The sequence below is a fragment of the Emys orbicularis genome, chromosome 2 (genome assembly GCF_028017835.1).
Source record: "Emys orbicularis isolate rEmyOrb1 chromosome 2, rEmyOrb1.hap1, whole genome shotgun sequence".
Taxonomy (NCBI): Eukaryota; Metazoa; Chordata; order Testudines; family Emydidae; genus Emys; species Emys orbicularis.
Window position 1 is genome coordinate 62,273,259 of NC_088684.1, and position 288,358 is coordinate 62,561,616.

A 288,358-nucleotide genomic window follows, 5' to 3' on the forward strand; every position below is an offset into this window, starting at 1 on the left:
TGCCTCAACCTCCCACCCCGCCATAAAGGTCTCCCCCTTGCTCTCACACAGATTGTGGAGCACACAGCAAGCTGCAATAACAATGGGGATATTGGTTTCGCTGAGATCAGAGCGAGTCAGTAAACTTCTCCATCTCCCCTTGAGACGTCCAAAAGCACACTCCACCACCATTCTGTACTTGCTCAGTTGAGGTAGTTGAAGAGTTCTTTTTCAGTGTCCAGGGTGCCTGTATAGGGCTTCATGAGCCAGGGCATTAGCGGGTAGGCTGGGTCCCCGAGGATGACTATAGGCATCTCCACATCCCCAAGAGTTATTTTGTGGTCCGGGAAGTAAATACCTTCCTGCAGCCGTCTAAACAGACCAGAGTTCCTGAAAACACGAGCGTCATGAACCTTGCCCGGCCATCCGACGTTGATGTTGGTAAAACGTCCCCTATGGTCCACCAGTGCTTGCAGCACCATTGAAAAGTAGCCCTTTCGGTTAATGTACTGGCTGGCCTGGTGGTCCGGTCCCAGGATAGGGATGTGAATTCCATCTATAGCCCCACCGCAGTTTGGGAATCCCATCGCAGCGAAGCCATCTATGATGACCTCCATGTTTCCCAGGGTCACTACCTTTGAGAGCAGTAGCTCAACGATTGCGTTGGCTACTTGCATCACAACAACCCCCACGGTAGATTTGCCCACGCCAAAGTGGTTCGCGACTGACCGGTAGCTGTCCGGCGTTGCAAGCTTCCAGAGGGCTATGGCCACTCGCTTCTGGACACTCAGGGCTGCTCGCATCCGGGTGTCCTTGTGCTTCAGGGCAGGGGACAGCAACTCACAAAGTTCCAGGAAAGTCCCCTTCCGCATGCGAAAGTTTCGCAGCCACTGTGATTCATCCCAGACCTGCAGCACTATGCGGTCCCACCAGTCCGTGCTTGTTTCCCGGACCCAGAATCGCCGTTCCACAACATCAACATGACCCATTGCCACCATGATGTCCTCGGTGCAGGGTCTCGTGCTTTGTGACAGGTCTGTGCCACTCTCAGACTTCAGGTCCTCACCGCGCTGCCGTAGCCTCCTCGCCCGATTTCTCAGGATCTGCCTCTGGGAAAGGTGGATGATAAGGTGCGAGGTGTTGACAACGGCCATAACTGCAGCGATGGTCGCAGCGGGCTCCATGCTCGCAGTGCTGTGGCGTCCGCGCTGTCACTGACCAGAAAAGTGCGCGAACTGATTTCCCGCCGGCGCTTTCAGGGAGGGAGGGTGGGAGTGACGGTTTGATGACAACAGTTACCCAAAACCACCCTCGACACATTTTTTCCCCCAGAAGGCATTGGGGGCTCGACCCAGAATTCCAATGGGCAGCGGGGACTGCGGGAACTGTGGGATAGCTGCCCACAGTGCACCGCTTCCAATGTCGACGCTTGCCCCGTTAGTGTGGACTCACAAAGTCGAATTACTGTCCTTAGTGTGGACACACATGTTCGACTTTGTAATATCGATTCCACATATTCGATTTAAGTAAAATCGAACTACTCTCGTAGTGTAGACATACCCTTACTCTCACATTTATGTTCTCCTCCACGTTTAGGTTTCTTTTAAAATCAGTTTGGAATGGGGTTCCCTCATGTGTGTTGCACAGAGAGCACCCCGCGCATGGCTGGTGTGTAAGTGGCTTAGCTTGCACCCTGGCATGGTAGGGTCTCTGTGACTATTGGTCAAGAGCAGCTTGCTGAGGGGGCCTCTCAGTGCTTTTGAAAACACTAGTCCCACCATCTTGGAGTGATCAGCACCCAGAAACGCACATGGGGACTTGAGCAGCACTAAATGTCTGTTCTGAAAACTTCCTGAATGCCCAAGCATGCTGATCCCCTGCGGGAACATGCAACAGGCCACATGCACTAGAAAGCAGAGGCTTTGGAACTCTTGGCTTTGATGTTTTAGGAACTCTTAAGATGAGTGGAGATTTTTAATAGTCAAGGCATTCACAGGAATGTGGTTAATGTTAGTGTATGTTTAAGCAGCTAACTGTTATACTGTGGATGGAGGATTCTTTGAGCGTTACATTCTGAAAAATGCATCTGAATTCTCTCTGTTAAAATAATATCTCATTGATGTGAAATAAAGATTAAAGGTCAGCTGTCAAATGTAACTGTTAGAAAAAAAATCTCCCATGGGTTCGTGAAACCTTTTAAACACATGACACTTTTGATGAATAGAGAAAATTTGATCAATGAATCATTAGGAGCATTATGCCTGATAACGGAAGCCAGGCATGTCACTGGGAGCCTTTTGAGTTCTTTTTGCTCATGTGTTTCACACACTTTTGTTAACCTGTAGCATCATTATTGATAGCATGCTAATGTGATGATACTCTACCCCACACTCAGATTTTAAAATATTTAACATCCTTTATGGGAAATGCTTACTTAATAAGTTAGTTTATGCACTATTGAGACTCAAGATAGTTCTTTAATACAGTTGGAAAGCCTGCTCTTGTTCTATACAATGATCACTATGATAAGTATAATTAATAGAAAAATATCCTGCTATGCATGAATGAGGAACTATCTGGGCTTGATTCTCTTGTCACACCAGTTTTACCTCAGTGTAATTCTACTGATTTCAGTGGCGTTATTTCTGATTTACACTGGTGTGAGAAGAGAATCAAATCAATCTTTATTCAGGTCCTGAGGATGAAAACACATTTCACTGTTAATTCTCATTTACACAACGGCATTTACACCTCTCTGGCAGTTATAAATTACATTCATGCTCACTTAAAGGTCCTTTTTACATAGTCATAGAGATGTAAAGTGGCCTTTTTTAAAATGAGAATCAGGGTCCTTTAGCTTTGAACTTTCTCTGCTTTTTCCCCCCAACTGGTGTTTAGGGCATGATTCTAATCTCATTTAGACTAATATAAATAAGGAGTAAATCCACTGAACTCACAATAAAATCATGTGAGTTGGAAATACAGACAATTGCCACCAGCCCACTACCCTTCCTTTATAATTTTTTAAACTTAAATTAGTTTCTTTTTCAGAAGCATGATGGGATAGTCACTGTCTGGGAATCAAAGTTCGAAGAGCGCAGTAGTTCAGATTTTTTGAAGAACAGGATGTGATATACTTAGTAAAACAGCTGTCAATGTGTGAAAACTGAGCAACTCCTTCTCCTCCGCTTTGTTAGTTTAACAGTTGTCCCATACTTTCGTGCAGACAGATAGCAGAATTATAGAATCACAGAAATGTAGGGCTATAAGTAACCTTGAGAAATCATCAAGTCCAACCCCCTACACTGAGGCAGGATCATATAACCTAGACCATCTCTGACAGGTGTTTGTCCAACCTGTTCTTAAAAATCTTGAATGATGGAGATTCCACAATCTCCCTTGGAAACCTATTCCAGAGTATACTACCCTTATAGTTAGAAAGTTTTTCCTAATAGCTAACCTAAATCTCCCTTGTTTCGTATTAAGCCCATTACTTCTTGTCCTATCTTCAGTGGACAGTTGTTCACAGTCCTCTTTATAACAGCCCTTTACATATTTGAAGACTTATCAGGTCCCCCCTCAGTCTTCTTTTCTCAAGACTAAACATACTCAGTTTTTTAAAACCTTTTCTTATATGTCAGGTTTTCTAAATCTTTTATCATTTTTGTTGCTCTCCTTTGGACTCTCTCCAGTTTGTCCACCGCTTTCCTAAAGTGCGGTGTCCAGAGTTGGACACAATACTCTGGCGGAGTCCTCACCAATGCTGAGTAGATCAGGATAATTACCTCCTGTGTCTTACATACAACACTCCTGTTAATACACCCCTGAATGATATTAGTCATTTTTGCAACTGCATCACATTGTTGACTTCTATTCAATTTGTGATCCACTATAACCCCCAGGTCCTTTTCCGCAGTACTACTGCTTAGCCAGTTATTCCCCATTTTGTAGTTGTTCGTTTGATTGTTCCTTTCTAAGTGAAGTAATTTGCATGTATGTTTACTGAATTTCATCTTGTTGAATTCAGACCGATTCATGAAGATCGTTTTGAACTCTAATCCCATCCTACAAAGTGCTTGCAAGCCCTCCCAGCTTGATGTCATCTGCAAATTTTATAAGCATACTCCATTCCATTATCCAAGTCATTAATGAAAATATTGACTAGTACTGGACCCAGGACTGATTCACTAGATACACCCTCCCAGTTTGACAGCGAACCATGGATGACTATTCTTTAAGTAAGATCTTTCAACCAACCTCATTTTCTAGTGCGGACCAGGCCTAATTGTCTGCACTAGTTCCAAGATTTTTCCCACCTCATGTTTTTTTCTAACAGGGTATCCCAATTGCACTTTTTCATCAAGAACCCAAAAGAATAAATAAAATAAAGCTATTCTTTTGGAGATTCTGACATTAAGGATAAAGGGTCTGATGCCACAAAACCTTACTCAGGTAATTAATGCCATTGTGCACAAATGTAGGGTCAGAGCCTCAGTAAGTGAAAACTGGTGTAGTACCATTGGTGCTACACCAATTTACATCTGCTGAGGATCTAGGCCATAGACCTCGTTGTATGAATGGGACTGCTCATGTGAGTAAAGGTTTATAAGGATCAGGCCCTCTGTAGCCACCCTGGTGCATTCAAATAACTTTTCTTAGACCCTGCAAAAAGTAGTTCATACTGTGCTGAAAAAGGTCACAACAACACTTACTTTTCAACAAGTGTTAATTAGCATATTATTTGGTTCTTCATGTGTCACGTCTCATTAAATAATCTATGCTGCTAGCAGTTATACAAGTACTGGGCTGTGCTAATGCTATCAGAGTAAAATTATGTTAAGAAACCCTAAGAGCTACATAGTGTAGTTAGTAAGTAATATATAAGTGATTTGTGAATTTCTGATTTTCTTCCTTAAGGCTTACTCGCAGGGTGGAATAAATTTTTTTAGTACCAAAAAAAAAAAAAAAAAAATCCTTATGGGCAGTTAATGGGAAGTATCTCTATAAAAGCAGACAATGTCCCGAAAGCCCTAGTATTCCATTGATATATATTCTTTTTAATTATTTTAACTGTCTTATGTCTAGATTTCAAATCACACAATAGCTGAAATTGAGTAACACTGTCTTTTATTCCAGACTTTTTTCTGAAAAATGTAATTGCTCCAAAAACAAGTTTATTATTTTCATTTTATACTTTACTTTTATTTTTTCTGTTCATGTTACAGCAGAACTCAAATTAGAAGAACTTTGCCCACAAGTTTGTTAAAAGATAGCGCAAATAATTGGTAAAAAATAATTTATGTAACAAATTTGAAAAGGTAGAAAGAATGGCAACAAAAAATGATTAGAGGTATGGAATAGCTTCCATATGAAGAGAGATAAAAAGACTGGGAATGTTCAGTTTAGAAAAGAGACAACTAAGTGGGATACGATAGAGGTCTACAAAATCACAGTGCGGAGAAAGTGAATAAGGAAGTGTTCTTTACCCCTTTACATAAACACAAGAACCAGCAGACACCCAATGAAATTAATAGGCAGCAGGTTTAAAATAAATATAAGGAAGTACTTCTTCACACAACATACAGTCAACCTGTGGCATTCATTGCCAGGGGATGTTGTGAAGGCCTAAAGTATAACTGGGTTTAAAAAAAAGAAAGAGATAAGTTCATGAAGGGTAAGTCAATTGCTGGCTACTAGCCAAGTTGGTCAGGGATACAACCCCATGCTCTGGGTGTCCTTAAACCTCTGCCTGCTAGCAGCTGGGAGCAGATACCAGGGGATGGATCACTCAATAATTGCCCTGGTCTGTTCATTCCCTCTAAAGCATGTGGTACTGGCCACTGTCGGAAGACAGGATACTGGGCTCGATGGACCATTGGTCTGACCCAGTATGGCCATTCTTATCTTCTTTAGTTTCAATTCATGGGCAGAAAAGGAAGTGGCTGTTGTTTGGAATGATTTTTTGAATAATTCTTGCTCTGAAGCTTGTTTGTGAAAAATTGATTTAATCGGGTCTGATTGGGTCACATGATAGCTTTGTTTCATGACTGGAGAAATATGAATAGCCTATGTCTATATAACCCATGTCTGCTGAGTGTGGCACTCTGTCCCCTCTAGTGGTGGCTAGACCAGCTAAAGACTGATGAGCCTGCTACAGCCTTAGCTAAGAGACACGTGTCTTTTAGCTCACGCAGTAGAGGCTCTTGCATTAAGCTGCAAAAGGTCCCAGATTTGATATTGGCTGCTGCAGACTCGGGTCTGTCAGTGTTAAAGCTACCCTGCAGTAAAACACCCTCAGCTGGCCCAGGTCACGTGACTTGGGCTTGCAGGGCTTGGGCCGCAGGGCTATAAAATTGCAGTGTAGATGTTCTGGCTCAAGCTGGAGCCTGGGCTCTAAAACTCCATGTGGGGGGAAGGTCCCAGAGCCCAAGCTCCAGCCTGAGTCCAAACATCTACACTGCAATTTTATAGCTCCGTGAGCCCGAGTCAGCTGACCTGGGCCAACTGCTGGTGTTTTATTGCAATGGAGACATGCTCTTAGAATCAAATTTCTGGTGCAAATACTCAATTTCAAATTTGAAATTCACCTTTGTGAATATCCTACAATTGTTTAAATTCACTGATTCCATGAACATTCCTTCCAAGTCAACTCATTCACTAGACTATCTATGGGAAGTGATCCCAGAAGGAGAATTAACATGGTCAAATTTGTTTAAAAATTCAAATGGATATTCACAGAATTTTTTGTAATATGTGTTAAAGTCTATTTGTTAGCATTGAGCTATAAACAACAACAAATTAAGGCACAAATGAAGCCACATAAAATCATAAATATGCCATCAGAGATGTTTTAATGTGCACTCACCGCTTGTGAAAGGATAGGAAAGGATGAGAAAAAGACAGTGATCCAACACGTTGGGTTATAAAGTCCATTCTTCTTTTTAGTTACAGCCCTTTTCACTACTCTGAGTATTATTAGTCCTACAAGTAAATTGCATAGCTTATAAAGAGTTGCAAACAATACGGTGTCATTCATTCCAGTGAACTATGGAATCTATCCTATTGTTGGAACAGAAAACACCATGGATTTCAATCTTACTTCTATGGAAAGCAAAGGGACTTTTCCCATTGCTTTCAATGAAAACACTGGATTGGGCTACAAGAGGTAAACTTTCAAGAATAGTGGATGAGGGCCGAATGCCAAAAATGTATGTAGAGGCACCTGCAACTGTTTGCCCCAACTGGTTCATTGCATATACAGATATCTATTCGTGTATACAGTTAACCCACTTGCATTTGCAAATAAATGTACAGCCCACATTCACTATGCACTCTCTTCCAGGGAAAAAACTCTCTCCCCATTTGAGTGGCTGGCTGACAGCCTGAGTTCCATATTCCCTAGAATAGACCACATTCTTTTAGTCTGTCATGTCACTCATTACACGTAGGTCAGGACCACTAGTCCAGCAGCCATAGCTAGAGCTGGTAGGAAAAATTCTGATGAAACACCATTCTGTTGGACTTTGCCAATTAGCGGAAATTGAAATGTTTGACAGAGATGGTTTGATTTCACTAAAGTTCTGATAGAACCTCTTTGCCAGGAAGGTTTTAACCCGCCATCTGGCTCCTTGCTAGCCTAACCTGTGCATTGCTGGGGACCCCAGGGCTGTCAGGGGTCTGCAGCGCAAGAGCAGCCTGTCCCAAGGCTTCCAGGATTCAGAGCCCTGGAGGAGCTGCCATACAGACTGCCCCAGAGCTGGGGCTCCCTTCAATTTTATGCAGAATTTTGAGGGTTTATTCCCAATAGGATTGAAACTAAATTTCAGAATTTTGATCCTCTGCTAAAGAATTACCTTTCTCCACCCAGTTCTGGCCATGACACTTTGTTTTCAGATGAGCCATAACACTCTGGTCCTGATGACTATAATACTTAAAGCTCCAGGCTCACTTTGTGAGAGTTGGGGTGTTAACCCTAGTGTCTTGACTAAATGCCATTTTAGGTAATTACATTCTGCATATATATGTGCCCCTGCAGTTTCATTTGGAAAGGTATTTTCTTCAGTTCTGTGACATTCCCCAGGGTACAATCTGGACTGTTGAAGAGCTGTGTCCCCTCACTTCTCCAGTGTGGGGTGCCTTTTACACTGCTTTGCTGTGAGAGCAACCACTCCTGGTCAGCTCCCACACAGCCTCCAGCATGCAAAATCACTTCCAGCTGAATTACATGAATGCTCTGGCCCTCCATTCATGAATTACATACAGGGTGACACCAGCAAACTCCCAGTACCAGACCTTCCCCCAGAAATGTGTCTTGTACTGCCCAGCTCTCTATTGGACAATGCAAACTCATATAAAGTGCATCGTTTCATCAATGGAAACATGATGTGCACAAACCTTGTTATCTCACATGGAGGTTCCCAAACACTTCAATCCCAACACACTGGTTTAGATGAAACAATAAAACAAGTTTATTAACTACAGAAAGATAGATGTGAAGTTATTACAAGTAATGAGGCATAAAAGTTAGATTTCATTACAAAGAAAATAAAAGATAAAATACACTGATATCTAACTTAGCAAGCTAAACAGATTCAAACAAAGGTTTTTCTCACCATATGTTCTTTACAGTCTTTACTGGCTGGAACCTCCAGACCAGGACCCCTCCCCCCGTTCAATGTTTCTTCAGGTGCTGTTGCTGCCATGAGCAGAGAGAAGTAGAGCAGAGAGGTAATTTGTGTTGTGCTTGTTCTTAATCCTCAAGGAGGGGAGAGTGGTATGAGAATAATCTCCAGCTGGGATTCAGATGACAGCCAGTCTGTTTACACAGGAACCCCCAATTGTTCTATTGTCAATATGTAGAGTTCTGGCTTAAACCTTTCTTCCAGCTGAAGAATAGCAAGGTGATGGTGATGGTCCACTTGACTTTGTTGACACCTGGCTGAGGAACTGGTTTGTGCCTGCTTTTCTAAACTTGGAGCATTTAACAGAAATGTTATACAGTAGAATCTTATAATTTTACATACAATATTGATACACATTTTATCCGGACAATGGTGCTTAGTAAATTATGAGTGTTCAAATGATACCTCACAAGGCATACTTTGTACAACATGGTCTTTTAAAAAGGATGAATATAAGGGTGCAGACTGTCACAAGTTCCTCTACCAAAACTGTTGTGTAGTGATGCTATGTACTGGTAAATAACTGCTTTGTTTCACCCCAAAGGAGGCTGCATTTCAGAGGTGTTTGAAACAGGCCAAATAGCTCAGTTCACATTTAGAAACAGCTATAGGTACAGATTTAGGTGAAGAACTTGCCTTTGCTGCACATGTGCTCATGAAGAGCCAATCCAAGCCCACTGAAGTCCATGGAAAGTGCCCTAAAAACTTCAATGTGCTTGAAACCAGGCTCTCAAGTAGGTGCAGTCTTGAAAGGGACACTCAGGGTATGTCAACTGTGCGAACAGACACATGCCGCTGGCTCCTGCCAGCTGACTTGGGCTCGTGGGGCTCAGACTGAGCTGTGGGACCCTTTCATCTCGTAGGGTCCTAGAAGCCAGGTTCCAGCCGAAGCCAGAACATCTACACTACAATTACATAGCTCCTTAGCCTGAGTCCTGTGAGCATGAATCAGCTGGCACAGGCCAGCCACAGGTGTCTAACTGCAGTGTAGACATACCCACAGTGCTTTGCTGTGGTTGGCAGGCAGGTCAATGAAGTCTTGCGACTGCAGCTTGGGAAACACTTACTACAATGTGAATGGTACAGCCTGGACCAATGGAGTAATGGTGGAGCTAGTCTGTTAAATTAAAAGAACTATTCTGTTAAATTTGCAGCTGTCACTGGCAGAGAGAAAAGGGATGAGGTAAAGGAGTTTTACTCTAATTTTATTCCCTCGTTCTTCTGAGCAGGTCATTGCCCCAGGTGTCCCAATGTTAGACCCACTACAGGCTGTAATGCGCTTTAACATGAAAGGAGATAACTTATATTTATGTATCACTGTTGTTATTCAATAGCATATAACATCATATATTTTATATGTATATTTACATTGTTTAAAAGAAAACTTGTACAACTTTTTTTGTTTTTCAAACAAACCAGAGTAAAAACATCTTGGGATCTAGTTTTAGGCCAAAAAAAAAAGTCAATTTGACAAGAAGTTTGATGCTGTTGGACTGTGACTTACAGGAAGAGAGAAGAAGTGACAACAGGAGCAGAATCTCATATATAGGCACAGTATTAAAAAAAAAAACCCACACGGTAGCAAGTTAATTACCAGATGCATCTGAAGTCTGCCTTGGTGATCATGTCCATGGTATGGCCTAGATCAGAAAAATCTGCTTGTCCTGCTACACTTGTTTCTGAAATGTATTAGCACTGTCACATCCCTGGTTGTGTTGTTTTCATTATTCCTGACAGAAAGTTTGGGGAGAGCGGCAGAAGAGAGAGGGGACAGTATAGTAATTTGACAGTCCTAATTATGAATGTTTAAGAGCCATTTAAATGTGCTCTCTTTTATCACCTAATTTCCTATCAATGACAGCACTTGTCTCATTTTTCAAATCAAAGCTTCCTCAAGCAAAATGCTTAGAGATTAAATAGCTTGTGCGTCCTATTAATCACAGAGGGTGGGAAAAGATCCATCAAACTATCTGAAATACTTGAAAGTGCTCAGTTCTTGTGGTGTCTACTCCTCCCATGTCTCACCAAGGCTATTTTCCTCCTATGAATGATCTTTGCAATTCTTATCCAGAGATGGTTTCAGACTTATCTTTCTTCAACAATGTGCCAATGACGTCTGAATATTTCCACAAAAGACTAGTCTGATGGGGGTTATAAATATTAAAAAAAGCAGTTGTGCTTCATTCGGTAAGAATTATTTTGCTTAACAATTGGTCAAGATGCAGCAAAGCAGCATTGCAGTTCAGCCAAAAATGGGTAGGGACTCCGACTGTGACACTGGCAGGCCAGATGCCAGCTCTTGCCCAGGCTGCAGGCATTAGCTAAGAACTGATGAACTCATAGCTGGAGACCAGACCAGGTCACCTGTTAGGGTAGTTTTGCTCAAAAAATAGGTATTAGTCTTATAAGAATGTATTTAGTCTTTAGACTATGAAATGCTTATAAGTTGCTGCATGCATTAGTCTCACTTCCAATGTCTGTATTCCATGCTATAAGAAAATATGTAAGTTTTGCTTTATAACTTTGAAAAAGTTTGCTTTGAACGTGTGAGCCCAGACACGGGAATCATCCATCGCCACCCAACCAGAAGAGCTATCAAAATCACAAGGGCCATCAAGGAACATCACAACACAATAGATTAGTCAATGGCCCTATTGCACCTTGGAAATGCTATGTGGAAGGAAGCTTGTTTTGTGGACTTGGAAGCTGAAGGAAGGAAATAAAACAAAGTCATAGGAAATTTTTCCATCTCTCTTTGTAGTTTGAACTTTGACAGGGCCAGAGACTCTGAACCGAGGCAGAGATCCCTAGGGGCTACCCCTAGATCTACCCTGAAGGAAACTTTGAATTGACAGATCATTACAACTCTGTCACTTAGGATTTAGATAATTTATTGTGTGTATAAGTTTGCTTGCTTTAACTTGTAAATAACTTATTTCTTCTTCCTAGTTAATAAACCTTTAGATAGTTTATTACAGGATTGGCTACAGGCATTGTCTTTGGCATAAGATTTAGGGTACCAATTGATCTGGGGTAAGTGACTGGTCTCTAGGGACTGGAAGTAACCTGAATATTGTGTGATTTTTGGTGTAAGTGACCATTTATCACCAAGTGATTTGTCTGTGTGGTAAGATAGACTGGAGAGTCTAAGGGGACTGTCTGTGACTCCATGGTAAGACTGTTATAGGGATCCAGGAGTTTATATTTGTTACTGGTTTGGTGAAATCTAATTATAGAACACATGCCACCAGTTTCAGGTGTCTGCCCTGTTTTTGACAGTCTGCCCTGAGGTAGGCACGCAATTGTGAGATACACAAGACAGCATGACACCAATATTCACATCCAGTGCATTGCAGAAAAATGGCTTACAGCAGGCATATTGTACTAAATTCATCCTTAGTCTAACTCTAATGAAGATACCACAGATGAATTTGGCCCATTATCACAAACAAGCTGTTCATTCTCATTGGTAATTAAATGTTTAATGGATTTGTTTTAAAAAGGTTGCTTGATTTGGAACATAAATATTAATGCCAAGTGTTTATAATATGTACATTGCTGCTGCATTCTATGCTTAGGGACAGTTCGGGCCTATATTACGCATGGCCCTAAAATGGGTTTAAATTAACTCTACCAAACCAGTGGTATAGTGCTCCCATGTTTTGAATAGCAGTGCCCTCTCTGACAGAGAGCCCTCTATTGACTCTCCAATAGTAACATTAACAATAGGCAGTAAGACAGGAGTGCTGGAACAATTTGTATAGTGGGGGCGTTGAGAGCCATTGAACTAAACTGTAAACCCTGTATATAATGGAAACCACTTCAAGCCAGGGGGTGCAGCAGCACCCCTAGTTCCAGCACCGATGGACAGAGTGCTGGAGAAGAGGTGATGTGCCTAAATATGCATATCATGTCCATTGATTGCCAACCCCTCTCTAGCAATGGCTCTCCAGGGGGCCTGTCATGGAAGGCTGCAGATGCATATGGCTAAAAACATTGGGTAAAGTGTTCAAATGGAAGTTCCTAAAGTTAAACACCTATATCCACGTTTAGGCAGCTAGATCAATGTGGCCTAATGTTCAGCAGTGCTGAGTACCCACAACTCCCAGTGAAGTTCCTGGGAACTGTAAGCACTCACCACCTCTGGAAATCAGGCTGCCTGTATTTAAGCACCTAACTATGGAGTTAATTATTTAACTTTGAAAATGTGGGCCTTTATTTTAATTAAAAATATTAGCCTATGTCCGATATTTAGACTTCAGCTTCATGGATCTAAAGTTGGAAGAATTATAATCCAGCCACTCATTGGCTAGACAGATTCAAGAAAAGGTGAGACTGCAAAAATTCTAAATGGAGTGACTTTTAACTGCTTCTAAGGGTATGTCTACACTACGGGATTAATCCGAATTTATATAATTCGAATTTGGGAAACAGATTGTATAAATTCGATTGTATGCGGCCACACTAAGCACATTAATTCGGTGGTGTGCGTCCATGTACTGGGGCTAGCGTCGATTTCTGGAGCGTTGCAATGTGGGTAGCTATCCCATAGCTATCCCATAGTTCCCGCAGTCTCCCCTGCCCATTGGAATTCTGGGTTGAGATCCCAGTGCCTGATGGGACAAAAAACATTGTCACAGGTGGTTCTGGGTACAGCCTCACCCCTCCCTCCCTCCCTGCATGAAAGCAACGGACGGCAGACAACCATTTCGCGCCTTTTTTCCTGGGTGAACACTGCAGACTCCATACCACGGCAAGCATGGAGCCCGCTCAGCTCCAGACAGCAGTCATGAACATTGTAAACACCTCGCGCGTTCTCGTGGAGTTTATGCTGAGCCGGGACCAGAAAAATGAGGGGAGGAGGCGGCGGCGGCGCGAGCACAGCGACAAGCGTGATGAGGACATGGACATGGACATGGACACGGACACAGAATTCTCTCAAACTGCGGGCCCCGGTGCTTTGGAGATCATGTTGTTAATGGGGCAGGTTCTATCCATGGAACGCCAATTCTGGGCAAGGGAAACAAGCACAGACTGGTGGGACCGCATAGTGTTGCAGGTGTGGGATGATTCCCAGTGGCTGCAGAACTTTCGCATGCGTAAGGGCACTTTCATGGAACTTTGTGACTTGCTGTCCCCTGCCCTGAAACGCCAGAATACCAAGATGAGAGCAGCCCTCACAGTTGAGAAGCGAGTGGCGATAGCCCTGTGGAAGCTTGCAACGCCAGACAGCTACCGGTCAGTCGGGAATCAATTTGGAGTGGGCAAATCTACTGTGGGGGCTGCTGTGATGCAAGTAGCCAAAGCAATCATTGAGGTGCTGCTACGAAAGATAGTGACTCTGGGAAATGTGCAGGTCATAATGGATGGCTTTGCTGCAATGGGATTCCCTAACTGTGGTGGGGCGATAGATGGAACCCATATCCCTATCTTGGCACCGGAGCACCAGGGTAGCCAGTACATAAACTGCAAGAGGTACTTTTCAATGGTGCTGCAAGCACTTGTGGATCACAAGGGACGTTTCACCAACATCAACGCGGGCTGGTCGGGAAGGGTTCATGATGCTCACGTCTTCAGGAACACTATTCTGTTTAAAGGGCTGCAGCAAGGGACTTACTTCCCGGACCAGAAAATAACCGTTGGGGATGTTGAAATGCCAATAGTTATTCTTGGGGACCCAGCCTACCCCTTAATGCCATGGCTCATGAAGCCATACACAGGCAGCCTGGACAGGAGTCAGGAGCTGTTTAACTACAGGCTGAGCAAGTGCAGAATGGTGGTAGAATGTGCATTTGGCCGTTTAAAAGGTCGCTGGCGATCGCTACTGACTCGCTCTGACCTCAGCCAAAGAAATCTCCCCATTGTTATTTCTGCTTGCTGTGTGCTCCACAATCTCTGTGAAAGTAAGGGGGAGACCTTTATGGCAGGGTGGGAGGCTGAGGCAAATCGCCTGGCTGCTGATTACGCGCAGCCAGACACCAGGGTGATTAGAAGAGCACACCAGGAAGCAGTGTGCATCAGAGAAGCTTTGAAAACCAGTTTCATGACTGGCCAAGCTACAGTGTGAAATTTCTGTTTGTTTCTCCTTCATGAAAACCCGCCCCCTTTATTGACTCATTCTCTGTAAGGAACCCACCCTCCCCCTTCCCCCAGCTTGCTTTCAAACCAAATAAAGTCACTATCGTTTAAAAATCATTTATTCTTTATTCATAGATTATAAAAAGAGGGAGGGAACCCGGGTGGGGTTTGGGAGGAGGGAAGGAAAAGGCCATTAAAAATGGTTAAAAAAATGACAGCCTTTTGCTTGGGCTGTCCACTGGGGTGGAATGGGAAGGTGTACAGAGCCTCCCCCCCCCGCGTTCTTACACGTCTGGGTGAGGAGGCTATGGAACATGGTGAGGGGGGAGGGGGGTTATACAGGGGCTGTAGCGGCACTCTGTTATCCTGCTGCTGTTCCTGAAGCTCCACCAGACGCCAGAGCATGTCTGTTTGCTCACGCAGCAGCCCCAGCGTTGCATCCTGCCTCCTCTGATCTTCCTGCCGCCACCTCTCATCTCGAGCGTCTCTCCTCTCCTCACGTTGGTCCCTCCTGTCCTCACGTTGGTCCCTCATGTCCTCACGTTGGTCCCTCCTGTCCTCACGTTCACTGGCTTCTTTCCTATACTTTGAAACTGTGTCCTTCCACTCATTCAGATGAGCTCTGTCACTGCGGGTGGATTCCATGATTTCTGCGAACATGTCGTCTCGCGTCTTCTTCTTCCGACGCCTTATCTGTGATAGCCTTCGGGATGGAGGAGGGAGGCTTGAAGAATTTGCAGCTGCTGGAGGGAGGGAAAAAAGGAGAGAATTTTTTAAAAAGATACATTTTGCAGAACAATGCTTATACTCTTTCACGGTGACCAACACTATTCACATTACATAGCACATGTGATTTCTGTGCAAGGTCGCATTTTGCCTCTTAATATTGAGTGCCTGTAGCTTTGCTGCTAGAGATCACAGACGCAGGTCCGGGCAACAGAATTCGGCTTGCATGCAGCCATGGTAAGCCATTGTCTTTCGGCTTCTGCGCCCTCCTTTCCCACATACCAAGCAAAGCCCGTTGAGTGCTGCGGTTTTCCTGTTAACCTTCAGCAGCAGAAAACAAACTAACCCCCCCCCCATCCAATTCTCTGGATGATCGCTTTATCCCTCCCCCCTCCGCGTGGCTGGTATCAGGGAAGATCCCTGCAGGAACCAAACTAACACCCCCCACCCCGCCATGAATTCTCTGGGATGATCGCTTTACCCCTCCCCCCACCGCGTGGCTGGTATCAGGGAAGATCCCTGCTAGCCAAACACGAAAAGCTCTGGGCCAATCACACCCCCCCCCCCCCCCGCGCTCGCCTAACTGCAGGGAAGGATTTCTTTTCAGCCACAGGCAAACAGCCCAGTAGGAACAGCCACCTCTGTCCCCTTTATTAAATTCCCGTATTTCAACCAGGTTACCATGAGCGATATCACTCTCCTGAGGATTACACAGCAAGATAAAGAACGGATGTTGCTTGAATGCCAGCAAACACCGGGACCATACGCTGCCAGGCTTTGTCATGCAATGATACCAGATTACCTGCTGCAAGCATGGCGCGGTCAAGTGTCCTACCATGGAGGACGGAATAAGGCTGCACTGCCCAGAAACCTTGTGGCAAGGCTTTTGGAGTACCTCCAGGAGAGCTGCATGGAGATGTCCCTGGAGGATTTCCGCTCCATCCCCAGACACGTTAACAGACTTTTCCAGTAGCTGTACTGGCTGCGAATGCATCCCAAGTCCTCAGGGCAAAGTAATCATTAAAAAACCTTGCTTTTAAAACAAGTTTTATATTTTAAAAGGTAAACTCACCTGAGGTCCCTTCCATGGGGTCGTGGTCTTGGATACTGGCTTGGGAGGGTTGGGAGGGTACTTCAGTCAGGCTGAGAAAAAGATCCTGGCTGTTGGGGAGAACGGAGTGCTGGGTGCTCTCCGCAAGCTCGTCCTCCTCCTCCTCTTCCCCCTCCGCAGAATCCTCAGGTGTAGCTGATGAGATTATCCCCGCCTCGGAATCCACGGTCAGAGGAGGGGTAGTGGTGGCGGCCCCCCCTAGAATTGCATGCAGCTTGGCGTAGAAGCGGCATGTCCGCGGCTCTGACCCGGAGCGACCGTTTGCCTCCTTTGTTTTTTGATAGGCTTGTCTGAGCTCCTTGACTTTCACGCGGCACTGATCTGAGTCCCTATTGTGGCCTCTCTCCATCATGCCCTTGGAGATTTTTTCAAAAGTTTTGGCATTTCGTCTCTTTGAACGAAGTTCTGCTAGCACTGAATCCTCTCCCCATATAGCAATCAGATCCAGTACCTCCCGTACGGTCCATGCTGGTGCTCTTTTTCGATTATCGGCCTGCATGGTTACCTGTGCTGATGAGCTATCTGTGGTCACCTGTGCTCTCCACGCTGGGCAAACAGGAAATGAAATTCAAATGTTCGCGGGGCTTTTCCTGTCTACCTGGCCAGTGCATCCGAGGTCAGATTGCTGTCCAGAGCGGTCACAATGGTGCACTGTGGGATAGCTCCCGGAGGCCAATACCATCGAATTGCGGCCACACTACCCCTAATTCGAACTGACAAAATCGATTTTGGCGCTACTCCGCTCGTCGGGGTGGAGTACAGAAATTGATTTTAAGCGCCCTTTATTTCGAACTAAATGGCTCCGTTGTGTGGACGGGTGCAGGGTTAATTCGAATTAACGCTGCTAAATCCGAATTAAAGTCGTAGTGTAGACCAGGCCTAAGTCTTAAATCACTGAATGAATTTTCAGGGAAGTTAGAGGTAAGTTCACTCTTTACCCTATGAATACCTGTGATGAGTTTGGTGTAATACGCTGAAAAGTAAATCACTGTATGAAAAATGAAAATGTAAGTGAAAAATTTCAGCACAACCTTAGCTATTAAAATTATAACTGACAGTTCTATAATTATATGCCATAGCAGGCGTGGCCAAACTGTGGCTCATGAGCTACATGCGTCTCTTTTACAGTTAAAGTGTGGCTTGGAGCCCCCCGCATTCTCCACCTACCAGAGTGCGCTGGAGGAGCCTGGGGCTTCTGCAGCAGGGTCGTAGGACTAGGGGCTTTAGCCCTGCAGGGAGGTGTCGGGGCAGAAGCCCCATGCCCCAGCAGACACCACCCCGTGGGGCAGCTTGTGCATGTCTTGCAGCTCTCGAACCCCTAAAGATTATTGTGTGAGGCTCAGAGGGTCAGTAAATTTGGCCACTCCTATTCTATAGGATTGTCCATGACCCCCCCCCCCAAAAAAAAAACAAAAAACAAAAAAAACCTTAAAGCAAAGCTATAGTTTTCAATTCCATAGGAATTTTCCATAAGGAAAGAGACTAGCTGACTAAGAAAGGCAAGATGGAAGAACCACCTGCCTGCTGAAACAACGCTCAGTTCTGAATGTTGTTTGGGGAGAGACGGGTCTTTGTAGGAGACACACAGGTCAAGCCCAACACTAAGGAAAGGCATCAACACTAACTTTACTCAATTAATTTTACTTTGAAATAGAGACCCAGCACATTTGACTATTAAGGAGACAACTACGAGTCTGATTAAATTTTTCAATCAAAATTGTTACCTTTTGTTAATTGAAATGATTATCACCCCAAGCACATTAACTGTGCTGTTCAGTCCAGTGTACATGAGCTCACCAAATCATGTCCTTTATACAAAAGGTTAAAGTGGGTCAAAAATAAATTGAGTCAGTGACCTTTTCCAGTATTTTCCCCCTAGGCATATCATAATGTGATGTGCTCCTAAGTAATGTATTTTCTCTTTACAATGGTTCTATGTACTGTCATGATTTTCAGCTTTTTCAGAACACTAATTAATTCAACTGAGCACTGCTGATCACTATCATGAGAGCCTTGAAGCACTTAAGGTGCATTGGTGAAAGATAACCATATTTCAAGTGTCAAAAAGCAGCTACCGTTTCACCACACCAATTGAATGAAATCATGTCATGCCAAGAGCTTGTATAACATTAATCACCTTTACAGACTCCTGAGCCTGAAGCCTGGCTGTGTATGGATAAGGAGGTAGGGAGAAACATTTCATTAGCCTTTTTTATAAAGTGACATATAAAAAGGCAATGAGTTATATGGTTATTACTTTTTATTAACTGGAGTTCAGTTCTCTTTGGCTATAAGAACAGGGACTGCTTGCACCTGTAACTATGGCTTGAATTCATTTACACTTAGAGTCTTTTGTACTGGTCTATCAAACTTTACATGAGTGCCCCTTTATTCTGCTCTGGTAATGTAAATGAGAACCAGGTCCTATGTTGGGTGTACATTTAAGATTAAATCTTCTCTAGACAGCTCTTCCATAGTCTTAGCTGTAAAGACAAAAGGCCCTGATTCTCTGCTGCTTTACACCTTGCGTGGATATTTATCTCTGTGCAAAGTGCATGTAAAAAAAATTCCCCAAATCAGAATGGTAGTATTTCCCACCCACTTCTTGCACAGGTGTAAATGACTACACAAGGTCAAGGCAGTAGAGAATTAGGATCAAAGGGCTGGAGTCTATTCTGACTTAAAATAGTGTAAATCAGGAATAGCATCATTGACAATGTCCGCCTACTGGAGTGAGATCAAAATCAAGCCCTTTGTTTTCTATGATCCTTTTAAATTCTGATAGTGCCATGTGACCTTCAAGAGATGAGAAGAAATTAGCACAATCTGAAAATAGTATTTCATTGTATGGCATAGATGAAGCCAATATGTGTCAGATATTCCGAATGCCATCCTGCATTCTATGCCTACCCAGAATGGGATTTTTGAGTGGAAACCAATACAGAACCTGGCCCTCTGCCTAGCAATGATAGCTGCCTTTCTTTGCCCATTGTAATATTATGAAAATCTGGGCCACATTTAAAAATTAGGGTATCTAACATACATTGTGAGCCATCATTTATATTTCCTTTTACGTCTGCAACTCCAGTCCATGCCCAAACATCACGATCCCTCCGCATTTAATGGTGCCTCAAAACCCTTTCTTGGGCCAAATGTCACCCTCCAAAATGCACCCTCAGCAACCTTTGAATTCAGTAAATGTTGAGATGGTTTTTTCAATTGGCAGCACTTGGCCCTGGGAGTGGAAAATTATTTTAGAGCGGTCTTATTTTTACTGACGGAAGCCTCTATGAATACAGTACAATAGGTATGTAAAATGTATGGAATCTGAATTCTGTTTTATGGAGATTTGCTATTGGTTTAGGGTGCAAAAAACACTGTCAGAACTCAGTCTAGTTTAAAATCACATCCAGACCATTCAGTTTGTATATGGTGCATTGCTACATCATTGGTGAATTTTTCCAGCAATTACTTGTCTGAAGATGCTCTTAAAATAACTGAATGGGATATTGTATCTTATCCATGAGAACGAAACAGCTGTATCAGGAGATGTGTAGGAGGGGTCAACAAAGCTGATGGATGAATTTTAATATACAACTTTTTAATACTTTGTAAGACTATTACAATGTCTCCGAAAAGATCATCTCCAAGTTTAATTTTTGTAATGGACTTACATTATGGCCAGGAGAACAAAACTAGAGTGAGAAGTTTACCTAGAGTCATCCATCAAAAGCTATTTGTGTGAATCTTCATACAATTCCTTCCTCTTTATATATGGAACAGCACCTTCTCTGCACAAAATACAGTTTCTACAAGTCACACAGGAGTGAGAAGTGAGAGGAAAACAATGGGGATCTTGGGTTTAAACCATTAAATAAGAATATTCATTGAAATATCTAGGGCATGTGAAAATAGTTTAAATGGTACACAGACCTTTAAAATATAAAATTTCAAATTTTATGTTTTAAACCAGCAGTTCTCAAACTGGGGTCCACAAGTCATGTCCGGCTCTAGGGGGTCTGAGAGTCACATCTGGGGCCCCCAGCTCTGCTGATCAACTCCTCCCCCTCCCTCCCAGTGCCTCCTGCATGCCGTGGAACAGCTGTTCATCAGTGGCGTGCAGGAGGCGCTGGGAGGGAGGGGGAGAAGTGGGGACAGGGTGTGCTCGGGGGAGGGAGCAGAAAGAGGTGGGGAAGAGGAGGGGCAGGGCTGGAGTGGAGGCAGGAAGAGATGGGACGGGGGTGAGTCCTTGGTGGAAGGGGTGGAGTGGGGACAGGGCCTGGGCCTGAATGGGGGTTAAGCACACCCAGGGAAAATTAGAAGCTGGTTTGGGGGTCTGTGAAAATTTTAAAATCAAAATGCGGGTCGTCAGGTTGCTAAAGTTTGAGAGCTGCTGTTTTAAACAGTTTCCATCTTGATGAGCTTTAAGGTAAAAAAAATTTCTGTCAAGGTGTAGATTGCAGAAGATAAGTTGTCTGACCTATAACCTTCCAAAATAGGAAGGTTACTCTAATTGCCTGTTTATAAGAAGAACATTTGTCTGTTTTTACATTAGCAGAGGAGGAAGTGGAGACGAAATGTATCATGTCTGAAATTTTTACTTTGCTGACGAGTGAATGTTTGAGTGACTGGCTTTGTTAGGCTGGGATTTTTCCCATTAGTTATTTTATTGCGGTTTTACACTGAATTTTCTATAAACTGTTAACATAGGGCCAGATTTTTAAAAGTATTTAGGCACCTAAATATGTGCCTAGGGGGATTTTCAAAAATGTCTAGGTGCCTTTGAAAATCCCTCTAGGTATCTAAATATTTAGGCTCCTAAATACCTTTAAAATCTGGCCCATAATGTCTTAAAGACATTTGAGCAGATAAGACTATGCCAACTTCCTCAAAACTGGTACTGAGTCTGGGTTTTTTATATTTTTTGGCAGGGGGAAGATGTGGTGTCAAAGACCAAATCTTTGTGATATAGAAAACACTTTAAATTGCTGGTTTGAGTAGGACTTTTCCAAGCTGGTGCTCATTAATAATGACCTAGTCCAAATGTGACTGGACTGAAGTTGCCTGGCCCCAAGATAGGTCTTGCACCTTATTTGTCCGAAGACCTTGGAAGGGGCTGCTGCATGGCAGAGCTAGAGAAAGTATCCAGGGGAAGGCTGAGAAACCTCAGCTCTTGGGTCAAACAAGCCTTCTGAGGGAAGACGGGGAGAGAAGGAACATCAACAACAAACAGGCCACTTCAGCCTGTCTGGTCTCTCTCTCTGTACCTGAAAGTCTGCTAGCAAGAAGCGCTTACTGAGCCAGCAGAAAATCCCCACCTAGGTCCTTGTTTGTAGTTCTAGCACCTACTCTCTGAGGCCTTGGCTACACTTGCGAGTTACAGCGCTGTAAAGCCTCCCCCAGTGCTGTAACTCACTCCCCGTCCACACTGGCAGGGCACTTGCAGCGCTGTATCTCCCTGGGTACCCCGAGAAGCATAAGAGATACAGCAGAGTGGCTACGACTCTCCCCTGTGAGTGTGTACCAGGAATCAACCTGCAGCGCTGTACTGATCACCTTGTCAAGTGGCCAATCCTCTCCATTGTTGTGACCGGCTGCAGGAATGCGGAAGTGCCGGTTTCAAAGCTCGTACCACAGAGAAAAAGCAAACAGTTTGCTGTTTGCTTTGAGTGAGTGAATGAATGAATGAATGAATGAGCAGGGGGCTGGGAGTTCGGAACTTGCAAAATAGAGTACTGACACGCTCCAAAAAGCACTCTCTCTCCCCCCCCCCCCGGTTTTGAAAAGCACGTTGCAGCCACATGAATGCTGGGATAGCTGCCCATAATGCACCGCTCCCGACACAGCTGCAAATGTTGCAAGTGTGGCCACGCCACTGCGCTGGCAGCTGGCAGTGTGGACAGACTGCAGTGCTTTCCCTACTCAGCTGTACGAAGACAGGTTTACCTCACACCGCTGTACAGCTGCAAGTGTAGCGAAGGCCTGAGAGTCCAGAAGACAGAGAGCTGAAATTTTTGCAACCCCCATCCAATCATTTTAGGTATCTTATTTTTCCTTATTCTGTTTTTTCATCTTTTGTCTGTATTAGCTCAGAGCCCTGGAGATATCCCAGCCTTTTCATTTTAGGGTGCGAAAGTGAAAGCGTATTTGTATGCATGTGAGAGCACTTTTAAAACTGACAGAGAAAAAAGAGCTCCCCAGGTTTAAACCGTTCTAAACATTGTCTCCTGAAAAATTTATTTGAAGTGTGTTCTGTCTAACCGAGAGATTTGAGATTGTCACCTGTAATTTCTGGGTAAATAAAATGTGTCAAACTTTTATTAAGACTTTTGATAAAGTCTGTACTATAAGATCTCTGCTGGGAGGAGAGGAAAAGGTTAGCCATCACATAAGAACTGAAATCTTAGAAGGAAGCCTTATAATTGGCCCTGAGGTTGTGGTTAGACACTAGATAATAATGTGGTTTCAGTATTACACTGCTTAACCAGATTAGAGATATGATTGACTTTGCTAAAATAAAGATAGTTGGTTATAAATCCCAACTGAAGTGATGCCTTAGAATTTATATAAGGATTGATTTTTTGGTATTAATTTGATGATTTAACTCCAATCCAGTATTGAGATTAACTTGTTTTATTTGTTAAATAAAACTCAAAGAAAGATCAAATTGGTAAAGTGCTTTATTCTTAGTTTATTAAGAATAGATTAGTTTTGGTGATAAACTAAAATAAAATCAAGAAAATGTAAGAGTTTAATTTATAAAATAAAAACCTGAAAGTGACTCATTTTGTCCATTAAGAAAATTTGGTCCAGAATCTTTGAGGACCTGTGATGAATACCAGCTGGTCTAGAAGCCTCACCAGCTACCCCTAATAAGTCTATGGCTCTAACAGAGATTTTGAAGGCAAGAGTAGATAGATTATTGCAACCATAGGTCAGCTTCATCTTTCATACTAGCACAGAACACAGCCTTACGTACCAGCTTACTCTGATATTGAATTAACCAGGGGCGGCTCCAGGCACCAGCGCACAGTCGCTGTGAGGGCAGCAGTCAGGCTGCCTTCGGCGGCATGCCTGCGGGAGGTCCGCCGGTCCCGCAGTTTCAGCGGCAATTCGGCGGCGGGCATGTGTTATCAGTGGACCTCCCGCAAGCATGCCGCCAAAGGCTGCCTGACTGCCGTGCTTGGGGCGGCAAAATACATAGAGCCACCCCTGGAATTAACAGATTAAGGGCAAAATAGGAGCAACGTGGTATCAACATATGGATGAATTTTAGTGAGTTTGATATTTTGTATTCCTGTGGGGTGAAAGAGAAAAGACAACCTTGTGGTTCTATTTATTGGGCCATATTCTCCTTCATGTTTATGGCTTCTGCACAAGTCCACCAGCACAGGAAGCCAGCTTCAGAAGTGTAATGACGTTCTTATTTCAAGGTTCACAGCAGACACTCTGAGAAATTAGATAAAGAACAATCTTGCTGGAAGGTTGAATCATAACATATTTCTTTAGAGTTCAGGATGAACACACACACAAGAACCAGAAAGAGAAAGAAAGCAGGCTGCTCCCTAAAAGCCACCTTGCTTTTAGCTGACTGATTGCAGAGCCGCCTGGCCTGCAAGCAGGACCAGGAATCCATCCCCCCATTCCTAAAGAGACAGCTTGCAATTCCAACACATTCCTCAATATACCACACTTACCTATCATAGAGCTGGTGTAGCTACCTCCTCTGCCTCCCTCCCCCAAGGTTTGAAAAGTGCTTTGAGATCTCCAAAGGAAAGGCAGAATTAAAGTATTAGTATCCATCTCAGCCCAGCTCAAGGTGTTGGTAAATATTAAAGGCTCTGGTGACTTTGCCACAGTTTGATTCTGTTCATTACTTCCTTTTTATAGTTGCTATTTCCTATTTGGTAGTTTAGATTTAAAAGAATTTCAACACTTATACCAGTGTGCAGAAGACATTGTTAATCACTGCTGAGTTCTCTGTAACTAGTTTGTTATACAGTGTTATACTTGTTTGCTGTTCTTGTTATCTCTTTTAAAATCAATAGTTCCCACATATATAAAGCAAAAGGACCAGATCTATCTCACATTCACTCAGTAATCAGAGATCTACCTCCAATACACTTCAAATTTAAATTACTTTGTCTAGAGTGGGTGGATGCAGAGGTATAACATTACTAATGGGTCAGAGCTCCAACCTAAACTTTCTCAGTCTTTCTTTTAGCATCTCTACTTTCAGCTATATTTGTGCACTTAATGCAGGAATTTTCTAGCTGTGTCACAATCTCAGGGTGAACTGACAATTGGGACAATGCATTGTCCCACTCCTCTTTTCGATTCCTTCTCAACTCTGCCACTCCCTAACACCTGAAGCAACCTGCCTATTCCACAAAACTCATTCTTTTCTGTTGGATTTCTACTGAATCTCCACAACAATTCTGTGTATTTGCACTCTGGGGTTTAACCATTAAAACTGAACATAACAAATAATATCTATGTATGTTTGCATACGTCTCTTAATGTTTAGGGACAAGTTACACAATCAGTGAAATTGTGTAGACTTTGCTACAGTATAAGGCACAGGGTTACTGCTCTCTTTAAGAGGTAATGGGGTCTAGCCCCACTAGTGACTCATTCAGCTCTCCTCCCAGTTGGAGAAATGAGTATAGCTACATGACAGGAAGGTCATGTGGCTAAATCAGTCCAAGGTTGAAGATAAAAGAAGCCTCCTGAAAAGAAGGGGAGAGGGCAGATAGCTTGTAGAAGAGACTGCCAACAGCACATCGCCAGGAGGGCTGTTGGACTCCTGAACCAAGGAGAAGGGGGACAGGAAGGGCCAAAGAATTTGTATTCTGAAAAGAATTACTACGAGCTCACAACAGAGGATCTTACTTTAAGTATAATGTCCTATGAGCAACTTAATGCTAGAATCAAGAGGGAGCTGAAGGTGGGGTAAATGTAGGGCCACGCTCTGCCACGGGAGGGCTTGCTCAGGGATGTCACCCTGCTACCCTGTATATGCAGATATACTCAAGGAGCTGGCTACTAGTGTGCACAGGCTTCAAACATTAACCCCTTACTTGCAGTATCGTCACAATTTCTCAAATTAGACACAAAATGAGCCTTATTCTGATATCACCCCAGTGTAAAGGAGGAGCAACTCCTAAAGTCAGTGAGCCAGATTCTTGGCTGGTGTGAATCAGGCTAACTCCATTGACTTCAGTTGAGTGAAATAGATTTACACCAGCTGAGAATCTGTTTGCAATGGAGATAGATCTCACACCAGTTTAGAGTGAGCTGAGATCATGTCCACTGACATGAACATAGTTAGAGATCTATATTGAACTCCGTGCTTGGAGAGAGCACCATAGGTGTGGATAGCTTTTACAATTGTAAAATAAGACAATCTCTCTAACCCAAGGATCTTACCATCTAATATATATGATTAACACAGTGAATAAAGACAGCATTCATGTGGTGATGGGAGGGGATTAATGGGATGGCAAAATAAAGGGATAAGAAGAAAATATATGTATTTATGATGTTTCATATGCTGGAGCTTTGGTATAATTTGAGTTGCCATCTAACACTAGCTTCTCGGAGTTTTTCACTTTAATTGTACAGCTTGACCATAGGTTGGAGTGGAAATGGTAAGCGCCTGAGTGGAAGTTAGTAGCAGAGTGGTAGCCACAATAGGTTAGTTTTGAGCAGGGATATGTAGGAGGAGAGTGAGGTCACAAGGCACACTGGGAGTGAGGCAATTCTATAATTATTTGTCTTATTATTGCACCTATAAGCCCCACTCTTGGACCAGGTCTCCACTGCGCTAGGTGCTGTACAAACACTGAACCAAGAGACAGTCCCAGCCCGAGCAAGCTTACACTCTAAGGGTCTGTGTACACTGGAGCTGGAAGGTGTAATTTCCAGCTTGGATAGACATAAGCACCGCTAGCTCTGATTGAGATAGTGCGCTAAAAATAAAAGTGTAGCCATGGCAGCACAAGCAGTGGGAGGGGTTAGCCACCAAAAAACTATGTTTTTGAGGGGATGTACTGGTGGCAGCTGGCCTATTCCACATCTCATGCTGCTGTTCTCATGGCTACAGTTCTATTTTTAGCATGCCAGCATGGGTATGTCTACTCAAGCTGGAATTGATACCTCCAGCTTCAGTGTAGACATCCTGATAATAGGCAGACGCATAGTGTGAAAGAGGGATCCTAGAGTGGAAGGAGGAGACCAAGGTAAGATGACGATGAGTGGTGATAGCAAAATGAAAACAACGAGGAGTCCGGTGGCAACTAAAAGACTAACAGATTTATTTCGTGGGTAAAAAACCCACTTCTTCAGATGCATGGAGTGAAAATTACAGATGCAGGCATTATTATATTGACACAAGAAGAGAAGGGAGTTACCTTACCAGTGTTGACAGGGCCAATTCAATCAGGGTGAATGTAGTCCATTCCCAATAATTGATGAGATGTCAATGCCAGGAGAGGGAAAGTTGCTTTTGTAGTTAGCCAGCCACTCCCAGTCCCTATTCAAGCCCAAATTAATGGTGTTAAACTTGCAAATGAATTTTAGTTCTGCAGTTTCTCTTTGAAGTCTGTTTTTGAAGTTTTTTGTTCAAGTATGGCTACTTTTAAATCTGTTATAGAATGTCCAGGAAGATTCCTGATGTCCAATTTGTGTCCATTTATTCTTTTACGTAGAGACTGTCTGGTTTGGCCAATGTACATGGCAGAGGAGCATTGCTGGTACATGATGGCATATATCACATTAGTAGATGTGCAGGTGAATGAGTCCCTGATGGTGTGGCTGATGTGGTTGGGTCCTCTGATGGTGTTGCTAGAGCAGATATGGGAACAGAGTAGTCAACAAGGATTGTTACAGGGATTGGTTCCTGGGTTAGTGTTTCTGTGGTGTGGTGTGTAGTGTGGTGTAGTTGCTGGTGAGTATCTGCTTCAGGTTGGGGGGCTGTCTGTAAGCAAGGACTGGCCTGCCTCCCAAGGTCTGTGAGAGTGAGGGATCATTTTCCAGGATAGGTTGTAGATCGTTGTTGATGTGCTGGAGAGGTTTTAGCTGGGGGCTGTATGTGATGGCCAGTGATGTACTGTGATTTTGCTTGTTGGGCCTGTTCTGTAGTAGGTGACTTCTGGGTACCCGTCTCACTCTGTCAATCTGTTTCCTCACTTCCCCAGGTGGGTATTGTAGTTTTAAGAATGCTTGATAAAGATCTTGTAGGTGTTTGTTTCTGTCTGAGGGATTGGTTGTATCTTAGGGCTCCCTAATTATTATTACTCCCAATTATTGGGAGTGGACTACATCCACCCTGATTGAATTGGCCCTGTCAACACTGGTAAGGTAACGCCCTTCTCTTCATTTGTCAGTATAATAATGCCTGCATCTGTAACTTTCACTCCATGCATCTGAAGAAGTGGGTTTTTTACCCACGAAAGCTTATGTACAAATAAATCTGTTAGTCTTTAAGGTGCCACTGACTCCTCGTTGTTTTTGTGGATACAGACTAACATGGCTACCCCCGATACTTAGCAAAATGAAAGGTGTTCTGCGTGTGCATGGCTGGGAGTGGGGGTGTAGTATGGGAGGGGAAGAGCATAGAGATGAAGGTAGGAGCAGGCTTGGAATAGTTTTAAACATGGAATTTGATTGGGTAGTATAATACACGTTATAGTATATATAATATACAGTTAAAGTAAATGCTGGCATGGTGGGTGCATGTCTGCCTATACACAAACACCTACCTAGCTTCAACAATGTGCCATGTTTCAAACATTTTAGTGGCATGTAACTCCAGGTCAGATGGTGAATCTCTCGTGGCCTGCCCTCTCTAGTTGCAGTGAGCAAACATGAGAATTAGAGAGCAGAGGGAGCATGCAGAGAAATACTGAATTAGCCTTCACATGGAGAGGAAATAATATGGAATCAATGAGGCCACTTTTGATATTTGTCCCCCTGCTCATGTTGAGTCTTGATCTAAAAATAGAAATTCCATTAATTTGATAAATATGCAGCATATGTTTAATACAATCAAATTAAATGTATAAGTCTTGAACATGGACTATTGAAACAATGTGAATTCATAAAACTCCAGGTAGTCTCCCTCTGGGGGTATAATGTCATACTGTCACTCATTAGTAATTTTTTCCTGTCACTTCTGACTTGACTAATTTAAAGAAGCTTGCAGCCATTGCTTTTCCTCTACTCGTTAACAAACTTATTATACATCAATGCATAAGGCAAGACTGGATATTCTCAAGCTTGAAGCCAGAAAAGTGATTTCTGATTCACCTAGATTGAATCCTGCCCTCGTTTTTCACATGGTATTTTGAGGAGTCTTGCTAGGTCCATGGGTGCAGGCAGGCACACACCAGGCAGTAGATTTTAAAATGCATGTTTAGATTTAAGATACAAATGCATTTACAATTTAAAACAAAATATTTAAAACAGTTCCTTCATGTGGCTGCCAAATTCCAAGTGCAGAATTTCAGGCCACATTTTTAGCAGGTGTCATCTGATGTAGGTCTATTAAAGTCAAGAGTAATTACAGTTTTACACCTGTTGAGGATGTGGCTGTCCCTGTTTCATGTGCAACTACTTATATCACAAGCACCCAAAACAGTGCAAGTGATGTTCTACTGGGTCCTGAGGTCATCACTGGTTTTAAAGTGCAAACATATTTGTAAGTTAAGTGCACAGATGCATTCTGCTACTGATTTGGGATCTCAGGCAGTATGTTTAAAACTTTGGGATGAAATTCTGGCTCCAGTCAAGTGAATGGCAAAACTCTCGTTAGTTTGATCCCTATTTGCAGTTGTCTTCCCTCCACACCCTGGTTACGTGCTATAGTCCCAGTCTCCACCCTGTCCTGTGCGCCTCATCCCAGTTCCAGTCTCCTTGACCAGTCTGTCTCAGAATCTCCCTCTCTAGCTCTCAGTCCCACTCCCCCTCCCTCCCTACCACCTTATCTCAGTCTACTCCCTCTGATCCCATTTCCCCTTGATCTAGAGCTTGTCCTCTCTGCATTTTTTTCAGTCAGGCTAATTCCTTCTCCTCCTCTGCCTACGCACCAGCAGGCACAACACTGAGAATACAGGAGAGAATCTCATAGCTCTCAGTTCCTGTGTCTGGTGCCCCAGTAGCTTCTGGCAGCTGAAAGCAGCAATTGCAAGGAGAGTCCTGCTCAACCCCTGCTGCCTGGGCTGGGGCATGCTCAGTGCAGACAATCTTCAGAGAATTTAGCTGCCAAATGCTAACAAATATCTGAGCATGTGCAAAGAGAAGACTGATCTTTGGCCAACTCTGGGTATCTTTTTCAGGGGAACAGCAAAAAGACATCCCTGATACCAGCCTGCCCCCAACCCCCGCCACCAAATTTCAAGAACCTGCTCCAGATCTTAGGGACTCAATGAAAGCTGCAAGTTTTTTTTTAAAAAAAACATGGGAAAAAACTGTTATTCTTCCTTAATCTCATTCTCGGAAACAATCAAACCATTCTAGCTGAAACATTTCAAAAATTTCAGCCTAAGGCAGATAGCCAGCATCGAAAAATCCAGCCCCAATGGTTAAAGTTTGGCAAAGTTATATTCAAGCAAAAACAGAGTCTTAAGTGGGAAATGCTGGGCAACCTTAACTATAGTTGTGCCTATAATACTGGGGAATTGTGGAATAGGTCTGAAATCCATGGCTAGGGCCAAACTAAAATAAACACATTGCCGCATTGTAGCAAGACAAAGAAAAATTACCAGATAGGCACCCTAGACCATATTTTAAAAGGAATTTCAATCCCGCCTCTAAATCTGTGGGTGCAATTTTACTTTAACAAATTTCAACTTACAGAATTTCTTACCCACATTTGAGGATATAATTTTTCCCATTCAAATGCCACATGTGAAAATTGTACATAAAAATAGTGCATGCAATTTTTGGAGTCAATTTGAAAGTTTGTCCTCCCTGAGGAACAAAAAAAAAAAAAGCCAAATCAAAATACTCCTCTGCTCACAAGGTCCTTCTTCCACTCAGTAGTTAGAGGAAAGGCCAAGCAGGGCTCATTTCAATTATTTTTGTATGTTTCTCCTGCATTCTGACTGAACCGTCTCAATGAAATAATTAAATACCAAAAATAATGAAAAACGATGATGCTGGTAGAAACGATTGAAATAATCTACGTTAATACATTTCAGTTAGGACTAGAGAAGTCCCCAAGGTTACTTGAAGCTGTAGGCTGCTTGTATGAATTACAAAGATATGCATGAGTGGTGGACCATCTGCACATATGTCACTGTGGTTATGGGGCCCACTTGCTTTATCAGTAGGTAACTGAGTAAATGCCACCACCTAGCAACAGACAGCCCTCTTCTCTGAAACCATTTCCTCCCCCTCACCCCCCAGCAGTGGAATTAGCATGGCACAAAGTGAGAGAAGCTCCCACATTGAAACTCACGAGCTCACACATGAACAAAATGAGATGCTGAAAGATTGTCTGTCACCTGTGTATCCATAGGGACGACACATTTGAGGAAACTGCTACCTTTTAAAACAAGGTATCACAAAAGCCATGAATTATTTATCAGTTCAATTAATCAGCATGGACCAAGGATGGTGAGGCTGTACAATAATTACTTATTGATTTGCCTTTTCTCCTTCAAACAGCTTCACAATTTTGGTACAAGATAGCAAAAATGGAATGGGGTCCTGTTTGCTTTCAGTTTTGGTTACAGCAGAGCTGGCGTTACTGATAATGAGGCTTCAGCTTTGGACATGTGCAAATATTGGTGCTGGCACTACAGATGGAAAGACTATTTGCTATAGCACAGAGACTGTAACCCCCTGTTATTTTCAACAGGCATGTTAGGCAACAATCAATAGCTCCTCCTTTGCTTATGCAATTTGAAAGTCTCTGGGGCCTACTTATGACGTTCACTTGTTTTTTGCACTTGCTATTAAGTCATATTCAAAATGCCCCCGAACTTTCAAATGATGGCTGCATAATTGTCCTGCATATTAACAATAAAAAACCCACCCAGCTGCAGTAAGTGACAACCTGTCTTGCCTCTTGCAAGGAAGAGGACACAGCTAACGGCTGATTTATAGATTGTTAAAAAGCTACGATTGCTGCAAATTTCCAGTCATAATAATTGTCAATTAATTTGAAAGTAAATATCAGGTGTTTATTATGATTTGTACCAACGGCTGTGTCATGATGAGTTTCCTGGAAGTAAAGAGGAGGCAGCTTAAGAGGGATTTACACTACAGGTTTGTGATTTAGATGTTCTGTTACCAAATTGTCATTTCAAACTACTGATCTTTGCAGTGCTTAAAAATACAGCCACAGTGCTTCTTGCATTAACATCCTAATTTTAAGATTTAAAGTGAATTTCAGATTTGATCACACACCAAATGATTAACTATTTCAAAACAGATAAGAAACTTTAATACCATTAGTAGAAAAAATCCTCAAACTGCTGGAGATGCTTTAAAAAATTGTACTGCTCTTCAGAGCCTCACAGGGTCGAATGTGACTATTACTGTCAAACAGCAAGTTAGAATACAACGTATATACTGTCTTTAGTCATTACAGGCTCTGGTCAGGAAAATGTCAGGCCAACACAAGCTGACAGATTTCCATGCACATAAGGATATGTACACACTTCTATCATAAGAATAGCTTGAGGCAGACAAAAGCCAATATGACAAGCACTGACATTTAAACTTTGAATAGACATTACAGATTTTTAAACAGAGGAGCAAAGATTTTCTCTAGCTGGTGACTACCATACACTCTACTGTGTATCCTCAGGTTACTAAAACTCCTAGCTTCACTGTAACAGGGAGCGATGGATCATTTGCTTCCTTGTGTCCTTCAGACAAGTGATCTGATCAGATTCAGCACCAAGCCATTTGTTTTACACTGGTACAGCTCCAGTGGTTTAAAATGTGTTATTCCTCTTATTTATTCTGGTGTAATTAGAAATCACTCTGTGGAAGGCAATGGAGTTGTACAGGTATAAAACCACTAAGTGATAGGAGAATCAGGGCCATGGATTACACACACAGGTTGCTTGTGAAGAAACCTGGAGCCCATGTTAATGTCGCTCCCACGACCCTACCTCCCTTGAAGGCTCTGGGCACTAGGGTGAGTCACAACTTTGCCAGGGGAAGGGGTCACACTGGTCCAGGAGAGTGCAATGATATCTTGAAACCTCCTTTGTATCCTGTCAGCTGGGATGAGTGGAGATCTGGCATAGCCAAGGATTTGGCCGATGGATTTAGCCAGACATTGGGTTGGAATATTCAGCTAGTCATTACTGGAAAATTCATATGCATAAATTCAGGCAGCTTCATAGTTGTATAGGCAGAGCTGGTCATGCTGCCTGTGATTAAGGTTGCATAACACTTCTCATTATAAGACTGTTTTCAGTTGCTTATAACTTTGCTAGACTTTTACCATTCGGGCTGAAATTTGCCATGCTGGGAGAAGACAGACTGGATAAGAAATCAGGGAGGATGGTGTCTCGTGGGGCAAGGAACCTGGGGAAAGGAACCTTTGGAGGAGATAGGACTAGGAGTGGCAGGGGAAAGACAGAATTAATGAGAAGGATGAGGGTGGGGAAAAGAGACTAGGTAGCAAGGAAACTGGGATTGGGTCAAGGAGCCAGCAAGGAAGGAAGGGTAGGGGAAACTGGGATGAGAAGCCAAAAGAAGGAAGATACAGGACTGGCTCAGGGACAGGCTGGTAGGGACAGAGCAGAAGGAGTCAAACTTGGGGGAAGCAGGGGCATAAGGGCCTTTGACCGTTAGTACTTACTCCCCTCCAAAATCTGTAATAGAACCCAAGATTCCTGAGTCTCACCATTCCTCTGCTGACAACAAATCTCTGTGCTCTGGCAGAGTGTCTCATATCCCTCTACACCTAGTACACATAGAGGCTGACAACCTACTACAATCTGCTACACCATTAGATCAAGTGGTAGCGTCCTGTTCTGCATGGATCTATAGGCTGCAACCCTGCTGACACCCCATGTGGATGTCAATATGACAACAGGACAGAATTTTCAGGTTGCTTTTTTTAAAAAGCTAGGAAATTACACAAAAATATTAAAAGAACATTATGAAGGTTACAAATGCATTCAAGTTAGGAAATGCCAGAACTAAGTTTGCCTTAATTCTGTTCCCCGCCCCACTCCTGTGCATATGCATTTATGATACAATCTTTAATTACAAGATAACATACTATTTTCCCCCAAAGGCAACCTTAATTCCAGCACTTCCTAATTTGAGTGCTTGACTTTGCAAGCATAATGGTCTTTTAACATAGTTTGTGTGATTAATATATATATTCTTGCTCTCTCTCCTTCTCAAATAAAAACAGGAATCAGAATTGAGGAACACTGTGCCACAGAGGGTCAGAATTAGACACATCAAGGGCTTATTAAAAGCCAGTTATGTGATGATCATTTGGTTCAGTCAGTGAGTCTCAAATATTTTCCAGCACTCCATTTGGGATGCATCTTCAGGAAGCAATTATCAGCAGTGAATTAGGGAAAGTTTGACAGTTAAGGGTACTTACGTTTAAGTGTTATTTTGAAAATATTTTTGGTTAAGTGCTAACACTCATTTTAAAGTGTCATTTAACAGCTCCGATGGCATTTCATGCAGGAGGTGAGCATACAGCAACAAAGGTGCTACTCCTTCTGCATGACACATTCTTTTTATACAGTGGAATGGGGATTGTGATAAGGGTTCTTTGTCAGTACCCTGGGTGGCATGAGTCATAAAATAATGTGTTATCCCCTGGGTGGTATTCCCAGCTGGATTGTACGTTTAATTATTGCCAGTGTACTCACAGGTATTTGTCTACCTCATATCAAAATAATTACATTTTTCTCTTTTCTATAAAGAAAGACACTGTTTAGCAGCACTAACTTTGACTGGTGTTAGATTCCTGTAAACTAGCCTGGGCCCTGTCTACCTACCTAGGTGCTTCTATGGCCCTCACCACCAGAGTGGCTGAGTGCTTTGCAGACAATTCATTAGGAGCATAGCTACAGAAGCAGCCATAGAATACAGACAGGAAAAGTATGTTCCTCTCATAAGTTAGGGCTTGATCCTGATCCAGTGAAGTTAGTAATTTCAGCGTGGGCAGGATTGGGTCTTCAGAGAACTTAGCAATTGTATATTGCTCCCCAGGAAGGCCAGATTTTGCCTGCTGTATAGCAGGGGATACAAGTGTGTAATGGAGTACTCTACTCACCACTAGGATGGCACCTCCTCCTCACCATTCTGGGGATTAGCTTCACAAGGTCAAAACCCCTTCTCACAGTTGCACATAGGGTTGCCAACAGTCTAATCACACAAACCCAAACACCCTTGCCCTGCCCCTTCCCTGAGGCCCCACCCCTTCCCTGCGGCCCTGCCCCACTCACTCCATCCCCCCTCCCTCTGTCACTCGCTCTCCCCCAACCACTTTCACCGGGCTGGGGCAGGGGGTTGGGGTGTGGGCTCTGGGCTGAACCTGGGGCTTGGGGTGAGAAAGGGTGTGTGGGGTACAAGCTCTGGGAGGGAGTTTAGGTGCTGGAGGGGGCTCAGAGTTGGGGCAGGTGATTGGGGTACGGGAGGGGGTGAGGGCTCTGGGAGGGAGTTTGGGTGCAGAAGGGGGCTCAGAGCTGGGGTAGGGGTGCACGAGGGGGTGATGGATGCAGGCTACGGCCAGGAGGCACTTACCTCAGGCAGCTCCTGGTCAGCGGCACAGCAGGGATAAGGCAGACTCCCTGCCTGCCCTGGCCCTACGCTGCTCCCAGAAGCAGCTGGTACATCCGTGGCTCCATGGGGCTTTGTGCACTGCTCATGCATGCAAGCACTGGCCCTGCAGCTCCCATTGGCCACAGTTCCCAGGGAGCTGTGGAGTCAGTGCTCGGGGCAGTGTGCAGAGCCTCCCTGCCTTCCCAGGCCGCAGGGGGGTACCAGCCAGGGCCGGTGCAACCCATTAGGCGACCTAGGCGGTCGCCTAGGGCGCTAGCATTTGGGGGGCGGCATTTTGGGTCCTTCAGCAGTGGCCGGATCATCGTTGGCATTTAGGCGGAGGGAGCTGGGGTAGGGAGGCGCGGGGAGGGCCGCCTGCAGCAAGTAAGGGGAGTGGGGCGGCACGCAGGGGAACCGCTCCCTGCCCCAGCTCACCTCTGCTTCGCCTCTTCCTCTGAGCACGCCACCCCGCTCTGCTTCTCTCCCTCCCAGGCTTGCGGTGCCAAACAGCTGATTGGTGCCGCAAGCCTGGGAGGCGGGAGAAGTGGAGTAGCGACGCTGTGCTCGGAGAGGAGGCGGAGCAGAGGTGAGCTGGGGTGGGGAGCTGCCACACGGCTCCCCAGGCCGGGGGGAGCTGCCGTGGGCCTCAGGGCGGAGAGCTGCCACAGGGCTCGGGGAGGGAAGGGGAGGGGCGCAAGGTGGAAGTTTTGCCTAGGGCGCGAAACATCCTTGCACCCTCCCTGGTACCAGCCACTTCCGGGAGCTGCAGGGAGCCTGCCTTAGCCCTGCCAGATTTTCAGCACTTAAAATCTCCCAGTTTGGCTTCAGTAGCCTCCAGGAGATAGGGCCTGATTCCAGGAGACTCCTGGCAAAACCAGGAGAGTTGGCAACCCTAATTGCATACCCTCTCCATTCCCCACACTTTCCAGGAGCTGCTGCTGCAACTTTGTGACTCAGTCCTCCAGGCAGGTCACTAGCCATACTTTCCCCTTCCAGGGTATCAGTCCTCTTCAGCAGTCCGAGGTAGTCTTCCCATTCACTGCCTCAGTACCACTTCTGCAGTGGCTGGCAGGGAAACCCAGGCCCACCCTCTACTCTGGGTTCCAGCTTAGGGACCATCTAGTCAGCAGCAAAGGTCTGTTCCCTTCCAGACCTTACCCTGAGCTCTTTCCTTACCCCCCACCAGCATATTTTTCTCTCTTTCTCTCTCTCCCCCCATCTCTCTAGGGTTGCCAACCTCTCAACTCCCTCCTACACAAGAGGAACTGTAGGCTACCCCTCTCTGCAGCCTCTCCGTGCCTTCATACTCCCAGAGAGTGACTACAGCCTTTCCCAGCAGAACCCTCTGATGCCAATTTCCTGTCTTTATAGTCATTCCCCAGCTCATTCCTCCTCAGCTGGGCTCCCTCATTCAGTCAGCCACAGGATTCCCCTCAGCTGTGGCCTGTGAGGTTAATTCGCACCCTTCTCTGTCCACATTAACCCTTTCTGGGCAAGTGTGGGGTAAATGCCCCATCACAAGGTGGGAAGGGGCAAAGAGCCTTTCTTCCCTCCCACTTCTATCCCTTGCACCTCACTCAAGGGCTGGGACCAATTACAATGCTTGTGTTGGCACAATGCCTTCCTTGGCTCCGCACCATCCCATATGCTGGGGCAATATGACTAGTTTAATATTTGCACATTCTCCCCACAGTTAAGCTGAACGTTTACTTCTCGTAATAACCATGTAATTACACACATCAGTGACAATTCCACTTTGCTTTTTCCTGCACGTATGAACAGCTATTAAAGCTAGTTACTGTTTGTGATTAGTGCTAGTTAATGTTCGTAGAGCACTTTGATCATGTAAAGCTCTGTAAGTGTTTAAAATGGTTAGTGCAGCCCCAGAGTTCAGAAGTTCATCTGCAGAGTTCACCTCCCAGCCTGGGTGGAAGGGGGGGAGGTATGGAGGCACCTTACACGCTCTGCTGCTCGGGCCCTCGACGACCGATTGCCACACCTCTCTGTGGGGTTCTGCTCCGATCTTTACCACCAGCTGAGCCAGCTGGCCACACCTCTCTACCAGCCATTCACCAATAGGTCTTCAGGCCCCCCTACTTAACACAGCTCTGAGTGATTTCAGCTGTTAGTAGGGGAGCCTCACTGCTGGTGCACCTAGATAGTCTTCTTGCATCAGAACCACTATCCCAAAGTAGGTCTAACACTTAGACCTAGGTATCAGTGATTTCAGCTTTGTAGCACATAATAAGACTCTTACTTGAGTCTAAATTAGCTCTGTTATTACACAGCAGAAAGAGAAAGGGTCAAGATGGTGTTTACTGCCCTCAGACAGGGGCCTACTCTACTAGATACAAATTCCTATCACCCAGCCTCTCTCAATTCACTAGGCTTTGGAACCCATGTCTCTTGCCTAGCGAGTGCTGCTTAGTTGAGGGTGAGTCCCTCAGTCATAAAATATCAAGTACAGTTCTACTGTCCTTGATTCACATAACCAGGATAACAACCTTTTATTACTCCTGCCCCAATAACAAAGAGACTGGGGATCCCACAGCAGCCAAAGTGACCATTTGAGCAACAGTCCCATCATGCTATGTAGGGTGGGTGTGCCCATGCAAACGAGATTAGCCCCTGAAGTCCTTTTCCACAGCTCACCACCAGATGTCAGTGGAGAGCTCATTCTGACTCTGCTTACATCATGAAACAATGACAGTAGCTCCATAGTTAAGATTGCAGCTGAGTTTTATTATAAGCCTTACCACCTTCCACAAAATCCACCAAAAAGTTATCTCAGGGCTTATCTACACTAAACAGTTAGGTTGACATAAGTCAGTGCCTACACTACAGCCTTCCTCCCACCGATGTAAGTGCCTTCTACAGAGACATAACTCCATGAGTGGCATAAGGCTTATGTCAGTGTAGTTATGGTGACGCAGTGTCTGTAAAGACACGGAGTCCCTTACATGGGCTGTGGGCTTCATCTATCAATGAAAACAGCTTTCTTAGTGAGCATCACTTTTGCCCAGAGGGTTGGAAAACTGGGGCCTTTATTGGCAGACACCCCTCCCCTCACTCATTTACAATATTCTTCAAAGAAAAGGTCTCATTGTGACCACATCAAAAATTTTACCCAAAGTGTCTTCTGAATTTCATATTAACCAGACAGTTCATCTCCCAACTTTTTTCCTGAAACCACATCACACTAGGCAGGAAGTTGCCTTCCATTCCCTGGATGTTGGAAGGGCATTAGTCTTGTATTTGACCAGAACCAAACCATTCAGAAAGTCTCCTAGACTGTTTGTTTCAATTGCAGACAGATTCAAAGGATCCACAATCTCCACCCAGAGGTTTTCACAATGGATCTCTGGGTGTAGCATTTCATGTTATGACTCTGCCAACATTCAACCTCCTTCTGGAGTATTAACCCATTCTACAATGGTATGGGTAACAAGCAGGAAGAACAGGAAGTGCTAATAAATAAATACAACTATGACATTGTTGGCGTCACTGAAACTTGGTGGGATAATACACATGATTGGAATGTTGGTGTGGATGGGTACAGCTTGCTCAGGAAGGATAGACAGGGGAAAAAGGGAGGAGATGTTGCCTTATATATTAAAAATGTACACACTTGGACTGAGGTGGAGATGGACATAGGAGACGGAAGTGTTGAGAGTCTCTGGGTTAGGCTAAAAGGGGTAAAAAACAAGGGTGATGTCATGCTAGGAGTCTACTACAGGCCACCTAACCAGGTGGAAGAGGTGGATGAGGCTTTTTTTAAACAACTAACAAAATCATCCAAAGCCCAAGATTTGGTGGTGATGGGGGACTTCAACTATCCAAATATATGTTGGGAAAATAACACAGCGGGGCACAGACTATCCAACAAATTCTTAGATTGCATTGCAGACAACTTTTTATTTCAGAAGGTTGAAAAAGCTACTAGGGGGGAAGCTGTTCTAGACTTGATTTTAACAAATAGGGAGGAACTCATTGAGAATTTGAAAGTAGAAGGCAGCTTGGGTGAAAGTGATCACGAAATCATAGAGTTTGCAATTCTAAGGAAGGGTAGAAGGGAGTATAGCAAAATAGAGACAATGGATTTCAGGAAGGCGGATTTTGGTAAGCTCAGAGAGCTGACAGGTAAGGTCCCATGGAAATCAAGACTGAGGGGAAAAACAACTGAGGAGAGTTGGCAGTTTTTCAAAGGGACACTATTAAGGGCCCAAAAGCAAGCTATTCCGCTGGTTAGGAAAGATAGAAAATGTGGCAAAAGACCACCTTGGCTTAACCACGAGATCTTGCATGATCTAAAAAATAAAAAGGAGTCATATAAAAAATGGAAACTAGGACAGATTACAAAGGATGAATATAGGCAAACAACACAGGAATGCAGGGGCAAGATTAGAAAGTCAAAGACACAAAATGAGCTCAAACTAGCTACAGGAATAAAGGGAAACAAGAAGATTTTTTATCAATACATTAGAAGCAAGAGGAAGACCAAAGACAGGGTAGGCCCATTGCTCAGTGAAGAGGGAGAAACAGTAGCAGGAAACTTGGAAATGGCAGAGATGCTTAATGACTTCTTTGTTTCGGTCTTCACCGAGAAGTCTGAAGGAATGCCTAACATAGTGAATGCTAATGGGAAGGGGGTAGGTTTAGCAGATAAAATAAAAAAAAGAACAAGTTAAAAATCACTTAGAAAAGTTAGATGCCTGCAAGTCACCAGGGCCTGATGAAATGCATCCTAGAATACTCAAGGAGCTAATAGAGGAGGTATCTGAGCCTCTAGCTATTATCTTTGGAAAATCATGGGAGACGGGAGAGATTCCAGAAGACTGGAAAAAGGCAAATATAGTGCCCATCTATAAAAAGGGAAATAAAAACAACCCAGGAAACTACAGACCAGTTAGTTTAACTTCTGTGCCAGGGAAGATAATGGAGCAAGTAATTAAGGAAATCATCTGCAAACACTTGGAAGGTGGTAAGGTGATAGGGAATAGCCAGCATGGATTTGTAAAGAACAAATCGTGTCAAACCAATCTGATAGCTTTCTTTGATAGGATAACGAGTCTTGTGGATAAGGGAGAAGCTGTGGATGTGGTATACCTAGACTTTAGTAAGGTATTTGATATGGTCTCGAATGATATTCTTATTGATAAACTAGGCAAATACAATTTAGATGGGGCTACTATAAGGTGGGTGCATAACTGGCTGGATAACCATACTCAGAGAGTTGTTATTAATGGTTCCCAATCCTGCTGGAAAGGCATAACAAGTGGGGTTCCGCAGGGGTCTGTTTTGGGACCGGCACTGTTCAATATCTACATTAACGACTTAGATATTGGCATAGAAAGTACGCTTATTAAGTTTGCAGATGATACCAAACTGGGAGGGATTGCAACTGCTTTGGAAGACAGGGTCATAATTCAAAATGATCTGGACAAATTGGAGAAATGGTCTGAAGTAAACAGGATGAAGTTTAACAAAGACAAATGCAAAGTGCTCCACTTAGGAAGGAAAAATCAGTTTCACACATACAGAATTGGAAGAGACTGTCTAGGAAGGAGTACGGCAGAAAGGGATCTAGGGGTTATAGTGGACCACAAGCTAAATATGAGTCAACAGTGTGATGCTATTGCAAAAAAAGCAAACATGATTCTGGGATGTATTAACAGGTGTGTTGTGAGCAAGACACTAGAAGTCATTCTTCCGCTCTACTCTGCGCTGGTTAGGCCTCAACTGGAGTATTGTGTCCAGTTCTGGGCACCGCATTTCAAGAAAGATGTGGAGAAATTGGAGAGGGTCCAGAGAAGAGCAACAAGAATGATTAAAGGTCTTGAGAACATGACCTGTGAAGGAAGGCTGAAAGAATTGGGTTTGTTTAGTTTGGAAAAGAGAAGACTGAGAGGGGACATGATAGCAGTTTTCAGGTATCTAAAAGGATGTCATAAGGAGGAGGGAGAAAACTTGTTCACCTTAGCCTCTAAGGATAGAACAAGAAGCAATGGGCTTAAACTGCAGCAAGGGAGGTTTAGGTTGGACATTAGGAAAAAGTTCCTAACTGTCAGGGTGGTTAAACACTGGAATAAATTGCCTAGGGAGGTTGTGGAATCTCCATCTCTGGAGATATTTAAGAGTAGGTTAGTTAAATGTCTATCAGGGCTGGTCTAGACAATATTTGGTCCTGCCATGAGGGCAGGGGACTGGACTCGATGACCTCTCGAGGTCCCTTCCAGTCCTAGAATCTATGAATCTATACAAGGTCTCAATCTACCTCCATGGCATTATTCAACAGTGTTCCAGTTGTTAACTTCTAGAGCTGCAACCTGGACTTCAGTACACACTTTCTCCAACTGCTATGCTGTGGTTCTTGCCTCTAGATCAGATGCTGCAGCTGGCTATGCAATTCTGTCTTCAGTATTAGACTTTGTTTTGAAGCTTCCTTCTCCCTGTGGGGATACTGCTCAGGAACCACCTGAAATGGAGCATCCATAGAGACACTACTTGAAGAAGGAGTTACTCACCTTGTGCAGTAACTGGATTTCTTTGAGATTTGTCCCCCTACAGATACTATACTGTCCGCCCTTCTTCCCCTCTGCTTTTGGAGTTTTCTCAGTGGGACTTTGCGGTAGGGAAGGAACTGAGGGTGGTTCACTTGTGCTGCCCTATATATCCTTAGTACAGGGCACAAGGATTTGAAGAGCACATGCGTGGGCTGAACGGTCACTGCTACCAAAAATCTCCAATCAAAAGCACTTGGGCACATGCACACCTGAAGTGGAACGCTGATAGGGACACACATCTCAAAGAACTCCAGTTACTGCACAAGGTGAGTAACCTCTTATTATGGAGAATTTTTCTGTAAAATTTCAGGCAGATGGAAAAAGGGGTTCTTGAATGAGGATGCTCTAAAAATAGAAGTGTTTGCCAGTGTTCAAAATGTCTTCTAACTTCTTGGCATTTTTTGTAGTAAACAATGGAAAGCAGGAGAGAAATTAAACTCAGTGTACTGGACTACCTTAACTGAGATCTAGTGCACATAACCAATGTCTAGGGTTGGGATTTGCAAAGGGGCCATTGAAACTCAATTAGAGGCATGTGCTTAGCTCTGTTAGGCCCCATTAGAGACCCTGGTCTAGTTGATTAAAGTCTAATTTCAAAAGTTATTAAGGATTTTAATTGGTAACATTGCTGGGGAACAGTGGCTCTGATAATCTTAACATCAAATGACTTCTGGAAACCTAAACTTTCAATAAAAATAATAAATGAAAGTCTAGTCCTTATCCTTGCAGAGACTGAGCTGTAGGTGTAACCTAATCTCTGGAGAGGCTTGTCAATGGAAAAGAAAGAATGATAAAAATGATCATGTGAGGTCCACCAAACACGGTGTGTGGGCTTGTCTACACTACCGCATGGGGTCGATATAAGATACGCAACTTCAGCTACGTGAATAGCATAGTTGAAGTTGACGTACTTAGATCTACTTACCGTGGTGTCTTCACTGCGGTAAGTCGACAGCTGACGCTCTCCTGTTGACTCTGCTTGCGCTCCTTGTTCTGGTGGAGTACCGGAGTTGACAGGAGAGTGCTCAGCAGTCGATTTATCGCGTCTATATGCGATAAATCGACCCCCGCTGGATCGATTGCTGCCCGCTGATCCAGCGGGTAGTGTAGACAAGCTCTGTGTGTGTGTGTGTGTGTGTGTGTGTGTGTGTGTGTGAGAGAGAGAGAGAGAGAGAGAGAGACCCACTGAACCTTCAAAGGCTCATAGAGCCTGACCCAAAGCCCACTAAAGTCAATGGGAATCTTTCCATTGATTTCAATGGGCTTCAGATCAGGCCCATTGATGAGGTCTAACGTTCACTGGAGTCTCTTCACTTGCTTTAGTACCTAGAAATATTGTGGGCAATATTTTCAGGCTTTGTATGCTATGGACCTGATAGAGTACATCAGAGTAAATCCGGAGTAAGCTTATTGAAGCCAGTGGCCTGATTCTCCCATCTGTTACACCAGTTTCCCACTGGTATATCTCGAAGGAAATCAGTGGTGTTACCCAGGTATAAAATTGGTGTAACAAAATTAAGAATCAGGCCCACTGACTGATTAATGCTGGTTTAGCTGAGAGCAAACTGTGGCCTGCTCTCTACTGACACACAGAAGTTCCTCTGTCTTTAGTTAATAATTCACTTTGCATTCATTCATCAGCATAATCTCAGAGAACAATTTTGCATGAATCCCTGATCGTTTTTACGCCTTAAATGCATAAACATGTCATGATACAAGTTTACACAGGAACTAGCTTTAAAAACATTGACACTAGTATAATCTTTGATAACAACAAAAATATTCTTATATTTTAAGGACCCAAAACCAAAATCCTTTGCTAACCTTTCACATCATTGTCCAATATTTTTGTTACCTCTCTTCAGAGTTATCTACACAATTCTTACCATAAATCAACTTAATTCATTTACTTACAACTACAAAATTATGAATATTTATCATTTCTATTGCAGTAACATCCAATATGTGCTTGATTCTTTCCAAACACAGGGAGATGCACTCTGTACCCTGGAAAGCATACAGTCTACAAAAACCAAAGGGTGGGGGAAAGTGATATACAATATATTAGCAAAGTGATCAAGGTGATGATTGGCACATATCTTAGTTTAACATTGTGTTGTTGTTGTTTTTAAGCTAAATTCATCAAATTCCCCTCTCTCTGTCCTCTCTCTACCATTCAACTCCTTGTCTTTTCCTCACAGTGATCCCCAACTTCAGTGTCCTAGTGTCTCTCCTTCCCAACATTCACTCCCTTCCCTCCATATATATATTAGCAGCTTGCTCACAAGATACGAAGATGAGATAGGTTGATTCTTGTAGGTGTCACTGAACTAGTAACTTTTCAGGAACATTCTATAGAACATGTTGAGACGGTTGTGGAAGAAGAGGCAAACTGGATGTTGAGACTGCTATCATTGATGGGGTGGCGAGATCAGGGACGTGATAAGAGACAAGGGCATCTAAGTAGGTGAAAGTAGAGTTACATAGGGACTTTAATATAAACCCAAGAAGCTTGAACTTGATGTGATGGAGAAGAGTCAGTAGAGAGAGTGGGACATGGTAAGAATAGCGAGCAAGAAATGTGCAGTGCTGTTGCCGCTGTCTCGGTCCCAGGATATGAGAGACACAAGGTGGATGAGGTAATATCTTTTACAGGTGAGAGAGACAAGCTTTTGAGCTACACAGACCTTCCTGACTGCATTTTGTCTTATAATTTTCAAATAGGCTTATAACATTACAATCCCAATGCTGGCTTTCCTTTGCAGAACCCTACTTGCTTTTGTAAGCTTTGAAAAAAATTAGTTTGGGTAGTTTAAACCCAAAATTCTGATATCCTTTTTTAAGTGAGCAAATGCTATTCATCATGAGTAAAGAATACAGGATCAGCCTCTCAATGAGGCAAAGACCTCTTCAGAGTCCTGCCTCCTTCCAGACATACTTGGAAAGAGTGTATGGAGTCCTCTCTTATTGATTGCAAACTTGCACATTGAATGCAGCAGGCAGGGCCAGCTCTGACTTTTTTGCCGCCCCATGCAAATATAAATAAATAAATAAATAAAAACAGGGTGCAGGGCAGCCGGAGGCAAAGCCAAAAACACCCCAAAACCCTGGGTGCAGGGCGGCTGGACCCAGAGGCAAAGCAAACAAAACAAAACAAAACAAAAAATCAGGGCACAGGGCGGCCGGACCTGGAGGCAAAGCAAAAAAAATCCGAAAACCCTGGGTGCAGGGCGACTGGACCCAGAGGCAAAGCAAAAAAAATAAAATAAACCCCAGGGCGCAGGGCGGCTGGACCCGGAGGCAAAGCAAAAAAAAAAAAAAAAATTGGGCAGCCGTGACGCCCTAAGATTGGACGGAATGCCGCCCCTTAGAATCTGCCACCCCAAGCACGAGCTTGCTTGGCTGGTGCCTGGAGCCGGCCCTGGCAGCAGGGTACAAATGACTTGTACCAAAATTATTTATGCAAACTGCAGTCTTCTTTCCATCAGAATGTTGGGAGATGATTATTAAAATACTGCTACTGAGTAGTTAGTGTGCATGCATGAAGTTTGACCATTAGTTTAAATAGATCCATAAAATCTCCACGTGACATAAGGATTGTGGAACTGGGCACTAAATAAGACACATACTCAGGAGGGCGGATTTCTGCAGGGGTTGTTGGCTTGAGTAAGGGAACACTCACTCAGTGGAGTTATTCTAAATTTCTGCTGCTGAAATGAAAGCAGAATCTGGTCTTTGAAGCCAGGCTAATATTGGATTGTGACAATGGACTCAGGGCATTGCCAGTTTGGAATAGGTGAAAACTATTAGGTCCTTGCACAAAACAAAAATATTTAGAAAGGTTGATATCAAAAGTCTTCACACCTGCTATATCAGATATAGACAAGATACAACCATCAGGTCATTGGAAGATGTTATGGATCCATTTAAACTAAAGGTCACTGATTTGATTTTTGTTTAGTAACAAATGCTTTTTCATCCAGAAACACCTATTACAAAAGTCAACCTGTGCCTTTCAGGGATAGATACAGTGTATCATCCTGAGAAAGGTCAGAACATACAGCACTTCCCTTTCTTAGAATAAACCTAGAGAAGCAATGAAGGTTTTGTTGTGGCTGTTGTTGTTGTTAAGACTTGTTACACAAAGTTATCCCTAGGCTTTGTGAAGAGCTATTTTATAATGACAAATGCATCTTTATTTCTTCCAGTTAAACCATATTTCTCTCAAGTGCAGCTAGATCTTTGAATCTATTTTGTTAGACAAGGGCAAAATGTTGATAAACCATATATATCAATTTTAAATAGAGAAATAGGTGGATAAGAGTTACATTATTTGTCCCCAATATATTGACTGTGAAGCCAATTGGATATTTGATTCAGATGGAACCATAAAAACTGAAAGGTAAAATTGTAGGATACTGTTACATTGATTTATTTATAAGGGATTTTTTGCGATCTGTTTCTGAACCTGTAAGTATTTATTGCAATTCATGAACTATTTAATACTTGATGGCTTTAATGTTTTTATTCAGATTTTTTAATTAATATATCCAGCACTGTCTTTTTATAGCATTAAAATTAGGGGGGAAATCAAAGGGGTCTTGAAATGGCTAACAGGAAAAGCTGTCCATGGTTTGTCCTGTATATGAAAATAGTACCCACAGATTTTGTTTTAAAAATCTATTATATAGAAGCCTATTTGGTATTCCATAAAGAGTGTTTCTCATGAATAGATTAGATAATTTGATATGTGGCAAGTGAGAATGACTGATATACTTTGTGACAGACTGACAATGCCCTGTAATATCCTGCACAAACCTCATGAAATTAAGATAAACTTTATTGAGAAATTAAACCTTATTGAATTAGGATTAATACAATGGACCTTTGAGAGTCCATTGTATTAAAAATGCATCGTGTGTGTGTGTTGCAGTGGTATTGTATGCAATTTCTCTAGTACAGAGGTGGGGTGCTGATATACTTCCTGTGTTATCAGCCCTCTGAAGTTACTGCCCTGGGGAAATATGCATAAACTGGTTCAAACTGGATTCTCCAGAGACAACAGACAATGAAAAGACTTTGGGATAAAAGCCTGGGGGTTTAACCTGCCTCTCAGTGCTTTCTTCCTGATCCAGCAAACAGAGAGGAACCCTGGTCCATGGAGGGCCGGGCCCTCATCCTTTGTGGTGGGGGGTGTGTGTGTGTGTACGGACGTGGCCTACTGAGGCCTCATAAGACTGTGTGTTTGTTCTGAGTTGAAGCACTGATGGACTTGCAACCAGAAGGATGCCCCTAGGGTGGGCTATTAAAAGACTGCACTTGCCAGAGCCCATTGGCGGTGCATGAACTAGCATGAGGCTAGCACCCAGCCCTGTCCCTTCTGCCTGAGACCCCGCCAGAGCCACTGGCCCAGTCCTGCGCCTAGCCCCCCAACCCGGTAGCGCGGGCGGCACAGGGCCCCAGTCTTGGAGAGCGGGCGACATGCGGCCCAGCCTTCCCAGCCCCAGAGCACCGGGAAGGTGAGTGGCACATGGCCCAGCCTCTCCAGCTCTGGAGCATGGGAAGGCAGGTGGCCCCAGCCCGAGACCATTGGGGGGCTGGACTTGGAGCCGGGAGGGCTGGAGCCACAAGCAGGGAGTGTCATTGCAGGGGGTGGGGTCACACCTGATTGTTTGGGGAGGCAATGCCTCCCCCTGCCTATGAGACCCGCCACCCATGCCAGAGCCCATGTGAGAGTTGGGCTGATCTCTCGTGAGCTTATTAGCATGTGTGTAGGTTCTTTTATTGTTTTTTAATATGTTCTCTCTGAATGCTTTTTACCTTAAGAACACAGTAGTTTGTCTTAGAAAGAGCTATGTGGTAAATTATATCTGTAATAATTACACTGTTATTTGTCTCTGAAGAGAAAGAAAGCAGGTGTTCTGGGCAACCTGTCTGTGCTGGGAATGACACAGTGAAGGCAGGGAACTATGCAGCCTGGAAATACCCTAGTTGGAAGGGAGCAAGACACCTGTCAATTCACCACCCAAGAGAGGCAACAGCTGTGGAGCTGGAAGCCTGAGAGTGGGTGCCCTTCCTGGACCATTGAGAGGAAATACAGGTGCACTTGCCCTGAACTGTGACATACACTTTGCAGTGTTAAACAGCCCAGCTACGTGTGTTGAATACATGATACCTGGATCCAGATTTTTTTTAAAAACCCAGAAGTATGGGAATTAAATTCACCCCCTTTGAATTATACAGTAGCCATGCCACAGCAGGCAGTAACCTCCTCAGATCTCACGAGGTGAGTAACTCAAAGCTGTTTCAAAACTAAGGCTAATTCTGAGGAAGATACTGGGGACCCAATTCAGCACTACCCTGCACCTTGGGTAGTCATTCACACTAACACAAAGTAGATGTAAAATACTGCCACATCAGAATGCTAGGGCAAGAGTCTCAGCTGGTGTAATTCAGCACAGCTCCATTGAACTTGGGTCTCTGCACAGGTACAGCAGTCTGCCCACACAGTACAAGAAGCAGAATCAGGGATGAAGATGGTGAACTGTTCCACTTTGTGAGTTTGCTTAGAGAATCCAGTTTGATTGTACAGCCACCTTGCTTCAGCCAACATACAACATTTCTGGCAAAGCACATGGGGATAGAAAATCCACACCCAAAGCATTGTAGCTAAGCTGACCTAGCCCCTGGGTAGACAGCACTAGGTTCATGGAAGAATTCTTGACCTAGTTACCGTCTCCCAGGGAGGTGGATTGACTACAGCAACGGGAGAAACCCTCCCGTTGCTGTAGTGAGTGGCAACACTGAAGCACCACAGCAGCGCAGCTATTGCATTTTAAGTGTAGACATACCTTAAGTAGTTCTTAACTTGTTCTTTCCCTATTTCAGCCTCAGATCTTACCACATTTACACTGATGTTCACAATGTTAGCTATCTGCTCACAACTGAAACAAAAAAGGCATTTAACACTTTGGCCATTGCTGCGTTTTCTGCTATTATCATTCCCTCATTGAGTAATGGGCCTACTCTATCCTTTCTCTTCCTCTTGCTTCTAATGTATTTGTAAAATGATTTCTTGTTACGCTTTATGTCCCTAGCTAGCTTAATCTTGTTCTGCACCTTAGTCTTTCTAATTTTGTCCCTACATGTTTGTGTTGTTTATTTATATGCATCCTTCATTATTTGACAATGTTGCTCAGGTGCATGTGTATTTTTTTCCAGCAATATAAGTTTTAAGTGTGAACCAAACTTTATTTTGTTCACTTAGTTAGAGCCAGCAGTGGCTCGCTTCCTCTTGGTTACTTCATTCTTTACTTTTCTGACTAATTCACATGCTCGGAATAAAAAGAAAAACCCAAAGGTGTTATCAAAGCTCTTTCTAAAGCAGTTATTCTGGGGCCAAGATGAACTTTGATATGGGTTCATCTGCATTAGAAAGTTTTTCTGCTTTAACTACACCAGTATAATTAAAGAAGAAAAAAACAAAACAAACAGAAAATCCCAATGCCACCCCTCCCCTCCCCACACACAAATGAACCAAACTAAAAAAACCAAACTGTAGTGTGGAGGAAGTTATACTTGGCTAGCTTATTCTTCTTTGAGAACCAAATAATCTATAGTAGGACAAGGCACCTTTATTCTGCTATAACTGTGTCTGCACTAGGGGAGTTTGCCAGTGTATCTATGTTGGTAAACCCATTCACTCACTCACCCTAACCAACATAGTTGGGGATGAAGATAGTGTAGTTCTATTGCAATCAACAGAGCTACGCTGATTTACACTAGCTGAGGATCTGTCTCACAGTTTACGTCAAGGTTCTTTTGTCTGCCACACGCACAGATATTATTACAACTGAACGCTGTGGGTCCCACTCTCCACTGCCATGCATCTCATGCAGGCATTTACACCTGTGCAGCAGAGACGATCTGTACCTGCTGAGAATAGGGGGAGGGGCACAAGTAAGGGCAGAATGATGGCAATGGCTTCAGCAGATGGTACTGAGTATGCTCAGTCCATATAAGCATGCTCAGTACAAGTCATGAAGTTAAATCTGGGGGGGGCATGTTACTCCGCGTGCCCCCCCCATGCATCGTCATTGCTGTGCAAAGTGGGTGTAGAATGCTACAGCATCTTACATCTACTTTGCAATCAAATTGTACAAATGCTCACTGGGGTTTTCATAATAATCGACAGGAGTTAGGCTCCTCAGTCCCACTCAACTTCAGTGAAAGTTGGACACCTAACTCCCTTAGGACCCTTTGACAATCTCAGCCATAAGCGCTACACAAGGTGCAAGGGCGTATAGAATCAGGCCCCTAATTGGCTAATAGCTGCAGTAGCTGCTTAAGTTACTTCAAGTGAATAAGTACTTAAATATATTTTCATTTTGACACAGAATTGAGTGCCAGCTAGACATCCATCATCCTCATGAGCCAGCTCCGTGAACTGAGATCCTTTCATCATGGATGACTGTAATCACTCAATGGAGTGATGTGAATGTCTGTCACATTTATAGTTAGAAACAGTGGAGGCTGGTGACATCTGAAAATGATGAGGCAAACCTGACATGCACCCCCACTTAAGGCTGCATTTCCTCTCCCCAGTGGCTGGTACAACAGCCCATCGAAACTGTGCTGGTTTTGCCTACAATAGCTAGGTGAAGTCTTAGGCTAGTTTCTGTCTTGAGGACAGCTGCGTGCATGACATTTGTAATAAGTACATACCAGAAAGATTAGAAAGTGATGGCTATACAAATCTGTTTCATGATAGGCACATGTAGCTGCTACCTCTTTATGCTCTGGCACTTCTAAATCAGTTATTAAAAAAAAAATCAGTCACTGATGAAACTTCCATGACTGTGGCTGGTCATTTGCCTTCGGTTTGATTATTAATGGTATTTATTAAGCATCTAAAATGTGCTTAGTGCATTAGAGACAAAGATACACCCAAGATCCCTGCCCTGAGGAGATTACAATCTAACAGTTGGACTGGCACCATGGAACCCAGCCTGTAGAAGATCTGCCAACTCACTGGCACGGCACCTCCTGCTGGTCAGTCTGGGAATTAGCTTATCCACTTCAGGAGCACCCTCCTCAGGCCAATTTCTCCCTGCCCTTACCTACCCCTCTGCAGTCCTTTTATCTCCACCACGTACAGGCCCCACATCCCTCACGGACCACGGTGCCCCTTACCTTGGGGTGCTGCCCCTCACCCAGGGAACCCCACTCCCCTGAGCCCTCCTCACCTCAGTGACCCACTGCCAGTCCTCATCTAGCCCCTTTACTCAGGGGCAAACTGCAGTCTGCAATGGCCACTCATCATTGGCTAGGGGGTTGGACCTGCTGCCTTTCCCTGCAGCCCCAGTAACTCTTTAGGCCTTCCTGTCAGGCCTCAATCTGGGAGGTCGTCAGGCCTGAGCTCCCCAGCTCAGCCTACCCCTTCCCCAGCACTGCTTTGTTGAAGGTACCCTGTGCTCCCAGGCAGCCCAGTCCTTCCCACCCCAAGGCTGGCATGGGACTACCTGCCTCCTAGCTCATAGCCCTTTTTATACCAGCCCTCCTGGGCCCGGATTGGCTGCTACCTGCCCTCCCCTGATTGGCTCCTTGGGGCAGCCCTTTCCCAGAGCTGGTTTTAACCCCTTTCTGATTGGAGTGGGGTGACCGCCCTGCTACACAGCCCAAAAAAGGGGCAGTGCACAGCTGTGCTGCTGTAGGAACCGAATTGCAAGAACCAAACTATGGCCTGGTCTACACTGAAAAGTTATATCAGCCTAGCTACATCAGCCAGAAATGTGAAAAAAAACACATCCTAGACTGACGTAGCTATGCCAGCCTACCCTCCAGTATAGATGCAGCTGTGTCAATGGAAGTGGGCTTTCATCAACATCGCTAACATTGTTCAGAGAGGTGCTTCTACACAGACAGAAAAAACGTTTCTGTCAGTATAGGTTACATCTACACTTTGGGGCTATGCTGGCCTAGTCTCCATACTGTAGACATACCCAGTTACCTCCTCCATGCTGGTTGAGCTCTGCTGGCCAGCACATTGGGAGAGGTAGGGTGGAGACAAGGTCTTGACATGACGGGGTACTCTGGTGGTGAGTGCACAAGATAACACCAGAGTTATGATCTGGCCCCAAAGAGGAAACAAATAAAGGAGGAAGGACGTTGAAATTCAACAGCAGCCCTGTGATGGATGCTGGAGTTAGCATCTGATTAATTCCAGGATATTCATTTAGAGTTTTTTAAACCCACTCTTACTTGTCTGCTTTGTTAAAACTTTTGAGGAGGGGACTAGGAATTTAAAAAAGATATTGTTTTCAGTGTACAAACTGATGCTGTACAAGATACAGACTTGTTGACGTGATCTGGCTTTGCTCTTTGGGCCTGTAAGGTCTCATCTCTCATGGCATGCATCCATCCCATTTATCCCTCTTGGTTCTTACGCGCTGCCCATGAAGCCTTTACTTCAATCTTTTCACAACTAAAGCACATAGGGACAGATTTTTCACTCATTTACATTGGTGTAAATCCAGCGTAACTCCACTAGACTGTGTTGTAAATGAAAAGAATCTGACCCATCCATTTTTGGAAGTGTTTTTAAAACTTACCTATGGACTGAAAATGAGCAGATTGTTTCCGACCTAATAGAGGAGTTTTCTCTATCAGAATGCTGCTTTAGTCTACCTTGAGTTGATTGATGGTAGCTTAATAATACTGATCGATTAACTCATCAGTGTCATCCTTTGAGAGAATGTGCTTTAGTTAATGACATATGTTGACTAATAGATTCTTGTTTAAATGTCATGGGGCCAGAATAGGATGCTCCAATAAGTATTTACATTTATACCTTTGGGAAGATCACATCTAGAGCTGCTTCATAAATAAAGGATTTTTATAACAGTTACAGCTCCTCTACCTGCCATAGTGAGCCAAATTCTGCTCAGTTACACTGGTGTAAATCTGGGAGTTACTCCATTTGTCTCCAGAATTTGGCTCAGTATCTCCAGTAATAATCAGATATAATCACTGAACTTCTACATTAATTTTCATTTCCTACTTATAATTATGGAGGCTATGCATATGCTCTGCAGCCCCGTAGCCAGGAACACAGAAAGCAGGTTCTCCTTAGTAGTGATCCCTTTTTAGCTGGACCAGAGAAAGAGCTTTTGATTGAATTTTCTCTTTTCCAATGTCATTTATTTCTGAACAAACCAAACTCACCTCCCTTAATTAGATTACATGCCACTTATTGGACATCTTGATAGCATCCCTATACCTTTGTTGCTGGATAGAAGCTATAATTCTGTTAATTTTTCCTCCAAGCATAAAAATCTGAATGAAATTCTAAAATGTTATTATATTCAATAATTATCTTAACTATATTCAACAATTATATTAATAATCCCAGTGGGCCATATCATACTATCAAATTTCCAAACATAGCTTCCACTTTATTTTTAAATTGCCCTTCAAAGAAATGCTTGGGTGATAATGGCAAACTACTGTTCTTAGAGGCCATCTGACATACAGTAGGTAAATCTACAGAGAATCAATAGAAATATCTTTCTACTAGTGCTCTCTCTTAGGCTTGGTCTACGCTTACCCCCCAATTCGAACTAAGGTACGCAACTTCAGCTACGTGAATAACGTAGCTGAAGTTCGAAGTACCTTAGTTCGAACTTACCTGGGTCCACACGCGGCAGGCAGGCTCCCCCGTCGACGCCACGGTTCCCCCGTCGACGCCGCGGTACTCCTCTCGTCTAGCTGGAGTACCGCAGTCGACGGCGATCACTTCCTGGTTCGACTTATCGCGTCCAGACAAGACGCGATAAGTCGAACCCAGAACTTCGATTCCCAGCCGCCGAACTAGCGGCTGGGTGTAGACATACCCTTATAGAGTGGTGCATTTTTATGACGAGGTTTGACTTACATTAAAATGAATATTGTAAGTAGGTGGTTGAATGGGGTCATATTTTGGTATCTGCAGGTGTATAATTAGACAGTAGAAGTTAATTTTGTATACTGTATTGGACTTAAATCAAAATGTTCAGGATTCCCACGGTGTGGTATGCTAAGTTTTTATAGCATATGTAAAAATTGACTTCCTTTGAAGTATAACTGTTGGACAGATTTATTGCACTCTTTTGCAGAGAACTATTTGTGGTGTGTGTCTGCTGCTATCCATTTTGCAGAGCTGACACGCTCAGCATTGCAGACTGACATTGAGGTGCTCATGTTCAAATGGATGTGTGTATTAAAAAGCAGCAACGCATCTGCAGGCTGAATCTGTGACATTTTCATAGTGGGTTGATTAGGTGTGCCTAAGTAAATGAGCTTTTGTTTATGCCTCAGCATGGGTGCTCTGGAGTGCGGTTAAGTAGATAAAGCCTGCCTTACTTTCAGAGCAGCCTGTCTGTAGGCAGTAACTGAGCTAGGCAAACACTCATAGTGCATTCGCCCATGGAGCGCTGCCATTTGTTGGGTGCGAAGGCATATTTATATCTGACAGAGGCCTGCTGTGGATTTTAAGAGTTTGTTCTGATAACGTTTAACAGCGTAAGCAAAGTAGAACTGCGTATGTGTAAGAAATTGCAGAGTAATCGTGTTTGGGAGAACAAGAAAAATTAAAGTAACTAGAAGCAAGGAAAGACTGGTTTGAACTTGACCTGTACTGACAGCAGGAGAGTTAACATGGAAATGACAGACTAATACGTACGTATTAGGAAAAATAACAAAAAGTTATAAATAAGTGTGTGTAACAAATGGAGGTTGGAGCTGTATTGTCCGGTGCTGGAGGTGACTGTGAGGAAATCATCCTGCTGAGCTTCCCACTTGTGATTAACAGATGACTACTTGCTGAGTGTTTTGCCTTAATAAAGATGTATTAGACCCATCTGCTGAGTAAGTGAATCTCAGTCCAACACCACTGGTGCGCAGTTCATTCTCAAATGGCTGTTGGGAGCTGCCTAGGGCACAGGCTGCCCTGAGACAGGACTTTCACATGCAGCAGTTAGGAAAGAGGGGTCTAGTATGCTGATTCACAGGGCTAACAATTTATCATGGCTGTACAGAGATAAATGAGAGAGAGAGAGAGACAGACAGATGAGGTCTCTGTAACTGCAGTGCATGCTTTATAGGTTACAGAGCTAGCAGGGAAGGGGTGTGGTCATCAGCTTTGGTCATCCCTGACAGAGAGCTTTCTCTGATTTATCACAGTCTACACCTGGCCGAGGAGCAAGTGTTCTAGAGAGATTGGTTTGCAAGACAAATGTTCCACTCTTCCTGAAAGGACTTAAAATGGGAGCCTGGAGAATCAGATACTGAGTGTCAGACTATACTAGTAGAGCCTTAGAATTTTTCAGCAGAATTAATCCTGCTGAGGTAGAGTAAGGATATTTTCTATTGATGTGTGTGAAGTTTTTTCCCCCAGTAGGTCATGCTTCTTTTGCACTCACCCAGCCACTTTCCAGGCACATAGATCTCATCTGTTCTCCCCCCTCATTTATCTCTGTACAGCCATGATAAGCCATTTTCTTATCCCATGTCAGGCACACATCTGAGTTGTGCACCCTGCAAGTGAGTACCTAGAAGGAGGGCAAAACATACAAGTACTATGCAAGACCAAATGCTGAATTCAGTACCTATGTTCCACAGTACCTAGTTTCCTGTATAAACATCCTATGGGAGTGCAAATCCTCTACACCTCTTTGAGGTCATGTCTACACTGAAAAGTTTTGCTGCTTTAACTATCCTGGCTAATATGGGTATAGATTATTCTGGTTCAGCAAAGCAAAATAAGCTATAACTGTATCTACATTAGGGCTTTTACCAGCATAACTATGTCAATTAAAAAAACCATCTTCCTGACTGATAGAGTTATGCCAGGAAAACTTTAGGTGTAGTTCAGTCTTGAGTAACTCATACATAGACCTTTATTGGACTGGCTTCTCTGGAGCAACAGGTTGAATTTATTAGATCCTTCCCCTTTTAGTGGGTTTGGCCTCCACTCCTGCCTTGCCCCTCTGTGAGCACCAAGGGCCCAGAAGCAGTTACTCTTTTCTGTGCAGGGTAGATGATAGACATCCCATCTCGGGAGATTTGCAAGCTGTGTGCACCACGGAACTGTGCAACATCTGTGCTAGGGCAAAAAGGATTTTAGGAGAGTTTGAGAAGACAGAAGCATGAACACAGCTGTATCCTCAGCCATTTGGCTCCGTTGGCCAAACCATACTCCATCCCACACTGCAGGCCCTCAGTGAGTGCAAAGGGACTGTGGGAGCAGCTACTTACCACGGTACAAGGAAGGATTCTGTCTCTCTCTCCTTCACAAAGAACCCCTGCACAAAGCCTGTTCCCTTGGATTTTGCCCAAAGAGGGAAGATTTGGCTTTTACTATCTGATTAATTGTTAACTCAGTGGTGTTACTTTCTTCCTTGCAGTTACAATGTTAAAATCATAGTAGGAATATTGATACTCACACTCTGCCCAGCATTCTATACTAATGTATTCCTAATGTAATCCACTAACAGTAGTTTATGATCAGGTAGAAGAGGTGGAGGATCTTACCTCTAAGAACTTGAGATGCCCATTGATATAGGTTGCACACACATGCTGCCCTGAGAAATAATCCAAAAGAGCATTGATTTACTTGTTATGTTTCCCAAACATCATTATGAGCAACCAGAGATTTCTAGTCAGAAGGACTTATTTTAGGTTAAGATAAATAGAAAGAGTAAAAAGTCTCCATGAGAAAGAGCACAGTGTGTTTTTACCCTGTAAGTGCCTCATCCAGAGCCCACTGAAGTGAATAGAATGACCCCCATTGACTTCAATGGACATTCGCCTGGGCTCAGTAATGGCAGCTGTCTCTGTAGATAGCAGCTCCTAGAAATGGAAAGGTGCACTGTACAGGACACGGAATGATGAATTACACGGCTCTGTATGCCGCAATTTTCTGACTCAATGATCTCAAAACTATTCCTGGGACATAAAGTTCAGACACAGAAATCAAAATCCTGGTATGGGTGGTCGTGGGGGAGAAGCCTGCTAATTGATATGATTTTGAAATTTTACTAGGTGTTTTCAGGAAGGAGAAAAAAAATAGAGCATGTTAGAATCAGCACAAAACTATTTCCCTTATAATTTCAAGTCATACCTTGGCTGTAGAGACAGACATGCATTCATCATCTCAATTTGTTTTATATATAGTTTGCTTATTTTACCTTCACTCTTACCAAGAGGACAAAAACATATTGAAAATGAGGTCTCCTAGCAAGAACAAAATCAACTTGGAAAGGTACATTCTGCCAACACACATCCATTCATTTAAGTCCAGAAGGGACTGCATTATATTATTACAAATATGCAGGAACACAGAATGAAAAGAAAAAAAATAGGAAGAGTAGTTGGCCTTTTGGAGAAGTAATTTTTTCACATTCCGAGACTGAAAACCACATTTCTTTAATCATAAGTTTTGTAAAATGTCTTCTTAAATTTCCTGCCCAATACATCAGAGTGTGACTCATGGAACTAAGTTGCATAGGTCACATCAGGCTGTTTTGTATAAGACAACATGACGTCATTAATACAGCCCAATGTGATGTGCCACAGAATGTAGGATGTTGCCCATGAGATGTGACAGAATGATTCTCAGATTGTTGTATCTTACATTTTAAACCAAAGTGCTAGATAACTATCTCATGGTGTTACTGCTACATATACCACAATAACTATTTTTCATTTATATGGTTTTTCATCTTGGAGGATCTCATCAAAGTGCTCTACATATAAATACTCACTATCCGCTGAAATACAACCACCCTTGGTACAGTGGAACACAGAAACCATTCTGTGTCCGTAATATTGCGCAACAGGGTGTGTATTTTTCTTTCTATTTTAAAAGGAAAGTTAATGAAAAAAATAATTACTCTAACTGAAACTGCAGGAGGTTGTCTAGGTTTTGATTACCTAAAGCAGAATTTGACCAGGACCAAAAGTCTTCTCAGAAGTCCTTTGAGATACTGTAATTATTATGAGTGCTCAAGGTCTTGGTTTCATGGCATGTGTCACCAAAGGAGCTCCAGTAGAACAGTGCCACTTACAGCACTTGGCTCATTGGTTCAGTACTGACTCAAAGGGAGAAGCATCACCTACCAGATCACCAACGATGCACAGAAACACAGACCTTAAATGTGTGATAAGAGTGGAACTGAAAATCAGAGTGGATCCTCTGCAGTGGTTCTTGTAGTGCTATGGCAGGTCCAATTGCTCAGGCTTCCCTGGTGCTTCCACTGGCAAGCTTGCCTTCTTTCAGAGCCTCTCTGATTTTTCCTTATCTAAAGATTACAACCACTAATTAACCACTCACATGTTATGGCATGTCAGCAAGAGCCAGTGCTTGATCCTAAATCTAAACAGGGCATCATCAACAGTAGTACTTTAAAGCAGTAGCTTCTGTAGTGTATTACAACATACTAACACTTCAGCTAATCTTCTTTAATTCCCAGTGTGACCCTGTCTCACTCCAAGCACCCCTGGCAACACTGGAGTTCCCTAATCATGCAGGACTCTCTCGGGTACCTTGTTGCTTAGATTCTGCAACTTTATTTTAAATCATCCCTGGGAAAATGGGCAATTTAGTACTGCCTCCTATTGTCAGCTCACGTGTCAATTTGGTATATCTCTTCTAATGGAGGGATAGAAGATGTTCTCATCTGGCAATATCAGTTGGACAAACATTTCCACTGCATAGGAAGAAAAATATTGGCTTGCACATTTTTCCATCTCTGCTAGGCAAATCTGGGCTATAAAATTGAGCCAGACTGCTTGGGTAGACACTCTATGGGTCTCATCCAAATGCACCCAACATAGTCACACCCACTTCCCCTACTGTGTCCTGCAGTGTGACATCACTAAGGAAATATATACATCTGTTATAGAACAAATAGTCCTGCGTGAAGGTTTAAAATCTGCTTTCTGTGTAATCTCAAGCACGGAGGCTTAAAATTCTTTTTTCACAATGTGTGCAGAAAGTAAACACAAAAAGGGCATGAGTGCATCCAGTGTGAATTCAGGTTCAAGTTCAGGTACGTTTTTTTCCAGCATTTACTGAGCTCTTCCTACAGACTCAAAAGAAAAAAAAAATGTTAAAATGCGTTCATGCCTGGCAATTACAGGCCAGTAAACCTAACTTCAGTACCAGGCAAATTGGTTGAAACTATAGTAAAGAACAGACTTAACAGACATAGATGAACACAATATGTTGAGGACAAGCCAACTCACCTTTTGTAAAGGATAATCATGCCTCACCACTCTATTAGAATTCTTATCTGTCAACAAGCATGTGGACAAGGGGGATCCAGTGGATATTGTGTACTTAGATTTTCAGAAAGCCTTTGACAAGGTCTCTCACCAAAGGCTCTTAAGCAAAGTAAGCTGTCCTGGGATAAGAGGGAAGGTCTTCTTCTGCATCAGTAACTGGTTGAAAGATAGGAAACAAAGGGTAGGAATAAACAGTCAGTTTTCACAATGGAAAGAGGTAAAAAGCGGGGTTGCCTAAGGATCTGTACTGGGCCCTATGCTGTTCCACATCTCCATAAATGATCTGGAAAAGGGGGTGAAAAGTGAGGTAGCAAAGTTTGCAGACAATACAAAATTACTCAAAATCATTAAATCCAAAGCTGACAGAGAGTTACAAAGGCATCTCACTAAACTGTGTGACTGAACAACAAAATCAGGGCTGGCCTTAGGGAAAATGGCACCCTGGGCAAGCTTGTATTTTGGTGCCCCTGCCCCCCCCCCATGAGCATGGCAACCCCATTGCCCCTGTCCTCCCTGGGAGGCTCCCATTTCTCCAGGTCCCTGCGAGCTCCCCTCCCCCACATGACTCCTGGCCCCCACAGGCTCCCTGGGCTCCCCCCGGACCTTGCTGCCTCCCCACAGTGCTTAATTTGTATTGAAAAAGGTGCCAGGGCTCAGCCCCAGCAAGCCCAGGCACAAATTAAGCACTAGCTGGGCGGCTGGAGAGCAACAGCTGCTGGCTGGGTGCCCAGCTCTGAAAGCAGTGCTGGCACCAGCAGCAACAAAGTAATAAGGGTGGCATGGTATCTAGTGTATTGCCACCCTTACTCTAGAATAAAGTAAGGGATGGAGAGAACCCAGACAAACAGAGGGGAGATAGACCCATCTTGTGCTAGTGCAGAGAAGCTGAGAGATGGTGTCACTGATAAAACTGAGTGCGAGTTCAGGCATCTAATCTGAGATGTATGTCTGAAATTATGGTAAAATACACAATAACAATAATAATGAATAACCCATTCTCCCCAACCCCTCCTGAGTCCCCTTTTCCCCAATCCGTCTTGAGCCCCCTTCTTCCCTAACCCTTACCCAACCCCCTTCTGTGCCCCCTTCTCCCATAACCAGTGCACAGCCCTCCTGTTCTCCTAACCCCTGTACTGTGCCCCCTGCACCGCTAACCCCTGCCCCCATCCTGTGCCCTTCACCCCTGCTCCCCCATCCTGTTCCCCTAACCCCTGCATTCCCCTCCTGCGCCCATGTGGGGAAACTGACCTGGATGCATGGGGCAGCTGGCATTGGTGGTTGCTGCTCTCCTCAAATGCTGCTCCTCCATACCCGGCTAGGGGCCTGTGAGGGTGTGGAAGGGAGGAGCAACATCAGGGCTCCCTGCATCCAGGTCACTTTCCCCAACTGGGCTGCTTAAGGGGAGGGCAGGAGAGCAGCAGCTCCTAATGTTCGCCTCACAGCACAGCTGGGAAAGTGACCTGGATGCAGGGAGTCCTGGTATTGCTCTTTGCTCCCTCCTCACAGCCCCCTGGGGGGGGGGAACATTGTGGGGGGCAAGCAGTATCTGTGCGTCACCGCTTGCTCCTCCCCCCATGTTCCTCCACTGGGAGGAAGCAGGGAGAAATCTGAGTGTCCTCCCACCCCCCAACATCACTTCTGTGAGTTTGCAGTGCTCTCCGGCCGGCCAACAGCATGCACCTCTGCACTGCCACATGGTGCCCCACTGATCATGGCACCTGGGTGGTCTCCCAGGTGTCCCACCCTTAAGGCCATCCCTGAACAAAATAGCAGAGAAAATCAATGTTGATAGGTGCAAAGTAATGCACATTGGAAAACATAAATCCCAACTATATAGACAAAATGATGGGGTCTAAATTAGCTGTTACCACTCAAGAAAGATCTTGGAGTCATCGTGGATAATTCTCTGAAAATATCTGCTCAGTGTACAGCAGCAGTCAAAAAAACTAACAGAATGTTAGGAACCATTAAGAAAAGGATAGATAAGACAGAAAATATCATAATGCCACTATATCAAGCCCTGGTTTGCCTACACCTTGAATATTGCATGCAGTTCTGGTTGCCCCATCTCAAAAGAAAAAGGGGAAGAGAAGGGCAGTTTCCATACGAAGAGAGATTAAAAAGACTGGGACTGTTCATCTTAGAAAAGAGACAACTAAGGGGGGATATGATAGATGTTTATAAAATCATGAATGGCATGGAGAAAGTGAATAGGAAAGTGTTATTTACCCCTTAACATAACACAGGAACTAGGGTTCACCTAATGAAATTAATAAGCAGCAGGTTTAAAAACAAACATAGGGAAATACTTCTTCACACAATGTACAGGCAACCTGTGGAACTTGTTCCCATGGGATGTTATGGGGGTTCAAAGAATGTACAAGGGGGTTCAAAGAACAATTAGATAAGTTCATGGAGGATAGGTCCATCAATGGCTAGTAGCCAAGATGGTCAGGGATGCAACCCCATGCTCTGGGTGTCCCTATACCTCCTACTGCCAGAAGCTGGGCTTGGACAACAGAGATGGATCACTCAAAATTGCCCTGTTCTGTTCATGCCCTTGGAAGCACCTGGTATTGGCTACTGTCAGAGACAGGGTACTGGGCTAGTGGGATCATTGGACTGTCTCAGAATGGCCATTCTTTATGTTCTTATGGCTCATTGTTTTTCATAACACTTTGATTTTTCATTTTCCCAATTTTATGTGGGATTTTTTTAACGGAATATTTCCTATCCATTTTCAAAATGGATAATTTTAAAAAATGAAGTCTTTCTGTTTAAAAAAAACAACAAAAACGAAACCAACCATGAGACTGAGTTTACTAATCAAAACAGGAAATCCAAGAAGCAGAGACAAAAGTCACTGCTCAGAGAAACCAACAAGCAAAATATATTTATAAAAAATGTTAATGTTTTCATCAAAAATTTTCAAAAAGCAGAACATTTAAAAAAAAAAACAAAAAACGTTGGATTTTTTCTAAAAAGGTTTTAAAGTTTTTTTTTCTTCCCCAAAAGGCCATTTTTCAACAACAAGAAGTTTCAGTTGACCAATGTCGACCAGCTCCATTCAGAAGTGACAAGAAATGTTGCCTTTTAGTTGACCCCAGGCCTACGTAGCCAGGGTCACTGCACTATAAGGACTACGGCTTAGTTGGTGTAGGATAATTAACATTTGCCACTCAGTCTCCACTCACTTACACCCATGTTACATTGGTGTAACTCTGGTGACTTTAAATGCAGTTACTTCTTAAACTACAGTAAAGTGAAAGGCGAATCATGTTCCTTGTCCAAAGCACCGTACTTGAACAGATTCATTTACATTTAAAACTTCACTCAGGATTTCCAAATATTCATTAACATAAAACTATTTAGAGGTAGTAGATGTCAAGTGAAGTGGTTAATAATCTTGTTTACACTGTACATAAAAGGGTTGAGAAAGATCAAAGAGATTGTCTCAAAATTCAATGCAAAAATTATTAGCACCTAGAAACCTCTTTTGGGCAAATTAATAGTCCTTTGATGTTGAAAGTCTTCATTGTTCTGCAGAATGCCAGGTTTTTAGAGTGTCAAAGCCAGACCAAAATTCCTTTGATTTCTTTGTGTGAATAAAATCTTTAATTTCATGACTCTTCTGTGAGAACAAGTGTAGTTAAATAGGACTGATTGCTCCTCTAGTGCAGTCATTGGACTTTGTTCCAAGGAATCCTGAAGACATTGTTTCTTCTCTCCCTGAACTGACATCAAACATCACTCTGGGTGTCAACATCTGTAAATATAGAAGCTGCAGCATTTAGAAGAATTAGTTTTTCAAAGTGCCATTTTGCTCCCCATCCTCAGTAGGGTTGGCTTTTTGGTTAGCTATAGTTGTTCTGCAAGTACATTCTAAGGGCTGGCTATGCACAAAAGTACTGCTTTAACTATACTGGCTATATACAAGGTAGCTAAAGTGTTATAACGCCCCATAGTGTGCATGCAGCTATCGCAGTATACAATGAGCACCTTTATACTGGTATGACTGCGCCCACACTAAGGGGTTATACTGGTATAACTCTTTCGGTTAAAAAAAAAATTACACCCCTAACCAAAATAGTTATACTAGTACAAAGTCTGTGTATAGACAGACGGAAGGGGCAAATCCTGATCCTTCTTCAGCAGCCAAGGAGTGCCCTGCCTGCAGTGGAACTGGGGAAGTTTCAATGAATGGGGAGGGCAGAGGAAGCAGGTCTAGGGCTCTCTGTATAACCTTGTGCAGTGGAGTTTGGGACACACAGGGCAGAGGTAGGCCAGGGGAGGAGCAGGTGTGGGCCTGATGTAGAGCCACTGGCCATTGTCACCTGTGAAGTAGAGGCACAGCAGAAGCCCTGATGGGAGAGGACTCCTTCCCCTTCAACCCTGTAGAACCCCTGTCTCATTGGCAAGTTCAGCCAATTGGGTTTGGTGGGAGGAGGTGGCTCCCAATGAACACTGGAAGACTTGCTGAGTTCTTACCAATGGCAAAAATATTTATTGTAGAACTTCAGTTGGGAAGGAGGACACCTTAAATACAGTTTCACTGAAGGGAGTCTGCTTACTCAAACCATAATACAAAGGCATTTTATTCTTTGTTTCCCCAATGGAAAACGTTTATTGAGTTTTCCATACGTGCTGCAGGAAGAGAACAAAAGTCCTTTGCTGAATAGAGTTCTTCATGAATATCCTGTAGCAAATCCAAAATATTTCACAAGTGCAGGGAACAGAGCAACAATATGAAAAGTGTTATATTCACACACACAACCCTCCCCCCCACCCAGCATCACTCCACAGTATCAGTAACAGGGAGCAAGCTTAGGTTCATATAATGTGCCACAGATTGTCATCTTTAGGTTTCAAAGTTAACACCCTGTAATGGTGCGGGACTCACCCCTGCAGCGCCTCCTGCTGGTCGTCTCAGGAATTAGCTCTTTCAGCCTCTGGAGCGCCCTCTGCAGGCCAGTGCCTCGCTGCCGCTGGCCCCCATGTCCCTACCAGACCCCAGTGCCCCTTTACCTGGGGGCTGCCCCCTGGCAACACCCCCACCAGTCTCTATGGGTCTCCCCTCTCTGGGAAACTTCCAACCCTCTAATCCACACCTTGCCTCAGTCTGGGCTACTGCCAGTCATCACCAAGCCCCTGCTCCCTGGGGCGACTGCAGTGTAAAAGCCACTCATCATAGGCAAGGGGGTTCGGACCTGCTGCCTTCCTCTGCCTCCCAGTACCTCTATGGGCTTGGACCAGGCCCTGCAGCCTGGGGAGTTGCCAGCCTGGAGCTCCCCTGGCTCTCCCCAGCCCTGCTTCACTCCCAGTACCCTTACTGCAGGCAGCCAGGCCCTGCTCGCTCCCAGCCTGGAGAGAGACTCCTCCTGGGCCTCTGGCTCACAGCCTTTTTATACAGGCCAGCTGTGGCCTGATTGGGGCATGGCCCAGCTGTGGCTGCTCTGCCAATCAGCCCAGCTTTTCCCCTGCCCCATCCCTCTGCCAGGGCTGTTTTAAGCCCTTCCGGGCAGGAGCGCGGGACCACCCTGCTACACACCCCATTAGTTGAATGGGGCAGTTTACACCTCTGAGTTATTGTTTCAGATCCTCTGCAAACTCAGGAAAATGTCACTGCATCAGATACATTCAGTTCATATTTTTTTGAGGTTGCCTTCATCATCATGAGGGTGAGAAACATAGGGCCGTATTCTTAGCTGATGTAAATTGGTGCAGCGCTATTGGAAAATTTATGTCAAAAATGAAATCTTAGACTCTGGAGCACAATTTTATGGCAAAATTCTGTGACTATCAGATAGCTGAATACAGAGTCCCTCCCTATACATGAAGGCAAAACCGAATTTCATTAGACTAATAATACCGATGTTCAAATGCCAGAGCTGTGACATTGACCAATATCAGGAATTAAATCAGGGACCTCCAGAGCTGAGTACATGAGGATCTACAACTTGAATTAAAGAAATAAGCACTCTAGCTGAGAGCTGTAACTAGGGTGACCAGAGAGCAAATGTGAAAAATCGGGACAGGAGTTGGGGGTAATAGGAGCTTATATAAGAAAAAGACCCAAAAATCAGGACTGTCCCTATAAAATCGGGACATCTGGTCACCCTAGCTGTAACAGACCAATATGCTCTGTGGATCAGACACTGAAGCGTATATGTAACATACACTGACTAGTAGGCTACACTGGAAAACAGAAAGGAGTTTGAGGAAAATAGAAAGGCGCATAAACTCTGGCAAGTGAAGTATAAAAATATAATTAGGAAAGCCAGAAAAGAATCTGAAGAACAGCTAGCCAAAGACTCAAAAAGTAACAGCAATTTTTTTTTAATTACATCAGATGCAGGAAGCCTGCTAAACAACCAGGAGGCCATATGGGATGATTGAGATGCTCAAGGAGCACTCAAGGGAGATAAGGTCATTGCGGAGAAACTAAGTGAATTCTTTGTATCGGTCTTCATGGCTGAGGATGTGAGGGAGATTCCTCAACCTGAGCCATTCTTTTTAGGTGACAAATCTGAGGAACTGTCCCAGATTGAGGTGTCATTAGAGGAGGTTTTGGAATAAATTGGTAAATTAAACAGTAATAAGTCACCAGGACCAGATGGTATTCATCCAAGGAACTCAGATGTGAAATTGCAGAACTACTAACTGTGGTATGAAACCTATCATTTAAATCAGCTTCTGTACCAGATGACTGGAGGATAGGTAATGTGATGCCAATTTTAAAAAAAGGCTCCAGAGAGACGATCCCGATAATTACAGGCTGGTAAGCCTGACTTCAGTACCAGGCAAATTGGTTGAAATTATAGGAAAGAACAGACCTAACAGACACGTAGATGAACACAATATGTTGATGACGAGTCAACTTGGCTTTTGTAAAGAGAAATCATGCCTCACCCATATATTAGAATTCTTAGAGGGTGTCAACAAGCATGTGGACAAGGGTGATTCGGTCAATATAGTGTACTTGGACTTCCAGAAAGGTTTTGACAAGGTCCCTCACCATAGGCTCTTAAGCAAAGTAAGCTGTCCTGGGATAAGAGAGAAGATATTCTCATGGATCAGTAACTGGTTAAAAGATAGGAAGGGGGGGAATGGTGGCATGTGAGGGTGGTGCAGGGGCGGGAAGAGAAAAAAAATAGTGGGTGCTCAGCACCCACCAACAGCCCCACTGATCAGCTCCTCCCCCCGCTGCAATCAGCTGTTCAGGGGCGTGCAGGAGGTGCTGAGGGGGAGGAGTGGGGGCAGGAAGAGGCCAGGGGAGGGGCGGAGCAGGGGTGGGAAGAGATGGGTGGGGGGGGTTGGGGAAGGGGTGGAGTGGGGGTGGGGCCTACGGCAGAGCAGAGGGTCGAGCACCACTCGGGAACTCGGTGCCTCTGTTATATTTTATAATCTTTTACCAGTTTTGTGGCCAAATCCTGCTCTAGTACAAATCTCGAGAAATAACTTTGAAGTCAATAGAGTTTCTTCAGATTTACGTGGGTCTGATAGAGAGCAGAATTTGGCCTGAACATTAAAGGGCTGATTCACCACTGCATTTTTTCAGTTTTACATCCGTGTATCGCCATTAAAGTCAGTGGAGTTAAAACTGGAGTAATGGCTCTAAATTTCTCATAACTCTCTTGTATCATGGTAAGTGGCAATGGGCCGTCTTTTCCTAAAGTGCAGTTATTTAAGTGCAAAATTTAAAAAAAAATCATTTTTCGTATTTATGGCAGGTCATAACTTACAGGGATGGCTCGGACATAATGGTCAAAGGTAGGACAGCCCCTTAGGAATTAGGGCCAAATTCTGTCCAGCAATACAGTCTTTTCTCTATGCGCTGGCTGGACAAAGGGATTGTATAGCTGCATTAATGGAATAGCTGAGGAATCTCACATAGTAATGGCTGACATAGTAATCATTTAGTTAGTAAATCAAGCGGCTATGGCTGAATAAACAGAGGATACCTGATCCTCTCATCTGTTGGGCTCTTCAGTGTAGTGGAGAAAGGCATAACAAAACCAAAACCTTTGTGCCTTATTTCTTAGCAGTGAGAGTGATTAACCATTAGAACAAACTACCAAGGGAAGTAGTGGATTTTCCATCTCTTGAAATCTTTGAATCAAGACTGGAAGATATGCTTTAACCAAACACAAGTTATTGGGCTCAATACAGAGGTAAATGGGTAAAACTGAATGGCCTGTGATATACAGGAGTTTAGACTAAATGATCTAATGGTCCCTTCCTGCCCTTAAACTCTATGAAAGTTACATCATTTTATGTGAGTGACCTGAACAGCAGTGAGGAAGTAGGTCCAATGGGTAAGGTGATACCATTTTTAAAGTCTCTTTTCTGATAACCATACATGAAGCTATATGTTTTCATTAAACTAGTTTGTTGGCCTTCAGTTCCCCCCTCCTAATTCATGTTTTGTAACAGAGGGATAAAAGAAATCATATGCTCATTCATAACTTTTCAAGACTCAAATGCAGTAGTTAATTCAGATTTTGTTTGTGTTTAAAAATAATGTATTGAAGTACTGAATTTTTGGGTGACTCATCTAATTCTTTGAGTAGGTGTATTGTATGCCTTCAAGATATCATGTAGTATAAATATACTTTTATCTCAGCCATCTAATTCTTTTAATCTTCAAAGATATAACAACTCAAACAATCAGTGCAGCTGACTGCTGATGTAAGCTCACTGGTCCTGGACCTGCTTAAGAAAGATACTCATATGCACCAGACTCTCTGTTCCATGTGGCTTAACACCACTTCTGCTCTCCCGTAGCTGCTGGGAGCCAATGTGGCCTGTGGCATAACTTAGAGCAGTCTCAGTGCTGCTCTAAGTTCTTCTAGATTCTAGTTGCCCACTAAGGGCTGTTATCCCAGCAGAGATCATTAGAGAGAGCACACTCCATCCATGCTCTCTTCTATGCCTGGCACATCTCCTATGCTTCCCTGCACCAACTTGGCGTGACTCTAGCCCTGTATTTTTAATTATATCAACTCATTATCTTATAAGAAGGCCCTGGGTGCAGGCACACATCCCAGTGCACCTGTTGCAGCCTTTGGGCCCATTCAAGCTGGGAGCTGAAGTCACAGGGAAAATGACTAAGGGCAACCATATGACCTACAGGAAGCAAAATGTATGGCTACCTGACTTTTAGGGAGGAGCAGCAGACAGGAGAGACCCAAGGACTTGGGAAGGGTTGTTCATGGTAGCTAGGAAGGACTAATTGTGGGGAATGAGGATGGATATGTCCTCCCAACTTTCAGCTTGTGGACAGTGGGAAAGTCTCTGTTGCTAAGCATTTGTATTACTTTGAGCCTAGTGTACCGTCTGCTTCTTAATAAAACCCGCCCTGAGGAAAGGGGTGTGGAACTTGACTCAAGCGTTTGGGCTTTACTTGAGCTGCCCTGGCGAGTGAATCTGTCTTCTGGCATACCCGCCCATATACCTGTTTGGTAAAGAGAACATACTGTTTAAATTCCCAGAACAGGCTCTGTAGAAGGAACAGCTTCCCCCTTCCAGTTTGGGTATCATTAACATAACTTCTGAGTACCTTCTTCTGGTTTGTAGTGTGCAAAATCCTGCTAGGCATAACTCTCACTGAGAGTCAATGGAGGTTTTGCCCACATCAGATTTGCAGGATGGGGCCCTTCATAACCACATGGGATAGATTTGATATAAACATCAACTATCCCAGTTTCAGAAAATAAATTGAGGTGAGTGCATGATAGAGCTAAATCATTTGTGCACAGATAAATGTATCAAGTCCAATGTGTAGTGGTTAGCCCATTTACACTTGCTTAATTCATGAAATTTAAAAAAAATTAACTGTTTGATTGGCCTTGTAATCTAGGGACCACAGACTGCCCTTGTTAATAGGACACCTGCTGGTTGGATAATAGAGTGAATTGCTAATTTACTTGTAATTCACTATGCATTAATTTTTCATCTGAACTCTAACAATAATTTATTTTCCTTCCCAAAAGTGGGAAACAAAAGAAAGTATGTCTAATAAGAATGTTTTGTGACTTTGGGTGGAAAGGGGCAAGCTAAGTTTAGAATTTTATACTATTGAACAAGATGCATTAGGAATAGTTTAAGAAGATTGCTTCTATTTTCTTCTGTATATAAATAGGTTCAGGGAAAGAACTCAACCAGAGTTTTAGTTTTTTATGAAAATAGATTGATGCACACATTGACTGAGCGAGGAGTTTCTATTTGTTAGTTTCTTTCCTTGATTCTGAGTTTGGCTACAATATGTATTTTAAAAAGCACAAACAGTGGTGGCTGGATTGGTTGCACAGGGAGCAGTTCTCAGTTTGAAGCCTGTAGAATAGATGGAGAACTCACTGCTTCATGCACAGATGTGCCTGCCCCTCCACTCCCCAATTTACATATTGGGGCGACTTATCCCCCACCCTCCAGTGCTGGTTTCTGGCATAGGGATGGGGTCTTCTCCCTGAAGATGAGGCTGGGTGGGCAGTGCTGCCTTTGCTGCATTTTCTGAACTCTGGGGGTGCCCAGCTGTCTTAGTGCTGAGCCTACTGTATAAGCTCCCTGCCTGCTCTCTGTATTCCTCCGAAGTTTTAATTTAGCACGCTGTGCATGATCTGAGCTGTTGCTTAGTGCATAATGAAGTGCAGTCAGGTCAAACAGCAGAAAGGGCAGGAGACCAATCCTCACTCTCAGCTTTCTTCAGGGATTGGGAACTGGCAGATCCAAGCACTGTAGGGTCCCTTGGCCCTCTACCAGCCCTGGTAGTGGATCAGTTCTATGACTAATCTCTCATTAAAGACATACACCTCTCAGACATCAGCTCTGATATCTTTAACTTTCATATAATAATACTAGTAGCTGAAAGCCCGTGCTATGGTATGGGTGTGGCAAATTGGTCCATGTAATCCACCATCTGTGCAGTCTCCCTCATACAACCAATGAAATTGTTGCACACAAATTAGCTGTAGAGTAAGGCTGGTGGTTGGTTGATTTACTTGGGATATCACAGTGGTCTAGGACTCTTGACATGGCATAGACACGTGCCTTGCTGTTGCATGGGTGTAATTCATAAAGTCAAGATGGCGGAGAACTTAAAAAATAGATTATAACGGTGGTGATTGAACCTGGTGATTATTCTAACCAAAAAGAGCTCTCAACCATGCTTGTAGCTGTTTCCATCACTTCACGCTGATTAAATTCATATTCTAAGCATCAGAATTTCACAGAGTGACAATCCTGGAATCGTATGATATTAGATGGATGGAATCTTGGCTATGTTCCCTGGGAATCAGGTAAACTAGTGGCATCCTTGGAGGTGTACCCCTCGCAGGGGTGAGATTATCTCCCAAATGGAGTTAATATCAATTAGAGGAATAGTCTTGTGTCTCAAAACTGCTCTGGTTGGGATTGGGGGAATATATCCTAACTTCTTTCAGATTAGACATCAGCCCACCATTTTGTGCTGACCAGCATTAGCCCTTTGTGAGATGCGTGGATTTCCTTGCTCAGTAGTTTACATGTGGCCTGTTTAAATCTGAAGTTAAATGAATCCACTTAGGCCTGCATAAAGTGTAAATCTGTAGGTGTTTGTGTATATAAGAACAGCTACACTGGATCAGACTAAAGGTCCATCTAGCCCAGTATCCTGTCTTCCAACAGTGGCCAATGCCAGGTGCTCCAGAGGGAATGAACAGAACAGGTAATCATCAAGTGATCCATCCATAGGCGCCGACTTCCCCTCTGCCCGGTGGGTGCTCGACCCTCCCCCACCTCCTGACCCTGCCTCTTCCCATCCTGGAGCACCCACGGAGTCAGTGAAATATAACTATATCTGACCGCTAGAGTCAAAGATCCCAATTCTCATTTGCACTAAGTCCCATTTGTGCTGCTCTAACAGTGTAAAGGAACCTTAAAGTGAGAGTCATTTACATTATATTAAATTACTTTTGAACCCACTTAAAGGCACCTTTACACTGCCAGAGTAGCATGAAGAGACTCTAGGATAAATGAGAACTAGGTCCAAAGTGTCCAAGTGCCCTCAACCCAGTGTCTAAAACAGTATGTCAAAAATCTTTATGTCCACGCTTTGGGGCATGGAATTTTGAGTACCCCATATTTTCTGTGCTGAAAACTTGGGGACACAAATTTGAAGGGCTTTAATCACCTAGTTCACTTTGGAACACTTTGGACTATAACTAAATCATAAACATTACTATTGAAAATGTACCTGTCTGGGCCTGATCTAGAAAAGAAACCCCCCTCCCCCCCCCAAAACAACAAATCCAGCTCTGGGAGTACACTGCAAGGTAAAGACACAAATGAGCTCATGTTCTGTAATGGTCCAACAGATTATCCCCTTGGGGCGGTAAACATCAATAACTGGCATAGTGTGTTCTTCCAGACTGGGCTCAGGAAGAAACTTGTCAGCCACAGAACTCAGCACCTCAAGGCCACAACTCAATTACATTTCTTCCACCCGCTGATTTACATTTAGTCAGCTAGGAAAGAATAAAATTGGTTAAGATGCCAGGAAATTTTCTGATCCCAAGGGTCAAAGCAAGAGAGAAATGAGGAAAGTCTAATTAGACATTCCATATCTTTGGGAAGGGAACAATTTTCCATGATCAAAGGTAGCGTCTGTGGCTGCAGTCTTCCTTGAGCCAAAAGCCATAGGGCCTTACATTCCCCATTCATGAAAGGGCTAGAAATGTGTGCAAAGGTCTGTGAAACAGAGGTATAGTAAATTGCTGCATAGCATATTATGCCATCTATGGGCAGACCACAGTATTCTGTGCCTGCAACTAAGGGGGTTGGGAAATTGTAATACTTGTGTATAGAAATCACAGGGATTTATTGAGACACTGCAAGTAACAACTCCAGCACCATAGGCAGGACTTAGCCCCCCTCCCCTTCCCCTCGCCGCCCCCATTAGATACAACAACTTAATAACCTACTGGATAACAATGTTACTCTAAGATACAGCACCATCTGTTGTTGGAGGTGATGTCTGTGACAGACTGACAATATCCTGTAATATCCTGAATGAACTTTATTGAATTAAGTTACACCTTATTGAATTAGGGCTAATACCTTTGGGATATATTGTATTAGAAATGCAAATATTTACTTACTATTGTGAGATTGTATGTAACTTCTTTAGCAAGAAGACAAAATTAATGAAATCTCTAGAAGGAATGGGGACATTCAAAGGTCTTTTTGGAACAATATATGGGAAGTGGATTTTCTAGGAAGGAGAGGGGAAATGTAAATTCCCTCCTCCAAAGCCAAGATACATCATGGGGAGAGAGTCCCATTGTATACTAATTACTTGCTTCTGGAAACTCCAGATCAAAGATGCCTGATCTGTATAAAAGGGTGGACTAAACTTGTCATGAGTGTGACTGTTCTGAGCTGAAACTGTGATGAACTTGTAACCCAAATAAACCTTAGGGTGGGGTGTTGAAAGAAACCTAGCAAAGAAACCTCTGCTCTTTGCCAGAACTTCTATTACAGTTGGGATGTCTGGTGAGCTTATTAACATGTGTGAAGGTTCTTTTATTGTTTTTAATAGTCCATTAATATATTTTCTCTGTAATGCTTTTACCTTAAGAATACAGTAGGTTGGCTTGGAAAGAACTGCCTGGTAACTTATCTCTGTAGCAATTACACTGTTATCCGAAGAGAAAGCAAGCAGGTCTGTTTAAGCAGAATTGCTGGAAATAACACAATGAAGGCAGGGAACTTTCCAGCGTGGACATACCCTGGTCAGAAGGGAGTGAGACACAGGTCTCCATACAACAGAGGCTGGAGAGCTGGAAGCCTGAAAGTGGGTGTCCTCGCTGAACCACTGAGGGGAAATAATACAGGGGCAGTTGCCCTGAACTATGATACCATCTACACTGATCATTACAGTATGCTGAAAACTTTCTTGAGGCCCTGAGTGTCTGCAATAAAGATTATACATATACAGATTTGGATAGCCACTGACATATTTATATTGGTACCACTGATCTAGGTCAACAATAACTTGTAATGTATTTTCTGTATGTATTTTACCATTGTAGCTTGGTTTGTGTTTCTAGTGCATCATACTAATTCTTTGGCTTTTCCCTGACCCATCTAACATTTCCATGGACTATACCTCACTTGTTCAGCTGATTGTCAGCATGGTAACATTTTCCTGTTCTGATTCATTATGGCATCGTACCAGAGTAGGGGGTTTTAATGAATGCTTAGGCTTTTGAGAATGGATTGGATTAGCATCACACCACTAAACTATACTTCACTCCACTGCTCATAAGCCACAGAAGCATAGGGCCCACGTAGCCTAATTTCTGACAGAACAGTTTCCTACTATTGTAAGAACTATCAAAATATATGGTTGACCATGGGTAGTAAGACATGTAGGATTTCTGATTAGCCAGGGAACTATTATGGGTAGAGATTATACTAATCAGAATGTTATCCCAAGACCCTGGGCCTGGTTCTCCTGTTCCCCCGCCACTAATGTCAATTAAGAGTAATCCCCTGAAGAAGTCAGTGAAGTCACCTTGGTGTAAAACAAGTGTGGGTGAAAGGAGAATGAGGCCTAAAGAAGTCACACTTGTGTAAAATTGGTACGAGATCAGATTCAGGCCCAATGAACCTAATTCTCCTCTCACTTTGGCCTGGTCTACACAGAAAAATTAAAGCGACCTGGCTATGTTGCTCAGGGGTGTGAAAAATGTACAATCCTAAGGGATATAGTTAGGTCAACCCAACCCCCAGAATCGATGGAAGATGCTAGCATCGACCTAGATATCACGTCTTGGAGAGGGGGATTAACTACAAAGCAATGGAAAAAACAGTTATGTCACTGGAGGAAGTGTCTACACTATGGTGCTATAGCAGCACAGCTATTGAGCCATAGCTGTGCCCCTGTAGCATCTGTAATGTAGACAAGCTCTTACACTAGCTTTGACTACAGTCCTGTCACTTATGCTTATTATTGATTTCTACTGAGTTACTCCTGATTTACACCAATGTAAAGAAGAGCAGAGTCTGGCCCTATGAGTTTAGAAGGTCTATGCCTCCTTCAGAAAAGATATATATGTACACAGTACTCTGCCCTTCCAGCACTGATTATTATTACAATACATGCATGAACAGGAAAGCATTATGCATGTGCATTTCCCAGTGGCTAGTTTAAGGACTAAAGGGAGAATTAACATTAGCATTCCTTAAAGAACTGATTGAGATTCTAAAAACAGATTGGAAACTTAATAGTAAGAAATGCACAGCTTGAAAGTCTTTACTTTTTGGCATGAAAGCGTGGACCAGATTGACACAATCTGTGACGTAGTTTTTAATGAAGTATTTGTAATGAGACATTTAAAGCAGCTCAAGAGGCCTTTCTATCCCTTTGGGAAAAGAACCCAGGGAGCACATTTTTGAAATTCATTCAACAGTGAATACATAAACTGATCTTGACATGAATTTAGAGTAGGATTCAATTGTAAGTAGGTGCTTTGGGAAGAAGATGCTTTTAACAAAAAATAAATGAACTAAAATAGTCGTAAGAAACTCTTGGGGAAATTAACAAGAAGAGCGAGGGGTTGTTTGCTTATTGAACAGCACGTTAACCCTTTTTGACTGGAAAACTTGATACCGAAAACTTGCACTGAAAGAAGTTAGTGTTCTGAATCTGGGATTGGGAGCCAGGAACTCCTGAGTTCTGACACTGATTCAAGGCTTTGTCTAGCTCAGGTAAAGAGGTGTATTTGTAAAATGTGTTAGCTAACACATTTGAATTAACTTATTTTAAATCCCTACTCTAGACAGGACACATTGTAGTTAACCATGTTTGTTGCATCTAAACACATATTAGCTGGTCATGGACAATATTAGGCTCCCCACTAGGGTTCACCTTGAAGAGTTAACATGTTTTAAAACTACAATTTACCTTGGCCACACTAGGATTTTCACACATGTTAAATATACACCTTTCTCCCTCATGGCGACAAGGCCTATAAATGGACTTGGGTGAAGGGCACAGATCAGCATTCACGTTGCGCTCCCCGTCAGTATCTGGTCCAGGCCGGGGAAGCTAATGATCTAACCAGTGGACCAAATTCAGTGATGAATTCTGGTCACGTGCCACCTGAGTCACGTTGTGCATATGCTAAGAAGAAAAAGTGGACTTGGGCAAGTCACTTCACTTCTAGAGCTCCATTTTCCAATCTATAAAATAAACTTGCTTGTTTACCTCACAGGGGTTTTATGAATGAATCAGCTAGCTAATCAGTTTGTGTAGTACTTTGAAAATGTTCTAAGTAGTACCTCTCGATTATAACATAAGGTAATAAAGTTAAAATTTGGATGTAATGAGAATTATTTCTCTTAAGTAAATACTGAGGACCTGTTTCTGATCTGATTTACACTGAAGGTATGTCTACACTACAGTGGCACAGCTGTGCTGCTGTCATGCCAGGACCAGCTCTAGGCATCAGCAACACAAATACGTGCTTGGGGCGGCACATTTCCAGGGGTGGCATTCCGGCCATCCTCTTCCCAGGAATTGAGGCTTTCGGGTGTTGCAAGGAAAAGAGCACCGGCCCATGTGCTTACTCGAGATTCATGGGGTTTACTGTACAATTGCCCGCTAGAAAAGAGAAGCTGGGCATATGGAAAGCTAGAAGGAGCTCAGGTGCTGGGAACAGAGCCCGGGGCTGGCCCAGACAAACTTCTGCAGGGTCTAGTTCTCTTTAAGATCTTGCCATCCTTACTAATGGGACTGACCCCACTGGCTCCGGTGGAACAATTTGTGGGGTAAGGATTACTCAGGCTAGGAAGGGTTTGCAGGGCCACTCTCAAAATCCCAATGGAGCTGAAATCAAGAACCTCTCAGAGCGCAGACCTCACAGTTTCCAATCAGGTTTGCCTCTCTGGGCTCGAATCCATGTAGGGTTTAAACGGAAATCGGTACCGTTTCTAAACTAACCAGCTTGCATCAAACTCAGAAGCCCTCAATCCTGAATTTCGGGGGTGTGCAAGGGGCCAGCACATCTGGAAAGAGGAGAGCACATAGGGGCTAGCACAGATGTGTCAGCCAATGCAGGGTCCCTTCACTGGGATACCTTGTGACTGCAATGGTTTTAATGTAAGAACGCAATAAGGCATCTGAGGGGAGAGATCAAATAGCTGGTTTATGGATCTCCAGAGTGAAGTTCAGCGTGACAGTTAGCAGGACCGGCTCTAGGCACCAGCAAACCAAGCAGGTGTTTGTTTTGTTTTATTTTTTGTTTTTTTGCTTGGGGCGGCAAAAAAACCTAGAGCCGGCCCTTCTGTAATGCTGTAGTGTAGTCACCTCTTACATCAACAGAAGGGGTTTTTCCGTCCATGTAGAATGTACTGGTAGTTAATCCATCTCTCCAAGAAACAGTAGTTAAATCAATGGAAGAATTCTCCTAGCAACCTAGCCATGTCTACACTGGGGGTTAAGTCGATCTAACTATGGCACTCAGGGTGCACAGTTTTTCACAGCCCTGAGCAATGTGGCTAGGTCCATCTAATTTTTAAGTGTCGACGAGGCTTCAATAACTAAAGAGTAACTCCACTGACATCAGTAGAGTTACACTGGTGTAAACGAAGGCAGAATAAGGCCTGAAAAGACCTAGTAAGTCTTTAAAGTGCATGAATGGTCTGAGAAGTGACTGGTATAAAAGGTACCATCTTGCTCAACACACAAATACACAAGGGAAATCCTTGTCCTTGGGTCAAATTTTTCCTTGACTTCATTGAGGTTGTATGGGTATCAATCAGGAAAGAATCTGTACCTCTGCCTCTAAGATTAGAATGGGGATCTCTGAGCCAAATTGTCAAGCAGTGTACATTGCATAGGGCAGTTCCATTGAATCCGATGGAGCTATGCTGCTTTACATCAGCTGAGGAACTGGCCTCATGTTTTCAAGTGTAATAAAGCCAAGTGTTTGCATGAATTTGCTAACAAATCAAGGTAATTGGGTTCTTTAGTCGGGAAGGAGATGACAGCTTTTACTGTACTTCAAATCAGTCCCAATTACTGTAAATACAATCATGCTGAAAACATTAATTAGAAGAATCTGAACCATTAGAGATGTAGAGTCCCCTGCGAATGATTAAATACATGCCAAAAAAAAAAAAAAAAGATGTCTGATTAGAAGCACTCTCTGGTGATATCCATCTGTGAGCTCCAAGAGACACCAAACAAACATGGTACAAAGAAAGCAGAGATCATAATGCAGGAAGACTTATATGGGGCCACGTTTACATCCTCCCTATATACTGGCCAGTGGGTTACATTGGGGTGGAGAATAAACTGCATCCCACAGAAGGATTTAGGAGTGGGCATACCACCTCTGCAATCCCAGGAACTAAAGGATCACTCCTGGCTGCCCCCTCAGGTGGCTTTGGGCTATAATAGACTAGATTGTATGGTCCTGTTTTAACTCAGGTTAATTGATTGTAAGTGTTAGTCCAAAACACTCCACAGATATTTCATCCACGATGCAAACTTTTGTAGTTTGCCCTCGCCCGAGCCTTGGACAAACCCTAAATGGCTGCAGGTGAAGGATTGTCTAACTGAACACTGGCATGGCAGTAAATCTACCCCGCACTAGTGTGCCGGGCACTAAGTATCCTTGTGGCTGCTGCCTCCATGCACTAAAAGTTCCCTAGTGCACTTTAATCTAGTACAAATTATTGAAGCACACTAGGGGGCTTTTAATGTGTGGCAGGAGGGTCCACCCAGACACTTACTGCACAGCAGGCCAGTGTGGGGTAGATTTACAAGCCAAACTTGCGTGAATTAAGTGTTCATTTAGACAAGCCCCAGCTTTTTACAAAGGCAAAGCTCCACTGAAGCCAATGAGATTTCACCTGAGTAAGCTAAAAATTGGGCAAGGCTCTCACAATCTGGTCCAGTACCAGAGCAGATTTAGAAATTAGGCCTCAGGCCACTGAAATACATGGTTTTAAGAAAAAGATTCCTTATAAGTGCGTGATTTGATTTTCCTTGTATGTTTTGTGGCAGAGGGATGGGCCCTAAGTGATCAAAAGACTCTGCTGCAAGATGGCTGTTCAGTGCTGATATGAAAGGTGTTGTGGCTTTATTTCAGTCTTTACTGGACATGACGAACTGTGCTAAAGAATCTTACCATTATAAAAAGCAACAGAGGGTCCTGTGGCACCTTTAGGACTAACAGAAGTATTGGAGCATAAGCTTTCGTGGGTGAATACCCACTTCGTCAGACGCAAGTAATGGAAATTTCCAGAGGCAGGTATAAATCAGTATGGAGATAACGAGGTTAGTTCAATCAGGGAGGGTGAGGTGCTCTGCTTACCATTATAAGACTCCCATGTATGTTGCTAGATGAATGATTGCAAGTGAAATGTTTTACTACTGTGGCAAGGCACCTCCTCTCTCTCCCCGCACTTTGCACTTTCCCCTCTGGCAGTGGCGGGGTAAATCAGCCCCACGCTGGAGAGCATTTGTCTTCCCCCCCCCCCCCCATATTCTCTGATCAGTATTTTCAAGGTAGGCCTCTGGGCAGGCCCAAGGAGTGCTCCTCCAGCCAACAAAAAGAAACCAATTTACAAACACAAGAAAAGGGGGATACCTTTCCCTGCCCCCTTGCAGGAGTGGTGTTGTCCTGCTGTTGGCCTCACGGTGTCAGTCCTACCCCAAAGCGGGCACTCAGTTTTGGTTGCTTCCCCCTGTAGGGAGAAGAGCTGCCTCTGACCCTAGAGAAACCTGTCTCCCTGCTGCTACTAGCCCTGCAGCAGCTTGTATCTCTTCTCCCTCTCTCACCACAGGATGGGCTTTTAAAGGTCTCAGGCAGCCCTTAATGGGATTCAGGTGTCCCTAATTGACCTGAGGTAACCCCTCAGCTTATAGGAGAAAGGGCCGTTATCATTCTAGAGTTAATGCGCCCATCCAGTTTCCAGAACCCAATGGGACCACTCTCTTGCAGCCGTGCAGCCTGACTATGTCACACTATAGATAAAAATGTGACACAATACAGCATATTTCTTAGTTTAAACTCAGTAATACCCTAGCATTTTGTCTGCTTACTACAATAAAACCTGCTATTGTATGTGGGAAAGTAAAAATAGGCTCATTCATCAGCCACTTATGAACATTTCATTTGGAGTGCATTATTACCTGATTGTTCAAGAGTTCTTCCGACAATTCCCTGACCAGTAATCATGATGTTATGCCCTATTAGCTTGCTCTCAGTTCTTGAGTAAAAGTCTTTAGAGGGCTGTTTTTGTAGAATAAACGAAGCTGGTGATGGAGACTTCACACACAAAGGCGATCTTTCCTTCCAGGTTCTTCTTTAAAACCATCAGCAGATAGCTGGTACAGGTAACTAGTAACCTAAAGTTCTCAGCTGATGGTTGTTCATCTTCCCCTGTAAACAGAGGGTGTGGTCTCTGCCCAGTTTGCTTTCAATAAATCCATGTCACAAGGCCACTCCCAATGCTCGCCTTGTTTGCTCTCTCAGCAGAGAAATAGCTTCCCTGCTCATGGTTGCTAGAGTTCCCTTACACTTCCATTGGAAGTGGAGCCATCTTCTGGGTGGCAGCTACAGGACTGGAAGCAGCTCTAAGTAGCTAGATTGCCCATTTCCAATGGACTCCACAGGAGCAGGGCTAAGGCAGATTCAGGGTATTATATCAGTTTCCTCTGACAATAACCCTACTATTGTTTACCTTGTAGTGCTATCTCCACCTTCTTCCCAAAGACTCTAGCCAATCAGAAACAAGGAGTAAGCAAAGCAATTCCTTTACTTCCATTCTGGCCTACAGTTAACTGGTATTCAGCATCTAGTACATTTAGAAATGTAGCTGGCACAGCAGCTAATAAAAATAGCCTCATAGCCAAAAGTCTGGTAGTGATGGAGGTCTGGTTCTAAGCATGATATGATTCAGGCATTTTTTGGAGTGTGTTGCTCTAGTGTTCAATTTAGGAACAATGCAGCAAGATTAACTCATGAATATTTGTGTATTATGTAGCTGTTTTGATTATATAGTTAGGAGAGGCAAGTAGTTCTGCCTGCAGCTGAGTAAAGTGTTTCAAAAATGTTGGAAGGTGTGCTCTAGCAAGAAAAAACAGTTACCTACCTTTGGTAACTGTTGTTCTTCGAGATGTGTTGTTCACGTCCATTACACATTAGGTTTGCGCGCGTCGCGTGCACGGACGTCGGAAACTTTTTCCCTCAGCGGCTCCCGTCGGGCCTGCAGGGGTTCCCCCCCCCCTGCCAGAGCGGCGCCCCACTCTAGCGTATATATATACCTGCGGGCCTGACCCTCCCTCGGTTCCTTCTTGCCGGTGACTCCGACAGAGGGGAAGGAGGGTGGGAAGTGTAATGGACGTGAACAACACATCTCGAAGAACAACAGTTACCAAAGGTAGGTAACCGTTTTTTCTTCTTCAAGTGATTGTTCACGTCCATTACACATTAGGTGACTCACAAGCTTACCATTGGAGGAGGGTAGGAGTCAAGTAACAATTGATTGAAGCACAGCCCTGCTGACCACCGCGTCCTCTCTGGTCTGATGATGGATCGCGTAATGGGCTGTGAATGTATGTACCGACGACCAGGTGGCCGCTTTACAGATTTTCTGGAGTGGAACCTGTGCCAAGAAAGCCGCCGAGGACGCTTGGGCCCTAGTCGAGTGAGCCCTGATCGCCGGGGCTGGCACTTTGGCGAGCTCATAGCATGTGCGGATGCAAAGCACAATCCATGATGATAATCGTTGTGCCGAGATAGGCCGGCCTTTCATTCTCTCCGCAATGGCAATGAACAGTTGTGTCGACTTGCGAAATGGCCTGGTCCGTTCCAGATAGAATGCCAAGGCTCTACGGACATCGAGGGTATGCAGGCTGCGGTGGCTTGGGTCCGTATGGGGTTTGGGGAAGAACACCGGTAAACAAACGTCCTGCCCCATATGAAATTGTGAGACCACTTTAGGGAGGAATTTGGGGTGCGGTCTCAGCTGTACCTTGTCCTTATAAAAAACTGTATAAGGGGGTTCTGAAGTGAGGGCTCCCAACTCCGATACCCTCCTAGCCGATGTAATGGCCACTAGAAATGCTACCTTCCATGAGAGGTGCATGAGAGAGCAAGAGGCTAGGGGTTCAAAGGGTGGTCCCATGAGTTTAGTTAGGACCAGGTTAAGGTTCCATGTAGGGACCGGCGGGCATGAGTAGGGAAACACCCTTTCCAGCCCCTTGAGGAGTCGGACTACTGTGGGGTTGGAAAATACCGAAAAACCCAACTCTCCCGGGTGGAACGCCCATATGGCGGCCAGATGCACTTTAATTGAGGAGGGGGCGAGCCCTTGATGCTTGAGGTGCAGCAAGTAATCCAATATCGATGGGATGGAGGCCTGCAGAGGCTGTATGTGATTAGGCTCGCACCAGTGGGAGAACTTCTTCCATTTGGCAAGGTAGGTCGCTCTTGTGGAGGGCTTCCTACTACCAAGGAGAATTTGTTGGACCTGGTGGGAGCACCTATTCTCCGTAGCGTTTAGCCAGAGAGATTCCACGCCGTGAGATGTAGCGATGGTAGGTTTGGGTGGAGTAGGCAACCCCGGTCCTGCGTGATGAGGTCTTGGTGCAGGGGTAGGGCAATCGGGGTGGTCGATGACAGTTCCAGCAGGGTCGTAAACCAATGCTGGCGCGGCCACACCGGTGCGATGAGAATAATTGTCGCTTTGTCCCTGCGGGTCTTGAGCAGGACCCTGTGGATGAGCGGGAATGGTGGGAAGGCGTACCTCAGGCTCCCGCCCCACTGAATCGCGAAGGCATCTGCCAATGAGCCTGGGTTGAGGTTCTGGAATGAACAAAACCGAGGGCATTGGCTGTTGTCCTTGGTGGCGAAGAGATCCACCTGGGGAAAACTCCACCTCTGGAAAATTGAATGCAGAACGTCCTTTCTCAGCGTCCATTCGTGCATGTGGTACGACCTGCTGAGGCGGTCTGCTAACCCGTTTTGGACCCTTGGAAGATATGCTGCCACCAATTGGACTGAGTGGGCTATACAGAAGTCCCATAGGAGGAGCGCCTCGTGACAGAGGGGAGAGGATCGGGACCCGCCCTGCTTGTTTATGTAGAACATGGCGGTAGTGTTGTCCGTCAGAACTGACACGCTGTGGCCTTCTATGGTAGCGTGAAAGGTCTGGCAGGTGAGGCGAACTGCCCTTAACTCCTTCACATTGATGTGGAGCAACTTTTCCTCCCTGGACCATAAGCCCTGGGTCCGTAGGTCCCCTAAGTGTGCCCCCCAGCCCAGGTCTGACGCATCTGTTACTAGCATCAGGGTGGGCTGCGGTGCAGTGAAAGGGACCCCTTCGCAAACTTGCTGTCGATCGAGCCACCAGCGGAGGGAGTTCGACACCTGAGCTGGGATTGTCACTACCAGGTCCAAGGGGTCTCTGCTGGGGCGATACGTTTGGGCTAGCCACAGCTGTAACGGTCTGAGTCTCAGGCGGGCATGTCTGACTACGTGTGTGCAAGCCGCCATGTGTCCCAGGAGTTGCATACAGCATCTGGCTGTGGTCGTGGGAAACTGTTGAATGGAGGTTACGGCACTTTGAATGGCCAGGAACCTGGGAACTGGAAGACTTGCTCGTGCCTCCACCGAGTCCAGGACTGCCCCTATGAAGTCCAGTCTCTGTGTGGGGATCAGTGAGGACTTGGGCACATTGACCAGTAGACCGAGCTTGTGGAACACCTGTAACGCCAGTGCCACGTGGGAGCGGACCTCGTCCTCTGACCTGCCCGCGAGGAGCCAGTCGTCCAAGTACGGGTATACCCGCATCTTTCTTTTTCGAAGAAAGGCTGCCACCACGGACATGCATTTCATGAACACTCGAGGGGCCGTTGCTAGGCCGAAGGGCAAGACCGTAAATTGGAAGTGGTGTTGGTTGATGATGAAACGCAGGAACCGCCGGTGAGCAGGGCGGATGGCGATGTGAAAGTACGCACCTTTCATATCGAGGGCAGCGTACCAATCCCCCGGATCCAGGGATGGGATAATAGCGCCAAGGGAGACCATGCAAAAGCGGGCCTTCACTAAGAATTTGTTTGTCCTGGCAGCTGCGTCCTCGGAGTCAAGGGAGGCCTGCAGAGAGGTTTTGGCTACTGCCTTCCCTTCGTCCACTATGGCTGCGAACTCGGGTTGTGAACCCTGGGGCAGGGAGTCCTTAAACTTGGAGACTGATGCCCAAGAATTGAAATTGTGCCTGTTCAGAATCGCTTGCTGATCAGCGATCCTTAACTGGAGGCCCCCGGACGAGTAGACCTTTCTACCAAACAAGTCCAAGCGCTTTGCCTCCTTGGCCTTGGGGGCCGGGGCTTGCTGGCCATGTCGCTCTCGTTCGTTGACCGCAGATACGACCAGCGAACAGGGTGTCGGGTGACAAAAGAGGAAGTCGAACCCTTTGGAGGGGGCGAAGTACTTCCTCTCTACGCCCTTCGTAGTTGGTGCACTGGAGGCCGGTGTTTGCCATACTGTCTTATAATTAGACTGTACCGTTTTTATGAGCGGAAGCGCGATTTTGGAGGGGCCTTCAGGGCTTAGGATGTCCACCATGGGATCCTCCTGCTCTACCGTCTCTTCCGCCTGTAACCCCAAATTGAGGGCTACTCGGCGGAGTAGTTCCTGGTGCGCCCGATGGTCAATCGGGGGAGGGCCTGATACTGTCGTGCCCGCCACGGCTTCATCTGGCGAGGAGGAAGAAGTTAAGGCCTTCTGTGCTTCCTCCTCTAACCCTTCCTGCAACTCCTCACTGGCTGGGAGCTCCTCTGGAGTCTGTCCAATTGAGCGGGCTTGAGACGGTACCGGGCTCGGTGCCGTGTCGGCTCTCTCTTGCTCCCGTGGTCTGGAGACCGTGGCCTCCTTGTGAGAGGCGGGGCGCCCCTGCGGGGAGCAGGACCGGTGTCCTGAGGGGCTGGATCTCGAGGCCCTGGACGGGGGGCCTTGGTGCTGGTGGTAGGCCCACAGAGTCCAGAATGGCCACTGTCCTGGCGGGCCCCACTGTGGGTGCCAAGCGGCTTGGTGTTCCCTGCTGGCTGGTGCCCTGTGGGTATATCTGCTGGAATGGCCCGAGTCTGCCTCAGAAACCACGGACGGTGACCTTGAGGGCCACGGTGGTGCCGTGGAACGGTGCCGGTCCGGGGTCGGAGAGTGGTGCTTCCGTGACCAGGACCGGGATCGGGAGTGGTGCCTTGTCGACCGGGACCGGTACTGGTGCCCTCGGGACCGGGAACGACTGCTAGTGATCGGTCTCAGGGATCGCGTGACTGACACGTCCCGGTGCCTGTTCGAATAAGGAGCCGGGGAACGCTGGACCGGTGCCGGGCACTTGCTAGGGCCAGACGCCTGTGAGGCTCTCTGCGCCGAGGGTAGCCGGGAGTCCACCGAGGCGGAGCTCGACCAGGATCGGCGCCGTGAATGGTGCCGAGATGGTGACTCTGATGGGCGCACCATTGCCGGCTTGCCTCTGGATGGCAGTCTCGGTGTCGGCTCCAGATGCTTGTCTTTGGCCTGGAGGGGGCTCTCCGCGGACAATTCGATGAGGTCCCTTGCTGCCTCAAACATGTCCGGCGTGGAGGGCTGTTCCAAAAGCTCCTCCAGCCCTTCCTCCTCACTCGATGTGCTTATCCCGGGGCTCGACGGGCCTTTCGGCGCCGGAGCCACTGGCACCGGGATCTGTCCTGGAGCAGCAATGCCCTTGGGCGCACTCGAGGTCTTCACAGGCGCTACCTTTTTATGTGGGGAGTGTCCTCGGGCCTTGGGTTGGCCCTTCGATTTTGTTGGCGAAGACGACCGGTGCCGGGGGCGGTCCTGTTGTTTCGGTGCCGTAGGCTTAGGGTGCCCCACCAGTGCAGGATCACGAACCGATGCTGGGGCACTCCACACCGAGGCTGACGGTGCCGCGGCTGAATGAGTCGAAGTGGAGGGCTGCAATGCAGCCTCCATGAGTAGCTGCTTAAGCCGAAAGTCTCTCTCTTTCTTAGTCCTGGGCTTGAAGGTCTTACAGATCTTGCAGCGCTCTTTCTGGTGCAATTCCCCCAGGCAATGGAGACACGAGTCGTGGGGGTCGCTAAGCGGCATAGGCTTACGGCACGTGGCACAAGCCTTGAAGCCTTGGGCATGCGGCATGCCCCGCCGCCCAGGGCCGGTGTCGGGATTTGACCAAACACCTAAAACAAAGGAGCTTAACTATCTACTAAAGAACTGATAACTGCTAACATTAACACTGATACTATTAACGCGAAGGGACACTCTCAGGCGAGAGATAAGAGTTGTTCCAACACCGTCACAGACGGTAAGAAGGAACTGAGGGAGGGTCGGGCCCACAGGTATATATATACGCTAGAGCGGGGTGCCGCTCTGGCGGGGGGGGGGAACCCCTGCAGGGAAAAAGTTTCCGACGTCCGTGCACGCAACGCGCGCACACCTAATGTGTAATGGACGTGAACAATCACTCGAAGAAGAAGAATATGTTCCTGCTGCAATAAAACATTTGATTGGCTACTTTTCAGAACACAATACAGATTACACTCTTCCTTACAACATGGGGTTTAGGTAAAATAGCCACACTACTTTGTTTAAAGATAGAAAGAAGCGTCCCAACCTATAATAATTAAAAACCAGTCCTTGTATAATTAGCATAGTCCTGTTTTGCATCATTTCCCCCCAGCTGAAAACAAATGGAGAAAATATGGTCAAGATACAGAACCTCAGAATTCTAGCACTAGCGCTGCACTCCCTCGCCCCATTTGTAGATTTAGGATGAGTCAAGCTAAACAAATCATGCACAGCCGGCCCCTGTTCATGAAGAGGTAAGGGTTTCCTCAGCAAGAGTTATGAAGGGTTTTTTTAAACACTCTCACACTTAAAACTGGCTCTGCAAGTATTTGAACTTGAAGTCTGAGCTTGATGGGTAGCTTTGACTAGTCTTATGCCTCTGTTGCGATTAGCTAAGCAAGGGGTCACTGTCTACAAGCGCTGAGAGAATTAAGTCTTCCCAAAAAAGCCAACAGCCACAAAGACATTTTCCTAGAAGAACCAGGTTCCTGATAAATTCTACAACTTGCCCTTCAATCTAAGTCCAATTTTCTCATCATCTCACACAGCACAGGTCAGAGTGTTTATTGGAAAGGGCATGCGCAGGCAGAGCCCAGCTGCCTTGTTTTAACTTTTGGTGTGGCATGGCTCCAGAGAGTTTTGGGAGAAGTGGCCTTCTGGTGTATCTCTTATTGCTCCGTCTCATGAAAGATAACGCAATGCAGTGGGTTTAAGTGGATTGGAATCTTCAAGTAGTCAATCATGCAAGCTTAAGATTTATGTTCCATGAAAGCATGTCCAATTAGAGCCTCTTGCTCAGGTGTTAGCATATTAAATATGAATCTGAGCACAGCTGAACCAAATGAGTGAATACTCACTGACAGTTGTGGTTTTTGCACAGTAGTGTTAGTTCATTTGCTAACAGTTTTTAGATCCTTGACTGGAAGGTACCGTTGAAGCAGCAGCTACTCTTACAGGTAGTAAGTGAAGCATTTAGTCAGCAAAGAAGCCACAACAAAGAAAATCAATGTAGGTGTAGTTCAAAGGACTCAGAGAAAGAGCCCAGTATTTTAGACCAGTTTGTGCTCTGAGAACTTGAGAGGCATCATATCTTTTAGGGTGTATAAAATCTATACAGTTGTCTTACTAAATTCCTGCTGAGCGACAGCTTCTAGACACTTTCTACCAAAATGGCATTAGTGGTACCTCACCATATTGTGAATACAGAAGATCTCAATTCAGACTCCTCAAGGGCACTGGAGGAGCATTAGAGATTTCTTTGGCAAAACCCAGGAAGGTTCATTTGCATGTGCACATGTGCACGGGGGGAAGGAGAAAGATCTGATCCAATGTAACCACACCAGCTATATTCCATAGGTGGAAGAGTTTAATGACCACAATCACATTACACTACTTGGAAAGATGACTCCATGTATTTTAGCCAATCAACAGCCTAGAGGCTCTGGACCTCTGGGCAGGGCCAAGCAATGCATAGTCCAAGCCTCTTGGCAGGGGCAGACAGCAATTCACAGTCTATAGCTCTGGCCCTCTGGGCAGGGAAGAACCGGGAGCAGTCTTTAGCTTCAGGCTGAAGCAGACAGCAAACATATTCTAGGGGCCCACAGCCTCCTGGCTAGGGTAGGCCACAAGCTGGGCACCGGCCTTCTGGCTTAGGGTGAGTAGGCCACCACCCCAGGGCTGGGGTTGATGGCAGGTGATTGAGGGATCTGAGCCTATCCTACTCTACCGGGTCCCATCCCAGGGCCCTAACAGTGACAGGTGGTTCCACCACTCGATCAGTGGGGAAGTCACCAAAACCTGCTGACTTGCTTTCTGGCATCATAACTGGACTAATGTCTGGTTCCCCAGGGCTACTTTCTACCACAGTCCATTGGCACAGCTCCATTGGGCACATGTCATCAGTGGCTGCTGGGTAGACAGCCAATGGTAGTCCTACTAACTTCTCTCTGGCCTGGGTCCCTTCCAGTGGTGGGGCCTGGTTCAGAGTCCTGCAGAGGGCTTGAGATGTCTACCTTCTTCCTTGACTCATTCCCAACTGAGTTGTGGGGCCCTCTCTTTATACTTCTTGTCCCACCCTGCACTTCTGGCAGGGGTGGGGCTGGTTTGGCTCCACCCACCAGAGGGAGTGTAGTGCTCCCTCACTGTCAGGCTCAGAAGGAGGCCACTCTGCCTCACTACGAGGCCCAATCCTGCAAATGTCTATGCACGAGTAGCCTTACCATGTACAAAAGTCGCCAAGTTCAGTGTAACTAGCTATATATATCCAAGTGTCTTAAGTGTCAGCAGATATCTGTTTCCAGGTTAAATCCATATGGCACATGTTTGTAGACCTATGACATGGAAGGGGGTGGTGGATGAAGTAGGAAAAGAACTTCCCCAATCCCCCATGTTAGTAGACTGGCTCTGCAGGAAAGCATTAGGCCTCACTTCAGTTTTCTTGTCCTCTGCTAAGCGCCTCACCAAGTTTAAATGATATTTTGGTACTTTTGAAGCTGCTCTCTGTTTTCATAGTTATTACAGCCTCGTAAGTGCTGATGATCAGGCTGGGTTTGATTAGGTCACGAAGGGGATGTCTACGCTGCAATTAAAAATCCGTGGCTGGCCTTGCCAGCTGACTTGGACTCATGGGACTCAGGCTTCGGGGTTGTTTAATTGCAGACTTCCCCACCTCGCAGGGTCTTAGAGCCTGTACTCCAGCCCGAGCCAGGAAGGCTACACTGCATTTAAACAGCCCCACAGCCCCAGCCCGAGTCAGCTGACATGGGCCAGCCGTTGGCGTCTAACTGCAGTGTACACATACCATAGTGACTAAATCCCCTCCTGCAAATCAAAGACAAGGCACTCAAATTTTATGTTTGCTGGCAGAAACCAGAGGCCTGATGCTCTGCACTGTATACACTGAGCGAATTGCTGGGCTGAGTACAGAATGGGCTGAATGCCATCTTGGCAAGTTCCATGCCACGCTAAAGAAGAAATCTTCTAAGACTTGTAGCTAGAAGTCTGAATACAGGCAGGTTGTCCTGCTTGGTTACAAATAGCACCTTTGGCTTTCAGGACCTGGGGTCACAGCTTCTGAGAGGAAGTGAAGGCCTGCCCCACAGCTGCATCTCACAGCTCCTTGGCTGCTTTTCCACACTTATACACCAGACGAAGCCAATAAGCATTACAGATGTTGGTTTGCCCGCTGGTATCAACTTCTTGGCCTGGTACTTTACAAGTGATAGACTTTAGCTTTCACTAGAGCTACAAGCTAGGAAACCCCTGCTGGGCAGCAGCTGGTCCCATAGTGTAACAGTCAATCCTGTGATCCAACTTCAACGCTTGCAGCGGGTTAGCATAGATGACCCTTTCAGTCCCTTCTGACTCTATTATTCTCTTCTCAATTCAGCCAGATTCCTCCTCCTTGATAATCAGAATGGTGTTTATCAAGCCCTTTGCACCTTTGAAGGCACTAGTTTAATGGAACACGTGCCCCCAGTCAGACAATTTGGATGTCAGACACCCCCTAAATGTTGGGATGTTCAAAGCTTGCTTTTTAGATTATGTCCAGGCCAAGTTTAGTTAGCAGAGTTAAGTATTTGGGCTCAGATGCTAGGACAAGCATTCCCACTCCATTTAAAAATAGAATAAAATTTCACCTCTTCCTTCCCAAGGAGCATTGCTACAGAGAAGAATGGCTAGGGAGCAGGATGTGCTCACTGAATAAACCCCAGGAACAGAAGACCAAACTCATCTTCTCTCTAAAGAGGGAGAGACCTTTCCAGTTGCAAACTCAAGAGCTTTCATGTAGTCAGCTAGGTTTTCACTGAAGACAAGTTTCCAGGTTCCTATAAACAATTCACACATTGTGCAGGACTTGCTAAGCAGATGTCCTGAAGACAGCAACTGGTGGAAGGATAGCATGAGCTATCTAGCTGAGCTAATAGCTCTTTACATTTGCCCTGATCACATGACACTTTGTGAGAACCAATAAGAAGGGACAACCTCAGGGAGTCTAATTGCTAGCATTTCACTTTGGTTTTTTATTGCAAAACCCAAGGATTATTGCTGCTTGCAGTAAATACTTTAAATCTGGCAGCTTTAAAATCTAACCATTCCCTATAATGTTTTTTTTCCACACAGGAATATGTTGAAAAAAAATCATCCTTAGCTAACAAGAGCTTCAAAAGTCTTAAATGGACACTGCCAACTTTTGTCAGCCCAGAAATGCACCCGCCTAAAGAGACACTATCATCTCAAGTAGGAATCCAAATTAGTCTCTTTTAAAAGATGGGAAATCAATGATGCTTTCAATGTACTTTTTTAAAGGAAAAAACCTTGGCCACTTTCTCAGCTTCCAAACCCTCCTGTCTAGGGACAAAGGCCTGATTCTGGGAGGTGCTGAGCGCAGCCAATCCGTGATGGGAGCTGAAGGTGCTTGGCACTTTCTGAGATGTACCCATCACCTCACAAGCTCAGTCCAAAGCTCCACCCTATCTCAGCAAAACCCTCATCCAGAGGAGGCAGGCTGATTCAGATACCTCAGCGTATGGGACACCTCTGTGCTCTTGACATTAACCCTGGGGTTCTGGCCAAATTCTAGCTCATTTGTCATCTCAATCCCCCAGCATTTTCAATTGGATACAGTATTCATCTTCATTTCCCCATCTAGACTTTTATCCATTGTACAGGGCTTGATGCTGGGGGATGCAGGACATGCTGACTCTCTTTGACCTCTGTGGAAATTGAGGGTAGTCAGCAGCACCTTTCCAGGGATTGTCAGCACCTTTCTGGGGATGCTCAGCACTTTGCAGGATTGGGCCCTTCAGCATCTGCTGTGGGTACATTTCATGGGTGGGTAAAATTATCCTTCTATCAGAGGTGAAAGTAAGCCGGTACAGCCCGGTACGACGTACCGGCAAGAGCCAGTACGCCATGCTGGACCAGACTGGCTGGTGATTTAAAGGGCCTGGGGCTCCCCGCAGCGGCCGGAGAAAGGCACAGCAGAAATGTTAAATGTGTATGTGTGTGCGTGGGGGGAGGAGGATTGGAACAGGAAGAAAGTTTGTAAAGATACTAGATCTGCTGAAAATAGCAGAGGAGAAGCCAGAAGGGCCCGAACTGTCATCACTGATGCAAGAGATAGGATATGCCAGGGAGGAGAAATGTCATGTAGAACCGTGTAACATCTGAGCAGAATCACTATAGCTGGTGAATACACTTAGTCACTTTCTGTTTGATATTAGGGTAATGAATGGCAAAAATACTGTTTTCTGCTATGTTGCTTAGTGCAGCACTTCACATACCCTGGAGTTTTGCCATTGACTTCAGGATTGGGCCCACAAATTATTTGTTATTGAGTTTTAAATGCTTTGATAGCAGCACCATATTGATGGTTACATAAAATAGCTTAGGCACACAGTAAAGCCCCACAATAAGCTCAGTGAAAATGGAAATACTTTGAGATGTTTGGGGGGATTAAGTAATGGATATTGATCGTTTCTTTCCGTTTATCTGTTGTTCTTTTGTTTTTCTATATTGTACTATGTCTCTGGTATCCTTTCATTTATTTTCTTCATATTATAACCTACACCAATACTTCAGATGTCAAAGGTTCTCATTACAAAAAATCCTGCAGAGGGGATCTTCAAGTTGTGCTAGCTTTGTTTTCTTTACATAAAAATTCGGTGTTTCAAAAATTATTGACTTTTACATAGGCAACTGGCTTAAATAGATGTCTGATGATCCTCTACATCAGAGACCATAAGGTAAAGCAGCCGCCAGTTACCTTCTTGCTACTCAGTTTATGTATTTATTATTAATTATTATTTATTTGTACTGTAGTAGCACCTAGTAGCTCCAGTCATGAACTGGGACTCCATTGTACAAACACGGAACAAAAAGCCAGCCTGTCTCCTAAAGAGGTTACAATCTGTGGCATGAGTGGGAGCATCATGAAGACAACAATCTTTTTCCAGAAATGCCTTGTTCATGGTCCTTTGCAATTAGTCTCCTGAGACTCCACTTTCAGCAACATGCACCTGTTGCTGAGTGCACGCTAGTCTGAGCACAGAGAGACTTTGATCCTTCTATTTTTTAATAAACAACAAATAGTGCATGAGAGAGGTTTGCTCCTTTCAATATGCAGGCATCTGAATTTCTAATTGTTTAGCATTAGTCATAAGTTAAGTAGGACAGAGGCGATGCTATATATAGTTCACTGCCTAGCCATTCAAAAAAGATAGTGTGTTTATATTTCCTCCTCTATTTGCTCATTTAAAAGAAGGGAGATGACAGTTGTAATACTGCCAACCCCAAGTGTTCAAAAATCATGATGCAGCCTCTCCCTGCCCCAATCATGAGATTGGCTTAAAAATCACAAGGTTTTAAAAAGATAATAAATTTAGGGGTTTTTTTTATTTGCCTTTTGAGCCTTGAGGGTGCACTCTGGTCATGTATTCAAGCTTTTCTCTACAATCACAAGGGCTAGAAAGTTATCAGTTTTTGTAGATGAAAGCTGAGATTCTCACATAATCACAAGATTCCAGGGGCTGGGGCTTTAAGGAAAACACCACATTTCCCAAGGTTCACAATAAAAATCACAAGAATTACCAGTGCTGTGTGTGTTTACCTATATTCACTTCTTTACTTCCCAGCCTCTCTCCCTCTTTCTGTGTGCACTATATTATATATATCACGGGGTGAAATCTTGGCCCCACCAAAATCGATGTGAGTTTTTCAGTACAGCCAGTACTATCTTTATTTGCACGTCTCTCTCTCTCTCTCTCTCTCATTCTGTGTGTGTGTGTGTAAATGTCACATTTATTTCACGTTGTTTCCAGAATCTTTTTCGGTCTTTCACTCCTCTGGGGCAATGTCACAGTTTGGAACTCTTCAAATTCTCATCCAAAATTTCCTTACAAGCCAATCTGATCTGCTATAATTTTTCTTTCATGATATCTGCAATGTTTGGTAAGCACTCTAAGGAGGTATGTTGGTAGGTGAGAAAACACAGCTCAAGTAGCCAGCTCAGAATGAGTCTGCTCAGCTTCTGGAAAATGTGAGGTCACCACGCTCAGAAGTTTATCGTGAGTATTAGCAAAGTTACTCCCATACAGGCATGATATCATCTCAATAGCGTAGTCATTCCCACATTTGTAATATGACAACCTGTCTTACAGATAAATACAATAAATGCCACTGTTATTACCAACTAGCAGAGCACTACTAGCATGCTTGGTCCTGAACACATATGTAAAAAGATATGGTCCCTGCCCCAGACCAGAAAAGGACCCAATAGGGAGATAGCAAATTATTTCTGGAAATTGGGTGTGCAAGGAGGCATAAGTTATGGATCTCCAAATCTAATTTAGGTAGATCTGTGTATCAGTTTGACCAAGGCACAGATGTTTTCTTATTGAACAGTTTCTCATTACCTATTTGGGGGTTGGTGGGAGATTGTCCAAGCTAATCACAGTTGTCTCTAGTGGCAGAAGTCCAGTGTGATGCATTAGCAAGGGTCTTTAATTTATCCCAGTGCTGAGAACAGGGCTTTGAGTGTGGCAGCAAGGGCTGGAATGGGGGCATTGGTTCTTAAAGACATACATTTTAAAAATATATTTGGGGATCAGATGGGAAGCTCCATTTACAGACATGGATGTGAGCACCCAAGCAGGCACCCACACTCTGTAAAATCTGGGAGCCAGAGTGTGTAACTGTCCAAACTCCCAGATTTAAGAGCTCTGTTAAGTTACCCAGCTTTGAAAATTGGACCAATTACTTAACTCGTTGCCAAAAGATAATGGGCCGAATTCTGCCCCATTTGAAATCATTGGAAGTCACAGAAGTAACTGGTGGCACAAACCGGCCAATGACCCTTAAGTGATGACTATTTTTCATCCAGATGTTTTAACGGGATAGAAAATGTATAATTTCTCTATGGTTTTATGATGTTCAGTCATTTATCTTGCTCGCCCAGGAACAATCATGCTGATTTGTTTTTGCAATGTGGGAACTCTATGAGCTAAGTGTAGGCTCCTCTCTTACTCAGCCCTGCCCCCCCCCCCAGCCACAGTAGTGTGTGTGTGTGTGGTGGGGAGGGAGACTATTAAGGGATCCTTACCTCCCTGTGGCAGAAATTTAAGATTGTGATAGGCCTGGGAGGAGACAATTTCAGATTTTCATCTAGCTCGTCATTTCCGGCCCAGAGTTCCCCATATTATTCCACCTTTCCTCCCCCTTAATTTGCTGCACATGCTCAGAAAAAAATGCTGCTTCCACTTGTTGCACCTGATGCCTTTTAATGTTAAAACATTGACCCAAAATCAATGTCTAGCATCTGCTCAAAGTATTGTAAAGTGCACCTCCCTTCTTACCTTCAGATTGAGAACATCATAGCTGATGCTCAGGCCTTGCTAGGTAAAAAAGTGAGCATGCTTTGGTCACTTCTACAGCTGACATTTCTTCTTCAGCAGCTCCCTTTGTTAGATACATCAGCCCACACCCTGCAGTTGTTACAATGGGTCAGATTATGAACTCAGTTACATCGGTGTAAACTGGAGTAATGCCATGGATTTCAGTGGTGTTGTTCAGATTTACATCAGTGTAACTGACATTAGTATTCAGCACTTATGCCTTACGCTGGCATCTATGGGAGTGTGGCCCAACAAAAGTCTGATGGTTTGGGCCCTGAGTTTGCAAACATGAAGCGAGATTTGCCTTATTGTAAAATATCTGCAGACACAAAAGCAAGCCCTGAATACAAATGGCGTTCATGCTTTCACAGGACACTTACTTGATGGATCCTTTTGCTATTATCAATAACCGTAAAATGATTAGTTCCTGCAGAATTATCAGTAATGGCTGTGAAAGCTCACAAATGTACCCTCAACACCTTCCCTATCCATTATCTGAGTGCAAGAATAGCAAATTAAATTCCTTGTGAGGTAAATATAAAGGTCAGCTGCTGCCTCTCTAGATACGGGCTGTCAAGAGGGTAAAGACATATCCCTTTCCAATGCTCAGAGGCTGAGTCTTTTTCCCGCCTAATTTTACAGCCTCCTTTTGCCAGTCAGAATTAGGTGGGTACTGTGAGGCCCTTGTATTCTTATCATGGTGCAAGGGAACTAAGCACATGACTCCCATGAACACTAAAGGGAATTGCACAAAGACATGGTAAGCCTTCTGCTCCGGTGGCTCTGTGCACGGGGCATGCTAGAGCCCAAATAGACATTATGGGCTTGATTCAGAAATTCCTGGGTGAGGTTCTCTGGCCAGACTAGATGATCATCATGGTCCTTTCTGGCTTTCAAATCTATGAACTGCAGCAAGGGTTTATCCCACCCAACAATTACTCCAGCTGTCATGGATCAAGGACATTTTGAGTCTGATTTTCAGTGGGGCCTCCACCAGACCTGCCCTTCCGTGGGCACATTACAAAACCATCAAAACAAACATCAGCCTGTGAGGGAGGACAATCTTTTGGTCGAGACACTGGACATAAGCTCAGGAAATCTGAGTGCTGCCACAGACCACCTGTGTGATCTTGGATAAATCACTTAATCTTCCTATGCCTCAGTTCTCCATTGGAAAAATGGGAATCAGACTTCTCTACCTGGCGGGGATGTTGTGAGGATATGTTATTTAAAACACAGGTGGAGCTCTGATACTGGGGGGAGGTGCACCATAGAGAATCCTAGGAAACGCCCAAAATAAAGACTTTCCAAAATGAAATTATTTTAAATTGGCTTTAAAATGGTTTAAAACTGGACAAGAGGGGGAGCATTCCCAAGCCCCATTGCTCTCAGGCGAAAAGACAAGGGGCCAAATCCTGAGGTCCTGACTCAGATTTTACTCAGTCTTTACCTTGACAATGTCTCTTTAATCAAATTGCTCTAAGAGTAGCTTGGAAAGCTCCTCCCCATAAGCTAAAATCTGAAGAATGGGCAGATGCCGTCCCTTTAAAATGACTTATCACCCTCACTGCATAATAAAATATTTTGTATCTTAGTCTTTTTTTCCCTAGTCTACCTGGAAATCCACTACATTTTAGATTTGTGAGCACTAATATCAATAGTGAATTTAAAAAAAACAACATACGAAAACTTAGCTTACTCATACATCATTGTATATCAATTAATGCAGACACAACAAAACCATGAAGAGATATACGGCACTCACCTGAAAGTAATATGTCTTATTGGATATAATGCTTTAGAATTGCCTTCTTGTCACTCAGCTGTGTTGTATTGCGTGTTAGAGATTTGACTGTATGGACTTAGCACAACTATGGAATGTAAAATCCATGCTCATGGGCCATAGTAATATGAGATGACGAAAATGTTTGCTATGAATAACAGCTAAATTCTGCCCCTAGCTTGGTAATGATAAGGAAAATATTCCTTTTTTGTAGTAAACTAAACAATTGAAAGGCAAATCAACCTTCTAGCATGTTGTGATAGACTTAAATTCTACCATCTCCCAAAATATATGGGGTCAGACCCTATTAACTTCAGTAGTTACACCAGGTTTAAATTTGGTCCATATATTTTCAGATCCATGTTTTTTTAAGACCATTTACTGTTTCTGTGCTTATTGAAGCTAGCCAAAAGATGGACTTGATAACTTATTACGTCTTTTCCATTTGTAGATATTATTATTCTTTTATGATTCAGAACTTTGAAAATGGCATGTCTGACCCCATAATGGGCAGAATTAGTATAATATTAAAGCTTTTCATATAGTAGCCATAGGGGAAAAAAGGAAACTCATGAATATGATATAACTGATATTTGCCTTGTTCCTATATTTGAACATTCCAAATAGTATCCAGGGTGTCTCATGGACTAATCTTTTTAAGGATTAACTGTGGAGACCCATGTGTTTCACCCAGGAACTAATTAATCTCTGGATAATGCTATTTGCACTTAGGAAGCCAATTCTGTATTTGAAAGATTGAAGGAGGTGGTTTGTCATTTATCTGGATATCAGAGGTACTTTTTGGTCTCCATCATGGTATAATTGTCACAATCTTTCATGTATTTAAACATTTGTAAGACCTACAACACATAATTAAAGACCCATCTCAGGGGAAAATATGGGTTAAATATGATCATATTTGCTCGGTAGCAAGTATGTGTGAAAATACAAACCCTACTCAAAGGGAAGGATCATCTAAAGCAGTGGCTCTCAATCTTTCCAGACTACTGTACCCCTTTCAGGAGTTGGATTTTCTTTTGTACCCCCAAGTTTCACCTCACTTAAAAGGTACTTGCTTACAAAATCAGACACAAAAATACAAAAGTTCTACAGCACTGTATTACTGTAAAATTACTTACGCTCTCATTTTTAACAATATAATTATAAAATAAATCATTTGGAATATAAAAATCATACATACATCTCAGTGTACAGTATATAGAGCAGGATGAACAAGTCATTGTATGAAATTTTAGTTTGTACTGACCTCACTAGTGCTTTTTATGTAGCCTGTTGTAAAACTAGGCAAATATCTAGATTAGTTGATGTACCCATTAGAAGACCTCTGCGTACCCCCAGCGGTATATGTACCCCTAGTTGAGAATCGCTGATCTAAAGAGCATGCCAAGGTGCAGTACTCTTGCAAGGTGCAGGCTTATGCCAAAATTGAGCAACCTTTCCCAATCTACCTGCTATTTTCACTGTCACTAGCATTCTTATGAGGGGCAGGGGGATAACATTGGCTGCAATATCTAACTTAAAAGATATCAAATATAAAATCTATTGGGTCAGATCTTGAGCTGGTTTCAATTTGCTTAATTCCATTGGAGCTCATCCATTGTACTTGGAACCTCATTCATATCAGCACTTCATCTCCTTTAGCTCTGTGATCACACTATAATAGGCTTCATGTCCTTTTCAAATATATCACAGACTGAAAATGGTGATGTTATGACAACAAACACCCCAGCTTGCATCTAGAGTCCCATTTTAAAGACTGCGTCTTACATCCGCTATCATTTGATCAAACTTAGCTCCTGTTTCTGTGAACCACTTGTAAACATCAGTGTAAGTTGTGCTAGCATACTATAAAAACATCCAAATAGCTTCTCTTCTATTTACAAGATGTGTGCCTTTCTGTTTTTGTCATAATATATGTTTCAGTTCATGACTGCCTGAGTTAACACACATTAATGGGCATGCAAAACTGCCTGTGTTATGTTGTTATTTCTGTTTTTCCAGTTGTTTATTATATACGTTTTGAAAAATAGCTTAGTGGATAGACACAATGGGAGCTAAGGATGTGTAGTGCCTCTCAGAAGATGTTCCGCTTCTTGCTGGATCTGACCTCATATAATAATTCTGTGCATTGCTTATTATTTTACAAACTTACTTTTGGGGCAAGATATTCCTATTGTTATGAAACTCTCATAAATGTTTATATGAGTTATTAATAGTAATATCTAGGGGGGCAACTAAGATTGGGGGCAAGACTGTGCTAGATGCCAGCCAAACATACAGGAAGAGACAGGCCTTGCCTCAAAGAGCTTACAATCTAGACAAGATAAACAAAGACAGAGGGCTGGCAAGTTGCAATACCTAAGGTCAAGTTGCAATTCTGAACTATAATTATGGAAGGGCCCAAGATCTGATTAGCAGTTTGAACCAACAAAAATGTCTTGGATGTGGGGTGGGGTTTTGGTTCTACCCTTTATAAAGGTAAGGTCCACTTGTGGAATTTGAATTCAGGTCTGAGTTTGGATTTCAAACACCTGCAAAGTTCAGGCATGTTCCTCTAGAGGGTAATGGGTTTGAAGATGCAGTCAGTGGAATTCTAAACTCAGAAGGCCAGATCATCAGCTGGTGGAAATCAGCATAGTGCAATTGACGTTAATGGAGCTGTGCCAACTTACACCATCCAAACTTGCCTTCTTTTGGTATGTTTATGCCTCAGAGCTAGGCTTTTTCATACATCCAACTGGAAACTTAAATCCATTTACCATTCAGATGTTTTTCATGATGTTCCTACCTCCATTGCTAATTACGACCCTGATTCAGAAAAGCATCTGCTTAAGGGCTTTCCTGCACTAAAGCCCAATAAAGCTACAGTATTTGGGGCAAGTTTTGCCCTAAAATATGCACTGATATCAGTGGGGTTCTCCACACAGTTTAGAGGGCAGCATTTGGTCCCTTGTATTTAAGTCTCTTGCAGCCCTACTGCACCTCCAATGGGATCCTGATAGGGCCAAAGTGTGTTGTCAGTGGGGACTGAATTCATGTAAATGAGATCAGAATTTGACCCAAGATGATATCACAAATGAATTGCACACATTTCCATAAGAGCAAGTTTTGTTGCTGCAGGATCATGCAAAAAGAGAATTCCATCTGTGAGGCAGTAGGTGAACCAACACCAGGAACTCAGAAAAATATTTGCCAGTATCTTTTTGAGTCAGTGATCTATTTTCCCAAAATTGCTGCAATATGAAAGTTCTCCTTTAATATAATCTTAATATAGTGATATGCACTTTAATATTAGTTGTAATTTCACCAGCATAAGACGTATTCAGATTAGACTTTTGGCTCTTAGAGAATCCAGTCTTCCTTTTCTACAGTCTTTGTACAGCGCCTAGCACAATGAGGTTCATGACTAGGGCTCCTAAGTGCTACAGTAATACAAACACAATCAAATAAAATAATACACCGGGGGATTGAAAGAACTCACTGACTCGGGACTGAAATCCCTTTCCCCCAGGGGGATGGTATCTGACACTACCCAGTATTGACGTGCTACAATAATAACATTAAATTGACTTCTAGAAGGAGCGTGTGTGGTTACCGTTTCCATTGTTACTGCAGTTTTACAATGATGCCTAGAGCACGTTACCCCCCCTTTTTTGTTATACATCTAAATAATTTTATTGTTTAATCCATTAAAACGACGTTATTTGTCATGAACTAAGGGTGAAAAACCTCCACATACCAAGCCGTTTCTGTCTAAGCAACAGTTAATCAACTGCATCATTTAAGCCCGAGTTGATCGAGGCTTCTTCTTTTTCTTACCATAAATTCATGGGTCTCTAGTTTTTGTTTGAGGCACTACAGCAGCATCCCGCTCGCGGCAGTGCCTGCGATGAAACGTACACTACACCCCTTCACAGCCCTTCCTCAGAGCCCGCCTGAGTTCTGATCAACTGCATAAAGGCTTGAAGAGCTCTTTTGATTACCGCGCAGCAAAGAAACAAGTGTATCATCAAACACAATAGCATCATTTTCATCCAGACAACTGCCCTCAAATGCCATTGAATGCGTTTTAACAGCCATTCACTCGTGTGCTTTTAATTTCTAGACGGCAAAACCAAGGGTCTCGTGAAACTGCCAACATTTTTTCAATAGGAAAATAATGTCAGCGTGGTATACACAGGAGGAGACTCTGCAGATAGATTGCAAGGCGTCTTACAGCTCACCGATGAAGCAGAAAACAAGGGATGAGAAAAGGGGAAGTTTCCAATAAATCCCGATCGTTATATGTAGGTTGATTGACTCACTGTTAATACAGAAATTCGGATCACACGGTTAATGTACAACCTAATGGCAACTGTCGCGTTTGCAGGGGGTTTTTGAATGAGACACTTCAACAGACTTAGTTATAACACTTCCTACCTGCCGCCGATCTGATCGTCTCAAGTTAATTTCAAATGCACGCGTTGATTTCTCTAACAGTAAGCGTCCTGAAGCGGTAACGTTAGCCCTACGACTTGCAAACACAGACACCAGCAAACCTGACACCCCCGACAACAGATCTTGTGTATCACAGTTTGATGTCGCTTATGTGTTTTCAAACAGTAGGTTTCCCATAAAAACACATTAGTACGTGAGTCTCATTGGCTGGATTTTACCTCCCGCTTTACTGGAAATTTAACTTGACTGTATGTTACCAATTATTAAATGTTCAGAACAGCTAAGTGTGTTAAGATATTCAACTGGAGATTAGCACCTCTCATCAAGATAGTGATGGGAAATCTTCTTGGTAAAATATCGTGTCAGGGTCCTTTATCGGGACTTTTCTATGGGGGTGTTTTACTTTTTGTTCTTGTGTGTTTTTACATATACATTCACCCACGAAAGCTTATGCTCCAATACATCTGTTAGTCTTTAAGGTGCCACAGGACGCTCTGTTGCTTTTTACATATAACTTGGTAATGGAGATGAAATGTGTTGGCATTAGAACAAACTCTGTCTCTAGTTCATCATTCTGACTATAAGCTCGCTCGGGAAGGGCTCGGGAGGTTGACAAAGCCAAGTTGCAAGCTCTGAATCTGATTAGCAGCCTTGCCCGGCTCTGGATCCGGGTTGACGGCAGGTACCTCTCATGCGGGACTAGAGTGGAAAGTTTTCTACCCGCTTGGCCTTTCATAGTAAGAAGTCGGTCGCTGTTGCTTTCCGCTCCCGTCGGGAAATCTCATTCAAGGATTTTTGTCAATGGGAGAGCGCCCTGCTCAGCTCCCCCGACCCAGCTCCGGCTGACGTCACTAACGAGGCGATAAATATCTGTTGATATAATTGGATGTGAGATTCTGTGTTGTGATAGCAAAACTCTGCCCATTGCTGCTCCGAAAGGGCCCCCATGATTTATTCAGCAGTGGATCGGGGCACGCAATCGAGCTGTCAAGAAAGCGTCAGCTTATTAGGCAAGTGCTGCGTGATTCCAGAAGAGGGTCCACGCTATAAAAATCACGCACCCGGGCTCTGATTAGGAGAAAATCTGATCACAAGTTGGGGAAGAGACGGCGCGGACAGAGTGACAGCGGGACCTCGGCAAGCCCCCAGTCCGGACAGACTCCACCTGCCCTACGAACCGGCAGCGGCATCGCTAAGGTAGGCAGCGATCACCGGCGTGAGCCGCAACCGAGCAAACTTCTGCCTGCCCGGGTGCAGCTGTGCGGCTCGGACTGACGAACGCGTGGCTGGGGGGCGAATGGCTTCAGATACTTCCAATGAGCCTGGCTAACCAGCTCCGAGGGGGTCCCGCGGGAGGGAGCAATGACCTCGGGGCCGCGGGGCCGGGTGTAATATTGCCTGGGAAGCAGCCAAGCCGCTGTACGTCTTTAAACGGGACACTTGCTCCCTGCCCAGCACCAGCTGGCTGTCGTCCCTCGGTTGCCGGCCGTGGTACAGCGCCGGGGCTTTCTCCTCTGTAGCCAGAACCTGGGCCCGTCGGGGGCTTGCTCCTTTCAGCGCCTCTGAGACGCCGGGGCAGCGCTGTAAACCAGCCGGAGAAGGAAACATCTCCCGCCGGGGCAGGGCCAGAGACTGGGGGGCGCCGGGGGCGGCTGATCCGTTCAGCACCTCGGACAGCGGCTCGAGCAGCTCCCTCCCTGGGGTCGGCCGGCAGCCAGCCGCACCGCCCGGGCTGTGAGCGCCCCTGTCCCGACTGTCTAACTCCAACGCGGCAGGTTTTCTCTCCCCGCCCCGCGCCTTCCCCTCCCTCCCCCCCCCGCTTCTGTCCCCAGTTGCAGATCCGGGCGTTGATCATGAAGCTCCAGCTGTTGGTCTCCACAGGGATCCTGCTGGTTGCTCTCCTGCCCTACCATGAATGCAGAGCCCTCGGCAAGAGCCCCCCCGCCGCCGCCGGCGCTCCCCTGCCGCCCGATTTCCTCCAGCCGCCGCCGAGCCTGCCCGTGCTGCTCCGCATGGGAGAAGAGTATTTCCTGCGGCTGGGCAACCTCAACAAGAGCCCCGCCGCCTCCTTCTTCGCCTCCAGCAGCAGCAGCCGCCTACCGCCCGGCGCCCCCGCCACCAACTTTTTCCGAGCAGCGGTGCAACAGCTGCAGCAGCTCCCCGAGCGCTCGCTAGAGAGTGCGGCGGGCCCCGGGGAGGGGGAAGCCGAGAGCCTGCCCCGGGAGGCGATGGAGAGGGAGAAGCGATCCGAGGAGCCCCCGATCTCCCTGGATCTGACTTTCCACCTCCTCCGAGAAGTCTTGGAAATGGCCAGAGCCGAACAGTTAGCGCAGCAGGCTCACAGCAACAGGAAACTGATGGAGATCATCGGGAAATGAAGCGGCCTCGCCTTGCCAAAGAGATTCTGCAGTTAGCACAAAATGATACAGTATTATATACCATAGTGCTGCTCTGATGTCATCTCTTTATTTTTCTATAGCTTTAAACATAGAGGGTGTACGCTGAACAGAGCCCATGTCCCTTGGTTAGCATGCACAGCAGTGTATTCCCGTGCAGTGACGAGAAAAGTGTCATTTGTAACTTTCCCACCTTTATTTTTCCATTTCAAAGTTGTTCTAGTGACATCGCTACTTAGGAGGGGGACAGCGGAAGAAAGGTTTCAAAGAAGCCGTTGGACAAGAGAGATACTTTTCTTGTGGGAAAAGGTGTGTGTTTGTGTGTGTGGCGGGGGGATCTCTGTAAGCTACTGCGACTCAACTTTTTCCTGTACCATTTCCGTAATAAAACATCTTTTCAGCGCTCGGTCAATTTTGTTGTGTAAGAGAATGTTTAATATTTATATTTTTAATAAAAGCTGCAAAGTAACTGTGGTTTATAGACTTTTTTGCCTTATGGTCTTCTAGATTCAGCAGGGGTTTCCTTTCTGTATATATAAAAAAGCTTTTCCTGAGCTATTTGTTTGGGGTTTTTTTACAGACAGCCACCCGTAACAGCGCTGAAATGAAAGGGAGGATTGGTCAATAACTGCACGCGGATAGCTCAAGAAGAGAGAGGTGTAAGATGAGTGTATGTAAATTATAGGACACAGCTAAGGGTATGTCCTGAGGATACAGCTAAGGGTATGGGTCTGTACAAGGACTTTAGTGCAGTTCAAGGGTCTCTGGGATATTTATGCTTTTTCCCGGTTATATTCTTTAACACCTCATGCACTACATGTACAGAAAATGCATCCTTCATGGTACTTAGCAGCATTTTCACTCTCCACTCCCAAATTCAATTGTTTAACTTAGCTCTGTTAAAAGAAAATGACTCCAATCTAAAACCTGTCGTTCAAACAGCCAGTCTATCCCCCTCCCCATTTTTCTTGTCTCCCATTTAAACAAAATGAGGGCGGCTGTGCTGGGTTTACAGGAATGCAATTTAAAACAAACCAAGGAGCTGGAAGATTTTTGCACCTGACAATTATTTTACATGAAGTTTTGCGGGGATTAAGCCACACGCTTGGCAATGCCATTGGTGATTGCTTTGAAAAGTTGAATGCTTAATGTTGAAAAAACAATTCTGTTCACGAGAAGAAACGTTTCTACAAAACGCTTTAAACAGACATAAATGTACTCGCCTCCTTCACGCTAACCTCACCATATAGTCTATCGAGAGGCCAGATTTGAGCGAGCTGCTGTGTGTCCAGCAACTCAACCATCCCCTGCATGAGTAAACACTTCTGACGCAGGGTATAATGCCACAACAGCCACTAGGGAAGACTGGACGCCTTTTTGAACTGTCTAAACACACACAACGCCCAATCCTGCACTAACACACTAACTCACTCACACCAGTGGGAGTTTGGGGGCGTGGGGAACGGAGAACTGGGCTCCCAATATTAGCACAATAGGTCCTGTGTTAACTTCAAAGCAGATGTTCCAATCTCTTGGGTGGAGCACTCACTTTTATGAAAGTCTCTAATTAGGGATTACACCTCACACTCTGTAACATGCCCTGAAGGGTCTATAGTGTGACTGGCCGAATGGGAATTTAACCCCAAAGAATTAAATTGCTCTAAAAGGAGGGTTCAGTCTCTGGAGTATATTCTCCTCCTTGGACCCTACACTGCCATCCTTGTAGGTAAGAACTTCCCATTGAATACAGCTGGAGTTTTGTGAATGGAGAGACGGCAGGATCTGGTGGGCCTGTAATTAACATTAATTAAGTGAGCGTTGAGTTCGGGGATGCATCTGTGTGCAGGCTGCGCTCTAGCAGAGAAATGCACTTTATGGTGTCATGAAACTGATTTTTAAAATGTTTGGTTTAAGGCAATCACTCAAGTGCTATTGATTTTGTTAAACACTTTAAATTCTCATATTCGCATGAGTACGTGAAACGGACAGTTCCTTACTGAATTCATACAGCTGCCATATTGATGAAATCAGCTTTCTCCTATTATCATCTTATGAATCATCAGAAAAAAAGAGTTCAAAGAAGGATTTTGTGAAACCAATGAAGACAAGTCTGAGTCCTGGTTGCAAATATTTATTAGGAATTTCTTGTCAAAAAACAAGAACAAAATCTTGTGGAAAAAACACAACTGGATGTGGTGATGAATTTTACTGCTGTTCAGTGAAGATATAACTCTTAACATATGCTTTGTTATTTCAAAGCTCTTTACAAACATTAACTAATTGATCCTCAAATCCATCCTTCATAGTCCCACTTTACAGGAAGAAAAACAGAAACAACATAGATAGTAAGTGGCTTTCCAAAGGCTACATTGCAAACTGTTGTCAGAATTGGGCTTTTGTATTCAAGAATTACTTGGCTCCCACATTAGACTATATTGCCTTCTAGCAAGTATTAATCAACCATTTCATGCTATTGACTATGGTACCATGAAAAAAAAAAAAAAAAAGCATGTCTTCATGGTCAGTCATGGTACTATAAGAAGAGCTATGTATTCAGGACCTGATCCAAAGCCCATTGAAGTCAGTGGAAAGATTCCCCTTGACTTCAATGGGCTTTGGATCCCTCTCTTAGACCCTAACCCTGTAAGATATTGATCACTTTCAAAGACTATTGAACTCTTTCAGAGATGATGACAGTCAGCACCCATTAGGAAATACAGTATTCAATTCTGTAATCATTTTTCCTTAGAGTGTTAGGGTGAAATCCTGACCCCATGGAAGTCAGTGGGAAAACTCCCAGGATTTCACCTTCAGAATCAAATGCAATGTCAATCTGCTCACCATTTTAAAAGGCATGTCAGTTTATGTAATCAGTTTCATTAGTTAAATATCTGTAGTACACTTCTCTCTGCACTGTGGTAGCCTTTTCCATGGGTTTATAATCTTTTAAATGCAATCTTTAACAGATACTTGCAATAAACTCATCACAGTTCAGCTCAGAATGGTCTTTTGTGGTTTCAAAGGTCTTGCCCTTTTACTATCAAATTGCTCAATATGATAAAAGTGAGTGCTGATTTCATGTATTAAAGGAAGTTGAGAAGCTATAGGTATAACAGATATGGATATAGACAGGCACAAGCTGACATACTCATCCAGAACCCTCTCCTTGCCTTTTGAGGAAGTACAGATAATAAACCACATACCAATCCATATCCCACATAATTTGGGAAGGGTTCCAATCCAGTGCTTCCTATAGCTATATCTTTAATGTCTACAGCTATATAAAATGTAACACCAAATAACATTTCTGAATGGTTCAAGTGTTATTCATTGTGACCTATGAACCTCAGCTGGAAAATACAAATCTAAGGGTGAAATGCTCCTCTTGCCATCCCCATTTATGCTCAGTTATTACACATCAGCATGCAGTAGCACCACTTGTGCTGGAGTAATGCAGCACAGTGGTTGTGTTGAGTGGAGTTTTAGACTTACTTTTGAATTCTGTAGTTTTCGTCAAGGATTTGCCACAAGCGTTATCAATAAGTTGAAAAGATGGAGTTACTCCAACTCGAGTAATTAAGAGTAGTGAGGGGGTCATATTTTCATTGACAAATGATGCCATTAGTCATATTTCAACTAACAGTGTTGGGTAAGCACTTACAAAAATACAACAGGACACCCAGGCTGGCTACAAACAATCATAGTGCTCACTAATTTTGCAACTGTAATTATAGCATGAAGCTTCTGTTCAACATTCTCCTTTCTGAAACAGGTTTTACTTGAACACACAGTCAAACTTAATATAGTATTTCATCAAGACATCTATTAGTCCAGTTTTCCCACTCCCTTTATTCAGCTATTTCCAAACATCACTCTAATCTAAAAGTATCAGATACAGTATCATGGAATCCAAATAAGGCCCTTGGAATTAAACCTGATCAAGATGTCTCTTATATGGACTATTTCTTGTTGGTTCCAGCCAGGTCACTTGCTGCCTCATAGCTCCTCTCAGGTAAGCACATCCAAAGCCAGCCGGAATGATAGTCATCATTCATTCAATGAGTTTAACCAGGAGAAAGAGAAGACATGACGAGCCGGCTCATCAGCTCTTTCACTGCTCACTGGAACGTCTTCCACTTGTCCTTGAGGGGATGGTTCAGACCCAGTCTGTATGAGAAGGAAATGTTTACAAGGGGAAGAAGAAAAGCTCATCTTTTAAAGCTGGGATTATGTTTTCAATACGATTCTATAATACTGGCTTCTTTCTATCAATAAAGTTTGACAGGAAGTAGAAAGAAGGAAAGATAATGAACATGAAAAGCCTTTGGGGGGCAGGGGCCATGAATGAAATCCTGGCCTACTGAAGCCAATGGGAGTTTTGCCATTGACTTCAATAGGGCCAGGATTTCACCCCATGTGTTTGCATAGCTCAAAAGGCCTCCAATTCTTACATGAAATCAAGTATATTTCCCACAGTAGGATACTACACAATGTGAGTAAGGATATCCTACTGTGGGAAATATATGTACTTGATTTCATTGGGACTGTTTGCAAGTAAGGTATTATTTAAAATGAGTAAGGATGGTAGAATCGTGTCCTTTAACACTAAATATGTCTCAACCATTTATAACAGTTGCATAATGTAAAGTTATCAAAATCATGGTGCAAACATATGTACAGGTATTGACAACATATCACAGATACTCATGAGGAACTACAGCATAGGATGGATGATTATTTGGCATTTTCCAAGCAATTTTTGTAAGTATGTAATGTTAAAATCCATACTGGAATTAGTGAGAAATGATGGTCTGTTATGTGTAAGTTGGCTAATGGGCTTCATTCCAGTTACTGTCTAGTTGGACAATGTCATACCACTATAGAACAAGTCCTAAAGTCTCCTGAACATGAACACAAGTAGTTTCCTGTTTCTTTTCCTATATCTAATTGAAGTTTTCAGTTTATTTTTAAGGGCCAGATCCTTAATTAGTATTCATTGACATAGCCCCAGTGGTTTCAATAGGGGTAATTTACACCAGCTAAGAATCTGTCCCTAAAACTTGAAAGACAGATTAATCTAGCCTCTTAATTTGGACAAGATTATCAAAATGATGCATCTCTGTTGCAGGTTCAAAATGTGGTGTGCAAATCTGGTCATGTTATTTACATTTAAATTTTCAATGGCTAACGCTTTCCAGTGAGTAAACCTATTGTGCACTTGAATGAGAGTGCAAAAATTAGTGGAAGACCTGGAGGAATAATTACCTATTTAAGCACCAGAGTTCCTTTTCAGCAAGGTTGTAGAGAAAATTTGTCTCCTAAACTTAGTAAACAGGTTTGTCTGCCGCGTTGTTGTGGCCATGTTGATCCCAGGATATGAGACAGACCACGTAGATGAGGTAATATCTTTTATTGGATCAACTTCTAGAAACTTCACAATATGAAGGAGAAGGAAGCCAGACTAAACATTACTTCCTGAGCAAATGCAAGAACCCAATTTATATTTAGCTCAGACACTCTGGTTACTTCCCCAGACTTGAAGAGCTCTGTGAAGCTTGAAAGATTGTACCTTCTACCAACAGAAGTTGGTCCAATAAAATATATTACCTCACCCTCCTAGTCTCTCTCAAATTTGCACATTTTAAAGAATTAGACACACAACAGCCAGATCCTCAGCTGAAGTTCTGGCCCACAGGCCTGAAGAATAATGTGTGTAAAAGCTTTTGGCCAAAACTTCTAATGTGGGTTCCTAAAGTTAGATGACAACAGTAAATAAGTGGCCTGATTTTTATAAGTGTTGAGCACCCAGCACTTCCCTTTGCTTGACTTCAATTGGTGTGGTAAGTGCTCAGCACTTCTGAAAATAAAGACATTTGTTTGGGTTTGTTATGTAGATTGAGATGCCTAAATTTAGGGAATCCACGTTTGAAAGTTTGCCTTTTACTTTCAAATGTGCAACTGAAATGCCTAGAACAGCTAAAAATAATTATCATTATGCATGCATGTTTTTGTGCACCCAAGTCCCCAGTAGGGCACTTAATATACAGCCTTAGTGCACATAGTCTTAAATGTCTGGCAAATGATTAATAAAAACACCCACCTCACCTCTGATTTCTTCTCTAAAGCTGCCTTATTATTCTATCATTTATCTTACTGTACAGAATCAGCCCGATGGATCACTTCCACTTGATGTTCCAACAGCTATTTCATTTTGGTTTTCAGACTATGGGCTTGATCCAGCAAAGCACTTAGGCCCAGATCCACAAAGGTACGTAGGCTCCTAACTTTCACTGACACAATGAAGGTTAGGATCCTAACTAACTTTGTGGATCAGGGCCTTAAGCACATACTTAACTTTAAATCAACAGGACACCTCACAAGCTTAAATTTAAGCATATGCATAAGTGCTTTGGTGGATTGGGTCCTAAAAGAATTGGGAAGAATAAAAGAATAATTACTCGGTCTTCTCTACATTAGGAGATACACATTAATTAACACATGGTAGACCTTGCCTGCTGACACAAGTTTAAACCCAATAATCTTTTGTCTATATGTCACAGGGTGGCTGGCCCCAGTAAATGAAGTAGGTCCAGCTCCCCTGTGCCAGAGCTGGTGCTCCCATTTAGCCAATTATGAGAGTGAGGCAGCACCTGGGGGCTATAAAAGGTCAGGGAGAGACCTACCGAGGGAGAGTCCTGGTGAGAGTTGGTCAGGAGACTAGAGGAGTCTTGGGGAAAGTTGCAGAAAGATCTTTGCAGGCCCTTTCTGGGAAGAGGAAGGAATGAACTAGGAGACTGTATGTCTGGGACCAGGGAAAAGGCTGAAGGCAGAAGAGCAGTGAGAGTGGTTTGCTGGCTGTTATCCCCAAGCCAGAGAACCAGGGATGGAGACAGCTGAAGGCAGGGGAGCAGCAGAGGAATTTACCAACTGACATCTCAGGGCCAGAGAGCTTAGCCCAGAGTGAAAGGGCCAGGGAGAATGAAGGAAGGTGCACTGGCAAGGATGTTCCCAGCAGAGAGGCTGTGTGTGGGGGGGGTTCCCATTGGGAAAAGCCTGGTTACATTCCAGTTGGAAGGGCTGTCCTGGTACAAGGACAGGACTGGGCTATACTGGATAGCTAGGGCATGGTGAGACTCCAGGGCTGCGCTGAAGAGCCGGGCCATGGTGAGGGACACCAGAGCTGTGCTGGAGAGCCAGGCAGTGGTGTAGTCCTAAACTGCAGCATCTCCGTCCCCAGGCTGCAGGGAATGGGGCACAGTGGTGTAGTGGAGCTGGAACGCTGTTCCAGTGTCTTTTAGCTCCATCACACTACTGGAGCCAGGGCTTGGAGAGGGACGCTGGGGCTGGATGTTACCTGTAGTGTTTGGATTATGCTAGGGGCAGTCTGGACTATTCTTGTGGGACTTTTGTTCTGATTTATGTGCATGGGATTCTGTAATAAATGAGCCCCGCAAGGGCTATATTTATACTTGGGAACACTCTGTGGACTATTTCTGGGGACTCTGAAGGAGGGGAATTGAGGCAGGCCTGCTTGTTATACTGCAGTCTGCCACAAGAGAGCACTCCAGGCGGGGGGCAGCCCTATGACACTACATCAAGTACTAAATCAGATCTAACATTGTGCAGGCTAATACATGTTATAACATGATGGTATTTCCCAGTTTAGGCACAAACTTCAAGACTCCTACAACCCCTCTTTGGTTTCGGATGTATTAAGTGTTTACTCCATGCATTTCGCCATGCTCAACAGAACTCCAGTCTACTAGCTCTCTGCTTGGTGAAAACCTCGGAGAGTACGTCTACACTGCGATAAAAGACCCACAGCACAGCTGCAGCTGCCCTGGGTCAACTGACTCAGGTTCGTGGGGCTGATGCTGTGGGGCTTTACAAGTGCAGTGTAAACATTTGGGCTTGGGCTGGAGCCCTGGCTCTAGCACCCTCCCCCTTCATGAACATCTGCACTGCAATTTTGTAGCCCTGCAGCCTGAGTCCTCTGAGCCCGAGTCAGCTGATCTGGACCAGCCATGGGTCTTTTCAAGAGTCATTAATAGACACCACAATTAGCTGTGGGTGGAGTAGAGACAATACTGAGAATGCAGCTCTGCACAGACTTGTAAACTTGCATTTTCGGACCTGGAATGTTTTAAGATCTGACACTCACTGAGTCATACAATCATTTAGACCTATTATCATCAGATTGGTAAAAAGGGAAATTCTTAAATTCTACTTCAACTCCCAGAGAAAGTTGTTGCTTGTATAACTCAACTCACTTCCCTTTGTAACAGCAGCCTGACTGTGCACTGCAAAACTATACTGTATCATTAGGATATTTCAGGACAAACTTTTCAGCTCCAGTATTCATTGAAAAAGAGCTTTTAAAAATAGAGTGGTAAGGAGAGACTTTCAAAGGCAGAAAGGGGAGTCTGGCACACAACTGAAAGTCAATGGAAGTTGGGCAACTAACTTCCTCTTGTGCCTTTGAAACACTCCCCCGTAATGGAGTGTACTGCTACTCAGAAAAAGGGCAGCTTTCTCCAGGTTGTAGCAGTCTATACCATATGCCTTTCAAATGGTGTCTAAAGTCAATTCAACACTTTATAATGTCTTCCTGTTGATATTAAGTAATGAACCTTTATCTGAAATTTATCTCCTAGACTAGGGCTCTTTCTGGGGGCAGGGATTGTGTATTTATACAGTACAAAGCATAATGGGGTCCCATGCCTTGATTGGGGCCTCTACTAAAAATAATAATGAATAACTAAAACATTCACTTAAGATCATATTAATCACATTAAAGCAATTTTGGAGACGCGGTGCTAAACACTTAGGGTATGATTCAGACTTTCCTCACTGACTTCAGGAGGCACTGGATCGTGCCCTCTGTAAACACCAGGAATTCCTATTGGGTCAAGTCATGATCAGAGCTGAGCACCTGGTCTTAATTCAGGTTTTACTCAAGCAAAATTATAGCGGAAGTCAACGGGCCATATCCTGAGAAGTGCTGACCAGCTGCAACTCCTACTGAATTCAGCAGCTGCTCAGTGCCGCTCCAGCTCTGGTGCACACAGTTTGCCTGAGTAAGGATTGAGTAAAATTAAGACCCTCAGGGTTTATTTAATCTGATGAGTTGCAGGTACTCAGCACCTCTCAGGATTCGGTTAATTGAGCACTAGACACAAGCACCAGTTAAATCTTTACAAGGTTCACATTAATACAGGAAAATTGACTTTGCTAGTCCTGTCTTTGTCCTGCAGTTGTTTGATTTATATTGGGGGGAGGGGAGTGGAAAGTGGATAGACTGCTAGTGCATATTAGTTACCTGGAATATTTCAAAGTTTTACATTCCGCTTTCTGCTTACAGCCACCAACCAGTCTCCATAACGTCCACACACAAAAACTTCAGTATATCATAAACAAGCTCTACTGGAATTAAGAACTTTGTCTTACTTACCATTTTTTACAAAGTCAGTAAATAACTATCTTTTTTGGTAGCTGTGCATATTTTTGATGTTATCTAATTGTGTAAAATCCTACTTTCTTCTACAGATCTTTGCTGTACTATTACATGGGTACTGGATTGTGTAAGGTTACATCAGGCTATTTGCAGAATGATGTAACATAATGCAAAGTGAGGGGTGAAATAGCTTCATCTCCCTAAGGCTATAGAAACACATCAGATACAGAGTAGAATTTGTTATTGTGCATTTCCTATAGGGTGACCAGATAGCAAGTGTGAAAAATCGGGATGGGGTGGGGGGTAATAGGCGCCTATATAAGACAAAGCCCCAAATATCAGGACTGCCCCTATAAAATCAGGACATCTGGTCACCCTAATTTCCTACCTCTACATCTCTGCTCTTTTATATAATACCTAACACTCAGTAAAAAGCTTTCCTTAGAATGCTACCTATGACATCAGGGCTTCTGTGTGACAGCCAGTTTAGTAATCTGCGGTCTCCCTGCTGCTTTATGCAGGCTGCTACTCGACAATTTCATGTCCCTCCAAAGACTATATTCATGGCCCAAGAGCAAAAAAACCCCCAAAGGCCTATACATGAATAAAGCAGAAATCAGTACGTTTTCTTTACACTGAGTGAAACTCTTCCTGTGCAGAAGGCAGCTCAAGGTCTCTGTGCCTCTTACATTCATTTAAGACCTCAAAATAGTCCCAGCTATGCCCTGTTTTGAGGGATTTAAGTGGTGCATAGGCCTGGAGCTAGACCTCTGCATAAGAGTGACGTTCATCCATATTGGTTATGTGGCTACATAAGAAAATACAGTTCACTGACATTTTAGAACAGGGGTCGGCAACGTTTGGCACGCCGTCCCGGGCCAATGGGGGCGGCGGGAAGCCGCGGCCAGCACATCGCTCGCCCGCGCCGCTTCTCGCCGCCCCCATTGGCCCGGGACGGCGAACCGCGGCCAGCGGGGGCCGCGATCGGCCGAACCTGCCGCGTCAGCAGGTAAATAAAACTGGCCCGGCCCGCCAGGGTGCTTACCCTGGCGAGCCGCGTGCCAAACGTTGCCGACCCGTTTTAGAATATGACTGAAATCATGACATGTTTTTTTCAGTTTTTAATCACATTAGCCCTTACTCAGACAATCAGAGGGAGTTTGCTTGAGTAAGGATCAAGTAAAAAATCTCAGTATTTGACCTTTTTTTTTTTATTGCTGCTGCTAGTAAGGCAAAATCTCCGAAATAACCCATTTCCCACAGTAACTCCATTAACTGAGGGGTATGTCTGCAAAGAAAAACTGAATCTCAGAGCCCAGATCTATTGACTCAGGCTCACAGGGCTTGGGGTTCAGGGCTAAAAATAGCAGTGTAGACATTCCTGCTCAGGCAGGGGCCCGGGCTATGAAACCTGGCAAGGGTGGAGAGTCTCGGAGCATCTGCTCTTGCCCAAGCGGGAATGTCTACACTGCTATTTTTAGCCTTGCAGCCTGAGTCCAGTGTGGCTGAGTCAATTGACCCAGGTTCTGAGACACAGTGCTGTTGGTTTTCTTTGCAGTGTGGATACAGCCTATGGCTCTTAAAGTGATCTTGGGCCAAATTCCTCTCTCAGTTTCATTGACTCAATGGAGGTTGCTCTTGATTTACACTGATACAGCAGAAAAAAATTTGGGCCAAAAGTTCTAAATCTGACCTTAGAAAACTGTTTATTTCTTAAGTCAGTGTGCCACTTTCTGCTCTGAGTTACACTTGAGCAACTCCACTGACTGCAGGGTGTCTTCTGCTGGCTTCTTTTGATTGGGGGGTGGGGGGCGGATTGCAAGGATGTATGTTTGGGGAAAAAGTGGAAAATGAGCAGTAACAATGCATGCATCCTGCCTCTAAGGGCTTGTCTAGACTAGAAAATTGAGTGGTGTGTTAATTAACTAGTTTTAACTAACATTTTTAAACACCACTAGCACCCAGTGTTGACAAAAATGGTCATGCTTAAAAACATGTTAATTGGTCACATACCTATCCCATAATCTGTAGGCTCTGGTTGGTGCCTCAACTGTCAGGTTCTATACCCCTGACACTAACCATATTCAGGTAGTGAAAATAAAGGGAATGCAAGAGGTTATTTTTAAATAGTTTAAACTTTAGTTAAAGAATGTCTGTTTATGCAACATAGCTGCTTCAGCAGAATACCTGGCAGCTGTCAGCCTTATCACCATACTGCTTCAAGATGAGAGATTGCTTTTATTAAATGTTTCCTTTAAAAAAAAAAAAATCAGGGTGAACCAACAGAATATTATCTGAAAAAAACTGTTCAGCTATATACGTAGCAGACAGCATATGCATAGGCAGACTCCATCAATTATAATACTAGCTGTGTCATTCTTTGAATGGTGGCCAGTAGTGTACTTTAAAAGTCCATTGGGACTAAATGTTTTATTTGAATGGATTTTCATTACTTACAATTAGTGCTGTGTGGCAAACGGATAATGCAATGTCACTTACTCAGGACCTTAACAATACCAAATTTAGTTCTGAGCAAAAACAGTTCAGATTTGCTTATTTTTGCGTAGGCTGCATACATTCCCTGCAGAATATTAAGTAAACCACAGGTCTGGGAGTCTGAACAAATGTTGAAGCCAGTTCTGGGGAAGAGTATCTTAAATAAAAGCTTCCTTGTGTTGGTATTGTCTGAAAGGTCTTTTGGGACAAACAAAACCCTTCATTTCACTTCATTCCTAATCGATCTCAATGCCTCGGCCAAAATCTAACAAAAGCACACCCTTTTAACTTTCCATCCAGCTTCTTTATGTATACCAAAGACGTTTACTCTCTCTACTGAGAGCAATTAGCTTTCAGTCTGGATCAAAGCCTAGTCTTGCTGTCAGAGAAAACAGAAAGGAAAAAATTACAAGGAAAAGTGGGTCACAACTCCAACTTATAAGTTACAGGGCCCTACTCAGTGGGAGAAAGTGAAGGAAGCAGTTTTACAAAATGCAGGTGTTCAAGCTGACGGGTCTTTTCTAGACTTACCCATCCATCATTCTTTGATACTCCCATAGTAAATCTCTGGAGGCTTTTCTAGTTAATCAACTATCCCTGATCATTTCTGGTCCTGCTCCTTTTCCAGTTGCACCAGAGACTAGTCCAATAATAAAAAAAAATCCTCTAACCCCCCCGCCAGCAATGAATGAGTACTGATTGCCAATGTGAGAAATCTAGTACTCACACTACTGCCTGCCCCAAAGGTTCTCTCTTCCTCCACTTTTCTCTCCCAGCAGATAAGCAGGGAGAAACAACCAAGAACTAAATTAAAATATACAAAACTTCCAAGTGTTACCTTACAGGACATGGCCCATCTAATTCCAGCCAAAAGAAACTTTCCTACCTTGCTCCAGGGATAGATAGAAAATCTAATAGTGGATCAGTCAAGTTTGGCTATGCTGCCTAGCTGTTCCACTGGGAAATACATAGTGCTGTAAATTAAAGATTTTTTTAAAATGGATGCTGTGGTAAACCTGATGAATGAGACACCCCACCAATTCAGATTGTGACTCACCCAAGAATTTGATTCATTGTATCAGATAACAGAGCCAGCATAATTTATGGGGTTTATAGACACAGCATGCTTTGAAGGTTTGAATGCTACTTTAACTTAGTCATGAATGAATGCCTTAGCTGTGTTATTGTAAATATGTTGGGGGTGGCACGTAAGAGCTGTGGACATGTTGCACATTCTGTGAAGGCCAGAAAAATACCGAGAGCGCTCGAGGAAGAAAACAACTTGCTGAAATGTCAGCTGAAGCAGCAAGTTCTAATTTCTTGGAGCTACCATGCAATGGAAAGAGAAAGTCCATGGCACAGTTAAACATTTTTCTTTGCCCTGATCTCATGTTTCTACATCTTCTCAGCTATGTGTTTGTTGGTCTGGATCTGTGAGTGTAGGTGTTTTCTCCTTGCTAGGACAGTGATACTGAGCGCTGATAGCCAAAAGGTGTTCACACCCTAAGAACAATAATATAACTCAACTGATAACACTATCACTTCTTAGACAGATAGATGATTGTGGAATTAAGTCCCACTCTCTGCTCTGCACTCTGGTGTGGGCAATGGTGGCATTAGAGTGCAGTACTCTGCTGAACTGAGAGAAGTGCCACCCTTTAGATAAGATGAGAAACCAAGGCCCCTTCTGCCCATCTCAGGTGGCTTTCCAGGGGAAGGTTAAAGATTCTGATAATCCTCCTTTTGGCGAAACAGGTGCAACTCCCATTGACTAGCAATTATTAAAAAAGAGTAGATGATTGTAACAGGGTGGGGCTCACCTCATGTGAGTGGACCCCGGCGAGTGTGTGCACGCCTGCAATTTTTGTCAACTTCTCCACTCATGGTGCCCCTGGTCGGCCACTGCACTCATCAGGAGGGTCTTTGGTGACTCAGCCTTCCGTCCATGTCACATTCAGTCCATGTGCACAGCAAAACAAACCCCTTCTGGGGTATACCATCCAACTGGGCCTATTTCAGGGCCCTTGGTAATGTCATGCAGCCCTCCCTCAGCTCAGTCTTTAACAGTCCAACGGGGCCTAACATAGTACCCCTCAGTTGGGTGTGTCCTTTCTCTGTAGCCCTCCCCGGGCTCAGTCCTTCAACAGTACAACAAGACCCATCACGGTACCCCTCCATTGGCAATGTCTGTGTAGCCCTCCTCAGACTCTGGTCCTCAGTCTGACCAACAGGTCCTATCTCAGTACCCTAGTTCAGTGGCTCTCTACCTTTCCAGATTGCTGTACCCCTTTCAGGAGTCTGATTTGTCTTGCATAACCCCAAGTTTCAGCTCACTTAAAAACTACTTGCTTACAAAAATCAGACATAAAAATACAAAAGTGTCACAGCACACTGTTACTGAAAAATTGCTTCTTTTCTCATTTTTACTATATAATTATAAAAAATCAATTGGAATATAAATATAATACTTACATTTCAGTGTATAGTATATAGAGCACTATAAACAAGTCACTGTATGAAATTTTAGCTTGTATTGACTGAACTAGTGCTTTTTATGTAGCATGTTGTAAAACTAGGCAAATATCTAGATGAGTTGATGTACCCCTTGGAAGATCTCTGCAGACCCCCTGGGGTACATGTACCCCTGGTTGAGAACCACTGCCCTAGTTGGCCAGCTTACGTGTGAAGGTTCCTGCTCTGGGATGGAGCAGCGCCCCAGGCATAGGCGCCAGCTTCCTCATTTCCCTGGGGGTGCTCAACCCTCACTTCACCCCAGGCCCTGCCCCCACTCCATCACTTCCCCCAACACCCCACCCCGGCCTCTTCCTGCCCCCACTCTACCCCATCTCTTCCCGCCCCCATTCTGCTCCCTCCCCCGAGTGCACCTCGCCCTCGCTCCACCTCCTCCTCCCCAGCACGCTGCTGAACAGCTGATCATAGTGTGCAGGAGGTGTTGGGAGGAAGGGGGAGGAGCTGATTGGTGGGCCGCTGGGAGGCGCTGGGGGGAAGAGGGGGGAGCTGATAGGCAGGGCTGCTGGTAGGTGCTAAGCACCCACTATTTTTTTCCATGAGTGCTCCAACCCCAGAGCACCCATGGAGTTGGTGCCTATGGCCACAGGGCTTCCTCCCTGGAGACTCTTTGCATGCCCTTTAGTCCTGTGACCCCAGCTCTCTAGCTGGATCAGTCTCAGTTCAGCCCCCTTCTCGGGGGTAACAGTTCCACGTACAGTCCGTTCCCTAGGCCTGTCTAAACTTCCTTCTCTCAGGGTGCAGCCACTTCTCCACTGGCTTTTGGGGGAGACCCAAGCCCACCCAATACTCTAGGCCCCAACCCAGGGACCTTCTAAGTAGCAGCCACATGCCATGTCCCTCTAACTGTGTTTCCTTGAGCCACTTCCCCATGGCCTGTATCTTCCTTGAGTCCCATCAGCCAGCCAGGAACACCTTCTTTGCTCCCCCAATCCCTGCCAGAAGACTGAATTCACACTGTTCCTGCAGCTCCTTTTATATGAGCATGCTGGACCCTGATTGGCTGCTTCCCTGCAGCCTCTTTCTGATTAGCTGCATCCCAAGCAGCTGCTCTAAGCTTCTCCTCTATTGCTCTTTTGGGGACAGGGTGTGGCAGGACTGACAGCCTTCCAGCAGGGGGTCTCTGGGTCTAATATACCCCATCAGAATGATAAACAGCAACATCCATCAATAAACCATTTTGTAATATGTACAGTTAGGTGTGAACTATTGAATAGTGAACAATAGCTGCTCCCTTTGTGTACACAGTTACTGCACCATTAGTATTTTAATGGACACTCTGTGTTTAAAAATCAGCCCTAAATTTGTGTTGGTTTGTGAAATTGCATGTGCACATCCACCCTATGCCTCCATTCTAATGCCTTGGGCTATTCTTGTGAGTAGGCAGGCACTGAAATATCCAGTATGCTGTTAATTCTTTCACATTTCAATACCTGCTTGTTCATAACCTAGGGAGGTTGAGCAGCAGGATGAAGCAGTGTGTAAACACAAGCTCACAGTCATAATTATCCTACTGTCAAAGGGAATTTCAGTGGTACACATTTGCAGCCAGGTAGGCTAATATTTCAATGCTTACCCACCTGTAATGGGTACACATCACCAAGTACTACTTAGCATGGACTCATTTACTGTTGAACAGAAAAGCTGATGTATTTCACAGGATTAGGATGAGATCTACACAATAATTTTTCAAACAGGTGGGTTGTGCCGTTGTGAAGCGAATCTGCTGTGATATGATATAAAACAGCAGCAATTCAGCTGTGACACAGAAGAAAATAATACTTTTTTTGAAGGTGATAATTTTCCTTTCAGAATTTTTTTTATTAAACAACCAAATGAGAAATGCCCTGAAAAGGCAGTTTAATGGAGATCAGAATTCAAGTCTGTTCAGCTTTTAAATTAGGTAATTACAACAATCTGAATAGAAGAAATCATTTTGTCCACTCTGTGATTCTTATGATCTATTATTACTTGAAATGGAACAAAATTGAAATACCCACAAACAAGAAGATACTCATGACTAATCAGACAATTCACAGAACCGACTATTAAAATGCAAAACTTCAGGTTTGTTATTTGCCACTCAAATTAATAACAAGAACACAGTTGTCTGAGAGCTGCTCTCAATGTATTGTCACCACGACTCGTCACCAGCACTACTGAATCACACAACTGTCAGGAGCAAGGGGAAACAGAGATGCTAAGAGAAGATCAGTCAGGATTTCCCTGCATTATTTGAATGTGTTTGTTAAACAAAATCTAGCAGTAAGCATAAAAGCAAAGTGCAAAACGGAAATCTAGAAGAAACCATCCTAAACTAAATCTCAAAACCAAATGGCCACTGACCTGAACTTTAAAACTAAGACCCAGCTCTGTAATAAAGTTAGAGAGAAACAGAATCATACATTTTTGGAGTGTTTTTCGCCTATGAGTCTTCCGCACCTGATATTTCCTCTGTTTTTGCTGCACTACTGAAATTCAGCCCTGTAGAGAGGAGCCTCAAAACAGGGTTTAATTGTCACTTAAGCAGCGCACAGGTCTACTGCATAGGGGGGAATATCACTTACAGTGAACTGATCCCTCTGGTCATTCAGCTCAGTCATTTGACATATATTATATATCTATCCATCCATCTATCAGTCTTATTATAGAACTATATACAAGGATATTCAGATCCACAGGGCAGAGCTCAAGTCTGATATTTTGTTCTCCCTTTATGCATATCTCATGCTGATGCTATGTGCATGTATTCATATAGGGAGAGCAGACTAATGGAGCTGAGAGCTGCCTTGAGGATCTGACAGGATTTTTTTTGCCTGTATTAGGGTTGCTGTTGGGGTCCATTAAAGTTCATTCTGGTGAAGAGAGCATGTTGGAATCAAGATATTATGTGGCACTGAGAGGAAGACTTTGCCTCTAGATGTTTTTTACATAAGATCCAGTCCTCCAAAGCTAAACTCTCATGAGTAAGTCTTACTGACAATAGTAGTCCCATTGACTTCAAAAGAACTATTGAGGTGAGCAAGGCTTGCAGGGCTGAGTCTTGATATTATGGCGGAGGGTGGGAGGAGAAAATTATTTATGTCTTTAACAAAGGGGTAAAATAATTCTAAAGGATCATTACACTGAAATTTAGAAATGCCCCTTCACAGAGTACATAAATACAACTGAAAACCAAATGTATAGGAGCAGTAAGTCAGTGTGTGATCTCACATTTCTTTTAATAATCTGTTTTGTCCATGCTCTGTCTACATTGCATACTTAAAATACTTTTACATGACTAGCAATTAGCTAAAACGTAACCAATTACAGACCTCTCTGACATTTGATTTAATACTATGTCATGGGCAAATATATTGAGAATCCACAGCTGAAAGAAATAAAAGTATTCAGCAACGGGGGCAGATATAACTACAAGTATGTGAATACAGAGAGAAATGTCCCTATGGTAATTCTAGTAGATAGCATAAGGTTACAGCCAAGTAATGGAAAATTTTAAAACCCATGAAACAAGAATAACATAGGTCATTCAATTAGCATTTCTCTCCCCAAACAGCTCAATCTTTATTATAGGTTATATCCTCACAGAATTACAGCACTGTAGATACTGACTGCAAAGGGAAATGAAATCGAGTACGGTTTGTGGATGATTTAACTTGAATTTCCTTTTCAGCTAGACACATGTGGCTTAGTCCCTTTGAACTATGGTATTTCTTTAGACTCTTGGCTCTATGACATGTTGCTAGTAAGTAACTCATTTGGACTACAAAATATTTTACTCTCTACCTCATCTTAGACAAAATAACTAGAGCAACCAGAGACCCAGACAGACACTGATCCTAAAGTGCATGGATTGGACCAGCTATCAGATATCAGCATGAGTAAATCAAAGGAGAGAATTTAGACCCCAAAAGTCAAGCTTCTTTGCCTAAAGTTAGGTAGCTAGATCCATATTTAGTAACATAAATAAGTAGCTTGATGTTTAGAAGTACTTAGCACTTACTTCAGTGGAAGCAGCAGCTATACAGCACCTCTGAAAATAAGTAGCACTTATATAGGTGCTTAAACGGCGATTTAGATGTCTAACTTTAGACACCCACCTTTAAAAATGTTTGGCCTTAGGCTTTACTAATAATGACGGTAAGCCTGTTCCCCTGGTATTTGGATCAAGTTTTTGGTTTGGCAAATGAGATATATAGGGCGCGGTCACAAAATTTGGATCCGAGTGCAGACTTTTGAATACAGTACTCCAATGTCAGAGGTGTTTGTTTTTTTTTCTTTCTGCCCATCACCAGGGCCAAATCCTGGGGATCTTAATTAGGGCCTCATCCAGCAAAGCATTTAATTAAGTACTTTGGGCTTATGCTTAACTTTGAGCACATGAGTATTCCCACTGAAGGCACCGTAGTTAATGGAACTGTTTAAGTGTTTCACTGGACCAGGGACTAAGAGCTTGTCCATACAAGGAAATTGATTGGAATAGTTATTGTGGAAAAACTGTGTGTGTGGACTCTTCCAGTATAAGTGTCTATATAGGCAGTTATTCCAGAAAAGCTATAGCACTTTAAATGTATACCTTATCTTACTTCAGAATTGCTTCCCTATATAGACAAGCCCTCAGTTTTTATTCAAACTCAAGAATGGGACGGCTAAAGTATGGAGACCTGCATTTTATGATCTGACTAGTAAACCTTATTTATTAAGGACCCAAGACCATAAACACAACACAGCAATACCCATCTTTGCCTGTATGATATACTGACAAAACAGAAAAATCTACTTTGGTGTATCATTTAAAAATACAAAGATGCCAGCTTTTTAACTGTTTAAAGAACACATGATCTTTACTGCATTAATAAGCACTGTAAAATGTTTTATTGTGCATGTATGACAAACATGAGCAATGGTGAATTATCACTTGGTTTTTGCATACTGAGGGCTGGTCCACACTGGGGCGGGGGATCGATCTAGGAAACGCAACTTCAGCTACGAGAATAGCGTAGCTGAAGTCGACGTTTCCTAGATCGAACTAAGTTTACTTACTGCGGGTCCACGTGGCGCAGGCAAGCTCCCCCGTCGACAGCGTTTCCTCCTCTCCGCGAGCAGGAGTTCCGCAGTCGACGGGGGAGCGCTTCTGGGATCGATTTATCGCGTCCAGATGAGACGCGATAAATTGATCCCAGAAGATCAATCTCTACCCGCCGAATCGGGCGGGTAGTGTGGACCTAGCCTGAAATTCCAGCACTGTGAGAGAAGTGCAAATATTGATACACAAAACAGGCTGTTATTTGTACTTTATCTGTATAATTTATGCTAAAAGATGCACTGGTGTGGTAGTAATTTGAATAGAATCTGACACTATGAGTCTCTCAATTAAATGTACAGAACACAGTTTAATTTTCATTTATTTCTGTTTGTTTTTGAAATTTAAATATACTATTACAATAATACATAAAGCGTATTTGTGCTCATGGGAAATTAAGCATGAGAATAACATTATGCTCTTTTTCTTATGGTTTATTTTCTTCAAAATACCTTTTGAAATTAAAAATAATTAAATGCAGAAAGCTATCAGCATTTCCAGCATTTGGGGTCTCAGGGCACATGGTCTCTCGTGGCTCCTTGACTATTTATTTAATCATGCCGTAAGAAGTGGGTAAAGGATAGGGACATGTTGGTCTCTAAGGTCATTTGCATAAAAACTATTTTATCATCCATATGTAATTACTTGGTTATTTATGTATCAGAGGGGTAGCCGTATTAGTCTGGATCTGTAAAAGCAGCAAAGAGTACTGTGGCACCTTATAGACTAACAGTCGTATTGGAGCATGAGCTTTCGTGGATGAATACCCACTTCGTCGAATGCATCCGACAAAGTGGGTATTCACCCACGAAAGCTCATGCTCATGCTCTGTTAGTCTATAAGGTGCCAGAGGACTCTTTGCTGCTTTTGGTTATTTATGCATCTATTCTTTATTTTTCATATGGGAGATCGGATTGCTGCTCTTTGGACCACACTATGTTGGTGACCATTGCAACTGAAATATAGAAATTATTCTAAACGAATTATAATACAAATAAATCAATCCAGATATCATTTGTGGCCTACAGGAAGTTGTGTAATTTACCACTTTCAGTCTATGTTAATAGGGTATGTCTATTCAAAGATGCATGTCTCTTTCTCAGGTGCAGTAGTCCAGATTTTGGCAAACTGTCCTTAGGAATTAGTAAAAAATGTTACTGGTCTTGGAGGCGATCCCTTTCTTCCAGCAGATACATAGGAGGATGGCCATTACTTACGCATCAAGAAAATCCTTCCAGATGCCGGAAGGGTTGTGGTAAGTAGCAATGAGAGTTAGGGAGGGCTGTAGGAGATTCAGTTATTAGAAATAAAGGTAGCTGGGCTTGAGAAGAGACATTGTGAAATGATTAAATATCAATGGAATATGGCAAAAACCCGATGGATAGAAACCAGAAAGGATAGATTAAGTTGATGAGAGTCTGGACAAAGTCAATGAGTTACATTAACTCCATTGGAATTATACAATATATTTATCAATAATTTGAGGAGGACATAGTGGCAGGGATGAGATAGACCCTTTCAGTACTCTGTATAAAAGGGCATGTGGAGTAGAAGAAAAAACTACCCAACATCACCCACTGTAATCATTTATTCACGAAGGAGTAAAGGATTAGCAACTCAAGGGCTAATCCATTCATTCCAGTCTGATGTAGAAGTTGTATCAACAATACCTTATGGCTAAATGGTATCAAAGGTGGCGGCTAGATTTAATATCACCTGGGCCACGTGGCTTATTCAGCTCTAGGAGGAGATCATCAACAGTGCTACTAAATCTGTTCGTTTTCCATATCCAGGTCTGAAATTAAGCTAACCAGAGTCAAGGATATTATCTAGATATTATCAGAGTTGCTTTGTTGTAATCTTCTCAGTAATCACTCCTAAATATGGGAGATTAAATCTTTGTCAATAGCTCGCAAGATTATCAGTGTTGAATGACAGTTTATTGAACAGGATTTAATCAGTGCCCTGTTGAGCACACCTGGCAATTTACTCTCACAGAGGGCCCAATGTTTCCTTGCTGGTCTGAACCAGACAAAACAGACATGAACCAGATATGTGATGTGGCCCAACACAATTCAGCACTGCATCAAGATATACTGGCTGAAACTGAAACCTAGAAGATGCTGCAGTTGACCCCTGAGTGTATTGCTCTGAAATCTCAATAGCTGATTGCTCAGCCCAGATTGCTGGACGGAGGCAAGCCACAAAAGGTCTGCTGTTCAAGTTTCACAGAGCCTGTGATGGAGGCATAGAACACTTTCTGTACCTTTAACAGCAGATAAGAGGATAAGGCTTCAAAAATTTCAGTTGCTCAAGCTCTGCCAAGACTTCCACCACCAATGTTCTAGTCACCTTCTATTTTGCTTTATTTGTTGCAAATCATATGTAAGCCATGGTGCCCCCAGAGTGAAGGCCAGGCAAGAAGGCATTTGGGGTTACTGCAATAGTGGTTGCAAACAGCATGTATTGCAAAATTCCACCTGGCGTTTGATACTGTGGTCTGTCAGCAAACTAGTATATCCAGTAGTTCACTAGAGCTCTCTGGAAATTTTCAGGTTCTATTAAAATCCCATCAAAAGAAGGCCCTCAGCCAAACAGGATAGAAATATTTCAGCCTCAGGTAGGAATGATTTTGCTCCGTGTTATTTTCAGAACCAGATTAATTCCCAGGTCTACCCCAGCTTCTCCTGGCATAAACTCAGGCACAGAACAACAGAAGCAAAATGTTGACTGGGAGGGAGGCAACAAAGGAGAAAAGTAGCTGCAACCTTCCGTCTGCTGAAGATCTAAGTGGACCTGCAGGCAGGCAGGCAGAATACCCCAGAAACAGACAGTGTTGGCAGGGGAAGGGGACATAGCCCCCATAGCAAGGGAATGAGCAGTTTCAATGAATTCCTGTTGCCCTCCCACACTGAAAACCCAGAGAGATGTTGGGGTGGAATCCCCCAGGGGAATAATGGCCCAGTCCACTGCAGAGGGTACACATTACACTTACTGTGTTGGCAGGGCTGAATCTGGCTCATATGTTATTCTAAAGGAAGATCATTTTTCTTCCTGTGAGAAATGACACTAGTCAAAAAACTATTCAGTCCAAAGACTTAGTACCTTTTCCAGAACAGGCCAGTGCACAGTGCTGTAAAATGTATGACTTGATATTTTATTATGAATCTGTTCTCACCAATAGTGTTCTTATCATTGGTGACAACAGGAGTTACACGCATGCACAGAGGGGGGAAACTGACCCAAAAGTATTCAGCCTCAGGGACCTCAAAAACTAAACCAAAACCAAAATAACCCCCCAAACTCTTGGACAAAGTGAGAAAGATCTATGACAAAATGGTCTATGACCTTACGAATGACAATTGTTTCTTTCACATAATAAATAGTTTGCTGTCATGAGAGGTAAGGAGCAGAATTTTAAATCTATATGTAGAGTCTTTCATCTGCATTGTAGCTCCTAAAGAAACCCCTTTCTCGTACAAAGTGATAACTTTAAGACTGTAACAAAGCTCACTACTCATTGGGTAAGTTTGCATGACTATGTTATATAAAGATCACAAAAATAGTGGTAGTTTGTTGTTATTATTGATTTATAGTTTCAAATAGCTACTGAAATGCCTAACAACAACTGAAATATGAGCCCATGAATTTGATGCGGGGTTTCCCTCATTTTTTAATCAGGGATATTTAATTTTTAACCATGCGGGATTAAACTCTAGGATGGCATTTTGGGAGTGTGAGGAGAAAAAGCTTTAGGCAGCAGGTATTATAAGCTAGCATGGTTCTTTTTAGATGGCAGAAAGAGAAAAAATCCTTTATAAACCACCTAGAAACATTACCAGAGAAACTACTTGTGCTGTTAGTTAATGGTAAAACAAAACATTTCCTACCCATTAAAGTAAAAATCATGTATTGAAACTGACTCCAGAGATGATGCAGTATGATAAGAAAAGCCAAAACTGATATGCAGAATGCTAACTCCTGTGAGGAAATAAGAAGAATGCTTCACTAATGTTGTCATAGTAAACTGGGCTGGTCAACACCGGGTTTGGTGAAGAGATTCAGTTTTCAGAACACTTTTTTCAGTTATTCTTTTACATGTCATTATTTAACTTAAGAGATTGGTGAAAACAGGGACATGATGAATATACCCAGTCTCTATTTGGTTTATCAGTGACTCTAGAAACTATGCCAGATTGGTCTTTGTTAAAATCATAGGCAGGAAACAAACTAAAGTTTGCCTACTTAACATGATCACTGCCACATGGCAGAGGCCATTTTACATATGACCTTGCCATTTCTCCTTGTCCAAGCACTGCTTCACCACTCTTCCACTAAAAACACATTCCCACCAACCCTTCTGACCTACAAAACCATGACTACCCACCTTCCTTTGTGAATCTCACCCATAATTCCTCCCGGCCCCAGAACCACACCCCCATTATTTGCTCACCTGCTATCCCTCCAGCAGTGTACATACACATCATACTTATTTCCAACAAATATTGAAGCATGGTAACCAGTGCACAATGATTCACAACCATCAGGAATTGTCCCAACTCTAAAAAAATATTCTTTCCCCCTTGTTTACTCTTGTATTTCTACTTTCCCTAATTGCTTCAGTTTGCTTCCTTGGTTTGCTTGAAAGCCACTGCAGTAGGGTTTCCAAAAAGTAAAAGTCACATCAAACATTTATTTCTGCTATTTTACTGCTCCTGATAATAAGGGCCGGAAACTACAGTCCTTACACAGGCAAATCTCCCACTAAGATAAGTAAATGGGCATTTTACCTGAGTGTGGCGTGCAGGATGCGGCCCTAATTCTTTGTAACAGTTCTGTTGAAACAACAGCAACAAGAAGTTTCATTTTGAATAGTACCTGCTTTTGACATCTTGTCTAGAACACACTTAAGACGACATTGTCATGGTAGGTTTTATAATTTAAAAAAATATTTTTACTCTACTCTTGTTCATAAATAAAGTCCCGGCCTGGAAGGATTAACACTGAAAACTGTAGGCCAATTTTAGCCTTCATTATGACTGACATCAATGAAAATCTTTCCACTGAATTCAGTGGTTATTGGAGAGGGCCCTCAGTCATTAGAGCTTTGTCCTCATATGCCATATCTGAATTTACTCTTGTTTCTTTATCTTTCCCCCCCGCCACACACTGGTTTATTGTTGTAGGGTTGCTCATGAGTGCCAAACTGCTGACACTGATTTTTATATTTTATTTTTTATTTTAAGAAAAAACATAGCATTGAAGTATTTGCTACATACATGCTCAGGCACACACGTACACAGCACACACAAGCATGCACACAAGTAATTTTCAAAAACAGGAGGTCTACATCTTCAAAAAAAGACGGTTACTCACCTTTGTAACTGTTGTTCTTCGAGATGTGTTGCTCATATCCATTCCAATTAGGTGTGCGCGCGCCGCGTGCACGATCGTCGGAGAATTTTCTACCCTAGCAACACCCGGTGGGTCGGCTGTGGAGCCCCCTGGAGTGGCGCCTTCATGGCGCTGGATATATACACCAGCCGACCCAGCGCCCCCTCAGTTCCTTCTTGCCGGCTACTCCGACAGTGGGGAAGGGGGGCGGGTTTGGAATGGATATGAGCAACACATCTCGAAGAACAACAGTTACAAAGGTGAGTAACCGTCTTTTCTTCTTCGAGTGCTTGCTCATATCGATTCCAATTAGGTGACTCCCAAGCCTTACCTAGGTGGTGGGGTCAGAGTGAGACATTGCTGTGTGCAAAATTGCTGATCCGAATGCAGCATCGTCTCTGGATTGCTGTACCAGCGCATAGTGAGCGGCGAATGTGTGGACCGATGACCAAACCGCCGCTTTACAGATGTCCTGGATAGGGACCTGAGCCAGGAAGGCGGTCGAGGAGGCTTGGGCCCTCGTGGAGTGGGCGGTGAGGCGCGGCGTCGGGACACCGGCCAGGTTGTAGCAAGCACGAATGCAGGACGTGATCCAAGAGGACAGGCACTGTGAGGAGACCGGTGAGCCTTTCATCCGGTCGGCCACTGCAACGAAGAGTTGTGTCGTCTTCCTAAACGGCTTTGTACGGTCAATATAGAAAGCCAGGGCCCTGCGTACGTCCAAGGAATGCATACGCTGGTCTTGACGGGTAGCATGTGGCTTAGGATGGAAGACCGGGAGAAATATATCCTGGTTCACATGAAAAGGTAAAACTACCTTGGGAAGAAAGGCAGGGTGGGGGCGAAGCTGCACCTTGTCCTTATGGAAAACAGTGTATGGAGGCTCAGACGTAAGCGCCCTGAGTTCAGAAACGCGCCTTGCTGAAGTGATGGCTACAAGGAAGGCTGTCTTCCAAGATAAGTACAGGAGTGAACAGGTAGCCAGTGGCTCGAACGGGGGCCCTGTGAGCTTTGAGAGAACCAGGTTGAGATCCCACGTCGGAATGGGCTGGCGTTGCTGTGGGTACAGTCGGTCTAAGCCCTTGAGGAATCTAACGACCATCGAGTTAGAGAAGACCGAGGAAGCGAGTTCTCCTGGGTGGAACGCCGAAATAGCGGCCAGGTGAACCCTGACCGAAGATATCGCCAAGCCCTGCTGTTTTAGGGATAGGAGATATTCAAGTATAAGAGGAATAGACGCCTGCAAGGGGGGCGTGGCTCGCTGCTCACACCAACAGGAGAACCGTTTCCACTTGGCTAAGTAAGTGGTCCGTGTAGAGGGCTTTCTACTTCCCAGCAGAATCTGTTGGACGGAATGCGAGCATTGCCGCTCTGTCCGATTCAGCCATGGAGCATCCACGCTGTGAGGTGGAGCGATAGCAGGTCGGGGTGACATAGTCGGCCGTGGTCCTGAGAGATTAGATCTGGGCACAAGGGAAGCGTGATCGGCGTTTGAACCGATAGCTCCAAAAGCGTGGTGTACCAGTGCTGCCTTGGCCAAGCTGGAGCGACTAGAATCACCCGTGCCTGGTCTCTGCATAGCTTGAGCAGTACCCTGTGGACCAGTGGAAATGGAGGGAAAGCGTAGAACAGGTGGTCCTTCCAGGTTAGAAGGAACGCGTCCGACAGGGAGCCCAGAGATCGCCCTTGTAGGGAGCAGAAAGCGTGGCACTTCCTGTTGGCTCGAGATGCGAACAGGTCAACCTGGGGAAATCCCCACCTCTGGAAGACGGAATAGATGATGTCTGGGTGAATCGACCATTCGTGCGTTTGGAAGGACCTGCTGAGACGGTCCGCTAGCGTGTTCTGGACTCCAGGAAGGAACGATGCCGTGAGATGTATCGAGTGGGCAATGCAGAATTCCCACAGGCGAATGGCCTCTTGGCATAGAAGCGACGACCGGGCTCCTCCTTGCTTGTTGATGTAAAACATGGCCGTGGTGTTGTCGGTGAGGACTAACACGCAACGGCCCTGTAGGAGACTGAGAAATGCCTGACAGGCCAGGCGCACCACCATCAGCTCTCGAACATTGATGTGCAGGGCTAGTTGGGGTGCGGTCCACATTCCCTGGGTATGGTGCTCCCCAAGGTGAGCGCCCCAACCTAGAGATGAGGCGTCCGTGACCAGGTGCAGGGAGGGTTGAGGGGCGTGGAACGGCACTCCTGCGCAAACCGCCTTGCGGTCCAGCCACCAGGTGAGAGAGGCCAGGACCGAGGTCGGGATTGTGACCACCATGTTTAGGCTGTGTTGATGAGGGCGGTACACTGACGATACCCAGGCCTGCAGTGGGCGAAGTCGAAGTCTGGCGTGCCTGGTTACATAAGTGCAAGAGGCCATGTGACCCAATAGGGCAAGGCACGTCCTTATTGTGGTAATCGGAAAGGCCCTGAGCCCTCGAATGATGCTTGTGACGGTATGAAAACGATTGTCTGGTAGAATAGCTCGGGCAAGTCTGGAGTCTAGGACTGCCCCAATAAATTCTATCCTCTGGGTTGGCTCTAGAGTGGACTTCTCTTTGTTGAGCAGAATGCCCAACTCGTGGAATGTTTGTACTATTATGTGGACGTGAGCTTGAACTTGCTCTCTGGTGCGGCCGCGCACCAGCCAGTCGTCTAAATACGGGAACACCTGTATCCCTTGTCAACGAAGGTATGCTGCCACGACAGTCATACATTTTGTGAACACTCTTGGAGCCGCGGACAAGCCGAAGGGAAGGACTGCAAATTGGTAATGCACCTCGTTTACCACAAATCGAAGGAAGCGCCTGTGAGGGGGGTAGATCGCTATATGAAAATATGCGTCCTTCATGTCGAGGGCGGCAAACCAGTCTCCAGGATCCAGGGAAGGGATAATGGTCCCCAAGGAGACCATGCGGAACTTCAACTTTACTATGAATTTGTTGAGTCCGCGTAAGTCTAAAATGGGTCGCAGACCCCCTTTTGACTTGGGGATCAGGAAGTAGCGGGAATAAAACCCCCTGCCCCTTAACTCTGGTGGCACCTCCTCTATGGCTCCCGTAGATAGGAGGCCAAAAACCTCCTGTATAAGGAGATGCTCGTGAGAAGGGTCCCTGAAGAGGGACGGGGAGGGGGGGTGGGAGGGGGGGAATGAAGAAAATTGGATAGCGTAACCCCTCTCCACCGTGCGAAGGACCCAACAGTCTGATGTTATGAGGGACCAAGCACGGTGGAAACGGGGGAGGCGATCCCGAAAGGAGGGAGATGGATCCTGGGTAGTGGCTGGGGCGCCGTCCTCGACCGCACCTTCAAAAGTTTTGCCTAGGACCTGAAGGTGGTCTAGGCGGGCCCTGGTTCTGACCAGGTTGAGGGCCGGTCGACCTTCGCCTACCACCTCGTCCCCTCCTTCTGACGAAGTCCTGTCTCGGACGAGGCGGGGGAGGGTAGAACCTTTGAGGCTGGGGCCTAAAGGGTCTGCGCTGGGGCCCTGGGACATGCATCCCCAGGGAGCGCATGATAGTTCTCGAGTCCTTGAGGCTCTGCAGCCGAGAGTCCGTCTTCTCCGAGAACAACCCCTGGCCCTCGAAAGGTAAATCCTGCAGGGTCTGCTGCAGTTCCGGCGGCAAGCCTGAGACCTGGAGCCAGGAGACTCGCCGCATGGCGATACCTGACGCCAGCGTCCTGGCGGCCGAGTCCGCTATGTCCAATGAGGCTTGTAAGGAGGTCCTCGCCACCTTCTTACCCCCCTCCACTAAGGCCCCGAACTCTTCCCTTGAGTCCTGGGGAACCAACTCTTTGAATTTCCCCATGGAGTTCCAAGAGTTGAAGTTGTAGCAGCTCAAGAGCGCCTGTTGGTTTGCTGCTCTGAGCTGCAGCCCTCCCGCCGAGTACACCTTACGCCCGAACAAATCGAAGCGCTTAGCATCCTTCGATTTGGGCGCTGCAGCCTGCTGGCCGTGACGCTCTCTTGCGTTTACCGATGACACCACTAGTGAACACGGTGGGGGATGAGTATATAAGTACTCATAGTCCTTGGAAGGGACGAAGTACTTCCTTTCTACCCCTCTGGCTGTGGGTGGAATAGAGGCAGGAGTTTGCCATATGGTAGTGGCATTAGCCTGAATCGTCCGAATTAGTGGCAATGCTACCCGGGATGGGGCATCAGCCGAGAGGATGCTCACCACCGGGTCCTGCACCTCTACTATCTCCTCCGCCTGGAGGTCCATATTACACGCCACCCTACGTAATAGGTCCTGGTGGGCACGAAGATCTATCGGGGGCGGGCCCGAGGCTGTTGTACCCGCCACCGCCTCATCCGGGGAAGATGAGGAGGATGCCTCAGGGGGCAAGGGGTCTAACGGAGGGTCCTGTTCTAAGGGTCCCTGGAGCGGAGCATCACTTGCCCCTGGAACCAGGGCCTGAGGTGGTGTAGGCACGGGAGCCTCCATGCCCCCTGGGGGAGGACGGGAGATGGTGGCCTCCGGGACTCTGGGCTCAGAGCGTGCCGAGCGAGAGGCTGATGGTGGAGCCCCTTGCGCCTGGTGATACGCCCACGGGGTCCAGAAAGACCAATGCGTAGGGTCCTGCGCAGGGTCCTCTGCCGCCTCCTGCCAGTGGCCCAAGTCAGCCGCAGCAGCCTGACCCTGAGGAGGGTATGCTGATCTCGAAGCCCCGTCGGAGGAGCGAGACGCTGATCTCGAGGGCCAAGGCGGTGCCGAACGCGCCAGAATCGGCTCGGTGCGATACGGTGCCGATCGGTGCCGGTCCATAGGTGATCGGTCCCTACGCGGTGCCGGTGAGCGGTACCGGGATCGGGATCGGTGCCGCTGGCCATGTCGGTGCCGAGATCCGGATCTGGACCTAGAAGACGACGACCGTGAGTAGACGAGGTACCGGGGGCGGCCCCTCGAACTGGAGCAGCGCTCGTACCGGTGCCGAGAACTACGTCTTGAGTCCGATCGGTACCGATGATCCTGACGGTGCCGAGACGTAGACCGGTGCCGTGAAGAGGATCTAGGCCGCGAGTACGACCGGTGCCGAGGTGATAGTCGGCGCCGGGACTGCGAGCGGCGTCGGGACCTGCTCTGAGACCTGGAGCGGTGCCGTGAGTCCACGTCCGGAGACGGCGGGCGTACCAGGGCAGGCTTGCCCCTGGATTGCACTGTGCGAGGAGCCGACGGTGCCGGTGGTTGAGATGGCGCCGGCTCCGTGAGAGCGATAAGGTCTCTCACCGTCGCGAAGGTCTCTGGAGTGGACGGGAGACAAGGCTCCACCACCGTCCGGGGTGGTGAGCCAGTCCGCACCGGACTCAATGGCCGCGGCGCCGGAGTCGACGGCGTAGCAGGTACTTGCTGCTTCTGGCGCTCTAAAGGCGGACGCGGCTCTACCCTCGGCACCGGGGGAGCCGGCGTCTGCAGGACAGCAGTCTCCTGTGCCTTGAGGGATTTCTTGTGTCCCGGAGACAGGGAACGGCGCCGAGGCCCTTGTGGCGGTCGCGGTGCCGAAGGAGGCCGGTGCCGTGAGGCCTTATCCGATTCTACCCGCGGTGCAGTACCGGTCGGTGCCGCAGGGGCGCTGCGCACCGAGGCGCTCGGTGCCGGGGCTTGGCGCGCCGAGGGAGGATCCGGGCTAAGTGCCGCCTCCATGAGGAGCTGCCTAAGCCTAAAGTCCCGCTCCTTTTTGGTTCTCGGTCTGAAGACCTTACAGATCTTGCACTTATCTGTCTGATGGGACTCTCCTAGACACTTCAGACACGAGTCGTGCGGATCACCCGTAGGCATAGGCTTAGCACAGGACGCGCACGGCTTAAAGCCAGGAGCCTTGGGCATGAGCCCGGCTATGCGCCTGGGGGAAAAGGGGGGAGAACAACCCCCTTAACCCCCGCTAACTATTTACAACTAATTAACAACGAAGATGAATAACTAACTAACACTATACAACAACTATAACTACAACTATCTACAGAATTAACAGGATAAGCTAGGGAGAGTGGAGAACAGCTATGCCGCGCTCCACAGTTCCAACGACAGTCAGGGGCAGTAAGAAGGAACTGAGGGGGCGCTGGGTCGGCTGGGGTATATATCCAGCGCCATGAAGGCGCCACTCCAGGGGGCTCCACAGCCGACCCATCGGGTGTTGCTAGGGTAGAAAATTCTCCGACGATCATGCACGCGGCGCGCGCACACCTAATTGGAATCGATATGAGCAAGCACTCGAAGAAGAACCTACATCTCTTGAGTTTGGCACCCAGAAATGGAGCCATTCCAAATTAGTGGATACTTTTTAAATTTAGGCCTTAACCAATTTACACACACAAATGCAGGCGCATGTGTGTTGTGCACATTTTTCACATGTTCCTCAGCTCCACTCCATGAATCTTTGGCCCATTAAGAATTACATGGACTTTTCAAACAAACAGAGAGGAAAAAGTCAAATTTGGGGTCTGCCAAACTCTGACAGTGTCCTTTTAAGAAGAAAAATAAAAAACACATGACATCCCATTATTCCATCAATACCGATGTCATAATAGTGATAGTCTAATACAGGGCTAGCATTTCTGATGCTCATACTGATCTTTGATCATATTGAAAACACTCTTGAAAGAAAACTTTTGGAACAGTTATTTACAATGCAAAATTAACTTAAATCACACCATGCTTTTAGAATTGCCGTCAGACAAACAAAAGAACCCTGACGCTTGCATAGCCCAGTGTGCATAGAGAAAAGGCTAACCAAGAGCAACCGTACATTCCAGATGTGTGACAGATACGGCAGTAAAACTACAGTAGGTAAGTCTCAAGCAACAGCTGCCTATGCAATGGTTGTAAATTGCATATGACATATAGATTCAGATTTTCAACGTTGCATAAAGGTAACTGTGTGGATTTGTTTGCCACTAATGTGTGAATACCTGATGTGTGCAGATATGGCCAATTAGACATGTGTCTGACATCTAACTGACCACATGCATGAGCGCCTCAGGTATTTGCTTCCACATATTGGGTGCACTGGCACATAAGTTAGGCACAAGCAAATATATGCACACCCCTGTGGATTCCTAAGTTTGACAGTCTGGCCCACAATACATTTTTAATCAAATGTATTAATTCATGGACTTTATTGAAATCACACTGAGTTGTGTTTCCATATTTCTGAGATAATGGTTTGCCTCTGCATTTTTTTTAAAACAAAATTTCCTTCAATATTATATCCCATTTGGACCCCGGCTGCATGCAAATACACTTTGAGATATCATTAACACTAACCTGGGAAGTAGCTGCAGTTGTGCTAGTTTCCTTACCACTCCCAGGTGCACACTCATTGCTTGTTGCTGCTTCTGTAGTTTCTGCCTTCTTTACATTCATTTCCAGAGAAATGGACGGCCCTACTTGGCCCAACCCATCACTCAGTTGGGTCAAACTTGGGCTGCTTGCTTGCCGTGATTTGGCCTTATACCAACTAGGGTAAAACAAGGGATCGATGGTTTCTGCTGTTGATGGCATTTGTGTTTCAGACTCCGCAGTCTGTCGAGCACCACTTGGCACAACCTCACCCTTCATCAGGATAGATAAAGTAAAAACAAAAAAACACACAAGCAGAGTGCACTATGTTACCTTCCTGTGTTCAGCCCGTATTTCTCTGCATGCCATGTTTGTTTTTATCTCACTGCAAAGAATTTATTGTTTGAGGTCCAAAAGAATTATAACTGAAATACAGAGCAAAAGTGTCTAGCATTTGGATAATATATGTATGGAAAATACAAACACTGGGTCAAATCCTGCAGCCCCACTCAGCAAAACTTCCCATTAGCTTCAAAGGGAACCTTGGTTGAGAAAAGACTGAAGGAGATGTTCCTTTCATTAATTTCATTACACACTTTGGGCCTGATTCTCTTCTCAAGTATAAATTAGGAATAACTCCAACGAAGTCAGTGAAGTCACATGATAGTAAAAAATGGTCTGAGAGGAGAATGAGGTCCTTTATTTTAGAGATATTGCCTAAAAACTACCCAGTGTACAGAAATGTCTAAGTGCCAATCTGGAGGTTCTTACTCAGAGTTACCTGAGTTCATACTCAAGTGAACACCCATCTCCGTGTAATCACTGAGCTAAACTATACTACACAACGCGTAAGAACTTCCAGTACTGGCCTCACACCTTGAAGATGACATATGTGGGGTCTTACCCACTGCCTACTGGAGTCAATTGGAGTCTTTTAAATCACTTCCTTGGGTTTGGGATTGGGACAATAATTTATTTTTAAAAATAAATATACAGAATTGTATCACTCAACATTGATTCTGTTGACATGAGCAGGTAGAATAAACAGACTATAATGACAGAGATAAATGCTTGCCCACCACACAACTGTTTATATATAATAGTTGACTGTAATTATACCTTATCAATGACTGGAGCAGCTGACAGAACTGCACCTTCTCTATCAATGTCAAGTCTTTCCAGACTAGCCAACTGCAGGTTTTGACCACATGGTACCATTAGTACAGATGACTAGATATTACAACATTTTTACTTTGCTTTCCCTAGGCCAACAGGAAAAAGCTAAACTGCAAGCATCCTGCACACTGCATCCCCCACATACCAGTCTGACCAACTCATAATGGCTTTTTAAAATTACTAATGGGCTAGACCAGCATGTCTCTATATTCTTTTTCACTCAGGAGGTGTCGGACTTCACAAAATTATGAGGCAGTTCAGTTTCTAATTAGGCCTGATCTACATATGAAGTTAAATTAGTGCAACTCTGCATGTGAACACTCTTAAATCAGTTTAAATTTGCTTATTTAGATTTAGATTAAGTTGGTAAAGAATCAAGTTAAATAGATATATGCCATTTCTAAACTGATTTAAGAATATCCACAGAGAACAGGCACAAACCTGTGTAAGCCCTCAAATAGATCAAAGAAGGCATACATCTAGATAATTTATTCCCCCCTCCCACCCTGGTTCTGTTAAATCAGAACTTTGCCATAAACACGGACTCTTTATTTGCTTCCTTGTTTGTGCAAAACTGTCAATGACCTCAGCATGGTGCTGGAGTCAGGACTTAACTGCAGTTGCAGAAGAGATTAATTTGTCCTGCTTGGTAAGTTAATTGCCGATATTGATAGCTGAAGGATATTAGCAGGTATTGTTTTGGTGTAGATCTTACAAAGTATCAGTCATTGGTGTTTTATTTTAATTGTATTCCAGGAGAGAAAGTACAAAGATATCAAACATATCCTAAATACATGGCTTCAAATATAAAGATATTTCAAATCCAGAACGTGTTTGGGCTGCCATTTCATAACAAGCAGCCTTACTTCTCTGCATCTAACACTATGAGACATGAACTTCTAAATGATATCCCCAGTGACAAGACCACCAAAGGAAGGTAAATGTCATTCATAGGAAAAGACGGTTACTCACCGTTGTAACTGTTGTTCTTCGAGATGTGTTGCTCATATCCATTCCAGTCAGGTGTGCGCGCGCCGCGTGCACGATCGTCGGAAAACTTTTACCCTAGCAACACCCGGTGGGTCGGCTGTGGAGCCCCCTGGAGTGGCGCCCTCATGGCGCTGGATATATACCCCAGCCGACCCAGCGCCCCCTCAGTTCCTTCTTGCCGGCTACTCCGACAGTGGGGAAGGGGGCGGGTTTGGAATGGATATGAGCAACACATCTTGAAGAACAACAGTTACAACAGTGAGTAACCGTCTTTTCTTCTTCGAGTGCTTGCTCATATCCATTCCAGTCAGGTGACTCCCAAGCCCCGCCTAGGTGGCGGGGTCGGAGTGAGACATCGCTGTGTGCAGAACCGCTGACCCGAAAGCAGCATCGTCTCTGGATTGTTGCACCAGCGCATAGTGAGCAGCGAATGTGTGTACCGAAGACCACACTGCAGCTCTACAAATGTCCTGGATCGGGACTTGAGCCAGGAAGGCAGTCGAGGAGGCCTGGGCCCTCGTGGAGTGAGCGGTGAGGCGTGGCGTCGGGACACCGGCCAGGTCGTAGCAAGCACGAATGCAGGACGTGATCCAAGAGGACAGGCACTGTGAAGAGACCGGTGAGCCTTTCATCCGGTCGGCCACTGCAACGAAGAGTTGCGTCGTCTTCCTAAATGGCTTTGTATGGTCGATGTAGAAAGCCAGGGCCCTGCGAACGTCCAAAGAATGCAAACGCTGGTCTTGACGAGTAGCGTGTGGCTTTGGATGGAAGACCGGGAGAAAGATATCCTGGTTTACGTGGAAGGGTGAAACCACCTTCGGAAGAAAGGCAGGGTGGGGGCGAAGCTGCACCTTGTCCTTGTGGAACACCGTGTAAGGGGGTTCGGACGTGAGCGCTCTGAGTTCAGAAACACGCCGTGCTGAGGTGATGGCTACGAGGAAGGCCGTCTTCCAGGATAAGTACAGGAGCGAACAGGTCGCCAATGGTTCAAACGGAGGTCCTGTGAGCCTGGAGAGAACGAGGTTGAGGTCCCACGTCGGAACCGGCTGGCGTATTTGTGGGTACAGCCGGTCTAAGCCCTTGAGGAATCTAACGACCATCGGGTTAGAGAAGACCGAGGATGGGAGTTCTCCTGGGTGGAATGCCGAAATAGCGGCGAGGTGAACCCTGATTGAAGATATCGCCAAGCCCTGCTGTCTTAGGGACAGGAGATATTCCAGTATGAGAGGGATAGGTGCCTGCAAGGGGGACGTAGCTCGTTGCTCACACCAACAGGAGAACCGCTTCCACTTGGCTAAGTAAGTGGACCGTGTAGAGGGCTTTCTACTTCCCAGCAGGATCTGCTGGACGGACTGCGAGCATTGCCGCTCTGTCTGATTCAGCCATGGAGCATCCACGCTGTGAGGTGGAGTGATTGCAGGTCGGGGTGACACAGTCGGCCGTGGTCCTGAGAGATGAGATCCGGACTCAAGGGGAGCGTGATCGGCGCTTGAACCGACAGCTCCAACAGTGTGGTGTACCAGTGCTGCCTCGGCCAAGTGGGAGCGACTAGAATTACTCGTGCATGGTCGGTGCGGAGCTTGAGCAGTACCCTGTGGACCAGCGGAAATGGAGGAAAGGCGTAGAACAGGTGGCCTTCCACATTAAAAGGAAGGCGTCCGACAGAGAGCCTGGAGCTCGCCCGTAGAGGGAGCAGAATGCCTGGCACTTCCTGTTGGCCTGAGATGCGAACAGGTCGACCTGGGGAAATCCCCACCTCTGGAAGACGGAATAGATGATGTCCGGGCGAATTGACCACTCGTGCGTCTGGAAGGACCTGCTGAGACGGTCCGCCAGCGTATTCTGGACTCCAGGAAGGAATGATGCCGTGAGATGGATCGAGTGGGCGATGCAGAAGTCCCACAGGCGAATGGCTTCTTGGCATAGGAGCGATGAATGGGCTCCGCCTTGCTTGTTGATGTAAAACATCGCCGTCGTGTTGTCGGTGAGGACCAACACGCAACGGCCTTGTAGGAAATTGAGGAATGCCTGGCAGGCTAGGCGCACCGCCAACAGTTTGCGGACATTGATGTGTAGGGCTAGTTCGGACGCGGACCACAGGCCCTGGGTATGATGCTCCCCGAGGTGAGCGCCCCATCCTAGAGATGAAGCGTCCGTGACTAGGTGGAGGGAGGGTTGTGGGGCGTGAAAAGGCACTCCTGCACAGACCGCCGCGCGATCCAACCACCAGGTGAGGGAGGCCAAGACCGAGGACGGAACCGTGACCAGCATGTTCAGGTCGTCCCGGTGAGGACGGTACACCGATGACACCCAAGCCTGTAGTGGGCGAAGCCGTAGTCTGGCATGCCTGGTTACGTAGGTGCACGAGGCCATGTGACCCAACAGGGCAAGGCATGTCCTTATGATGGTAAACGGAGATGCCCGCAGTCCGTGAATGACGCGTGCGATGGTCTGAAATCGGCCTTCTGGCAGAATGGCTCGTGCACTTCTGGAGTCCAGGATTGCTCCAATGAACTCTATTCTCTGGGTTGGCACTAGAGTTGACTTCTCTCTGTTGAGTAGAATGCCCAGCTCGCGGAAAGTGTGTGTCACTATGTGGACGTGAGCCTGAACTTGGTCCCTGGTGCGGCCGCGCACCAGCCAGTCGTCCAAATACGGGAACAGCTTGTCGACGAAGGTATGCCGCGACGACTGCCAGACACTTTGTGAACACTCTGGGAGCCGAGGACAAGCCGAAGGGAAGGACTGCGAATTGGTAGTGCACCTTGTGTACTACAAACCGCAGGAAGCGCCTGTGAGGCGGATAAATTGCTATATGGAAATAAGCGTCCTTCATGTCGAGGGTGGCGAACCAGTCTCCAGGATCCAGCGAAGGAATAATGGTCCCCAATGACACCATGCGGAACTTCAACCTTACTATGAATTTGTTGAGTCCGTGCAAGTCTAAGATGGGCCGTAGACCCCCTTTCGACTTGGGGATCAGGAAGTAGCGGGAATAAAACCCCCTGCCCCTTAACTCCGGCGGAACCTCCTCTATGGCCCCCATAGCCAGGAGCCCAAAAACCTCCTGTGTAAGGAGTTGCTCGTGAGAAGGGTCCCTGAAGAGGGACGGTGAGGGGGAGTGGGGGGGGGCGAGGAAAACTGGAGGGCGTATCCCCTCTCCACCGTGCGAAGGACCCAACGGTCCGAGGTTATAAGGGACCAAGCACGGTGGAAACGGGAGAGGCGGTCCCGGAAGGGGGGAGTTGAATCCTGGGTGCTGGTTATGGTGCCGTCCTCGACCGCACCTTCAAAAGGTTTGCCTAGGCCCTGAAGATGGCCTAGGCTGGCTCTGGTTCTGACCGGGTTGAGGGCCGGTCGACCTTCGCCTACCGCCTCGACCCCGCCTCCTGGCAAAGTCCTGTCTCGGGCGAGGCGGGGGAGGGTAGAACCTCTGAGGCTGGGGCCGGAAGAGTCTGCGCTGTGGCCCTGGGACATGCATCCCCAGGGAGCGCATCATTGTCCGAGAGTCTTTGAGGTTTTGGAGCCTAGAGTCCGTCTTTTCAGAAAACAGGCCCTGGCCCTCAAAGGGTAAGTCCTGGAGGGTCTGCTGCAGTTCAGGCGGCAAGCCTGACACCTGGAGCCAGGAGGTTCGCCTCATGGCTATACCCGAAGCCAGGGTTCTAGCGGCCGAGTCAGCGATATCCAGGGAGGCCTGTAGGGAGGTGCGTGCCACCCGCTTACCCTCCTCTACCAAAGTCCCGAACTCTTCCCTAGATTCCTGGGGAACCAGTTCTTTAAACTTCCCCATTGAGGACCAGGTGTTAAAGCTGTACCGGCTTAAGAGCGCCTGTTGGTTGGCCGCTCTAAGTTGAAGCCCCCCCCGCCGAATAGACCTTGCGCCCGAACAAATCGAAGCGCTTGGCGTCCTTCGATTTTGGCGCTGCCGCCTGCTGGCCATGGCGCTCCCGTGCATTCACTGATGACACCACCAGTGAGCACGGTTGGGGATGGGTATACAAATACTCGTGGTCCTTGGAGGGAACAAAGTACTTCCTCTCCACGCCTCTGGCCGTGGGTGGAATAGAGGCCGGGGTTTGCCAGATCGAGGTGGCATTAGCCTGTATGGAGCGAATAAGCGGTAACGCCACTCTGGATGGGGCGTCCGCTGAGAGGATGTTCACTATTGGGTCGTGAACCTCCACGATCTCCTCCATCTGGAGGTCCATATTGCGCGCCACCCGGCGCAACAGGTCCTGATGGGCCCGAAGGTCTATAGGGGGCGGGCCCATGGCGGATGTCCCCGCTACCGCCTCATCGGGGGAGGAGGAGGAGGACGCCCCCGGTGGCAAGGGGTCCAATGGCAGATCCTGCTCTAGGTGCTCCTGGAGCTGGGCCTCACTCGCCCCCGGGTCCAGGGCCTCCGCAGGCATGGGCACTGGAGCCTCCATGCCCCCTGGGGGAGGGCGGGAGATGGTGGCCTCCGGGGCTCTGGGCTCGGAACGTGCCGAGCGGGAGGCAGACGGCGGAGCCCCTTGGGCTTGGTGGTAGGCCCATGGGGTCCAAAAGGACCAGTGCGCAGGTCCCTGCGTAGGGTCCTCTGCTGTGGCCTGCGAATGGCCGAAGTCTGCCGAAGCCGCCTGCCCCTGGGGAGGGTAGGCCGATCTAGAGGCCCCCTCAGAGGAGTGGGATGCAGATCTCGACGGCCACGGTGGTGCTGAGCGCGATGCATCCGGCCCCGGCTGGTGCGGTGCCGGTCGGTGCCGGTCGTAGGGCGATCTGTCCCAGCGCGGTGCCGGAGAGTGGTGCCGGGATCGGGATCGGTGCTGGTAGCCCTGCCGGTGCCGCGATCCGGATCTGGAGCGGGACGACGATCGCGACGATACCTGGTACCGGGAGTGGTCCCTCGAGCGGCGCTCATACCGGTACCGGGAGGTGCGCCTCGAGTCCGATCGGTGCCGGCGGTCGCGACGGTGCCGAGATGTAGAGCGGCGTCGCGAAGAGGATCTCGACCGCGAGTACGACCGGTGCCGAGGTGATAGTCGGCGCCGGGACTCCGAGCGGCGTAGGGACCTGCTCCGAGACCTGGAGCGGTGCCGAGAGTCTATGGCTGGAGACGGTGGGCGCACCAGTGCAGGCTTGCCTCTGGACTGCACTATGCGTGGAGCCACCGGTGCCGGAAGTTGCGACGGTGCCGGCTCCGTGAGGGCAATCAGGTCCCTCGCGGTCGTAAATGTCTCCGGAGTTGAAGGGAGACACGGTTCTACCACCAGCCTAGGTGGTGAAACAGTCCGCACCGGACTCAACGGTCTCGGTGCCGGAGTCGACGGTGTGGCCGCCTGCTTCTGGCGGTCCAAAGGCGGACGCGGCTCTACCCCCGGCACCGGGGGAGCCGGCGTCTTCAGGGCAGCAATGTCCTGCGTCTTGCGGGCCTTCTTATGGCCCGGAGATAGGGATCGGCGCCGAGTCCCCTGAGGCGGGCGCGGTGCCGAAGTCTGCCGGTGCCGAGAGGACTTGTCCGCGGCGCCGGTCGGAGCCGCTGGGGCGCTGCGCACCGAGGCGCTCGGTGCCGGGGCTGGGCGCGCCGAGGGAGGATCCGGGCTGAGTGCCGCCTCCATTAGGAGCTGCCGAAGCCGAAAGTCCCGCTCCTTCCTTGTTCGAGGCTTGAAGGCCTTGCAGATCGGGCACTTATCTGCTTGATGGGATTCCCCGAGGCACTTCAAGCAGGAGGTGTGCGGGTCGCTCGTTGGCATCGGCTTCGCGCAGGACGCGCACGGCTTAAAGCCAGGAGCCTTGGGCATGAGCCCGGAATGCTCCGGGGGGAAAAGGGGGGAGAACAACCCCCTTAACCCCCGCTAACAATTTACAACAACTACAAAACTAAATAAACAACTATCTAAAGAACTTTAACTACTATACACAACTATCTACAGAAATGAGAGCTATAAGCTAGGGAGTGTGGAGACCAGCTATGCTGTGCTCCACAGTTCCAACGACCGTCAGGGGCGGTAAGAAGGAACTGAGGGGGCGCTGGGTCGGCTGGGGTATATATCCAGCGCCATGAGGGCGCCACTCCAGGGGGCTCCACAGCCGACCCACCGGGTGTTGCTAGGGTAAAAGTTTTCCGACGATCGTGCACGCGGCGCGCGCACACCTGACTGGAATGGATATGAGCAAGCACTCGAAGAAGAACAAAAGTTTAGAGAGGTCAGGTAATATGGCTTATGAATTCTTCAGAAGGCATGCTAAATGTGAAGTTCTCTTGGTATACATGTTTTTACTTCTCATCTCAGTTATAACTGTTAGTTTCTACTAAGCAAAAGAACAAACAACAAAACTGAGCGCCGAGTTGTCAGTTCTTAAGGGTTTTGCTCCAAAATTAAATCTTAGTAACCAAATGTTCCTTGATTTACATAAGAGAACACTGTTGTTGTTTTTTTAAACCAATGAACTCACATACATACACAGCTTGAATATAAGCAATGGCAGTAAAATCTTTGCTTTCTTCCTTGAATGGGCTATATTTTTGACATGTTTCTGACATATGTTTCAGCATCTATCGGGTCAGATTAGATAATTCATAGTGCTCTAGAATGGAGGAAACATTCAGCATAGCTGATAGGACGGAGAATAGTTGGATGCAATTACCTGACTAACTGAGGCAGCTGGTGGTAATGATGGGGCTGATTCAGTCTGAGGGCCTCCTGTTGTGCTCTTGGGTTCTGAGTCCAGCTGAGATACTTTCTCAGCTACCTCTTCCTCCTCACCAGATGATTCTGTGCGGACTTCATCAAACTCTTCACCTTCCATCACCTCATCTTCCTCATCACCCTCCTCCTCTAATAAACATTCATGTAAGCACAGCACTAGGTTAACACAACAATACATGGAGTACGCTCTTTATACAACACAGAGATTTAGAAATATGAAGTTACTATGGTAACTATACAGTAGGTCTATTGATAGCGAAAGGGACCCACAGTGACGGTTTTCTCAAGGGACAGTACAGCTTTAATTCCAGCGGACGCTCATAGGGCCAAGACTGGAATCTGCCCTGGATGCATGCAAAAGGAAGGAAGATGATGCAAGAGAGAGACAGAGACCAAGGAGGAGCCGTCTCCCCACATGTTGCATCTCTGTGCATAGGCCTTGAGCGCAAGGACTGGGCAAGCCGGCCAGTGCCACCAACAGTGTAGGCTCCCCACAGGTGCTGGAGACAGGAACACACACTGTATTCTGCCACAGGGTGTTGTAGCAGTTGCATTCCCCCTGCCTGAGGTAAAAAAGTAGTGCTGGCAATTAATCGCAGTTAACTCACGCAATTAACTCAAAACAATTAATCATGATTAAAAAAATTAATTGTGATTAATCACATTTTTAATCACATTGTTAAACAGCAGAATACCAATTGAAATTTATTAAATATTTTGGGATGTTTTTCTACATTTTCAAATATATTGATTTCAATTACAACACAGAATACAAAGTGTACAGTGCTCACTTTATATTATTAATTACAAATATTTGCACTGTAAAATGATAAACAAAAGAAACAGTATTTTTCAGTTCACCTCATACAAGTACTGTAGTGCAATCTGTTTATCGTAAAAGTGCAACTTACAAATGTAGATTTTTTTTTGTTCCATAACTGCACTCAAAAACAAAACAATGTAAAACTTCAGAGCCTACAAGTCCACTCAGTCCTACTTCTCATTCAGCCAATTGCTAAGACAAACAAGTTTGTTTACATTTACGGGAGATAATGCTGCCCACTTCTTATTTACAATGTCAGCAGAAAGTGAGAACAGGCGTTTGCATGGGACCTTTGTAGCCGGCATTTCAAGGTATTTACGTGCCAGATATGCTAAACATTCGTATGTCCCTTCATGCTTCGGCCATCATTCCAGAGGACATGCTTTCATGCATATGACGCTCGTTAAAAAATAATGCATTAATTACATTTGTGACTGAACTCCTTGGGGGAGAAATGTATGTGTCCTGCTCTGTTTTACCTGCATTTTGCCATATATTTCATGTTATAGCAGTCTCGGATGATGACCCAGCACATGTTCATTTTAAGAATACTTTCACTGCAGATCTGACAAAACACAAAGAAGATTGTGGGATTGTGAGATTTCTAAAGATAGCTACAGCACTCAACCCAAAGTTTAAGAATCTGAAGTGCATTCCAAAATCTGAGGGATGAGTTATGGAGCATGCTTTCAGAAGTCTTAAAAGAGCAACTGTCCTCTGGAATAGTGGTTGAAGCATGAAGGGACATATGAATCTTTATCGCATCTCGCACATAAATATCTTGCAATGCTGGCTACAACAATGCCATGAGAATACCTGTTCATACTTTCAGGTGACATTGTGAACAAGAAGTGGGCAGCATTATCTCCTGCAAATGTAAACAAACTTGTTTGAGCGATTTAGCTGAAGAAGAAAGAGGACTGAGTGGACTTGTAGGCTCTAAAGTTTTACACTGTTTTATTTTTGAATGCAGTTATTTTTTGTACATAATTCTACATTTGTAAGCTCAACTTTCATAATAAAGAGATTGCACTACAGTACTTGCATTAGGTGAATTGAAAAATGCTATTTCTTTTGTTTTTTACAGTGCAAATATTTGTAATAAAAAATAAATATAAAGTGAACACTGTATACTTTGTATTCTGTGTTATAATTGAAATCAATATATTTGAAAATGTAGAAAACATCCAAAAATATTTAAATAAATGGCATTCTATTATTGTTTAACTGCGTAATTAATCGCAATTAATTTTTTTAATCGCTTGACAGCCCTAGTAAATAGCCTCCAGAAGCTCCCCTAGGGCATAGGGTTGCCAACTTTCTATTTGCAGAAAATCAAACACCCTTGCCCCGCCCCCTTCCCTATTCCTTCCCCAAGGCCATGCCCCTGCCCCGTCCCTTCTCCGAGGCCCCACCCCTGCTCACTCCATTCCCCCCTCCATCTGTCACTTGGTCTGCCCCACCCTTGCTCACTCGCTCATTTTCACCAGTCTGGAGCAGAGGGTTGCGGTGCGGAAGGGGGTGAGGGCTCCAGCTGGGGGTGTTGGCTCTGGGGTGGGACCGGGGATGAGGGGTTCAGAGTGTGGGCTCTAGGCTGGGGCCAAGGATTTCAGAGTGTGGGAGCGGGCTCCGGGCTGGGGCAGGGGGTTGGAGTGTGGGATGAGGTATAGGTTCTGGGCTGGGGGTGCGAGCTCTGGAGTGGGGCCAGAAATGAGAGGTTAGGGTGTGGGAGGGGACTCTGGGCTGGGGTGGGGGACTGGGGTTCGGGAGGGGGTTCGGGCTCCTGATAGGGGTGTGGGCTCTGGTATGGGGCCAGGGATGAGGTATTTGGACTGCAGGAGGGGGCTCTGGACCTGGGATGAGGGGTTTGGAGTGCGGGATGGGGCAGGGTGTTGGGGTGTTGGAGGAGATGTGTGGTGCAGGCTCCAGGAGGGAGTTTGGGTGTGGGAGGGGACTCAGGGCTGGGGCAGGGGGTTGGGGTGTGGACTCCAGGCGGCTGAGCTGGGGCAGGAGATTGGGGTGCAGGAGGGGGTCAGGGTTCAGGCTCCAGGTGGCCAAGCTGGGGCAGGGAGTTGGGCTGTGGGAGAGGGTGCAGGCTCTGGGAGGGAGTTTGGTGCAGGAGTGGACTCAGGGCTGGGGCAGGGGTTGGGGTGCGGGAGGAGGTGCAGGGTGTAGGCTCTGGGCAGCGCTTACCTCAGGCAGCTTCCAGACGCAGCCAGCATGTCCCTTTGTCTTCTAGGCGCAGGGGTGGCCAGGTGACTCAGCTCCGCATGCTGCCCCTGCCTGCAGGCACCGCCCCTGCAGCCCCCATTGGCCATAGCTCCAGGCCAATGGGAGCTGCGGAGCTGGCGTTTGGGGCAGTGGCAGTGCACGGAGCTCCCGTGGCCGCCCCTGAGCCTAGGAGCCAGAGGGACATGCCTGACGCTTCTGGGAACCACAAGGAGCTGGGTAGGGAGCCTGCCTGCCCCACTGCAGGTGGCCAACTGGACTTTTAATGGCCTGGTCAGGAATACAAAATTAGTGGTTGAAGGGAAATTAGTAGATGTACTATATTTGGATTTATTAAAGCATTTGACACAGTGTTCCACGAAATCTTCCTCTCAAAATCAGTTCAAATCAGCTTGGATATTAACACTGTCAGCATGGATTGAAAACTGGCTGAAGGACTGTAAAGAAAGTCTTATGATAAATGACAGACTATTAACTTGAAGGGATGTGTCTAGTGGTCAACCTCAGACATTTGTTTTAGTCCTGATCTCAAGTAACATCTTTGTAGAGGAAGGAATATACAGCAAGTTAATAAAATCTGCACAGATTATACTAAATTGAGAGGAGCTTTAAATACCAGCGAGGATACAGAATTAATACAAAGGGACTAGAGTAATCAACAACATGGGAATTAAATGGCAACATGATAGTCAACTTGGAAATCAGAGGGCGAACAGCACATCCCTCGGCCCGCGCCGCTTCCCGCAGCCCCCATTGGCCTGGAGCGGCGAACCGCGGCCAGTGGGAGCTGCGATCGGCCAAACTTGTGGATGCGGCAGGTAAACAAACCAGCCTGGCCCACCAGGGGCTTTCCCTGAACAAGCGGCGGACTGGCTTTGAGAACCACTGGTCTAGATGAGGTCCCTTTCCTGCCCTACATTTCTATGATCCCATGATGTATTAACTGTAGTTTCAAACTGACCATATATTTTGTAAAGGTAGGGAGAATCTTATCTTTCACTCAGGAAGATTTTACTAAACCTTTTCATTGGCTTACATGTTTTGTATGACTAAGAAGATACCAAGAACGAATTGCAAACTAGAAAAAGTTATCACAATGAGGAATGTTCTTATATACTGATACAAGAAGTCATCTTGAGCCTGATCTTGAAAGCCCTCTGAAAACAGAGGCCCCATTGACTTCAGTGGGAGTGTTAGATGTACTAGGAGTTCAGGATTGACCTCCTTATGTTGACACTATATATTAACATACATCCTAGTAATGGTGTTACTATCATATGAAATATAAATGTAACAGTAAAGCCCAAGGTTAGTAGGTAAAGAATAGAAGACCAGCCTTGTGATTCTCTATATTTTCAGATGTTCAAGATTTTAAGAGAGAAATCTGTTTATTTCAACTATTCAGACCCTCTGATTTCCCATCATTTTGTAAGCTGAAGCATAACGGTGCCCCGTTTGCATGCTACTTTGTTAAGCATAGAATAGTAACTGTGTACTATTTCATCTATTCTGAAATATCAGGCATATAAATGACACCAGAGGAGATCCCTAAATGTATAATAATGGCATCCTTGTTCGTCTCCATAAATGTATGATCTTGAACTCCATTTACATTTTCAATGAAATTTCTCTGATATAATTAAAAAGAAAAATATATTATTCATAGTTACTTTTATTAGTTTGCGTTATTCTATTTCTTTAATGATTTTCTATATCAGACAGTCCATAAAACTGCTGTTTCTCATTGTAATGACAGACTAGTACCTATACAGGCCCAATCCTACAGCTCTTTTACATGAGTAATCAATGAGTAAGGGCTGAAGGATCAGGTCCTTAGGAAAGAACTAGGCTATATTAAAGGAAAATAAGAATCAACATGTTACATGATTCTAAACCTTGGTGGGTTTTACTTTTGATTAAAATTTATGTTAAATGATCTAGGTACATTGGTGGATAGAAGGGAATATCTGATTTGAATTTTCCTTACATGGTATCTTCATGTAAATTGCACACAACTAAAAAGAAAGAAAGCAGTTTTGGTCACATCAATAACATACCTCTGTAAAAGTCAATTTCTCTTATTATCTTTTCTTCTCTATTGAGGTTGACTGTGAAATGGCTCATATTTTCATAGCCAGGCTCTATTTTTTCCATCTGAAATGCGTTAGATGCTTCAGTAATTCTAAAATAGAGATATTTTGTCATTTACATTTGCATTTGGGTTGGCAAATAAATGTTTACAAAATGGATAATTTATGGTAAATATCAAAAACATACACTTCCTTTCAAATGGGAAGTACTTACTTTTGTAGCAATGCTTTGACATTCTGTGAAAACAAAAGTGAAATGACTGAATGCTTAAAAGGTTCGTTTTATTAAACAGGTTTTATACTTTGATACCTGATTCTTACATGTGCTGTTTCTAAATATGCTAGCTTGAGCTCTCATGATAAATGAGAGCTCTGAGGCCTATGAATAAGATTAGACTGAGGTTGGAACTAGCTTACATGTGAACAACAGTGTGTTTTAGGCCCTAATTCTCATTTACATTTAGACCCCTTTATACTGCTCTGGAAGTGTAAAGTGTAAATGAGAATCAGGTCCTTAATATCTGCTTTTATTGAGATAGATACATAGGCTCATATGCAGTGCACACACAGCGGCAAAACTGAAGCTGACCAGCCCAACCAATATTCCCTGCCGGACACGACCCACATACTCCTGCTCTCCTTGACAGTGACTTCTGTTTCCTAGAAATTGGACTGGGCAAACTTTTCATACAGACTAATTTATCCAATGCATTGTGCCCTTTTGCTATGTGTAAACTAACTGAGGATAGACTTTTGAATTTTTACAAAGTTATCATTATTCATAACTGTTCCGTGAACATTTCATTCTAGCATATTTCTTTCTCGGACTATGTTTGACTATTCACAGTGGGTGATTGGTCACCTCTCGTTCTGACGCCTTACAGTTCCACATATCCTACAGAGGGTTTTCTGCCCTTCAGGATGAATTCCTGTTCCTGCACATTGTTCTTGTAAAAAAGATCCTCCCTGCTGGGGGTCAGATGGGATTTTAAGATTCCAGGATGGAAAGTCACATGAGACCAAATCCTACTTGACTGAAATCAATGGGAAGCTTGCCACTGGTTTCAGTGGTAGCAGGTCCAAACCCATAGTAAGAACGAAGAATAGTTTTATAGTTAAGGAATTGGAATGTAACCTAAAACTTCTTGGCCCTGCCATAGCCTGTGTGACCTTGTGCAAGTCACTAAACCTCTCTGTGCCTCAACTGCCCATAGGCAAAATAGGGATAATAATACTCCACTACCTCACAGAGGTGAAATGGCTAAATCCATATACAGAATTGGGGGGTGCTCAAATATTGCAGTGCTGGGGATCATATAAATATATATGAAAATATTATTTCTGCTTCCTGGTTGGATGACTGAAAACTTATAAACAGGACAGCATTTTTGGTGTGAATAGAAAATGCTCGTATTCTCGTGCTTACCCCTTTGTTTGCATGTTATTCTAATGAAGAAAAATCATTTCTGCACATTGTTGTGAATGAAAACTCGTTTGTGTGGATGTTCACTGGGAAGTGAACAAACAGGGATTGTGCTTGAATTGAAAAGTGAGTCACAATTTGTTTGTGATTAATTTCCCCCACTCTTTTCCTACCTCTGTTTAGAATCCTCTGAAATATACCTGCAAAAACACTGCCATTTCTGGCTCTTCCATGAACTGGATTCCTGATTCAACTAGCTTAGACACTGTCTCCAAGTGATCTGCATACTTTTTCATCAGGGAGCGGACATGTTCCAGTTTCTCCTCTTGGTTTCTAGTGATTATTTGTGTCATCTCATTTTTCCTTTCTTCCAGTATTGCATACAGATAATCAAATTTTTCACACAGTTGCTCTTTTTGTCTTCTGCAGCATTCCTGTGAATCATTTGGTTTATGTTAAAAGTGTTATGTGGCTTAAAAGTGTTTCTATTTTTACAATTACTTGGAAGTGTTTTCATCAAAGAAATCCTTTTCTGAACAATACAAGGTTTTTTAAAGACCCCAGAGACTTTTGTAATTTTCTAAGTTAAATCTGTTTGAACAAAAAGTTTTGTGAATACTTGTGAATATTTTTAAAAACAAATAGACTATTTCATTTCCAGCATTCTAAAAAAGGTGAAAGACATTTGTGTTATGTTTGTAGTAATACTTAAGAGTTCATAGGAAAATCAGGAAGATAATTGTTATATTAACAGTCAAATGAGCAGAACAGGACAGATCAGCTCAAATGAGTTCTAGAGAAAATTCCATCACCACCAGAGCTCCTGAAATGCTACTGAGACTGTGAGGTCCTATTTATCCTTTACACTTAAGGCCCCTTTACATCACTCAGGTAGCATGAAGGGGCTTAAAATGGGTGTCAATTATACTACTTTTACTGTGCACTGAATGAGGCAGAGGTCCTGTGCCAAAAATAACATGTGGTCATGTTATCATAATAATGCACAAAATAGGAGCAAATTAAGGTTCCAACCTAAATTCTAGCTTTTCCTAACTTTCAAACAGTTGTCTTTGCAACCTAAATAATATTTCTTTAGTATAGTTATTTTTACTGTAATAAATATGCCTGTGCTATACCTATGGTCATTCATGTTGCCATTTTAGCAGAACTCACAGGCTAAAAAAAGATTGGGGTTGATGAATGTTTGGATTGAACATAACGTGCAGTGGGAAATGGTGTTGGAGAATTTATATGTGGTGCTCTTCCCTAGGAGTAGTGACTGAACGAACTCCCCATGAAGATTTGGGGCCACTATGTTGCTGACATCTTTCAAATGAGACATAAAACTTAGCTCCTGATCCCTTGATAGTTAAAGAGCCCACATGATTTTTTGCAGTAGTTAGGGGTTTATGACAGATGTGCCAAAATCAAATAAACAGTTGTTGAGTACCATTGTGTTTTCCCTTCCTCCTTTTCAGTCTCTTTCCCCTTTCCCCTTTTACATCCTTTACAGTTTTCCCCCCATTCTTTTTCCTACCTAGCGTATCTCTCCTTCCTCTTGTTCCACCCTTGTCCTCCATTTCAGACTGTCTACAACTACGTTGGATTTGGGGGAGACGGTTGGGAGATGTCCAGTTAATCTCCACGCCAGATTCCAACACTGAAAATGAGGGCAAAGAGATAAGCACAGATATAGATAGGGGTAGGGAATTGGACATTAGAAGGAGGGGGCGGATGGACACTAGGGGGTCCGTACCAAAGTGCATAACTAATGGGAGAAAGGATAGACAGCATACGGTAAGATGTTTATACACCAATGCGAGAAGCCTAGGTAACAAAATGGAGGAATTGGAGCTCCTGGTCCAAGAAATGAAACCTGATATCATAGGAATAACCGAAACATGGTGGAACTGTAGTCATGACTGGAGTACAGGTATCGAAGGGTATGTGCTGTTTAGGAATGACCGGAAAAAAGGTAAAGGTGGGGGTGTGGCACTGTATGTGAATAAAATGTAAAGAAATAATAAGTGATGGAATGGATAAGACAGAGTCTGTCTGGGCAATGATTACACTGGGTAAAAGAACTACTAGAGCCTCCCCTGAGATACTGCTTGGGGTGTGCTATAGACCGCCGGGATCTAGCCTGGATGCGGACAGAGAACTATTTAATGTTTTTAAGGAAGTAAAAACTAATAAGAGCTGTGTGATCATGGGGGACTTTAACTTCCCAGACATAGATTGGGGAACAAATGCTAGTAACAATAATAGGGCTCAGATGTTCCTAGACGTGCTAGCAGATGAATTCCTTCATCAAGTAGTAGCTGAACCGACGAGGGGGGATGCCATTTTAGATTTGGTGCTGGTGAGTAGTGAGGACCTAGTTGAGGAAATGGTAGTAGGGGACAACCTTGGCTCGAGTGACCATGAGCTAATTCGGTTTAAACTAAATGGAAGGATTAACAGAAATAAAACTGTGACTAAGGTTTACGATTTCAAAAAGGCCAACTTTAATAAATTAAGGCAACTACTTAGGGAAGTGGATTGGGCTAACATACTTAGAGAGCTAAAGGCAGATGAGGCCTGGGATTATTTCAAGCTGGAGTTGCACGAGCTGTCCGAGGCCTGTATCCCGAGAAAGGGGAAACGGTTAGTAGGCAGGAGAATTAGACCTAGCTGGATGAGCGGGCGTCTCAAAGGGGCGATTAAGAAAAAACAGAAAGCGTACAAAGAATGGAAGAGGGGACAGATCGGCAAGGAAACCTACCTTATTGAGGTCAGAGCATGTAGGGATGCGGTGAGAAAGGCCAAAAGCCGTGTAGAGTTGGACCTCGCGAGGGGAATTAAATCGAATAGTAAGAGGTTTTATAGCCATATAAATAGGAAGAAAACAAAGAAAGAGGAAGTGGGACCGCTGAAGCACGTAAATGGAGTGGAGATTAAGGATAATCTAGGCATGGCACAATATCTAAATGAATATTTTGCGTCGGTGTTTAATAAGGCTAATGAAGGGCTTAGGAATAGAGGGAGCGGGACAGAGGGGAATAAAGGAGGGGCGATTGCAATTACAGTATCAGAGGTGGAAGCCAAACTTGACCAGCTAAATGGGACTAAATCGGGCGGACCGGATGATCTCCATCCTAGAATATTGAAGGAGCTGGCGCGAGAAATTGCAAGCCCCTTGGCGATAATTTTTAATAAATCTGTAAACTCGGGGGTGGTACCAATGGATTGGAAAATAGCTAATGTGGTTCCTATTTTTAAGAAGGGGAAAAAAAGTGACCCGGGTAACTACAGGCCTGTTAGTTTAACTTCTGTAGTATGCAAGGTCTTGGAAAAAATTTTGAAGGAAAAAGTAGTTAAGGACCTTGAGGTGAATGGCAATTGGGACAAATTACAACATGGGTTTACAAAAGGCAGATCGTGCCAAACCAACTTGATCTCCTTCTTTGAGAAAGTAACAGACCTTCTAGATAAAGGAAATGCGGTGGATCTAATTTACCTCGATTTTAGTAAAGCGTTTGATACTGTGCCGCACGAGGAATTATTGGTTAAATTGGAAAAGATGGGGATCGATATAAAATTCCAGAGGTGGATAAAGAACTGGTTAAAGGGGAGACTGCAGCGGGTAGTACTGAAAGGTGAACTGTCGGGTTGGACGGAGGTCACCAGTGGGGTTCCTCAAGGTTCGGTTTTGGGTCCGATTTTATTCAATCTATTCGTTACTGACCTCGGAACCGAATGTAGGAGTGGGCTGATAAAGTTTGCGGATGACACAAAGTTGGGAGGTATTGCCAATTCGGAGAAGGATCGGGATATTCTGCAGGGAGACTTGGATGACCTTGTAAATTGGAGTAAAAATAATAGGATGAGATTTAATAGTGAGAAGTGTAAGGTGATGCATTTAGGGATGACTAATAAGAATTTTAGTTATAAGTTAGGGACGCATAGGTTGGAAGTGACGGAGGAGGAGAAGGACCTCGGAGTCCTGGTTGATCGCAGGATGACTATGAGTTGGCAATGTGACGTGGCTGTGAAAAAAGCTAATGCGATTTTGGGATGCGTTAGGCGAGGTATTTCTAGTAGGGACAGGGAGGTGCTGCTTCCGTTATACAAGGCGCTGGTGAGACCTCATTTGGAGTACTGTGTGCAGTTCTGGTCTCCTATGTTTAAAAAGGATGAACTCAAACTGGAACGGGTACAGAGAAGGGCCACTAGGATGATCCGAGGAATGGAAAACCTTTCCTATGAAAGGAGACTCGAGGAGCTCGGTTTGTTTAGCCTAACCAAAAGAAGGCTGAGGGGGGATATGATTGCTCTCTTTAAATATATCAAAGGGATTAATACCAAGGAGGGAGAGGAATTATTTCAGCTCAGTAGTAATGTGGACACGAGAACGAATGGATATAAACTGGCCGTGGGGAAGTTTAGGCTTGAAATTAGAAGAAGGTTTCTAACCGTCAGAGGGGTGAAATTTTGGAACAGCCTTCCGAGGGAAACGGTGGGGGCGAAAGACCTTTCTGGCTTCAAGATTAGGCTTGATAAGTTTATGGAGGGAATGGTTTGAAGGGATAACGTGATTTTAGTCAATTAGGCATTAACGTGCCATCGCGGGTAAAATGAGGGTCCGGCTGTAGAATCTTGCCTGTATGCTCGGGGTACTGCTGATCGCCATATTTGGGGTCGGGAAGGAATTTTCCTCCAGGGTAGATTGGCAGAGGCCCTGGAGGTTTTTCGCCTTCCTCCGCAGCATAGGGCAGGGGTCGCAGGCTGGAAGATTCTGTTGTGGGTGGGTCAGCTTTCGTGGCCTGCATCATGCGGGAGGTCAGACTAGATGACCATATTGGTCCCTTCTGACCTTAAAGTCTATGTCTATGAGTCTACGTTCCCTGAACCTTAAAGTAGGTCATTTGCTAGGGGACATAGCATTAAGCATCATTCCACAACAGGGGTGTGTTAAACATTCTTCATATCACTATGGGTTGGGGGATTGGATGACCTAAGAGGTCCTTCTCTCTATATATATAATCTGGTATTTTATTACATTAAAATTTGCAATCAGCATCTATTACAGAGGTCATCGGTAGTAAACTCTGTATGTCCAGGTTGCAAAACAGTCTCCACTATGCCCTGTTTTCCAAAATATTCACATTTTGTGTTGAAATTTTTCATATTTAATCTGTGTGAACAGTTTTTTTTTTAAGTATGACCAAACCACCTCATCAGTTTTTGAGTTATGAGTAAGTAAAAAAAAATACCCTCTCTAATTGTAAAAATTTTCACCACACTTTTTTAAAAACAGCTACATTAAAAAGAGCTACAAGATGAGACCTGGAACACTCATCATTAAGTACTAGTGCCATTGCTTGCTTTGAAAAATATTGGCTTGATTGACCAAAATTCTGAGCATTTGAAAATTGTATACTATGGTAAGTATCATATCTATACAAATATAGACAGGATTATGGAAATTCCTACTTTATTTATTATTTGACTCTCACATTTTATAGTCCTAAATATTTGTTTCTTTTTTCATTATGGTTTACCATTATATAGATTTTTATACTTCATTGTGGCTCTCAGTAGAATATGTGAAATTGTGTTACTTTTTGGTTAGTTTGTTGTAATTTGAATATATATTGGCCTGTTTTTTAAAACTTTGCATAGAAACTGTAGCTAAATTTAGAACTGTGGGCTTACTGTTTACAAGAGCTAAAAGCAACCTGACCATGTACTTTCTGTATTGCTCACTCTAAAGTAGTGTAAGTAGTGCAATGTGTCGACTTAAGTAGAGGATAGGAAAAACCAGCAAGCCTGATTCTGGGGTGTCTTGGTTCCACCTGTTCATCTGAGCCTTCAAGGTCAAATTCAAATGAAGGTCATGTGATGGCAAGAAGTATGATTTGTCTGCAATGTGAAGTGGAAGCACTATGTAAAGTTGTAATCTCTGTTTTCTGTAATCTCTGATTTTATGGATGCAAAGCCTGTTAAGGTGTGTGAAGGTAGACGGGCTCTGCACTTCTTGTTCTATCAATCTCAATTTGTGATTTGTAGTTCAAAAGGTGGGTTCTACATATGAGTGAATGACTCTGAGAAAGCTAATTTCAGATATTGCTGTATTTATTTTAATGGAGTGTTCTCTGTAAACTTCAGTTTAGATGTTTGAAGTCTTGGTTTTGGATTAACTAGTCAAATCTGAAGGGAAAGAAACCTAAGCTTTTGTACTATTTTAATTTCTACACTGAACTTACTTGAAAGGCTCATTTCTGTCTGCAAACTCCCGATAGCAGCCAATTTCATCCTTGCAATGCAAAGGCTTCTTGACTACAAAGTTTTGATTTTGCCGCTTACACCCTCTCTCATTTCCGTGGGTTAACGGTTTTATATTCTTTGAACCAAATTCTGGACATTATCTGTTCTTCCTTACTCTGGTTGCACAGGGAAATAGGTGCCCTTGGCAATTGTGCATTGGACTGTGGAATTCATTTTTCTTGCCAGTTAGAACCTATAAATATTGTCTTTAAATGTTATTTACTGCACTTGCTATTTATTTCTCCTATTTGGAGGGATCAGGAGGTTTTTTATTTCCCCCCCTTCTTTTGGTGTGTGATTGGTTCACTGGGTGTTTCATCAGGGTCTGACCTTAAAGTGACTCTCCATATGGGCTCCTTCCACGGCCCGTCAAACTGTGCTGCTCCCAAACTGACCAGAATAGTGATCTTTATTTGCTCTATTGATACAAACATCTTGGAAGAACTGCATGAAAGACACTTGTGCTAGCAAAAGAATGAAATCCATCCCAGCTCTCAGAGCAAAAGCCTTACAAAAAAAAAAGTGGTCTCCTTACAGTATAACTCATGAACAAGTAGTTTACTTTCAGTATACCTAAAGCAAGGTAAATAAATACACACACTCCTGAAATGTCTGGGGAGATAAACTACTGGTGAAAGTAGGGATCTGTTCTCCTCTTGGCTTCAATGGATAGGATGAGTCTGCAGATGAATATCAATCTCTTACACCCCAATCCTGGGAGATGCTGTGTTCCTGATCCTACGTGCTGATTTCACTGAGAGATGATGGCACGCAACACTTTCCAGGATTGGACCCTAACGTCTCAGTCATGTTCCTATGCTACTAAGTTAAAGCAACAATGTCACTAACTATTTCAGTCTACAAAGACACCCTTCTGTCTAATATAATACACAAATGTAATTAGGAGTTGCCAGGCATGAGTTTCTTCTCCCTTTCACATCAACCATATTGAGGTCTCTAATCTGCCAGAGTAAATGGGCTTTTGCTAAGACTATCCTTTTTGCAGTACCCTAACAGTGTATCTAACCATTGTTCTGTGATCAAATATGTGCTCTTTCTCACCTACATGTGCTTGACCTGCCCTTTGGCTCACACAACAGAAGAAGGCAGCTCTCCATGAGTTGAAAGACGGTACTCAAAGAGCAGTTATCAATGGTTCACTGCCAAACTGGGGATGTACCTAGTGAGTCCCACAGGGATCAGTCCTGATTCTGGTACTACTCAGGATTTTCACTGATGACTTGGATAATGGCGGATGGTATGCTTATAAAATTTTCAGATGACACCAAACTGGGAGGGGTTGCAAGCATTTTGAAAGACAAGATTAGAATTCAAAATGACCTTAACAAAATTGAAGAATTGGCCTGAAATCCACAAGATGAAATTCAATAAAGACAAGTGAAAAGTACTACACTTAGGAAGTAAAAACCAAATGCACAACTAGAAAATGGGGAATAACTGGTTAGGTGGTAGTACTGCTGAAAAGGATCCGAGGGTTATAGTGAATGACAGATTGAATATGAATCAACAATGTTGCAGTTGCAAAAAAGCCTAATATAATTCTAGGGTATATTAACAGGTATATATATATCATATATAAGACACAGGAGGTAACTGTCCTGCTCCACTTGGCACTGGTTTGGCCTCAGCTGGATTACTGCATCCAATTCTGGGCACCACACTTTACGAAAGAGGTAGACAAATTGAAGATAGTCTGGAGGAGAGCAACAAAAATTATAAAAGGTTTAGAAAACCTGGCCTATGAGGAAAGTTTAAAAAACTGGGCATGTTAGTCTTGAGAAAAGAAGATGGAGGGAGAACCTGATAACAGTCTTCAAATATGTAAAGAGCTGTTAAATAGGACTGTGATCGACTGTTCTCCATGTCCACTGAAGGTAGTGCACCCCACATTCACCACAGTAATATGATTATGGTATGATTATGATATAATTATGTGGCATCTTGTACTAAGTATGCCTTGTGAGGTATCATTCTAAAAATCTTAATCTGCCAAACATTAATATCTCGTTGGATTGTTTGTGCTATCAAGTTATAAAGTTTTGCTATGTATGTGTTACTGAAAGATGACGTGAAGCTGAAAACACCCACAACTAGCATTTCAGGTACAACAATGAAGAATCTAGACCGCGCTGATGGCTCATCAACAAAGACAATAAACCATAGAAGAACTTAGCCTTCCTGGGAATGCTTCAGACAGCCTATGGATAATGGCTGCTATGACTCAGCAAGGCATGCATGGGCATGTGACCAGACCACATGACACTGAATTCCATTTTGGTACCTGTATTTTTCCACAAACTAGGCTGGGAACTTAGCTTAAAACAAAGGGTTCCTGCAATATGGAGAGACTATATAAAGTGGGGAGTGACATCATGACTGGCCTTCACTCCCCCACAACTCAGCACCTGAAAGAAGCTCCGGAAGACAAAGGACTTGGAATGGAGGAGGGGAATCCAAGATGCAAGGCAGATGTAGCTTGTGCCTTAAGAATCTGCAAGCCTGCTTGTATCATCAGTCAGGGTGAGAAATTGCTAATTCAAACCCCATCTATCTAGTATATTATGCTTAGCTTGCAGTTTTGTTTATTTGCTAGGCAGTCTGCTTTGATCTATTTCCTGTCACTTATAATCACTTAAAATCTATCTTTCTGTAGTTAATAAACTTGTTTTATGTTTTATGTTAACCAATGCGTAACGGGAGACAGCCGCAAATCAGGGGAATAGTTTGTGAGATTGCTACAGGATGTGAGGAAATCATGAGAAGCTTAAAAAAAATTCCTGCAAGTGTGAAACTCAATACAGTATCATCAGACTTGGCAGCACTGTTGTAATATATACAGTCATTTGGCAAAATAATTTGGGAACCTGTTGGAAGAAGCAAATTATATAAATGCATGAAAATTATCATTAACAACCAGATATGTTCCTGCATTTCACATTCAACACATAACTCAAGCTGCATTACTTACCTCTACTGTCCTGCAGGTCTCCTCCAGTTGACCTACTATTCCTTGCACTCTGTCATTACTGCCCACAAGCACTGCAATGCCATCACTGAGTTCAGACTAAACAGGAGTAGGAAAATGAGCATATGCAGAGTTAATAATATGCACTGTCTGCAGTTTTACTTTATATGCTTTCTTCTCATGCGCTGTTCACAAAATAGCACATTAACCTGAGATGCAAAGACAGTGGATGAGTGGGCTAGACAAGGCTCAGAACTACAGCTGATTGAAAAAATTGAATTTCCATCCTATGGAAAATTCTGGTATTTTGACATTTTGTTTCCATCCTGAGCTAGAATGAAAATTTGAAACTTTTCCTGGAATGAAAATTTCTAAAACATTGTGAGACGCCTTGAAAGCCTCTAAAAATGCACTGGAAAAAATGTACAGGCATATCCATTTGTACATGCATAAAGCACCTTTTGAGTAGGCAATGTGGGTAATTAGGTACAAAAATTTGGTTTTGCAGCAGAGTCAGGCAAGCTATTCACAGTGAATAAATTATTCATTAATTTAGCTCCTTTTTCTGTTCCTGAGTTATCTGTGAATAAATTATAATTTGTATGAATTTGTTAACTGGCCAAGCTTGCACAGCCTTACACTCACCATGCTAGCATTTGGCTGTAACATGATAACTTCTGAATGCCACACCCAATCCATTCCAAATGTCTGGGAATATGTGAGGAATCAGTGGGCAGGAACCCCATTGATTATGGTGAAAACCAGAAAAAACAAAAACAAAAAAAGAGGGAAATGGGGGATAGATGGAGCCCCTGGCATCCAGTTAGCAGAGCTACCACGTTCAACCACCTCTGTAATTATTGGTTGATGGCAGCCATACATCCCTCCTAACACAACACCCCTCATCTTAGCTCTGCCCATCCTCCCAACGAAGTTTAAAAAGGTTTACACACTGAATGAGAAAAAAAGAAGAAAGAAGAATGGTGCAAGGCAAGGGAGCAATGGAGAGGCATGAAGGAAGGAGGAATTGTGTCCCACACAGAGCCCCTGGAATGGGGGGGGCAGGAAATGAGGGGGCAGACAGAACCCCTGGTGTGTGTGTGCAGGGGGGACGATGACAGATGGAGGACCCTGGTATGGGGGAAATGGGAGAGCATACAGAACTACTGGCATGGGGTGAATGGGGGACTCAGGAATGTGAGGGAACACACAGCTCCTTATCTGTAGATATCCCAGTGAGTCAGTCTTTAAATGAATACTGTATTAAAAATAAATAACCAAGTCTTTTACTAGTGACAGTAATGGCAGAGGATACAGGGCACACAAAGAGCTGCCAGCTATTTAACATTCCTAGCAGAAGAGGGTTTTCCCCCTAAAGATCCCTATTTAAACAGAAACAAGAGAAGCATCCAATATAAAACTATTAGACTTGAGTGGGGTTGCTCTCTCCCTCACTTCTGCTGGCAATCCTGCCTGTGCTCATGGTCTAAAAGGACTGAAAACAGAGTCTGAGAAATGTAAAGGGAGATCAGCTTAAAAATCACACGTCTGTCTGAAAGTATTTCCTTACTATTATTACAGCTAATATGTATGTAATTATAAGTGAAAGAAATTAGACAGGAAAAATATAACTTTTCTCAATTTCTTGTAAAATATTTCACTCTGTAGAGTCGGTTTCTCTGGTGATTTGTCTAGGTCTTTCACATGGCAAGAGGGGAGAAAACAACTTAAAAAAACAAAACAACCAAAAACCAACACCACAGAAATATGAATTGTAAAACCACAAAATTGGCAGGGCAGCTGAGGGGAAGATTTTGCACTTTGAACTTTCTTTTTTTTAGCTGACTAGATTTCATGTAGACAGTTTCCCTTTAAATTGAGGGGGTCATTATGATTAGAAGCAAAAAGATATTTACCTTTTGTCGCTGATAAACGTTTTTCAGAGGAGCAACCTGGCAGTCTTTATGGGCACCAAAAACTTTGCACATTGAACATGTGGGTATTTCACAGTTTAAACAATAGATATTAATTTTCTCATCCTCATGCTCTTCACACATTGGCTGCTCAGATTTTCTTTCAGGTCTGTGAAAGTTATCATTAAACACATTAAAATAGTCACTTGCTTACTTGCTTTACTGATCTTGATAACAACACCTGTGTCCTTCAACACAAAACAAAGGGATAAAAACAGTACCTGAGATTTCAGTCCATAACCACAAAATAGTTTAAACTTGCCAACCAGTGGTGAATAAACAAGTGCAGGTACTTGTAATTTTTCCTGACACAGTATGACAAGCTGGGAAGCATGACTTCATTGTATGGCCCTTATTCAGGAAAGTGCCTGAGTACGTAAACCCATTGAAGTCAGTGAGGCTACTCATGCACTTAAGTTAGGCATGTTGTTTAACATCTCTCTGAATCAGCACCTACATGCTTGAGGTCTTCAGGGCTCAGTCATACAAAAAGTTGAGCAATCTGGCCTTGATCTGGTAAAACACTTAAGCAGGGTCTTAATTTTACACAAGTAGTCCCATAGGTGTCAAAGGAACTTCATATACTTCAAATTAAGTCCCTGTTACAAATTAAAGAATTTAAAGACACTGTGCTTGGCACCATGCAAGATTGAGACCTTGGGCCCCGTCCATACTAGCCTCGGAACCAAATTAAAGAATCATGTTTGGAACTGCATTTAAAATGAGCTTAACTCAACAAGTTTCTAACATGGACTTTGTAGAGTAGTTAACACTGCTATACTAGCCACTAAGGATAGAGCTTACATAAAAAATGCCCCTTGTTTACAGGAAGGCTACATAGGCTACAACACAATTTTTAATATCATTTTAGCATGGCTTGCCTCAGCCAAACTAGCCAATCTGTCTGCATAAGGAGTCAGTTTAGTTGGAACCATATTTAAACTATTTCTTTAATTTGAGTCCTGATCAAGTGTAAATGGGGTCTCTGTTTAACACATTCCATATTCTCAATGCTTCCCTTATAGAAAAGTCCTATAGAATTTAACAGAGGTGAAGACAATTGCTCCACAGAAATTTAATAGTTTATAGAAACTACTCTAAAAACCTATAGAACTGAACAAAGAATGAGTTAGTTTTCATACTTTTAAACCATTGTACAGAATTCTGTGGTAGGGAAACAACTGTCCATAACATTCTATTAGATGCTTCAAAAACTAATAACAAGATTATCATTTCTATTCAATGATATAAGACTCTTCCATACAGATTAGTACAGTGGGGATAACTACTCCTTTTCATGGATACTAGGCATGATTTCTCTTTTGCGCTACTTGAAAGGGAAATCAAGACAAATGAAATTAAAAAGTTGGAAAAAAAGAGCTGAAAAGAAAATATTTTCTGCTTCCATGTTTTTAATTTCATGTGGTTTTGAAACAAAAGTTATAGGAGTCTGTTCGTACAGTAAGCAAAATCTATGCTCTGCAATATAACAGGATATACAGTAATAATGAGATGAAGTAACAAGATTTCTAGAAATATTCTATATTATTAGGATCAATTTTCTACCAGGCAGTTGCATAACACATACATTGTAAAGGATGCTTTAAATTGTGTGCAGATGATTCCAAAACACCCAACTCCCTATGTATACCGTGGGGCAGCAGCAGGAGTTTCTGCACACCCGGGTGGATGGACAGCAAACATCGAAATGGCAAGACGACTGAAATGCCTGCACTTCCTGGAAATATTTGCAAGACTAGAAACCATCAGCATGTTATCTGTCATTGAAATCATGACCAATAACATGTGACTCAGACAAGAAGGGTCAAAAAGGTAAAGGTATCAAGTAGACCCACCGATGACCTGAGGGACCCTCTGTCAGAAGTAGCCAATCTTCAAAAGGTATCATAAGGAGTTCAAAGAAACCACGGCAGAAATCTCTGGACCAATGAGGCCTTCAAAACTAGCATAGCAAACTGGAAACAAACTGATATACTGTTAATTTACAAGCCTCTTCCCTGCAAAAGAAGAGAGACTTTTACCAGAGCCCCTTGGGCCACATTCTGATCTCTTTTATACCAGCATAAATCCGAAGTCACTCCACTGACTTCAAAGTAGATCATCTGGATTTACATTGGTATAACAGAAGTCAGATTCTCCTGAATAAAAATTTAAATACTAGTCAGTAGGAAAATGTTAGCACAGTTTGAGTAGTAAAAGATTAATCATAAACCTATTGAAGAAGCTGTTGGTAGCTAAACTGATCTAGCATCTAGGGTTATGAGAGACACACACGTATTATATACTCCACTGACTTCCATGAGAGTGCCTGTGCATATGGCTTGTAGGATCAGACCCTAAAACTACAACTCAGAGAGAATCCACAAATAGTATTGAAGCTCCTGATCTGACTTGGGATGCATCTTGGCTCCCACTCTCCTGGATCCCCTGAATAGAGCCTCCTTACTGTTGCTTTGCACATGGATAGGATTTGTCCCTTAAAGCAGAGAGCGCTTTGCATCATTGATGTGTTGGGTTTATGGAACAAAAAAGCAAAACAAAAACTAAAAACAAAGCTAATGCATGAGAAGATGAACTGTTTAATTAAATGTAATAATAAATTAGCAAATATGCAGTTAGTATCATTAGGGCCAGAAGTGGAGCTATGTTGATTTACATGAGTTGAGGATATGGACCATTGTGTACTCATTTTATATTTTCATGTCACTGTCATTCAAAGGAAAAATTGATTGAGCCTGATAAAGAATGGTGGTTCTAATAAATGCCGCCTTATAGTATGTGTAAGCTTTCTGGGCCAGATTCTGCTCTCCATTACACCAGTGCAAATCTAAAGGAAAAAAAATACTTACTTGAATAAAGGTTTACAGGAATGGGTACTACATTACCAGAATAGAGGAGGAACTGTTTAGTCATGAGCGACTGTCTCAGGATTTATACAATGCCAAAAAGCTTCAGTTGAAATGTTCTATTGAAATTCAGACTCCCACACTATGCAGTGTTTTACTTGGTAACAATGCCAGTCATTTCATTTAATACTGAAAAAGTAACATTCGCCTCCATAAAGGCCAGACTGTGCTTGTAAGGCAGTGGTCCATGTTGGGGGCTTTGCAGCGCCATCACACCCCGGCGAGCATTGGCTGAGCGTGCCAGGAACACAGTCCCTTAGGGTGCTCCCCTTTGTGCACCCAGCCAGCTCCACTGGCTTGTGTGGAGTGCAGCTGGGAGCCATAAGCCCCTCTCCTTGAATCCACCTTTGGGGTGACGTCCCCCAAAGGACACTAGGTGGGAGGTTCCCATGGTCAAGAAAGCTCAGGGATTGCAATGGTGAAGAGGGGCACTGGGAAAGGATATGAAGAAGGCTCTTGGCATTCTCCTCCTGTGCAAGGGTCTGGCAAAACCTAGCCTTTAATTTGGGAAGTAAAGAGACAAAGAAGGTGTTATATTACAGAGCCTTATAAAGAAAGTGGAGTAGTTACTGTAGATCACTCAATAAGGTGGAAGATATGTAGGAAAGGTAATAGGCCTAAATTGCCCCAGTTTTTTGGGAAGGTAATGCCACTGATTTCAATGGGGTGACACTAGCATAGAATAAGGCAATGTAACTCCTGGCAACATACTCATGATGGCTTTAGAAAAGTTAGGGTGAGGGAGATAAGCAGCTGAGGCATACAACGTGTCAAATAGCTTAGATAATGCTGTGATGCATTACTGTTGCCAGGATAGCCCTGATAATTAGTGTAACTCTAAGGACATAAGTGAAGGTTAAAAATACCTTCATATATTAAAAATAATCCTTCCAGAGAAATAACAGAGACAACGTACATTTATATGCATATTTTTGTTCTCTTCTTCAATTCAGTTTATTGCATCTTATATTTGTGAAGTTAAAAAAAATAAGAATCACCAAATCTCATATGATCTTTTACCAATTCTTGCTGCAATGGCTTCAGAATAAAGCCATGGACTCATGGGGAAAAAAGAGTAATGTCCATAGTATTAAAGTTAACCTCACACTGTATAGAAAAATGCAAAAAGAACTTAAAGACCCACATATGATCAGCTTGTTCTGTTGCCTGCTACAGCCAGTGAAGTAGCTTTGCTGATTCATTTCCTCTGTGATTTTCCCTGCTAACTATTTGTATATCACTGACACATTCAGGGACAGAGATTCATGGGAATAGCTGAGCTCTAGGGGGAAGGGAAATACAGCTCTCAGTCAACTTTGTGCTCCCTAGCTTCTTGGTTTGGGGCAGTTCCATGGGGCCATTCTACAGCCAAGGATAGCCAGTGCTCCAGCCTCACACTCCTCTCTCTACCCATGCTTCAACATGGGGTTGCGATGAAGGACAGCGTAGAGGAGCCTGCACCAATGGAAGAACATCTTTACATCAGGGGTATTTTCTAGGAGCCAAACCTAGCCAGTTTATGGCCCCTTTGCTACACCGGAGTAGTGCAAAAGGGGTGGAGTGGGGCTGTGAATTGGGCATGCAGGGTTCCATTATGCCTTGTAGCCATAGCCTTGTACTTGGGGAGGCATGGAGGTGCCATAATGCTGCACTGGGAGACATTGTGCCTCTGGCAGAGAGCACAGCTCCTGTGTCACTACGTTCAGAGTTAATGGTGTGTGTTGGGAGAAGAGGATGCAAGACCATGACCCTGCCTCCTCCTCTGCCTTCCTGCATCATTTGGTGTAGTTAGATTCGCTACCCAGGAGCAGTTTTTGTGCAGAAGGGAATACAACAACTGCAATTGGGTCTCCTTACTCTTCCTCCCCTTGTACACCATCACAGGGTGCCGGGCACAGTTTGATACATAAAGTAAATATTTGACAAAGTTTCCACTAACTCAGTGGATATGTGCTATTCTTTGTTGGCATTCTTTGTGGTCGATTTGTGATTTTCTACTCAAACTGTCTTACATGGTCTCGTTGACAAAAAGGTTTGTAAGCTGGTAATTAATAAGGGAAAACAATAACCAACCAGCCTGCCACTAAAAGGCAGCATTCAGCATGAAACCAATCCTGCAAGCAGCCCCTCACTCACACTGAAGTCTGCTTGAGTTGATAAGGATTACTGGCTTGAGCAAGACTGTAGGACTGGGTTTGCTATTTAGATTTTCTTCTCTGTGATTTAAACGGAAGTATGATCAGTGACGTGTGAGCACCTTTCCTGCTTATCACTTGGTAAGAAAGAAAATAGTAACGTTCTACTGCTGGCTCAGCTATGCATCCAGAAGTTGTGACTTAGTGTTAATCTTACTTTTAGGGTTAACTCATGCTTCCCCTCCAGGATTTTGGTTTTCCTTTGCATAGCTACACTGTGTTGTCGTGAACTGTTATTTTTGGCCTTTTCATTCTCTTCTGTACAGAAAGTGAGGCCTAAATAAAACTTGATTTCATGAGTTCACATCCCAAGCTTACAGGAGTGTTTTTTTAAAATATTGATGATTCAGTATTCTGATGCAGAATGGCTTCTGAGTATAATTCAGATATATTTGTTCTCACTCTATTTGTTCCTCAGGGCTTCCTAACAAGTGCTGGCACCTTTTACAGACAGGAATACATGGACTGAAAACAAACTGTGGAACATCCAAGTTTTGAAAAATTCGTAAGATGAGTAAATGGGTGAGACCCTTCTTTCCTTATTCATGTGACTAACCCAATTGACTTCAAGGACTCTGCTTGCATGACTAAGGATCATGCATGTGAATAAGGACTGCAGAATCAGATTCCATATGTGGGAAGCAAAAAATCAGCACCTATTTTAACATTGCATTCTGTCAAGTGATATAGAATAATAAGTGAGGGCTGATTTCATTCCACAATAAAGACTGAGGCACTTATGATATCATTCCAGTCTCTCAGTATAGTAAACCTCCACCAGCTCCAAAAGATAAAATAAAATAAACAGAACTAACAACTCACAAAGCAAAGGAAAGAAAGGTAGACTACGAGAATGTCATAAGCTGCATCATCTTGTATGGTAAATAATATTTTAAGGATACAAATTAGTATGTTACCTGGTGGACTCCTGCTTGTATATGTCAATGATATTTTCCACTAATAGGTTCCTTTGAAGTCCATACACACCATGTCTGTCCAGAACCACTTCATGTCTGCAGGAGGGACAGCGAAATCGACCACCTGATGCCATAGTGGTGCCTCCTCTGGTTGGCAGATATGGGTTAGAGGCCTGTTCTTGCCAAGCAGTAAAATTACAGGTGAATAAGGCCATGTCTAACTTTTTTTTTTAACACTGTGGTTATTCTAATAATGGCCTTAATTTTCACAAAACAAGGCACATATCAGGCCACCTATTTCAGATCTAACCAAAAGCCCACTGAAGTCAGTGAAAACACTCTCAGGACTCCAATGATCTTTGGATCAGGCCCTTAAAGCAGGACTCTCAATTGACTTAAAAATCCCCAGATGAAAGTTATGGCCCAACATCACTTCACTTAGCACCTGCCAGCTAATAATATTGCAACAACCTGTGCTAGAGATAAACATACCATTCTATAGTGCTAGAACAAAAATGATTTTGAAATTAAATACTTGTAAACATTTTTCAGGGCTGCACAGAGATTTTGGGGGGCCCTGGGCAAAATCTGAAAGTGAAGCCCCTCCCCCATCCTTCCAAAAAATTATTATGGAGACGAAAGAGTTTAAGGAGGTGGGGTGAGACGGTGGCATAGAAGGCCCAGGCTTGTGAGGGGTCTGCCCTGCATGCAGCCAGGGGGCTGCTCCAAATCCCACCTCTCCCTGAGCTCTGGAGCAGTATCTCTGATCTGGTTCCTACTTCGGGCTCCAGGCCTGGTGCATTCCCTTGGGCCCGGTGCAATGAGCCCAGTGGCAGTGGTGGTATCTGGACCTGGTCAGGCTGGGCAAGTGGCTACCTGCACTGTCAGTGGCAGGCACCAAACCTAAGTGGCACTGCCACCCAGGGCACCAGGTCACAATGCTCTCACTCAGATTCGTCCCGGCCACCTCTCCATCATTTTGGGGGCCAGGGGCAAACTGTCCCATTTACGCTCCCCTCAACCCAAGGGGGCCCTGCCTCTGATACATCTTCCTGGCTCTAAATACTTGAAATTAAAAATTCAGTCTGAATAAAAATAAATGCAAAAAATAGGTCAAAATGTAAAAGACAAGGGGGCAGATCCTCTGCTGGTACAAGTTGCCTCTATATATGGATACCATACATGTAAACACCATATGACAACTTACAGCAGCAGAGGATCTTCCCCCACAGATCTCCAGGCAGAGAGAGACAAACAGAGATGTTTCCTGTCTAAGTAGCTTCTATTTATGCCTTTTTAAAAAACTTGCAAATTCTTAACAGCAAATAAACTGATCGTGTAAATTCTCCCCTCCCTTTTGCCTTGGGGAAATGATATTTATACCTGCAAATCTTCATACTGAAATAAACCTACCTGGAAAATATCGCTGGCACATTTTCTACACAGGTTATGCTGACAGGGAAGGATGACCACAGGTTTAGTAAACATCTCTAAACAGATGGGACAAATAAGTTGTTTCTCCAGGTTATCCATGGTTTGCTGCTCTTTGGAAAAGGACTTGTAATTCAGAGAAGTGCTCATCTCCTAGCTGTTCCAAGGTGCATATGTCCAGAATAAAAGGGTACCGTCGATCAGTTTCCAGGTTAGTTTCCTTGAAATAATTCCACGGCTTGTGTGATCAAATGTCCTTTGAATTTCTTTCACTGGAGGACATTGTTAAAACAAAGAGCTGAAGGGAGCTGGAGCCATTTTTAGCAGCACAACGTCACAAGTTGCCATTCTAACTTGTCCATATATGCAAGTGACACAAGGACAGATTCAGACAGGTGATGGATTACAGAGATGAGAGATCAACATTCCTGTCTCAGAGAGAGGAGGAGGCGGAGGAAGGGGAGAGGAGTTGACAGTTGTCACTGACACATGGCAGCACTCACCCCTTGGAGAAGCACAAGTGTTAACTGCACAGCGAATGCAATCTAGTTCATTCTTATCTCTGCACCATAGTGAAAATTATAGGGCCCTGAATAACCTGATGTCACTTTCTGGTGAAGCAAAAGACTATTATCAGGAATAGTAATGTAACAACCATTGTTTAATTACTGTATGTAATAAATACAATTTTAATAAACTGAAAAGTTACAACAACTTTAATAAACTGCAATAATTTGACTTTGAAGTATTAATAAACTCAAAGCCTGAATTTCAGTAGCGCTGAGTACTCATAAATCTGATGGAAGACAATAAGAGCTGTGAATCAGTTCCTAAATAATTAGGCCCTAAAAGTGTAATAACTTTAAACAACTAATACAAAAATTCTCCTGACTTTATAATTGCTTGAACTTCCTTAGGTAACTAGAACTTAATTTAGAGTGACTATTTGGTCCATTCATTCCATAGCAATTAAAGAATTCCAGTTCCTGATTAAAAGCACAAAAGATATATGAAGAGATTTCATTTTTACTAGCAGATAGGTGATAATTGTGCATGTTTTCCATATCCATAGTATAATCCAAATATATTTAAGCTTTGGACACTGCTGATGTTTATATCTGTTTATTAGACACATGGATCCTTCAAAACTTGGCACTTGTTCTAGAGTTATTTTTAAAATGACAATTTCCCAGATAATTTCTGGCATGTGATGCCTGATCTTAGGGCAAAGCCATCTGTGCTTCTATTTGCCAGTAATTTATCACACAACTGTACAAACAATACATATTCCATCTCCAAATTTAAGCCCAATCCCCACACATACTGTAAGGAATTGCACTGTCTGCTTACATACTGTACATGCAATTAACATATTATCTTCAGTGTTATTTAACTATAAGAATAATTAGAGGAATACAGAATAATTGATCAGTAAAGTACCTTATAGATGGCCTTATTGTTTACAATAGTTAATGTTCATGAAGTGTTTTGAATAGGAAAAGTGCTATACATGTGCTATGTGCTATTAACAAACGTGGTGTTCTCTGGGACAAGATGGACCTAAATTCAATAGCAAGGCATCTAGTTTTCATGCAACACCAAGGCAGCGGTCTGGAAACTCTGCAGCAGATTCTGGTGAATTAAAAAAAAATGGAGGTTTTTGCTGACATACATATGAAAATAAGTAATACACTTTGTATGCAAAGTAAGCGAATCACGTTAAATTCAATTAATTTTAGTCTGCTGTTGATTTTCAAGGTAAAGTCAATGGTGCCAGGATTTCACCCAAAATGTATAAATATATGAGACCTTGTCTACACAAGAAAGTTGCATCAGTTTGACAAAATCAGTTTCAGATCACACCTTTAATGAAACCGGTGCAATTTTCTTGTGCAGACAAGGCCTTAAAAGTTGTCAGGGGGAAGTTGTTTTTGCAGCTGAATTGGGGACAGCGGGGAGTTTTGGCACCAGGCAGAGGATGGTGGAAAGGGAAGTTTCTGGCAATAGGGAAGAGATGCATCTCTTTGGCAGAGTCAGAGATGACTGTTAGTGTCTATGGAAGTTTGAACTCCTCATTCCCTCTCCCCCAGCCCTCAACCAGCTTGTCCCTTCTGCATCCCTCCCTTCCACTTCCTTTAAACTCGGTAGAGAAAGGGGAGAAAGGGAGCTTTTGCTTTACTCAAATGACTAGGCCTGTACTTCTAGCCTATGAAGTAAAGCAGAAGATGATGATCTTCTGAGACAAAAGCTAAATAATACAAGTATCGATGTACTAAAATGTTTGTACACAACTGCACAGAAACAAGCAAGCCAAACTGGAAGGGCTACTAAATGATGGAGACTATGATGCAGTGGGCGTAACTGGAATTTGGTGGAATGTCAGTATAGATGGGTATAATCTCTAAGCAGCCAAGACTGAGAGGGAAGACAAGGTGTTCTGTGTAGAAACGTTTATGCTGCCAATAAGCTGCAGAAGAGAGTGGGGGTGGAATTATTTTAGTAGAAACTCACTGAGGAGGCAGAAGTGGCTCACAGGAGCCTCTTGTTAATAGTCCTTTGATGGTAAGGAGAATCTCAGCTATGGTGGCAAGAAGTAAGGGCTCTACTTCTTAGGGTTACCATAATTTAATTTAAAAAAAGGAGGACACTCCACGGGGCCCCGGCCCCGCCCCAACTCCGCCCCTTCCCCGCCCCAACCCCGCCCAACTCCGCCCCACCCCCGCCCCTTCCCCAAAGTCCCCGCCCCAACTCTGCCCCCTCCCCTGAACGCTCTGCCCCCTACTCCTCCCCCACCCCTGCTTCCCACTAATCAAATGTTCGCGGGAAGCCTGAAACAGGGAGGCAGCAGGTAAGCTGGGGCTAGGGCTGGGGCGGGGCGCAGCCCGGCCCGGCCCAGTCCGGCTGAGCGGCTCCCTCCGGCGGCCGGCCGGCCCAGGCCAAGAGGCTCTGGCCCCGGCGTCTCCCACCGGGCTCGGCTCGGGCCCTGGGGTGCCGGCCCCTGGCCGAGCACCGCTGGCCCCGGCCCTCGGCCGAGCACTCCCGGCCCCGGCCCGGCCCCGGCCCCTGGCCAAGCACCGCCAGCCCCGGCCCGGCTCCCGGCCGAGCACCGCTGGCCCCGGCCCGGGCCCGGCCCCCGGCCCCCAGCCGAGCACCCCCGGCTCCGCACCGCCGGCCCCGGCTCCGCACCGCAGGTCCCGGCCCGGCCCCGCACCGCCAGCCCCGGCCCGGCCTCACACTGTCGGCCCCGCACCCCCGGCCCTGGACCCCTGGCCCCGGCCGAGCACCCCCGGCTCCGCACCGCCGGCCCCGGCCCCCGGCTGAGCACCACCGGCCCCGGCCCGGCCCCCGGCCGAGCACCGCCGGCCCCTCCCTCCCTCCCTATTTTCCCGGACATGTCCGGCTTTTTGGGATTTCCTCCCGGACGGGGATTTGAGGCCCAAAAAGCCGGACATGTCCGGGAAAATCCGGACGTATGGTAACCCTACTACTTCTGCAGCAAGAGTCTGAGGGAACCTACAGATGCCACCCTAAACACATTTTTCGGTGAAATAAATCAGTTACATTTGAAATGTAGCCCCAAAGAACCATCTAGCGAACCCTCCTTTAAATCTGCAGGCTGGCCCTGTGTGCACTGGTCTGATAATGGTGGGCGGGAGTCAGTTACATTGTAGCAGAGAGGAGATGGCAAAAAACTGTTTCACAAGCCCACCCACATATACTAAGGCCAGCTCTGCTTGTTAATATATTCTGCCTTCTAAGTCTGGGACTACACACTTGGCAGCCTTCACACTGCATGGGTGCCTGCTATTGCAGTGGTTGTAGCAGATGCTGCAAGGGAATCTTAAGGAGCACATGGAAGATGTACCACCTCATCCCCACAACCAAGCCCTCCCTGTTAGCTGCTGCAGCAGCAGAGTAGGCAGAGCCTACTGCCTCATGCTGGACCTCATCAGCATTTGAGGAGAGGAGGCTGTCCAGTCCCAGCTGTGCTCCAGCCATAGGAATTATGATACCTACGGGCAGATTTCACGATGCATGACAGAAAGGGGCCATGACCGGGACACATTGTAGTGCAGGGTCAAAGTGAAGGAGCTGCGGAACACCTACCACAAGCTGCGGGAGGCAAACCGATGCTCCAGTGCTAAGCCCACGAGCTGCCGGTTCTACAAAGAGCTGGATGCGATACTCAGTGGTGACCCCACCTCCACTGCGAAGGCCACTGTGGATACTTCGATGGCTTGCGTTCCAGTCGAGAGTGGACCGAGCCAGGAGGAGGAAATCTTGGCCGAGGATGTGAAGGGGGAGAGGGATCCAGAGGCAGACGCCGACTCGGAGGACAGAGATGCATGCAGCCAGGAGCTCTTCTCTACCCCAGAGGAGGCTAGCCAGTCACAGCAGTCGGATCTTGGCGAAGCGCAAACAGGAGAGGAGGCCCCTGGTAAGTGGCTTTGATTTTAGGAATCGCTGAAGCGAGTTGTTGGGGGCAGGAGGGTTGCAGAAAGCAGGCTTGTGTCTGCATGATACGCGTACCACAACATGCCTATTGTGAGCGGCGGAACAGGGTGTTGATTGACTCCCTCACTTCATGGGAATCTGCCTCAGAGATCTCCAAGAAACTCTCATAGAGATACTGGGCAATCCACTGCCGCAGGTTCTTTGGCAGAGCTGCTTTGTTTCTTGCCCCATTAAGCGTAACTTTCCCGCGTCACTGTGCCGTCACTGGGGGGAGGAGGTCCATTGCTGCACACAGGTGAGCTGCATAAGGGCCAGGGCGGAAGCCGCAGTCTTGGAGAAGACCCTCCCTTGATTCCCTGCTCACCCTCAGCAGCGAGATATCTTCCATAATGAACACAGCCTGTGGAAAATGTGGGGACCAGAATGATTATAAGCTCTCCCCCCCCCCATAGTGCTGGCTCTCCCCAAGAGCCACGTTCCCAGTGTACAGCATGGTCCTGGAACACTGCCCCTGCAGCTACTCCCCATTTTGGGGATCTTGTGGCTCATGTGTGCTTGCCTGGGGTCAGCCAGTTAGTGATAAGTATGTGACTAGTGGCTGTGTTTTAAATCACTGAATCAGTGGTCTCTGTGTTGCAAACAATATTGCTTCTGTAAAATGTTGCATTTTGGCTTCACAGATATGACCCTGTGAGCCTAGCCTCCCTCTTTGTTATTGCTGGCTGAACGGCTGAGCAGAATTAGAAAGCGGCCACGAAGAACTAAGGAGGACTTTCTGTGTAAGGTCATGATGCACTCCGCGGCCAAAAAACAAGAATTGAAGGAGTGGCAGGACAGCAAGAAGAAGGACCGAAAAAGGAGAACGCGGCACGCCAGAACGAAGCCACGGAGCGGATCTTAAAATCATAGAATATTAGGGTTGGAAGAGACCTCAGGAGGTCATCTAGTCCAATCCCCTGCTCAAAGCAGGACCAACACCAACTAAATCATCCCAGCCAGGGCTTTGTCAAGCCAGGCCTTAAAAACCTCTAAGGATGGAGATTCCACCACCTCCCTAGGTAACCTATTCCAGTGCTTCACCACCCTCCTAGTGAAATAGTGTTTCCTAATATCCAACCTAGACCTCCCCCACTGCAACTTGAGACCATTGCTTCTTGTTCTGTCATCTGCCACCACTGAGAACAGACTAGCTACGTCCTCTTTGGAACCCCCCTTCAGATAGCTGAAGGCTGCTATCAAATCCCCCTCACTCTTCTCCTCTGCAGATTAAATAACCCAGTTCCCTCAGCCTCGCCTCATAAATCAAGTGCCCCAGCCCCCTAATCATTTTTGTTGCCCTCTGCTGGACTCTCTCTCCAATTTGTCCATGTCCCTTCTGTAGTCGGAGGGGACCAAAACTGTACGCAATACTTCAGGTGTGGCCTCACCAGTGCCGAATAGAGGGGAATAATCACTTCCCTCAATCTGCTGGCAATGCTCCTACTAATACAGCCCAATATGCCGTTGGCCTTCTTGGCAAGAAGGGCACACTGCTGACTCATATCCAGCTTCTTGTCCACTGTAATCCCCAGGTCCTTTTCTGCAGAACTGCAGAAGTTGGTCCCCAGCCTGTAGGAAGTTGGTCCCCAGCCTGTAGCAGTGCATGGGATTCTTCCTTCCGAAGTGCAGGACTCTGCACTTGTCCTTGTTGAACCTCATCAGATTTCTTTTGGCTCAATCCTCCAATTTGTCTAGGTCACTCTGGACCCTATCCCTACCCTCCAGCGTATCTACCTCTCCCCCCAGCTTAGTGTCATCTGCGAACTTGCTGAGGGTGCAATTTATCCCATCATCCAGATCATTAATAAAGATGTTGAACAAAACTGGCTCCAGGACCAACCCTTGAGGCACTCCGCTTGATACCAGCTGCCAACTAGACATCAAGCCGTTGATCACTACCCGTTGAGCCTGACAATCTAGCCAGCTTTCTATTCACCTTATAGTCCATTCATCCAATCCATACTTCTTTAACTTGCTGGCAAGAATACTGTGGGAGACCGTATCAAAAGCTTTGCTAAAGTCAAGATATATCACGTCCATCGCTTTCCTCATATCCACAGAGCCAGTTATCTCATCATAGAAGGCAATCAGGTTGGTCAGGCATGACTTGCCCTTGGTGAATCCATGTTGACTGTTCCTGATCACCTTCCTCTCCTCCAAGTGCTTCAAAATGGATTCCTTGAGGACCGGCTCCATGATTTTGCCGGGGACTGAAGTGAGGCTGACCAGTCTGTAGTTCCCCAGGTTCTCTTTCTTCCCTTTTTAAAACATTATAGAGCGCCAAGTGGACACGTTCCAGGCACTACTAGCACTGCAAACTGAGCAGCTCCGCGTCCGCCCTCCCCTGCAGCCGCTGTCGCAAAACTCTTTCCCATGTGTGACGTTATTGATATAATCTGGGACCATATAGATCATTGTTGCAACCAAGGTCCTGTAGTGGCACCAAATCTTGCATAAAGGGGGTCAAATGAGGTGTCTAAGACAAGGTTATGGTTTACTGGTTATGATTATGCTGTCTATATGTGTGTATCAATTTTGTAGTTGAAGTTTTGAATATTGGCTCTATACTGTCTGTATTTCAAACTTATGCTATGCTTCTGGGAAACATCCCAGACAAGTTGGTGTTAGCTCTGCCTAGCCTGCTTGATGGCCCATTAAGCACCATCAGCTATACAATTGACCCATTGAGAGAAGGCAAATACACCTTGCAACTCAGCAAAGTATGCAGGGACTGGCCCATGTGACTCCAGACTCCATTTTGCTGTAATTTTCCACAGTAAGGACAAAGCGGTGTTCTTACACCTGGAAAAGACTATAAAAGGCTGATGCCTCTCCTCCATCTTGTCTTCAATCCTGCTTCTTACCTCTGGAGGGATTTTGCTACAAACTGAAGCTCTGAACAATGGACTGAATGACCCATCCCAGCTGTGGATGTACTCCAGAGACTTGATTTTAAACCTGCAGTTTATTCTATCACTGTTACAAGCCTGAACCAAGAACTTTGCCATTACTGTATGTAATTGATAGCTCTCATCTGTATCTTTTTCCTTTTATGAATAAACCTTTAGATTTTAGATTCTAAAGGATTGGCAACAGCGTGATTTGTGGGTAAGATCTAATTTGTATATTGACCTGGGTCTGGGGCTTGATCCTTTGGGATCAGGAGAACCTTTTTCTTTTACTGGGGTATTGGTTTTCATAACCATTTGTCCCCATAACGAGTGGTAGTGGTGGTGATACTGGGAAACTGGAGTGTCTAAGGGAATTGCTTGTGTGACTTGTGGTTAGCCAGTGGGGTGAGACCAAAGTCCTCTTTGTCTGGCTGGTTTGGTTTGGCTTAGAGGTGGAAAAACCCCAGGCTTGGGCTGTAACTGCCCTGTTTGAGCAATTTGTCCTGAATTGGCGCTCTCAATTGGGTCCCGCCAGAACCAGCATCGTTACACCATGCACCCCCCAGACACCGCCAACACACTCTTATCAACCTCCTGGCTCCAGTCTGTACTCGCGGCATTCCACTCCTCCCCCGCCACAGTCCAGCACTGCAGACTCCCAGTACCCACTGCACTCAGCACCCATCCCTCTGCAGTTTAGCCCTGCTGAAGTACAGTACCCGCTGCGCTGTACTCCAGAGGACAAGGTAGCATATGATACCTGGACATACACAAATCTTTAACCGTTCCGGGACCCCACCTCTTCCGGGGACCCTCCCTTCCCCCATCCCACTCAGTGCTGATGTGTTTTTTTGTTTGTCTCTCTCCACTGGTTGTTTTTTAATAAAAGAATTGTGTTGGTTTGAAAGCAATCTTTATTCCATTAATTGAAAGCAAACAGAGCCCTGCAAAGCAACAGACAATTATTTTAAACCTTCATGTTGCATCGTGTGTACCAATCACAATCACCTCCCAGCATTACAAGCACTGCACTCCCGAGCATTGCAACAAATATTAGTGGCTTTCAGCTTCAAATTGCTGCCTCAAGGCATCCCTGATCCTTATGGCCCTGCGCTGCACCCCTCTAATAGCCCTGGTCTCTGGCTGGTCAAATTCAGCCTCCAGGTACTGAGCCTCAGCGGTCCAGCCCTGAGTGAAGTTTTCACCCTTCCCTTCACAAATATTATGGAGTGTACAGCACATGGCTATAAGCATAGGAATATTGTCATCGGCCAGGTCCAGCCTCCCAAATAGGCAGCACCAGAGGGCATTTAAATGGCCAAAAGCACACTCAACAGTCATTCTGCACTTGCTCAGCCTCTTGTTGAACCGTTTCTTGCTGCTGTCAAGGTGCCCCGTGTATGGCTTCATAAGCCACGGAATTAAGGGGTAGGCAGGGTCTCCCAGGATCACAATGGGAATTTTGACTTCCCCTTCAATGATCTTCTGGTCTGGGAAGAAAGTCCCTGCTTGCAGCTCCCTGAACAGGCCAGTGTTCTGAAAGATGAGTGTGTCAGGCACCTTTCCAGACCAGCCTGCGTTAATGTCCGTGAAACGCCCACGGTGATCCACAAGCGCCTGGAGAACCATAGAGAAATACCCCTTCTGATTAATGTACTCAGTGGCTAGGTGATCTGGTGCCAGAATTGGAATATGCGTGCCATCTATCACCCCTCCACAGTTAGGGAAGCCCATTTGTGCAAAGCCATCCACAGTGTCACGCACGTTGCCCAGAGTCACGGTCTTCTGGAGCAGTATGCGATTAATGGCCCTGCACACTTCCGTCAACACGAGTCCAACAGTCGACTTTCCCACTCCAAACTGGTTAGCGACTGATCGGTAACAGTCTGGAGTAGCCAGCTTCCACAGTGTAATCGCCACGTGCCTCTCCAACGGCAGGGCAGCTCTCATTCTCGTGTCCTTGTGCCGCAGGGCTGGAGCGAGCTCACCACATAGTCCCATGAATGTGGCTTTCCTCATCTGAAAGTTCTGCAGCCACTGTTCATCCCAGACGTGCATGATGATGTGATCCCACCACTCAGTGCTGGTTTCCCCAGCCTAAAAGCAGTGTTCCACTGTGGTCAGCACCTCTGTGAATGCCACAAGCAATCTCGTGTCGTAGCTACTATGCGTGGTGAGATCAATATCACACTCCTCTTGCCTTTGTAGTTTAAGGAATAACTCCACTGCCACTTGTGACGTGTTAGTCAGAGCAAGCAGCATACTGGTCAACAGTGCGGGATCCATTCCTGCAGACCGAAGAGGCAGAACGCGCAGTACACAAACCATTGAAATATGGCGCTAAATGCGGACAAAAGCACAGGGATTGCTGGGTTGCAAAGCAATGCATCGCGGGGCATTGAGACAGGACCCAGGATGCCCCGTGACCCCCTCCGCCTTCCCAGAACTCTTAGTGGCAAAAGAGGAAGAGATGCTCTGTGGGAAGCTGCCCAGAGTGCACTGCTCCGAATACTGATGCAAGTGCCGCAAGTGTGAACACGCTATTGCACAGGCAGCTGACAGTGTGAACACACGACAGTGGTTTCCCTTCAGCATTCTCTGAGCGGCTCTGTAACTGCTGGTGCTCTAACTCTGACAGTGTAGACATACCCTAACCATACCAACACAGCGGTGCCACTTCAGCGCTGTACGTATAGACATGGCCTTAGTCGCCTCCACCCACAGATACAGAAGGAATGATCCAGTCCACAGAAATTAGCTCTAGATACGGCTCCTTGCCCACACAACAAAATGAAATTCAGATTAACATCGCAATGCAGTGTTCTTGTGACCATTCTTAATCATCATTTAATTGACTCTGATGCTAGCTTTTGTGAAACTGGGAAGCCAGGTGCCAGTTCAAACCAAGGTCACAAAGTTTACACTGAACACTCAATGATGCATAGCTGGAAGCTGTCTGTCTCACTTGTAAGTTAATATTGATAAAACAGGTATTAGAATTATGAGCAAGTGTATAGAGTTTACACTCTATTGAATGCTTGTGATTTGCTCCATGCATTAATCTTAATTCTAATATCTGTATTCCAAATTACAACGTGATGTGTGTGGTTGTACTGTGAGCCTCTGTCACTGTATGAATAATCATAGAGAAGCGGAACATTAATTAGTGTGAAGAGATGCTCTTCTACCGAAATTGTTACACCCTCCCAATAGGAGACCCATTATTTCCGTCTAGACTCAGTTTCCCTCCTATAACTGGAAATTCAATACATTTTCATAGAGAACCTGTCAACAAAAGGATTAAAGACTCTTGTTGTTCTTATGCTCTCTTCACCCTGAAGATGAGACATAGAAATGGACTCCTACACTAAGCAGAGATTACAGCTCAGAGCACATACCAGGAGGATGACAAACACCCCAAACCAAAGGAACTAAGAATAAGAAAGTACCTCAACTCAACAAGGAAAGGGGACAGAGCAAACTACGCTGTTCCCGGTTCCTTAACTTTCAAAAAAATACACCTTTCCAGAGACCCTCAGAGAAACATACAAACGCCCCTGCCTTGCACACCCACCCATACCTAACGCCTCCGTTCATGACAACAAGAAGAGCAAAAACTGCAAAGGAAAGGGGACCAGTTGCCTCTCTGCCCACCTACTCGGCGCACAGCTCAAGGACTGCAAAACTTCAGATTATCTACGGGCAGCCCAGCAGCTCCTTGCCAGAAAGTCCACCAGATCGGGCTTGTAGCAATTCTCCGCCAGAAGCCTTTTACACACTATGTGCAATCACGGTTGCCCAAAGAAATCCCAGCTCTAGAAACGGGATGGACAAAAGCCCCAAACGGAAAGAAATGGAACTGCTCCCTCACACTACTCCATCAATTGAGCTCTATGATGCTGAGGAAAGATGGACAAAGAGAGAGCAAACCATTGAAACGCACACAGTGCCAGGTCCTGTGATGAAGAAATAGTTTTCCAGATAGTTAGCTTCCGATAGTTATGATCAGTGATATCTATTAGGCATGTGAATAAGCACATGAGGCTCATAACAAACCTAACTGGAGAAAGAACATCTTTTTAAAATTATACTTTAATTGATCTTCCCTCATGGACTAGCGGGTGCCATGCACTCTGTTGGGGTAACCCCCAAGCATTGGAGACTCTGGTGTGGTCTGAGTCCTGGTTTAAGCTCTACCTGTGTGAGCAAAATAAGGTTGCCTAGTCAAGATCACCACAGCAGCAACTTCTTTCTACTGAGCCTTAAAACTAGCCAGGTCAACCTTTCCAGGTGGATTAATTAGCTCAGCTGGGTTGCAGTAGGACCGCCTGATTAATCAGCCTGCCTGATTGGCTGAAGGAAGCCAGCAGACCTGCTTTTAAGGTCAGCAACAGCAGCAGCAAGTAACTAGCTACCCAATGTGTATGCCATTGCCTATAGCTACAATTATGTCTCTACTTGCTTCCTAACTTTGTTTCTGCTATGCATGCTTTTGACTCCTGGTTCCTGACTTCATCTCTGGCTCCCAATCCCACCTCCTGCTCTAACCACTAAGCAAGATTCATAGATTCATAGATTCTAGGACTGGAAGGGTCCTCGAGAGGTCATCGAGTCCAGTCCCCTGCCCGCATGGCAGGACCAAATACTGTCTAGACCATCCCTGATAGACATTTATCTAACCTACTCTTAAATATCTCCAGAGATGGAGATTCCACAACCTCCCTAGGCAATCTATTCCAGTGTTTAACCACCCTGACAGTTAGGAACTTTTTCCTAATGTCCAACCTAGACCTCCCTTGCTGCAGTTTAAACCCATTGCTTCTTGTTCTATCCTTAGAGGCTAAGGTGAACAAGTTTTCTCCCTCCTCCTTATGACACCCTTTCAAATACCTGAAAACTGCTATCATGTCCCCTCTCAGTCTTCTCTTTTCCAAACTAAACAAACCCAATTCTTTCAGCCTTCCTTCATAGGTCATGTTCTCAAGACCTTTAATCATTCTTGTTGCTCTTCTCTGGACCCTTTCCAATTTCTCCACATCTTTTTTGAAATGCGGTGCCCAGAACTGGACACAATACTCCAGCTGAGGCCTAACCAGAGCAGAGTAGAGCGGAAGGATGACTTCTCTTGCTCACAACACACCTGTTAATACATCCCAGAATCATGTTTGCTTTTTTTGCAACAGCATCACACTGTTGACTCATATTTAGCTTGTGGTCCACTATAACCCCTAGATCCCTTTCTGCCGTACTCCTTCCTAGACAGTCTCTTCCCATTCTGTATGTGTGAAACTGATTTTTTCTGCCTAAGTGGAGCACTTTGCATTTGTCTTTGTTAAACTTCATCCTGTTTACCTCAGACCATTTCTCCAATTTGTCCAGATCATTTTGATTCCTGTTCTAACCAGTAGGTTTAACTTCTGTTCCAGCCATTAGAGCTGACTGCCCCCGTCCTGTTTAAGACAGCCAGAATCTTTCAACTTTCAGAAAAGCTGTTTTGGGGGTGAGGGACTGTATATCAAGAACTCCTTAGTCAAAGGGCACCAAATTTGGATCATTAACAGAGCATAGCACCCCCTGAAACACACCAAATGTCAAGGCAAACCAAGTAAGCATGTCAATTATAGAGCACTTAGCAGAGCTGCCCTTTAAACAGAAAGCTGGTCTTAGCCTTAACTATACCACATACCTCAGTTTAATGAGAAGAAGAGAAAAAATTCCAAAGTAAATTGGACAAGCTGCCTGCCTTCCTGTGTATTCATTGCATAGGGCAAGGGCAGCAACTCTTCAGATTATCTATGGGATAGTCCAGTAACTCATTACAAGAAAATCCTTGAGCTGGGGCTTGTAACAATTCTCAACCAGAAAGATTTTACGTACATTGAGCAATGACAGTGGTAAAAATAAATACGTACACTACCAATGTGATGGACAAAAACCCAAGACTCAGGGAAATGGAATTGCTTCCTGCCAGTACTTGATTAATAAAGCTCACGGATGAAAGGTAGACAAAATGGAATCTAATGTTTGAAACACTCTCAAAAACAAACACATTGCTACAATTTTTACAATAACAGCACACAGTAGCAGGCTTTTTGCTCACCCCCCATTCTGCTTCTTCCCAGGCAGCAAAACCTAACTCCCCTGCACCTCTACCTTACCACTCAGGAAAAAAAAAAAACCCCAAACAAAAACAAGTGGGAGAAAAACAAAAGCAAACAGCTTTTATCTAAGCCAACAGTGGAGAGAAGCCAGAGACTCCATGAAGTATAGCCATGCTACAGTAATTAGTGTGGTCAGTCTACTTTGTATCAAAGTTGCCCCAAGATGAGGGCGACAATGAATGGAACTTCTAAGCCTTAATATCGATACTGCTTGCACTGTGGGTGCGGGAGGGCAAAGAAAAAGGAACTCTGCCTATAAAATGTGTCCAAGGTACTCAGAAGCAGGTGTGGCAGATGAAAGTAGTTGCAAGTTGTGTTTTAAATCAAGTACATTTCCAGTTGCCAGTGGCCCATGAAATGAATAAAATATGGTAATGGCCACAATCCAAGCTCGAAAGAAGAGTGTGCAGCGAAGGCAAAAATTTCCTTCAAGCTGCAGTCAAACCAGCAACCGAAGAGATAGAGGTAGAAGAAAAAAAGAGGAGAGAAGAAAAAAAAACCCTACATCTTAGAGAATGCAGGCACCAATCCTGTTATTATTTATACGCTAAGGAAGCCTTTGGTCACTTGAGCCAATTCCACCCTACCCTGTCATAACTCCACAAACCTCCTCCAGAGATCTCATCTTTATAGTGTAAAACAAATTACCTTCATACTTACTTACACAACACCTTGGAAAGGACCTCCACTCAGCAAGTACAGTGTACATAGCAGAATATAGTTTGCACTTTTTTTCTTCAAAGGTGCTACAGGTCCACTGCATCCTACCACATACTGCTCTGTTTTGCAGTCAAAAAAATATCTTGGACTTCAGCTAAAGACGGAGAAAAGCATAAATTACATTTCCCAGGAAAACAAATAGAAACTGGCATACAACAGTTAACAGATAGTATGGCCAGAAGGGATAGATCAACTAGTCTGACTTCCTTATATATCACCGGCTTTTTAAGTTCATCCAGTTATCCCAGTAAGACCAGTAAATTGTGTTTTACTAAAGCATACATTCTAGAAAGCTATCCAGTCTTGATTTGAAGATATTGAGAGATGAAGAATCCTGCACTTTTCTTGTTAGTTTTTTTCAATGGTTAATTAACCTCACTATTTAAAAAATTGTGTCTTATTTCTCAATTGAGTTTGTCTGGCTTCAGCTTCCAGGCTTTTGTTCTTGGTATCCCTTTTTGAGCTAGATTAAAGAGGCCTTTTGTACCTGGAATTTTCTCCCTGTAAAGATATTTAAAGTCTGTAATCAAGTCCCCTCTCTGTCTTTTTTTTTTTTTGCTAAGCTAAACAGTTTGTGGTCTTTAAGTCTTTATACAGCATTTTCTCTAGCCCTCAAATTATTTTTATATATCTTTTTGCACCTTCTCTGATTTTTCAAATGTGGACCCATGAACTGTGTGCAGTATTCTAGTACTGGTCTCACTAATGTCATAGACAGAGGTAAAATCATTTCCCTACTCCTAATGTTTGATCTGAGCATCAATGGCATTCATGAATTTATCCCCACAGCTTTATGTCTATACAGCAACTGGGAGGTGTGATTGCAGCACATGTACACATACCTGAGGTAGCTTTGATCTAGTAGGCTCCTCATTGCAATGTATACATATATGGTAGGATAAGAAGTTTAATGTCTTTCCCATGGTCATACAAGAATTTTGAGGCAGAACTGAACATAGATTTTCTGAGTGTTATGCTAATGCTTAACCCATAAGATCTCCTTATATTTGACCAGGTTTGGCACAGGCTCCTGCACATGTTGCAAGATGAAATATTCTCTGAACATATGCAAATAATTTTAAGAACTGCTGAATCCTTGAGAACCAAACCAGGTGTATTTTGTGGGTGGTTTCCCTCCCAGCTGCTATTAGGGGTTGCTCTCTCTTGGGGCTTCCATGAATAGCAAAATCAGGTTGGAAGTCTCCCACCACAGGGAATGAGGATATACCTACCCTTGAGCTGGAGATGTAATTTCCAGCCTGAGCACATATATGCATGTGGCTGTGGGGGCAGTGAGACAGGCTGGCCGTCCCAGGTACCCTAACTACATACTCTGGTGGCTAGCCTATACTGTGAACCACACAGGCTATTTTTAGCATGCTAGCTTGATTAAAGCTAGCACATATATATCTACTTGAGCTGGAAATTTCACCTCTGGCTGCAGAGATTATACTGTATAACCAGGGCCGGCTCCAGCTTTTTTGCCGCCCCAAGCAGCGAAGCGGAAAAAAAAAGATAAAGCCGCGATTGGAGGCACTTTGGCGGCAGCTCAACCGCGCCGCTTCATTCTTCGGCGGCAATTTGGCAGTGGGTCCTTCGCTCCGAGAGGGACTGAGGGACCCGCCACCGAATTGCCGCCGAAGACCCGGATGTGCCGCCCCAAGCACCTGCTTCCTTCACTGGTGCCTGGAGCCGGCCCTGAGTATAACTATTTCAGTAAACACCATAAACTAGCCAAAATAAGTGTGCTGGTACAAAAACTATGTAGCATCATGCAGAGCCACTTACTGTTACTTGGGTGACATCTGGCACATTATTACCCTATTTGGGGATGGAAAGAAAATGGTGATTTTGGGGGTATAATTTGTATTAGACAAATTATAAATGACTATGAAGGGGATTCTTTACCACTGTGCTGGATACAGCCAGGCAAGATGATGTAGTTTTAGCTAGATTTCTAGGTCACATACTAACTAATCACAGCCTGGCTATTTTGGTAATGCACCATGTACAGTTCTAGCGCTGCCTACTGCTCTGTAACAAAACTAATTACAGTAACAAGAAACCCCCACAGGCTGAAATCACCCAAGGGCCTGCTCCTTTGCAGCCTGTTCAGGGACTGTCCATAAAACAACGTGGCTCAGGGCCCTAGAGATGAAAGGAAAGAGGTGGATAAATGCCCCTCGGCACCCCCCACGGGGGAGGTGGGTCACGCTGCTTTAGCCTGGCCTGCACCCGCTGTGCGCGGCAGCCCGCCCCTGCCTGAGCGCGGGCAGTGACCGGGGCTGGGCGGGCAGGCGTGACCAGGCTTCCCGGGGGAAAGACAGGAGCCAGCCGGCCCCGCACCTGGTTCCCAGTTCGGTGGCAGAGGAGGCAGTGGCCGGGCCAGGGATGCTACCTGCGCAGGGGCAGTTTCCGCGCGCCTCCCTCTTCTAGTAACTGAATCTTGGGACCAAAAACATTCAAAATATGAAGATTGAGAAAATAAAAACTCAGTCTCCTTCGAGCCGGAATCGAACCAGCGACCTAAGGATTCCCGCAGTCAGTTCCTCTACAGTCCTCCGCTCTACCAGCTGAGCTATCGAAGGGACATAGAAAAAACTGCCCCAGACACACACAAGAGTCTCAGACGAGCGAGTTCTAACTCCGAGCATGCGCACTACAAGTGAGAGGTGCAAGATGGAGCAGAAGTATTAGGGCCAAGGCCCGCTACTTGCCACGGGCTCCGCTCGGCGCGTGGTCAGACTCGCGGTCTCAGACTCCCTAACTGCACCACTGGCCCAGCGAGTCCCGCACCCGCGGCTCCGGAGCGCGCTGCCCCAGGGGCAGGAAAGCTGGGGGGAAGAGAAAGACCAGAGCCTCTGCCGCTCTCGCGGCTCTTTCCCTGCCCCCACCACCTCCGCCCTTCCTCTCTCCAACCGGGCCCTGACCCTCACTACCCCAAAGCTGATGTTTTGTTGACTCCTTCGCCGTATTGTCTGACAGCCCCCCTGCCCTGGCAGTACTCCCTATCCCTACCCCCAGCGCTGCCTCTGCTTCTCCACAGCTCAGCTCTGTCTTTCTCCCCCTTGTTAGGTTTGCAGGGCCCATGTTTTCATCTGCCCCACAGAGTTGACAAATGTTTGTCAAGATAGGTTTTTTTAAATCATGGCTCCAAATTCTCACGTGCAGACCATTGTTTTAGCATTTGCCTTTCACTGCGTCTGGTCCTTTGAGGGAAGAGCCCTTACTCCTGTGCGGTATCCCTTGGGCTTCCATGGATTTCTGGGTGGGAGTAAGGCCTGGCCTACACAGAGCTTTTGTAGTGGTATAACTATTTACCTAGGGTTACCATACGTCCGGTTTTTCCCGGACATGTCCGGCTTTTTGGTAATCAAACCCCCGTCCGGGGGGAATTGCCAAAAAGCCGAACATGTCTGGGAAAAATACCAGCTGGGCACTTCCCCTCCCGGGCTCCAGCTGCTCTGCTCCTCCCCTGACTCTTCGGCTCTGTTTAAGAGCCGAGCTGCCCGAGCGCTCCGGCTTCGGGCAACCCCCTTGCCTCCGGACCCTGCGCCGCCGGCCGGGCACTTCCCCTCCCGAGCTCCAGCTGCTCTGCTCCGGCGGCGCAGGGTCCGGAGGCAAGGGGGCTGCCCGAAGCCGGTAGCGCTCGGGCAGCTCGGCTCTTAAACAGAGCTGAAGAGTCAGGGGAGGAGCAGAGCAGCTGGAGCCCGGGGGGGGAAGTGCCCGGTCGGGGGCGCAGGGTCCGGAGGCGTGGGGGCTGCCCGAAGCCCGAGCGCTACCGGCTTCATGGTTTGCCAGGCAGCCTCCAGACCCTGCGCCCCCGGCTGGGCGCTTCCCCTCCCGGGCTCCACCTGCGCTGGGGAAGCGCCAGCCGGGGGCACAGGGTCTGGAGGCTGCCCGGCAAACCGTGAAGCCGATAGCGCTCGGGCAGCCCTTTTCGCGTGGCTGGGAGGGAGGAGGGGGAGTTAGGGCGGGGACTTTGGGGAAGGGGCGGGGCCGGGGATGGGAAAGGGGCGGGGCCAGGGCCCGTGGAGTGTCCTCTTTTTTTATTTTTTAAATATGGTAACCCTAATTTACCAATATACCAGTCAAAGCCCTACCATGGACATGGTTGTAGTGGTGACTTATAGACTCATAGACATTAAGGTCAGAAGGGACCATTATGATCATCTAGTCTGACCTCTTGCACAACGCAGGCCACAGAATCTCACCCACCCACTCCTGTAACAAACCCCTAACCTATGCCTGAGTTACTGAAGTCCTCAAATCGTGGTTTAAAGACCTCAAGGTGCAGAGAATCCTCCAGCAAGTGACCCGTGCCCCACGCTGCAGAGGAAGGCGAAAAACCTCCAGGGCCTCTGCCAATCTGCCCTGGAGGAAAATTCCTTCCCGACCCCTGAGCATGTTGGCAGGGCCAGCTCCAGGCACCAGCGTAGCAAGCAGGTGCCTGGGGCGGCCAATGAAGAGGGCGGCGGCACGTCCGGTTGTTCGGCGGCAATTCAGCGGAGGGGCCGTCACTCCCTCTCAGAGCGACGGACCTGCTGGCGATCGCAGCTTTTTTTTTTTTTTTTTTTGCTGCTTGGGGCGGCAAAAACGCTAGAGCCAGCCCTGCATGTGGGCAAGAGTCACCAGCCAGCACCCAGGAAAGAATTCTCTGTAGTAACTCAGATCCCACCCCATCTAACATCCCATCACAGACCATTGGGCATATTTACCTGCTAATAATCAAAGATCAATTAATTGCCAAAATTAGGCTATCCCATCATACCATCCCCTCCATAAACTTATCAAGCTTAGTCTTGAAGCCAGATATGTCTTTTGCCCCCACTACTCCCCTTGGAAGGCTGTTCCAGAACTTCACTCCTCTAATGGTTAGAAACCTTTGTCTAATTTCAAGTCTAAACTTCCTAATGTACAGTTTATATCCATTTGTTCTTTTGTCCACATTGGTATTAAGCTTAAATAATTCCTCTCCCTCCCTGATATTTATCCCTCTGATATATTTATAAAGAGCAATCATATCTCCCCTCAGCCTTCTTTTGGTTAGGCTAAACAAGCCAAGCTCTTTGAGTCTCCTTTCATAAGACAGGTTTTCCATTCCTCGGATCATCCTAGTAGCCCTTCTCTGTACCTGTTCCAGTTTGAATTCATCCTTCTTAAACATGGGAGACCAGAACTGCACACAATATTCCAGATGAGGTCTCACCAGTGCCTTGTATAACGGTACTAACACCTCCTTATCTTTACTGGAAATACCTCGCCTGATGCATCCCTTATGACTTATGCCAGTATAGTTATTCCCCTTTCCTTATGGAAAAGGCTATACTACTACAAAGCACTTTTATATCAGTATAACTGTGCTCACAGTAGGTGGGGTCATATCACTTTATCAATACCAGCATAATTAAAGTAGTAGTCTAGCTAAGCCACAAGTGTCTGCTTTTGCAGACCCCTCTGTAAAATCAGCTGTTTAGATTGCAAGCTCTTTGGGGCAAAGAGCTGATCTCATATTTGCCTTTAAATAACCTTCCACACTTTTGATACTATATAAGTATCCTCTAGCTCTTCGTGCTCCCTCCAGCTCTACCTTATCCACCCTAAAGGCAGGTTTAAACTTAAAATGCTGGCTCAGTGCAGCTGTAATGAAGACATTACTATGCCAACAGGAGAGCTTCTCCTGTCAGCATAGTTAATCCACCTTAGCAAGTGGCGATAGCTATGTTGATAGGAGCGTTTCTCCTGTCAACATAGCACTCTTTACACCGGGGATTAGGTTGGTATAACTGAATCGATCAGGAGTGATGTAGTTCTACTGATGTAAGTTTGTAATATAGACCTAGCCTCTGTATACTGTTACCCTAATGCCATATTTATAAGTTTGGGTAGAATAATACTATATGTCTCTCTATTCATAATCAAAAGCCAACATTCAGGGCCAGTGGCGCAATGGATAACGCGTCTGACTACGGATCAGAAGATTGTAGGTTCGACTCCTGCCTGGCTCGAGTGTTCTTTTCTGTAAAACAAGTCTCCTGAATTATTTTCTTTCTGACATTTTACTAATTGATTACAGCTTGCCTGGGAGAAACTGCTGTTATAGCTAACGTTGCAAAATGACTTTCATTATAATTTACTAGTTTCACTCCACAACACTCTTAAAAACCCCAAACTTCTCCTTCTGACCTGAAGCTTCCTTTCTTGGTGTCAGGCCACTGGAAAACCTTTTGGTTTCTGTAAAATACTTTCTGCTGTTTTTTTAATTTCTCTTTTGCACTTTTTCACTTTAAATTTGGCATTTTTGTCCTTTAAAGTTACATTTTCATAGTGCAGCCATCACATATTCAAATCGAGCAGCACAAGTTCCCAATAAGTCATGAGAATTTGAAAAAATAACTTTATGAAGTTATAAATACTTGAACTGGGTTTTGTGGACATGCAGTAAATCAGGAATTCACATAGAGAGCTTGCCATTCCAAACTACTTCATAGTGTTCGCTTCCATCTGCAGCATGGCTTACTCTGGAGTGAGAGTTCTGTTGTATTCAGATAATGATACTGCACTTAGTACTGTGTACAATTTAGAATCATAGAATATCAGGGTTGGAAGAGACCTCAAGAGGTCTTCTAGTCCAACCCCCTGCTCAAAGCAGGACCTAATCCCAACTAAATCATCCCAGCCAGGGCTTTGTCAAGCCTGACCTTAAAAACCTCTAAGGAAGGAGATTCCACCACCTCCCTAGGTATCCCATTCCAGTCCTTCACCACCCTCCTAGTGAAAAAGTTTTTCCTAATATCCAATCTAAACCTCCCCCACTGCAACTTGAGACCATTACTCCTTGTTCTGTCATCTGGTACCACTGAGAACAGTCTAGATCCATCCTCTTTGGAACCCCCTTTCAGGTAGTTGAAAGCACCTATCAAATCCCCCCTCATTCTTCTCTTCTGCAGACTAAACAATCCCAGTTCCCTCAGCCTCTCCTCATAACTCATGTGCTCCAGCCCCCTAATCATTTTTGTTGCCCTCCGCTGGACTCTTTCCAATTTTTCCACATCCTTCTTGTAGTGTGGGGCCCAAAACTGGACACAGTACTCCAGGTGAGGCCTCACCAATGTCGAATAGAGGGGAACGATCACGTCCCTCGATCTGCTGGCAATGCCCCTACTTATACAGCCCAAAATGCCGTTAGCCTTCTTGGCAACAAGGGCACACTGTTGACTCATATTCAGCTTCTCGTCCACCGTAACCCCTAGGTCCTTTTCTGCAGAACTGCTGCCTAGCCACTCAGTCCCTAGTCTGTAACAGTGAATGGGATTCTTCCGTCCTAAGTGCAGGACTCTGCACTTGTCCTTGTTGAACCTCATCAGGTTTCTTTTGGCCCAATCCTCTAATTTGTCTAGGTCCCTCTGTATCCTATCCCTACCCTCCAATGTATCTACTACTACTCCCAGTTTAGTGCCATCTGCAAACTTGCTGAGAGTGCAACTTACTAAAGTTGTAAAAGGAAAAAAAAGCTATGATCTTGATGTAAAGATGATAGAGTGCTAAAACTAAAGCTCTAACTGCAACATTTATCAGTGATCATGGGGCTTGTTCACTGTAAATTTATGGAAAAATTTATTAAATCTACAAATATTTGGTATTTTGAGTATTTCTTACCATTTCAATTATGTTAGCTTCCTGATCAAAAATGATTCTTCTGTAAACATACTGAAAATGTCACATATACTTTAAAAATATCTTAGAATTAAGGCTAAGATTTTGTCACAGAGGTCACGGAATCTGTGACTTCCAGAGAACTCTGTGACATTTTCTGCCTCAGCCCTGGGGCCATGGGGCTGGAGCTGTCAGCCAGGTGGTGGGGACCCCTGCATCTCCGAGCCATGGGGCAACAGGGTACCCCAGAGCTCCCAGCCACCATGGGTGTTGGTAGGGACCCCTGCATCTCTGAGCCATGGGGCAACAGGATACCCCAGAGCTCCCAGCCATGGTGGGCAGCAGGGGGGCCCCCAGAGCTCTAAGCTGCTGGCCCTGCAGCTCTGAGCTACCATGGGTGGCAGGGGAGACCCTAGCACACTCAGCCACTATGGGCAGTTGGGGGGAGCCCCAGAGCACCAGCAACAGTGGGTGCTGAACCCTCTTCCCTCCACATTTTGTCACAGTTATTTTTAGTAAAAGTCAGGGACAGGTCACGGGCAATAAACAAAAATAATTTGCAAAATACTTCTATATTAACTAGACTTCTTATAGTAATTTTCATAACATAAAACAAAGATCAGATGAATGGGGGGTCTAGGAATGAAAAAGTAAACTGCAGGTTAGTAAATATATAATATGGTCTGATATTTCTAAAGTATAACATCATCACCATGGAAAATAATTTATCATATGAATATCACTTACTGGATTCCCAGACCTAATTATTTCCCGCTATACTTTGTTTAATTAAAGATGATAGGCCAGATCAAAGATCAGTCAATGAATGGACCTATACTTTTTTAGGATCTGGCCTAAAAAAATTTATTTTCATAAAATAGCTGGGGGAAAAATGAAACCCAGTACTCACCACTTGTAGGTGAACTTTAATAGGTCGTTGCTCCCTGAAAAGCAATACTTTTGTTTTTAACAATACATGTTCCTAATTTTCATTTTCTATTAGGCCAAGAGTTGCCACGTTAGTATTTTTTTAACTGCTACCTAAAAGAAGCCCATGTTTTCCCCTACATTTCCCCAAAATAAGTACCGCTCTTAGGCAGTTGACTTTTCTAAAGGGATTTGGTATGCTTTTAAAATTTTCACCATTTCACAGCTCATTATGCAATCCCTGAATTTAATTGTTTGAAAGAATGCACATTTGTAATTCTTTCAAAAGGTTAACTATAAATGGGGTAAAAATACTTTAATATTTCTTGCAATTCCAATTTACCAGTTCTATTGTAGGCCACTGTTCAGTTGTGAGCTGGGAGTTCTGTTGGACATGCAGGCATAAAGGTAGCATGGCTGTTCAGCCAAACAACTATGTGTTTCCTCCTCATATTTAAAACAAGTGTTTCTTTAATATGCCTGTAAAACGGAGTTTTATCAGACAGAACAAAACACACACTTGTCGAGCCAGGCAGGAGTCGAACCTACAATCTTCTGATCCGTAGTCAGACGCGTTATCCATTGCGCCACTGGCCCATGACATAAGTGAAAAATATCTGAGTATCAAGTAAAGGGATGAGGAAAGATGCTGGTACTGCCCATTCTCTCCCTAACCACCCTCGACATAACTGTGGTGCAAGGTCCAGACTATCACCCCCCACCCTCCGAGCCCTGCATATAGAGGCACTGCTTGACAAGGCACAGCCCTTCTCCGCCCCCCCCGCCCAGAACACTGTGAAGGCCATGAACAGCCCCTCCCCCAAACTGCAAGGCAGCACCAGGCAAGCCCATCATCTGCCCCTCGCACACAGTCCAGCACAGCCCCACCCCCGCTGCAGAACTGCACTACCAGGCAGCCCCCTCCCGACACACACACTCTGCACAGCAAGGGACGGTCTCACTAACACACCCCAAGGCGCGCACACCCGGCACCGCGGGGCCAGGCACGGCTCCCCCGGGCACACACCGCACCGCGGGGCCGGGCACGGCTCCCCCGGGCACACAGCCGGCCCCGCGGGGCCGGGCACGGCTCCCCCGGGCACACACCGCACCGCGGGGCCGGGCACGGCTCCCCCGGGCACACAGCCGGCCCCGCGGGGCCGGGCACGGCTCCCCCGGGCACACACCGCACCGCGGGGCCGGGCACGGCTCCCCTGGGCACACAGCCGGCACCGCGGGGCCAGGCACGGCTCCCCCGGGCACACACCGCACCGCGGGGCCGGGCACGGCTCCCCCGGGCACACACCGCACCGCGGGGCCGGGCACGGCTCCCCCGGGCACACACCGCACCGCGGGGCCGGGCACACACGCACACTGCATTGCCAGTCGCGGGACTCCCAGACACACACACACCCTGCGGCCAAGCACGGAGCCGTGGGCCTCGCCCCAGTCCGCAGTCTCTCGGCTCGGCGCAGGGCCCCCAGCCGGGGTCTGTGGGGGCCCAGATTGGACCACCTGGCGATTCGCCCTGGGTCACCAGGCCCGCTCAGCGGCCATGCGCATGCGCCTTGTAGCACTAGCAAAACAGTTTGCGCACGCGCTACGTTAATGCCGATTCTCTCAGCTCTAGTGTGTTACTCAGGGGCTGCTGCTTCATGTCCCTTCGATAGCTCAGCTGGTAGAGCGGAGGACTGTAGAGGAACTGACTGCGGGAATCCTTAGGTCGCTGGTTCGATTCCGGCTCGAAGGAGACTTGTATTTTTTTCCCATCCATCTTTATTTGCGCTTTAGGACATTGTTTTAATGTCGCGGCTTACAATACTGACTCAGGTAGTCGGAATGATCGCTGTGTTCCAACATATGACATATGTAATACTTGTGCAAAGTTATAGGAAATAGATAATAGTTTTAAATATTTTATCAAAATAAGACAGAGCTGCTTTTTTTTGTGCTGGAAAAGGACATTTTTGGATCTCTTGTTCACAGAGGCAGGCAGATATCATTTAACTTGTACCTTCACGCTGCTCAGCACTTGTAATTACAGATGGACTCCCAGTGCAAATTTCAGTCCCAATCCAAACTTTTGTAAAATGTGGGAAAGTTTGGATCCAGTGATTTTGTTTAGGCCCAGCTCTACTTTCACTAGGATCTACTCCAAACAAACACGCAAAAAGGTGGTGGTAAAAATGGATGTTGTGCTACCTTTATGTGAAAATCAAAATCTAATAAATTTGTTGAAAGGAAAAAAAGGCATAGTGTTTTTGTGCCATGTTATATTCCCTGATGAGGCAAATTGCTCCAGGCAAATTCCTACACCTATGTTGAAACTCTGTATTTTTATCTAGATTAGGATTTGAAAGGTGTTAACATGTATATTAAATTAGCTAATTTGTTAACAGCCTAGTGTAGACCAAGAGAGAGTGCCTTGCTTACTCTAGTCTCTGAACTCGGGTTAGCTAACACATGTTAATTAACTCGTCAGGTAACATCTTTCAAATCCTAGTCTAGATAAAGAGACTCAGCAGAGGCAGTAGTCTGCCTACACAAAATAACTTGCAGGATTGAGGCCTTTAATAGTAAATTCTTCAGGACAGAGTCTGGGCGTGCACACTGTGAGTGCTATCATAATACATTCTGTTTTCTTATCTCTGTTATTATTGGTAGATTCTCCTTTGTTATGCCTAACCATACAAACTAACAGTTCTGCAGATCACCATTTCTTTGGTTCCTTCCTTGAAGATGGCCATCAAATATGAACAAGCTACCTGTTCTATGGCTATCAGTCTTACTCTGAGGAGCTTGGGAAGCGAGTATCTGTTCATCTCCTCCCAAAGTGGAAGAGTATGTTGTAATCTAAACTAAGTGAGCTCTAAGGGTATATCTACACGACAAGCGCTGCAGTGTTGCAGCTACCCTGCTGTAGTGTAGACACTTGCTGCAGCAACAGAAGGGGTTTTCCGTCACTGTAGTAACTCCACCCCCTCAAGGGGCAGTAGCTAGGTTGATAGAAGAATTCTTCCGTCAACCTAGATGTGGCTACATTGGGACTTAAGTCTGCTTAACTACGTTTCTCAGCCAGGGGTACCCCTGAGCGACGTACCTGGGTTGACCTAAGTGTTAGATGTAGATCAGACCTAATAGCGCATGAGAAAAAAAAACTACAGATGTGCTACACCCACGCTTTGGTCTTCCTTGCCACTTAGCATCAATGCACCAGACAGCTTTTTCATTTGAATTTTATACAATAAATCAGCAATGCCAAGTATATATTTAATTGTGCATATGTTTTGTCATTCCATCTTCCTTGATGGCTCTAATTCTGAAAATGGGGGAAAAAACATAAAAATTCTTGACTAAAATTACATCAATATCTTGGATATGAAATCTTAAGGAAAGGTAAAATAATGAAATTAAAGCCCACAGGCATGTTTGAAAAATGTCTCCTATTAAACAGTTTATTTTATTATGTATTTATGTTACAGGGGAGTAAAGTGCACAAAAAGTTTAAACAGCAGGTTAAGTTTTTGCTAGATTTTAATCTTTAAAAATATTTCTCCCATTTTCTGTTTTGTGTGCCCTGGGTCTGAATCATTCTCCAAACAGTCAATAGAACAGATCTCATATAATAGATCCAGCCAAAACAGTTGCTGCTCGGGTAATTTCCAGTCACTTGATTGGACTAAGTAACATTGTAGGGGGAAAAAAATCCCTCACTTTAGCAGGCATAGAAATGTTTGGCATCTTGTGCTGCCACCTTCACAAGGGCAGAGTTCCCTGTGTGAAATCCTTTGTTCACTGAAGACAATAGGAGTTTTGCCATTGACTTCGATAAAGCCAGGATTTCACCACCTGACTCCTCAGGCTCTTTTCATGAGAAAAACGTTGAGGGATTCTGCCAGCCAATCCCAAGCATTATTGCATGGGCCATTGACTCCCCACAACCAGTAACTCAGGAAAGAGCTGGAGTAACGCCTCATGATGCACAGTGTAGGTGAGAACTTTAAACAATCTAAGTGATTGTCTACATGGGAAATTTGCCAAATTTCCCCATCTAGATAAGTAGCATCCTGCACTGTAGAAAAAAGAAGGCATTTGCAGCTGAAGTTCTGTTTTGTTTTGTTTTTACTGCATTGGGTAGGTTCATTTGCCACATGCCAACTTTTCTGCCAAGTAGCTCCTCTTGGGAAAACAAAGTTCTTTTAGAATTTACCAGCTTGGAAAGTCACCATAGACATTTTGTATGGATCAGGATCTTATTGGTTATTTTGGCTGTTACTAGAACAACTTTTTCTTAGGGTAGAAACATAAAGGTGTGCTGTAATTCTTACACATAGGGAGTCTTTATTATTCAGAAAGTGTTTGACAGCAAAGGTAGATTTCAAATACATAGTATTTTTCATACAAATAAATGCAACACTATAGAGCAAAATATTTGCAACTATATGCTTTCAAAAGATTAATAGTATTTCAACTGGACTTTATATGGAAGCAAATCATGTAATCATTGTTTCCACTTTAGAACACCTTCTAAAAGCAAACAAAAGCAAAAGAAAATTAAATTCATATTTATGGACCAAATCTGGACATCCTTATTCAGTTTTTATTATGTCCTCAGATAAGCAGACTCTCTGACTTCACTGGGACCTACAGGTGCCCAACCCTCTGAAAATCAGATTGCCTTTATTTAACTGCCTAAATGTGGATTTAGGCAACCAACTTTAAAAAGGTTGACCATAGTTTTTATCAGTCTAATAGTGTCATTTTAGCAAAGCCACATTCTTTCAGAGACATATCCTGAAGCCTGTATTCAGAGTTGCTGGGGTTTTTTTTGACAAAGGCTGTAACAGTGCATAGTGATCCTTGCAGACAGAGCCCCACTTAAGACAGTGGGGCTCCCTGCAGATGCAGCAGTTGTCTGTGTGGATCACAATGCAGGATTGGGGCCTACATTCTTTCTCAAGCATCCTTTCTCCATTAAGAATGTAGTAAAAATTACAGGATTTAAGCCAAGAGCCCAAACCCTTTGAAGTCATTGGGAATCTTTCATTGATTTCAGTGGACTTTGGATCAGGCACTCAGGCCTAGATCTTCAAAGGTATTTAGGAGCCTAACTCCCAGTCTGGGCTTTAGCCCTTGTTTAAATAAAATAAAAATAAATACCTTTGAAGATCTAGGCCTGAGTGCCTGATCCAAAGTCCACTGAAATCAATGAATTATTACCTTTGGGTCTGATTTGCTGCAACCATAGTAATCAGTGGTGAAATTCCCATTGATTTCTATGGGAGCAGCACCTGTAAGATGATTTTTATATACCATGTGTAACTTTCATCTAGACTTTTAACTGGATACATTTTCACATTTAACTCTATACAGGAAACAGTCACTAGCATTTTCACACTTTCACAGTAAATTATTGAAATAAATTTGAAAAAGTGTACTTAGAAAATCATTTACACAGCATGTGTAATATGTATCCGTATAGGGCCAGATTCTCCATTCCAGCACAATGGGCTTATATTGGCTTCTGTAGTGTTACACCAGCATAAAATCAGTGTAAAGGAGTAGAACATAAGGCCCACAGATATGTGTGTGTGTATGTTTGAGGATGTATGAATGTATATAAATACAGTGGGCTGCATTCTATCCATAAGATATATGCATATACATCTCCCACTAAAATCAGTTGAAGTTGAATGTGCATACCTTGGGACAGAACTTGATGCATTAGAGCAAGGGAAGTAAGTATGTGCTGTATATGTGCAGGTAGCATAGGGCCTGATAGAAGTAAATTGGAGTACTATCTCTGATTACAAGGGTAGAAGTAGCTATAATACCTGCACAGCTTTATGGAGATATATACTAACTGAGTATTAAGGGGTTTTAAAATATCAGTGTATCATAGGAACTTTAAAGGAGCTTTAAAGAAGGTAGTATTTAATGACTTTGGAATTATAGTTACTGATTCTTAATTATAGTTACTCCTGCCATCCATCTCCATCCTCTGTTCGTCAGAGGATGGAGATGGATGGCAGGAGAGAGATCACTTGATCATTGCCTGTTAGGTTCACTCCCTCTGGGGCACCTGGCATTGGCCACTGTCGGTAGACAGATACTGGGCTAGATAGACCTTTGGTCTGACCCAGTACGGCCTTTCTTATGTTCTTATGTTCTTATGATTTTAGCTTTATATTTAGCTGCAGCTGAATGGCATTTGATGTGAAAGGTGGGAAGAGGAGGAAGAAAATGTTTCACAACTACAGAATCCAATTTTTAAGATAGAAATCATTTAAACTTTTGATAAACAATATATTCCCTGTATCAGAGGGGTAGCCGTGTTAGTCTGAATCTGTAAAAAGCAACAGAGGGTCCTGTGGCACCTTTAAGACTAACAGAAGTATTGGGAGCATAAGCTTTCGTGGGTAAGAACCTCACTTCTTCAGATGCAAGACCCTGGTTTCTATAATTTAGTAGCGTATTACATCCTCCCCAAGACTGAATTGTGAAAAGAGGAACCACAATAGCAAATGCACAGAACTGGGGTGTGACAATGATTGATGGAATATTTTCAGGAAAGAGAATATAAACTGCATAAAGACGAAGCTAATATGTCAAAGCAGCGCAGTGCTAAGTTCAAGATTTCTGAGCTAGTGCTTTAGCTCTTACAAACTAGGGGTCTGATTCTCCTCCCACCTGCTCCAGTTTTACCTTGGTATAAATCCATTGCCTTCTAAAGAGATGTACTTCATTTGCTTCAGTGAAGAGAGAAGAATCAGACCCTAGATTTTAAATTAAAACCATACAATATTTTCTTGTCTCTCTGATGAGACATTCATAAATTACACATTCATACATTACAATTTCAACCACAAGAGTTTTGTGCAGCAGTGCACTGCTAGTAAAGACTATATTTTGACTTAAAATGGAACTTTAAGTGTATTAAAGGACACATTTATTATTAACATACAACTTGCCCAAAATTTGTCTATACAGAATGGTTTACATGTCTAAGACGTGTCAGTACCATGGAATCAGGGCTGGAAATATCTTACAACAGTGTGCTGGTTAAACAAAGCAAAGAAAGCCTGCTTCTGGAATACAATTTAAACCTGATTGGGTAATAATTATATGATTTGAAGTGCAATACATGTATTATAGACTTGTAGCAAAGCAGAGGGTGGGAGAAATGGTCACTGGATCAAGGCAAGATTATTAAGAGAAGCAAGTTCTATCTTGCTCTGCCTCCCTCTGCCAGGAAGCTACCTCCTGTCCTTTCAGCATGACTGCCTCCTTCTCTTCCTGTCAATTCCTGACCCCACCACTCAGCCCATTTTTTGCATGTCAGTAGGACAGTTGGGAAAGAACAAGTATAAAGCCATCAGTAAGGGGAATAAGTAGGCAGGCAGGCAATTGTCTGTTGACTCGGCTGAGGGTCATCTTCCATCCCATCCCAAAGGAGTTAGGGAGCCGAAAGGTAGGGAGTTTGAGGAGCCAAGGGCTGCATGAGGTCACAGGCATACTCCCAATTAAAAAAAACAACAACAGAACTTTGATATGTGTCTCAGATTGGTCAGTCCAAGATGAGGGAGAGATGCTGCTGCCAAGTCTTACAACTGGCAAATAGGGAGCATCAACCATCCACATCTGTGTGGTATTTTCCTGCCGGTCTCCTGCTTCTGCTCGTGTGCAGGTGCTGTAATGCACATGCACAGAATCAAGACACAGAGATCATGTGCATTTCAATTAGGAGATTAGTCTCCTGGGTTTAGGCTGAACTGCCTTCTGACTATTAAGCTCTTGGGTTTGGTAATCATGCCCTGTGCCAATCAGAGAACAGCTGACTCAGCTTCTTTACTGCTCTGGTCCCATCCCCAGCAAGCTTCAGTCTACTAGGCAGACTAGTGCTGTCATGCAACACTCCCTCTTTGGCAAAGTCAGACCCTTTCTGATACCTACCGTTCCTTTGCTGTCTATTGAAAACACTTGCATCGTTTCCTCAAAGGAAGCAATAGCATTATAAATGGTCTCTACCCTAAAACTGTGTGGCAAACTAAGAACATTACATTGTCAGACAATGACAGAACTGGTGCCTTCTTGAGTGGACTCAAAGCCCTAATCAGGGAAAGTCCTTGCTTAGGTGAGGAAAGGGAGCTCCATTTAAGGGGAGATGAGAGAGAGGAATATTATTGTATTGAAGGGATAGCTTGAGCTCAAAAGTGTTAACCCCCTTCAAGGGCAATATGCTAATCAGTATAACAGTATGCTAACGGTAAGTATCTCAGTGCAGAACACAGAGGATGGGACTGTTCATTTTGAAGGCCCCATGAGTTAAAGAGTCTGCGTCCACAGGAAATTACATTCAAATTATCTTTGCCTAACTTAAAAATCAAATACAAATATGGAAAAAAATTACAGTGCTTTTCAATTAGCGTTTCTGTACCCTCTTTGTGACATTCCTACTTAGAGAGCAAACTGCAATCAGACTGTACTTGCTCTTGCTTTATGAGTCTGTGTGATAGCTGCGATGGCCATCTCCGATTAGTTGAGTTTTCTCATTTGCATTTGTCGGCTGAAGTATGATTGGAGTTTCTCCATCTAAATCAAACAGAAAAAAACAACCCCCTCTAAGCACCATTGATTTGATACAAAAGTCAAGCTGCCTTTCTTGATAGAATGACTTAGCAAAAATAGTAAGATCTAGTGTACTGTAGAATGATCTTTCAAACAATCTTTCATCTACAACCCTTTTAGGGTCCAATCCTGGATGAGTAAGGGCTGCAGGATAGAGCTCTAAACAGCCGTATGCACACCAAACAGAATTCTATGTTTACCATCAATGTAATACTTACACTGAGCCTATGTATACTTTACCCAAATGTTCACATAGGAAGTTATGTTGCTATATAAACCAGTGTGCCACATAATCCTTTTTCAGTTTGCTTATTAATTATTATTATTATTACACCATCATTTTACCTGATGCTTTACAGAGATTAAAAAGACCATGATCCTTGCCCCTAACATTTACAATCTAAGTGCCTGCTCCTGCAAATACTATTGGGTGTAATGATTACTACGGTGAGTTCTTTAGACTGACTATAGTGAATACTACCATGATAATTAGGGCCCTACCAAATTAATGAAAAATGTGCCATGGACCATGAAATCTGGTCTCCCCCCGTGAAATCTGGTCTTTTGTGTGCTTTTACCCTATACTATACCGATTTCACAGGGGAGACCAGACTTTCTCAAATTGGGGATCCTGACCCAAAAGGGAGTTGTAGGGGGGTCACAAGGTTATTTTAGGGGGGATCATGGTATTGCCACCCTTATCTCTGCGCAGCCTTCAGAGCTGGATGGCCGAATAGTGGCAGCTATTGGTCGGGCGCCCAGCTTTGCAGGCAGTGCCCCACTAGCAGCAGCACAGAAGTAAGGGTGTCAATACCATACCATGAAATCGTTATTTCTGCACTACTGCTGGCAGTGGTTCTGCCTTCAGAACTGAGGTCCCGGCCAGCAGCCGCCACTTTCCAGCTGCCCAGCTCTGAAGGCAGTGTCGCAGCCTGCAGCAGCGCAGCATTAAGGGTAGCAGTATCACAACCCCCCTTATAATAACCTTGCAGCACCCCTCCACCACACACAACTCCTTTTTGGGTCAGGACCCCTACAATTACAACACGGTGAAATTTCAGATTTAAATAGCTGAAATCATGAAATTTACTATTTTTAAAATTCTATGACCGTGAAACTGACCAAAATGGATTGTGAATTTGGTAGGGCCCTACTGATAATGTTTTCAGGACTGGGCCTTGAATTAGATCTCAAGAATATGAAGATAATGGTAGAGAAAGAAAGAATGAGGATTAAAATGAAAAGCAGTGAGCAGGCATATATTCAGTAGAAATAAAATTATATACATTCTGAAGGCCACTAGGCTATATTCAAATGATAAACTATCTTTTGAAATCCCATGTAACACATTTACAATAGGTGTTTGAGAACTACTGTCCAAAACAGTTTGGGGCTGGCAAAGATTCATATAACTAGATTAATCCCTAATGTTTTGTATATTGTCATTCAGTATAGATTCTGCTTTTTTGCTTTCAAAATACATCAGTAAAAAAGATGCCTGTGTTTTCTTGTGAGAGGGGCTGTGATGGGGAAAAGCTAGGACCTTGGAAAGCTGCAGTCAGTCCACAGATTGTTGTGTTCAGTTTCTACAACATACAAGGTTTAGTTGCCTCTTCTATGAATCTCCCTCTTGCACAGCTCCTCAAGCTGGTGCAGGGCTCAGGATCTGGCTCCTAAAGGCAGGGCAATCTCAATATGATGCTTTTATGTCTTGATATAAGTACATGCCTCTAGAGTGGCTGTGAGGCTGGCAGACCAGGTGCCAACTCCTGCCAAGAGCCTTAGGCCTCGACTGAACACTGACCAATACATAGCTGGAAACCAGTGTGGCTCACCAGTATGTTAGTATTGTTAAAAGAGATGCTAAGTTTGTAAGAATGTGTTTAGTGTTTAGACTTTATGAAATGCTTGGAGGATGCTGCATGTATTAATCTCACTTATAACATCTGTGCCCCATGTTATAAGGTGACAGTGTTTGCATTGTACTCCTCTGTAATTGTGTAAGTTCAACAGGAAAGAAGCTTTAGTTAATGTAAAATGCTGGCTTCCTACAGCAGATGTTAGGTCCTGCCCACCAAGAAGGCTCATTGAAACCAAATGAGCCTATTGTGAAACATCAAAGAACGAAGTCCTTCCTCCAGTCCTCCATGAAGAGGAGATATGTGCATGAACTCATCCCATCAGCTTGAACTTTGGGGAGAGGGAGATACAATTTTTTCTTGTTAGAGATTTTTATCTCTATGCCCCTTGGACTTTGGGAGGGCAACATTTCTAAGCATAAGCAAGGGATCCCCAGCTGCTTAGTCTGGGTTATCCCTAGAGCTTGCATATTAAGGCAGCTTCTATTACCTTTTGGAACCTAAGACTATAACTTATTTGTATGTGTATGTTTACCTGCTTTAACCTTGTAAATAACTCTCATTTCTTTTTCTTAGTTAATAAATCTTTAGTTAATTTATTATAGGATTGGCTACAAACATCTAAAGTGCAACTGACTTGGAGTAAGGGACTGGTCCTTTGGGATTGGGAGTAAGATGAATACTGTTGTGATTTTTTTTTTCTGGTCAGTAAATGGGATGAATTATGGACACAAAACATAACATACAGTAATAACTCGACCAGGAGCAGGAATCTAATTGCATGCCAGATGGCATCACCTCAGTGGCTGTGGAACGAGTTTGATTTTGTCAATGTGAAAGGCAAGAGTGATTAGACTGCAAGCAGCTTCTCTGTATGGAAAATTCCATATTTCGACACAAGGTCAAAAAGAGGCACTGTTTCTCACTATTAGCACTTATACAAGTTTACAAGTAATTACTTTTTAAAACATGACTCTGGTTTAGATTAGATTGGGAGTTCACATTCATTTTTAAGGCTTTTTAGAAAAGCAAAATATTTTCTGGATTTTCATGTAAATTGATAGGGTTTTGTGTGTGAGAGAGTTTTTAATTTTATGGGCAGTCATTTGCATCCAGAAACAGTGCACTTCAAGGCTAGGAACTCAGTGACTACAAGAGAGGGGGATCTATTAGAAATGTACTACATTGTTTCAAAGTAATCTGAAAACACTTCAGGAGGCTGGCAGCTTATCCAAATACTTTGCTGTCTGCACACCTCTAGGATTTATTCTGGGTGTCATCAGAGTGGATACCCAGGGTATAATAAGCTATACAAATATAGCCTTTTAACAGAGAGCTGCAGAATGGAGGTGCAGCAGAATTCACAGCTGAAATTGTTTTCTATAGATAGCTCATGTTCGCTCTTCGCCTACGTTGATATCATATGGAGTGCGGAGGAGACAATGATGTGCTAAATACTTATTGCTTATGAATCTGGAAAGTAGTTCAGCTCATTCCAGTTCTTCCCTCCCCCCCCCCCCCCACTTTTCTGATTACATTTGCTGTAAAACTGAACATTGTTTGGAAATGTATCATTTTGTTCTTATGATGATAACCAGCCAGGAAAAAACCCACTGACAAACAGTTGGAGAACATCACCACAGTCTAACATACCAAGTGCCTGACACCTTCCTCACATGAGCAGTCCAAACTCAAACAGTGCCTCATTCAGCACCAGGAGAGTCGGTGGGAGATATGACACTGACTCCAATGGGAGCAGAATCGGGCCCACTAACTTAAATGAAACTGTTTATGTGAGTGAGAACATTGCGTGACTGGGCTCCAAAGCAGGAGCATAGGTCCCAGCTGTACGGAAATAATTACTTCCTTCTCTTCTGCTGTGCCTTTTCTCAAAGCATTTGAAACAGTGTGGTTACTGCAGGCATTGCAATATACTTTTTATTTATTGTCTTATTCTGACTCTTAAAATATGTTGGTTTTAGGGCATAATGGTTACATAAAAACATTTAGAAACTGGTCCAATGTTGTAATAATCAAGGCAAAACTATCATTAATTTCAGTGGAAGCAGGATCGGGTCCCTAGTTATTAGAACTTCTGCTAGTGGAAACAAATCAGTCTCTTGACTATAATAAGACTAAAGGGCAGGTCCTGCAAACCTTATTCATGGATAAGTTTCTTTAGCACTTTTGCTGAGACTACTCATAGGAGTAAAGGTTGCAAGATTCATCCCACTGGGCCAGGTGTTCAAAGTAGCTCACCACTAGAGCTGTTTGAAAATTTTCATCAGAAAATGCTGTTTTGTCAAAACCAAACCTTCTGCGGGACATGTCAATGGGAAAAAAATTCATTTCATTCCCACATTCTCAGAATGGAATGTTTCGATTTTTCCTTTAGAAATATATTGCATATTATAAAAAACAACAAAAGATAAAGTCAAAATCCAAACAAATCATTTTGATTTTATCAAAACTAAATGTTGGAAATTTCAAAATTTGACATTTTTGCAACACAAACAATTTTCAAAATCATGGAATTTCCTGTGACACAGAAATTCCAGTTCTCACACAGCTCTACTCAGCACCTAGCGCTCCCATTGAAAGCAACAGGAACTGCTGGGTGTGGTGATAATGTGGCTGATAACGTGCACAGTACTCAGAGACAGATATCATGAAGTAAACCAAGAATCATGTATTTTTTGCATATTGTGCTCTTTGGAAAAGAAATGACTTATTATGTACAAAACACTACAATAAATTATTTAGTTAAACTTTGACTTTGGTTTGAGGATCTACATTTTGACCTTGTAGCAAAATTTTGAATAATGCTATTTATGCTGAGAACAGTGAGAGACAAAGAGATTAATTACTAGAGAGAGTGATCCCACTGTGGGCAGGCGACCTATAAGGAATTTGGCTCAAAATGTGGATTTCTCTTCCAAAGCAGCCTGCTGCAGGAGAATTTACATTTGTTTTCTGAATTACCTGATGGAACCTTTCTCTAGAAGCTAGCTTACATAAACCTATGGGGGTGCAGAAAAGTCTGAACCTGCCTATCTAGGACAATTAAGTTTGAATTGTCTGCTTGAAGAGCCAATGCTAGTACCAGTCTATGCCATTTTCATTCAGTTACATCTTTTCAACCAGCATCCACACAACTTGTGTGTGCAGCTTGGGTCTGTTATCACTTGTTTTCTTTGAAGTACAAATGTAAAGGAAGAGGCAGATGCTATTTGTGTTCAGATGCAGAGGAAATGCATTCATTGTCCTGTCACGTGGAGACCTTACTTTTGTTCTTGATTTTTGTTGTTGTTGTTGCTTTGTTAATATAAAATAAAGGCAGTTCTGACTGAAATTATACTGTTGCTTTTGATTTATGAAAAGTGTAACAAAAGTGACAAGAGGGATAAGAGACCTGGAAAAGTCCTAGTTTATTTCAGGCCCTCCCTGTGAAATCTGGATTTACAAAATCCAAATCTATGTTTTATTCATTTTTAAAACTGGCAAATTAGTGAACATTCTGAATAAACGGGAAACGGGTATCTCAGTAATGTCAGACATCAGTGTGATAGAGCAAAATAAATGAATTGTTAAAGTGTGGAAAGACCCTCTTGGGGGAGGGGCTAGGCCCAATTCTGGGATTTTGAAAGTTCGAGTTTTCTTTTGAAACACTGTGTTGTAAATAACTTGGACCCCAGGAAGAGGATTTTTTTGACTATCTGGCCTGTGTGGACTTTTTAAAAGGAGAATGAGTTAAGGAGAAATGGAGGCAGTGCTACTGCAGAGCCACAATTGGCCAGAAGGGAGTGCTACAGGGCAGGTGTGCGCTTTGACATGGTGGTTCTAGGTATAATGAAAATACTTTTATAACCCTTATCACAAAAGATCCAAAGCACTTTAAAAGAGTAAGCCTTATCTTGCAGCCCTTTCTCAAGTGAGTAGACCCATCAAAGTCAATAGGACTGTTTGCATAAATAAAGGTTACACAATCAAGCCCACTGGCATTCAGATAGCTCTGTGGGGGAAAGCAGCAGATCAGGCACAGCACGTGACATAAGAGTGAAATAGGATATATAGGCCATTCACAATATAGCAAATCTCCTCTCCTACACAAGGTGTCACGGGATCTTTAATGTCCATGTGTCTAATCAATTCCATTCCGAAGAAGAGCTCTATGTAAACTCAAAAGCTTGTCTCTCTCACTAACAGAAGCAGGTCCAATAAAATATATGACCTCACCCACCTTGTGTCTGCAATATGCTGGGACTGATACTGCTACAACACTTCTGCGTAATCAAGACAATAACAGATCCAAAGAAACTGTCATTTCTATATGCAATATACAGTAGAAACTCAGAGTTATGAACACCTCAGAAATGGAAGTTGTTCATAACTCTGAAATGTTCGTAACTCTGAACAAAATGTTATGGTTGTTCTTTCAAAAGTGTACAACTCAATATTGATTTAATACAGCTTTGAAGCTTTACTATGCAGAAGAAAAATGCTGCTTTTGACTATCTTAATTTAAATGAAACAAGAAAAGAAACACTTTCTTTACCTTGTCAAATCTTTTTTTAAACTTTCCCTTTTTTAGTAGTTTACTTTTAACAAAGTACTGTACTGTATTTGTTTTGTTTTGTTGTCTCTGCAGCTTCCTGATTGCATATTTCTGGTTCCAAATGAAGTGTGTGGTTGACCGATCAGTTCTTAACTGTGGCGTTCATAACTCTGAGGTTCTACTGTACTTTGCTTCTGGCTTAGTTGCCGTATAGAAGATTTGTAGGACCAGATACTCTGCAGCTGTAAATCAGCATATCTCCATTGACATCAATGGAGCTACACCAGTTAACACCAGCAGAGGACCTGATCAATAGTTTTTTTAATGGTTTTGTATATTTTCACTATATAGTAAGTCTCTACAATCAGTACCTTGTTCCATGTCTGTCTTAATCTGCTCTTCCAAATCCTCAGGAGACATGCAGAACTCATGTTCTTCCCCTCCTGGTGGCTTGGGTTTACACTGTCCACAACAGCAATTGAAACAGCAGCACAGGCAGCAGCAAAAGTAGCAGCCTGTCAAGAGGCCACAAACTGCAAACAGGGCCTAGATAAAATGGGGGAGAAACCCCTATTACCACATGAACTTCCTTTAATTAATGACAGTTTGTAACAGACATAAGGCACATAGTGTCAAGTATCAGAGGGGTAGCCGTGTTAGTCTGGATCTGTAAAAAGCAACAAAGAATCCTGTGGCACCTTAAAGACTAACAGATGTATTGGAGCATAAGCTTTCGTGGGTGAATGCCCACTTCGTCAGACACATGTGACTGACGAAGTGGGCTTTCACCCACGAAAGCTTATGCTCCAATACATCTGTTAGTCTTTAAGGTGCCACAGGACTCTTTGTTGCTTAAGGCACATAGTGGCAGTTTTTCAAAAGAGCTCAGGGCCAGATTTGCATGTGCTACTCCTGAGGGCATTCTGCGCCAAAAAATTAAAATTCTGTGCACAATATTTTAAAATTCTGCAAGCTTTATTTGTCAATAAATAAATGCAGAGGCTCCGGCATGGAAGTGGGAAGCACAGGCCACTGGTTGTACGAAGGTAGAAAATCACCCTGCAGTCTCCCCAGCCCCACCCCCGGGACACGGACTCAGCGGTGAGGCTGCACCCAACCCTGACACAGCACAAGGTCTGGGCCTACCCCAGAAACACCCTGGGGCCCTGCCCCTCTGCACCAGGTGCACCAGATGTGGGGCAGACAGGCTCAACCAGGCAGGATCCAAGTGTGGAAGGACTCAGTGTGGGGGGATCCGGGTGTGGGGTGAGAGGATTCTGTGTGGAACAATCTGGGTGCAGGCAGCTCAGTGGGGGGGTCTAAGTGTGGGGGGATCTGCATGCAAAGAGGCTCGCAGGGGCAATGGGACTCTGCAGGGGCTTCCAGGTGAAAATGGTTGGGGCTCAGCAGAGAGGTCTGGGTGTGGGGGTCTCAGCAGGGGGGTCTGGGTGCTGGGAAAGTGGGACTTGGTGGGCTGGGGGTCTGGGTGCAGCTAGTTGGGGGTCAGTGGCATGAGGGCCTGGATGTGGGGGCTCAGGGTGGTGCTGGGGGGTGGGGCTCATCAGGATGGGGGTTTGAGTGCAGGGAGTTTAGTGGGAGGTAGTCTGGGTGCAGGGTTGGGGGTCCAGAGGCAGGGGTTGAGGTTCAGTGGGGTGGGGTTTGAGTATGAAAGGCTAGGGGGGGTCTGGGTGTACGGGGAGAGGCTTAGTGGGGTGTCTGGGTATGGGAGGTTCAGTTGCATGGGGGTTGGGTGGATGAGGGAGCAGCTCCCCATACAGTGACCCCTCCCCCTGTAGCTGAGGAGCGATGGGGGCAGGAAGCAGGGGATGATGCTGAGCTTCCTGCAGCTGGGGGAGGTTTCTGGGGGTGGGTCTGACACAGCCCAAACCACTCCTTGCAGGGGAAGAGGAAATCCCATCCTCCGCTGTCTCCAGCCCAGCCAGAACTAGCAGCTGATCCCAGCTCAGGGTAGGAGCCACTACCTGGGGTGTCCCAAGCCCTGTGGTGATTTACCTCTCCGATGGCTGCTCTGGGTGCCTGAAACAATGTACCTGCGTAGCTAGGGAGTGGTGCATAACTGCTCTTGCAGCTTCCCTTTGCTTCCCTGTCAGAAAGTCATTTTTCTGTGGGGGAAGTGAAGAAATCTGTGGGGGACATGAATTCTGTGCACATGCAGTGGTGCAGATTTCCCCAGGAGTAAAGTGCTACACACCCACAATCGGAGCCAAATTGTCAAGAGTTTAGCTGCCACTCAAAAACCTAAATATGGGGCAGATTTCCAGACCACTCACCACCCCACCCACCCTCTGTCATTATGACATTTATGGCTAGATTTTCAAGGGTTCAGCACCCAACATGCACCCAATATGCTGGGCTCTTGCAAATCTGGCCCCAGTTGTGAGTGCTGAGTGAGGCCTTCCAGAAATTCCAAACATGGTGCAAAACCCCCACCTCCCTTAAAAATGGTTCATTACAGTAGATTTCTGTGTAAATTCTTATTCATTGATAGAGTGTTGATAATAGCCAAGTATATGAGAAAAAAGAAACAAAATAAGGAGTCCAAAGGCTGGAGTGGCTAAGATGAAACATTTAATTTTCCTCTCGCACATACTGGGATAAATCAAGTGAAGTTACTCAGGTGTATGTAGAGGAGAATCAGGCTTCCTTGGTCAGTGCAGATCCTATGGCCTTCAGGCACAAATCTGCTTTCATCAAGGAGGCTCAATTTAGCCCTTAGAATAGATTATAGTTAAAAGGCCACTGTCAAGAATGATTTAACACATACAGCTTAACTCAGGAAAAGTGCTCTCACCAATAGTTTAATGTATTCAAAAATAAAATATATGGCTTGATAATAATATTAATTAATAATAAAACAATCTCCCCTTCACCACCCCAAATCCATCGCAGGATTGTGACATGTGTGAGGATAGGTATCAGGTTAATAGTATGGAAGTGACTATGTGAATTAAATGATGAAATGTTAGCATGGGTGCAATTATGGCCCATTTGAAGTCAGGGGAATGATTCACATGTTTAAAGTTAACCATCTGAGCAAGTGTTGAGGCTCAAGGCCAATGGTAATACCTGTACCAGGTTAAGCGCACAAATACCTCCAGATGTTTTCAAAAGACTGGCCAGATTTATGCTGAGTTGAAGTTATTTCAAAATGCTGTGCCTTCTTTCACAGCAAACCTAGATTTTGTACTGGTTTAACTATTTGGGTTAGGGCGTGACTTTTTACTGAAAAATAGATAAATTGGTACACACACTCCCAAGTGTGAATGCAGTTATATCCATATAAAGGTTCTTTAAAATGGCATAGATTATTTCCCTAAATTTAAGGGAATAAGATATGTCAGTATAAACACCTTTATACTAGTATAATTGTGTCTACACTAGGGAGTTGTACCACTTTAACTATACTGATTTCAACCTGATGTAGTTAAAGTGGCACAATCACTGTGTATAGACAAGCCCTTAAGGGAAAAAAAGGAATTATGAAATATTAGTTAAAGCTTTTTTCTGTGTAAAATGGCCCCACTATCCCAGTTTGGTTAAGCCTTCAGAGAATTCTGGGCTTAACTCAACAGTCATTTTTGATTTGCACTTCACCTTCAATTTTCATTTCCTTATATTTAATGACTTGTGCCACCACTTAGTATCTTCTGAGTGTGATGGGATACACTGCCTATCAGGGCCCTGAGAAGTATAGGAGGAGTGTAACCAGCAAGAACTGTGGCCCACTAACTTGTTTTCCTGTTGGCTTTACGGAAGTATGAATCAGACTGGGGATCAGATGCCACTGGGACAGACACTATGGCAATAAGTGGCAGTATAAGGCCCGAAACAGACTCATTCACTACAGGGCCTAGCTTATTGGGTCTAAGAGGTGGAAGAGGAAAGGTATGGCTAGGCACGTGGGAAAATGGCTGGACTCAACTTGAGAGGAGCCTTTGTTGACCTGCTTATACTGTGGAAATGGGAAAACTTTGGTTTAGTGGCAATGGAGAGACCACCCTGTGACAATCTCGGAGGGATGATACATAAGTACCTCAGATTTTTGTGGTACATTTTTCATAGGAGGTTCTGCAATATGCAATGTAATGAATTTTACACAGGCTCCATAACAAATCCTTCCATACCTCCAGAACATAGCAGCCCAAAACAAACCCAGCAATTGCTCTCCCTGCCTTCATACAGCCTAAAGACTTTTCAGCTGCACCCTATGCTCTCCTCTACTCTTCTTGTTGGTCAAGGTTGCTGCTGCTGCTGTTGTCTCTGTTCCTATTCTCATACCCACGTCCATTTCACATCCATATTCACGTAATCTGAGTCAAGGGAGTGGCTCATCTGATGCTGCTGCTAGCGGATTTATCAGTGTCTCTTCTCTTCTCTCCCTTCTTAGCCAATGACTCCCTGTGCTCAGAGATGGGGACAAGGAGGCTGAGGAGAGGGTAGCTGAGAGCAAAGAGAAGGAAGATTGACACAGCAGGTGGCAGTAGTAGAAGCAATCAATAGTGAAGGAAGTCCAGGACACAGCAGGAGTCAGCAGCCACAGCCGGTGCAAATTTGCTGCCAGAGAAATAGGAGCCAGCTGTAAAGTCTTGGGAGTTCAAAATGGAGATGTGGTTCAGGTCCATCTTCAGTTTTTGCTGGTGTGGATACAAATTTTGCCAATATGATTTAGCTGCCCAGTTTTGAAAATGTAGTCCATTAATTTGTATTTGAGCTGCTTCTATTCCCACCTGAAGTAGTATATAAAGTATGCTTTCCCAGACACATGGAACTGACCTTGCACTGACCACTGTTCGAGACAGGATACTGAGCTAGATGGACCACTGGTCTGATACAGGATGGAGATTCCCATGTTCCTAAATCAGATCTGTCATTTCTCCTGTCATCACAGTGTATTTGGTTCACATAAAGATAATTTTTCTATTTATTCCAATGGACTCTTTGCTGCCCCAACATTTTGTTGCTGGAAATAGCAGTAAGAATAAAATCCAAAGTGTGGGATTTTCCACATTTGTGATGTCATAGGCTTGTTACATTCACTGACACACTGATTGCAATGCTAGGGTTTGCAATATATACATAAATAGCAAAGGATTACAGTTACATAATAAACCAAATGAACCGAGCTCTTATGTCATCAGAATCCCCACCAGGGGGTTTTCCTCGTTCAATTTGCTGACTTGAGGTATCATGCTCTCCCTTTCCTACTTTCTTCCTCCACTCCGCAGTTCTCACCTCTTCTTCCACTTCCTTTCCCCTGCCCCCTCACAATGTACCCAAGGTGCACATATATGACACCATAATCACACACTGTGTTATGTATTATTATTGCTTACGTATGCTGTGTGCTATATATAGCAAAGAACATGGCTAAATTTGTACGGTAACTTATTAGCTGGTTGTCACACAAGTAGGACTTCTCATTTTTGAGCAATGAGTCATTTTTATTTAGTCATTACTGAAAAGAAAATCAAAATTAACCTGGAGCTCCAGTTTCAAATATAATTTATGCCTCTAAGTGTTACCAGACATGAAGTGTATTTAATTATTTAGTAAATTAAAGGAAAAATCCTTCATTAGCACTTTTCTGGAGAGGTGCTTAATTATATTTTTGCCAGTTTCTAATCATTCAATAAATGCCATTGTTTAATGAAGCTGCTATGACTTAAGGCCCTGATCCTCAAAATTGTTTTGCATCGGGGGACTCCTAGTCCCATGCAGAGCCCCATGAACTCCCATGGGACTCCACATGAATGTAAAGGTCCACTCACATGGAACACTTTGCAGAACCAGGGCCAAACTAGGTTAGAAGACTGCATGATTTCCTAGCTTGCTCAGTACATTTTAAAAAAGAGAATAGAGGATTTTATTTTACCCACTCACCTTTGCCCACCAGCTTGAAAGCATGAAGTATGCATTAACATTTTCTTCTCCAAATTGTTCCGCCACATATAGCCCTAATGATCCATACTTATCGTATATGTTTCTCTTGGACAGGTCAGTCAGTATCGCATGAGCATTGTTGATCTCTTTAAATTTTTCAGCAGCCTCTGGATTGTCAGGATTCTTGTCAGGATGATATTTCAGAGCCAATTTTCTTAAACATGAAAGAAAGAGAAGGAAAAGAGCGTTTTTGCTATAAATATTTACAAAATATTTTAGTTGATGCATTTTTGTTCTGAGCAGAAGGTCTGGCCTGAGTCTTGTTAGTTACAGCTTTACTGTAGCATGAGCTAAATGAGAGGATGTCAGTGCGAGGCTCTATAGCAACTGATAATGGATAATGGTGCAAAGATGACAGAAAGAGGTAGGTTTCTAAGACAGATTTGAAAGATGGCAGCAAGGTGAATAGGAGAGTTTTTGAAAGAAAAATAATAAATATTCTCCTAAATAGGGATAAATATTAAATAAATGTCCTTTCCTCAGTAGAAGTAATTCACATGGCTGTATTGACATTTGTAACACTTGGAGTAATTTTACCTTTAGGGTAAAATGCTGGCCCCATTGCAGTCAGTGGCAAAAGTCACAATGCATTAAATAGGGCCAGGAGGTCACCCTTAAAATACACCTTACACTTAATTTGTAAAGACATGGGCTTCTTACCTCTCAAACTTTTTGACTTTCCATCTGAGGAAAAGGGGCATAATTTTTCTTTAACTGTAGAGATTACAAGCCCAGTCTTGCTTCCACTGAAGTCAGAGGAAGTTTTGTGAGGCCCTTAAGTATCGCTCTAATGTGAGAGAAAAGAGAAGTCTTCCCTTAACATGGCACTGCTGTAGTTAAGGCTGACTCTATGTTTTATATTTTATTTAATATGTCTTAGGCATTGATATCTTGTCAGTTACAAAACCCTCTAGGCAGAAAATTGATACATGCTAAAAACACAGATTCTGATTCTTCTTTCCAAAAATGATTTTAATAAGTCAGTTTTAAAGCAAATGTATCAAATATAACAACTTTTCAATTCCCTCAAAATTACCTTCCTTAAAGGAAGGGAAATACTATACAACATATTTTGATGATCTCATGGATCAATAGATACCTCAAGGTATTATATACAGGAGGTAGGCTTTCAGAAACCCTAACAACAGTAAAGAAAAAGAAATTCAGGAGCTCCAATAGAATGGGAGCATCCTTCTGAAGAACAGAATGGGAAAACAATAGCGGTTTTGAATAGAGTCAGTTTCAAACGCCCTTTTGCCAAGCTCCAGGCAAAAGCAATCTTTGGACCTGATTCACCATTGCCTATACCATATGCAATATTTTACACTGGTGCAAATTGGGTTTAAAATGCTACTGTTTGGATCTGGTAGCATTTTACATCCACTTTGCTCTGATGTAAATGACTAAAGGTGTATAACAACTGTGAATTGGGCCCCTTGTTTTTAAAATAATGAAATTGCAGGGGGTTGGTCTTTAAAGTGGGCTGACCTCATTCGATGCTTTGAATAAAAACTTTTGATCCATTTACAAATTGCTGTCAAGTAGCTACTGAACCTGTGCTTCCGCTATTTCTCTTCATATATGCTTTTACACAGTGTTAAACTTCCCTTATTCCCTTGAAATGAGTTAATACTGTTACTATGATCTCATGGGAAATGCAGTGTAAGTCTAGAGACAGTGTCTGATGTCAATACCAAAGGAAATTAGATAAGTGCAAGTACTGGATACCATGTTACTATGTCTAGATAGAAGATGGTACGTTCATAAAAATGTAAACACTAACCTGGCTAGTATATGATAGAGGTGGTAATAGGGTAACTGAAGTGTCCACATGTTTATAGCTCAACATGCACACACTGGGCCAGATTCTGATCTCATTTACACCAGTGAGAAATTCTGGAGAAATTCCATTGACTACAATGATAGCATAGACAGGGGTCAGGCTTTTTTTACAACTTTGTCATCTATTCATGATCACAGGCTGAATTACAGAAACAACCACTGTCTTCTTATACCAAAGAAGAAACTTTATGAGAGTAATGAAGGCAATTTTATTCCTAAATTTTCTCTCTGCTTCACTGTAGAACTAGCTAGAATCTTCCCTGGGGCCTCTCCGTGGAGGATGCATGCACATGTAATTTTCTATATGTTTCTAACTATTCTGTTCAGGTTCTTATATTATTCCTGTTATTGTATCTGTTACCAGGATCTGAATGCAAAAAAACCTCAATTCTCCTTCAAGCTAGAATCAAATCAACAATATAAGGCTTTCTACAGGAAGTACCTTTACAACCTTCCACGCGTAATACCAGCTGTGTTAGCAAAGAGCTGAGCTAGTTACCTATCTTTCTTTATGCAGTGTTGTTGTAGCTGGGTTGTCCCCAGGATATTAGAGAGAGAAGGTGGATGAGATAACATCTATTATTAGACCAACTTCTGTTGGTGAAACAGTGCAGCTTTCGAGGTCTGGGCTGAAAAAGAGCTCTGTGTGAGCTTGAAAGCTTGCCTCTCTCAGCAACAGAAGTTGGTTCAATAAAAGATATTACCTCACTCACCTTGTCTCTCTAATAACTTTATTTATGTCTCTGCTGGGACAGCACTTGGCTCTGTCTTTCCATTTCTACTGCACCCAACACCATGGTATTTAAATACCTGACATATTTCCAAACAGGAAAAATGCATAAAATATTTAAGTAAAGTATTTTCCTCTCACTTTGATGTCACTCTCACAGATACTGCAACCATATGCAGTAACTTTGGGGGACCATACTGTCTTAAGTTTATGAATGGTTTAATGTATCACCTTGGGCCAGGGATTGTTTGCAACTGCAGCAGGGGAGGGTTACCACTGCTCCTCCAGGAGCTAAAAATAGTGGGGGTGATTAAGGATAGTTGCTGAAACTGTAAACAACTCTAGAGAGTTATCTCCCTCTGGTGTGGTTTGCATGTACATGGTCAAGGTGGGTGTTCCATAGACCAACAGACAAAGAAAGGGCTTTTAGTATAAAAAGGCTGTGTTTAAACTGACACCGCACCTTCTTTATGATTCAGAAAATGAAAAGGACATTTTGTCCGAGGAGGGCCCCAACAACCTTTGCAGAAAAGTTGGAAGGTCCTTGGCTTACCTGGGCCCCATAAGGCTGATGGGTGACCTCTGATAAGCTTTTAACATGTGTATAGGAACTTTTATTGTATTTTTTGTACGTTTTCTCTTTAATGCTTTTGTCCTAACAATAAATGTATTTTGCTTTGTGAAGGCTGGTTGGTATACACTGTTGTAGCCCCTGGAGAAAACTTAACCACAACTGCTGGACAGACGGGGGAAATTATGTCACAGTGAGTTGCAGAGGGACTGCAAGCCTAAACCCCCAGCCTGGAGGTAGGGAGCACAGGCGTGCACACGGGGTATGCCGGGTGTGCCCAGGCACACCCTAATGCAGGGGTGGGCAAATGGCTCCACTCTCCCCGGCGCAGCAAGCCGCCGGCCCCTCCCCCCTCCCCTGGAGCCAGGCTCCAGGAATATTCAGGGCTGGGGGCTCTGCTGCTCCACCAATATCTGGAGCTGGGTCTCTCCCCCGGCCCCCGCCTGCCACCCCCACCTCACGGGTCTCCCCCCCACCCCGCCGCGTCCCTGCCTGGAGGAAAGCGGTGTGCGCCTCTCCCATGCCTGCTTGTGCTGCCGGTGTGCCTGCTGTCTGCTGCCCCAGGGTCCTAGTGCCCCCAATCCCCTAATGGCAGGGCAGGCTGCCCTTACCCTGCCCTTCCACCCTAGCCCTGAGCCTCTCCAATGCCCCAAACCCCTCAGCCCCAGCCCCAATCCCCCTGCACCCTAATCCTCTGCCCCAGCCCTGAGCCCCTCCTGAATCATGAACCCCTCATCCCCCCGCACCCTAATCCTCTGCCCCAGCCCTGAGCCCCCTCCTGCATCATGAACCCCCATCCCCCCGCACCCTAATCCTCTGCCCCAGCCCTGAGCCCCCTCCTGCATCATGAACCCCTCATCCTCAGCCCCACAGCCCTCACCCCACACCTCAACCCTCTGGCCTAGCCCTGAGCCCCCTCCCACACCCCAAACCCCTCATCCCCAGGCCCAGCCAGAGCCCTCGTCCCCCCGCACCCTAATCCTCTGCCCCAGCCCTGAGACCCCTCCTGCATCGTGAACCCCTCATCCCCAAGCCAGAGCCAGAGCCCTCATCCCCCCGCACCCTAATCCTCTGCCCCAGCCCTGAAACCCCTCCTGCATCATGAACCCCTCATCCTCAGCCCCACAGCCCTCACCCCTGCACCCCCTCCTATCCCCAAACCCCCTCCCAGAGCATGCACCTCCTCCCCTTCCCACACACCCCTTCCAGACCCCAAACTCCCTCCCAGAGCCTGCACCCCTCCCTCTGCACCCCCTCCCACCCCTAAACTCCCTCCCAGAGCCTGCGCCCCTCACCCCCTCCTGCACACCCACCCCCTGCCCCAGCCCGGAGCCTGCACCCAGCAGCCAAACTCCATCCCAGAGCCTGCACCCCCAGACCCCCTCCCCCACCAAACTCCATCCCAGAGGCTGCACCCTGCACCCCTCCTGCACCCTGATCCCCAGCCCAGGACCTGCACCCCAGACCTCCTCTCCCCACCCAAACTCCCTCCCAGAGCCTTAGGCAGGTGGGGGGCGGAGTTGGGGGGGCAGGTTCTGGGCACCACCAAAATTTCTACAAACCTGCCACCCATGCGCGGAGCAGAACATGCTGCTAGGAGCCTAATGGTAAGGGGTCAGGAGCCGGGGTGTGGGTGGGGTGGATAAGGGGTGAGGGCAGTCAGGGGACAGGGAGCAGGGTGGGTTGGATAGGGGGTGGGATCCTGAGGGGGGTGGTTAGGGGTGGGGGGTCTCTGGAGGAGGCAGTCAGGGAGCAGGGGAGGTTGGATGGGGCATGGGAGTCCTGGGGTCTGTCAGGGGGCGGGGGGTGGATAGGAGTCAGGGCAGTCAGGGGACAGGGAGCAAGGAATGTCCTGGGGGGGCAGTTAGGGTGGGGGGTCTCTGGAGGGGGTGGTCAGGGGACAAGGAGCTGGGGGGGGGGTTGGATGAGTCGGGAGTTCTGGGGGGGGCCTGTCAGGAGGCAGGGGTGTGGAGAGGGGTTGGGGCAGGCAGGGAGCAGGGGGGGTTGTATGGGTCGGGAGTTCTGGGGGTCCTCTCAGGGGGCGGGGAGCCCCGGGGGCCTGTCTGAGGGCGGGGGTGTGGATAAGGGTCGGGGCAGTCAGGGGACAGGTAGGGGGTAAGGTCCTAGGGGGGCAGTCAGGGGACAAGGAGCAGGGAGGCTTAGATAGGGGGTGGTCCTGGGGGGCAGTTAGGGGCAGGGGTCCCAGGAGGGGGTAGTCAGGGGACAAGGAGCAGGGGGGGTTGGGGGCTCTGAGGGGGGCAGTCAGGGGGCAGGAAGTAGGAGGGAGTGGATGGGGGCAGGGCGGGGCTAGGGCAGGGCTCCCTGGGTGCACACCCTAATGAAATGTGCTGCGCACGCCTATTGTAGGGAGACATTAGTTTCTACCTGAGAGAGGGGATTGCTAGGAAGCCTGAAACCTTTAAGTGGATGCCTGGGGGCTGTCAAAGGTGCAGTCAACCCTGAAACTGTGACTTCCAAGAGTTGCACTTCTAAAACTTAATATGAGCTGGTTATATTTTTGAGGTACAGCAGCTTCTGAGATGCTATAAAGATTTTAAGGAATTGGTAGGGAAAGAAGTGAGACCTGCAGGGAGCTCTCCCCATGACCAGATCATACTGCAGTAGAGCTCATGCCCAGGCCCACCCAAAACACAACATACTGGTATCAAAGTTACTATATATATCAAGTCTGTTGACATGATAACTAGGTCCCATTCATAACTCGAGTAGGGGGGTTTCAGAGACAGTATTTTTGTTTTGCTCATGTTTATATCTGCTTTGTATTTTGGAAGACTGTACTCCCTTTTGAGGGACTGACACAAGTCGTTTCCTTAGTACAATTATTAAATGACAGGAGGTGCCCTCTTGTGGCAATAAAAGTGATTTATGTCTTGTTAAATTACATGATTCTAATGTACAAACCAAGTTCAGCAAGGCTGGTGCAGGGAGCTGTAAAATACACTGCCAGGGTGTCCCCTGAGCTTAGAAAGCCCACTGCGCTGAGGGTGACCAGACAGCAAGTGTGAAAAATCAGGACACTTGTTTTTCAGAGGGGGGTATAATTGCCTATATAAGACAAAGCTCCTAATATCGGGACATCTGGTCACCCTAACTGCGCCAAAGGAGAGATGTCTCCATTAGAGTGCAAGCAGTGCTCCTTCCTCAATTTACACTGAGGCTGGAGTACAGCTTTATTTTCCACAGGAGCTGCACTGTAAAGTTGCCATCAGGAGACAATAAAGCCGATTTCCACTGGCCAACCCTTTTTTTGGAGTACAGTTGCTGGCCTGGAGGCACTCTGTCATCTTTTATACTGACATAAGCCTGTGAACACACTTCTGCTGGCATTTATACCAGTGGGGAATTTAGTCTTATACCTTTAACTTAATAATATCTCCTCTTGCATGCCTTAAATATATTTTTTTAAATCATACCTTTAATATCATTAATGTCTCATGTTTAATGGTATTTAGTAGACCATGCATCCTATACTTAAACATAGTATTAAATAATATTAAACACTGAAATATGTAGACTGAATAAACAGGCTGACTTTACATGTCTAATGACATTCCATGGTGTCTAAGAACTTAGGTTGCATATGGGATCTGTTCTTTTTTGTTAAGTGGGGGGAAAGGCCCAGGCTATTAAGATTAATACTGATTGAGGTATTTCTTGGAAATTGGTGGCTGGTTCTAAGGATAACACTAAACACTTTATTGGCTTCCATGGTTTTTGCACTAATATATCTGTAGACATTTCCACCCTCCCTGTACTCCTTAAACAAAATTATACAAATTAAGGGCTGAGTCCTGGAGCCCTTATTTGGACAAAATTTCTTCTGACTTCAAAGGGATGAAGGATTCTCCTTTCACTACCTCCCTCTGCCTTCTATATCAACACAGACTCAGTCAGAATTTGACTCTTGATTTAGATAAAATATATTCACTGCAATTAATATATTAGTGCAGATGGATGGTCAAATAGCTACTATGCCTAAATGCTGATAACTTATTTCCTATTCTAAGACAACTATTTACTTTGCAGTTCACTAAACATAAAACAATCACATCACATGGGACTTTCAAAAGAGACGTTCAGACTAGACAAGCACAAAACCTAAAATCTGTGGATAGACTACATCGCCCAAGATGCACCATGGCTCGGGACTCCTATAATGTACCCCTATTACTTAGTGTTCAGGAGCTTTGAGAAGGAAAGGAAGGGTTTGCATTTAGAGCTGCTGAGAAAATAGGATTTATTTCCACAACATTTTCAACTTTTCTACAAAACATTTTGACTAAAACCTGAAATAATTCAATTCAAAATGTCACTGCAGTGTTCATGGAAGTTATAGTTCTGGGTGCCCTATGCGCCCATTCTCCATTAGGGACTGAGATCTCTGGCCAGACTACATCTCCCATGATGCATCTTGGCCTGGGACTCTTGTGATGCATTCTCTTCCCACCCCTCTAGAGAGGGAAGAAAGTGGTGCATTGTGGAGTGTGGCTGTCTTCTAGTGAGTCCATCCTAGCGGAGAACAGGAGCAAAAGGCACCAAGACTACAACTCCCCTGAGGCAGAGCTGCACCATTTTGAATTGAAATATTTTGGTTTCGGCATTCTAAGGAAATATTAAAATTTTCCACACTTCTTGCAGTGTATTTTGCTTTGTGGAAATTTTTTGGATCAAATGCAGTTTTGACCAGCCCTGCTTTTGTTGCTTTGTCATTGAAATAGCTATGCACATGGAAGGTGTGATTGTGCTGGAGTACCTGCCTTTTACTCCTTCAGAGCTGCGACCCATGAATATAGGTAGGAAGCCCAGAGAAGAAGGGGTCTCCTTACACCCTCTAATTAACCTATACAGACACACAGGAAGGGTTACAATCTGGGCTTTATTACTTATGTGGTAGCTACTGAAGGACCAGAATCTAAAAATATTGAAAAACTTGGTGGTCTCTTTCCAAGATCTTAATGGGAATTTCCATGTCACCATGGTTATGAATGGGCATTAGGATTAATCTGTCTTCTCATCCCTAACTGTAGGTCAGGGTAGAGTTACATTGGCAGGACCATGTGCAGAAGCTTTCCCAGCTAATGTCTGTGCTGTAGCTGTCCCGTAGATAATCAGAAGGAGATCTCAGTATTCAGGGCTATCAATCTGGCTCCTTTCACAAATATTACATTTCTTCACAATTAAAAAGAAAACACCCTGGAAAATAAGGTAACCATCAACCACAAGTGACTTCATTGCCATTATGAAACCCAAGCCCCAATGTCTGTTTTAAAGGAACCATCCCATGATTTGTTTAAAAAAATATTTGTTTTAGGGTCTACCCTAGACCCCAGAAATATAAACAAGTTCTTTTTAATTAGAAACCTTGCTAACTCTTTATTTCCCTGGTAAATTAGCTGATGCTAAATTGCAAAGAAAATCATGGAGCGGTACCTATGTCATGTTTATTAAAACGAAATTTTCCCCTAGGCGGTGTCATTATGGTGAATACCAACTTAATTAATAATGGCAAGAAACTTACAATCAGGTATGGCTGGTTTTTTACACTGCACTGAAGACTAGTTCAAAAGCAGGTTTTTGGACTCATGAAACAAATTAGCATAAGATAAAAGTTTAATTAAAACAAATCTAAGAGCCTGACTCATCATTTTATCTTGCAAGTATTTACAACTATTCCATTAAATGTGAATCCCTCTGACATTTCCACTTTATTCAGAAGCAGTCTCTGTTTTCCTGTAATTACTAATAAAGATGGGTAAAGCACCACTGTCAGTTTTACCATCCTTATTTATGTTCAGTGCAAAATAAAATCCACCTCACTTTGCATTCTTCCATGACAACTCTCCCCTTCTGGGACTAAAGAATGTTTCCTTTCCAGAAAGTTAAATGTAAAAACAACAACATGAGGTTTGATATACAAGTCATCTGATGACTTCTGGAGCCAAAATGTATTATGTCAAATGTATATAATAAATTACATTAATCACATAAGCTGTTATGACATCAATGGGAATACATAGGGTATAAGTCAGCACTGAATTTGACCTTATAGGTCTGTTCACCCAGGATGTCAAAAGTCTAGCTTCTTCTTCGAGTGATTGCTCATGTGTATTCCACTATAGGTGTACGTGCTCGCCACGTGCACCGGTGCCGGAAGTTTTCCCCCTAGCAGTATCCATAGTGGGGGAGCACCGCTGCGACCCCTGGAGTGGCGCCGGTATTTCGCACCATAAAGGGGGCTGCGTGCTCCCCCCACCCTCAATTCCTTCTTGCTGCCCTGCTGGCGCCCGATGCGCCTCTGCTTCAGGCCGTGCCCTGGCAGGGACAGTGGTGCCAGTGGGCACCGTGGCCTCAGGCACCTGCACCGCCAGGTCCTCGCTCCGTGGCTGGAGCCTCTCAGTGCCGAACCGCGTCACCTTCCCGGCACTGAGATCAAGTCGTGGGTGCCGAACCCCTGGCACCGACTCTGGCACCGAACCTGTTGTGGAGCCCACGGTGCCGTTAGCCGCTGAAGGCGCCGCGCCGTCCACCTTGTCGGCGCAGGGCGATTCGGTTGCGGTACCACCTCCCTCTTCCCAGGAGAACTTTAAAGCCCACCAAGAGCTGCTTCGGAGGGTGGCAGCCAACCTCGAGCTCCGGACCGAGGAGATGGAGGAGCCTTCCGACACCCTCTTCAATGTCCTCGCCTCCTCGGTACCGGGGCGTGTGGCACTCCCTTTCCATCAGGGAGTTGCCAACATCACCACTGGCCTTTGGCAGACCCCGGCCTCTCTTGGGCCTATTTCCAAGAAGGCCGAGAGGAAGTACTTCGTCCCCGCGAGGGGTCTCGAGTACCTTTATACCCACCCAGCTCCAAACTCCCTAGTGGTTGAATCGGTCCACCACCGTGAGCGGAATGGCCAGCCCGCGCCCACGCCAAAGGACAAGGATGCTCGTAGACTTGATGCCTTTGGTAAAAAGGTTTATTCGTCAATGAGTTTCCAGTTCAGAGTGGCCAACCATCAGGCGCTTCTGAGCCACTACGAGTTTAACCTGTGGGGATCCCTCCCCAAATTTGAGCCCCTCATTCCTGAGAAGGAGGTGAAGGAGTTCAGGGCGTTGGTTGAGGAGGGTGCGACCGCCGCCAAAGTGGCTCTCCAGGCGGCTTCGGACGTGGCGGACACAGCCGATTGTTCGATGGCTACTGCTGTCTCCATGCGACGGGTGGCGTGGCTCTCGCTTTCGGGGCTGTCGTCAGAATCCCAGTCCATAATGCAGGACCTGCCGTTTGATGGCAAGGCCCTTTTTGCAGACCAGACAGACACCCGTCTGCATGGGATGAAGGACTCCCGTACCACCCTGCAGACGCTCGGTCTCTACGTCCCGCCTGCTAAGGACAAACCCAGGCCTCAACCCTCTGCTCCGCACGCTAGGGGCAGATATGAACCCCCGCCTAAGCGGCAGAGGGATCAAAGACGTCGGTCCCAACGCCAATCCCGCTCGGCCCCACGGCCTGGGGCCTCGAAGGCCAAACGGCAGGGAAAACGGCATTTTTGACTCGTTGAGGGGGGTCACCGGGCTTGTTGCCAGTGTACCCCCCACCCAGTTAATAAAGTTACCTTTTCTAAACCGTTTATCGCACTTCCGACTGCGGTGGTCCCATATCACGTCGGACCAATGAGTCCTCAGTACCATCTCCCAAGGGTACAAGCTGCAGTTTGTTTCAGCCCTCCCACCTGTCCCCCGTCCGGGCGGCCGGACGGGGCTCCAGAGCATGCCCTACTCCTCTACCAGGAAGTAGAGCGCCTCCTCTCTCTGGGAGTGGTGGAAAGGGTACCTCAGGAATACCAGGGCAAGGGTTTTTACTCCAGGTATTTCCTCATCCCCAAGGCGAAGGGCGGGCTTTGCCCCATTCTCGACCTGCGGAACCTCAACCAGTTTCTGGTGCATTGCAAATTCCGCATGGTGTCCCTGGCCTCTATTATTCCATCCCTAGACCAGGGGGATTGGTTTATGGCGCTGGACCTCCAGAATGCGTACTTTCACATTCACATTTTCGAGGGTCACAGGCGCTACCTCCGTTTCCTGGTGGGTCAGGACCACTTTCAATTTACGGTCCTCTCCTTTGGCCTTTCTACTGCCCCCAGGGTATTTACAAAGTGTATGGCGGTGGTGGCGGCCCACCTCAGGAGGAACGGGCTGCAGATCTTCCCCTATCTCGACGACTGGCTGCTCAAGGGCCCGTCTCACACTCTGGTGCAACAGCAGACGACCTTCCTGCTAGACACCTGCGGGGCTCTAGGCCTACTGGTAAACGAGGAGAAATCCACGTTACTTCCAGTTCAGCGCATAGAATTCATAGGGGCACTGCTAGATTCCCGAGTAGCCACGGCCTCCCTCCCACGGGACAGGTTCGAGACGCTCAAGGCTCTCATCGCCTCCATCACAGCTTTTCCGATAACCACGGCACGTGTGTGCCTTCAAATGCTAGGCCATATGGCAGCATGCACTTATGTGGTGCGACATGCCAGGCTTCGGATGAGGCCCCTCCAGCTTTGGCTGGCCTCCCGGTACTCCCAGGCCAGGGACGGCCTGGACAAGGTTGTCACAGTGCCGCCCAGGGCGGTGGCAGACCTCCAATGGTGGTCCCTCCCGAGCAACATGCTCCGGGGTATCCCCTTCCGAGAGCCCCATCCCTCACTGGATCTAGTGTCGGATGCCTCGGACCTGGGCTGAGGAGCCCCCATGGGGGATTTCAGGACCCAGGGTATGTGGTCACCAGACGAGCTAACCCTACACATAAATGTCAGGGAGCTCAGAGCCGTACGCCTGGCGTGCATGGCATTTTGCCAGCACATACAAGGGAAGGTGGTCAGAGTCCTCACGGACAACACTACCGCCATGTACTACATCAACAAACAGGGGGGCACGCGTTCCCGGGCCTTATGCCAGGAAGCCCAGCTCCTGTGGGAGTTTTGTATAGCCCACAGTATACTCCTGCGGGCCTTTTACCTGCCCGGCAAGAGCAATACGCTCGCAGACCGCTTGAGCAGGGTATTCTCCCAGCAACACGAGTGGTCCCTGCACAAGGAGGTGACCAGGTGGATCTTCCTACAGTGGGGTGCTCCCCAGGTAGACCTGTTCACCACCGCCCAGAATCGACAGTGTCTTCGATTCTGCTCCAGAGCGGGAGAGGGCGAAGGGGCCATATCAGATGCGTTCCTGCTCCCATGGTCGGGGCCCCTCTTGTATGCCTTCCCACCCTTCCCCTTAATAGACAGGGTCCTACAGAAGGTGAAGTCAGATGGTGCGAGGATGATCCTCATAGCCCCGGATTGGGCCCATCAGCATTGGTACGGGTCCCTGCTGCAACTGTTAGCGGCCCCTCCTTGCAGGCTGCCGCTACGCCCGGACCTCCTCTCCCAGGAGGAAGGTCGCCTCCTCCATCCCAACCTAGCCGCGCTTCATCTGACAGCGTGGCTGCTTCGTGGTTGAATGAGGAGGAGGGGAGGTGTTCTGAGGATGTGAAAAGGGTCCTGCTGGAAAGTAGGAAACCCTCCACGCGGTGAACCTACCTGGCTAAGTGGTATAGGTTCTCTATGTGGGCGAGGGATAGAGGTTTCTCTCCCTCTTCCACACCTATCCAGCTTGTCCTCGATTACCTCTTGTCCCTTCGGACCCAAGGCCTGGCGCCCTCCTCCATCAGGGTGCACCTGGCAGCCATTTCGGCCTTCCATCCCCCGGTGCAGGGCCTGTCTGTGTTCTCACATCACATGACGGCCAGGTTTCTGAAAGGGTTAGATCGGGCATTCCCCTACGCCAGACCCCCGGTCCCGCTCTGGGATCTAAACTTGGTACTCTCCCGCCTCACAGGGCCTGTTATGACCAGGCAGGGGTTCCCCCGCCTCCTATACTGAAGGCTCATTCGACGAGAGCCCAGGCCTCATCCGTGGCCTATGTCGCTCATGTCCCTATTCAGGACATATGTAGGGCTGCTACGTGGTCCTCTGTCCACACTTTCTCATCGCACTATGCGATCGTCTCCCAGACAAGGGATGTCGCCGGGTTTGGTAGGGCGGTGCTCCGCCCGGGTAACCCCTAGAAATTTTTTTACCACTTGAAACTCCTACCTGCCTCCATCAGGGATAGCTTGGAGTTACCTATAGTGGAATACACATGAGCAATCACTCGAAGAAGAAAGGACAGTTACCTGTTCCGTAACTGGCGTTCTTGGAGATGTGTTGCTCAGATGTATTCCACGTCCCACCCTCCTTCCCCTCTGTCGGAGTTGTCTGGCAAGAAGGAACTGAGGGTGGGGGGAGCATGCAGCCCCCTTTATGGCGCGATATACCGGCGCCACTCCAAGGGTCGCAGCAGTGCTCCCCCACTACGGATACTGCTAGGGGAAAAACTTCCGGCACTGGTGCACGTGGCGAGCACGCACACCTATAGTGGAATACATCTGAGCAACACATCTCGAAGAACGCCAGTTATGGAACAGGTAACTGTCCTTTTCTTACTTTGAAAGCTGTGGACATTCTCATTCTCCCACCCCTCCTCCCCTCATGAATATTTTGGAAGAGTAAAAATGGGGTAGAGACTTCATTCATGCACAGTGACATCTTTATTTTGTCCAGCTGAAGGCTACCACAGCTAAACCCTGATCTAGCAATTGACTCTGCATGCGTGCAGGTATCTCCTAATGTGGAGTTAATTGCAGGATCAGGCCCTCATTTGTATAAGATAAAGAAAGTGCAGCTGACTCTATGGGTTACCTATGGAGGCTGGTGTGGATGCTAATGGTGTAGGGTTGTGTGTTACTGCTTATAGTGATGATGTGGGATTGGTGTGCACGTGTATGCACTGACATTGGGGTGTGAGTGGAATCCGCAGGCATGCATGTGGTGTACACATCCAGGAAGGATAGTGGAAAGAGATAGAGTGGCAGGGGATGGAAAGAAATGACATGGGGGCCTCACTTCAAGTTTTTGCTTGGAGACCCTTCCAAAAATTGTCACCTCTCTGAGTAGCAAGAGTAGATGGGAGTATTAAACATCACATGATAGGCCAGTGATGGGATACTCGGCATAAGGGAGAAGCTGGCCATGTGTTACCAGCAAAAATGAGACTGAGTCATATTGTCACATGTGAGTGACTAAAACTAGTTGACTACCGGTATGATGTGTTGACTAATATATGCTGGCTAACATATATATATATATGCCAATTTAGGCAGTATCACAGTTACAATATTTGTGATTAAAGTTATTGGTTCTTGATGCATATTAACATATATATATGGTGCACATAATACCAGTCCTGTGCAGCAATATTACATTCACCTGATGCACATGGTGTGCTCCCTGAGTTACACATTTCAGCTGGTATTATTTATATGATTTTATAAGTTACACATTCGAGCTACTGATCCATGAAGGTATTTCCCTAGCTTGTACTAAGACATAGAATGAATGTATCTTGATTTTAACAAGTTTCCTATCTGCCAAATGCTTACTGCAGAAAATGCAAGGAGTTATGGGATACTTAGCATATATATAATATAAATAATATGTATTATGTGCATTATATATATGTTAATATGCATCAAGCCCCTATAACCTTAAGCACAAATATTGTAACTGTGATACTGCCTAAATTGGCCTGTACTATAATATTTATATTCATATTTCAATAACAGTTATTTTACACTGGACATTTAACACTCTTTCTTGTTTTAATAAAAACATAACAGACTCATAGACATTAATGCCAGAAGGGACTAGATCAGCTAGTCTGACCTTCTGTATATCATAGGCCATTAAATTTCACCCATTTACCCCTGAATTGAGCCCAATAACTTGCGCCTGGCAGGGCTAGAGTTTAACTACCAGAAAAGCAGCCAGTTTTGAACTGTAGACATCAAGGTATGGAGAATCCAGCACTCCCCTTGGTAGTTTATTCCAATGTTTAGTCACCCTCACAATTAAAAATTTGTGCCTTAATTCTCATTTTAATTTGTCTTCTTCAGCTTCCAGCCATTGGTACATTTTATGCCTTTCTCCATAAGATTAAAGACCCCTTTAGTACTTGATATTTTCTCCCAGCGAAGGTGGAATCAAGTCACCTCTCAGTCTTCTTTTGAAAAGCTAAACAGATTGAATTCTTTAAAAGTCTCTCCCTGAAAGACATTTTCTCCAGCCCTCAGATAATTTTTGTGGCTGTTTTCTGCACCCTCTCCAATTTTTCAACATCCAAATGTGGACACCAGAACTGGACTCATTGGTCTTACCAATGCCATACACAGTGGTAAAATCACCTTCCTGCTCCTACTCACTATTCTCTTGTTTATACATCCAAGGATCCCATTAGCCTTTTTTGCCACAGCATCACACAACAATAGAGTTGTTTGTCCACTCTGACCCCATAATCCTTTTCAGAGTCACTGCTTTCCAGCATGTAGGTCTGGCCTGCCTTCTCTGTTCCTATTGGTAGGACCTTGTAGTCTGTTATATTAAAACACATTTTGTTTGAATGGGTCCAGTTTACCATACTTCATATGACTGCCTTATCCTCATCATTATTTACCACTTTGCTAGTATTTGTGTCATCTGCACATTTTACCAGCAGGGATTTTATATTTATTTCCAGATCACTGATAAAATGTGGAACAGTGTCAGACTTAGAACTGATCCCTGCAGAAACACTAGCATTCAGTGATTTCCCATTGACAACTACTTTTTGAAATCTGTCCGTTAGCCAGCTATTAATCCATTTAATGTGTGTTTCATTGATATTTTTAGCACTACATTTTTAATGAGAATGTCATGCAGCACTAAGTCAAATGCCTTAAAAAAGTCATTTTACAACCACAGTAATATATTGCATCATGTACATTGTTGTTCAGTAAAAGTTCTACCAGATGAGTGATGGTAAACTATCTTTGACATTATACATACTATTCTTACCCAATGAATATGGCTTATTATTTCTTACCATTTAATTAAAACACATCCCAGTTTTATTGGTCTAGAACAGTCTGAGATGAGTTTTCTTAATTCTTGACTTTTTCCTGCATGTACCAAGACAAACCTATAACCCTAATGCAATCTGGCATTTTACTGGTTCTTATGAAACCAAAATTTGCATTATTGTGGTATCTGAGTCATGGTAGCATAAGCCAGTTTCCTCTTTTCAAAGCACAAGGGAGGTGTAAAGGGTTTATGAAACTATTTGTTTTTATGAGGCATCTGACATACAGTGACAATAGTTACACAAACTCTAGTGAAGTGGTCTGAAAAACTGTGAGTAAAGAGCCTTGCAGTTTCATTAAATTTCACAGGTTTTTAATTTAACAACGTTGTGATGGCTTTAGTCCACATCCTTGAGTACAAGAATGATATTCTCGGTGGGCTTTCAGCCTGATTAAACATTTTGAATAACTAACAGAATACAAATGTGTCAGTTAGATGGATCTGAATGCCTTCTGCAGCATTCTATTACCCTAATCAGCAGAGAAAAAATGTGGGGAATATTAATAAAAAACTAAGTGTAACATACTGATTGTTGTATGAAAATGCTGTAGATTTGGTGTTTAAATAAACTTTATACAACCTATGCTTGGAAGATATTGTATTTTTCTGTTAATAAAACAAATCTCAGATAATAAAACAATTACACAAATTACATTTCATTCATAGAAATGAATGTAAATTACAAATGGCATTTTAATTATAGTTTTGATAGAAGTCAGTGGAGGGGACTTGTGGAAGGGCTTTGTTTTTTGCAGACCAGATGGGCGACTGCCATGCAATTTCCCCCTATTTTTTTTCTGGTTTCACAGATATTCATTATTATTTATAATAGTCTGGAGCCTGTAATTAAACTAACATCCTTATCCACCATATGTGAATCATTCCTTGCTTGAGAAAAAAAACACTTAGGAGACAGGAGTTCCCACCCACAGAGTTTATCCAGCTTTGTACCCTCAGGGGAAAAGGCTTCCCCTCACCTTTGGAATTAACATGGTTTTTGGCCCCCTAAACCACACAGATCTCAAGATATTCATCAAGGCTAGAGCCATCCATGTAGGGACTCTGGGTGAAATTCTGGTCCCACTGAAGTCAACGAGAGTTTTGCCACTGACTTCAGTGGAATCAGGATTTCACTCTTTTGTGTTTCCACACCCAGTGTCCATGACACTTTTAGGAACCATATTGCCGTGTTTTTCTGCTACTCACAACTCCCAAATCCCCTCAGGGTGATACAGGGTTTTCCAGTGTGTGTTGATCCACATCACATAATATAGTATTGATTTGGGTCATCACTATCAAATGCATAGATTCATTGTGTGGTGAGACAGATGGATTCACAGACACTTATCCCATTTCCCACCCCACTCAAACACACAATGCAAAAACCATTGCAGTAATGTTTGCCTGAGGCTGGTAAATATTTTTAAATGCGTGGGAGCCCCGGTGCGCCCTGCGGGGCAGAAGCCCTGAGCCCCGCTGCTCTGGGAAATACTCGGGGAGAAATTAAGCCCTGATGGTAAGGAAATGCAGAGGGAAGAGTAAAGGAAATACACACAAAAGGAAAAGAGAGAGAAAGAGAGACAAGCAGATGGGGAAAGAAGAGAAACAAGGAGTGACAGTGGCGACCCTAAAGATGAGGTTATTTTTTCATTGAGCGATGCTGAGATAATAAGGTACTGAACAAATAATAAAAATGATGATAACTAAAAATGTAAGTATTAAATACAAGCCATATTCTAGTCTTGATTTTTGTAAAAACCTCCCACTGGCATCAATGGGCTGTGGAATTCTGAGGGGAGAATGTAGTTCTAAATGTATGCCCTCGGTACTGATGATAATTAAATATTTACTTAATTAATTTATCTGTGTTACTTAGAACTAAGTCAAGAATAGTCTCTTCTCTTCCATGCTGTAGATTTACTTGGCAAGAAGCAATTGTTAAAGGTGTCAAGAAGTTGATTCTCAAAATCTTGTTCCATTGTGACATGTAACCATGTGATATTTCTATCCTTTCTTAATAAAACACAGGAAACACCTCTGTAATTTGTTCAGATATTTTAAAAGAAGCTGACCCAGAGTTCTGAGTTTCTTTCAGCCATGGATATTTCATAATCACCACTGTCCAGAAACCTACACAGTGTATTCTCAGTTATCCAGACCTCAATTATCTGAAAAAAATGGTTACCTACCTTTCTGTAACTGTCGTCCTTCAAGATGTGTTGCACATGTCCATTCCATTGTAGATGTGTGCACGCCTCATGCACAGTTGTCAGAGATTTTTTCCCTCAGCGGTACCTGTCTGGGTGGCTTGAGTGCCCTCTGTCACCATGCATCCCTGCGTGCTGGTATAAGATCATGGGGCCGCCCTCGCCCCCCTCAGTTCCTTTGTACAAGATAGACTCCAAAAGAGAGGGGATGATGGGTAGGTCATGGAATGGACATGTGCAAGACATCTCGAAGAACAACAGTTACAGTTTTTCTTTTTCATGTGATTGTACATGTCCATTCCACTGTAGGTGACTCACAAGCAAACATGCATGGAAGTGGGCCCGGAGTCTACCAGAACAGTGATTGTAAGATAGCCTCTCCAAAACAGGCATCATTTCTGGACTGATGGAAAATGGCATAATGAGAAGCAAAAGCATTCACTGATGACCAAACTGCTGCTTTACAAACATCTATGATCTGCACTTGTGCTAAGAAAGCCGCTGAAGTTGCCTGTGCTCTACTAGAATGCACCAGTGGTTATAGTGGCCTACCAGTTTCCACTCAATAATCTCATCCTGGATCTCTTTGTGCATTAATTTATGCTACCAACTGGCTAATATAACCCCACCAGCTGAGGTAATTGCCACTTGAAATGCTACCGTCATAGAAAGGTGTAGGAGAGAGCAAGTTGCAAGGGACTCAAAGGGTGGTCCCATCAACTTTGCTAGGACTAAGTTCAGATCCCAAGGAGGGATGGGATCTTGTATGTGTGGGTACAATCTTACTAAGCCCTTTAGGAATTGGATGATGATGGGGTTGGAGAAAAGAGATCTACTATCCACCGAGACATGGAAGGCTGAAATAGATGACAGATGCACCCTTATAGAGCTAATAGCCAAACTCTGTTTTAGATATAGAAAATAGTCCAGTACAAAGTTCAGGGGTGCCCACTTTGGGGATACATCTTTTTGATGAGACCATATGGAGAAGTGCTTCCACTTAGCCAGGTTAATGTTCCTAGTTGAGGGTTTTCTGCTATTCAGAAGCACTTTCTGAACAACATTCGAGCACGACCTTTCAAAGGGTGTCAGCCATAAAACGTCCATGCTGTCAGATGGAGGGCTTGGAGTTGGGATGAAGCTGGCGCCCATGGTCCTGGGAAATTATGTCTGGATCCAATGGGAGAGATAGCTGAGGCTTGATTGACATGGCTAATAGGATCATGTACTGATATTGACGAGGCCACACTGGTGCTATAAGGATGAGGTGAGCATGGTCTTGTTTGACTTTAAACATTACCCTGGAAGGTAAAGGAGTTGGAGGGAAAGTATAAAGGAGAAAATTCTTCCAGGGTAGGAGAAAAGCATCTGTCTGTGAGCCTGAGCTGATCCCTCCTCAGGAACAGAACTGATGGCATTTTCTGTTGTTCTTGTTGCAAACAGTTCCACTTGGGGAGTCCCCCAGACCTGGCCACATCTGGATATAGTTATCACTTGTGGTGATCAGAGAAGGGTTCAGTTGCTCTGGAAGGTAAGCAGCCTTGAGATTAATTGAGTTGTTTGTACAAAAGTCCCAGAGGCGAATTGTCTCCCGGCACAGCTGAGTCAACCGTGCTCCTCACTGTAAAACATGGTTGCCAAATTGTCTGTTAGAATTAATAAATTCTTTCTTACTGTGTGGGGGAGGAAGGCCGAGCAGACTAGACGTGCCACTCTGAATGCCCTGACATTTACATGAGTCTTTAGAGCTTGAGACAATCAGAGATCCTGAGTCTGCAGGGATCCCATATGAGCTATTCAGGGATGATGCATCTGTGACTAGAGTGAGGGATGGTAGCTGCGGGCAGGGCCGGCTCCAGGCACCAGCTGAGCAAGCTGGTGCTTGGGGCGGCAGATTGTTCGAGGCGGCATTCTGCCCAATCCTAGGGCGGCATGGCCGCTTTTTTTTTTTGTTCCGCTCCAGCCGCCCTGTAGGGGGTGGCGGTGCGGAGAACCAGAGCACCCTGCAGGGCAGTCCTCTTCCTTCCCTCCCCGCCGACCGGAGCGGAGCCCTCGCAGCAGGCGGCAGGAGGCGGCGCAGCGGGAGGGGCCGCGTGGCAGCGCCCCTGCTGTAGCCCTGGCCACCCTCTTCTCTCTCTCTCCCGCCTGCTCCCTCCTCCTCCCCCCCCAGCCGGTCCCCCTGCACCCACACTCCGGCCGCGCCGCAGGTTTTTTTTTGCTTGGGGCGGCCAAAAAGCCAGAGCCGGCCCTGGCTGCGGGACAAAAGGAACGCCCATGGAAACTTTCAGAGGGTCCATCCATCAATACAGAGATGACAAAACTAACGTTGGCACTCAAACCACTTTTTACACATGGTGACAACTCAGGGCATACGCTGATGCTAGCCATGCCTGCAGCTTTCTGAGATGCAGCCTGCATGCTGAACTACATAGCTGCCATGTGACTCAGGAGACTGATGCAGCTGCATGCCATGGTGAGAGGATATGCTTTTGGCCGCAGACCTAGATCCCATAACATTTTGAACCTAGTTTGCAATAGAAAGGCCTTGGCCTTCGAGGAGTCTAAAACTGCCCCAGTGAACTCTATTATCTGTACAGGTTTCAGGAGCAATTTTTCCCAATTTACATAGGAGTCCCAGTGCGTTGTATGTGGACAGGATGGTGGATATGCTGGATAGGACTGGAGTCTTGGCCTGACCTCTGCTCAACCAGGCATCCAGGTACAGGAACACATGGACACCTAATTTTTGTAGATGCGCTGCCGCAACCACCATGCACTTCGTGAACACCCAAGGAGCAGCTGGCAGACCAAACAGAAGCACTGTGAACTGATAATGGCAACTATTCACCACAAATCTGATAAAATTCCAATGGTCGTTATGTATTGTCACATGGAAGTAAATGTTCTTTAAGTCGAGGGCAGCGAACTAGTCCCCCTGTTCCAGGGAAAGAATAATTGAAGCTAGGGTAATCATGCGGAATTTTATTTTCTTCAGGAATTTGTTCAACTTTCTTAGATCTAAAATAGGCCTGAGGCCTCCTTTTGCCTCAGGAATGAGGAAGTAGCAGGAATAGAAGCCTTTTCCCTGAAGTACCTCTGGACTTCTTCTGGGACAAGTGATTGGTAAACAAAAGGTGGGGAATTGATGGAACTATGGAAACTGGTACATTGCCTTCGACCAACCCCATGAAAATGCCTATTTGGATGAGATGGCTGCACAGAATGAGCCCACTTATGCTGAAGAGGAGGGCACTGGAGGGTGCTTTCCATAATCCCTGCCCTTTTTCTTAGCAGATCTTGGGGTCAGGGAGCAAAAATTTGGTGACTGTATGGCTGCTGTGGATGAAACCACTTTCTTTTTGTGGCCGGGGTATAAATTCCCAGGGATTTGAGTGTCACCCTGAAATCCTTAAGGCTATGAAGCCTGTCATCCATTTTTTCCCCACAAAAAGCAAGGGACCTTCAAAAGCGAGGTCTTGGATAGTCTGTTGGATGTCTAGGGATAGCCCAAGCGACAGCAACCATGAATACCTTCTCATAGCAATAGCTGATGCCATGATTCAAACAGTCAAGTCTGCACTATCCATACTGTCCTGTAGAGCAGACCTAGTGACCAGCTTATGCTCTTCTGCCATTACTGCAAACTCCTATCTACAGTTCTCTGGTAACAGGCCTTAAATTTTATAATGTTCTCACAGAGGGTGAAATCATAGTGACTCAGGAGTAGCTTTTGGTTTGCAATTCTGAGCTGTACACTCTCTGAGGAATAAAGTTTGCAACCAAACAGATCCAGTCTCTTTGAGTCTTTGCCTTTCGGTGTCGATGCTTGTTGTCCCTGTCTTTCCCACTCATTGGCAGCTGCCACCACAAGAGAACTGGAGGTGGGGGAGATGAGAGTAAAAATGTTCATACACCTTAGAGAGCACAAAGTACCTCCTCTCAGCTTGCTTTTCTGTGGGGGGCAAGGAGGAGGGTGCCTGCCAAAGATCTTTGACTGGCTCCATGATGGCTTCATTAATTGGCAGAGCCACACTGACCGGAGGTTGCCGATACCAGAATGTCCACCAACTTGTGAGAGCTTTCCCACACACCTTCTGCCTGAATGTTAAGTAGAGAGGCCATCCTTCTCAAAAGATTTTGATGAGCCCTGTGGTCCTCTCGCAGTGGTGAGTCACTTGACAGCTCAATAGCCTCATCTGGTGACAAGGACAAGAATGCAACAGGCATCTGAGGTGGTGGTTGGTATCTGACTTGTGGTGGAGAAGGTGCCAGAGTGACTTCTGGCTGCTCGGTACTGGTCTTGGTACCAGGTACCAAGGAATGATGCTCTTGATGCTGATGTCTCCGGTGCGTTCTCTATGATAGCAAGCAGGACCGTTGAGGGGAGGTCCTAGCTGGCATGGGGGAGGCCCCATGATGTCCAGAATGCCACTGGTATGTGCTGGAAACCCATCCTAGCCTGGACCATTGAACTTAGAAGGATGCCAACGCTGAGGTTGCTTCATGGCCCATGCTCCCAAAGCTTTTGATGGGGGGGTATGCTTCCTGTCCTGAATGGGATACAAGTGACCTCATCTCCAAGTCTGAAGAAGAGCCAGATACTTCTGACAATGAAGGGACAGATTCAGTTGGGATTGATGAGAGGTAGCCCGAGTCCAGGGATGGTGGTTGTGACGGTACCTCCCATAAGGCTTTATGGAAATATGCTTAGAATGTGTTTTATGCTACATATGCCATGTAACATATCTCCGTAAAGGTTATGATCTACTGAATGTATTAATCCTATTTGTATGCATGTGTCATTTTTGTATTCAAAGTTATGAATGTTATGAACGTTGGCTGTGTACTGGCTTGATTTCTAAATAACCTTAGTAGAGCATTTGGTCAGTTCCTGGAGAAAGGAATGTTGAAATTAAGTACCTAATCAAGAAACACTTAAAGGACAATGGATCTTGGAATGCTTCAATCCACATAAGAAGTCTACTTGAGGACGTTCAAGGTAGCATGTAAACAATGGATGCTACCTGTAAAAACTGTGAGTCATGCATGGACATGTGATTTGCCAGGTGACTCCAAAACTCCATCTTGGAGCTGGACTTTGCATAGGAGTGAGGAGGGGGTCTCCACCCACAAGAGAAAGTCTATTTAAACCCCTGGGAGACCCCTCCATTTTGTCTTCAACTGGCTAAAGAGGGAGCCTCTCCACCCCCCAGGATACTTGAAAGAAACTGGAACAAAGGACAGTAACTACAGGGGGTGTGAGTGATTGCTGGACCCAGGCTAAAAGGAGATTAGTCTGTAAAAGGGAGCATTCTGGAACTGGTGAGAATCTTATCTGTATTTAGTTTGATTAGACATAGATTTGCGCATTTTATTTTATTTTGCTTGGTAACTTACTTTGTTCTGTCTGTTACTACTTGGAACCACTTAAATCCTACTTTCTGTATTTAATAAAAACACTTTTTACTTATTAATTAACTCGGAGTATGTATTGATACCTGGGGAAGCAAACAACTGTGCATATCTCTCTATCAGTGTTATAGAGGGAGAGTGTTATATAAGCTTTATACAGGGAAAAACAAATTTATTTGGGTTTAGACCCCATTGGGAGTTGGGCATCTGAGTGTTAAAGATAGGAACGCTTCTGTTAGCTGCTTTCAGGTAAACCTGCAGCTTTGGGGCAAGTAATTCAGGCAGGGGTAGAAGTAGTCTTGGCACATCAGGTGGCAGCTCCCAAGAGGGTTTCTGTGATCTAACCCGTCACAGTGGTATCGGGGAAATCATTGTAGGCTTTCCTCTTGACAGCATACACTTTCGCAGAGGCCTTCGATAGCAGTACCACAGGATCTCGATGCATTGAAGTATGAGCTGCGGCCATTAATACCAGTGGCAGACCTTCTTCTGCTGGTGATACCACTACTGGGAGGCTAAACAGGTCCCTTGCGGCTCCGGGGTGCTTGGGAGCAGCACCGTCTCATGGCTTGGCAAAAGTCTTTCAGGGGATAGCCTCAACTAAGGTGACCAGATGTCCCAATTTTATAGGGACAGTCCCGATTTTGGGGTCTTTTTCTTATATAGCCTCCTATTACCCCCCACTCCCTGTCCCGATTTTTCACACTTGCTGACTGGTCACCCTAGCCTCAACAGACCTGGCACAGGCTCTGGAGGCGGCAATCCCCACTTGGCAGGCGATCAGTGTTCCAGGAAGACCCTTGCCAGGATGGGTTCCTGGCCAAATCCAGTGTCTTTATTAAGACCACAGTCTTATTTATTTATGGCTTATTACAACAATCTGTAACCCACTAACCCCTCTTTTTGTCCTATACCTACAGGGGTATTAACAGGCCACTTCACTCTGAATGGTCCCTTAGATATGTGATAACTACTTATGCTAAACCAGGGGTAGGCAACCTATGGCACGCGTGTCAAAGGCGGCACATGAGCTGATTTTCAGTGGCACTCTCACTGCCCGGGTCCTGGTCACCAATCCGGGGGGCTCTGCATTTTAATTTAATTTTAAATGAAGCTTCTTAAACATTTTAAAAACCTTATTTACTTTACATACAACAATAGTTTAGTTATATATTATAGACTTATAGAAAGAGACCTTCTAAAAACGTTAAAATGTATTACTGGCACGCAAAACCTTAAATCAGAGTGAATAAATGAAGACTCGGCACACCACGTCTGAAAGGTTGCCAACCCCTGTGCTAAACTACCTGTTTGATCTTATATTTAGCTGTGACACTTTGAGTACCTTTCCCAGTCCTGAGGAAGACCTCCGTGTAGCTCGAAAGCTTGTCTCTCTCACCCACAATAAAAGACTATTTTTGAACATTTTGGCCATACAGTAAGTTATTGATGTTGGAGGGCCTGATTTTACTCTCACTTTTACACCCCAATTTACACCATGTAACTCCATGGTGTTAGTAAATATTAATTTTTAATGATTTTTTATGATAAACTATTATAATTCTTTTATATGCTACCCAAAATCCTTTTTATGTTGTGTATTGATACGTTTAGTGTCCTACATCTATTGAAACTAAAAAGTTCTTTTTCTTTCAATTGAAACTAATGGGTGATGGGAAAATGAATTCAATAATGGAATGTGTTTAATCTTTTAACCCTATTGTTTACTCTGACTTTAATGCAGTCCAAGTGTCCAGGGAAGAGACCCCTCAAACTAATGAAAAAGTGTCTGCACAAGTATGTTATAAGCAAAACTGAATGATTGATAAGGGATACTTCTTAATGCAGATGTGTTCTGTAAAGGATGAAATAATGATCCCATTGAAGGATGTTTTTAACTCATTAAGAACTGTCAGTTGTCATAGCAGTTAGTACTTATGACCAGATTAGAGATTCCTTTTTGCTCATCAGTCAGGTAAACTGTGGACCATAAAAGACATTCCATTAGTAATTAGGAAAACAGAATACATGGTAAAAATAAGGATGGGAAAGTATTTTCCTCTCCAAAATGGGGTTTGTCTCACACCCTATGAAAGGATAGAGGGTTGGGAAGTTACTTTGGGGACTGCAGGTTAGATTGCCAGTATCCCACCAGTTACAGAGAAGAGAGACACAGAGGCCAGCTCTTTATCTTACACCAAAGGTAGTAATGTATCTATTCTTTCTGTATTCTGTATAGTGCTGTATTAATCTTTGATTTAATAATTACATTTGAGCCTGTTATTTGACAATCTCAAATCATTATTAAATTCAAACATGCAACAATGGACTTCAGTGCAGTTACTCCTGATTTACACTTCTTTGAATAGCTGCTGTTTGTAGGAGCTGTTCCATGGACAGTACATATAATATCTCAGCACAGTAAAATCTATGTTGCTGTGACATAAAACATTTTTGTTACTTGTGTTTTAGACATTTCTTAAATACCTGTAAGATTTCTTAATTTCTTCATGTGTTGCCCCCTTCTCCAGAGCTAGAATTTCATATAATGCTTCTCCTGATGTGGATAAAGCCCGTTGCCTTTGTTCAGCCATCTTATCTGTGCATTACCAAGACTACTGAGGGGGGAAAAAGAACAACTGGGATTGCAGATGTAGGGATAATATTTCTTATTGTTAATTTTAATAAGGTTTAATTAGTTTGTTAAGTTACTTTCTAAACTATTTTACATGTAAGCAAAATTAGAAAAGCATATACATTTCCAAAAAAGCCACAGACCTTCCTCTCCCCCAAAATACATTATTTTAAAGTGATTTTCAAAATGGCCACACACAAAAAATGCTTGGGTTAGGTGCCAAATGTCCCAAATAAAAGGCCTGATCCTGCTCTCAGTTAAATTAATAGCAAAATTCTCATTAACTTCATGCAGAATCAGGCCTGAACAGAGTAAAAGGACATTTCAGGATAATTGTTTAGTTTGTTTTCCCCTTCTCTTTCAAGTCCTACACATATAATTGAATCTTCCACTAAGATCATTGGCTTCTTTCAATGGGATGTCAGCTTTATATCACCCAGCAGATATATATATATATTTTAGAGCAGATTTCTGCCCACTTTTTGCTTTCTGAGCAGCACAAAGTGACTGGACTAGAGGCCAAGGATTAAGCCCAATGGACTATATGGACTATATTATAGAATTAACCTTCCATACATGGCCGGCTCTAGCGTTTTTGCCGCCCCAAGCAGCAAAAAAAAAAAAAAAAAAAAAGCCGCGATCGCGATCGGCGGCAGCTCTACATTCTTCATTCTACGGCGGCAATTCGGCGGCTGGTCCTCCGCTCCCAGAGGGAGTAACGGCCCTGCCGCCGAATTGCCGCGGAACGGCCGGACGTGCCGCCCCCCTCCTCATTGGCCGCCTCAGGCACCTGCTTGCTACGCTGGTGCCCGGAGCCGGCCCTGCTTCTATAATAATCTTATGTGTGTGAAAAGCTGAAGTGAAGTAGGGTCTCACATTCAGATGTCATGGTTGTGTCTTACAGTGCAATAATTCTAGCAGAATTCATAAGAAGTCTTTGATAAATTTGCTACAGGGCCCCTCAGTTGCATGGCATGAATGAAGGTTAAATGTAGACTAATCATTGGATACACTGCTGCGCAGATCAATCAGCCATTACCTCATTCCTCCTGCAGGTGGAATTGGCAGCCAAACTACCACCTACAGAGTGGCTCCACTACCACTTTGCAGCGTATGAGGAGGAGTGCTCGTGATACCTGAAGAATTTCTTTATATGCTGTTGGCACCTATATATACTTGGATTTGGTGTTGAGGGAAAGATCTGCCTCTTTGACAACAGAACAGCCACAACAAAGCTCTGATCACAGCAGAATATAACCATAGGAAAAATCTACAGTGAGTTGTGGGCATGCTTTGGAGACAGACATTTCTGAGAACTAAAAGATTAGTGTGTCAAATAAAACTACTACTCTGCCATTTCTCTCTTCTCACTGCTGAGCTAGAAACATTATCCTGCCTTTCTTCATATATTATTTACTAGGCCACATTTTGGTTTAGATTCAGCTTTGTAACAAATTCAAACTCTTTATCTGTATTCAGTTGTAAAATAAGAGCAAGCATGCCATTAAAAACAAACAAACAAACAAAAACCCAAACAAAAAAACCCAAACCATCATGTTGGTCAAAAAGTTACACGAGATTACACACAAAAGTAAACTAACCTATGTAACTTTGGCAAAACCTATTTGATTTCCTTAAGGAAACATTATTTACATTTATAATTTTTTTTCATGACTTCTTATTCTAATAAATAAAAGCAAGGTTCAAGATCCTGTGAATTACTGAAATTCACGCATCTAGCTGAAATAAATGTCATAGTGCAAAAGTACCCATTAAATGAATTAAACATACTAAAAAAATTAATCATTAAGAATTATGTTATTTCAGGCCTAAAATATTAATTTACCAGCTGCATTACAGTTCTATTTGTTAAGAATTACATGGCTGTAACATGTTTAACATGACACTAGCATTGGGACCCATCCTGCTCACGCTCGAGTCAATGGGAGAAGGATCTGGCACACTGACATTATCAAACCTCTCATAACCAGACAACAATATAAAGTCACTGAACTACAACACAATTTAAAAATTCCATTACCCAAAGCTGGATACATTGCACCACAGCAGAGGCAAAAACCAAAGGTAAATTAAGATGGATCTTACTTTAAAGGACAGCAAACTAACATAATTTGTACTTTCTTACAAAGCACTGTTTTTAATATTTTGTTATTGTCACTAAATTTTCAAGAAGTTGATCAGCTGTGCAAACTTTGAGACACTAACAAAGTCATCCTGATCATCCTTCAGTTGTAATCAATGGGAGTTTTGCCTACTTACTTTTAGTTATCCTATAAAAATATGATCAGAATAATAATAGATGATTATAAACAGTCAAATCCAGTTTTCTAGAGCAAGTTAAAATTTCTTTGTTAATAAAGATAAAGGTAGGCACAGTTCCTATTTCAGTACCAGATCCTATACCCTATCGCTGAGATACATTAGAATCCTATTTTTAGTAAAGAAAGGAGAATATTGTTTACTTCCATGAAAGCTGACACAATATTTAAAAAGACGAGTGAAATATTGGTAAACAATTACATATCTCATTCTCATTTAAGATAATACAACTTTTAAATTACTACATTTTCAACTCATTTAGATTTATGTTAAGTATAACAAAAATAAGCTATTGTGGTTCTAATAACATATCTGTTTCTAAAACTGCTGGAACAAAGTCTTATCTAGACAACTTGATCAACTCAGTGTCTTGACAGTTTTTGTTAGTGATCTGCTAACTCAGAAGGAAAGAAAGCAAGAACCAACAGAAGAAAGTGTTTCCGTACCTGAAGCACTGTCCCATACAAGAAGGCTGCTGCTTTTCATCCCTCACATTCAGGGTTAAACAGGTCACTGGACTCTGGTTACTATTTTTTTTGTTAGTCTAGTATCCAATTGGTTCTCCCTCTGGAAGACCTATGAAAGAATGAATAAAAAATTCATGAACATAAAGGTTGCTATTACGTGACAGCCTATGACACCAAAAATATATTACATTCATGTTTGATTATGTTTCAAATCCCTCGTTCTGCTGTGTCCAACTCTAATAGATGTATTGAGTTTGTTGGATTTCCTCCATCAGTGTTTTCAAGTTGTCTAGACACTGAACCCTCACTTTAAGACTCATTTTTCTAATGTTAGCGGTATAATTTCACCATATATTCACTTCCAAAACAACACTGGTGATGTGCTACAGGGGTGCTCCTCATTAAAACTCCATAACCAAACAGAAAGGAGGTTTGGGGTGACTTCGCTGCCTCTGTTGGAGCTCACCTCTTGTTTGCCAGAGATACCTTTTCCCCTGGAGCACATTAAAAAAAGTCTGAAGAGCTATTAGTTTGTCTTTGGAATGGAGCAGATTGAACCAAATGTCAGGTACACAAATAAATAAATAAATTCCCAAAGGAGGGCATCCTTGAACTCCCTGAAAGGTCTTCACTCCTCGTATATATTATATAGACCGAACTATATGAAACATAGGTTAGCCTTGCAAATGGATTCATGGAGCCCCACTGAGGTCATAGGCCAGTAAAGTCAGTGCAGACAAAGATCTATCAGCCTGGATCCAACTGCAGGAATAGAGCTATACTCTATATATTTTTCAAGGACAAAGTATAATATTGTTGGAATGATTTTTTTAAAAACTTTAACTACAGCAGATGCTGCCACTCCTGTTATTTTGTATAAACACACAAAACTAGCTTGTCCATTCAGCTTGCTTGTTCTCAAATTTCAAATGATTTTATGTAAAGACAATTACTATAGAAAGAGAGAAAGAAAGAAAAAGAGTTTAACAAACTGGTTATCCATTGCCCTGGTCAGAATAACATACCTTATCACATAAATAAATTTTGCCAGAAATCGTTGAAATCCTGTGAGTTTCTTCATACATCCTGTTATCAAGAAAAATATTACCATTATTCTGGGTTAAAAGTTAAACATATTATTCTGTGTGTTTACAGCTCCCTCTAGTGTTAAAATCTTCCTTTGTAAACTTTAATAGTTGTTTCTTTTTAACACCATTTTTAGGTGTTTTTTGTTTTGTTTAGTTTTTGTGACCTTACAAGTCTAGGATTTTCCCACTGGAAATGTCGTATATCCCAAGCACTGTCTCTATAATCTTTGGATCACTCAGCATTTCATAATCTATCAAAGCTCTTTAGCTCCTAATAAGATACACCACTTTGAAGTGTAAGACATGTAGTCTAATATCTTACTTATATTTCAAATTAGACATAATAGGAGACTCTCATTTGCATATTAACTTCTGACAAGTTTGAAATGTGACCAAAACTGGCTTTGGGTAGCCTCTGACGAATGCAGTGTCATACAAACAGAATCAGAGCAAATCAAGCTGAATCCTGTTCAGGGCTGGCTCTAGGCACCAGCAAAACAAGCTGGTGCTTGGGGCGGCACATTTTTAGGGGCGGCATGGCCGGCGCCAGAATGCCGCCCCTAAAAATGTGCCCCGGCCGCCCTAGCTCACCTCCGCTGCTGCTGCCGCTCACGCGCCGCTACTCGCCCTCTCTCCCAGGCTTTCAAGCCTCGGAGGGAGAGCAGCGGCGCGCAAATCAGTTGTTTCGCGCGCCGCGGCCGCTCGGGCTCTCCCCCCTCCCTCCCAGGCTCTCAAACCTGGGAGGGAGGGGGAGATCCCGAGCGGCCGCGGCGCGCGAAACAGCTGATTCGTGCGCCGCGGCCGCTCGGAGTCTCCCCCTCCCTCCCAGGCTCTCAAACCTGGGAGGGAGGGGGAGATCCCGAGCGGCCGCGGCGCGCATAACAGCCGTTTCGCGCGCCGCTGCTCCCCCTCCCTCCCAGGCTTGAGAGCCTGGGAAGGAGGGGGAGAAGCGGCGCCCGCGCCGCGGCCGCTCGGAGTCTCCCCCTCCCTCCCAGGCTTGAGAGCCTGGGAGGGAGGGGGAGCAGCGGCGCGCGAATCAGCTGTTTCGTGCGCCGCTGCTCCCCCTCCCTCCCTCCCTCCTAGGCTTGAGAGCCTGGGGGGAGGAGGCAGGGCTGGGGATTTGGGGAAGGGGCGGAGTTGAGGCGGGGCCGTGGGTGGGGTAATTAAAAAACGGGGGGGGGCGGCCAAAATTGTTTTTGCTTGGGGCGGCAAAAATCCTAGAGCCGGCCCTGATCCTGTTCCAGCCTGGCCCTTCCATTTTCCCTACACTTTCCCTGGTTTGTAACAGACTAATAGGGTATGAGCCTGGACCTGGTAAGAGAGATAGAAAGTCTCATTATGTATGGCATCATGTATTGCATGCCCACTGCCTGGCTGAACCCTTACACCATTCTCCTCCATGGGCAAGGAGAGAAGAGAAAAAGGCCAGCCTTTACCTCAGTTTTCTCAGCATGCCTGATAGACAATCCCAGGCCTTCCTACTCCTGGTTTCTTCTCCCCAGTCCTATGATAAAAAGGAGAGAAGATACCCTTGATTTTACAGAGACAGGAATCTGAAGAGTGAGATAAGAGGTAATGGTGGTGGTATGTGTGAGGTGACTTGGAGAGGAAGTGATCTGCATGAGTGTGGGGGGTGGCTGAGCTGGGAAAGTGAGTGGGTAGGTGGATTTTTGCAGGTGATAAATGGTGGTTTCTGTGGAAAAAGTGACTGAAGCATGAGTGGTGTAAGTCATGATGAGGTTGACTCCTAAGAGAGTGAGAATACGGGGGAATGGAGTATGCACTGATGCTGTGTACTAATTACTTCAACAACCAGATTCCTAGAGTGGAAGCTATAATGGACAGGATACTTTTGGAGCTTCCTACTGGTCTTACCAGCCTCCTTTCCCTATCTCAGTTACTCACTCACTCGCCTGCATTGTTGCTCCTACTTCTGTTACTTTGCCTTGGGTCTTCTGGTAAGATATATATGAATATAAAAGAAAATGATCAAACTTTATTATAATGGTGACAGAACTATTAAAGAAATTAAAAACATCTATTTGACAAATGCTTATTAAACAAGTTTGTTAAAAATAAATAAGGAGAAGATGGCAAATGGTGGAGATTGATGAAAAAGTGAGAGGATCTCACTTTTGCACTTTTGTCTCAGGCCCACTAAACCCTGACCCTGGCCTAGGAACCCTGTTTGGCTTTACAGACAATGATGGGTCTGCAAAGCAAGGAAGTTCATAGTGGCTATGACTAGCTGCCCTTTTTTTTTTTTTAATTTCCCCTCTTCAGCTGAGCTGTGCCTAAGATGTGCTTGAGTGTTTGTGCTCTTACTGAATTATATTGCAAGTTATTTAGGAGATTATCTCAAAATCCTCTGAAAACGGAGAATTATTCTAAGGCACTTATCTGAGGAACTTCTTTAGCCCCCGTGTCATCTTGGTAAATTCTGTAATTATACTAGAAATGAGGCTTTTATTACCAAAGCTTTGTCTATTACAGAATGGTTACTTACTATATTATGGCTTCAAAAACAATTCCATCATTTAATGAATGGCTGATTTTTAAAGCAGCTATATATAATCTCTCTATTCTATGTCATTAGAAAGAAGGAACTCTGTCTGATAACCCATCTGCAATCATATCCATGCAAAAGAAGTAATTATGCGTAAAGGACCATTCAGGTCTTTGAATTCTCTGAACATATTGTGACGTACTTGTGCTACTATTCATGCAGAATGTCTCAATTCAGATGAACAGCAAGTTTTTAATAATCCTTCAGAACAAATAAATTGTATAAAAATTTGGTAAAATGAAGGAATATTAACTTTTCATGAACAATCTGCTATATGTTTAAATTTCTCATGACATGATCGCCATAATTTTACTCAAAAAGTGATTCACAGTGCATCTTCTTAGATAATCCATATAAAATTAGTTCAAAAGCCGTTGGACTGCCTGGCATGTACTCTATACAATATATATTTTTCCTGGAAATGAAAGCAAAGTTTGACACTTAGACAAGAAGTTTTCAAGTACCTGTCAGAGCTGGGATGTGGGTGGCCTGTGTGCACCAATCAGTTACCACGTCACCAGGAGGTGAGTAGTGGGGTCAGGATCAAATCAAGCTGGGTCAGGATACCTAGAAGTCAGAGTCAGGTACCAGATTACAGACAGTAGGCAAGTAGCAGAGTCAGGGTCAAGCCAGGTCAGGAGCCAGAGTCAAGGTTCAATCAAGGTAAGGTTTAGAGGAGATGCAAGCAGGTAGTCTGCAGCATTGCTCAGACAGCTCCCCATGAGGGCTTCCTGGTTTATCTGTGGTCTGGGCAGGGGGGGGAAGAGTCATTCAGGCCCTTACTCCTGTGGGAATTCTGTGCCACTGCACAATGCAGAATTTTGCAGAAATTAATGTTGTGCGCGCAGAATTTCCTTTCCCCCACAGAAATGGGCTGCAGTGCTGCTAGCCTCCAGTAGGGGTCACTGGACTGGGCAGAGCCCAGCTTACACATAGAAGACACTGCTGTGGGAGGGAGAGGGACTAGACGGTTCCTGGCAGCTGCAGTTCCCAGCAAGCCCTTAGGGAAGGAGAGGGTGGTGCGCAGGAAACTCCATGCAAGCCTGGGACCAAGCGTGAGGCTGTTTCTCCCTCTGGATTCCTGGGTTCTGAGAGGGGAGGGGAACGGATGTCTGGGGAAGGGGAGGCACAGCAGGGCTCTGGGGGGGAGGGGATATGGGTGTATTGGCTGGGGGGGCCCACAGCTTGGCTCTGGGGGGGATGGGGTATGGGTCTATTGGTGGTGGGGGGCTGCAGATGGGCTCTGCGGGGGAGGAGTTGTGGGTGTCTGGCCCCCCAGGCTGGGCTCTGCGGGGGAAGGGGCCAGAGAAACAGGAACTGTGTTGTCATAGAGGTTTCTTTAACTCTCTACTCCTGGGGGAATTTTTGTGTGTGTCTGTATTGTTACAGACTTACTTGCTGACAGGTATTTTGAAATAAATCACCAAAATAATTGAAACTGGCATGATTATGTAGTGTTATTTTGACAAATAAAATTTGCAGAATTTTGCAGAATTTTTATTTTTTTGGTGCAGAATGCCCCCAGGAGTAAGAATGCCCTGTTCAGAGGTACTTCCTCCAGTGTTTACCTTCACAGGGTCCTCCAGCGAAAACTTGGCCTGAGCTTCCATTGGCAATGCAGATGCATCAGCAGTCATGAACCTCCCTGGTCCCAGTCCCACAGATTCTTACATTAGGCCCCCCTTCATGGTGATGCCAGTTCAGCCCCTCCCCCAGGTCAGGGGGACAGACATAGCAAGCAGGTTCCCAAGTGTACTCCTTAGGGCCATAGCCTTCCCAGTCCACCAGATAGTACAGGCAGACATCCATCCATTAGGAATTAAGGATGGCATGCCCTTTGTACTCCTCATGACCCTGGATTTTGACTGGTGGAGGTAGTGGTATGGTTCAGTCAGGAGACGGATTCTCAGCATAGGATTTCAGAAAAACTGCATATAGTTTGAGGGACTGGGGAAGCTGTAGTTTAAAGTTAACCAGGTTGATCTGCTGGCATATTTGGAAGGGTTCCAGGAACTGATGGGTCGACTGGTCTGGAGACCCTTTGTAGCAAGTCATACCTTCTGGCCTACTGTGAATACTGGAGCTCACTGTCACCAACAGTCCACATCCCTCTTGTAAGCCTTTTTTGCCTCTTCTGCGTGATTCTTGAGCTCCTTCTGGATGAGTGTAATGGGGTTAGAGCTCCCCACACTAGCCCCGCATGAGCTGAGTTGGGCCTGGTGGACCCAATCAGCTAGTTAGGCTGCAAACAGGGGAGCTTTTGGCTGGAGGCACCTACTCAGAGAGAATCTCACCTGTACAGGAACAGGTATAGGCCCTGTATAGGGCCCTTTATAGGCGGGCCCTATAAAGCTAGGAAGCTGACTACAGACAGGGGAGGCTGGGAAAGGCTGTAGGAAGCAGTCACTTCCTGGGAAGAGGGAGGAGTATTTGGGGGCTGCAAGGAGATAGTCTGCTGTTACTCCCTGGGAGGAGTGAGTTGATTTGCAGCTGGTACTCCCAGAGAAGTGGGGGAACCACCAGGAAGAGTAGGAAGCAATCCTGGGAAGGAGCTGTGAGGGCAGAGGGAGGAAGTCCAGAACTGCTGAGCTGAGGGTCCCTGCACTGGAACTTGGAGAAGAGGGCGGGCCCCGGTTCTCCTGCCAGCCACCAAGGGCATGGTATAGAACTGAGGCAGTGAACAGGAAGACTGCCTAAGAATGCTGATGGACTGTACCCCAGAAGGGGGAACGCTGAGTGACCTAGCCTGAGGACTAAGTCATGAATGAGACGCTGAAGGTCCTGGAGTGAGAGGAGCTGCAGACCAGAGTCGAAGTGGCAGCGTGCAAACCACGGACAGGGGCGTTGGCCTTGAGAGCTAATCCCCAGAGTGACCAGGAGGAGGCATCAGCCCAGCTGTGAATGATGCACCCCATGACAAAGGGATAGATCTGTTGGAGTCAGTTGGTGGTGCCAGCGTTCAGAGAGGCTTCTGGTAGCACCAGGTGAAAACAGGGGTGGAACCCATAACTCGCAAAGAAGGGGCTTCGACCTATAGAAGCATGGTCGGTACTGTTATATGAAAACTCCGCATATGGCAGGAGCATGTACAGTTATCTTGCTGATAGTTCATGAAACAGTCAAGTACTGATCTTGTACTTAGTTCATTCTTTCAGTTTGCCTGTCTATTTGGGGGTGGTACACGGTGCAGGTGCATATGTGGGCATCCAGTAACCGGAGCGCTTCATGCCAGAAGCAAGATGTAAACTGTGGGGCTCAATCTAAAACTATATGGTCTGGAATGCCATGGAGAGAAACCATGTTTACACCAGGAGTTGGGGTGTAGCCTCGACAAAGGGCAGATTGTTTCAGGGGATGAAGTGGGCCATTTTAGTCAGATGATCCACAACCTTTAAGACTACTGTATGGTCACTAGATGCTGAGAGTTCTACAATGAAATCTAGGCTGATGGCAGACCAAGGCCTACCTGGAGTCTCCAGGGGTACTAAGGTACAGCACTCATAGGAGTCCACGTAAGCTTAGATTTCAGTCCACATGCAGGGCCACCAGAAAAAAAAACTTGGCAACCATGCAGGTGGTCTAAAGATTGCCAAAATGACCCACTAACAGAGCGTCATGGCACAGTCGTACCACTTCCAGTTGGAGGCAACCTGGGGGGACATATATGTGCTTGTGAAAGTATGTTATTCCATCCAGCATTGTAACAGAGCATCTTAACCCCTAATGTCATAGACTGTTCCTTGGGCAAATGTGTCTTCTTTCAAGGTGGACTGTATAAGGGAGACCAGGTCTTGATGAACTGTGGCATTGACAAAGATACTAGGATTGAGGAGGTAGGGGGGCTCGGAAATAGGCTTCTTGTTTTCCTGGTCATATTCCCCCTTTCATGATAGAGGGTCAGCTTTCCTATTTTGATTTTCTGGGCAGTAGGTAATCATAAACACAAATTGAGAGAAGAACAAGACCCACCTTAACTGCCTCTGAGTCAAAGTTCAGGCCTTGCAGAGGTACTGAAGGATCTTATGGTTAATAAAAATCTGTACTGGGTGCCAAGCTCCCTCAAGATGGTGACACTTTTCTTCAAATGCAGTTTTAATTGTGAGCAGCTCCTTGTCCAGTATTTCGTAGTTCATTTCTGCAGGATTGAGTTTGCTAGCGTAGAATACACAAGGATGCAAAACACACCGTGTTGCTGTGAGAGTACCACCCTGAGGGTCACGTTGAACACATCTGCTTCCTCTATACATGGAGAAGTCAGGTCAAGGTGTGCCAGAATTGGAGCCATGGTAAAGGCAGTCTTGAGCTGGTTGAAAGCAAGCTGGGCTTCAAGTGACCAAGTGAACTGAATGCTTTTATGAAGGGGGAAGTCAAGGGGGATATTTGTTCAGAGAAGTTGGTGAAAAATTGCATATAAAAATTGGCAAAGCCCAGGAAGTGCTGAAGTTCTCAGAGGGTTAGGGATGCTGTCCAGTTGCGGATGGCTTCCACCTTGTGCTGGTCCATCTGAATGCTCTACAGGGAGATTATGTAATCTAAAAATTCAGTAGTGGTCTGGTCAAAGGTGCATTTCTCTAATTTGATGTACAAATCATGTTTCTCTCCAGGATGGACTGGACATAATGAGAGTGCTGCTCAGGACACTCAGAAAACACCAGCATATCATAAAGGTAGATGATCATGTACTGGTCCAGGATGTCCCTGAACACATGGTTTATGAAATATTGAAACACTGTGGGGGTGTTGGTGAAGCCAAACGACATTACTAAATGTTCTAAGTACCCATCTTGAGTGTGAAAAGCAGTCTTCCATTCATTCCCAGCCTTATGCAAACTAGATTGTATGCTCCCCAAAGATCTAGCTTAGTGAAGATCCTGGAAGTCCTCAGGTGGTCCAACAATTCTGGGATGAGGGACAGGGAGTACTATTACAAGTAATCACCCGATTCAATGTGCAAGAGTCTATGCAGAGGTGTAGTGACCCAAGGATCTCGTGGACAACGTACTCATTCAGGTCTTGAATATATGCTGACAGGGTGGTTGGGAGTGGTGAGGGAATGGGTTCTGAATGTGGATCTTCACAAGTGATATATGGAAAAATGGGTGTATACAGAGTGAATGGGGTACATCGAGTTCAAAGGTGATGGGGTTAATTTGCCGTGAACTCGGTAGGGGCCAGGTAACCAGTAGTCCAATTTACGAGATGGTCTATTTGTGTGTTGTTTTTCATCAAGAGCCATACCTTCTGGCCTACAAAATGGTAGGCCACTCCTGTCGTTGATGGTCTGTATATTGTTTGCATCTCTTCTTGGCACCATCCAGGTGAACTTTTCGGTCATCTTGGGTTTGACATGTCTGTTGTATCCAGTCAAAGGCTGCTGCATTGTGGGAAGTTGCAGGTAGCTCTGAGTAGAACCAAGGATGGAACCCATTGTGATGGGGTTCCTGGGGTGCAACCTGAACTGTGGGACCACTGAGCCCTCTGTCCCACTAACCTGTGGTGCTGTGACAAGCTACAAACCTCTGGCAGATACTGCACTTACACAGACATCCACGGGTAAGGATACAACCAACTGAGTTACATGAATGCTTCTACCAGCCACTCATGAACCAACAATAGAGAGGCTCCAGCCAATTCCCCCCAGCTCCCCAGCCTTGCACCTGTGGAATATACCATCTTGCCCAGTCCACCCCTCCCTCGATGTGGAGAACACACACACTAGCCTTTGTAACCTGAACTGAGATTTCCCAAAGACTTTAACCAAAACACACTATTTTAGGTAAAATATAAAACAGATTTATTAACTACAGAAAGATTTTAAGTGATTATAAGTAGTAAGTGTAAAGATCAAAGTTGGTTACCTAACAAATAAAAGTAAATTCACAATCGGAGTTCTATAAACTAAACAGGATTTGAATCAAGAAGTGTCGCACCCTGATGGTATAAACAGGTCACAGATCTTCAATACACAGCCTGGAACTCTCTTCCAGCCCTGGACCACCCTCCCCAGTTCAAAATCTTTGTCCTCCAGAGTTTTTCCAGGTGTTGAGTTGTGGGGGGTGTAAGACCAAGTCATGATGTCACTTCCCCTTCTTTTATAGTTTCTTCCAGCTTGATGGAAAGATCTATGCTTGTGATGTGGGGGTTCACCCCCATTAGTCAAACAGCCTCCATTGTCTACATTGTCTCTCTGAGAAGTCTCCATTGTATAGTTCCTGGGATAGTGGATTTTCTTTAATGGGCCATCAACACGTCTGGCTACTCCATTGTTATACCTGAAAGGCTGGTTGTGGGTGTTCCCAACCTCACAACATATTTCAGTAACACACATATAGCTAAACTTCATAACTTCACATACATGATAGCACATACAATCCAACAGGATATTAATGTTCAACAGATCAAGACTTTTAAAATGATACCTCACAAGGCATATTTTGTATAAAACATAATCATATCACCATAGTGAATATGGGGGTGCCAGGGTGCTACTCTGAGGTACAGAGTGACACACCCATGTTTAATAAAAAAGGCTTTGCCCCACAGAAGCATGTTCTGCATTATTGCATACAAACTCTGTAGAAGGTAGCAGCAAGGACTAGTAATTCTGGTGGAAGCTTATGTATCATCGAAGATACTGCTCCAGGATCTGCTTGGTTCTCTTTGCATGATTGTTTGTCTGAGGGTGATAGGCAGAGGAGAAGCAGGAGCAGATGCCCAAAATACAAATAGAGTGTCATCAGAAGTGGGATGGAGGTTGAAGACCACAGTCTGAGATGATGCATTCCAGGAAGCCATGTAAAATGGACAACTTAGTCCACCCACAGTTGGGCAGTTTTCTGAGAAGAGAGTAGGCCAGTACAGAGGATGAAGTATGCCATCTTTGTGAGGTGGTCCACTACTGTCATAATGGTCATGGATTCAGGTAAATCAACTACAAAATCTAAGATGGTGACTTTTCAGGAGCCAGGTGGAGTCTTGAGGGGTTACAGGAATCTGAGATCTTTATTGTGTGGCATCTTGGAGTGGACACATATGTTGCAAGAAGCCAGACAGGTACTGTAGACCACATGCAAGGCCACCAGAAGACATGAGAGACTAGGTGCTGAGTTTTAAAACAGCCAAAATGTCCTGCCAAGGGGGATAGTCCTAAGAGTCCTGGGAGGGACATATATATGTCTTTTTAGATAGGCTACTCAATCTTGGATGTCGTGGGGTTCCTTTCTTATGACTTCCTGCTCATCAGGAAGGATCTCATGGACTGAGGCTTATTGTATGAAGGTGAGCAGATCTTGGTGGTGAGCTGTGTCCAGAAAATTATGAGGCTTGAGGATGCAGAAGATTTTAGGGTTCGAGTCATTTTGGTCAGTGTAATATTTGCTCTTCTGGAACAATGCATCAGCCTAGCTATTTTTGGTTCCTGGATGAAAAGAGATTACAAAATCAAAGCACAAAAAAGAATAAGGCCCACCAAAGTTGCTGGTCGAGATCTTTGGCCCTACACAGATATTCAAGTTTCTTATGATTGGTGTACACATGGTGAGGTACTGGACCCCTTCTAGATAGCAGTGCCATTCTTTGAAGGCTGTCTTAATTGCCAAGAGTTCTTTGTCCAAAAATTTGAATTTTGCTCCATGGGTGTGAGTTTCCTAGACTAAAAGGCTAATGAATGTGGCAAGTGTTGAGGACTGTGCCTTTGGGGAAGCACTAATTCGATTGCCAAGTTGGAAGCATCCGCTTCAGTGATTGAAGGCTTGCAAGATGTCAGGGTGGACCAATATAGGAGTGGTGGTAAGTACAAGTTTTAGTTGCTCAAAGGCCTGCTGGGCCTTGGGAAACAAGAGGAACCTGGTGTTTTTGCGGAGCAGGGCAGTGAGAGGAGCAATTCACTCTGAGAACTTCAGGATGAACCACCACTAGAAATGGTGTAGTTCATGAACATTACATAGTGCTCCTAACTTAAGGACTGCCTTTACCTTGCACAGGTCTATTTCAATACCAGCAGGAGATAGGATGAACCCTAGGAATTCTACAGAGGACTGATCAAAGGCACGTTTTTCTAGCTTAGCATAGGGTCCATGCTAGTTTAGACTCTTCAGGACAGAATAGACATGCATGGTGTGTTGTTCAGCATTGTCTGAAAAAATAACTATGTCATCCAGATATGCTACCACATATTGGTCTAGAAAGTCCCAGAGTACATCATTAATAAAATGTTAGAATGTGAGAGGCATGTTTGTCAAACCACAGGGCATCATGAGATATTCAGAGTGATAGTAATGCATTTGAAAGGCGGTCTTCCATTCATCCTCACTCTAACATATGCTAAATTGTATGCCCCACCCCAGAGGTGTAGTTTTGTGCATACCCAGGCAGTGCTCACATAGTCCATTAACTTGGGGATTAGTGGTAACAGGTATCATTTTTTAATGGTGACCTAACTCGGGGCTCAATAGTCCACACATAATCAGAGGCTTCCATCCTTTTTAACAAAGACGACTGGCACCCTGGCAGATGAAGTGGACTTACGAATAAAGCCCTTGCCTAGGTTAACCCAAAGGAAGATGCATAGTGTGGCTAGTTCGGGCTTGGACATGGCATATATATGCCTGAACTGAATGTTTGCCCTTGATTGTAGCTCAACTGCGCATTTGTAATCCTGCTGGGGGGGCAAGGTTTGACTTTGGTTTTGGTTTTGGTTGGTTGGTTTGTTTGTTTTAAGACATCCTTGTAGTCTCTGTATTTGGATGGAAATCGAGGACAAAAATAGTGGATGGCTCTGCCTAGTCAGCTCCCTGGCATGTGACTGCTGGGGAACTACTGCACACTGCCCATTTCCTGGGGTCAAGCAGTGCTGCTGGCAGAATTCTGAGAAAAATTCAACTTTTAGTTCATGCTAGTTGACAAGGTGGTGTGTGGATGGCCAGCCAAGAGATCCCCGCATGTCCCTCTGATCTTGGGTAATGGATAGCACTGAACTGTAGGGCTCAATGCCCTTGGATAACAATCTTAAGGGGAACAGTTTCCATGGCCAGTGGTCTGGAGGATAAAGGGGACCTGTCAATCATCTCTAACAGGTCTGGAATGGACTTGGGCCACATGGAAATCTACAGTGCCCAGTCTGCATCTGCATCAATGAAGTTATCTGCTGCGTCCAAGTCAATGAGGCCCGCTGTGGATGGAGTAGTTGGGAATGCCTTGGGATTCACAATGCAACTGGTACTTGTAGGTGCAGTGCATGTGAACAGAAGCTGGTGTGTGTTTCCTTCAGGACCTTAGTTCAGGTGTTAGGGGGATGCCTAGTTAGCCCCCTTTATCAAGCCTGGGCTGGCTCATTTCCTGGATACCTTTGGACTGGATTCCTTGTGGGGCAACTGAAAATGGCATGGCTTAGCTTGCCACAGTAGTAATGCAGATTAAGACATGAGAGGTTTAAATAAATAATGGAGATCCTATCTCCTAGAACTGGAAGGGACCTTGAGAGGTCATTGAGTCCAGCCCCCTGCCTTCACTAGCAGGAACAAGTACTGATTTTTGCCCCAGATCCCTAAGTGGCCCTCTCAAGGATTGAACTCACAACCCTGGGTTTAACAGACCAATGCTCAAACCACTGAGCTATCCCTCCCCCCTAGGAAGGTGCTCTCTTCAGGGGTGAGTTGCCAGGTTTAGGTTTATCTGAATCAGCTCAATTGGTGGGGCAGAATCCGATAGTGCAGTGGTTCTCAAACTTTTGTATTGGTGACCCCTTTCACACAGCACGCCTATGAGTGTGACACCCCCCCCCAATATATTAAAAACACTTTTATATTTAACACTATTATAAATGCTGGCGGCGAAGCGGGGTTTGGGGGTGGAGGCTGACAGCTCACGACCCCCCCCCTCTAATAACCTCGCAACCCTCTGAGGGGTCCCAGTTTGAGAACTCCTGCGATAGCAGGTCTTGACTCAGGCCAACTCATCCTTAACCTCATCCCACAAGCCCCATCTAAACTGAAATAACTGGGCTCCCTCATTACATTCTGTATCCAATATGAGATGATGGGAGTGAGCTATGTAGGAAGCGACTGTGCCCAACCCCTGTTGACGTTTCCGCAGGATGGCCTCAGCAGAGTAGGCATGGTTGGGTCGTCAAAGCCCATTAATGTTGCCTACTGGAAGGCATTCCAGTTGGATTGTATTGGACTGTTAGCTTCCAACAGGAGAGAGTCTCAGTCCAACTGTCAGCAAGCTGATTACCAGGCTACCTTGGTATGGTTGGAAGCATGTCTGTGGTCAAAGCAAGAACAAGAGGAGGCACTGATTCATGAAGCCTGGGAATTTGGAGCAACTCCCATCAAAGCATTCAGGCAGAGGGATAGCAGCTCCCAGCTCAGGTGACAGTGTAGCTGGACAGACCCAGAGCATAGCATTCACTGTGTGGAGTTGCAGGACTTGTTTCTGAAACACCTGATTCTCAGTGGTCAGCTGCACATTCTGCACCTGCAATCCTGTAGAGACCAGGGTGGTTGGTCAGATTTAGAAGTCTGGAACCAGAGCTGGTGACAGAGTCAGAAATCAAGTCCAGGGTCAGAGCTGGAGTCAGAGTCAGGTGCCAAGCTGAAGGTTGGGGCCAGAGACAAAATCCAGTGCCATGCTGAAGATCAGAGCTGGGGTCAGCAACATAGTTAGGAGCAAAGACCTGGAGTGACACAGGAAAGCAGGAACTGGGAACAGACAGGGGGATCTGGGATAGGAAGGACAAGAACCAAGAACAGGCAAGAAGTCAGGGCTCAGGAGTCAGGCAAGTAGGCAGGATTCATAGTAACAGCCAGCCAGGGATTAAACTAGACAACTCCCTATGCCTCTTTTTGGTTTTAAGTTGTTCATCCCAACCAATTGGCGGTATTGGATGTCTCCCCCAAACAGGAGCTTCATGGACAAGGCCCTTTGTGAACTAGAGATTCACTGGCACCCTTCTCCAATGGTCCAGGTGAGCTGCTGGGTGATGGCCATGGTCTCAACACTTTCTGCGTTTGAGGCCCCCGCTCCCTAACACATGACTGCAAAATTGGTCAAGGGATGGACCACAAAGAGGTGCATGGAAAGCAACTTGTGGAGGTAAGTTGCTGACTATAGCAAACAAGCCAGTGTTCAAAGTATGTCCCAAGATGGTTTACCAACAGTTATGGCCTAACTTGTCTTGGTATGACACAAAGAAACTGGAAAATTCCAAACCCAGTTGCAATAATTCAAAAGCTGATGTCTTGTTCCCTGATTGGATGCAGAGAGAGGATGACTTTCATTTTGGCTGGACATTTCAAATCTTCAGAAGTATGGATTATCATCTGATTGGTCCATGCCAGCATCTCTAAGAAGAGGAACTAAGTTGGAAACCTTCCCCCGCCCCCCCGCCAGCAAAAACAGGATTAAAATGGCCTGTCTCCTGCAGCCCATCACTTCTTGAAAGTCAAAAACACCTGGACCTAGGTCCTGAGCTGGCCACCTGGGAGTCCTGGTGACATCAAATATCTAGCTTGGATAGGCACATTTAACTGTCTCTATTTTCCAGCAATTCAGGTTGCCCACTAGCACTTCAGGAAAAATACTGTAGTCGTGATCATCCTTCACTCCACCTGTGTTTGCCGTGTCAACTCCTACTGTGAACAATAACTGAGATGAACGCTGATGGCTGAGCAAAGATCTGGTGATAAGTAACACATAGACTTTCACTTGCGTGATGACCCAAATCAGTCAACTGACTACTTCCTGAAACTAAATACCTAATTAGAAAGAAAGCATATATGCTTGTGTATGTATTTTACAGATGGTCACAGAGTTACACTGTATGTCTTTAAAAACAACAAGGAGTCCGGTGGCACCTTAAAGACTAACATTTATTTGGGCATAAGCTTTTGTGGGTAAAAAACCTCACTTCTTCAGATGCAATTAATACGGCTACCCCCTGATACTGTATGTCTTTGTTTTGTAACAGGTTCCAATCAAGACTGTTATAAAGTAACTTTAAAAATGAACAAGTTACTGTTGTTAACTAATATTGTAGACCTGTATATGTGTCTACCATAGTTAATGGTTTCATACTGCCTTTCAAGTCTTAGGTGTATACAGACGGACACAAAATATAACCAAGTGTGCTAGCTTCTTGTACTACATGCTATACAGGCTGTCATAAATGTAGGAGTTTATTTTAGGTAGTTAACAGTGTTAGTCAGATCCTGGGGCTATTAACATTAATTGGGAAATAGGTTAAAAAAGAATGGACTACTATTGATCTATAGGAAAGGAGACCTTGGTGAATTGGCATGTAAGTAATTGACCACATTGTTTTGTGATCTAGCTTTGGATTGCTTTTCCTCTGTGTGAGCAACCCCACAGTTGATAACCAATTGGCACATGTGAGGCCCTATTCTGAGGGACTCAAGTCAAATCTAAACAAGTCACCTTCCCATGATAATAATTGAGTATGTGTTATTTTCTATTGTGGTTATGTAATGTGATTTTGAAAAGAAACAGTTACTTACTGTAACTACAGTTCTTCTAAATGTGATGCAGATGTGTATTCCAAGTAGGTGGGTGCACGCCCCGCATACCAGAGCCAGAGACTTTTGCCTAGCAGTACCCATAGAGGGACGGCACTCATGCCTTTAGCCTCTCCCTGGCTATATGAGGCGTGCTGCCCCAACACCCCTCTGTTCCTTCCCATCCAACATACAGGGGGAAGACTCTGATGCAGAGGGGATGGAGGGTGGGTCATGGAATACACAGCTGCGTCACATCTTGAAAAACCAGTGACAGTAACTAACCATTTCTTCTTCGAGTAGATTCAGACATGTATTCCAATTGGTGACTAGCGAGCACTACCCCCATCCAGAGGCAGGTCATGGAGTCTACCTGAGCAAGGATCACAGGCCTGCTCTGACATTAAAACCCACTGTGGAAGAAGCAGGGATCACGTAATGGTCCATAAAGGTATGCACGGACGACCATGTGGCTGCCCTACAGATGTTCAATATGGAAATGTCATTGAGGAATGCCACCAACATTGTGTTCTCCTTTAATGTGCCCGTATCTGTTGAGAAGGTATAGCTGATACTATCTTGCATGCAGTCTTGATGCAAAGTATTATCCATCTAGAGATGGTCTGTGCAGAGACTGCTTGACTCTTCATGTGGTCTGCATATAAGACAAACATGCAAGGTGAAGCATAAAACTATTCCATCCAGTTCAGATAGATATTAGATGCTATATAGCCTTCTAGCATATCGAGACATTGCTCCTGTGGTGAGGAATAAGGCTTGGGGAAAAAACTACAGGCAAATATACCACCTGGTTCAAGTGAAACAGAGATCACCTTGGATACGAACTTCAGGTGTAGTCAAAGCGTAACCTTGACCCTGGAGAACTGCATATAAGGAGGCCCAGCCACTAGAGCCTGCAACTCTCACGCCCTCCTGGCACAAGTAATGGCTATCAAGCATGCAGTCTTTTGAGACAGGAGGGATGGTGGTCAGGAAGAAAGGGGCTCAAATGGAGGCCCCATTAGAGCCACTAAAACTGTATTCAGGTCCCACTGGCACTTGGACTTTCAGAAATCTCATCACCATGGCATTGTAGGAAACTGATGTCCCTTGGACAGGTGGATGAATCCGATATTGTGCCAAGTGCTCTCTCAGAGAACTGAGTGCTAGGCCCAATTCCTGAAGATGCAACAGGTATTCCAAAATGTCTGGATGGAAGCCTCCACCAGGTGGGTCCTGTAACCGTGCCTCCATGGGTCACAACTGAGAATACCAAATTCAGGACAAACTACTGAGAAACAGGGCAGACACACCCCAAACTGGTGGTTATTCTTCTATAAGATATACCAAACCAGCAACAAAAGTAAACTTCTGTCTCACCACACTGGCTAACAAGAAGTCATAAAAGCAGTTTCCTTAGATATTTCAGTCCTTGTATCACCACCAAAACTCTAAACTTACAGATGAGTGGTTCTTTAAAACCAGTCTCAAACAACAAAAGGTTCTTCTGATCCCAAAGGACCAGCCACACACCCAGGTCAATATATAACTCAGATCTTACCCAATAATCACACTGTTGCCAATCCTTTAGTATCTAAAATCTAAAGGTTTATTTATAAAAAAGAAATAAAGAAAGGTGAGAGTTAAAATTGGGTTAAAGGAATCAAATACATACAATAAATGCAAAGTTCTTGGTTCAGGCTTGTAGCAGTGACAGAATAAACTGCTGGCTTAAGTCAAGTCTCTGGTTGCTTCCAAATCATTGGAAGGTCCTCAGTCCATTGTTTAGAATGCTCCCATTAGTATAAGTCCATAGTCCAGAAGCTGGAGCAGGATAGAGGCTGGAGCATGATAGAGGCAAAATGGAGGTGTTTCCAGGGCCTTTTATAGCTTCTGCCATGTGGAGGGAAACCCATTGTTTCAAACAAAGCCCTCAGCACAGCTAGTGGAAAAGCATAGGTGACAAGATAGTGTTTGGAGTCACATGGACAAGTCACATGTCCATGCATGATTCCACCTAGACACAGTATAAGCCATTACCTATACCTCAAACAGCATGTTCACAGGAAAGTCCATTCAGAGTAGATGGGCATCTTTCATTGTGAGTTAAATCTTCTTTTGATGGGCCACTCAATTTGAATAGTCCTTCCAAGATGTGCAGGCTAAATACCTTGTGGGCGTTACCCCAGGAGCAAATATTTGAAATCCAGGTATAGAGCCAATACTCATTTTTGTATTTAAAGCTATGATACATGCATACAACTAGCATAATCATATTCAGCAAATCATAACCTTTCCATAGACACTTTACTTGACAACCTTTGTACAAGATTTGTTGCAAATATATAACCGTGGTTGCAACAATGATCTACATGGTCATATTTAAGCAGATAACGTCACAGGTCCCATGAGCCAAGGACCACATGGAAAACCTCTTCCAATATGCCAAGTAGGCTGTTCTAGTGGAAGGTTTCCTACTGTTAAGTAGGACTTGTTGGACAGCCTCCAAGCAATGCCCTTCCTCCTCGTTCAGCCATGCAGTGGCCATGCCATAAGGTGCAGGGAACTGGTCGCCGTATGCTGGGTGCGACTGTGATTCTGGGTGAGGACATCAGGAAGGAGAGGAAGTGGCATGGGAGGCTGAACCTACAGCACAAGGAGATCCAAGAACCAGTGCTGCCTTAGCCATGCCAAGGCAATGAGGATGAATCTGGCTTGATCCACCTTGGCCATGACCTGAAGAAGGACTGTGACAGGAGGGAATGTATACAACAGAGTTGACTTCCAGCTTCAGTGTAAAGTATCAGAGAGGGAGCCCGGGCTGGGCCCCTCTCAAGAACAGTCTAGGCAACACTTGTCGCAAAGATGTTGATCATGGGGATGCCACATAGTGAACACCATCTGAAGAACCTCCGTCTTTAAGGACCACTCATGACTCAAGGAAAAAACCTGTTGAGATAATCCGCAAGATGGTTCTGGACCCCTGGTAAGCGGACTGCTATTGGGGAGAGGTCCTCTTTGATACAGAACTGTCATAGGTTGATTACCTCCAGACAGAGTGCTCTGGAGTGAGCTCCCTCTTTTTTGTTCATATAGTATATCGCAGTGGTATCGTCCATGAGTATATGAACCACTGAATTCCTGATCCAATCCCGGAAGGTATGACACATGTTGTGGATGGTTCGAAGTTCCAAAACTTGGTGTGGCCTCCTGTTCTGACCACAGATCCTGCACTTTCAGCAAGTCAGGATGCACTCCCCAACCCAGAAGGGACACATTGGTAACCTCTGACTTAGTGGGAAAGGGCTGAGCGATGGGGACCCCTTAGCACACATTGTGTGCAGACTCCCATCAGCACAAAGATTCCATGCCTGATGGAGGAACGCAAAGCAACCTGTCTAGAGAATGCAGGGAAGGGACGTAAAGTGTTCCGAACCACATCTGAAGAGGACAAAGACATAACCTGGCAAGATGGACCATCTGGGTACAAGCGGATGTGTGGCCCAACAGGCTCAGGCACATGTGGACTGCCATGGATGGTTGTGATTGCAAACTGAGGAATAGCTTTCAAATAATCTGGAAGTGGTTGGTCAGCAGGAATGCCCTTGATGTCATGGAATCTAACAGGGCCCCAATTAACTATATTTGAATGGAGGATAAAGTTGACTTGACATTGTTTAGAATGAGTACCAAATGGTCGAGCAAACATAGCATGCTGTCAACATGGGCGAGAACCTCCTCTCTGGAGTTGCCCTTCAGCAACCAGCCATCAAGGCAAGGGAAGATATGGATTCCCTTCCTTCTGAGGTACTCCATGACCACCATCATGCATTTGGTCAAGACTCAGGGGGCAGAAAAGAGACCAAATGGGAGAACAGTGTACTGAAACTGATGGTCTCCTACCCTGAAGTGAAGATACTTCCTGTAACTTGGTAGAATGGCCACATGAAAGTAGGGGTCTTGAAGGTCCAGAGCAGCAAACCAATCATTCTGAGACAAAGGAGGAGAGCTGATGAGGTTCCAAATGGACACTCTAAATATCTGATGAACTTGTTGAGTCTGCAAAGGTCAAGGATGGGCCGCATCCCACCCTTGGATTTTGGTATCAGGAAATACCAGGAGTAGAACCCACGACCGCATTGTTCTCACAGCGTTGGGAATGGTGGAGGAGGTTCTATCAGAGAGCTGACCTGCTCAAAGAGCAGTATCTTATGAAAGGGGTCCCTGAAGAGGAACAGGGTGAGGGTGATGAGGGGGGCATGGATTGGAACTGGATGGCATAGCCCAATCTGACAGTGTCTAGGGGACAGGTCCTGCTCCTGGGGCAGCACCTCCAGATGCGGAAGTTGTGGTGGCTCCATGGGCAGGGGAACAACACGTGTCTGGACTTGTGTCTGGTCCACACTCACCAATGCCACATGAGCAGGGGACCTTGCTCTTGACTTCGACTATGAGCGAGACCTCCGAGAGTGAGGAGCCTCCCACTGTGCCCAAGGCTGCCACTGGTATGGGTAAGGCATTGGTGACCTATAGGTGCTGGGCCAGGGACCTCCATCCTGGCCTTGAGGTGAATGCTGACCTTGATAGCTGTAGCAGTCCACCAGGGACCAGCAGACTCTCTCAGGTGAAGTTGTCACAGGGCCAAGGACCCTCCCTCAGGGGGTCCCATGGGGAGGCAAATTAGCATTGTATGTTGTTAACACGGTTGCAAGCATTGCAAGGCATTTAAGGGAGGGTCAAAGGTGTGTGAGTGTGAAGTGGAAGATTCTTTTGCAGGTTGCGAGAGGCCAAAGGGGGAAGAAGGAAGAGAGCAGAGAACGGGTTAATTCGACACTTCAGCGAGCTCCATCTGAAGATAAGATGCTGGCCCTGGTCCAAGGCCAGGGAGGCTCAACAAGAAGTTTACAGCTGCATTCACATCTACCCAACCCCGGCCAGCCATGAGAAAAGGAGAGCTGAGCAGAGCAGGGCTGCAGAGATTGCAAAATGAGAGAGACGGCGAAGGCCAACAGCGGGGAAAACAAAGTCTCTGGAGCCGGTGTGTTTTGGGAAAGCCGAAGAGGCCACAGCGAGCCGGTTTGGACTGGTACAAAGAGCACCAGGAGCAGAGGTCCCTGAACGAAATACCCCCAAAAGAACCCAGGACTTAAAAACCCTCCTGAGAGCCAAAGCAAGTTGGAGATCACAGCGGACGCTGGACGACCCGTGCACAGGACAAGAACTCCCATCCACTCTTCCCCCTCCCCCTCTTCTTATTTTACACCCAGGCTTGGCCAGCCTCAGGTAGTGTGGGTGTGAGTATGAAAGTGGGTTAGAGCTTGGGGCACTAACACTTTGCTTTTTCCTTCCTCTGAGTGACGTGGGGGATCCCCAGCACTCTACACTGTTATTTTATTATTTTATTAATAAAGCTTTAAAATTCAGACACTTGGTGTGCTCTTTTATCTCCTCCCCTAAAGATCCTGCGGCCTCAGCCTGATCACCTGACACCACAGGCAGATTGGTAACATAAATCTGTCACAAAGTGGAGCGGGAGAATGAGGAGCTCAACTCTCAAGCAGAGGAGTCTCGGGACCTCAGAGACACGGGGGGGGGGGGGGAGGAGGCAACTCCAGAGGGAGCCAATAGGTGATCTGACTCATCCATAGCCGAGAACGAGGTCAGGTTCAGTGCTCCCATAGTAGCTGGCACCACCAGTACCGAAATGATTGGTGCCACAGGCAAGGTTGATCCTGGTGTAAGTTTCAGTACCGGAGCCCCTGCGTGCCTTGATGTTGACTGTGGCAACAAACTCCATGGAACCATCTGCGGGGTTGATTTCGTTGGTGCTGAGGAAAAGCCAACTACCAAAGAGCCTTGTACTGTCTCTGGTATCGTGTCCCATACCAACTCCCAGAAGAGGTGCTTTGTGGCGCAGTACTGAAACTTCAGCAGCACTTTCCAACTAGGGTCCCACTGTGGGTGCCAGCCTTGCAAAGTCCTGGACAAGCAGCGAGGATAGAACCAAAAGGTACAGCAGGTCCACCGCAGTCTGGTATCCCAAAGTCACTGATACTGTTGGTACTGACATCATTCCCATCAGTACTGGACTCAATAGATGCCCAGAGACCAGAACCAGAGGCAATAATACAGGGTGTCTGCCTTCCCTACCCTGTACCGAGGGAGGGTCAGAAGCACCCACACCATCCTTTGTGCCAGAACCAGCACCATGTTGGGCTGTGCTCTTCTTACAGGAGGCAGAAGAGTTGCCCCAAGACCTGGGGTGCTCTCGATCGATCTTATGCGACTTCTTCTTTGGAGCCAATGACGGAGAACAACTCCTGCGCTTCTTCAAAGAGGTCCCTGCCCTGGAATGGGAGTTTGGAGCACTTTCTGAGCCAGAGGGCAATCTGAGGCCTGAGGAAGGCCTCAGTACTGGGTCAGGCCTCATTGCCTGCTCAAGCAGGTGCTGCTTAAGGCAAAATTCCCACACCACCTGAGTTACTTCTTGAATCATCTGCAGATCACGCAATACTCCTTAAGGTGGCTTTGCCAAGGCAGAGCAAGCACCATGCGTGGGGATCACTCCACACAAAGGGCAATGCTCGAACCCCAGTGACAGCATCCCTGGTGAGCACTACCACAACTTTTAACTAAAACTAACTAATTATTAACTATATACAACAAACTAGGCTAAGATATAAATTTGCGAAGCTGTGAAGCAACCACTGCACGAAGCTGTGAAGCAACCACTGCCCATCCAACTGCAGCTGATGGGCAGTAAGAAGGAACTGAGGGAGATTGAGACGCCGCCGTTTCATATAGCCAGAGGAGGAACTACAGGCACAGGACACGAGCGCCACCCCTCTACAGGTACTGCTAGGCAAAAGTCTCTGGCTCCAGTGTGCAGGGCGCACACACTTACTTGGAATACATGTCTGCATCTACTCAAAGAAGAAACTAAATGGTTATATCAAAGAATTTTCTAATTTATGTAGCCAAATCATAGTCCAATACCATTTTTGCCTTCTTATATCCTATACTATTATAGTTGCTATTGTTAAGGATATTTAATAAACTCTAAAACTAATTTCAACTGAGTCATTTTTTTTTTAGCTAAACAATTGAAATTAAAAGAACTCTAAGAAAGGTGGTATGAGGAATCAGTTAAGCAGTTGCTTAACAAAGGTTTATTTTATACCTTATCTTTCTTACATCCTTCTAAAAAACAAACACTTTTAAGGCCACTTTCAAGGCGACATCCAACAGAGATTCTCAAAGCACTTTACAAACATTAAAGCATTTAGCTTCATAACACTTCTGTAAGGTGGGAAGCATAACCATTTCCAATTTGCACACGGTGTAACTAAGGCACAGAGGTGAAATGGTTTGCCAAAGGTTACACATGTGGCAGAGTTGAATAGAATCCAATTTTCTTCTTCTTAATGTACCTCCAATAGTGTCTGATAGTGCAGTGTATACTTTTAAGGCAAGTACAAAGGGAAGAAGACAAGCTCTTTGCCCTTAAGAGTTTAGAACCTAAATAGAAAATGTACAGCTGTAGGCTGCAGAATGAAAAACAACAACAACAATAATCCCAAAGTGAATAATTGTGACAATAATGGTGGAGGCTCAGTTTTAAAAATTAGGCCTGATAATTTAAAATAGTGTCACTATTAGAATTGAACAAATAAATAATTTGTCTGATGAATCCTGCTTTTTTTCCTATTTGAAAATTGTCTACAAGCAGCTAGTGATTTTCATTAATGCATTCATTATTCAAATTATTTACATAATTATTGCAAATAATTCTGCGTTTGTAGATTGAGCAAATTGTTGCAAATATTTTATCTTTAAAATTCAAAAGATATTGGCTAGATCATGAGGGATTGCTTCTGTTCCCTGATTGGATGAATGTAACACTTAGACTTAGGTTTGCAGCATATTTGAACTTCAAAAGTTACTTTCCCTGAATAAAAACAATGAGGAGTCCTGTGGCACCTTAGAGACTAACAAATTTATTTGGGCATAAGCTTTTGTGAGCTATAACCCATTTCATCAGATGCATGAAGTGAAAAATACAGTAGGCAGGTATAAAGATACAGCACATGAAATGATGGGAGTTGCCTTACCAAGTGGGGTGTCAGTGCTAACGAGGCCAATTCAATCAGGGTGGATGTGGCCCATTCCCAACAGTTGACAAGAGATTGTGAGTATCAACAGAGGGATTTTTCCCTGAATGTTTCCTGAAAACTTGCTGTTTCAGCAATCATTTATTCAAGTGAATATTAAAGGAATGTGAACACAAATGGGTGTTCACACAACCAAAGCAAATTTGAGATTTCTAGCAAAGTGAATATTTGCAAGCAGTTTTTCTAGAAATTCATGCAGCTCTGGTTATAATATTGTGTTTGGGACAATTACTGTAGAATATCCTGCAGTAAAGTATTTTATTGTAATGCAGATAGCACTGTATAAATCTCTTATGACTACTGACATATCATTATGAAAATCTTGTGTATATTTGTGTGGAATGCTATGGTTCTTCCCATTTTATAAGTATTCCATAAACTGGACATGTTTTGCCCTTATGACACCAATGGCAAACTGGTTTATTTACAAGGGTTTTATTTATTTTAGAATGCCTTAGTGTTAGTGAATGATTACACTACCTACTCCTGGGAGAATTCTGTGCCAAATAAATTAAAAATTCTGCGTACAATATTGCAAAATTCTGCAAATTTTATTTATCAAAAGAACACTATTTAATCAAGCCCGTTTCAATTAATTTGGTAATTTATTTCAAAATGTGTGTCAGCAAGTAAGTCTGTAACAATACACACACACACAAACATTCCCCCAGGAGGAGAGAGTTAAAGAAACCCCTATGACAATGGTTCCTGTTTCTCTGCTCCCTCCCCTCCAGAGCCCAGCCAGATGCCAGACACTCACACCCTACCCCCCCAAGCCCAGGGATCCAGAGGGAGAAACAGCCTGATGTTGGGCCCTGGGCTTGCATGGAGTTTCCTGCACACCGCCACCTGCTTCCTTCAGGGCGTGCTGGGAACTGCAGCTGCTGGGAACCCTCTAGTCCCCTTCTTCTCCCCCCCAGCCTTGTCTTCTATTTGTGAGCTGGCCTCTGCTGGTTCCATCAGCCCCTAGTGGCAGCCAACATCTCTGCAGTCCATTTTTGTGAGGAAAGAAGGAAATTCTGCGTGCACATAATTAATTTCTGCAAAATTCTGCATTGCGCAGTGGCGCAGAATTCCCCCAGGAGTAATTGACAATTTACCAAGCAGGCAGGCTGCTACATTCTGCTCTGCCTGAGGGGACAGAGACTGCCCCATGCCTACCTCCTCAGAAACACCCTGCTCTGCCCCTCCATGCCAAGTGTGTCGCAATAGCAAGTGAGAAGGACAGAGTGTCTCTCTCTCTCTGTCACATGCATGACTGCCCAGCCTCTTTGTCCCCCCGGCAGTGCTTTACGTCTCTACTGGCTGCTCTGGGCACCCAAACTGACCTGCCTATGCTGCTGGGGAGGGGCATGTGACTGCTCTTGTCACTTCCCTTTGCTTTCCCGTCACAAGTAATTTTTCTGTGGGGAAGCAAAGAAATCTGCGGGGGACATGAATTCTGCGTACGCGCAGTGACACAGAAGTCGCCCAGGAGTAACTTTCAAATGTCAATAAACTGAAGTGAGATTAGTGAAGGACTGGATAAAAGTTCATGAGTCTTCCAATTTCTGTCATTTAAAGATTATAAAAGTTGTTTATGAATAAATTAATTTAACTTGTCCTTAGGACCACATATTACAAAAGTTGCCACCAAAATTGTTTCTACACAATTCTATGGACAAACCCCGGGATTTGCAAATTCAACTGGGGATTGTGAGTGCAAAAGGAGTAATTGTGCAACTCAACACCTGAGTTCTAATATCGTTGGGGGCACCCCAGAAGAGGCTCCCCATGAAGGACCAGAGGATGACTTAGTTTTTTGAGGTGGGGAGGGAGTGAGTTTGGGAAAATGTTCCCCACCACCACTCCAGAGCCACCTCATTGTACTCCATAAAACCTGACCCCCAGGTTGAGAACCCCTGGACTTGAGGAAGGGTGTTCTCCATGATTCCAATTCAATAAAGCACTTAGCACATATGTAAAGTTAAGCTCATACTATATATCAGGAACCCTTTGACTAAATAACCTCAAATTTTCATTGCAAACTCTACCCCAGCTCCAGTAGTGGCATACCATTTCCCAAGACAATATCTCTATGCAAGGGTATTTTAGAGCACTCCCACTCAGTTCCCTATTTTGAAGAGGTTGTATCTGAGAAATCCCTTGACCAAATGACCCCAACTTGCATCACTAAGCCTACCCTAGGCCTCCCTGGGGCACCACAATTTTCACCACAATCCAAACAAGCATATGGATTTTAGAGCATTTAGAAAAATCAGTTGTTAAAACAATAGCTAGTGTCAGTCTTAGCTACAGTGGTGCTACCAGCCCACTATAATTAAATAAACTTTATGGGTGCACTTTAAGAGATTGAATTGAAAATTTGGTCCTTGAACTCAGACTGACTTTTATCTGAACTAAAAGGTGAGCTAGTACAATTAATCCTTTTAGTGTTTGCTTGTCTCACAAGCACAATTTCCCTTTTATTGGGTCAAGACAAAGGAATTCAGGAATTTTTGTAAACTGCACAGACCAACCCATCCCTTTGTTGTATTTTTGTTGACATACTCAAAACATTCCTCCCTTTTTAACTTGTTAAAACTCATAAAAGTCCAGTCAGTTGTAGTCAGACAGCATTTCAGCCATCTTCTTGGTGGTGGACCTACTGCATTATTATTATTAAAAACAGGAGATATACAAAATCATAAGCTTTAATAAAAGCAGGAAGAGCCTCTTATCAAGGATGAAGTGTCCTTAGTGCATTTGTTTAGGTAGTAATGTGAGGGCTGACAGATATGGGAAGTGCCTCATTTGGACTGGGAGGGAGTAGGAGGAGTCATGCTAACTCCAGCAGCTCCTTTCCTTTGCAAGGAAGAGTTAGAACTAAAAATAGTGGGAAAGCATGAGTTACTGTAGACATTTAATTCTCCTCTCCCTTACACTAGTATAAAACAGGTGGAACTCCACTGACTTCAATGGAATTACATTTTATTTACACTGCAGTGGAAAGATAATCAGGACCTTAGGCTATAGAACACACATAGAACGAAGTAGCTCTTGATTAGTTTTTAATACAGATTCAGATTTAATGAAACAGTGGAGAGAATCCAGGGGTGGATTTGAGTACCTTGTGAAAAGATATATAAAAATAATTGCATGAATGACAAAAGAGGGAAACAAATATTAAACTCAATTGAGTATCCATTTAGAGGAATGTATTATTATATTTGAGAATTTTAATCTGAAAAATATTTATTTCAATTTAGTTACTCTTTTTGAGTGGAATTCAGTACACAAAATGGTGTTTAACTAAAAGGAAAGTTGATTGTAGCAGCAAGGAAAATCCAAGCGTAACAGAGAGTCAGACTCATTGCAAAGCATCTGTGTTTAGCCATCATTTTATGAGAGGCATGAACCCTGAAAATTATATTTACTCCCCCTTTAAGGCCTCTTTCCATAACCAGAGGGACTTAGTGTTAATGAGAATAAGATCTTATATTTTTAGAGCTCATAAATAATTTCAATGCATATATAAAAAAAATCTCTTCCCATCTTCTGAATTTTGTATCAATAACAGTTTCTGCAAGTTTTAATTATAATCTGCAAATCAACCTGAGAGCATTCTTATTTACTAGAACAGAAAGTAAAATAATGTTTTTGCCTACAAAATTCTACGGTTAGCATTGGAAGCTTTTACAAGTATTTTATGAAACAGAGGCATCTCTGATCTAGTTTTAAATTTTAAACAAGCTGTTTGTCTTTAGTTTTTAACAAGATAACATATTTGGACTAAAAATATATTGTTGCTTTAGTGACAGCTGATGTGGTGGAACTTCAACTGATTATGTGAGTATTATATTGTTTGATGCTCAGAGTATTAACACTACAAAACATTTTTTTTCCTGATGTCAGCAGGTCAGTAAAGGACTGGGTGAGGCATCAGCAATGTTCTGAATATAAACATTCCTTCCAAATGCAATCCTAAATGACCGAAACAGGATGGCTTATTTAATAACCATTTTAAGTTCATACAGAAGTGTGGCTGGAATTACTAACAAGATAACCCTATTGAGATCATGCTGAAAATGGTGATAAGTCTATAGATGCTGGAGAAAAAGGCCTAGAAGGGACATGGGATTTCAGTGATGCATAGAGAAAGTGACAAGTAAAAATGTTGTGAAACCATAATAATAAAAACAACTCTATGGTGGAGTGACAGAATGTGCCATCAGCGTTCCACAGTGCACCCCAAACTGTAAGATGAACAGAATATTGAGAAATGATTTGATTGGCTAGTGTATAATGTATTAATCATCTAGAAAAGTCTATTCATAGGGCTTCATCACCAAAAAAGATAGGAAAATAAAAAGCTATATATTTTTAGCTTCTAATAGTAATGACAAACTTGGTGTAGGGCAATTCTTTGGAGGTTGGACCTTGAGCTATCAAATCCTCCCACTCTGACACTGATCTCAAACAATGCCTCACATGTCAGCTGTTATTGTGTAAATAAAACAACTGATACGAGAAGCTTTTCCCACAGATTTATGTTGGCACCCATGCTCTAAACCATTGTAATGCTACTGCAGTACTATGTTTTAGTCCATGAAAATGAAATAATGAAGAGTTGTTCTAGAATAGTTGAGTTAATAAGATCATTTGAGTTGAATATACTTTAGCTAATTTGTACACCTTTACACTAGCAAATAAAAACAAAGAAAAATTCTCCCTTTTCACTATTTCTTTTTTATTTTACTTTTATTGTAGTAAAAAGAATGTATTTCTGAAACTACATAGAACTTTTGACAGAATGTAGCTCTTTGCATTACCTTTGTCTACCACTTTCCATTATTCACCCTTATTTTCAGGGATTTATAACCTGCCAATAAAACTGTGCTCCTGAACTGGACATACTGGGCCAGAACCTCAGAACTGGCTCTTGGTCACCCAGTGACGGTCAGGAGAGCTGTGCGCAAAGGTGAGCATAAGCCACCTTCACGCTTTCACTGACTGAAGCACAATTTAGGATATGTCTGCACTTGCGCTCGTCCCCAGGTACTTGTCCATGTACTGATAACACATAGAACCTTGTACCTACACAGAGCATCCACATATGCCCTGCTGTCTAGGTGCCCAAGCCCTCCGACAGGGTGGGGCACTAAACAGAGGGCTCTGACCTGCAATCAGGGCAGAGTGTCAATGTCTATAAGCCCAGGCCCTCAGGCAAGGCGAGGCACCAAACGGTAGGGGTTCTGGCTCTAGTGGACCACCAACAAATGCAGGTCTCTTGGCTTAGAGTGGGGAGCCTGCCACCCCCAGGTGAGGTGGCAGGGTATAGGGGACCCCAGCCCACCCAACTCCACTGGGTCTCAGCCCAGGGCCTTAACAGGGACGGAATTGTCTGTCACTGGGTCAGCGGGGAATCTGACCGCAACACACTGGCCGGCTATCAGCAACATAGCAGAACTGTATTCGGCTTCCTACATTCTTGTTCCGGGGAGGTACCTGGGTCCTGGGGTCATCGTTCATCTCGCCGAGGTGAACGGCTAAAGGCAGCCCCAACAGCTGCTTGGCATCTCCAGCAACTGGCAGTCCCTTCAGGTCTCAGGCACTGTAGCAGCTGCCATTGGGTCCAAACTCCAGCAGTGGGTGGGAGATGTCCTTCTCCTCTGGTATGTCTTCTCCAACTGAGCTGGAGGGTTTGCCTTTTATATTTCCAGTTCCTGTCCCACCCCTCTGCTTCTGGCAGGGTGGGTATGGTGCCCTGGCTCTGCCCAGCATAAGGTGGTATTGGCTGTCCCTCTGGGAGGGAGGCCATGCTGCCTCGCTACAATCACACATAATGGAACAGCAAGGAGCTAGGAGGTGCCTTTGGACTTTGCCAAGGGACACTATGTGATGCAATGGTGCTGCTGGAAAAGCTCAATAGATCATTGTCACAAAGTTGTATTGTGACATGACTCAGTGGGTTTCAACCCCCAGCAGCCAATGTTAATGTATCAACTGAAAATAGACAATTACGTGAGGGCCCCTTGTGGCAGGGCGACAACTCACCGGCACAGCGCCTTCTGCTGGTCATCTTAGGAATTAGCTCTTTCCAGCCCAGAGCGCCCTCTGCAGGCTGGTGGCTCGCCTGCCACTGGCCCCCATGTCCCTCCCAGACCCCAGTGCCCCTCTCCTTCAGGGTTCTGCCCCCAGCAGCAACCCACTGTCTCTGGGTCTCCCCTCCCAGGGGAACCCCCAACCCTCTATCCCCACCTTGCCTTAGTGGCTACTGCCAGTGATCATCTAGCCCCCACTCCCTGGGGCAGACTGCAGTCTGTAAACCACCCATCATCAGCAAGGGGGTTAGGACCTGCTGCCTTTGCCTATCTCTGGGCTGCCTCTCTGCAGCCCCAGTACCCTTTTGTAGGCCTTCAACTAGGCCTGCAGCCTGGAGCTTTGCTAGGCTGGAGTGCCCCAGCTCCCTCTGCCCTTCCCCAGCACTGGCTCCATCCTAGGTACCCTTCTCAGCTCCCAGGCAGCCACGTCCTTTTCTCTCAGAAAGCTAGAGAGAGAGACTGTCTCCTGCAGTCTCTGACCCTCAGCCCTCTTATAGGGCCAGCTGTGGCCTGATTGGGGCGTGGCCCAGTGGCGGATTAACAAATTTGCCACCCGTAGGCCCTCAAAAAATTGCCCCCCCCGTGCAAGCTCCCCTCCGCTCCCCTGCGGCAAGCCTGGGAGGGAGGGGGGAGAAGGGGAGTTGTGGCGCGCTCGGGGGATGGTGGAGGTGGAGTGGGGTTCCCTGCCCCCCCAAGAGTTACTCCCCGCGCCCGCCGACCCCAGCTCACCTCCGCTATCCCCTGAGCGCGCCGCTACTCACTTCTCCTCCCTCCCTCCCAGCGCTTTCGTGCGGCAAGCCTGGGAAGGAGGGTGGAGAAGGGGAGTTGCGGCGTGCTCGGGGGATGGCGGCGGTGGAGCAGAGGTGAGCTGGGGCGGGGAGCGGTTCCCGGCCCCCCGGGTTACTCCCCGCACCCGCGGGCCCCAGCTCACCTCTGCTCCACCTCCTCCGAGCGCCGCTATTCGCTTCTCCTTCCCTGCCTACCTCCCAGCACTTTCGCGCGGCAAGCCTAGGAGGGAGGTGGAAGGAGGGAAGCGCGACGCGCCTGGGGGAGGAGGCGGGCCGGGGATTTGGGGAAGGGGCGGAGTTGGGGAGGGGGCGCGAGCAAATTTGCCGCCCCTGCAAATTTGCCGCCCTAGGCCTAGGCCTTGTTGGCCTAGGCGATAATACGCCGCTGGCGTGGCCCCATCTGTGGCTGCTTCCCCCAATCAGCCTAGCATTTCTCCACCACAGCCCTCTCCAGGGCTGCTTTAACTCCCTCAGGGCAGGAGCGGGGTAACCACCCCGCTACACCCCTCTACAAGGTTAACATCTTTGGTAATGGTTTTGTACTACAGAGACTCTATATGCAATTTAATGACAGTACTGAGCAATATTTTTGTTATATGTTAACAGCTCTGTTTAAGGGTGCTTTATGGGGAGCACTTAATCATTGTTAAAGAACTTGACACACAGTTCAGCAAGGTTTCATCTTCACGGTTTTCTCTGACACCAGTGCTTACAGCACTTATCAGCTACTATGCATGAGTACTCCCAAGGTTGCAAATGATGAATGTTTGTTGGGGGTAGGGGTAAGGGGCCATTAAAACATAGCTCAGTGTCAGAGGTGGGGGTGGTTCCAGAGAAGAGTAGGAGGCAGCTAGAGGAGAAGGTGGTGGTGCCAGGTCCCAGAGAGTAGTATATGCCATGGTGGCAGTCAGGTCCCAAAAGCATTCACTCACCAGTTACATAAGTGACTGAAAGAGTACCTGGTCGTGTTCCCTCTGGGCATACTGCCGTTCCCTCTGGTGTGACTCCAATCCAAGGAACCAGTGCATGAGTGCATCATCCTGCCGAGGAGCCTCGTCCTTCATTCTTCTAAGGAACTCAAACTGTTCCTGATTCTTTCTGTCAGTGCCAATGAGCAGGTCCTCCAGGGTCCTTCTCCATCTGCCTCTGCTGTCTCTAGGTGCCGCTCCTGCTCTTATGACAGAATGGTTTCACTGTCAGCATCAGAAGGTCCTGCCAAGTCAAGGACTAGGTGACACAGGGTTTGGGAGTGCAATCCAGACCAGTGAGGGGTTGAGTCACTGGCTGCCCTGTAACCCTGTGTACCACAAATACTTTGCCACTGCAACTTCCTGCCTGTCATGTTCACAGTCAGCAACAAGCACATATGTTACATCCTGAGCATCTATGTATAACTGCAAACTTAGTCCAGCAACTCTGACCTCATCAGCCTGCCAGCAACACACCAGTAACACTTCCTGGTCTCTACCAGCCTTGGATACTGCATGCAGGATGACCTCAACACACTCCCACTCCTGAATCCAAACTTTGTGCTCTATTATACCCCATCCTCTTCTGGACAGTTCAGAGAAATAATAAGATTTTCTTGTTCCTCTAAAGATACATGAGCGCATCACAGCTTATTAATTTAACTTCCTTGCAAACACTGCACAGAGTTGGTAACAAATTTGTTAACAACAGGACATAGGTTAAGTGATGCCAAGTAAAAGGAATAAAGTGAGAAAGGGTTACATGCAAATAAAAGTGAAAACATGAATCCTATAGTCTAAAACTTAATCTAGCAAGGTACAGGCTTTGTTCAAGATGGTTTCTCTCACCAGTCTTCCTTCTTCCCAGCCATGGCTGACTTTCCCTCAGTTAAGACCTTCCACAGAAGTACAAGATGCTGACTTCCCTTGTTTTCCTAGTTGAAAGATCCTTGCCTAAGAAGGTTTCTCACCTATATTCAGTTGCCAGACTTGAATCTCTCCTTGGTTGAGGGACTCCTCTTTCTCAGCTTGCAAGAGCTCTGTTCCCTTGTGTTTTTCTAGTGATGGGTGCCAAAGATGGCTTCTGTCTTTGCTTATATCTTCCAAAACTTCAATAACTTTGTTTCAAGAGGAAGGATGCCCTCGTGCTGTTCTTCCCTTCCTGTGGATTTCCCACCCCCTTGCTGATTTCTATGTAAATGGGGTTTCCATTGTTTTTGGTCACACCTTGCTTAATCTCATTGGAGATAAGTGAATAGCTGTCTTCCCTCCTGTATAGGGGAGAACTGTTTCTCCCTGTTTGGCTGCAGACTTTAAAGCATAATATCATTAAGTATCTATATTTCCTTATATAATAGTAGTACATACATTTCACAATTATATTAATCACCTCAATTTTAAATGTCATTAGTTTTCAGAAAATACCTCATTCTATACACTTTTATAACACACAAATATTGTACACAATCAATTGATTTCATTGTTTATCATTTCAGGTTCAGCCCCCCTATCTTTATAGATCAGTAAACCTTTGCAATGTATTCTTCTGAAGGTTACCCCTCAAAGTAAAGTTTATTCAAGCTATGAGGAATGTGACATGGAGTCTGGTGGTGAAGGAAGCTCAATGCTGTTTCCCCCCCCCTGCTGGTGTTTGCTAAAATGCAAATTATTCCGTTTCCTGTAATCTCCTTCCTCACTGTCTTGATGGTCTTGCTTACTGCTTATATGTAAATTGTGGCAAACCCACATTCCTTTGTTTAGAACAGACATTTTTAATGCCTTTAATATGTTCTAGAAACATCATACAGGGAAAATTCATAATTTTGCATATAATGTTGCTACATACATTCCACCAGTTTATTGTTGACCAGTGAGTTATTAGTTTTTAAATGATACCTCACAAGGCGTATTTTGTACAAAGATTACCACAATAGTATGTAGGCTGTGAATATTAAATGAGATTAAACTAGCTAGAGACATAACAAGAAAACATTCTATAAATACATTAGAAGCAAGAGAAGACTAAGGACAGGGCAGGCGTGCTACTCAATGAGGGGGGGAGGGGGGAACAGTAAGAGAAAATGTGAAAATGGTATAAGTGCTAAATGACTTCTTTGTTTCAGTTTTCACCAAAAAAATTAGTAGCAATTGGACATATAACATAGTGAATGCCAGTGAAAATGAGGTAGGATCAGAGGCTAAAATAGGAAAAGAACATGTTAAAAATTACTTAGACCAGTTAGATGTTTTCAAGTCACCAGGGTCTGATGAAATACATCCTAGAATAATCCTGAGCCATTAGCGATTATCTTCGAAAAGTCATGGAAGATGGGTGAGATTCCAGAGGACTGGAAGAGGGCAAATATAGTACCAATCTATAAAAAGGGGAATAAAGACAACCTGGGGAATTACAGACCAGTGAGCTTAACTTCAGTACCCAGAAAGAAAATAGAGCAAATAATTAAGGAATCAATTTGCAGACACCTAGAAGATAATAAGGTGATAAGTAACGATCAGCATGGATTTGTCAAGAACAAATCATGTCAAACCAATCTAATGGCAGGGTAACAAGTAACTTGGTAACTTTCTTTGGCAGGGTAACAAGACTTGTGAATAGGGGGAAGAGATAGATGTGGTATATCTTGACCTTAGTATGCTTTTTGATACTGTCTCGCATGACGTTCTCATAAACAAACTAGGGAAATATAACCTAGATGGAGCTATTATAAGGTGGATGCATAATTGGTAGGAAAACCATTCCCAGAGAGCACTTATCAGTGGTTCACAATCAAGCTGGAAGGGCATATCAAGTGGGGTCCCACAGGGATCAGTCCTAGGTCCGGTTCTGTTCAATATCTTCATCAATGGCATAGAGAGTACATTTATAAAGTTTGTGGACAATACCAAGCTGGGAGGGGTTGCAAGTGCTTTGGAGGATAGGATTAAAATTCAAAATGATCTAGACAAACTGGAGAAATGGTCTAAAGCAGGGGTCAGCAATCTATGTCACGTGTGCCAAAGGTGGCACATTAGATGATTCTGAGTGGCACTCACAGTGCCCGGGTCCCGGCCACCGGTCCTGGGGTCTCTGCTGCCATCCTGGGGTCCCGGGCGCCAGTCCCCTGCCACCCGGGGTCCCGGACGCTGGCCCTGCTCAGCCTGCTGCCGGCCCCGGGTCCCGGTCACCGGTCCCGGGGGCTCTGCTGCCACGGCGCCTGGGGTCCTACCGCCAGCCCGGGGCTCTGCTCCTGGCCTCGGCCCAAGGCTCTGCAGCCGCCCCCAGCTGTGGCCCACTGGTCCCAGCCTGGGGTAGTGAGGGGTGCAGACGGGCAAGAGGACAGCTCAGCACCCCCACCTTAAAAATTGTTCCAGAGCCACTATACTGGGATATTTTTAAGTCCTGATTTGCTGCTTACATCACTATCATGTCACATGGAACAGTGCATTGCGTTTGACATTGTGCGTGCCGTCTGTCGCGATTTTTTTTTCCCACTGTAAGTTGAGGGGCAAAGTTACAGTCCATTCATTTCAGCCTTCTTGGACAGACACATTTGGATTTATTCAAAAGAAGGACCGTGCTGTTTGTGCTTTCTGTTGTGAAAGTGTTGTATGTCGCACATCAAGTGTTCGATGACATTTTCAAACGAAACACAAGAAAACCTTTCTTGATGAAGCAGACAAGATTGAATCAATCAAAAAGGCAGTAGCAGGATATGAGAAGCAAAGCAGTGTTTAAATGCTTAAGTGTAAGTAAAAATCAAGACACAGAAGGAAGTTACAAGATTGCACAGTGCATTGCAAAAAACGGAAAGCCATTTACAGATGGGGAATATATAAAAGAAGTTTTTCTCAGCAGTTCGGAGGTTTTGTTCAATGATTTGCCAAATAAAGATGCGTATCTAGAATAAAAGAACTGCCTGTCTCTGCCAGAACAGTTGAGAGACGCGTAAGCGAAATGGCAGAAAACATTAACGAAAAGCAGACGACTGCATTAAAAGACACAGCAGTGTTTAGCGTTGCAGTTGATGTTATAGGTGAAACCGCGTTATATCGAACTTGCTTTGATCCACCGGAGTGTGCAGCCCCGCCTCCCTGGAGCACTGCTTTACCACGTTATATCCGAATTCATGTTATATCGGGTCGCGTTATATTGGGGTAGAGGTGTAGCAGTTTTTTCTTGGGATATTCGAACTTCGACTTTCTGCTACTTCCAACACATAAAAGAGCTATCGACACATTGCACTGTCAGTGTTGATGAAATTGGAATGTACATGCAAGAACTGGAATCAGAATTTTCTGACAGATTTCAAGATTTCCGGAGATTTGGCCCAATGCTTTCTTTTCTAATTAAACCTGAGAAGTTCAACGAAAGCGACTTGGATTTGTCTGTATTTCAGTGGATGGATGTTGAAGATTTCAAAATGCAGCTCATTCAGTTAAAAAGCTCAGAATTGTGGGCATCAAAGTTTGGAGATCTGCGGCATGCACTTAAAGCTACCAAGAGAGATGTCTCTATTCTGACCTGCTGGACATCCCTGCCAGTGAAATTTAACTGTTTGAAGAAAACTGCGTTAGCAATGCTTTCAGCATTTGGATCCACATACCTGTATGAACAGGTATTTTCACATGAAATCTGTCCTCTGTCCCTCTCGGAGCTGGTTAACAACTGATCATTCAGAAGCCTGTGTGCAGCTTAAGGTATCCAAATACGTGCCAGACATTGGAAAACTCAGCAAGGAAAAGCAAGGGCAAGGATCACACTAAACTGATAAGATCTGCATTTTAATTTAATTTTAAATGAAGCTTCTTAAACATTTTAAAAACCTTATTTACTTTACATACAACAATAGTTTAGTTATATATTATAGAGAGAGACCTTCTAAAAACATTAAAATGTATTACTGGCACGCAAAACCTTAAATTAGAGTGAATAAATGAAGACTTGGCACACCACTTCTGAAAGGTTGCCGACCCCTGGTCTAAAGTAAATAGGATGAAATTCAATAAGGAAAAATGCAAAGTACTCAACTTAAGAAGGAAAAATCAGTTGCACACATACAACATGGGAAATGACTGCGTAGGAAGAAATACTGCGGAAAGAGATCTGAGGGTCATAGTGGATCACAAGCTAAATATGAGCCAACAGTGTAACACTGTTGCAAAAAAAGCAAACATCATTCTGGGATGTATTAGCAGGAGCACTGTAAGCAAAACACAAGAAGAAATTCTTCCGCTCCACTCCATGCTGATTAGGCTCAACTGGAGTATTGTGTCCAGTTCTGGGTGTCACATTTCAGGAAAGATGTGGATAAACTGGAGAAAGTCCAGAGAAGAGCAACAAAAATGATGAAAGGTCTAGAAAACATGACCTATGAGGGAAGGTTGAAAAAATTGGGTTTGTTTAGTCTGGAGAAGAGAAGACTGAGGGAGATAGGATAACAGTTTTCATGTACATAAAAGGTTGCTACAAGGAGGAGGGAGAAAAAATGTTCTTGTTAACCTCTGAGGATAGAACAAGCCAGAGGCAGATTACGATTTATGGGGCCTTGGGCACAAAGAACATTTGGGACCTCACACTCCCTCTCACCATGGGGCCCCGCCCCCTGCTCCTCCCCTTTCCCCCAAGTCCCCACCCCTTGGCCAGGCCGGAAGCTGGAGCCAGGCCATGGTAAGACCTACCCAGGAAGCCAGTGCCAGTGTGGGGAGCCCTAGATCCTTCACTTTCCCCGGGCAGCGTCATGATCTGGGGGCTGCTCTCGGGTCCCCTGGCCCCCCACCCAGGGCAGGTGGAGGGTCTGGGACTCCCCACAGTGGCCTGGGCTCCCTGGATGGCTCTTACCACAATCTAGGGTGACCATATGTCTCATTTTGGCTGGGACAGTCACTTTTTAAAGCACTGCCCCTGACATCCCGACTTTTTTTGGCAAAACTGGGCATTTGTCCCATTTGCTCTTGCCAACTGATCATCTGTAGGGGGCAGGAAAGGGGCTCAGACCAGCTCCACATGCGGGGGGAGGTTGTTCAAGTGAGCAGCTTGGGCTAGCTCTGCACGGGAGGAGGGAGGACAAGTGGCTTAGGTCAGCTCCTTGCGGATGGGAGAGGGAGGCTTGGAGCAGTTCCACACTTGGGGGGAGGGGAGGAAATATGTTCACCATACCACAGCCCAGCTCCGGCTTCCAGACTGGCCAGGGGGCAGGGCCTCAGGGGGAAGCGGAGGCGCAGGGCGGCAGGGCCCCAGGGGGAAGAGGAGGAGCTGGACCACAGTTCTGGTAGGTCCCCCCACTTCTATACAGGTTCTGGAGCTCCTGTGGGGCCCCCAAATTTGCCGGAGCTCTTGGGCATGGGCATTTGAACTGCAGGAAGCAATGGGCTTAAATTGCAGCAAGTTTAGGTTGGCATTAGGAAAAACTTTCTAATGGTCAGGGTGGTTAAGCACTGGAATAAATTACTTAAGGAGGTTGTGGAATCTCCGTCATTGAAGATTTTTAAGAGCAGGTTAGACAAATACCTGTCAGGGATGGCCTAGATAATACTTAGTCCTGCCATGAGTGCAGGGGACTGGACTAGAAGACCTCTTGATTCTACAATTCTATCTGGGTGCTTTGAGTCACACAAGGATACCACTATATTTGAAGGAACCTAAGAAATCCCTCCACATAACATAACTATGCTGCCAAAGGCCACACTATTGATACTTTTCAGCATCTCGTGAATGCAACCGTTATAGTCTCCTTCCTCCTCGGCTAACTTTTGCAGCCCACGAGGAAGGAGCTGAGGGTAATAATGATTAGAAACCTGCAGTACAGTTTTTAAAATGTTGTAAAGTTTACAGTGCGTGAAGGGGCCATTTGGGTTGGGGATTCGGTTCCTTTCAGGGTCAACATTACCAGTTACCTACTTGTTCTTTAAAGGCTTGCCATCATTTGGAGAATATAGCAGTTTTGATGGTACTGGAATGGAAAAGAGACGTCCTTCCAATCCTGTAGAAGAGATCTGGCCACCTATGCCAGAGAGATGTTTCTGCTAATGGTCACCCTTCTACATATTGCTGAGTGGAGGGGTTTGGTGAGTTATGAAGTTGGCTCAAACCTGCCATTAAACCTGAAGAACCAGCTTGATTTTCTGCTACACCAAAAATTTCCCAAAGTATGCTTATAGGACTGAGAGAAAATTGACTGTATTCTATGTTAGCAGACAGAGTTCCCACAGAAGAGGAACAGAGAACCACAAAGAATGTGTCCTCCCCATCGCTACCCCTCTGCATTGCCAGAAAGTCCAGCTCTTGTGAAACAGACAGTTACACCATAAGTGTATTTTCTTCCCTGAACTTTTGGTTAACACTGCAAGCCTGTCACCTCTTCACTGATTGTGTTTGTGCAACCACCAGAGCAGATCCTTCACTCACCCCTGCTTCTCCCAGCTTCTGCAAAGTGCCTCAGCATGGGGAGAGACCAGACACCACAGACTGGGAACAGTAATAAACATTTGAAATAGTCACAAGGAGAGTGGATTGCTCTGATGTTCCTTGGACAACCAAAGGGTTCCCTTTCCCTTCCCAGACCTAGGCAGGCCCACACTCAAGCCATCAACTACTCTCACCCCCTTCTGTGTGGCTCCTGTTCCTAAGGGGAAGAAAAGACCGGGGAAGGAGGAAGAAGGGTGGTTTTGGTTCATTGAACAAATATAATAAAACTGTTCTTTCACCACTGGCCCTTTTCCAAACCTGCCCCCTCTCCCTGGTCCATTTGGCCCAGGTACTATTGCTGGCAAAGTTCTGGCAAAAATATGCACAGACACAGGGGGACAATGACTGCTTATTAGTAATTTTGTTATAGTTTCTGTTACATGTGTTACAGTGGTTCATGGGATTTCAATGAAATCATTGGTTTACAGCCAGGTGTTGCTCAGGCACCAGGTCGGGGTGGAGGGTGAGGTGGGTTGGGTGCTGGCTTTAGTCAAGAGTGAAAATTTCCAGGGAGTGTGTGTGGGGGGTCCATTATAAAACTTACCAGCCTCAAGTTCTGGTTGCTGCAATGGGTCTGGGTACTCATCAGGTTCCATGGGGGCATGGGCTTCCTTAACCCAGTCGGGTCAGTAGAGGTGCAAAATCAATGCTCCTCTTCCTACAGCTCTCCCAGGACTTCCGCAGCGGTCCCCACTGTCTCCTTATCCTATCCTTCATCGGTGTCCCATTATATGATGATGCTAGTGGGGCTGAGGAGGGGGATATGAATCACTCAGGATCCATACTCTTAGCCCTTGAGAGCACTCTATCCAGCTCATTGTAGCAGGGGCATGTGCGAGGTTCCCTCCCAGAATGATTGTTTGAGTCCTTTACCCTCTGGTACAAGAGCCTCAGGTGCTCTGGCACAGGGACGGAGTCTGGTGAATGCCCGCCTCCTCCAGTCTCCGTGAAATCTCTCAATACTGGTGTATGTTCCTGCCACTTTGGGCAAAGTCCTGGAGGATGGTTTACTCTGAGCACACATTGATGAGCACTCAGGTGTGCTCCAGAGACCAGGCCGCAGTTGTTGGTACATGATCGCCTGTGTTGATCAACAGAGTTCACCAATGAACTGTTCAGAAATGCTCAGTGCACGTCAGCTAGTTATAGCTGGGAAGTCATAGCCTTAATACATTTGGGTATGGGTCAGGCAACAAAGGGTTCAATGTATTGTAGGAATAGACCCAGAGGACTACCAGTACTCGTGACCTGGTATATGCCCCTTGCGTCATCCACTCTGCACCATAGAACAGGTACAGGGCCATGCCACAGCAGAGGCATGTACATACCCACGCCCCTCATGCTTCCTAGTTTAGTTTTCTCCTTCAGGAACATCTTTCAGGGCTTCAGATGTGAACAGTGGGGTTATAGCACAACAACACGTAACGGTGAAGTCACAAGTGGAGACGTAGCCTAACAGTAGTTTCAGGAATGCTTTAAAATGAGCCAGCTGGTAACGGCTCAAGGGGCCATTTTGGAAGCCAGAGGTCAGGCAGATACCAACTCCCTAGTTATACATCCCATTCCAGGATGGAAGGGCCAAGAATGGGGTTATAGGAACTGTCAGGCCAGCCCTATTCCAATTGTGGATTACCCCCACACTAGTGCCATGCTCTGGTAGCCTGTTAATCAGTCTTTGTGGCTCCCTTGCATGTACAACTCCAAAAACTTGGTTGAGGTCCCATATGTATAAACATACTATGTATTTCCTGACAAGATCAATGTTTGGAGCTTCCAGCTCCACTTATTTTGTCTATCATTATCAAGGTAATATATCAACAATAATAACCTTAACATTAACTATTTGTGATTCCCTCTGAGGCTTAGTCCAGAATTTCCATATTTCACGGAGGAGTTTACAACTCAAGTCCTTTCACTAAGCAATGGCTGGGATAGAAAGGGAACACTATCTGTGTTGGTGGCCCCAGGAAAGTAGCATTGCCTTGTAAAGTGCTTGCCAAAGTAGACTGCTATCTTTGCCTAAAATTTGCATTTATAATACCAACTGATTAGTGCAAAGTGTGCTGCAAACCAGAATTTTGCAGCTGAGATGCATGTGCTGTCATGAGGTTACCAAGGAAATGAAATGCAACAAATGAGCATTTGGTGAAAAGCTATTAGCCTTTTATGACCTGTGTGATAGCAAATGCTTTATAGAGTCTATGCAACATGAAATGCCTAAAAGAAACTCTGTAACCTCAAGTGTATGAAAAATTAAAAATCTTAAAAAGCCCATCACCATGACCACATTGTGCTCTTATGTGCATTTTTCTACTGACATATTTCTTGCTTTTTCTTTTGGTACAATAAAATTGCCTCAGATGCAATATGTTTGTCTTTTTAAAGTTTTTTTTCTGCTGCTGTGTCACCATCTTGCAGTGCTGCATGGGCAGCAGGAGGGAGGGAAGGGAGCATGATGATTGAAGGGTAGGGCTAGGGAACATTTAGGAATATGGATATGGGACTACATGTTTGGGGGGGGGGGGGAAATGCTGCTTTTGGCATTTCCCCCCCTCCCCAAAACAGGAGTTCCACAAGTTGACTGTGCATTGAGTGAAGAAGTACTGTACAAGTTGTTACTATACCAATATAGGAGTACCATACCAATATTTGCCACTGATAAAATGTTGCTTGTCTGCAAATTTTCTCAGTTTTGGAATTCCTTTGTCCCAGGGGACACTTGTGCACTAAGTGGGTGCACTTAGAGATGGTAAGACATTTTTAAAGTTATTTCCCCTTGATTAGGGTCCCTATACTATGGGGTAGTAATACCCTTTAAATTACCCCCATATAGTTTTTGGAGGGTGGACGGGGAGATGAGTGTTCCTGAGGGACAGGTTATTTGCTTTTTGCAATAACTGCATTTGCACTTCTGCAGGCTGTCCCTTTGTTGGAGACTATTCAAGAGAAGTCATAGACTATCAGGGTTGGAAGGGACCTCAGGAGGCCATCTAGTCCAACCCGCTGCTCAAAGCAGGGCCAATCCCCAAATGGCCCTGTTAAGGATTGAACTCACAACCCTGGGTTTAGCAGGCCAATGCTCAAACCACCGAGCTATCCCTCCCCCTGTTATCCTGAGGCATGTCCCCAAGAGGCAGGGAATAGTCCTGCTCCAAAAGGCAGTGAGTCAACTGGAAAGATATGCAGCACTGCTACTTATCACTACAAGAAAGGGCAGATGTGTCCATTTCTGTACAGTGCCCTTAGTTTTCCCCTTGGTTGGCTTTTCTTTGACCCCCAGAACATGCTCAAAATGGTGCCCAAGCTAGTCAAAATGGGTGCTTCAACGATGCCGAGGGAGCACAGGCACCGATTTCCTCTCTACCCGGGGGGGGGGGTGCTTGACCCCCCCCCACCGCCCCAGGCCTACCCCTCCACCCCTTCCTCCAAGCTCCTTGTACAAAATGTGGCATGTAAGATGTCTATGAAAAGGTTATCATTTGCTGGTTATAATTATGCTATCTGTATGCATGTATCATTTTTGTACTTGAAGTTATGAGTATTGGCTCTATACCTGGATTTCAAATGTTTGCTCCTGGGGTAATGCCTACAAGGTAGTTAGCTAGCACATCTTAGAGGGACTATTCAAATTGAATGAGGAGTACTTGTGGCACCTTAGAGACTAACAAATTTATTTGAGCATAAGCTTTTGTGGGCTAAAACCCACTTCATCGGATGCATGCAGTGGAAAATATAGTAGGAAGATATATATACACAAAGGACATGAAAAAATGGGTGTTGCTATACTAACTATAATGAGAGTAATCAGTTAATCCGGGCTATTATCAGCAGGAGAAAAAAACTTTTGTAGTGATAATCAGGATGACCCATTTCCAACAGTTGACAAGAAGGTGTGAGTAACAGTAGGGGGGAAAAATTAGCAAGGGGAAATAGGTTTTACTTTGTGTAATGACCCATCCACTCCCAGTCTTTATTCAAGCCTAATTTAATGGTGTCAAGTTTGCAAATTAATTCCAATTCTGCAGTTTCTCATTGGAGTCTGTTTTTGAAGTTTTTTTGTTGGAGTATTGAGACTCCTCATTCTTTTTGCTGATACAGACTAACATGGTTACCACTCTGAAACCTATTCAAATTGAGTGGCCCATCAAAAGGACACTTAACTCACAATGGACCATGAGAGATGCCTATCTACAGATAATGGACTTTCCTGCTGTGACTAAGCAAAATTATGCATGGACATGTGACTTGCCCATGTGACTCCAAACTCCCATCTTTTACCTGTAATTTTCCACTAGCTGTGCTGAGGGCTTTGTTTGAAACAATGGGTTTCCCTCCACATGGCAGAAGCTATAAAAGGCCCTGGAAACACCTCCATTTTGCCTCTTTCCTGCTCAAACGTCTGGACTATGGACTTATACTAATGGGAGCATTCTAACCAATGGACTGAGGTAGGACCTTCCAATGATTTGGAAGCAACCAGAGACTTAACTTAAGCCAGCAGTTTATTCCATCATTGCTACAAGCCTGAACCAAGAACTTTGCATTTATTGTATGTATTTGATTCCTTTAAACAATTTTAAGTCTCACCTTTCTTTCTTCTTATAAATAAATCTTTAGATTTTAGATATTAAAGGATTGGCAACAGCATGCTTTTTGGGTAAGATCTGAGTTATATATTGACCTGGGTGTGTGGCTTGTCCTTTGGGATCAGAAGAACCTTATGTTTGATGAACCTGGTTTTAAAGAACCACTTGTCTTTAAATCCAGTGTTTTTGGGGGTGCTACAAGCACTGGAATATCTAAGGAAACTGCTTACCTGAGTTCTTATTAGCCAGTGTGGTGAAACAGAAGTTTACTTTTGTTGCTGGTTTGGTATATCTTATGGAGGAATAACCATCAGTTTGGGGTGTGTCTGCCCTATTTCTCAGCAGTTTGTCCTGAATTTGGTATTCTCAGTTGTGACCCACTGAGGCACGGTAACAGAGGGCAACTCTCCAAGGGGCAGATGACTGCAAAATGTCCACCAGCTTGTGGGGATTCTCACGCAGGATGCCCAAGGATGCAGCCACATGGCGCAAAAGGTCTTGATATGCCTTAAAGTCTTCCACTATTGAAGGGGAGGATGGACCTGGTAGTACAGCCTTGTCCGGAGATGAGGATGAGGCATGTAATTGAGCCAAGACCGGATCTTGCTCCAGGGATAACACACCCGGACAAGAAGGCTCTGGAGGCTCCATGGGGAGGAAAACAGCTGGAGTCTCAGCCTGTTGCTGATCTGTGGACATGACTGCAGATCTGGTGGGTGATTTTGCCTTTGAATCAGACAAAGAGCAGGACCGCCATGAACAAGGGCCATCCCACTGATTCCAAGGAGGCCACTGATGTGGTTAAGGCATTGATGGCCAGTAGGCACCCGGCAAGGGCCTCTCTTCCGACCACGAGGCACATGCCAATCTTGGGGACCATAAGAATCCATTAATGGCGTTCACTGGGTGATGCAGAGTGGGAGGATGATGACCTTAACTTGGATGCGGAAGTCTTGGGATCCTGGTGACAAGAGGTGGAGCGAGACTGTTACCATGGAATTGAAGGGTGTGTTACCCCAGAATTTGATCGAGCTAATTGTGGCCATATTGTGTGCATTCTCCCACCATGAATTAATCAAACAGAATGCCACATAGTTAAGGGTTAATTTGGACAAGCAGGGCTTTTGGAGGCAAGGTCAAATACTAGCTGCAGGCTTGCAGTTTCTGCTAATCAGAATAGGAGGAGGGGAGAAAAGAGTCAACAAATTATGAGACTGAAAGAAAATAAGTGGGTGGAGACATTGAGTTTGGGCACCTTTGATATAGAAGCTTATTATGATTAAGATTTTTAGGAATGTTTTGTGGATAAGTAGTTTGCTGAAGTTAGGAGAAGTGATGATCCAGTAGGGGTCACTATGAACTATGTGTTTTGTAAAAATTAATTATAAAAAGACTAGATAATAGAATGTACTTTGGAGCAGTTCTCTGAAGCTATCCAGAGAGACTTTTTCCTGACACCACACTCCCCAGTAGGGAAGCGACTGGCCATCGCTGACCTGCTGCTAATTACTCGATAGCATCTCAGATTTTAGGTAATTATTTGGGATGTCTGTGTGTGCTTAACTCTAATAAATAGTAGTTTTAGATAAGAGCACGCTTACTTGTATCAATCTGTCATCAGCCAGAAGCGCTGTGTTCCCATTGATTTATTCCTGATGATGCCTGGAGTGAAACAGTTAAGTTACCACTGCTTTGGGTTCTGAAAATCCTGGGTAACAAGAACAAAGGGAGCCAGAAGGCAATCTGATTAATATGTTGCCCAGAATGAGGCAGGAAGCCATCTCTGT

The 288,358-nt window shown here is 44.8% G+C and overlaps 3 protein-coding genes and 4 non-coding genes across 8 annotated transcripts; 3 read left to right on the plus strand and 4 right to left on the minus strand.

Moving 5' to 3' along the window:
* Window positions 1–102,327: 102,327 nt before the first annotated feature.
* Window positions 102,328–102,852, plus strand: CRH (corticotropin releasing hormone). The gene has a single exon (XM_065400162.1). It carries the CDS (start codon window positions 102,328–102,330, stop codon window positions 102,850–102,852), a length of 525 nt encoding a protein of 174 aa, XP_065256234.1.
* A 4,065-nt stretch (window positions 102,853–106,917) lies between these two features.
* On the minus strand, window positions 106,918–169,410 carry TRIM55 (tripartite motif containing 55). The gene is made up of 5 exons (XM_065399237.1): window positions 169,243–169,410; window positions 167,830–168,002; window positions 161,734–161,899; window positions 159,821–159,916; window positions 106,918–107,037 (listed from the first exon to the last, which is right to left on the minus strand). The coding sequence occupies exons 1-5, from the start codon at window positions 169,408–169,410 to the stop codon at window positions 106,918–106,920; spliced, it is 723 nt and encodes a 240-aa protein (XP_065255309.1).
* Window positions 169,411–186,024: 16,614 nt separating this feature from the next.
* TRNAY-GUA (transfer RNA tyrosine (anticodon GUA)) lies at window positions 186,025–186,114 on the minus strand. The gene is given in 2 exon segments: window positions 186,025–186,060; window positions 186,078–186,114. It is a non-coding gene; the product is annotated as a tRNA-Tyr (tRNA).
* A 3,347-nt stretch (window positions 186,115–189,461) lies between these two features.
* TRNAR-ACG (transfer RNA arginine (anticodon ACG)) lies at window positions 189,462–189,534 on the plus strand. Its single transcript has one exon. It is a non-coding gene; the product is annotated as a tRNA-Arg (tRNA).
* A 3,099-nt stretch (window positions 189,535–192,633) lies between these two features.
* Window positions 192,634–192,706, minus strand: TRNAR-ACG (transfer RNA arginine (anticodon ACG)). Its single transcript has one exon. It is a non-coding gene; the product is annotated as a tRNA-Arg (tRNA).
* A 1,063-nt stretch (window positions 192,707–193,769) lies between these two features.
* TRNAY-GUA (transfer RNA tyrosine (anticodon GUA)) lies at window positions 193,770–193,859 on the plus strand. Its single transcript is given in 2 exon segments — window positions 193,770–193,806; window positions 193,824–193,859. It is a non-coding gene; the product is annotated as a tRNA-Tyr (tRNA).
* A 6,747-nt stretch (window positions 193,860–200,606) lies between these two features.
* Window positions 200,607–239,496, minus strand: DNAJC5B (DnaJ heat shock protein family (Hsp40) member C5 beta). Of its 2 annotated transcripts, none has more exons than XM_065399499.1 (4): window positions 239,390–239,496; window positions 213,053–213,266; window positions 207,523–207,697; window positions 200,607–200,701 (listed from the first exon to the last, which is right to left on the minus strand). In XM_065399499.1, the coding sequence occupies exons 1-4, from the start codon at window positions 239,494–239,496 to the stop codon at window positions 200,607–200,609; spliced, it is 591 nt and encodes a 196-aa protein (XP_065255571.1). The 2 variants fall into 2 exon arrangements, with proteins under 2 accessions (XP_065255571.1, XP_065255573.1); XM_065399501.1 differs by having other exon boundaries at window positions 200,694–200,695; window positions 207,514–207,697.
* Window positions 239,497–288,358: the final 48,862 nt, after the last annotated feature.

Excerpts from the sequence above, each read along its gene's own strand:
- CRH (XM_065400162.1), top strand. The coding sequence starts at position 102,328 with ATGAAGCTCCAGCTGTTGGTCTCCACAGGGATCCTGCTGGTTGCTCTC.
- DNAJC5B (XM_065399499.1), bottom strand. The coding sequence starts at position 239,496 with ATGGCTGAACAAAGGCAACGGGCTTTATCCACATCAGGAGAAGCATTA. Across the intron at positions 213,267-239,389 it reads GAAATTAAGAAATCTTACAG|AAAATTGGCTCTGAAATATC; the intron begins GTATTTAAGAAA and ends TTCATGTTTAAG. Across the intron at positions 200,702-207,522 it reads TAAGACAGACATGGAACAAG|ATGGAGAAACTCCAATCATA; the intron begins GTACTGATTGTA and ends TGTTTGATTTAG.
- TRIM55 (XM_065399237.1), bottom strand. The coding sequence starts at position 169,410 with ATGAGCACTTCTCTGAATTACAAGTCCTTTTCCAAAGAGCAGCAAACC. Across the intron at positions 161,900-167,829 it reads TACAAGCAGGAGTCCACCAG|ACCTGAAAGAAAATCTGAGC; the intron begins GTAACATACTAA and ends TAACTTTCACAG. Across the intron at positions 159,917-161,733 it reads ACGTTTATCAGCGACAAAAG|TCTGAACTCAGTGATGGCAT; the intron begins GTAAATATCTTT and ends ACTCCTGTTTAG.